Raw genomic sequence first — 203,187 nt, 5'->3', positions numbered from 1 at the left:
GCAACAGTTAGAATCAGACATGGAACAACAGACTGGTTCCAAATTGGGAAAGGAGTGCATCAAGGCTGTATATTGTCACCCTGCTTATTTAACTTATATGCAGAGTACATCATGAGAAATGCCGGACTGGATGAAGTACAAGCTGGAATCAAGACTGGGGGAGAAATACCAATAACCTCAGATATGCAGATGACACAATCCTGATGGCAGAAAGCAAAGAGGAACTAAAGAGTCTCTTGATGAAAGTGAAGGAAGAGAGTGAAAAATCTGCCTTAAAACTCAATATTCAAAAAACTAAGATCGAGTCCCATCACTTCATGGCAAATAGATGAGGGAACAATGGAAACAGTGACAGTCTTTACTTTCTTGGGCTCCAAAATCCCTGCAGACGGTGACGGCAGCTGAAATTAAAAGACGCTTACTCCTTGGAAGAAAAGCTATGACCAACCTCGACAGCATATTAAAAAGCAGAGACATTAGTTTGCCAACAAAGGTCCATCTAGTCAAAGCTATGGTTTTTCCAGTGGTCATGTATGGATGTGAGAGTTGGACTGTGAAGAAAGCTGAGTGCCGAAGAACTGATGCTTTTGAACTGTGGTGTTAGAGAAGACTCTTGAGAGTCCTTTGGACTGCAAGGAGATCCAACCAGTCCATCCTAAAGGAAATCAGTCCTGGGTGTTCACTGGAAGGACTGATGCTGAAACTGAAGCTCTAGTACTTAAACACCTGATGTGAAGCGCTGACTCACTGGAAAAGACGCTGATGCTGGGAAAGACTGAAGGCAGGAGGAGAAGGGGACGACAGAGGGTGAGATGGTTGGATGGCATCACTGACTCCATGGACGTGAGTTTGAGCAAGCTCCGGGAGTTGGTGATGGACAGGGAAGCCTGGGGTGCTGCCGTCCATGGGGTTGCAAAGAGTCGGACACGACTGAGCAACTAACACACACACATATAATATTATTCAGCTTTACCAGAAATAGAGATGGTCAGTAAACGACGGAAAAAGGACCAAGTCACCAAGACAGCAATGTGACTTCAAACAAGCGTGTACCAGACAACAAGGTCTTACTGTAGAGCACAGGGAACTATATTCAATATTCTATGATAAACCGTAATGGAAAATAATATTTTAAAAAAGAATACATATGTGTGTGTATAACAGAGTCACTTTGCTGTACAGCAGAAACTAGCAACATGGTAAACCAACCATACTTCAATGAAAATAAAATGTGTAACTGATAACACAACCTCCAGATCTCTAAAGTGAAGGCTGAGAGAACTGAAGAGGGAAAGGCACAGAGCCACTGACTGAGGAAGAGATTTCAACTCGTCCTTCAGATACTGACAAAAAAAAACAGCATGGAGTTAAGAGATCTGGAGCCAATACACAGAGAGTTTTGTGGCCTGTAAGGAAAGAATGCACACAGGTGCCCTTTATAAGAACCTGTCATGTGCCTTCCCTGTGGTCCAGCAGCTGAGACTCCGCACCCCCAATGCAGGGGCCCAGGGAACTGGTGAGGGAACTGGATCCCCCTGAGTTCACACTAAGTGGTCCCGTAGTGATCCCACTAGAGTTTGCAACAACTGAAGGATCCAGGGCAGCCAAATAAATAAAGATTATAAAGAAAATCTGCCATGGGCCCAGCTGTCCTTCACCTCCCCTATACAAGGTCCAGGGCAGCCCATGGGGGCTTCGGAGCCCCCGACAGACCACAGGTCCCGAGAGTAGGGGCAGCGGCCAGTTTGCTGGGACTTCCCAGAGCCTGACACCAGAGGACCGGTCGCCCCACACACCCACCTTCCCCTCGTCCACCCGCCTGGACCCTCGCCACACCCGGACCAAGGCCCGTTTCCTCTTGCCCCTCCACAGGCCTTGGAAGGGCAGCCACCGCTCTGCATGGAGCTTCGGAGAGCTCTCCTTCCACCGCTTTCAGGCACACACCTATGGTCACACTCCACACTTCACTTCACCGCTTCTTCGTCCTCCACGAGCCCGTGTCCCTGTTTCATTCTGAGCCCTTACACCTGCTGTTCCCTGCCTGGAACGTCCCCCACTCTGTTCGTCTGGCCACTTCCTGCTCAGAATGTGCGGCTTTGTGTAACCTGTCACTTCCCAAGTCAGCGCCCTGGGTTCCCCTGTGCGCTCAGCTCGTCAGGTTCCCACTCTCTCTGGTTGACGTCTGTCCACTCCCGAGAGCAAGGACCACAGCCATCCGGGTCATCGCCATGTCCTGGGGCCTCACACACGGCCTGTATTCAGGAGGTGGCTGATAAACATGATTACTCAGCTGATCAAAAGCGGTGGCTACGACACAGCACGCCCCACAAGCCTCTGGCCCCACCTTCCTCCCCAGCACACTCTAAGCCCTGCCCGCCACCGCTGGGGCTACTCACGTTCTTTCCAAATGCGGTCTCTGCTTCCACACATCCACCTCCGCGGTTGGCTCCTGCTATTCACCGCCCCAGGACAGATGCCAACACCCCTCCTTCTGCCTCTGAGGCTGGGTCTCCTTTCCTGCCCACCCTAATGCACGGTGCTTCTCTGAACACGAGGTATTCTGGATTTAGCAGCTGTCACATTGCATCAGACATAGAAAGCTGGTGTTCTTGGAGGCACGGGAGAGGTACTCAAGGTATGTTGCTGGATGAATGGAGTCAGGGCTACTGGGGGAGATCCTTGAAGGTTAGCATCAGATGCTGTCTTGGGCCCATTGCCCCTCAACCTGGTGCTTTCCTGAGGGGAAAACAGCCAGGGATGACTCTTCCGCAGCTGTGTGAGTAGTAAGTATCACTACACCCCGTCCCCTGAGGCGATGGGGTCTCATCACCGGCCCTGATACTCAGCACCCAGTAGCTGATGTGGCAGGACACCTTCTGGGAGCCACAGCAGCCTGGATGCCAATTGTAGCATCCAGTCACCAGGAAACTGGCTGGAAAGCAGTGGAGTATCCCAAAGTGGGTCAGAGAGACCCTTGGTCCCCTGATGGCTCTTGGGAGAATGAAGCATGATAAACTGATCTTTTTGTTTCAAAGTCTAGGTCTCTCAAAGCAGCAGATTTCGTTGTTCAGCCTGGGAAGTCATTGGCAATGGCATTTCCCAAAAAAGCAATAGGAAGCTATTGGGTGGACATGGGGCTCCCTAAACAGCCATCACAGTCCTAGATCCTGGAGTAGGCTGCCATTCCCTTCTCCAGCGGACCACATTTGGTCAGAACTCTTCACTATGACCCATACATCTTGGGTGGCCCTGCCTGGCATGGCTCATAGCTTCATTGAGTTACATAAGCCCCTTCGTAACGATAAGGCTGTGATCCATGACAGGGATAACAGTCCAAAGACAGGCACAAAAACTGGAGCTTGCCAAGGTGGAGGAGGGAACATGGGCATTCTCCAGGAAAGGCCTGGTGAGAGCTAGAGGGGGCATCAGGGCAGAGAGAAGGCACACAGCATCACTTGGAAGAAGACGTGGTACCCATTCCAGTACGGGGACAGCAGGGACCCTGAATTCAGCACAGGCTCCATCCAAGGCTACCAAGCTGAACCGGCCAAGAAGTAACATCCCTGGTCACTTGTTTTAAAAGAGAAAGTGGCCAAGGGTGGCGCCTGACCGCTGAAGGCATCCTAACGTGTGCTGGGCCCACCCTGGGGAACTCCAGCTGGGCGAGGAAAGAGCCAGGCATGCCACAGTGGGAAGCCTGGGGTCCTACAGGAGTCTCCTCAGAGCCCCAAAAATCTACATCCCTCCCTGGCCCCGAGGTCAAACCTCCACTCCGCGTACAAGTCAATACAACAAACACAGTAAGTCTCAGGGTGATCTCTGCCCCTTGAAGCAGAACATGAAAGAATGCCCAAAACAAATTTTCTCCAACCTCAGATCTTTCATTTGGGCCCTCAGCGTCCCCACCCGCACCCCACACCTGCTGGCCACCTGGTCAGACGCCATCTCTGACCTCCCTCAGCTCTTCTAGGAGTGGATGCTCCCAAACCTTCCTAAACAAAGCCTGACTGTGACAGCAGGTAAATCACAACTTCTCCCCACACTCCAGGCACTGCGTCACCAGACACCAACGCAACCTGCCCAGGAGGCACCGTGACTGCCCCCTGCTCACGGCTGACAAGCAGGGCTCCCCAGGGGTGCGGTATGTGCTGGGATCACACATCAGTGAGCCATAGAGCAGGCATCAAACCCAAACCTAGACTTCCAAGGCCCCAAGATTCCAAGTCCTCCAGCCCGTCCTGCCTTCCTCCCTCCACGTTCCCAGCTGTTTCTTCAGTCCCTTCCCTAGGGGCTTCTCTGGGATTCCGCCCTACCCCAGGGAGCCTTCCAGGTTCTCCCCAGCCTGATGTGCCCCTGGCCCCTCAACTCTAAGCAGTGCATCTCAACCACCTATCACCACAATCCAGTTAGAAAGAGTCTTATGTGACCACCCGGCACAGATGTGCTTGATAAGGGACTAGTGATCCATTCTACGTCCTTCCATTTTCTTTGAGATGCTCTACCACATAAAATATCCGCCAAGAGTGAACCCCAAAGCAATCTATGGACTTTGGGTGCTAATTATGTGTCATTGGAGGTTCATCGACCGGAACAAAAGTCCCACCTGATGGGGCTGTACGTGGGGTGGGGGTTGGGGGGAGCCTGTGGCAGGCGAGGGGTAGAGGGGAGCTCTCTATACTTTCTGCTCAGTTTACCATGAGCCCAAAGCTGCTCTAAAATAATTAAAAATAAACATTTAAACAAACACTCTTCTGGCCTCACTACACTGCTTTTACCCCTGGCCATCACCTGCAGAGTGAATGTCCTAGAGAACTTGATCTTGATCATGCTTTTGGCCCACTTTTTTTATTATTCCACTTGATGCTATATCAGGTAATTTAGATTAAACGAGTGTCCTCCCTAGGGTGGCTCACTGCTGGGGTTTGCTGTGATAGAGAGGAGTGGAAAGACCGGGAAAGTCTTGAGCAAACTGGGACAAGTTCCCTGGAGTTCCCCTTGCAGCCAAAGCTCCATTAGCACCATGGAGTCTGACTTCTAACCCTAGAAAAGAACCCTGCTCAGAATCCACAGTAGCTGAATAGACGTGGGCCACTGCTTTATGAAGATTATTCGTATCGATGGCCCCTGTGGCACCTGACCGTGGGGATGCTTCCATAAGTGCTGACTGGGCTGCGTGGGACCGGAATGGTTTTAAATTCCATTCCTAAATGAGGGTCTCCTTTGTGTCTCCTCAGCACTCACCCTTTCCATGAGGACACGACTTCCAACGCTCTGGCTCAAGAGCCACATGGCCAGAGGCAGAGCAATAAATGGATCTGTTCCCTGTCCAGGGGGCCAAGTCCAACGACCGCACGTGGGGCTGTCCAGACATGGTCAGATGACACACTTGACCTCTGAACTCTCCTTCTAGAGAACCTCAATTTCACAGCACGGCACTGTGATCTTGCTTTAGTGAGACAGATCACGACCTTGCCTGGTGGTTCAGTGCTTAAGAATCACCTTCCAATGCAGGAGTTTCAAACTTAGATTTGATCCTTGGTTGGGGAACTAAGATCCCACATACCAAGGGGCAATGAAGCCCACATGCCCCAGCGAAGATCCCATGTGCTGCAACTAAGACCCAACACAGCCATAAATAAATAAACAAAAAGAGTCATTGGTGGGGGAGTGGAGGAGTGGGCCGGTCCTCCCAGAGCACGTGATGACCTCAGGCATTTCATTCCCCTCCTCCCCAAAAATGGTCGCCAGGCACAACATACCGGCAGGGGCCATATGCATTCTAGGTAGGCCAGCTCGTGCTGGTTCAGAGTTTTCTTAGAATAATCCAAATTCTCACAACAGATGTTAATAACTGAAGAGCCAGAGAAAAACTTATCTTTTGCAAGACATGTTAAATCTCTCAGAAGGCCAGCAGAAGCAGAGACGTGAAGATGCCCACCAATGAACTCTTTTGGCATTTTAATCCAAACAACCAAATACAGATAACTGCAATTCTTAAAGCTTTTTAAAAATATTTATTTATTTTTGGCTGAACTGGGTCTTCACTGCTGCACACAGGCTTTCTCTAGTAGCGGAGAGCAGGGTTACCCCCCAGCTGCCGTGCATGGACTTCTCATTGAAGTGGTTTCTCTTGCTGCAGAGCATGGGCTCTGTGGCTGAAAAGCTTCAAGTTAAGGCACGCAGGCTCAGCAGTTGTGACGCATAGGCTTAGTCGCCCTGCAGCATGTGGGATCTCGCCTGACCAGGGACAGAATCAGCGCCCCCTGCATTGCAAGACGGGGTTTTAACCACTGAACCACCAGGAAAGCCCCAGATAATTGCAATTTTAAAAAGCTACTGGCATATAGTACATATATCAAAATTTCTGCCTACCATTCAGCATTGGATCTTGTTGGGAACTGGCAGCTACTATTAAAACAGAAAAATTTTGTACTATGGGCTGACTTGATCTGGGCAGTAAGATGAAATTAAATAAATTTTTCTATGTTGAAAAAAAACAAGGTTGCTCCCTGTGGCTCAGACGGTAAAGACTCTGCCTGCAACGAAGAAGACCAGGGTTCGATCCCTGGGTCGGGAAGATCCCCTGGAGAAGGGAGTGACAACTCACTCCAGCATTCTTACCTGGGAAACCCCATGGACAGAAGAGACTGGCGTGCTGCGGTCCATGGGGTCTCAGAGCCGGACATGACTTAGTGACTGAACAACAACAGAAATGCACATTACATGGATTTATAGCGACCTGGGTTACTGTAGGCATTTTTCCCTTATTGTGGTAAAATAGACATAACATAAAATGTACCAGTTTACCCATTTTTAAGTGTATTGTTCAGTGGCATTATATAATATATGTTGTTGTGTAGCCATCACCTCTATCCATCACCAGGACTTCTTCATCTTCCCAACTAAAACTCTGTCCCTATTAAACACTAATTTTGAGAATGGAAATAGTTCTTGCCGTATCAGTAAAAAGGGATGTAACAGTCATCAGCAATTCCAGCCTCCCAATGTGAGCCTAAGAGCACTTGGGAAAGAGAAGACGTGTGATCTAATGGCCATTAGATCGCAGCCACTCCCTACAGTGAGCCCAGGGGAGCTTGGCGTGTGAAAAACACAGAACACTGATTCAGGATTGCTGAGGTCCCCATGGAATGAATGACTTCAGTGAGCCCAGACTCTTCCATTTTCCCATTCATAGAAGAGTACTAAGTTCCTCAACTTGGGATATCTGGTTTTCTTTAATTAACAATAACATTTTGATGCTCAGATTACCTACCTTCACTGTAAAGCTTCTGTATAACCTGGTTCCTCCCCTCGCCTCCTTGGAGCAGTTCTCTTAGGGTTACTTGAGATGCTATCTCCCAGGCTTGAAGTCCTAAAACTTCTCACCAAATAAAACATAACTCTCAACTTTTAGGTGGTGAACATTTTTTAAGTTTGCAGTCTCTACTACTCCCTTCCCCACCTTTAGGCCCTGGCAATATCCTTCTACTTTCTGTCTCTCTGAGTCTGCCTACTCTAGGGACCTCATATAAGTGGACTTACACAGTATTTGTCCTTTTGTGACTGGCTTATTTCACTTAGCTTTCACCGACATTATGCTAACTGAAAAAGTCAATCATAGCTTTAAATTCTGACTGTGGTTTTAAGGTAGCCAAGGTGTGTGTTAAAAATAGCTATGAACTTTGTATATACCTAGCAAGAGAATATGAAATGTGAGTGACCTAGCCCAGAAGACTTCTTTCTGCATGAAATACCCAAACATACAAGCAGCCTTTATGAGCTAAACTAAAAAAGGAACTCTGAGCTCAGACTCCTTGCACATGAATCTCAGAATAGCTGTGCCTAACTTACCAAGTATAACAGTACAAAATGTCATACTGGGAATATTGAATGTGGGAGTTGATCACCCAAGGAAAAAAATCTCTCATCTAATTTAAGGGAACTCAAAATGAATCCATTCTCTCGTTCAGAATTCTGCTTTGCAAAAGTCCCATCTGGTACTAACTATATTTACTTAGATAGATCAGTACCACAAAATAAAGGTTATTTAGAGCATCTTGTTATGGTTTTCTGGATGATTCTTCCATCTACGAGAGAATGCAACAGAGACACAGGAAATTGACCCTAAATATGGACTATATTTTGTTCAAATGTAAATGGAGAGACATCACCCTTCCAGTCAAGAAAACAATCGGACCTTTCATACATGACACACACAGCCTCTGCAATCGCCCTGGGAAGTCCCTGGAGCAGCAGGGACTGTAAAAGAGGGGACTGTAAATGAGAAAAGCACTAGGTTTCATGATAGGGGCCAAGATACAGGCTAGCTTCATGCTGTCTGATGTCCACATCACAAGGGGAAAAGTCAGACGGGCAAGGGAGAGCAGTTTGCTGAGCTTCACCCACTTGCTGGAACTCACTGTTCTGTTTCCACACTGAGCTTTGCTTCCTTGGTGACTTGCACAGTGTAACCAGCTTACACCACATGGTGTAACCATTCCCTGCCTCAGTTTCTTCATCTGTAAAAGTCACAACGACCCACCTCGGAGGGCACAGAACCGCGCCAGTGTACTCCACACAGGTTGTCACTGGGGTGCTCTGCTGACGTTTCAGGAGTCTTGTCTCCCAAAGCGGATGATGAGCAAGGGCTGGGTTGTTTGAGGTGGGTTTTTTCATTATTATTATTCATTTATTTTGGCTGTGCTGGGTTGTTTTTGCTGCGCTCAGACTCTCCCTCCTTGTGGCAACCGGGGGCTACTCTCTAGCGCTGGTGCAGGGGCTTCTCGTTGTGGTGGCTTCTCTTGCTGCAGAGCATAGACTCTAGAGCCCGTGGGCTCAGTCCTTGCAGCCCACAGCTTCCAGAGTCTAGGTTCCATAGCTGTGGTGCATGGTTTGAGCTACCCCACAGCCTGTAGGATCTTCTCAGACCAGAGATCAAACCAGAGTCCCCTGCATTGCAAGGCGAATTTTTCATCACTGGACCACAAGGGAAGCCCGAGTTGTTTGTTTTTTTCTAATGTCTGTTGTGAGTTGAATTGCATCCTCCTGAAAGCAACGTTGAAGTCCCGACCCTGAAGAAGGTGAGTGAGGCCTTGTTTGTAGCTACCGCTTGCTGCAGATGTAATCAAGCTGAGGTCAGGGCTTCCTTGGTGGCCCAGAGGGAAAGAATCTGCCTGCCAGTATGAGAGACACTGGTCTGGAAGATTCCATATGCCGCAGAGCAACTAAACTCTTGGCCACAGCTACCGAACCTGTGCTCTAGAGCCTGTGCATTTCCCAACAAGAGAAGCCACCACAATGAGAAGCCTGCTCACCGCAACGAAGAGCGGCCCCTGCTCGCCACAACTAGAGAAAAGTCTGTGCAGCAACAAAGCCCCAGCACAGCCAAAAAAAAAAAATATATATATATATATATATAAAGATGAAGTCACACTGAACTGAGGAGGGTGGTGCCCTTAACCCATCATGCCTGTTGTCCTTCTAAAAAGAGACACAGAGACAGGCACACAGAGAGGAAAACGCCATGTGAAGACAGACATTCGGAGGGAAGAAGGTCACACGACGGACGCAGAGACTAGAGTGATGCAGCTGCCAGCCAAGACTGGCCACCACCAGGAGCTGGAGAGAGGATGCGGCCTTGCCAACACCTCTGGCCTCCAGAACTATGAGAGACTGCTGCTGCTGCTAGGTCGCTTCAGTCGTGTCTGACTCTGTGTGACCCCATAGACAGCAGCCCACCAGGCTCTGCCGTCCCTGGGATTCTCCAGGCAAGAACACTGGAGTGGGTTGTCATTTCCTTCTAGAATGCATGAAAGTGAAAAGTGAAAGTGAAGTCGCTCAGTCGTGTCCGACTCTTCGCGACCCCATGGACTGCAGCACGCCAGGCTCCTCCGTCCGTGGGATTTTCCAGGCAAGAGTACTGGAGTGGGATGCCATGGCCTTCTCCACTATGAGAGACTAAACCTCTGTTATTTAAGCCAGGCAGTTTGTGATGCAGCAGCACTAAGAAACTAATACAGTGCCTTAAATGTTTAAATTCCCGAGAGCTGGCACATGGAGGGCATTTGATATATACCAGCTGAATGAATGAACCAATGAATAGATGAGTGAAGAAAACAGTGAGGCAGGCAATGGGAGTAACAGGACAGATGTAGACACAGGTGTCTACGCACACCTGGATGGACAGGGGTGACCCTGGCTCTTGTCCATGAACACTCACGCCCCATCTTAGGCTCTGAATGACAGAGTTGGTTCCTGGCAAAGCTGCCATGTGGGAATAGGTCCCAGTGTGCCAAAGCTTCCAACTTTCCAAAGAACCCGAAACCTGGGGTTTAGGTGACATCTCCAAAGTTCTTAGATGTTAGTTCACAACAAAGCGAGTGTACGAGCATCTCCAGAGGCTCAGCTGCATCTCTCACATCTGGCTCAGCCTCAGGCAGGAGACACAGCGGCTGCCTGATGAAAAGCACTGGCGTGAGATCGGCATCATCCGTAGTCTTGCAGAACAGATAGGGACCTACAGATAAGTTTCTCCTTCCTTCCTTCCCCCTTCCTACTGTCAGGGAAAATAATCAGTGAACAACTTATCACAGGTACAGAAAAGGGTTGTATTTGAGCCAAACTGAGGACTACAGCCCAGAAGCCAGCTTCCCAGATTACTCTGAGCAGCTGCTCCAGAGAAGCATGGTTTCCAGCACAGTTTTACGTCTGGTCGGAACAAAGAACATCACACAAGTCAAGAATATATTCCCTCAAGGTTTCAAAAAACAAATCAGTCCATACCCCACGAGTCAGGATGGCCTTGGCACCTGGGAGTCTTATCATTGGAAAGAATGCAAGCACTGCTGCTCCAGAAAGGGAGGCGTTTAATCCTTATTTTTAACATGGACATTCTTTCATTCTGGCCAATGCACCTTTTCTTCAATAATTAAAGCAGACGTACAATGCATGCTTGATAGACTGCAAACAGGCTATTCTAGTCAGCATAAGACTCAAGCTAACTCAAGGATAAGCCAGAATGACTCGCCTGTACATCAATATGTGAAATTTTCTGTTATCATTTCCCCTTTTTTGATTGTAAATCTTTCTATAGAAAGCATTGATGATCAAAATATTTGTCCCTTGGGGCTTCCTTGGTGGCTCAGTGGTAGAGAATCCACCTGCAAATGCAGGACACGGGTTCGATCCCTGATCCGGGAAGGTCCCATATGCCACGGAGCAACTAAGCCCATGCGCCACAACCACTGAGCTTGTGCTCTAAAGCCCAGGAGCTGCAACTACTGAGCCCTGGCGTCCTAGAGCCTGTGCTCTGCAACAAGAGAAGCCACTGCACTGACAAGCCTGTGCATCACAACCAGAGAAAAATCCCGTGCAGTAGTGAAGACCCAGCACAGCCAAAAATAAAGAAATAATTTAAATTATCTAAAAAATATTAGTCCTTCAATGCCAGGGTGATTTCTGCCTGTCTTGGGTCTATCATGTCCCTGGGTCATAGATCAATCTCTTTCCTTTGCTTTTTTTTGTTTTTTTTTGTATTTTTATTTTTTATAGGAAAAGAGTTGCCTAGTTATCCTCATTTTGGGGTAACTAACTGAATGTAATGGATATATATTGATGGGGGAAGCATTTTATAAGCTATATGTATTATCAACTGTTATCAAATTGTCACACAAACATAATACTTGTGATTTTAGTAGTAGACAATGCAAGCAGTGATACATATTATGAGTAGCTTGATAGGAAAAGAATGATAGCATATATTATAAATATAATAATCATTTGTAAAGCAGAGTGGGAAAAAATAGCTTATTCCTGAAGGATGCTAACTAAACAGGTCACTTAAGGGATCAGTTTTCCTTACGTCTTGTAACTACCTTGCCTTTGGAGGAGTTATTTCTAGGCAAGTCTCAACTTCTCCAGAGGTATTGATATAAGTAGAACAAGAAGTATGTGCAATAGCAGAAACGGCTCCTTGTTTAGCCAGTAGACCATCTAAGGCAACCCCATTATCGAACACTACTTTGGTGAAGGGATTTAGGGTGTCTGTTGTGCTACAGTGTTTTTTGCAGTCTCTTCAGCTATTTGACTAATGGTGGCTGATAGATTTCTAATTATCTGTTTACATATATTCTTGTATATATATATCTATACAATATACATATATCTTGTATATTTGTATATATAAAAAGTACTTTCAGAATGAAAATATTTTGCCCCCTTGGTCTTTCCAGGTGGCACTAGTGGTAAAGAACCCACCTGCCTATGATGCAGGTTCAGTCCCTAGGTTGGGAAGATCCCCTGGAGGAGGGCATGGCAACCCACTCCAGTATTCTTGCCTGGAGAATCCCATGGACAGAGGAGCCTGGCGGGCTACAGTCCACAAGGTCACACAGAGCTGGACACGCCTGAAGTGACTTAGCACACATCTTGGTGTCTTGCTAACATGGACCTCTTGACTCTATAATGAGGACAGAAAGGAAGTTCATCTATTTCCTGATGTGTAGACAATGGGGCAACGTAATGTCCTAGTAAACATAAACCTTCTGTTTGTCAGCTCTTAAGACATTTATGTGCCCATCCTTGGGAAGCTGGGTCGGTTCCAATACCACGTGTGAAGACAGAACCTGGGGAGCACAGGAGATCTCTCCCAGGGTTCTCCCACTGACAGCCTCATGAATGGAGAGTTCTGTCAACACAATTTTATTAAACTATAGATCACTTCTCTTGTAGGTTTTCCAAAAGTCAACTAGACTCTTGATATAAGGGAGTTGTTGACACAATTTCCTTGCATTTTTCTCTTTAAGACATTTTTCAGTTAAGCAAGGAACAGAGCAAGAGTGTCCCCAGGTAACTATGTCCAGTCTCTAAGGACAGAGGATGGTATCAGACAGGGATGGGCGTATTAGTATGTTGGAGGATCTGAACCTGGAAGATTAGGTCAGAGGGCAGTTGGTCTGGTGAGTGGTCATGTTAGGAACATCTGAATGGTCAGTGATAGGTATTATGAGGGGCTTCTCCCAATAACTCTACTTTATGACAACTTTACTAGAGCATTTTCTTTCCATCCTGAATATTGGAGCAAGTATAGCTAGAAGTAAAACAATAACTTTCAATTATGATAGGAAGACAAATGTTTGATAAACAGTTCGATTGAACTAGTAGGATCAATCTTACACGCCTGGCCCAGATTCTTTGGTCAGCTGTTTGCCGTTGTCATCGTCTTATCCTGATGAGGGTGTCATTTGATCTTAGTTAGTTGAAGTCAGGTGTCAGAAACGTGGGACAAAGTCCACTCAGGTGGAGAGGGCTTTTGTGTGTGTGTGTATCTGTGTATGTGTGTAGGTTCAAGATTCTTTTTTTAAAATTGACGTATAGTTGATATACAACGTTGTCTTAGTTTCTGAAGTACATCAAAGTGATTCAGTTATACATGTATATATTTTCCTTTTTCATACTCTTTTCCATTATGGTTTGTTACAGGATATTGAATATAGTTCCCTGTGCTCTACAGTAGGACCTTATTGCTTATCCATTCTATATATAATCGCTTGCATCTGCTAATCCCAAACTCCCAGTTCATCCCTCCCCAACTCCCCATCCTCCTTGGCAACCACGAGTGTTTTCTCTATGTCTGTGAGTCTGTTTCTGTTCTGTAAATAAGTTCATTTGTGTCATATTTTAATTCCACATATAAGTGATACTATATGATATTTGTCTTTCTCTTTCTGACTTGCTTCATTTAATTAAGTATCTCTAGGTCCATCCATATTGCTGCAAATGGCATTATTTCATTATTTTTTATGACTGAATAATATTATATACATCCAAATGTATAATATCACATATGGATATCTATATAATGTTAGGCTTCCCTAATGGCTCAGACAGTAAAGAATCTGCCTGTGATGCTAGAGACCCAGGTTCAATCCCTGAGTCAGAAGATCCCCTGGAGGAGGGCACGGCAACCCACTCCAGTATTCTTGCCTGGAGAATCCCATGGACAGAGGAGTTTGGGGGGCCACGGTCCATAGGGTCACCAACAGTTGGACACGACTGACGGAACAGTGTGTGTATATATATACTATCTTTCTTACCCACTCCTCTGCTGATGGACACTTAGGTTGCTCCTGTGTCTTGGCTATTGTAAATAGGGGTGCACGTGTCTCTTTGAGATAGAGTTTTGTCCAGACTTACACCCAGGAATGGAAATGCTGGATCATATGGCAACTCTGTTTTTAGGTTTTTAAGGAAAATTCATACTATTTTCAATAGCAGTTGCACCAATTTACATTCCCACCAACCGTTTAGGAGGGCTCTCTTTTAGAGAAGGTTTTTTAAAATTAGAGATGTGACTCCATGAGTCTATGCCTTCTATTAATAGTTTGGCAGGGCATGGATTAGTAAATAATAACTGATAAGATCCTCTCTGATGTGGCTAGAACAAGTCTTTTATGTCTTTTCTAATAAACAAAATCTCCAGATTATAATCCATGATCTTTAAGGATTTCATCTTCCAGGAGCTCACAGTGAAAGGGGTTAGCTACTGATTTTTCATTTTCCTTATGTGTTTTAATAAGGTCCTGACAATAATGTAATATATCTTCTTGGAGTGAGGTTGGCCCATATATTCCCTCATCTAATCATAGGCCACCCTGTTATTCTTTCTAAAGGAGATGGCCCATGTTTACCAAAAGGCATAGATCTAAGTCAAGAGGCACTAGCAGAAGAGCTTTTGGCCATGAGAGATGAAATGCTTCTCAAAGTTCTGCCAGTTGCATTTTCATAGTGCCAGTAGTCCTTTCTACCAATGCTGCAGATATGCACAGTGAAAATGCCACATAATCGGTCAAATGTCACATATAATTATCTGTGCAGTAAAATGAGTTTACCAATCACTGTGTAATTCAGAAGGACTTCCCCAGATAGGAATTATTATGTTTTCTATGACAGCATATTAAAAAGCAGAGACATGACTTTGCCAACAAAGATCTGTTTAGTCAAGGCTATGGTTTTTCCAGTGGTCATGTATGGATGTGAGAGTTGGACTGTGAAGAAAGCTGAGCGCCGAAGAATTGATGCTTTTGAACTGTGGTGTTGGAGAAGACTCTTGAGAGTCCCTTGGACTGCAAGGAGATCCAACCAGTCCATCCTAAAGGAGATCAGTCCTGGGTGTTCACTGGAGGGACTGATGTTGAAGCTGAAACTCCAATACTTTGGCCACCTCATGTGAAGTATTGACTCATTTGAAAAGACCCTAATGCTGGGAAAGACTGAAGGTGGGAGGAGAAGGGGACGACAGAGGATGAGATGGTTGGATGGCATCGCCAACTCAATGAACATGAGTTTGGGTAAACTCCGAGAGTTGGTGATGGACAGGGAGGTCTGGTGTGCTGCAGTCTGTGGGGTCACAAAGAGTCAGACACGACTGAGCGACTGAACTGAGCTGAACTGAATAGCAATTTACCTACTGTTAGAGCCATTGCTCTCCTGCATGGAAAAGCTTCAAGCCAGTGTGAAAACATGAAGATCATTATGAACATATATTTATTTCCTTGAGATGCCAGCAGCTGGTCAAAATCCAATTACATAAGTCAAAGGGTCCCTTAGGAAGGGGAAAGTGGTCCTGTGACCCACAAAATGACTTTCCTGGATTATACATAGGACATACATTACAGAAAGCATATACACTATGAACCAGTGTGGGGAAAAAGCTTCTAAACATATTGTTTTCCCCACAGAATCACTTTCTCAGGCACCCAGTGAGTAAAAGAATGTATATATTGGAGCCATGGCAATTGGACTCCAGCAGGCACTACAGGTTTCCTCTCAGGTCCAAACCATATTTGTGTGACAGGGTTAAAAATCTCCCCTTTTTTGTTACCATATCTGTTTCTCTTCCTCAGTGGCAGTTTCTTGAGCTCGCAGAAGGAAATCCTTCACTGAGTGAGCAGGGTTGACAGTGAGCAGTGGACATTCTCAACGCTGGACAGAATGATTATTTAGAGCTGCTTGCTGTTGGTGGCAGCACCAGCAAGCTGATTTCCTTTAGCTTCCATAGCCTTAGATTTCAAATGTCCTGGGGTTTAATAGGTGGTAACTCTTTTGGTAATTGTATAGCATTTAATAACTCTGCAACCTGTTGTCCATCATTTATTTATTTATGGCTCTGTTGGGGCTTCCTTGCTGCATAGGCTTTTCTCTAGCTGTGGAGCGTGGGCGCAGTGCATGGGCTTCTCGTGGTGGTAGCTTTTCCTGTTGCAGAGCACGGGCTCTAGGGCGTGCAGGCTTCGGTGGTTGTGGCACGTGGGCTCAGCGGTTGTGGCTCCCAGGCTCACAGTTGTGGCCCACGGGCTTAGCTGCCCCATGGCAAGCGGGATCTTCCCAGATCAGGGATTGAAACACTGTCCCCTGCACTGGCAGGCGGATTCTTTACCACTGAGCCACCAAGGAAGCCCTGGTTTACCATTTTTTTTTTGGTAGGTTGTCCCGAAGAGGTAAAAAACCTCATTGTTGCCACAATATCCCAAAGTCACAGGCCACTCCAAATGTCTAAGAACTATCAGTATAAATAGTTGCTATCTGGTCTTTAGCTAGTTGAGAAGCCTGAATTAAAGCAGTTAATTCAGCTGATTTTACTGACCTCATTTCTGGTAAACAAGAGTTTTCAATTATGTCCACGGTGGACGTTACTGTATTTACAGCTCGGTAATATCCTCGTTCATCTTTTAAGTAGGACCCGTCAGTAAACCAATTAGACCAGCATTGTCAGTGGGAGTTTCTTGTAAGTCATTCTGAGAAGCAAGAAGATAATCCATCAATAGAACGCAGTCTTTCTAGATGGCGCTAGTGGTAGAGAACCCACCCGCTAATGCAGGAGATGCAAGAGACTAGGGTTTGATCCCTGGATCAGGAAGATCTCCTGGATGAGGACACAGCAACCCACTCCAGTATTCTTGCCTGAAGAATCCCATGGAAAGAGGAGCCTGGTGGGCAACAGTTCGTGGAGTCGCAGAGTCAGACATGACTGAGCGACTTAGCACATAGCAAACAGAATGGTCATGGTTGTTTAGTCAGCAGTCCTTTCTACAGACCAAGTCCAGTGCATGACTTAGCAATGAAACAGCAGGTAGGGAGAAAAGATAAATGCTTCCCATCTGTGTGTGTGTTTAGTCACTAAATCATGTCTGATTCTTTTGTGACCCCATGGGCTGTAGACCACCAGTCTCCTCTGTCCATGGGATTTCCCAGGCAAGAATACTAGAGTGGGTTGCCATTTTCTTCTCCAGTGAATCTTCCCGACCCAGGGATCGAACCTGTGTCTCCTGCAGTTCAGGCAGATTCTTTACCACTAAGCTACCTGGGAAACCCTCAAATCTGTTTACAAATGTGTAATTTACCAAATTGCTGTAAGTCATAATTAGCTTAAAGTGAAAGATTCCCTTATCTGGAAAATAAAGATTAAATTTAGTAATTATTTCAGACAAAAAGTCACAAAAATTTTACTTATATTTCATATTTATCAGTTCATTCGATCCCATGTGATTATTTTCAGCTCCGCTTGAGTCCAGTGTCCCCATTACTGTTGTTGACTCTGCCTGATAACTGAGGAGCACAGTCACAGCGATGATTTTAAGAAGTTTGTGAGGTTTTTGTAAAGATTAGTATGATTTGCCCAATAGAGTGGGTGCCTTGATCCCTGGAGACTGTGGAAAGCATAACCCCAAATGGAAAATACAATTTCTAACAGCTTATTGGTCTCCGGGAGGGCATTAGCCTTGCAGCAAAGGCAGGCTTTAACCCCCAAATGAAAAGCAGTGTTTGCCAGGGAGCCCGGAGAGCCAAGCGGCCGTCCTGGGTTTCCCGTAGCCCCAGCTGCTCAATTCACAGCCGTCGTTTACCGTCTGACTTCTCTGATTCAGGAGCAGGCTGTTATAAGAACCTCAGGATGGCAGAAGTCTGACAATGAGGGGCTGATGTTCTGTAGGAGCAGGATGGACTTTATCTACATGTGCCATCATCTCTACAGTCTGTCATCATTGCCTTGGCACGAAAGTCAGCGAGGGCATCTCCCAAATACTCGGGTTCAGTTCTCCAACGGGAGCCTCAATTTTGACGACAGATAACATTTTATGTCAGAACATGTACGATTTCCAGGAATTTCATGTAACTTCTAAAACAGTTATAATACACATACTTACATAGACATAACATCAAGAAAGCTTAATGTTATGTCTTATTTGACAGTGCTTCCTACGTAATTTAATCTACCAAATAATCTTAGTTTTTTTCTGAGATGACTCAGGGGCCCTGTGAAGCACCTCAAAGTTGGCTGGAGGTCAAAAGAACTTTAATTAGAATTTGATATTCTAGAAGTTTGTCAAAAATATCAGAAAGCTGCAAAACACTTGGTCAAATAGGATCATAGGTTACTGTGAAACAATACTTATTTACTTAACCAAAGTGACAAAAGATTTCAAAAGCACTTATAGATCATGTAAAGGTAAGGAAATTCACATAATCTGTTATCAAGAGCGGCACCGCAAGAGAATTTTGTTCTCTCAGCAAGAGAGCCAGATCCAGTCTTGCTTCAGCTTACTTTTAATAACAAATTTTATTTACCTAATTAAATGCAATCTAATTTTAATCAATTCTGACCACATACAAAATTCTCAAGTTTTCTTTTCCATAACCTTACATCGCTGCTTGTATTCATTATTTATTTGTACTTTTTTTCCATCCAGAAACAACTCATTCTAGGACAAAATTATACTCCTTTTTTTCTCCTAAACAAAGATATTTCATTTTTTTAATTTTCTGTCAACATTAGATAGCCTACTTTTTTACAACTGAAATGCTTACTTTATTATTTTAGTATCTTTAATTACGTAGATTATAATTTTTATACCTTAAAAAACTTTAGTGAAAATCAGGAAGCAAGTAATTGACTCTGTCATACCAGTATTTCCTGATTAGCAAACCTAAGAATATACTCCATAACCTTTAAAAACATACCTTTTCCTCATAGCATAATTTCTCTTTAATGTGGTGCAAGACATGTCTAATAAACCCGAATATCTTTAGTTTTGTCTTGCAAGACAATGAAGTAGGTAAATTTAGACATGTTTAGCAATTTAGGTTTCAGTATTTTTATCTTAATTGGAAATTATCCGGATATCAAAAAAAATTCCCATCATCTATCCTAATTTAACAAAACTCTGAAGTTTCAAATTACCAAAAATCAGGAGAAACTACATTTAGACACACCATAAAACATAATCATTCTTTAAGAGTTCACCTAAAACTTTTATCTCATTTATCTCTACTTCATTACTTGTGAAAATATCAACACACCAAGTTAATTTTCTTGCTGAGAAATTTTGTGACATAGATAACATGAACTTATTGACTTTCAGCAAACTTGTGCTAAGTCGCTTTAGTCATGTCCGAATCTTTGGGACCCTATGGACTGTAGCCTGCCAGGCTCCTCTGGCCATGGGATTCTGCAGGCAAGAATACTGGGGTGGGTTGCTGTGCCCTCCTCCAGGTGTACAATAAAAGGTATTATACTTAATGCTGATGACCCTAAAGACATGTCTGTATTAATCAAACCCAGAACTTAAACTTGTTTCCATTTATTAAAGATTAATCTTGATTAATAATGGATCACGTGATCCTTTAAGCATTTGGATTACTTTTATGTTATGTTTAGAAATATTCTATTTGCAAGTACTTACTTTTTAAAAATTGAAGTATTATAGATTTACAATATTGTGTTAGTTTCTGGTATATAGGAAAGTGATTCAAAGATAGATATATACATACATATACATATACATAGAGATATAGGTATACAGCTATAGATACAGTATATATTCTTTTCAGATTATTTTCCATTATGGTTTATTACAAAATACTGAGTATAGTTTCATGTGGTATACAATAGGACCTTGTTGCTTATCTGTTTTATATACAGCAGTATGTGTCTGCTAATTCCCAAATCCTAGTTTATCCCTCTCCCATTTCCCCTTTGGCACCAAAGTTTGTTTTCTAGGTCTATAAATCTGTTTCGGTTCTGTAAATAAGTTCATTTGTATTGTTTTTTCTGGATTCCACATACGCTGCTGCTGCTGCTGCTAATTCGCTTCAGTCATGTCCGACTCGGTGCGACCCCATAGACAGCAGCCCACCAGGCTCCTTCGTCCCTGGGATTCTCCAGGCAAGAATACTGGAGTGGGCTGCCATTTCCTTCTCCAGTGCATGAAAGTGAAAAGTGAAAGTGAAGTAGCTCAGTCGTGTCCAACTCTTAGCAACCCCATGGGCTGTAGCCTACCAGGCTCCTCTGTCCATGGGATTTTCCAGGCAAGAGTACTGGAGTGGGGTGTGATTGCCTTCTCCGGGATTCCAGATATAAGTGATATCATATGATATTTGTCTTTATCTGACTTATTTCACTTAATATGCTAATCTCTAGGTCCACCCATGTTGCTGCAAATAGCATTATTTAATTTTTTTTATGGCTGAGTAATGTAAGAGCTTGGGCTTCCCCAGTGGCTCGGATGGCAAAGACTCCGCCTGCAATGAAGGAGATCAGGTTTGATCCCTGGGTTGGGAAGATTCCCTGGAGAGGGGAATGGCAACTCACTCCTGTATTCTTGCCTGGAGAATCCCACGGACAGAGGAGCCTGGCAGGCTACAGCCCATGAGGTGGCAGAGAGTTGGACATGACTGAGCAACTAAGCACAATGTAAGAGGTCACTTTTAAGTCAATCAAATAAAGCTCTTTTACAAATTCATATAGATAATATCATCCAGGAGAAACATATCACATTTATAACATACACACAGACATACATACATACATCTAGACAGACCCGGAGATCTCATAGTTTTCCTACTTGAATTTTAAAAGTTCTTCAGGACTTCCCTGGTGGGAATGCAGGGGACACAGGTTCAATCCCTGATCTGGGAAGATTCCACATGCTGTAGGGCAACTAAGCCCATGCACCACAACTGTTGAGCCCATGCACCCTAAAGCCTGTGCTCTGCAACAAGAAACCACCATAGTAAGGAGCCCACGCATTGCTACGAAGTGTAGCCCCAGGCACAACTAGAGAAAGCCCACACACAGCAATGAAGACCCAACGCAGCCAAAAATTAATTAATTTCTTAAAAAGAGAAAAAGCCTCCCCTGCTTTTTTTAGGTTTTAGGTTCTACTCGTTGAGCTAAGGCTGTAGTCTCAGGCAATGCTGCTGTGTTTGCATTTCAAGGACATGATAAGAGTTGCAATTTTGTCTTCTCCTGGGAGTACTTATGTTCTCTCAGGGTCAGAATTTTAAAAAGATGTTTTATTAAGCCAGCTTTCTTTAGTTGTGCATGCAAAAATCAGTTTTGGAATGTCAAAAAAGCTTTATCCTGGCTATTTAGGGTTCAGATCACTTCAGTCACTCAGTCGTGTTCGACTCTCTGTGACCCCCATGAATCACAGCATGCCAGGCCTCCCTGTCCATCACCAACTCCCGGAGTCCACCCAAACCCATGTCCATTGAGTCGGTGATGCCATCCAACCACCTCATCCTCTGTCATCCCCTTCTCCTCCTGCCCTCAATCTTTTCCAGCATCAGGGTCTTTTCAAATGAGTCAGCTCTTCGCATCAGGTGGCCAAAGTATTGGAGTTTCAGCTTCAACATCAGTCCCTCCAGTGAACACCCAGGACTGATCTCCTTTAGGATGGACTGGTTGGATCTCCTTGCAGTCCAAGGGACTCTCAAGAGTCTTCTCCAACACGACAGTTCAAAAACATCAATTCTTCGGCACTCAGCTTTCTTTAGAGTCCAACTCACATCCATACATGACCACTGGAAAAACCATAGCCTTGACTAGACGGACCTTTGTTGACAAAGTAATGTCTCTGCTTTTCAATATGCTGTCTAGGTTGGTCATAACTTTTCTTCCAAGGAGTAAGAGTCTTTTAATTTCATGGCTGCGGTGATTTTGGAGCCCAGAAAAATAAAGTCATCCACTGTTTCCACTGTTTCCCCATCTATTTGCTATGAAGTGATGGGACCAGATGCCATGATCTTAGTATTTAGGGTTAGGAAACTACTTGTAAGTATTCATTCCATACAAATTGTAGAAGCCAGCCAGAGTTCCGATGGATGACTGCCTGCCCAGGCGCTGATAAGCTTTAGAAACACAAGTCCCCGCCTTTTAAATATTTATTGACCTATTTATTTGGTTGCTTCAGGTGTTGGTTGCAGCATGTGAGATCTACTTCCCTGACCAGGAATCAAACCCAGGCCCACTGCACTGGGAGCACAGAGTCTTAGCCACTGGACCACCAAGGAATACTTCCCCTTTCTTTTAGATTCATTCTCTTATAAAGTGCAAGTCTTAAGGGCTTCTAAAGTGGTTCAGTGGTAAAGAATCTCCCTGCCATTGCAGGAGATACAGGTTGAAATACAGGAAAATCCCCTGGAGTAGGAAATGGCCACTCCCTCCAGTATTCTTGCCTGGAAAATTCCATGGACAGAGGAGCCTGGCAGGCTATATAGTCCATGGGGTCACCAAGAGTTGGACACGTGCATGCTGCATGGCACGAGCAAAAAAAAAATACAAGGAAATCCAGATATCAGGAAAAACTTACTGAATCAGCTGAAGGGCGTTGAGAAGCAGCAGGGGTGCAGGAGGCCAAGACTTGGTACCAACTGATGGTCCAAAGCAGAGTCTGGGTGACACTATGTGGGTTTTTTTGATATCCTGCCAACTATGCCAAGTAACTTTGACAAAAACAATTAATAAACAACTTATAATAGGTACAGAAAAGGGTTTTATTTGAGCCAAACTAAGGACTACTCTGATTACTCTGAGAAGCTGCTCAGGAGAAACATGGTTTTCAGCAGTTTTATGTCTGGTCAGAGCAAAGAACATCACACAAGAATATAAGGTTTTAAACCCCACGTCCGAGGTCAGGGGCAGTGGCCGAGAGGAGCTACCCCACGTCCGGGGGCGGCAGGAAGGAGAGATAAGAAAGCCTTCCTCAATGATCAGTGCAAAGAAATAGAGGAAAACAACAGAATGGGAAAGACTAGAGATCTCTTCAAGAAAATTAGTGATACCAAGGGAACATTTCATGCAAAGATGGGCTTGATAGAGGACAGAAATGGTATGGACCTAACAGAAGCAGAAGACATTAAGAAGAGGTGGCAAGAATACACAGAAGAACTGTACAAAAAAGATCTTCACGACCCAGATAATCACGATGGTGTGATCACTCACCTAGAGCCAGACATCCTGGAGTCTGAAGTCAAGTGGGCCTTAAGAAGCATCACTACGAGCAAAGCTAGTGGAGGTAATGGAATTCCAGTTGAACTATTTCAAATCCTGAAAGATGATGCTGTGAAAGTGCTACACTCAATATGCCAGCAAAGTTGGAAAACTCAGCAGTGGCCACAGGACTGGAAAAGGTCAGTTTTCATCCCAATCCCTAAGAAACGCAATGCCAAAGAATGCTCAAACTACCGCACAATTTTACTCATCTCACACGTTAGAAAAGTAATGCTCAAAATTCTCCAAGCCAGGCTTCAACAGTACGTGAACCGTGAACTTCCAGATGTTCAAGCTGGATTTAGAAAAGGCAGAGGAACCAGAGATCAAATTGCCAACATCCACTGGATCATCGAAAAAGCAAGAGAGTTCCAGAAAAACATCTATTTCTGCTTTATTGACTATGCCAAAGCCTTTGACTGTGTGGATCACAATAAATTGTGGAAAATTCTGAAAGAGATGGGAATACCAGACCACCTGACCTGCCTCTTGAGAAACCTGTAGGCAGGTCAGAAGCAACAGTTAGAACTGGACATGGAACAACAGACTGGTTCCAAATAGGAAAAGGAGCACGTCAAGGCTGTATATTGTCACCCTGCTTATTTAACTTATATGCAGAGTACATCATGAGAAACTGGGCTGGAAGCAGCACAAGCTGGAATCAAGATTGCCAGGAGAAATATCAGTAACCTCAGATATGCAGGTGACACCACTCTTATGGCAGAAAGTGAAGAACTAAAAAGCCTCTTGATGAAAGTGAGAGAGAGTGAAAAAGTTGGCTTAAAGCTCAACATTCAGAAAACTAAGATCATGGCATCCGGTCCCATCACTTCATGGCAAATAGATGGGGAAACAGTGGCTGACTTTATTTTGGGGGGCTCCAAAATCACTGCAGATGGTGACTGCAGCCATGAAATTAAAAGACGCTTAGTCCTTGGAAGGAAGGTTATGACCAACCTAGATAGCATATTTAAAAGCAGAGACATTACTTTGCCAACAAAGGTCTGTCTAGTCAAGGCTATGGTTTTTCCAGTAGTCATGTGTAGATGTGCGAGTTGGACTGTGAAGAAAGCTGAGTGCCGAAGAATTGATGTTTTTGAACTGTCATGTTGGAGAAGACTCTTGAGAGTCCCTTGGACTGCAAGGAGATCCAACCAGTCCATCCTAAAGGAGATCAGTCCTGGGTGTTCATTGGAAGGACTGATGTTGAAGCTGAAACTCCAATACTTTGGCCACCTGATGCGAAGAGCTGACTCATTGGAAAAGACCCTGATGGTGGGAAGGATTGGGGGCAGGAGGAGAAGGGGACAACAGAGGATGAGATGGCTGGATGGCATCACCGACTCGATGGACATGAGTTTGGGTGGACTCTGGGAGTTGGTGATGGACAGGGAGGCCTGGAGTGCTGCGATTCATGGGATCACAAAGAGTTGGACACGACTGAGCGACTGAACTGAACTGACTGAAGGTTTTAAAAATCAAACTGGTACATACCCAACAAGTCAGTGTGGCCTTGGCACCTGGGGAGGGAGTCTAATTATCAGAGGAGGATGTCCCAGAAAGGGAGGCATTTAATCTTTATTTTTAACAAGGACATTCTTTACTTCTGGTCAGTATGCCCTTTTCTTTAATAATTAAAGCAGATATACAATGTATGTATGTTTTATAGGCCACATACAGGCTGTTCTAGTCAGTATAAAACTCAAAGTTAACATGTGTAGAAGTCAGAATGACTTCCCATACCTCAATATGCAAAAATTTCTTTTATCACTACCTTCTTTTTTTCTTTTTCTTTTTCTTTACTTAGCACTGTACTGAGTATGCAACTGGTACCTAGTAAGTACTGGCACAATAGAATATTTTTAAAATATTGAAAACTACAGAGAATGATACATTAAACATCAATGTATCCCCATACAGAACTAACGTATTTCAATATCCTGCAGTCTTTGTTCCAGGTCTTTTCCATTACTCATGAAAGAGACACAGACAATACAGATTCAGTTGAATCTTTCTTTAGTATGTAACAACATTGTTATCTCCTTTCTTAATCTCAAGGGCTACCACAATCATAGATGTTACCTCTATTCTTTACATACCTGTGTTATATTCAAATTAGACATTATATATTTATCATGTTTGGCATATATAGTAACTTGCATTTTTTTTATTCTATACTGTTTCTGAGAAATTTAGGCATATTCATATTATGTAAATTAACAGCCATGTAGTACTTCATTACATACATACACCCCAATTTAATTATTCTATAATGTATTGATGGATATTTTAGATTAGAACTTCATTTTTAATTTTAGAAACAATGATGCAATGAACATTTGCCTTATGTTTCTAGAATATATACCTAGAAATGGAATTTTTGAATCGCAGTAGTCATTGCCAGAATAATCTCCAATGTCGTTCATTAGATTTATACAACTATTGATGGTTTATAGTCATTTGCACTTTTCAAGTTGTAATCAGAGACAATCAATACCATCTCCAAGAAGCATTAATAAAAATGCTTCCCTGAAGAAAAGTAGTTCGCACTTCTCCAAGATCTGGTCAACACCTGACAAAGCCAGACTTTAAAATTCTGCTGACAGATGGGCAAAGTGGATGCTCCACTTTAGCAAGACTGAATGTTTATTTTCTCCTATTTTTATTAACCATTTAGATTTCTTCTGTGAATCTGCTGTTAGTATTCTCTAGTTCATTTTTCAATTTGGTTGTTTGGTTTTTTTCTTATTGATTTGTAGATTCTTTGTTGTGTTTTGAATATTAGTCCTTTCCTCTTTTCTCTGCGTGTGCATGTATTAAAATCTCCAACAGTCCATTGTTTTTCTTTGTTCATTTTGTGTAGGGTGACTTTTACCAAACAGAATTAAAATTTTTCATATAGTAAAAAAAAAAGAAAGAAAAACGAGTGGCATAAAGAAAGTGTATCTACTCCTGGATCCCGCCTCCTCTAACGAACACAGCACTAGACCCGCTGGAATCCGACTTAAGGAGAAGCCAACTGCGCGAATCTGGACGCGCCAAGCAGGGTAAGTAGTCCCTACTGCATGGGAAAGCCCTAAAGCTGGGAGTCAGGACACCTGATCCCAAGAATGAGTAAATCCTCTCTCCTCATTCATGAGAGAAGGCGGTACCGTGCATACTTGCCACCTCCCCAAGGTGTCAGGATGCCAATGAGAGAACGCAGGCAATAGGGCTTCAGCAGCAATACAGCCTCACCAGAACTGTTAGCCTAACTCTAACAGGTGCAGTCAGTATAAGGCAAAGTCTCTGGACAGCCAGTCTCATAACTCCACCATTAGGCCAGGTGACCACTGGTGCAATGCAGTCATTGGGCATCCGTTTTGTTCTTTACTTATTTTGATTCACAGATAAGACGGCCTGAATTAGGGCACATGGACTATCTCAGAAAAAAGCTACTGGGACTCTGGTGTGGGGGAAACGAGGTTCCCACACTCCAAAGTCACGTGGTCCTGTGGCTCTAAGGCAACGTGTTTCCGGAGACCAGCAGCTCCCGCAGCACCTGGGAATCTAGTAGAAATCTAAACTTCGGGCCCACTCACACCTACTGAATCTCAGTCTGAGGAGGGCCCAGGGACCTATGTTTTTCTAAGCTCTCCCAGGATTCTAATGCTCACCCCTGCTTGGAAACCACTGTCTAAGGAAAACAGCCCATGCACAGATAAGCAGCATAGGAATCCTTCAAGAAATACAGAGCCCAGAAGGTAACCACAGATGTTTGCTCTCAAAAACTAGTCCTAGGTATCAAGCCTATGCCAAGTGGCAGCTGACTCAGCAAAGAATGTACTTCCCCGGGCGTGGATCTAGGGTTTGCATCCAAGGCCTAGGCCACAGCCTGTCAGCAATCAGGGGGCTCACTGGCTGGCTCGTGGATAAACTGTTCCCGACTCCCAGCGAGAGAGGCAGTGTGTGGCAGCAACGGGAACACGCTTCTCACTGGAACTTCCCTGGTGGTGTAGTGGCTAAGACTCCGCACTCCCAATGCAGGGGGGGTCTAGGTTCAATCGCTGGTTAAGGAACTAGATCCTATATCCCACAACTAAGACCCAGTGTGACCAAACAAATAAACATTTTTAAAAAATACACATGCTCACAAACGTTTACAACTGGCTGTCAGGAATCAGAATGGGAATCCAGACTCTCAGCAAGAGAGCCAGCTGCAGGGCACCCCGTGACCAAGTGCTGTGCCCACTGCCACTAAAATCTTGGAGAAGGTCCAGTTCAGTACACACACACCTTGCTTCCCTGAAGAAAGAACCCGAGGTGACCAGAAGCCACCAGTGTGGTCACTGTCCCATCCGGAGATGCTGTGTGTGACTGGGACAACCAATCCAATGGCAGGGCCTGCTTTCCAAGTCACCCGCATTTCCCCGTCATCTACTAACTCGATGCCACTTTGCACTTATCCTTTTCTTCCCAGGAGTGACACAGGATAGACTCTGGTTGGATTATGAGTCCCCAGTGACACCTGGCCTGGATACTTCCTCTTTCCCTCAGAGGCACCTGTCCCCTTCCCCAACTGGAGGACCCTAGTCCTCAGCCAAAGTTTCGATTCCTTGTTTCTCCTCAAGGATAACTGTCCTGTCCGCAAGTTACTTACCCTAAGGAAGAAGAGGGACAAGTGAACAGGCAACTACAATCAAGTGCCGTGAATGCCAGAGGTCTGGGGTGGGAGTGGGGACCAGTCACAGAGGCAGGGAGACATCCTGCCCAGAGGGTCGGTGAATCCACACAGTGGGGTCAGCTTCACCTGGGTGTCCACCAGGAAGGTATTAGCCCCTACTTGTTGACATGTGGTCTCCCTTGGCAGGGCCTGAGATGCAGGCAGGGCCTTCATCCTCTCTGCCTAGTAATTCAGGAATGTTTGCTGACATGGGTGCATTAGATTACCACGGCTTAGGACGCGAGCCCTCAACACAGCCAACGCCCCGCACTACCTCTGTGCTCCCCAGATAACCTCCAGTTTCCTCCAGCAGCTTCGAATGCCTGCCTGCACACACTTACAGACTTGTGCTAGAAAAAGAGTGATGCATACTCCGAGGCCACCCTCAAGGAGGGGAGACGGGAGCTGAAGTCACTAATAATGCACAGCTTTAAAAGAATGCTAGAGGGTAGAGAGCGCTGAGAGAGGGTGTCTTAGAGGGAGACCCATCACAGAGAGCAACGCCGTGTCCCTTCAGGGGCCCTCCGCTCAGAAGCACAAGGTTCTCAGTGCACACAGGCTTGGTCTTGCTTAATTCATGCCAAACAGACTCACAGACACCAATAACTAAACAATCATAAGGCCAAGTTAATAATCTACCTTTTCAGTAGCTAAACATGCCTGCCCAGGACATTCCCTGAAACGCATGGTTCAGGCACTCATTCAACAGGGATTTCATAAGCACCAAGTACCCATATTTAGTAAACTGTGAGCACCTGGTTGGGGGAAATAATGCAGCCAAATGAGGCGGAGACCCAGAAATGGGAGATGGAATTGTGCAATGAGCTTGGCGTCAAGCTGGAGTTCAAACACTGTGCACTACTTACTAGACAGGTGACTTGAGGAAACTTAATCTTCCTGAGTCTCTTTCCTCACCTGTAAAATGGGCATAACACTCCTACATGTGAATGTTAAAGAATTAAATGAGGTTACACATGCATAACTAGGGTTACACATCCTAGTTTAATCTATGGTTATATTCATCTAGAGAGCCTGTGTGGTATAATGGTTAAGAGAACAGACCCTGGGATCAGACAGATCTGATTCTAGCTCTACCACTTACTAATGTATCATCTAGGGCAAGTTCCTTAATTTTTTCAAGCTTCAGTTTGCTCATTTGTAAAATGGTAATAAAAATTCCTCATAGAGGCAAAGAAGTGAGCTAGTGTATTCAAAGGACTTAGAAAATTCTAGGTTATGAAAAACATTCAACAAATGGTATGTTTGAGATATTTTAAAATTGTCCATGATTAGATACAAAGAATGACACATGTACTAAAAATTAAAATTAGTACAAGCTTCAATGAAATTAAATATGGGGCCATCAAACATGATCCAAAAAAAGTGATCACTTCCTATTTAGTTATTAAAAAAACTTTTTGAGGAAGCAGGCCTCTAGCCTCAGACTAGTTTCATGCTCATAAACTAGTTTCTAAAATAATGTCATTTGTGTGCAGTCATGCAAAAACTCAAAGTTTCAATACTGCTAAGTCATGCCTCTGTGTGAACCAGAGAAGCATGTCTGGATCTATCTTTCCAGTTTGTGTGACCGGAACCCCGGTATCCATAAAGCGTTATGCCTTTGGTTTAACAATTATGTACCAAAGTATACACCGTGTGATTGTAATAAAAGCACCTGCAGCAAGGGACAGATCACTTCTCTCAATCCTGGATCATCCCTTTTATTTATTCTCTCCCTTTTATTTATTCTCCCCACTGACCCCGCCGAGTTTTAAATGATTTATAAAGCTTATAAAACCTTGCAAGAGTAATCTTGAACTTTGATTTTAAAAATCAACATTTTTCAATCCTAACCTTGCAAATTTGAATGGTGTAAATCAAAGGTCAGCCCCTTATCCAACTCACCCTGTCCTCAGTAACACTGCTACTTTATCCAGATCCGGAAAACCACAGAGCTGCCCAGGACACTGCTCCAACCGCTCGGTTATTTGGCTCTTTATTATAATCAAGTATGTTTTCACATTTCAAGGTGGACTCTGCATTTTTACAGTCGCAACCGAAATTTTACACAAAATAAAAGTATCTGAAAGAATGAGAGGGTTTCTGTAATCAACAAAAGTAAAATTTGAGAAACTCCTGGTAAACTGTAATCATTTGCAAGTGAATACACTGGAACTGGAACCTCATTAGTACACCCACTTAGGTCTCTGCTTTGCCCAGTAAGGAAGTCACAATTCGGCAACACTGGGGGGATGATTCCACGAACGGTAAGGTGATGTGTGGCTTATTTTGAGCAAAGTGATGGTGGAGCACGAGAACATGGAGACATTCCCCCCGCCAAGATCACGTCCAGGAGGTCCAGGGGTTAAGAATTAATTTCGTGTTTTCCTCTTTAGACATCATGTGGACAAGAGACACCAGTCAAGCTTGGCCTGCAGACCGGGCGCCGTGGAAGGGGCGAGGCGGACGGTTGAATCACGATCGCCGCGACTACGCACACCTGAGCTTCGGAGAATAAAAGGCTGCACGTGGGACGAAAGACCCAGGCCCTCCAAGCTTCGCCCTCTGCCCAGGCCTAGAGAATTGTGGAGGAAAAGCAACTTCTTTCTCAAGACTCGAGGACGAGGGTCCCCGGAAAAAAAGGGACAGAGAGAAGCCCCCGAGAGTTCCCGCACCCGTCTCGGGAACACCTGAGAGAACGCGGCCTCAGGAGCGCGACGCAGCCAGCGGGGGAAGGGGGGGACCAACCGCCATCTTCCCCCGGCGCCCAAACCGACAAAGCGCAGTATAGCGGCGGATCTCCGCCGCCGAGGCCCGCCCCCTCTCGCGAGACCGCGAAGGCCTCTGGGAAAAGCGGGGGGGGTGAAGGGGAGAGCGAGAGAAGGAAGCCGGGACGCGGGGCTGGGGGCGGGCGGAGGCGGCGAGTGGAGCCCCAGGAAGCAGAAAGGGCGGGGAAAGACGCGACAGACGCGGCATGCAGGCCAATGACGAGCGAGCTCGGGCGGACCGCCAGCCAATGGGCTGTGCGGCTTGGCGCGGGGGGCGGGCGCTGGGCCGAGGGTAGCTTGAGCGCGGCGGCGGCGTTGTTCAGTCAGAGCGAGAACATTCCAGAGGTGAGTCTGGTGGAAGGGCGGTAGCCCCGCGCCCCCTCCCCCGTCTTCCCCGCCCCCTCGACCCCCGCGGGCCGCTGGCTGGCGGGGAAGGCGCCCCGACGCCCGCAGCTCACTGCGCCGTCTCTCCGCGCCAGGTCGCCAGGCCCCGGGCGCTGAAGGGTGTGGACCCCGGACGTCGCTGGGACAGCCCCTCCCCGCTGCTCGGCGGCGCCTGGCCCGGCCGCTGCTCGCTGCGCTGCCTCCGCCACCTCCGCCGCCGCTCCTCGGACTCGGGTTCGCGCGCCTCACTTCATCCCAGTTCCGGGCGAGCAGCGTTGGGTTTATGTCTTTATTTGACGAAAACGGTGAGTCGGCGAGCGGGCGGGCTCGGGCCGGCGGGGAGATGGCGGCCGCACAAGATGGCGGCGCGCCGCGTGACCCGCGCGCGCGCGTGAGTGTGTGTTTGTGAGCGCGCGCGCGTGTGTGTGAGTGTGTGGCGCAGTTCGGGCGGGCGGCGGGGCCGGGCTCCGCGTCCCCTCCTCCCCGCCGCACCCACGCCTCCCCCGCCTTCCCCCCGCCTCCCCCGCGGCCTCCCGGGAGCGCGCTGCGCGGGCCGGCCGCCGCCCGGGGCTGACTCAGGCCTAATTGCTGCATTTATGAGTCATCGCCGCGGCGGGGCGGGGCCGGCGCCCCTCCGCCGGTTTCGCTTCCCCGGGCGGAGCGGCGGCCCTGCGTCCGCGGAGGGAGGCCTGGGCGGCGCACATGGCGGAGCTGCCGTGGAAGCTGGCGACGTCGCGCCGGCGCCGCGCCCGCCTCGCGGATGCCGCCGGGTCAGCCCTGACAGCTGGGGGCGGGCGCGAAGGTGGCCGGGGTGTTGGCGTAGAGAAGGGGAAGGGGGCTACAGTCCCCGCGCGCCGGGCCGGCGAGATCCTGCTCCGCGGGCGTGGTTACGGAAGTGTGGCTCTGAGGTAAGCGCTCGCCGCCGAAGGCTTCGACCTCGAAGAAAACTGCACAGCCTGCCGTCCTGAAGTGACGTTGATGTGTCTGAGAAGTCTGTGGGTACCACAGTCGGGCGGGGGGGGGGGTAGGTCTGTGTCGGTTCTTCGGTTAAAATGCGGCCAGCCCACGGAAGCAAGCCGTCGACGTGATGACGGGTCTCATGAAAAGCTGATGGCAGCGTAATTTGTCTTGTTTCAGTCTGGCATCAACCAAAGCCACATCTTCGTCAAATTGAAGGCTTTTTGTTGCTACAGGCGTCCCGTGCTACGTGAGACTAGTAGCTGTTCTTTGTACATAAACGCGTGTTTTTAACTTAGAAGTAGGCGTAATTATACAGAACAGACAGGGAGGGATTTCGTTGCAGGAATTGCTAAACGTGGGGGTTTGTTTGTTTTCTCTTTCAGAGCTGTTGCGCAGCCATTGGTACCTGTATTGGGGAAACATAGCGTACAAGCAAGAAGCTTACAGCCTCAGTGGCGAAAAATTTTTCATGTCAGAGACCGAGAACTCTTGCAGTCGTTTATGTCATCCCTTCTTCTCCAGACAGAGGATACCAAAAAATTGCAATCAAAGATCTCTTCATCTTATTGATAAAGCCACTAATAAGCCAAAATGTCTGTCAACGTCAACCGCAGCGTGTCAGACCAGTTCTATCGCTACAAGATGCCCCGTCTGATTGCCAAGGTAATACTAATCTTCATTTTAGTAGCAAGTCTTAAGCTTTTTTCATGGATTATTAAAGGTTGCTTCTCCCAGTGTGGACAATGCAAAATTAAACTTTTTACTTCCTTTAGGTTGAGGGCAAGGGAAATGGAATCAAGACAGTTATAGTCAACATGGTTGACGTAGCGAAAGCGCTTAATCGGCCTCCAACGTGTAAGTAATGCGTCTTGAAAGGAGTCTGAGAAGGCATTTTATTGACATAATTGTGATGCTATCTGGTCTGCAAATCTTGCGTGAATTGAGTTAGCTTTTGAGTTAAGTGGAAACTTGGATTTAAAACTGATTGATAGCATTAGTTGGTATTAGTATATAAAATTACCAGGGCAACACTTTTTTAATCCTGTCCATTTAAAAAAGCGTGATAATTCTGTAAATGAGGGTGAGTAGCCAAAGAGTCCTAGAGTAGGAAATGACAACCCATTGTAGTATTCTTGCCTGGGAAATCCCGTGCACAAAGGACCCTTGTAGGCTACAGTCCATGGGGTCGAAAAAAGTTGATGAGTGACTCAGCACTCAGCCAAAGATTAGTTAATTGTAATAAATTAGATTTTTTTCCCCCCCAAATAGATCCCACCAAATATTTTGGTTGTGAGCTGGGAGCACAGACCCAGTTTGATGTTAAGAATGACCGTTACATTGTCAATGGATCTCATGAGGCGAATAAGCTGCAAGACATGTTGGATGGATTCATTAAAAAATTTGTTCTCTGTCCTGAGTGTGAGAATCCTGAAACAGATCTGGTGAGTGCCTTTGAGGTTCTTGTCAATACGAGAAAAACTGTTTATTTCTGTGATGTCACCAAATCATGTTCCCAAGAAGGCAGAGCAAACTTACATAAATTGCAACACCTCAAATTTTGTAGATGTTTCTATACTGACCTTATGTTTAAAAACATTCTTTTGATGTTAAACTGGTGTTTAGGTGGCTTTTGATGGTCAGTTTCACATTTTGTTTTTGAATTTTCATCATACGTTAATGGATGACATATTTTTCCTTTTTCGGCAGCATGTCAATCCAAAGAAGCAAACAATAGGTAATTCTTGTAAAGCCTGTGGCTATCGAGGCATGCTTGACACACATCATAAACTCTGCACATTCATTCTCAAAAACCCACCTGGTAAGTGCTTGTGATGAATTTCTAAAACCTTAAACAACTGATGGTTGGAAACAGTGGAAGTATCTTTACTGCTATAAAGAATAAGGTTAACCCTTGAACACCTGCGCAGGTGAAAGTTTGTTTATAAGCATAAGGTCGTTCTTTGTATACAAGGATCAACCAACCAATAGTGAATGGTGTAGTACTGTAGTGTGTATTTATTGGGGGGAAAAAACCTCCATGTAAATGGATATGTGTGGTTTCAACTTAGGTTCAAAGGTCAACTGATAAATGTGCTGTTTTATGTACTATTAAAGGTCAAGTACAGGCTGCCATTAAACTCAGCCATATCGTCAATTTTTAAGACATCTTAGGATGTATGAAATATTGGACAAATTGTGATGAGATCATAGTAAAAGATCTACTTCTGGAATTGTTCAGTTGCTAAGTTGAGTCAGACTCTTTGCAACCCCATGGATTGCTTCTGGAATACTGATTTGTAAATGAGGGCCTTGGCTCAGAAGGCCAAAGTGGCTTTAGAGCATGCAAGCAACACTCTGTGGCAGATAATCAAAATTGTCTGACACAATTTGAGCTTGCTATAGCAAGAAAGTCTAACCTATTCCGGTGTTCTCTTCTCTGTGAGACTAGCCGTTATATAGACTTAAACACTGTTCTAGTTTTTGGCTGAAGCATAGTTGAGAATACCCTTGTTTATAAGTTTATGAGGAGTGGAAAGAGAGGGTCATGAGGGCCAACTTTTAGCTTTAAGTACTTGATTCACTGAGGTGTCACCTTGTGGTCTTAATTTTATTCGTCAGTCGCTAAGTAGTGTCCAACTCTCAATTTTACTAAAATAGCTAATATCGCAGATATTTACTGACTTTTTTTCTTAGACTTAGTTGCTTGCCTATGAAACACAGTGGATGAATTTGATTTGCGAACCCTTTTAGAATTTAGCTACCATTTTCTGTGGTTTTCTGAGGGGAGCGTTTTAAATGTTCATGGTGGGCAATAAGGTGTGATATAACTCACGGTACTGAATTTTTTTTCCTCTTTATCTGTGTAGAGAATAGTGACAGTAGTACAGGAAAAAAAGAAAAGGAAAAGAAAAATAGAAAAGGCAAAGACAAGGAAAATGGCTCCGTTTCCAGCAGTGAGACACCACCACCACCACCACCAAATGAAATCAGTCCTCCTCCACATGCTGTGGTGAGTGCAAGGTTTGATGGGCATGGTGGGCACTAAAATTGTGTAAAATGTGACCTTTGGTTGAGATGGGCAGAAACAAACTGCTTTTCGGTGAACGATGTACCAGTACATTGGGCTCCGGGTGCTTATTGGTTGATGAAATAGAAATTTAGTGAGAAAATTATAATTTCACTAGAAATCTGGATTTTTTTTTTTTTTTTTTACACCTTTAAGGTCTCTTTTTGGCCAAGCATTTTTGTTATTAAAAACAGGAAGAAGAAGAGGATGACGACTGGGGAGAGGATACAACAGAGGAAGCTCAAAGGCGCAGAATGGATGAAATCAGTGACCATGCAAAAGTTTTAACCCTCAGTGATGATTTGGAAAGGACTATTGAAGAGCGGGTCAATATACTGTTTGATTTTGTAAAGGTAAAAACATTTCGTTGATCAGTAAGTCAGCTTCTACCCAGCCTTGAGCTTTTGCTAGATATTTATTACCCTAAGCTGTTGGTTCAAACATTTTTTGACGGTGGTTGCAGGCACTGTCTTGGGCAGGTGTGTGTTTAGAAGTCCCAGCATCTTCAGTTGGTGAGGGAAGGCTTCATCAGCAGGGACCATGGTGCCGTGCTGTGCCTAGTCACTCAGCCGTGCGCAACTCTTTGTGGCCCCATGGACTGTAGCCTTCCAGGCTCTCCATGGAATTCTCCAGGCCTGGGTGGGTAACCGTTTCCTTCTCCAGGGGGTCTTCCCAACCCAGGGGTCGAACCCATGTCCTCCTGCATCGCAGGCAGATTCTTTTACCATCTGAGCTACCAGGGAAGCCCCAGGGACAGTGCAAGTGTACCTGCACCTCACTGAATTGATTCTTTCGTTTTGTTTTTAACTTGCTTCTTTTTATTTGCAGAAAAAGAAAGAAGAAGGTATTATTGACTCATCTGACAAAGAGATTGTAGCTGAAGCAGAAAGACTGGATGTGAAAGCCATGGGCCCTCTTGTTTTGACTGAAGTTCTTTTTAATGAGAAAATTAGAGAACAAATTAAGAAATACAGGCGCCATTTCTTACGAGTAAGCTAGAAATCTTTAAGCATTGACTTCTTACTGTTACAGGGCCGTCGCATCTAAGAATACTTGTTAACGCCAAGAATATCTATTTGCAGTTTTGTCACAACAACAAAAAAGCTCAGCGGTACCTTCTTCATGGTTTGGAGTGTGTGGTAGCAATGCATCAAGCTCAGCTCATTTCCAAGATTCCACATATCTTGAAGGAGATGTATGATGCAGACCTTTTGGAGGAAGAGGTCATCATTAGCTGGTCGGAAAAGGTGGGGAATATATTGATGAGCTCTTAAAGATTAGAAGGATTGGGGCTTTTTGGGGGGAAGTTTTCTAACACCTAGTCTCTACTTGATTGATATAATCTGTAGGATGAAGAAAAGGTTAATGTTCTTTGCTGAATACATTTTAATCTGTTGAGAGTTTGAGATTAGTATGTGGTCCAGTCCCCTCAAAGGATGGGTATAGGCAATTATGTATAAAGTTACTGTTAAGTTGTTTGAACGAAAAATTTTACTGAACATTTTTTAGACCTCTAAGAAATATGTCTCAAAAGAACTTGCCAAAGAGATTCGTGTCAAAGCGGAACCTTTTATAAAATGGTTGAAGGAAGCAGAGGAAGAATCTTCTGGTGGTGAAGATGATGATGAAGATGAGAATATTGAGGTAAACACTGGGGAAATTGTTAAATACAGTATTAGTGGTAAGTGAGAATTATAAAATGCCAATACTGAATAGTTGCAAATTAATACAATACAGCCTCTCAATTAGGAAAGGAATCACATTAATAGAAAAGGTGCTAGAAATCTCTTCTACCCCCAAACATCATGATTTCAAATAAATACTGTGTGGGTTCTCAAAGGGAGGGTTTTGTTTAACCTCAGTATAGGGCTCTATAAATATAGAGTGTTAACTTAGTTTTTACATAAATTCAAAATTTTCATGAACAAATGGCTGTTTCTAGGTAGTTTTTCTCTTTTGGTGACCACTGACTTACTATTGTTTTTATGAGCGGTTTTACTGGGATAAAAGTTTACAATGAAAAATCTTCTGTTTTACCAGGTGGTGTATTCAAAGACTGCCAGTGTACCGAAAGTTGAAGCTGTAAAGTCTGACAACAAAGATGATGACATTGATATTGATGCCATTTAAAGGGGTGGGTGCAGCCCAGCTTAACAGTGTAATGCTGAGAATCTTTTTTGCATCATCGGCCAGAAGTGCAACATGAATGTGCAAAAGCTAAAATGGCTTAACATCATGCTACACTTTTCTACTAAAAATGTATTGCTGTGAGTGGTCTGTATTGAAACCCAACAAGACATCTAGGGAGTCCATACATGTATCAGTGAGCAGGTGTAGTTTGCTTATTTATAGCATGTTTCTTTTTGAAAAATTAGTGGTGGACACATTTGGATCACATTTATACAGTTATAAAAAATAAAGATTTGATTTTGGTCATTCTTCAGATTTTTGACTCTGAATGACTTAAGCTGAAATGATTGGCTCCTTTAAAAATGTTGCACCATCGTTTAACCTGATAGGATTGTTGGAGCCTGTTAGATATTAGGTGCCGAGACTTTAAAGAGGTCCTTCAGCAGAATGTGAACATAAACTAATAGATACCTTACTCAGTCATTAGGAAATACATCGTGCTTTTTAAGTCTTATTTCTAGTCCCTGAAATTGGCATCTGATAATGTACATCCTTCCCATGCCAAGGTGGACAGATAATCAAATGACAGTGTAACACCGTTACCTTAGTAAGAAGTTAAAATGACCTGAGTGTCCTATAAATTTAAGAGCAGGTTTTGAAACTTGAATTGTTTGTTTTTTTAAAAGTCTATACTTGCCCCAAATTGTAGTCTTTGAAGTCGTATGCATTGCACGTTGGATGAGCCAGGGGAATTATTACATTAACATACAAGCATTTTATTATGTGTATGTAGCTGTTGCTTTATACTAAGAGAAAATGGAAATTTTGGGGAGTGATTAAATACTAATAAGCTCTATGATTTTATTTGGGGAAGCAGGAAAAGATGCAATTAATCTCAAGCAAAAACTGAGTGTAACTTCTTAGCATTTACTCTTGATTACAGTTTCAGAATATTTAGACATACTGTATCTTTTGTTCAGTGTGGAGTTTTCCCCGGATACTATGGTTCTTTTATTTTTGCATTTGGATACATAACTTAAGCTTTTTCAGGTTTTGTTGCTATCTTGCCAAAATAAGTATTAACTGTGTCTCAAATTCCCTGCCACATCCCCCCAAAAATGTGTTATTTAAAAAAAAAACTAAAAGCATGCTTCTAAGTCATAGCCTATATTTTGGTGTAAGACTTTGGGGTGTTTTTATTTCATACTGAATATAGTGAGATACCCAAGAAGACTGGTGATGGCAGCTAGGGCCTGACCCAGCCCATCCTGGACTTTAGATTTGGAAATAGCATCACTGCGAATTGCTTGCCCAATTTGCTGATCTAAATTCACTTGATAGAGGGGCTTATGAGTACATCTTAGAAGTCTTGAGGGTACAAATTTACACAAAATACAGTGTGGGAATGAAATGCATGGAGTGAATTTTGTTTGGAACACTGGCTTATATCATTCATCTCTTTGTGATCCATCTCAAGATGTTAACAAATGTATGTAACTTTTTTTCACATTGAAATTATACAATCTGGTATAATAAAGCCTTGTTAGCTTGATATTTTAAGGAAAAACACTGGCATTCTTACTGGAGTGGTACAAAGTGGTCTCCAGCTGCCTTTTTTTTTTTTTTTTAAATTTTGTTGAGATTGAAGGAGAGTCATATGTCTATGTGGAGGGAATGTGCTTTGTCACACCAAAGAGAAGAGGCTTTTGCAAATTCACATCTTACCTAGGTTTTAAATTTCTTGCCATTTTCTGAAATTTTGGGGAGTACCAAGTTGCATTCAGGATACCCATTATCAAGCTAATGAGGTTCTGTTATAGAGGGGTTTTTTCCCTTTTTTTCTCCCCCCCCCTTTAAATCTGAAGGAAAATGTTCAGTGCTTCTAAAACACTAATGAGAAAATTTTAGCTTAGACCAGTGTTCAGTTTGGTGCCAAACTTAAAATGGGATTCAAATCCACATAGTAAGGAATTTATTCATAGCATCTGTCCTGATAGTGATCTTTCACTTTGCTCTATTCAACTGTCTTAAAATTTCCTGTTTCAAACAGCTGTTATTTGATTAAAACAATGTTAAAATTATTTTTGTCTCTGCTTTAATATTAACCTGAATTTTTGTTTATAACGTTGGAGCATTGAAAACTCCCTTTTGGTAGCTGTTGCTTCAAATTCATGTTTCTTTCTGCTGTTGTGTCCCTACTCACAAAACACATGTTGCTAACATGTTGCTAATTATGGTGGCTTTCTTTAGATCTTGAGTTCCTAGTCTGTATCTCAAATTGATTAGAAACTGAAAAAATCTGCATCTGATTTCTTAGTTGATTAAGTGACTTTAGGTGGGTCAAGTATGTAGTTAAATAACTGGCTATAGCATTTCTCTTTAGTTAGGAATGTTTCTAAAATTCTCTGAGGTTAATGAACTTGCAAGGTACTATGTGGGTCCTAAAGGTTTGAGAGAGAAGTGGTGTTCTCTGAAATCCAGTGTGTTCCACGTTCAGCTGTGTTAGGATTGCTTTCCACTGTTCAATGCACTAAGCCTTTGACCTGGACATAACTTAAAAACAAAAAAAGCTGGCCTTCCCAAGAGTGGAGAAGAACAACAAAAGGGTACTGGTGTGGATGAGCCTTCCACATTTTGTGTGTGAGCTCAATCTTTGTGGTATCTGAGATGTATTACCCCATGGTCACTCAACTAGTCTGGCTCCTGTGTCTTGTAGTGCTTAGATAGCATGTTTAAAACCCAAACAAGATTGCAGCAGAATCTACTTAAAATTTACTTTTAATGAAACCAAACTGTTAAGGGTTTAAATTTTTGTTACCTTGCAAACCTTATCCAAGGAACTCTGATTGCCAGTGTTCACCTGCCAGTATTCCAAGAGTAGTCCCCAAACGCCGAAGTTTGTCCAGTTTCTGCATTGTCAGTTTCAGTGGTTGTGCAAATTTCAGCTATACCTGACCATTCCAAAGCTTCAGAGTGCTCCCAGTACCAGGAACAATATAGTACCTGAATCTCGCCCTCTCTTAACTATCATGTGGTTTGTGTTCTGTGTTTCCTAAATTGAGTCATGCTTACATCTTCTCTATCCCCAGTACTCTGTATAGACCATTCCCCGAATGACACTCCTTAAGACTTACTGAAGTTGTTAAAGTTGACTCTAGTGCACAGCCTCCAGAATTTGTCCTTTTGAGCCCTTTGTTATGTCCAACTCTGTGCAACACTATGGGCTGTAGCACACCAGGCTTCCCTGTTCTTCCCTATCCCAAGTTTGCTCAAATTCATGTCCATTGAAATTGGTGATGGCATCCAACCGTCTCATTCTCTGCCGCCCTCTCTTACCTTCAGTCTTTCCCACCATCAGGGTTTTCTACAGTGAGTTAGCTCTTCACATCAGATGGCCAGAATACTGTAGCTTCAGTATCAAGTGTTTCCACTGCCAGCCTCACGCACGCTTACCTGAACTGGCCTGCACGTCACGCTTGCTCCAACTCGGTCCCCACGGGGAGATTCGTTTAACGGCTGCACTTGGTTTTCATTGCCGCACGTGGTCTTTCTCTAGTGGCAGCTGGGCCCTGGGTGCACAGGCTTCACTGTCAGCATGTGGGCTCAGAGTTTGGTGCACAGGCTTGGTTACTGCTTGCCATGTGGCATCTTCCCAGACCAGGTATTGAACCCAAGTTCCCAGCATTGGCAGGTGGATTCTTAACCACTCAGCCACCAGGACCCCTGTGCCCACTTCACACAGGACAGGGGTGGAACTCTGGAGGAGGGAGGAAATGATTGGGACTTTGAGGAATGTCTTTAAGAGGTAGCATTTCAAAGAGTAATTAGCCTGGTATGAGTAAGTAGGGGAGCACTTCTGAAAAGTAGAGGCTCCTCTTAGCTGAATGCAGTGCCTGGTGGTGGTGAGGCTGGAGGAGAGGATAGGATTGATCTGGAAGCTGAGCCCTGGAGGGCTGAGTGTCTACAAGCTGCAGGAATGGAATGGAAGTTGTATTCTGCTGACAGGAGTGCTAAGCCACTGAGGGAATGGAGAGGCATGGAGTGGAGATTTATATCCCTTGGCTCTTAAAACCAGCAACTGCCTCAAGGGTAGACTGGTCAGGCGAGGATGCACATAAGCTCAGAAAGGTTGGGGTCCCCAAGCAACCTGGCTGTTCTAAAGGCACAGTGTCAGGTTGGAAGGATTAACAAGCCCGAACTCCTGTCCCACCTGCAGCAGAATCTGAAAGTGCAGGAGTAATGGAATTTTCCCTTAAGCCAAAGATCTGTTTGGGGTAAGAGCACCACCCAGGAGGGGATTCCAGGAGGTTTCAGAGCCTGAGTGAACATGGTTCTTCAGAGCAGCCATCAGGTGGTTGCAGGGTTGGATTCCTCACAGAGCAACGGAAAGGAGTTTCAGATGTGATGAGCAGTCATGTGTAGTCAAGTTCATTTGGTGACAACCCAAAGTCACGGAGTGGGGAAGGGTTTCCCAAGGGTTTATGACAGTTGTATTACACAAGCCTGGCCTTGCACGGATCCAGAGATATCAGCAGGTCCAGCCTTGTGGACACAGATGATATCAAATCTGAGCAAGAAAGAACATTTCCTCCAGGGTGCTGCTCACCTGTCTGCTTCTCTCAAGGTTTCTCTTGACTGTCTCCACTACCCATGAGTTTTCTGGCCCTGCTGCTGTTGCTGCTGCTGCTGTTGCTGCTGCTGCTGCTGCTAAGTCGCTTCAGTCGTGTCTGACTCTGCGACTCCATAGACGGCAGCCCACCAGGCTCCGCCATCCCTGGGATTCTCCAGGCAAGAATACTGGAGTGGGTTGCCATTTCTTTCTCCCGCGCATGAAAGGGAAAAGTGAAAGTGAAGTCTCTCAGTCGTGTCCGACTCTTAGCGACCCCATGGACTGTGCAGGGCTGCACAAAAACTGTTCATATTTGGCTTTTTCATGGCGATCAGGTTTCTGTTGAAGCTGCCTAATGCCTAGTTTTCCAGACTTCCCAGTTCAGATCTGATAGGCTCCACTGGTCTTCAGCGTTTGTCAGGTTGACGTCACTTCCGCTACGATGAGCTTCACTGGCAGCTCCGGTTAAATGTACCTGGGAACGAAGGGGTGGGGGGCCGTGGATTTTAAACACGTCTGCCAAAGGCTACCTCACAATGGGAATTTGTGATTGGAGCCAGAGAAACCCTGGTCCTTGGATATATCTATAACAGGTTACTTTTCACTGGAACCTAATTTCTGTGTAAAGGACATCTGCTCACCAGCCACCTCATACCACCAGTTTAACAGCAGGTGGACTCTGCCCTTCCGTGAGTGACCAGCACTTCAGTTTCCCTGTGTGGGAGGCAAGAGGGGCAGGACATGGGTCCTGCCGAGGTGATCTCACAGTCTGATGGAGGCACGGTTGGCCTTTGGGAAGCTACTGGAGGTCACCTGAGAGGGGTGGCCTTGTATAGCTGTGGTTAGTGGCTGTGAGTGGCTGTTGGTGAAGGTTTCCTGAGAGGATGTGAGTGGAGAAGTCCCCGAGTTTAATAACATTCTCTGGGCCATTTGGGAGACCTGAATGATGGAGCCAGATAGAGACTTCAGAGTAGCATTTGGTGTGAAAGAAAAATCAGACTGGTGGCCAAGCTATAGGTAACAACACAAGGGACATCAAGGAGCTAAAGATGAGAAAGTCAAGAAGATGATGTCTTAAACAAAATGTCAAATAGAAAAGAAAACAAAAATTATGGAGTTGCGTCGAAAAGTACAATAGCTAAAATGAGAAATTCGCTAGAGGGATTTAAGGCAGCATTTGGGCACACACAAGAGTCAGGAAACTTAAAAAAGAGGCCAATGGAAATTATTGACAAAAAAAATTTTTTATAAAAGTAGAACCTAAGTGACCTGTGAAACACCATGAAGAGGAACACATGCATTGTGGGAGTCTCAGAAGAGGAAGAGAGCTCAAAGGGCGAGAATATTTGAAGAAATAATGGCTGAGAAGGTCCCTAAGGAAATGAAGGAGGCTCCACAAACATCCGAGAGACTTAAGTTCCAAGTAAGATAAACAGCCACCAGAGACAATCAAATTTTTGACAGGTAAAGAGATCTTGAAGGCATTAAGAGAGAAGCAACTCATACAGGGCCCCCAATAACATAACAGATTTTGCATCGGGAATCTTGGAGACAAGAAGGCAGTGAGTTGATCTATTTTTAAAATGCTAAAAGAAAAAGCCTGTCAACCAAGAATACAATACTGTCAAAAATGTTCAAAAAGGAGGGAGGAATTGAAACATTCTTGGATAAACAAAAGCTGAGGTGCTTTACCACTAGATGTGCCTGGCAAGAAATGCTCAAGGGATTTCTTCAGGGTAAAGCGAAAGGACACTAGACAATAAAGCTGAAAAAAAGAAACATCCCAATAAAGGTAAATACATGGAACGTTAAAAAGCTAGTATTGTTAACAGTGCTTTGTAATAGTTTTCTACATGGTTTAAGAAAATGATACATTAAAAACAATTACTAATCTAAAAGCTAGTATTATAACTGGTTTGTTATGTTTGAGGGCACTACACTGTATAAAGATGTTATTTTGTGACGTCAGATACAGTTAGGGATTGAGGGTAGGGTAGAGCTATAAAGGAAAAGAGATTTTGTTAGTGAAAATTGTATAAGTTCAAATTAAGAGTGTTATAACTTAAGGATGTTATATGTAGTGCCCATGATAACCACAAAAGAAAATAGCTCTAGATACATGGCAATGAGGACTTCCCTGGTGTCCAGTGGTTAAGACTTTGTGCTTCCAGTGTAGGGGTCACAGGTTCGATACCTGGTTGGTGATCTAAGATTTCACATGCCATAAAGTGTGGCCAAAAAAATAAACCACAAAGAAATTTAAGCATTTAATTGCAAAAACATTTTTTTTTCAAATGCAAAAGACAATAGTAACGGCAGGCAGGAAGTGAAGGACAAGAAGCTATGAGACATACAGGAAGAAAACAAGTAGCACAGTGACAGAATGAAGTCCCTACTCACAGTAATACTGTAAATGTAAATAGACGAAGCTGCCCGGTCAAAAGACGGAGATTGGCAGAATGAATAAAAACACATGACCCAACAACAAGCCATCTACAAAAGACACACGTGAGATTCAAGCACAGAAAGATGGAAAGAGTGGAAAAAGATATTCCATGATAATGAAATAAGGGGTGGCTGTACTAATGTCAGACAAAATAGAGTTTAAATCAAAAAAGTTTATGGGACTAAGACTTTGTGTGTTAAGAGTTTCAATACAAGATGAACAATGACACACTTAATAACAGACCAGCAAAATGTATGAAGGAAAAACTGACAATCGAAGGGAGAAATAGATGACCCATAGTAGTAGTTGGCGACTTTATATATGGGATGGTTGGATGGCATCACCAACTCGATGGACATGGGTTTGGGTAGACTCCGGGAGTTGGTGATGGACAGAGAGGCCTGGTGTGCTGCAATTCATGGGGTCACAGAGTCGGACACGACTGAGCGACTGAAGTGAACTGAACTGTCAGTAATGGATAGAACAAGCAGACAGAAGTAGAGAAATAGAAGACTTAACACAACCCAAATCGATGCAATGAATATACACGTAACGCCTTTACCCAGCAACAGCATACACATTTTTCTCAAGTGCACATGGAATCTTCTCAGGATAAACGATATGTTAGGACACTGTCCTGTATGTGTGTGCTAAGTTGCTTCAGTCATGTCCGACTCTTGAACTTACAGACTCGAGCCCACCAGGCTCCTCTGTTCATAGGATTAAGTCTATCAACAAAGTATCTTTTCTGACTATAATGAAGTTAGAGACCAACAACAGAAGTAAAACTAGGAGGAAAACTAAAAATTAAACAAAATGCTGTTACACAATTGATGGATCAAGAAGAAATCAAGGGAAATTAAGAAATGCCTAGAGACAAATAGAGAGAAGGCAATGGCACCCCACTCCAGTACTCTTGCCTGGAGAATCCCATGGACGGAGGAGCCTGGTAGGCTACAGTCCATGGGGTCGCTAGGAGTCGGACACGACTGAGCGACTTCACTTTCACTTTTCCCTTTCATGCACTGGAGAAGGAACTGGCAACCCACTCCAGTATTCTTGCCTGGAGAATCCCAGGGACGGCGGAGCCTAGTGGGCTGCCGTCTGTGGGGTCGCACAGAGTCGGACACGACTGAAGCGACTTAGCAGCAGCAGCAGAGACAAATCATTTTAAAAATAGAGGAATTCCCTGGTGATCCAGTGGTTAGGGCTGCATGCTTCCACTGTAATGGGCAGGGGTTCAATCCCTGGTCAGGGAACTAAGATCCTGCATCCCATGGAATGTGGCCTAAATAAAAATAAACCACCCACATCATACTGAAACGTAAGAGACACAGCAACGTGGTGCTAAGAAGGAGATTTATAGCTATACATGCTTACATTAAAAAACAATGATCTCAAATCAACAAGCTAACTTTAGAATTTAAGGAACTGGAAAAAGTACCAACGAAATATGAAGTTAATGGAAGGGAGGAAGTAATAAAAACCAGAGCAGAGATAAGCAAAATAGAGAATAGGAAGATAACAGAAAAAAAATAAATGAAGCCCAAAGTTGCCTGTTTTTCTTTTTTTTTAATTTTTATTTATTTTTCAACACCAAAAACATTTTGTTTTGGGGTATAGTCAATTAACAATGTTGTGGTAGTTTTAAGTGAACAGCGAAGGGACTCAACCATACATATACACGTATCCATTCTCCCGAAAAACCCCTCCGATCCAGGCTGGCACACTGAGCAGAGTTCCAAGTGTTACACTATAGGTCTTTGTTGGTCATCCATTTTAAATACAGCAGACAGTACATGACCTTCCCAAATTCACTAACTATCCCTTCCCCGCAGCACCAAAGTTGCCTATTTTTAAAAGATCAACAAAACTGATAGACTTTTAGCTGGAATGAATAAGAAAAAAATAGAGAATTTTCAAATTACTAAAATCAGAAATGGAAATGGGGATACTCCTGTTTTCCATAGAAATAAAAAGGTTTATAACAGCGGTATGCATAACTGTACAAACAAACTAGATAACCTAGATGAAATGTACGTTTCTAGAAACACAGTCCTGTGGAAAATTCTTAAAGAGATGGGAACATCAGACCACCTGACCTGCCTCCTGAGAAACCTGTAAGCAGGTCAAGAAGTAACAGTTAGAACCAGACATGGAACAACGGACTGGTTCCAAATTGAGAAAGGAGTACGTTGAGGCTGTATATTGTTACCCTGCTTATTTAACTTATATGCAGAGTACATCATGCAAAATGCCAGGCTGGATAAAGCACAAGCTGGAATCAAGATTTCCTGGGAGAAATAACAACTTTAGATATGCAGATGATACTACTCTAATGGTAGAAATTGAAGAGGAACTAAAGAGCCTCTTGATGAAGGTGAAAGAAGAGAGTGAAAAAGTTGGCTTAAAATTCAGCTTTCAAAAAACGAAGATCGTGGCATCCAGTCCCGTCATTTTCATGGCAAATAAATGAGGAAAAGATGAAAACGGGCAGATTTTATTTTCTTGGGCTCCAAAATCACTGCAGACAGTGACTGCAGCCATGAACTTAGAAGACGCTTGCTCCTTGGAAGAAAAGCTATGACAAACCTAGACAGCATATTAAAAAGCAGAGACATCACTTTGCCAACAAAGGTTTGTCTAGTCAAAGCTATGGTTTTTCCAATAGTCATGTATGGATGTGAGAGTTGAACCATAAAGAAGGCAGAGTGCCAAAGAATTGATGCTTTTGAACTGTGGTGTTGGAAAAGACTCGTGAGAGTCTCTTGGACAGCAAGGAGATCACACCAGTCAATCTTAAAGGAAATTAACCCTCAATATTCACTGGAAGGATTGATACTGAAGCTAAAGATGGATACTGAAGCTAAAGCTCCAAAACTTTGGCCACCTGAGCAAAGAGCTGACTGATTGGAAAAGGCCCTGATGTGGGAGGAGAAGAGGGCAACAAAGAGTGAGATGGTTGGAGAGCATCACTGACTCATCAGACATGCGTGCTGTGCTAAGTCACTTCAGTCGTGTCCAACTCTGTGCAACCCTATTGGCTGAAACCCACCAGGCTCCTCTGTCCATGGGATTCTCCAGGCAAGAATACCGGAGCGGGTTGACTTGCTCGCCTCCAGAGGATCTTCCCGACCTAGGAATCAAACCCAAGTCTCTTACATCTCCTGCATTGGCAGGTGGGTTCTTTACCACTAGCGCCACCTGGGAAGCTCCAGTACATGAGTTTCAACAAACTCTGGGAAATAGTGAAGGACAGAGAAGCCTGGCGTGCTGGAGTCCATGGGGTCACAAGGAGTCAGACATGCCTTAGCAACTGAACAACAACAAAAGAAACACAAAGCCTACCAAGACTAAATGGCCAAGAAATAAAAAATCTGCATAGAGCTATAACTAATAAGGAGATTGAATCAGAAACACAAAATTTCCAAACAGTAAAATCCCCAGACCTGATGGCTTTACTGGTTGACACAACCAAACATTTAAATAAGAACTAATATAATTCTTCTCAAAATTATCCTTATGAGCATTGAAACTAAAGTCCTCAATAAAATACTAATATACTAATTCAGAAACATATGAAAATGATTATGTGCTTAGTCACTCAGTCATGTCTGATTCTTTGTAACCCCATGGACTGTAGTATCCCACCAGGCTCCTCTGTCCATGGGGATTCTCCAGGCAAGAATACTGGAGTGGGTTGCCATGCTCTCCTCCAGGGGATCTTCCCAACCTAGGGATCGAACACAGGCCTCCCGCATTGCAGGTGGATTCTTTACATCTGAGCCACCAGGGAAGCCCAAGAATACTGGAGTAGGTAGCCTATTCCTTCTCCAGGGAAACTTCCCGACCCAGGAATCAAACTGGGGTCTCCTGCTTTGCAGGCGGATTCTCTACCGGCTGAGCTACCCAGGAAGCCCCTAAAAGGATTATACATCAGGCCTGAGTGAGATTTCTTCCTGGAATGAAATGATGGTTCAACACAAAAATTGGTGAGTGTATACCATATTAACAGAATGAAGGAAAACATCTACATAATATATCTTGACTGATGCATAAAAAGCATTTGGTAAAGTTCAACACTTTTTCGTGATAAAAACAAGTGACAATCTAGGAATAGAAGTTAACTACCTCAGGGGCTCTCCTTGTGGCTCAGTGGTAAAGAATCCCCCTGACAATGCAGGAACAGGTTCAATCCCTGGTCTGGGAAGATCACACATGCCTTAGGACAACTAAGCCTGTGAGTCGCAACTACTGAAGCCCAAGTGCCTAGAGCCCATGTTCCACAGCAAGAGAAACCACTGCAATGAGAAGCCTTACATCACAATGAAGAGTAGCCCCTGTTCACCGCAACTGCAGAAAGCCCTCGTGCAGCAGCAAAGACCCCTCACAGCCTTAAATAAATAAACCTGCTTTTTTAAAAAAGAAGGAAACTACCTTAACGTAATAAAAGATATAAATGAAAAGCCCACAGGGAAGGTTGATGGTGAGAGACTGAAAACTTTTCCTCTAAGATCATAAACCAGGCAAGGATAGCTGCTCTGCTTTCAACACCTCTATTCATCATAGTATTGGAAGTTCCAGCCAGAGCAATTAAGCAAGTAAAAACGCTAAGAATTCCCCCAAAACAAACAATAGTTAGACAAACTATTAGAACTAATAAGTGAATTCGGCAAAGTAGCAGAATACGAAGTCAACACACTAAAATCTGTTTCATTTCTATACACTAACAATGAACAATCTGAAAAGGAAATAAAGCACAATTCCAATTACAGTATTATCAAAATAAACTACTTAGGAATTAACCAAGGAGATGAAAGACTTGTACAATAAAAACTACAAAACACTGCTGAAAGTAATTAAAGAAAGACATAAATGAGAACCCATCCAATGTTCATGGATTAGAAGACTTAATATTGTTAAGATGTCAGTAATACCCAAAACAATCAGGGATATTTAGGATTGCATCCCCAGAGAAGGCAATGGCACCCCACTCCAGTACTCTTGCCTGGAAAATCCCATGGAAGGAGGAGCCCAGTAGGCTGCAGTCCATGGGGTCTCGAAGAGTTGGACACGACTGAGCACTTCACTTTCACTTTTCACTTTCATGCGTTGGAGAAGGAAATGGCAACTCACTCCAGTGTTCTTGCCTGGAGAATCCCAGGGATGGGAAGCCTGGTGGGCTGCCATCTATGGGGTCACACAGAGTCGGACACAACCGAAGCAACTTAGCAGCAGCAGCAGCAGCAGCAGCAGGATTGCATCCCAAAGTTTAAAAACTCTAACTCAAATTTATATCTTTTTAAATTCAGTAGCATCCTATCAAATTTTTTTTACCACACCTTTCATTATTGCTGCTAGAAATTACATCTTTATACATTATGTGTCCAAACACAGGCTAATAATTTTTTTTTATTCATTAGCTTTTTAAATCATATAAAGATAGAAAGTGGAGTTACAAACCAAAATTCCAGCAATATTATGTGTTTTTATAATTGCCTATGTGTTTTCTTGATGAAAGTGAAAGAGGAGAGTGAAAAACTTGGCTTAAAGCTCAACATTCAGAAAATGGCATCTGAATGGCACAAGAAACACCTGGCGTAACAGGCAAGTTTGGCCTTGGAGTACAGAATGAAGCAGGGCAAAGGCTAATATAGTTTTGCCACGAGAACGCACTGGTAATAGCAAACATCCTATTCCAACAACACAAGAGAAGACTCTACACGTAGACATCACCAGATGGTCAACACCGAAATCAGATTGATTATATTCTTTGCAGCCAAAGATGGAGAAGCTCTATACAGTCAGCAAAAACAAGACCAGGAGCAGACTGTGGCTCAGATCATGAACTGCTTATTGCCAAATTCAGACTTAAATTGAAGAAAGTAGGGAAAACCACTAGACCATTCAGGTATGACCTAGATCAAATCCCTTATGAGTATACAGTGGAAGTGACAAATAGATTTAAGGGACTAGACCTGATAGACAGAGTGCCTGATGAACTATGGACAGAGGTTCGTGACATTGTACGGGAGACAGGGATCAAGAAAATCCCCATGGAAAAGAAATGCAAAAAAGCAACATGGCTGTCTGAGGAGGCCTCACAGATAGCTGGGAAGAGAAGAGAAGTGAAAAGCAAAGGAGAAAAGGAAAGATATTCCCATCTGAATGCAGAGTTCCAAAGAATAGCAAGGAGAGATAAGAAAGCCTTCCTCAGCGATCAGTGCAAAGAAATAGAGGAAAACAACAGATTGGGAAAGACTAGAGATCTCTTCAAGAAAATTAGAGATACCAAAGGAACATTTCATGCAAAGATAGGCTCGGTAAAGGACAGAGATGGTATGGACCTGACAGAGGCAGAAGATATTAAGAAGAGGTGGCAAGAATACACAGAAGAACTGTACAAAAAAGATCTTCACGACCCAGATAATCACGATGGTGTGATCACTCACCTAGAGCCAGACATCCTGGAACGTGAAGTCAAGTGGGCCTTAGAAAGCATCACTAGGAACAAAGCTAGTGGAGGTGATGAAATTCCAGTCGAGCTATTTCAAATCCTAAAAGGTGATGCTATGAAAGTGCTGCACTCGATATGCCAGCAAATTTGGAAAACTCAGCAGTGGCCACAGGACTGGAAGAGGTCAGTCTTCATTCCAATCCCAAAGAAAGGCAATGCCAAAGAATGCTCAAACTACCGCACAATTGCACTCATCTCACATGCTAGTAAAGTAATGCTCAAAATTCTCCAAGCCAGGCTTCAGCAATATGTGAACCGTGAACTTCCAGATGTTCAAGCTGGTTTTAGAAAAGGCAGAGGAACCAGAGATCAAATTGCCAACATCCGCTGGATCATCAAAAAAGCAAGAGAGTTCCAGAAAAACATCTATTTCTGCTTTATTGACTATGCCAAAGCCTTTGACTGTGTGGATCACAATAAACTGTGGAAAATTCTGAAAGAGATGGGAATACCAGACCATCTGACCTGTCTCTTGAGAAACCTGTATGCAGGTCAGGAAGCAACAGTTAGAACTGGACATGGAATAACAGACTGGTTCCAAATAGGAAAAGGAGTACGTCAAGGCTGTATATTGTCACCCTGCTTATTTAACTTATATGCAGAGTACATCATGAGAAACGCTGGGCTGGAAGAAACACAAGCTGGAATCAAGATTGCCAGGAGAAATATCAATGACCTCAGGTATGCAGATGACACCACCCTTATGGCAGAAAGTGAAGAAGAACTAAAGAGCCTCTTGATGAAAGTGAAAGAGGAGAGTCAAAAAGTTGGCTTAAAGCTCAATGTTCAGAAAACTAAGATCACAGCATCTGGTCCCATCACTTCATGGGAAATAGATGGGGAATCAGTGGAAACAGCGTCAGACTTTATTTTTGGGGGCTCCAAAATCACTGCTGATGGTGATTGCAGCCATGAAATTAAAAGACGCTTACTCCTTGGAAGGAAGGTTATGGCCAACCTAGATAGCATATTTAAAAGCAGAGACATTACTTTGCCAACAAAAGTCCGTCTAGTCAAGGCTATGGTTTTCCAGTGGTCATGTATGGATGTGAGAGTTGGACTGTGAAGAAAGCTGAGCGCCGAAGAATTGATGCTTTTGAACTGTGGTGTTGGAGAAGACTCTTGAGAGTACCTTGGACTGCAAGGAGATCCAATCAATCCATCCTAAAGGAGCTCAGTCCTGGGTGTTCATTGGAGGGTCTGATGTTGAAGCTGAAACTCCAATACTTTGGCCACCTGATGCGAAGAGCTGACTCATTTAAAAAGACCCTGATGCTGGGAAAGATTGAGGGCAGGAGGAGAAGGGGACGACAGAGGATGAGATGATTGAATGTCATCACCAACTCAATGGACAGAAGTTTCGGTGGGCTCTGGGAGTTGGTGTTGGACAGGGAGACCTGGCGTGCAGCAGCTCATGGGGTCGCAGAGAGTCGGACACGACTGAGTGACTGAACTGAACTGAATGTGTTTACCTTTACCGGAGATCTTTATTTCTTCATATGACTGAGATACTATCTAATGTCCTTTATTTCAGCCTGAAGAACTTGGAGGACTGATCTAGTGGTGATGAACACTCTCAGCTTTTATCTAGGAATATCTTAATTTGCTCTCATTTTTTTGGCCTCAAAGATTGTGGGATTTAATCCCCCAATCAAGGAGTGACCCTGCACCCCCTGCACTGGAAGTGTGGGGTCTTAGCCACTGGACAACCAGGGGAGTCCCCTGCCTTCATTTTTGAAGGATAGTTTTCCTATATATGGGACTCTTGATTGACAGTGTGGGTTGTTTTTTTTTCACCAACACTTTGGATATATCAACCAGCTGCCTTCGGGCCTCTAAAGTTTTTAATGAGAAATCTTAGTGGGCATTTCTCTATGCTATGACTTGCTTCTCTTGCTGCTTTCAAGTTCTCTTTGTCTTAGTGTTTTGAAATTTTGAATATAATGCCTTGGTGAGCGTCTTCTTGAGTGTTTCCAATCATGTCTGTCATCAAAGTCGAGAAGTTTTCAGCCATTCTTCAGTTAACCTCTCTGCCCGTTTCTCTCTTTTTCTCCTTCTGAGACTCCCACAATGCATATTTTGGTCCCGTAGGTTCTGTTTACTTTTCTTCAGTCTTTTTCTTTTCATTCCTCAGACTCAATCATTTTCATTTTCCTATCTTCAAGTGTGCTGATTCTTTTTTCTCCCTGCTCAAATTCACTTTTGAAATCCTCTAGTGTATTCTTCATTTCAGTTATTGTACTTCTCAGATACAGAATTTCCTTTTGGTTCCTTTTTATGCTCTCTGTTTACTGACATTTTCATTTTGTTCGATTATTATTTTCCTGTTTCTGTCCTTATATTCCTTTAGTTCTTTGAATATCTTGAAGACAGTTGTTTTAAAGTCTTTTCTAGCAAGTCACAAAGTTTCTATCAATTTATGTTTTCCTTTGAATGGACCAGACTTTCCTGTGTCTTTGTATGTCTTCTGATCTGTTGTTGTTGCTGGAAACTAGATGTTTGAATTTTGTAATGTAACTCTTGAAGTCAGACTCTCTTCTCCAGTGTTTCCTTCCTTCTTTGCTTTCTTTCTTTTTTAAAATAATTGTTGGGGCTTCCCTGGTGGTCCAGTGGTTAAGACTCTGAGCTCCCAGTGCAGGGGCCTGGGTTTGGTCCCCGGTCAGGGAACTAGATCCCATATGCTGCCACAAAGACTCAGCAAAGCCAAATAATAAATAAATATCAGAAATAAAAATAAAATAATTGTTGCAGGGTATCTCTGTGCTGGGTATCAGCCTGAGATACAAATTTAAGGTCTTCTCAGTTCCTCTCTGAGACTATGTCTTTTCTTGGGCATGGGGAATGACTTTCTAAATTCCCCTGTATATGTGGTTGCTTTCAAATGTCCCCATCCTTAGGAATTCCCTGGTGGTTCAGTGGTAAGGACCCAGTGCTTTCCCTGCTGAGGGCCCAGGTTCAATCCCTGGTCAGGGAACTAGAATTTCACAAGCCATGGGGCAGGGACGAAAACAAAACAAAAACAAAAGTCCAAAATAAAATGTCCCCATCCTTAATCATCCAAAAAGAGAAAAGGGAATAATAAAAGGAGATTGGGGACAACAGATTGTCTCTTTAGATTCTCTAGAAGCCACTTCGACCAATGGGTGTGTGCTGTAATAATGACTGCCTGCCTGTGTATCTGCACATTTGTGGTCAGAAGAAGCAATCAATCAGTACGCAGATCCCTGGTACTCAGAGAGCAGGGTCCTTGTCACTTCCCTACCCTGGCTCCCAGAAACCACTCCAGCAACACGGGCATGGCTTCCTGTTATTGGGCTGAGGGGATTGGGGAATGGATACCTGCTACTGCGCATGCCAAGAGATAAATTGCCTGGAATTAACCAGAGTTTATCATCTAAGCCTTCCCTGGAAACTGAAAGCCTTCCAGTCGACTCCAGAGTTCCAAAATAGTTACATCAGTCGGATTCTGCTGGTGCAAGTGTTGTCTAGATGGGAAGACAGAGCCCTGGCACTTCCTGCTCCATCATCTCCCCTGATGTCACTGCTATATAAAGAACTCAAATCAACTGCAATAACCCAGTTTATAAATTATAAAGACAAATATACCAGTTAAAAGTTGGGCAAAGGATCTGTATAGACATTTCTCCAAAGAAAATGTACAGGTGGCTAATAAACCCACGAAAAGATGCTCAACACCATTAGCCATCAAGAAAATTCAAATCAAAAACACAATAAGATACAACTTCACTCCCACTAGGATGGTGTGCTAGGTCGGAAAATGGCATCTCAAAAGAAAGGGATGTCAAACCCCTGGCGCCTGGAAATGCCACTTTATGTGGCAAAAGATGTAATTAACTTAAGAACCCTGAGAGGGAAAGTTTATCCTGCATTGTTTGAGTGGACAGTAAAATGCAATCACGTCTATTCCTGTAAGAAAGAGACAGGCAGTTTTCATTGTTGCTGTTGTTGTCGTCTGTTTGTTTGTTTTGACCGTTGCCCCATGGCATGTGGGGTCTTAGTTCCCCAACCATGGATCAAATTTGCACCCCCTGCAATGCAAGCGCAGAGTCTTAACTCCTGGACTGCCAGGGAAGTCCCGAGACAGGGAGTTCTGAGAGAGACACACAGACAGAGAAGGGTATGTAAAGGACAGAAACACAGATTGGATGTCTCCTCTTTTTTTTTAAATAAAATTTATTTTATTCAAGTAGTTGATTTACAATGTTGCATTAATTTCTACTGTGTCATATTCTCTTTTCTCTGGAAGAGTTTGCATGAGATTCGTGTTACTTCTTTTCAAAAGGTGGGAGAGGGGTTCCTGGCAGTCCAGTCGTTAGGACTCTGCACTCCCACTGCTGAGGGCCCAGGTTCAATCCTTGGTTGGGGAACTAAGACCCCACGAGCAGCACAGTGTGGCCAAAAAGAAGCTTGGTAGGACCAGCTAGTAAAGTCATTTGAGCCTAAAATTTTCTTTGTGGGAAGGTTTTGAGTTGCAAGCATAACTTCTTTGCTGGTTATGAGACTATTTAGATTTTCTACTTATTCTCATGCCAATTTGGTAAGGTGTATTTTTTTAGAAATTTGTCCATAGTGTGTACATTTGTAAATCCATTGCTATAAAATTGTCCATGATACCCTCTTGTTGGCAGTTTAATGTTGGAAGGAGCTCTAGTAATGCCTTTTTCTCACTTTTGACGTTGTTATCTGTGCTGCCCTCTTTCACCATGGTCAGTCTCACCAGAGCTGACACTTGTAGCTTTGTTCAGTCTTTCGTTTGTTTTCTCCTCTGTGTTATTTCCTTTCCTCTACTTTCTTTGGGTTTAGTTCACCATTCCTTTTAAAACTTCTTGAGATTCTTGCTTCAATCATAGATTTTTACTCTTTCTTCTCATCTGAAAGAATTTGTATAAAACTGAAACTATGTGTTCTTTTGACCATTTGGGACAATTTGCCTGTAAAACACTTTGGGCTTGCTTTGATTTCTTTAATAGTTATAAAGCTATTCATTTTCTATTTCGTCTTCAGTAGTTATTATGTATCAGTTTTCTAACAATTAATTGCTTCCGTATAAGCTTTAAAATCATTGACACAGGGACTTCCCTAGTGGTCCAGTAGTTATGAGTCCACCTGCCAATACAGGGGACACAGATTCAATCCCTGGTGCAAGAACTAAGATTCCACATGCCCTGGAGCAACTAAGCCTGTGCGCCGCAACTACGGAGCCCGAATCCTAGAGCCCGCGCTCCACTACAGGAGAAGGCATCGCAATGAGAAGCTCATGCACCCGACTGGAGAGAAGCCCCGCTCCCCTGCAACTAGAGAAAGCCCATACACAGCAACGAGGACCCAGCGCAGCCAAAACTTTTTAAAAATAAATTTTAAAAATTATTGACACAATTGGTTGATACTAGTCCCTTAATATTTTAATCTGTGCAACACCTGTGACCCATCCTCCTTTATATTTTCATATGTGCTATTTATGCTTTCTCTTCTTTATTCTTGGCTAACCAGGGTAGAGTTTTGCCTTTTTTCCTAGTTTTTTTCAAAGAACTATTTCTTGGTTTTGTTGATCTCATTTTATCTTTGCTCTCTATTTCAGTAATTTCTGCTTTTCATTATCTTTTTACTTTCTTTGGGTATACTGGGTTTTTTTTCTAACTACATAGTATCAGCACATAGCTCATTAATTTTTAGCTCTGATTGTTTTACTAAAGCATATAAGGCTATAATTTTCTCTCTAAATGCCTCTTGCGTTGTATCCCACAAGTTTTGATGTGTAAACTTTTCATCATCATTCAATTCTACTCTTTTCTCTTGATTTCTCTGACCTATACATTTTCCCTGTGTATGTAAGTTTGTGTTGGTTTCTGCTTTTAGGGGCTTTTTCGGAAGTTTGAGGTTTTGTTGCTATCCCTATGTTTGTTTGCCTGCCCTAGGTCTAGATTCAAGAGTTTAACAGAATTTCTTTGGGGTTTCCCTAGCTACACAAACCAGTTCCTACTTATTAATATTCAAGCACATCTATTATTCATCTGAGCTTGGACACATTACACACTCCGAGTCATCCAAGCTCCTGCCCTCCTTGTGAAAGGAGGCTTTGAGTCTGATGGCCCCACAGAGAGGGCGTGTAGGTGGGACTCAGGGCTGACTCAGAAGGCCAGCCCTGGACAGCTCATATCTGAGGTCACACCCGCCGGAAGAGAATTTTGTTCTAACAATTTGACGGGCTCCAAGCTGCCTCACCATGCCCAGCTCCTGAGCTGTCCGTGTGAAGTCAGGGATTTACCAAGATAAAGTGCTAGACTTCTGAAGGTTTCATTCCTCCAGTCCTGCCCTTGTTGTTGACCTGGAATCGTACCGACAGCAAACATTTTCCAAATGCAGTCGTGACAACTGCTTTCCCAGCTGACATTTGCTGGGGAATATGATGAACCATCAGAATCGTGGTGACCAGCAGATCGGGGAAACCTAAGTGAGGGATGCAGGAAGGGTCTCTGGCAGGGCTACTCAGCCAACCAGGTGCAAGGTGGGCGGAGCTCTGTCTCCTGACCTCCGCTCTGTCCGCTTCCCACACCGAATCTGCAATGAGGGACAGAGAGGAGGTCAGTCGACCGTTTATGACACCCTCGTGCACTGACTTCCAGGCAAAGTTAAATCCATTAGCAGCAAGTAAAGAATTGCCTTCCTTACTTTTAAAACCTCAAAAATAGTCAACATAAAGTAACTGTCCGGATATTTTAACGCTTTCTTGGTGGTTTTGTCACTTCAGGTTAGCAAGCTAGTTAATCCCACTAAACCCAAGTATAGTAGACCGAATAATGACCCTCAAAATACCGGGTCTGGTCTCTGGAGCCTACGCCTGTTACCTTGTGTGCCAAAGATCTTGCAGATGGGATTCTGTTAAGGAGTTTGAGATGGGGAGATTGGGGAGATTGATTATCCTGGCTTATTCAAGTGGGTCCTAAATGCCATCAGTGTCCTTGTTTTTTTAAATAGTAAAGGATTAATTTACCTCAAGAGTGTTCAGCTAAGCTGAGTGCCTCTGCTGATCTGGGTGGGTCTGGTCAATCTCAGTCAGGTTCATCCATGCAGGTACCTGCAATCAGCGCCCGGATCAGCGTGGCCTCAGCTGGGACAAGGCCGTGAGAAGTTATATGCACAGAGGAGATGGCAGTGTTACTAGAGACTGGAGTGACACAGCCACAAGGCAAGTAACACCAGCAGCCACCTGGAAGCTGGGAGAGGCGAGGAACAGATGCTTCTGAGAGCCCCCAAAGGAGTGTAGCCCTCCAACACCTCGATTTGGGTCTTCTGGTCTCCAGAACCGTGAGAGAAGGAACGTACGTTGTTTTAATCCACCATCCGTAGGCATCTGTCACAGTGCCCGCAGGAAACTGACACGTGCAGACCCCGGGGCAGCGCGGAGACGATGTAGGCGCTCCATGCTGCTCCCCAGGAAACCCATTGCCCTGGTGGGTGGGCATGGCCTACTGGGGCTTGTCCAGACCCAGCTGATGCCCCTTCCTGCACCGGAGGGAGCCCAGGCCTGGCGGGCCCCAAGCAGCCCCTGGGAGGTCAGAGGAGGAAGAGCTGCCAGCTCTCCAGCACCTCTGTCCCTGGGGGGTCCCTGGCTTCTGCTTCCTCATGGTCTGCTGAGGGATTAACCACATGAGCAAACTCAGGCTCCTTTCTCTGAGTGGATGGACAAATCAGCCATTCATTTTCATTTTCATTTTCTCACTGCTCAAATTTAGGGGCCCCAGGGACTTCCCTGGTGGTCCAGTAGCTAAGACTGCACTCCCAATGCAGGGAGCCTGGTCAGGGAGCTAGATCCCCCATGTCCCAGTGAAGATCCTGCATGTCACAAAAGTGAGACCTGCCGCAGCCAAAAACAAAAAGAGCTAGGGACTTCCCCAGATGTCCAGTGGTTGGGACTCTACGCTTCCACTGCAGAGGGCACAGGTTCGATCCCGAATGCTGCTTGGTAGGCATGGCCAAAAACAAACAAAACCCCAAAAGAGCTTGTTTCTATCACTTTACCCTGATTCAGTTTTTTAGTTATTATATATCCTGAAATTACATTATTCATGAGTTCTTTTAGACATCTTGTAAGTGACATTGAGGACTTTAAATTTTTCTGTTCAAGGTCATTGCTTAAACCACTGCTTTGTACAAAACAGGTGCTCAACTAACATTGTGGAAGAAAGGAAGAGAGGAAAGAGCGGAGGGAAGGCTAGAGGGCCCCCATGAAGGGCTAGCAAGGCGTTTTGTGGGGGTTCAGGGGCGCCAAGGGTCAGGTAGGAAACTAAGTAGCAGAAGAAATCTTTGCTCAGACACAGCCTACATTTGAGAGTTAGGGTTTGTATTTGGGAGATCTGTATTTCTTGGGGGGTGCTCACTTTTAAAATATTTATTTATTCATTTGTTTGTTTATTTGACGGCATCGAGTCTCAGTTGGGGCACACAGGATCCTTCACTGCGGCCCATGGTGGCGTGGGCTCCCTAGTTGTGACACACAGGCTTTGTTGCCCCGGCACTTGGGATCTTCGTTTCCCGACCAGGGATCGAACCTGCATCCCCTGCACTGGAAGGTGGATTCTTACCCACTGGACCACCAGGGAAGTCCTGGGGTTGCTTGCTTTAATAGGGTAACCCTAAAGGAATGGGCAGATAGGAGGCTCCATGAGAGAGCAGGTTTTATTTACCCGCTCATCCTTTATCTCCCCCATCCTTTTGTTGTCTGTTTTTGCAGCCAGCAGGGTGTCAGGGCCACCGAAGTGGAATATGAGGGCACTACTTTCTGCCTAGAGCAGCTTGAACAAGCCTCCCGCCCTTCCTGAGTTTCCATGTACCTGTCTGCAAAATAGAGAATAAATATGAACACAAACACCTTTTGTATTGCAAGGCCCCTTGCCAAGCACATTTGCACCCATTGCCTCTTATAATGAGCCCAACAACATGTGAGCTGGGTGAAATTGGATGGGAGGAGGAGTGACCTCTGACCCCCAGCCACCTGTGGCCTGGTAAGCCTTGACCTATGTCTCCAGACTCCAAGTCCAGTGCTCATCCAGGGGAGAACAGAGAAGTACTGCTGCCTGGGAAGGTGGTCCCCTCTGTGGTGGGAGGTAAATTCCACACATACATGCTGGCTGTTCTCTGGGCATTATCTCCATGGATCCCCACAGCAACCCCCCACAGCATGGGTAGAATGTTCTATTATTCCCATTTGACTGATTAAAAAAATTGAGCCTCAAAGACATGAAGTGATTTGCCTGAGGTCACACAGCATTCAGGCCAGGGTTCACATCCAAGGTTGAAACTCCAGAGCCTTTGCTTTTCTGCCACCTCTGTTGTCTCCATAGACCTTTTTCTTTTCTTTTTTTTTTTTTTTTTGCTGCGTGTGGGTAGATGTGGCAAGTAGGGACTACTCTCGTTGCGGTATGCAGGCTCTAGGTGTGTGGGCTCAGTAGTCATGGAGTTGCGGCACATGGGCTTAGTTGCCCCGCAGCATGTGGGATCTTCCTGGACCAGGAATTGAACCCCTGTCCCCTGTATTGTCAGGCAGATTCTTAACTACTGAATCACCAGGGAAGCAGTCTTCATAGACCTCTGGATACAGTTCTACACAGTGGGTTTTCCCAGCTCAGAGTTGAGAGGACAGAGAGCTACACTGTCAGGATGTAGCAAGGACACCCAACAGAAGGTCATATACACGCACATCTGGACTAGATTTAGATCTATAATCTCCAATAGATAAGAGAACATTTCAATAGCCTGGGGCCCGCAAGCACAGGGGAAAATGGCCCTTTCTATTCTTATATTCCCCAAGATCACCCCAATATTGCAGTGTTTCATGGGAACTGACAGTAGGACTATGAGTGCTTGATAAAAGCTGAAATTTTCAGAATAGTGTGTTTAGGAACACTGCGAAGTCTATGATCTATCTCAGAAGCAGTCCATCCACACAATTATCCTGAGAAGATACAGTGTGAGGAAGACAGAAAGGAGGAAGATCAGATCTATGTTGGGTTTCGAACTGAGCCCTCCATGGAGGTAAGCCACGCGACTAGAACGCCTTCCATTTTCTCAGAACAAGAGGGACCAGTCCCCGCTGGGCAGTAGGAGGGCAAGTCACAGCTTCGGAGTCCGACCATGGCTCTTCTCCGGACGGTGGCGATGCTGGACAACCTACAGCCTCTCTCTGAGCCCGGCTGTCACCCCCTCACCGGCTGCTGCAGTCAGGGGTCTTCGCATAGGTGCCCGGTGCACCTCCTGTAGAGCTGGAGCTCATGAACGTACTATGTACCCGGACAGCAAAAATCAAGGACTCTGCTCACTGGGCGCTAGTCTGAGAAGGTCTCACGACAGGGCTTCATAACAAGAGGGAAGACCCAGGTGGTCTGGAAGTCATCCTGTCAGAATGTCAGGGCAAAGTCTTGGATGTGAGAATACCTAAGTTGTCTGCTGGCCCTTGCAGAGGACAAGTGTCTTCACGGGGGTGAAGAAGGAATTTAACTCATCAGAGCAGTGAATTAAAAAAATAGCAGGATGTCTGCTCTGATCCCTGCTATACCCACTGCCTGTGGATGCTGAGGAGGGCGGAGTCTGGAATGGACTTTGTGTTTCCCTGGGTGGTGGCCTCTAAGCACCTGTGACCTAGTTGAGGACACACCTGTCCCTGCCTCCAGGCATGATGACCCCAGATGTCCCACAGTCATCACAATTCTTTTTTTTTTAAAAAGAAAGCTAATATTTAAAAAGATAATTTCATTTATTCACTTTCATTTACTTTATTTTTACTTTCTTATTTAAATAAAAATATAAAATTACTTTTATTTACTTTATCATTTTATTTATTTACACGTTATTTATTTTATTTATTCGTTTTTGGCTGTTCTGGGTTGGTTGCTGCAGGGGCTGTTCTCTAGTTGCAGCCAGCTGGGGCTACTCTAGTTGCGGTGTGCAGGCTTCTCATTGTGGTGGCTTTTCTTGTTGTGGAGCACAGGCTCCAGGCATGCAGGCTTCAGTAGTTGCGGCTCTCAGGCTCTAGAGCAGAGGTTCGATAGTGTGGGACATGGGCTTCGTTGCTTCACAGCATGTGGAATCTTCCTGAATCAGGGATCAAACCCGTGTCTCCTACATTGTCAGGCAGATTCTTCACCGCTGAGCCATCATGGAAGCCCCTCCTTCTCTTCTTGACTTTATTTATTGTTAAGTGCTCAGCATTCTGTTCCTTATCAGTTACACAGCAACGACAACAACACACTTGCACACACATGCTGAGGAATGGATCCTGGATCCCAGCACTTCCCACACCCTTTCACATCAGAATTGTGCTTGTGAGTGCTGTGGTGTGATGGGCAGGCAGAAGCAGGTCTTTCCACCTCTGTCCGAACTAGGTGTGGTGCAGAGAACACAGGCCTGGGGATCAGAAGATCTGACCACTTGACATGGTAGTATTGGTTAGGAATGCACTGAGCTGCAAGTAACAGCCAGCCTGAACTCTTCTGGCTTAAACAAACAGGGGCTTATTTTTCTGGCATAAGGAGTCTGGAGGAGAGCAGTTTCAGGACTGGGGCAGTTGCTCTTTCTTTCTGGTGCTGGGATGGAGTGGGTGCTAAACAGATTTCCCCACCATGTGCCCACAGTAGCTGTGGAGCAAGGACACAAGTCTGGGGCTTCTGAAATCAGGGCCCATTCTGGCTCTACTACTAATCAGCTGTGCAACTTCAGACAAGTCACTTCACCCCTCTCAGGCTCCGTTTCTCTTCTGTCTTACAGCAGCAAGGGTAGGACAAGATTATCCTCAAGATGACCCTCCTTCTTGACATGAAAGCAGGCACTATCTGTGCACATACACAACTTGGTGTATTTAGTTATATCTTTTCAGTTCAAGGAGTCTGAGGTAGAACCTATTTTAATACGAAGACAGAAGGAGCTTCCCTGGTGGCTCAGTGGTAAAGAATCTGCCTGCCAATGCAGGAGACATGGGTTCGATCCCTGATCCAAGAAGATCCACATGCTGACTGAACCTGTGCGCTACAACTACACAGCCTGTGCTCTGGAGCCCGGGAGTCACAATTACTGAGCCTACGTGCTGCAACTACTGAAGCCCAAGCACCCTAGAGCCTGTTCTTCACAATAAGAAAAGCCATCGTGATGAGAAGCCCGTGCACTGCAACTAGAGAGTAGTCCCCACTTGCCGCAACTAGAGAGAAGGCCACGCAGCAATAAAGACCCAGCACAGCCAAAAATAAACACGTAAAATTATAAAAAAATGTGAAGACAGGAAATAGGAATATGAAAAAGGACAGAAGAAGACATTTCAAGAACAATTTTAAGATCCTACCCTTCCATCTCTTCCAGACAGATCCTTAGATGTACATAATTTAGGCTACAGAGGGTCCTTTAGACAGAAAAGTGGGCTGTTTTTCTTTTCTCCTCCTCCATTTTGCATGTAACATGTACACCTTGCCTCCCATTTCCGGGTCTTTATAGTACACTCATATCATTTGACACAAGCGCTGTGAAACTTTCGACGTGTCTCTTTAATTCTAGCCTTTATGAGAACCAGAAGCATCTTGTTAGGTGCTGCCAGCTTCATTTCCTACCTCTTGGCATTCACTGACTGGTTGTTTAATGTGTGCCTTCGGTGAAAAAAGCGTGAGGTGGAAATCTCATCCGCCAGCCACTTCTCTGGCCAATGTGGAATGTTTTGAATCGTCCAAACCCTTTCTCTCAGCTCCTGCCCCAGGCTGAAACCCTATTGTGGGTCCTCCGGGTGTTTTCCCAGCTGACCTAGTTGACATTCCTGTCATCAGGAATGCCATGCTGTGTCCAAACCTGGCCTGGGCCTGGCCTACCCCTCCAGTCTCACCACTCACCTCTTGACCTTTACCTAAACCACCACATTGCTCCTCATCTGCACAGGTCATCCTGCTTGGCATCCCTTTTCAGCCACCCTCACCTGGCTAACTCGACTCATGCATTTCGATGCAGCATAACCACCACTCTTCCAGGAAGCTTTCTTGACCAACTTCCCAGGTTGCGGGCCAAACGTGCCTACAGGAAGTCCCACAATCTTGTGCTCACCCACATTTCTCAGTTGAACCGTGTGAAACACACATTTAACTAACAAAAATTCAACCATCTCTGCTTGGCCAAAGAGAGAAAGAGGAGGACATTTTAATTCAAACAGGGCAGTCTTTGGCCTGAATACTTTACTGAGAGGAAGCGATGGAAGCCCTGACTGCATCTTAGTAGTCATATGTCCTAACATTGTGAGCATCTGTCCTTTCTGGGAGTGATTCTGGTGTTTAAAGACATATATGTCTCACAGGGCAGGAAATGTTCCAGACAGAGCAAGAGGAGTCACATCCTGGGGGACCAAAGGAGAAAATATTAAAAATAGAAAAAGAAAAGCAGGACATACCCACTACAAGCGCTTTTCTTTTATAAATTTTAGGATATGAGTTCAAATCCCAGCCTTGCAGGTAACCAACTTGAGTACTTTGGTCACGTCACTGTAACCTGTTTAGACTTGGGATCTCTAGGTGTGTCTGCCCATCTTAGAGGGTTACCCCGAGGCTTAAATGAGGTAACAGATGTATGGAACCCACAGGTAGACTCTCAGTAGCAGTTCACTGTCAACTCCGGCACATTCCGCTCTGCCTTCTCAGAACCCCGCGCTGAAGCATTCCATCCACTGCCGGCCAGACTCTGGGCCGGTCCACGGGACACACTCAAAAGCTCAGGAGCAAGGAAGGGTTCCAGGGGAGGTTCTATTTCCAACGTCTCAGTCTGCAGGGGAGGTTCTATTTCCAACGTCTCAGTCTGCAAGCGTCCACCAAACTCCGCCCCAAGGTGGGACCCGGGGATGAAGAGTCCGGTTATAACCCTCCCCCCGACGGGGATTTAGGCAGTGGCCCCAGGGGGACTCTAGGGCTCTCGGGCCCCTTGTAGCACTCTTCCTTCTGCAAGCTGCGTCCGGGTCTATCTCCCTCCCGACCGCGAGTTCCTCGTGGGCGGGACGGGCCTGCTGCCCTCAGGATGCTGAGCTCAGCCCAGGGCTGCTCAGCGTACCGGGGGCAGGAAAGGTGACTGAGTTCACGGTTCCCGGGTCACCGTTAACGATGCAGGAACTCGGCTCCTCCCCGCAGCCCCGGCCCTATAACTACTGTCACGGCTCCATTTGGATGCGGCGCGCTCCCAGCTTTTGAGGGACGCGACCTCAGCTGTTGCACACAGCAGACACTCCATCAACACTACAAACGCCAGTCCAGCAGTCTTGGCTCAGGCCGCCGCCCCGGACCATTTGCCGGCTCCTTCCTGACGGCCGCGTGCTCAGGACGCCGGGAACCCGCCGCCCCAGGCGCCCGCGGGTACCAGCCAGCCCTTCCCTGCCATGGGCACCGCCCCCTCGGCCCGGGAGTCGCCCCTAGCAACAGCAGTCCGGCCGGCTTCCTCGGGCCGCGCTGATTGGCCGAACTCCGGGAGGCGGCGGTGCCGTCACTTCCGGCATCCGGAGGCAGCAAAGGAAGCCGAGAGGCGGCCATCTTGGGTCCGTGAGGCTCGAAGGTGCCGGGAGCGGCGGTGTCGGCAGCCACCGGGCGGAGGCTGAGGCGGAAATCGAGCCGGAGGGAGAAGAGCAGCCAGGCGCAGGCGCCGCTTCCGCAGTCCCCTCCATGGTCGGCGCCCGCAGCTCGCGGGGAGCTGTCTCGCACTCCACATCCTCTTCAGGGGCCGCCGGCGGCGCTGTGTGGAGGCTCCGGCGCTGAAATCCGCGGCGCGACGGGCGGGGGCGGAGGAGGAGGCGAGGGGGTCCGGGCCTGCGGGGCGCCCTGAGGCGCGGGGACGCCGGCGGGCCGAGCCGTAGCCCGCCACCGCCGCCGCCGGCCCGGCCCCGCCACCGCCGACCGCGGGGCTCCTCGGCGCGGCCGCCGGGGCCGGGGGAGCATGAGCCCCGCGACCCTCCGGGGGACGGCCCGGGCCCGGCCCGGGTTCTAGACGGCCGTGGGGGAGGGGAGCCGCCCTCCCGCGGCGCCGCTCCGGAACCGCCGGGCGCTCGACGCCGCGACGCCGGCCCCGGGGCCGCGCTGTTTTGTTTCGCCCTCGCGTTGTGAAGTGAAGTGCAGTAAAATGTCCACTAGGACCCCGTTGCCGACGGTGAATGAACGGGACACTGAGAACGTGAGTAACCTCGGCGGCCGCTCGGGTCGGGTCTCCGCGCGCCGCCCCCGGGAGCGCGGCCGCATCCCTCTCCTCGCCGCCCGGGGTCCGGTGGGCGGCCCGTTTCCTGAACGCGCGGGGTGGGAAGCGCATCCGTGACTGCGCCGGGGGCTCTCTTGGAAGCGAAGCGTTGAGGGTGCAGCGTGGCCGGCCGCGGTCCTGAGAGGCGGTGGCCGCGCGGTGGGCTCTCAGAGCGTGTGTCGGGTCACCGCTACTAGACTCTCTTTTCAGATGAAGTAGGCAGCTCTTGAGAGGCTCTCGGGTTAAAAACTGGTTCGTGGTGTTGACTGAACGTACTTGATTGGACCCAGTGGGCCGTCCGTGATGCCTCGTTCTGTCAGTCGTCCGCAGCTGAGTTCAGTGACAGTCACGAGAAGTAAGCGCCCGCTGAGGGATCTTTTCGGCCCCCTGAGGTGGGACTCCAGAGCTATTCAGAAGTTCTTGGAGAGAGTTGAGACTTGATCGAAGAGTAGCCGCCGTTTCCAGACGAATCTCTTTTGAAGGAGTTGGTTGAGCACCTTTCAAAGGAGGGTGTGTAGTCAGGCTGCTTGCCTCGCACTGCCTAGCCGAGGGTCACCCACTCTGGGCTTAGCTCTCCTCCTTCCTCAAAAAGAACTTGGCTTAGATGAGCTCTCTGGTCCATCCTGGCACTCACATTCTATGATTCTCTAAAAGCAACCTTGGCTTTTGTTCGTGTAAACTTTTTAAAAAGGCAAGGAACAGCAGTTTTAGTGACTGATAACTTGTAAAAATTCCGTTGGAGAGATGTTGACTCTGTCCCAGTGCGATTGGAACTCTTTTCTAGCTCTGGCTTCAGGACTGTTCCAGTCTAGCTGTGAGTTATCTTCTGTTCAAAACGAAAATATCTAGGTTGGGGGTGGGGAGGGAGGGATGGACATGTACACACTGCTGTGTGGATAAATCCCATCAAGGACCTGCTGTATAGCACATGAAAGAAACTCTGTTCCGGTTGTGGGGCAGCCTAAATGGGAGGAGAGTTTGGGGGAGAATGGATACATGTATAGGTGCGGCTGAGTCCCTCTCACCTGAAACTGTCACAACATTGTTAACCGGCTATACCCCAATACAAAATAAAAAGTTAAAAAAAAGTCTAGAAAATAACTTGTAAAGAAACTTCACTGGCCTTTTATTATAAGTGTTGTGAGGTAATTCCTGGCAAGAAAATGCTGTCACTTAGGAAAAGCTTCCTTGCTCTGCCTGTTTTCATGCTTTCAGTAGCGTCCTGAGACCTTGTGACTTAGTGGTATCAAACACCTTCATTTTAATCTTCAAAATGCCACTTATTTGCTGGATAACTATTAGGTGATTTAATCTGTTTATGTAAATCTTAGCCTAAAGCATCCCTTTAGTATATTAATGGATGATACTTAATGCTATTTAACCTGGTAAATCAGTAGCACAGTGATGTATGTACTTTTCCATGACATGGATTAGAAAATTACATAAAAAGTAATAGAAAATCTAGACAAGATGAATTGGTGAATTCATTTTCTCATAGAACCTAATTCTTCGTTGTTTTCTTGTTCTTTGTGCAGAGTGAAGCGAGCAAAAATGTGAGTTAACTTACATCATTGACTTTCACTCAGAGAAGCACAATCTTACATTGAACTAGAGCAGGAGGTCCATACTCCCTATTTTGTTACTGTTATTATTTTTCTATTTTTTGACTGCACTGCGTGGCATGTGGGATCTTAGTCCTTCACCAGGCATGGAACCTGGGCCCCCTGCAGTGGATGTGCAGAGTGTTAACCACTGGACCACCAGGGAAGTCCCAGGAGCTCCGTAATTTCTAAGTAAACTATAATCAGAAACAATGATAGCAGATTTGTAATAATGAAGGGTTTACACCAAATGAGTCTTTACTGGTTCTCTGTTGAATTTGTTGAATTATGGTGTAATCTTTTTGTGTGTCATTAGAAATTACTAACTTAAAAAAAAAAAAAGTAGGGTATGGAGTGTGCCTTTATTCTCTTAGAACGTATTTAAAATTGAATTTCTAACACTGGTAAAATAGAGGTTTGTAGCACATCATTGCGTTATTTCACCATGCCCTCTTTTTAACTCTGGTATTGACATGTTCTGAAAGTAGTTGTATATCTTTCACAGTGTGATACCTTGTGTGGTGTTTCACGTCTGGCATATACCATATTATTTACCTGATACTACTGAACTGAGTATTAGGCTTCCTGCCAATTGAGTGATGAGGGTTCAAGAATGAATGGGAGTTCTCAGTCTGATGGGCAGCTCTTTTAAGTTGTGTATGTTGAGATAGAACATTCACTTTTCCCAAGTGTGCAGTTTGATGAGTTTTGACAAATGTATAGTTATGTAATCACTATCACAGTCAGGTTAGAGAACGTTTCCATTGCCCAAAAAGGTCCCCTGTGTCTCTTTGCAATTCCCTCTCCCTTCCCCCAGCTGTTGGCAACTATTGATCTGTTACTTGTCTCTCTAGTTTCTCCTTTTCTAAAACATTACTTAAGTAGCATCAAAGAGCATATAATCTTGTGTCTAGCATCTTTAATTTGGCATAATATTTTTGAGATTTATTTGTGTTTATGTATAAGTGGTTCATTCCTTTTTATTGCTAAGTAGTAAGTAGTTCATTGTTTGGGTGTATAACAGTTCTTTTTAATCCATTCACCAGTTGATGGACAATTTTGGCTTATATGACAATTAGCTTTGTCTTTATATTTTGTAAAAAGATTCCATTTTGCTTACCCCAGGAATCTTATTTAAATTTTAAATAATTATATATAATTTTGTAAAGAATGTTGCTTATAGGTCAAGAATAATAAAAGGCAGATAATTTGCAAAAAGAAAATACTCTTCATACTAGTACACTACTCTGTTTTCGTTTGTTTGATTTCCAGATTTGACTATCCACCTTTAGCTGATAGACTGTTACCAAATTATTTTAAAACTTAAAAGGATAAGATTAAAAAAATAACCTCAAAAGGACTAGTCAAACAGTTGGACCTAATGAGGATGTTGAAGCTCAAAAAGGTGACGGGAGCTGCTTGCAACTATTGACTTTAGCAGTAGAACATCTACTAGGCCTCAGATCTCCATCCCAGTCCTCTCCGCTTTTTTGTGTATCAGGCTGTTTCTCTAAATTTTATGTAGTAATTATTCAACTAGGGAGATGCAGTTGTACCAATACATAGAGTATAATTAAAAGTAGACTTTTAAAAATATTTTTCTATGGAAAGCAAATAAAGAGAATTTAATAGGTATTTATTAATGGTTCTCAACTGGGGACAAGTTTGGCCCCCAGTGGGCATTCGACAGTGTTGGTTTTGGTTGTCACAACGGAAGAGGGTTGCTACTGACCAGGGATGCACCTAAACATTTTACAATACACAGCACAGTGCCCCCTACCCCCTCAACAAAGAAATAGCCGAAATGTCAATAGAGCCAGAGTTTGGAAACCCTGGTATATAGTTAGCCCCCCCATTCCTATGTTCTCAGCAGCTCAGTGACCAGACTAATTTTACATGTTCTATCCCTAAGAATCAAGCTCAGTACATATCATTTCATCTCTAAAGCTTTTAGAAGAGATAAAGCTTCTTTAAAAAATGTAATCTTAATCCTTTGTCATAATTTTTTAATATCAAATATCCAGTTAACAGTGTTCAGGCTTCCTCAGTTGTTTTTTTTTTTTTAACACTTTGTTCAAATTAGAATCTATATTGGGTCCACATATTATAGATGGCTAATATGTGAAACAAGATACTTTTTTTTAAAGGCAACAAAAAGTTTGCACTTTAGTTTATGTTCCACAGTTGACTTGTATAGAGATCATAAACAAATTCTGTTTGTGTACTGATAAATTTGAAATGTATTTTCCACTTAATTTCAAAGCATATGACACTTTGTAAGTAAGCCTGGGTTACTTGCCGAAGTGCCAGAGGCCCTGGAGTACTTTGCCAGTTAAAGAGCTCCTGGTGTGTGTGCGCGTGGTGTCCTTACTTACTGCATTATTTGTTAATGCAAACGGTCATCAGAATTTCTTATCTCTGTGAAATAATAAACTGATGGTGTTATTGTCTAGCCAGCCACTGGCTGTTTGACTATTATCCTGCTCAGACCTGAGTGCCTACTTTCTGTATGGCACTGCGCTAGGCTCCGTGGAGGATATACCTAGGAACTGTATCACTCCTCTGCCTTTGGGCTCCCAGTCCCTGCAGAACACAGCACCCTGATCTCTGTGAAACTAGCCTGTTAACTCTCATACTGGAGCAAACACCGCCTGGAGGGCTTATGGAAGCTCTGATGGCTGGGCTTCACCCCCAGACCTTGATTCTTGCTTTGGGGCCTGAGAGTTTGCATTTCTAACAAGTTCTACCAGATGATGTTACTGCTTCAGATCTAGGGACCACAGTTTAAAGAACTGCTGTGTTAGTATTCAGTGAAGGCTTGCTGACTAAATTATGTTCCTTTAGATTGTATTGTGACTAAAGAAGAGATTTCAGTGGTTTCAATAACATTTTCAGGTTCCTTGAGTTTTAAAATTGGTTCTTTGCTGGAAAGTGAGGTTATCAAGAATAAAAATAGTTACCGGTTGTTGATTACTAACTATGTATCAGGCAACAGTACTAAGAACTTTATATAATATTTTATTTAAAACATGTAGTGTGATTTCATTTAATCTGCTTAACTTCCAAGCACAACTGTCTACTGAATCAAGTTGTTTGGGCCTTAAAAAAAAAGGTTGATCTCTGAAGAATTAATATTTTTGATTGGGTCAAAGTGTTTGGGAAAAGATCTTTTTCAGTTTGAGAGTTGTTTTCATTTCTTCTTTATGTAAATTAGATGAAGGTGGAAATTTTCAATGAGTAGAATATTTGTCGTTTTGAGTGTGTGTGTGTGTGTGTGTGTGTGTGTGTAGGCTTGGTTGTGTCTGACTCCTTTGCAACCCCATGGTCTGTAGCCTTCCAGGCTCCTCTGTGGAATTCTCCAGGCAAGAACACTGGAGTGGGTTGCCATTTCCTACTCTAGGGGATCTTCCTGCCCCAGGGATAGAACCCACATCTCCTGTGTCTCCTGCAGTGGCAGGTGGGTTCTTTACCACTGCTCCATCTGGGACGCCCCTTTGATTGTGTAGTGCGTGATTATTTGTGTTGTAATTACTTTTAAGAGATTCATACACAGTTTAATATGAATTAATAGTACCTGTTACCTTTAGTTTCAAAGAGGATTGCTCTGGATTTTAAACATGGCTAGATTTTATCCCTGGAGTTTGTTTCCAAGCTGGAAGTCAGAATCAAGGAGTATAGCCACTTCTGATCACCACTGGGAGGATTAAAGTATAAATTCACTTGTTTCCCATCCATTTTAAACTTTCAAAATAATGAGGAGAAAACAGATCTCTTCTTTGGGAATCTCCCAACTTTAATGTTGTCTTACACAGGAATTTAAAGAATGTGCTTGGAATTGGTCTACAAGTAGTCACAGAGGGTTTGTGCTGACCCGCATGCACCTGCCTGTACAGTAATTGTGAGGGCAGAAGTTGGCACTGGAAGAAAATGACTTTTTTGAGGCGAGTCCAGCTTTTTCTTCAAACTATATTCTTTAGCACTGCCCTTAGGTCACCTGAGCTGCTTGGCGATGGTTGGTGAGTCTTACACAGTCTTGTGTAGACTGGATAAGGCATTGTTTCTACCTTATTGTATCTGGGTTACCTGGGATCTTGGTGTTCAGAGCTGAAGCTTGAACAAAGCTTAAGATGTTATGTTTGTATTTCTCACTAATAGGCAATTGCTTGGGGGTGGAGGTTAAATATTGTGGGATTTGTATTGTTCATTCGCCTAGTCATGTCTGACTCTTTGTGACTCCATGGACTGAGTGCACCAGGCCTCCCTGTCTCTCACCGTCTCCCAGAGTTTGCCCAAGTTCATGTTCATTGTATCAGTGAAGCCCTCCAGCCTTCTCATCCTTTGATGCCCTCTTCTCCTTCTGCCCTCAGTTTTTCCCAGCATCAGGGACTTTTCCAGTGAGTCGTCTGTTTGAATCAGATGACCAAAATACTGGAGCTTCAGCTTCAGCATCAGTCCTTCCAGTGAATATTCAGGGTTGATCTCCCTTAAGATTGACTGGTTTGATCTCCTTGCTGTCCAAAGGGACTTTCAGGAGTCTTCTCCAGCACCACAGTTTGAAGGCATCCATTCTTTGGCATTCTGCCTTCTTTATGGTCCAGCTCTCACAACTGCACGTGACCATTAGGACGTTTTATATGAAAATCTATTTTGGGAGAATTTCATATGTCGTTTGAGTAAGCTGAATTCAAGGGTCTTATTCTAGAATTTTATATAGCCCCATTCTTTTTGTAGTCAGTACCTTTATGACTTCATTGACCCCAGTAGCAGATTAAAATGAGAATCCCAGAGAGGAGTACACGTAGAACGGTTTCCTAACACAGCCTTCTGCCCTTGGCCTCGCCATGCTTTGTCTGGAAGAATAAAGCTGGGCGGGCAACTTTTATTGTTGAAGGCACATAAGGTGTTTTTGGTGGCACTCCATTCACATACTGTCTCCACCTCTTTCCTTGTCTTCCTTCCTTTGTGTAGCCCTTGCCTGTCCCAGGCTTGTCTTGGTATTCATGGGCATCTGTTAGCTTCACTAGTGGAATGGACTAAAGGAGCTTATATAGTTTTTTTCTTAAAAGAAGGTTGCCTTCTAGACATTAAAGATTTTCAATGATAAAGAACCTTCGACATACCATGGTAATGTATTCTAGTTCCTTTTTTTCTGTTTCTGTTAACTTAGGTCAGGTGCTTAACATTTATTTCCTGCTTATTATATAGTTATCCTACTTATTATTGTTGTGGAACTAGCCACTCCACAGCTTAGTAGTGTAAAACAACAACTGTTTCATTATACTCACGGATTCTGTGTGAGTAGTGTAATTCAAGTGGGAATGACTTATATCTGGGACTTCACTTGGGATATCATGAAAGGCTTGGAGATTTGAACAGCTGGGTTGAAAGATGCATATCCTAAGTGAAAGTGAAAGTCGCTCAGTTGTGGCCGACTCTTTGCGACCCTGTGGACTATATACAGTCCATGGAATTCTCCGGGCCAGAATACTGGAGTGGGTATCTGTTCTCTTCTCCAGGAGAATCTTCCCAACCCAGGGATCGAACCCAGGTCTCCGTATTGCAGGCGGATTCTTTACCAGCTGAGCCACCTAAGACCACTTCTTAATCTGGCACATTGACAGGTATTGTTAAAAGGCTGGGCTCAGCTGGGGCTCTTGGTCAGAGCCACTACGTGAGCCTCTCCAGCATGGAGATCTCAGTGTGATCAGACATGAGATCGCTTGATATTTCAGCAAACAAGAACGAGCTGCTTGCCTTTTATGGCCTATTCTCAGAAGTCACATAGTATCAGTTCTTAAAATGCTAAAACAGTCATGGGCACCCAGATTCAAGTGGAAAGGACACAGCCCTTTCCTTGTAATGGGAGTCAGAAACTTTGGGGTCATGTTTTCCAGCCACTGTAATAGTAACTCTTCGAGTTTATAATCTGACCTAGCATTTTTTGTGTGACCTTGGACAAGTTATTTGACTTCTTCATGTCTCATCTATTAAATGGGATTGGTGGCAGTAATCACCTCATGGGCTGTTATAAGATGGTGCCTTCCATGCTGTGGCCTCCCTCACCTCTCTGATTTTATCTCCTGCCTCGTCCTGCTCACTGCATCCATAGACCCGGGTGTCTTCTTGCTGTACTTTGAATACACCAGGGACACTCCAGCCTCAGTGCCTTGGCATTGGCTCTTCTCTTCGTCCGAATGCTTTTCTTCCAGGTGCCCACATGGCTAATTCTCTCACCTTCTCCTCTTTTCAAGCATCACCTCAGTGAGGCTTGCTCTAACCATTGATGGCGCTCCCAACCTCCCTAACCCTGATCTAGTTTTTTTTTTTCCCCATTACGTTGTTACCTTTAACGTAGTATATAGTTTATGTATTTCTTAGGTTTATTGTGTTTTGTCGATTTCTTCTGGCGTACTGAACTCGCCTTGAGAGCAGGAGTATTTGTTTTGTTTATTGATACTGTTTCAGATGCCTAGAGCATGCTGGCCATTTATTACAGGCAATCAGTAAATAAATATTGGTTGAATTAGTGATTAAATGGGACAGGATGGGTAAAGCATTAAGAATGGTGCCTGACACATAATAAGTAATAGATAAATGCTAGCCGTCATTAATGCTTGTTAATTGGTCTTTTCACCTCTCATCTCTGTGTTGTCATTTCTTTCATCTCTCATGTCCTGTGTCTTCAGCCTCTTCTTTCTGTAGTTCCAATGAATTCATCTTCTTTCTCCTTTTTTAAAACCTCAGATAGCTTTCTTAAAGGGAGGCTTAATGGAAAGAGTCTGGGCTTGGGAGTCAGAGGTAAAGATGGGAGCCTTACTGTGGTTGAGGGAGAGATTCTGAAGACACTTCTGAGGTAGAGTGGACCAGATGTGGAGCCAAAAAGCAGGAGCAGCAAAACATGAGAGAAATTCGGATTTGGAGTTAGAGGCTTGCGTTTGAACCTGGTCTTCCAATACTAATACAAGTAATTTGACCATGGGCAAGTTAGTTATTTGTCTGTGCCTCATTTAAAATTTTTTAATTTAATTAAAAACTTTAATTGATGTAATTGACATGTAGCATCATCTTAGTTTCAGGTGTACAACATAATGATTTGATATTTGTATATGTTGTGAAATGATCACCACAATGAGTCTAGTTTAATATTCATCACCACATATAATTAAGGGTCTTTTTCTGTTCATGAGAATTTTAAAATCTACTCTCTTAGCTACTTTCAAATATATAATTTAGTATTATGTATTCAATGTTATATAATCAGCATGTTATACATTACATCTTTTTATTTAACAGAAGAGAGGAACATCATCTATTCAGGGTTGTTGTGATTGAAGAAACTAACAACAAACAGTGCTTGGCCCAGTCTGCTCCACATGGTGAGGGTTCTGCATGCAAATGACAGGTTCCCTCTTCAGGTGGCTTTTGTAGTGTTATTCTAGAAAACTGGGTAATCTAAAGTCTGGTTTAGTATTCCAAGTTACAGACCCACCTTTCTAGCTTTGTTTTTTCTAACTGTTCACCTGTTCTCCTTGACTATTCACCTAGCAGTTTCACACCTGCTGGTTGCCGGGTCCTGTGTTCTAAGAATACAGAGAAAATTCTTACCATCAAGAAGCTCTTAGTCAAGTACTTCAGTGTAGAAATTAACTAAAGCAAGAGCTAAAGCAAGGGGATGCAAGACAGAAGTGCCAGCCTAGTCAAGAACAGAAAGAGAAGAAATTTCTAGCAGTCATGATGTTAAGGAACTAAGCCAATTTTTTTAGTGTTAGAGGTGTGTGAAAGAATTGTGAGAGGTGAAATTGGCTAGACCTTCAGGTTAAGGGATGTCTTTCCCGGCACCCTCCAAGCTTTTTAAGCTTTCCTTGTGCTCATGTGTGGCTTGAAATGGCCTTCATCTTCCTTTAAAACTCTACTACTTGTCTTTCAAAGACTCCATCCCCTTTTTTTCCCTTCATCTTGGACACCTATTTTTCGTTCATCCTGCCTGAATGTGGTCATGTTGTCCGAGTGCTTAGAGCTGTGTTGTCCAGCACAGTAGCTGCCAGCTATGTGTGGCTACTGAGCCCTTGAATTGTGACTGGTCTGAGTTAAGATGTCTTGTGAATATAAAGTATATTCCAGATTTTAAAGACAATGTGAAAAAAGGAATATAGAATCTTACTCTTTTTATATTATGTGTTGAAATATTTGGGAATTTATTTTTAAAAGTAAATTAAAAATTGAATAAAATTAAACTATTGCTTTAATAGAAAGATGAAAATTTCACACACTTCTCACAAACCTGTTGGGCGGTGCTTGGCGCAGTCACGCTGTGGTTTCCTCACGGGCCGGGGATTGCCCCTTGCCTCACTTGCTGTTCTCCGTCAGCTCACCGGCTACACTGTGTGCATACGTTCTGTTTGTTTTATTCCCCTGTAGTGCCTGCTATTTAATGAGTACTTAGCATATAATTAACTGCTCAAAAGCTACTGAGTCAGTTTTGTTTAGCTACAGTTTGTGCTTTATTCTTCTGAGGGTAAGTCAAGTAAATTATTTTTCAGTATGTTTCATTATTACAGTGCTTCATCTGCTGTACCAGTAATCAGTAACCAGTTCAGTTCAGTCACTCTGTCATGTTCGACTCTTTGTGACCCCATGAACTGCGGCACACCAGGCTTCCCTGTCCATCACCAACTCCTGGAGCTTGCTCAAACTCATGTCCATCGAGTCTGTGATGCCGTCCAACCATCTCATCCTCTGTCGTCTCCTTCTCCTGCCAGCATCAGGGTCTTTTCCAGTGAGTCAGTTCTTCATAACAGGTGGCCAAAGTATTGGAGTTTCAGCTTCAGCATCAGTCCTTCCAGTGAATATTCAGGACTGATTTCCTTTAGGATGGACTGGTTGGATCTCCTTGCAGTCCAAGGGACTCTCGAGAGTCTTCTCCAACACTATAGTTCAAAAGCATCAATTCTTCAGTGCTCAGCTTTCTTTATGGTCCAGCTCTCAACATCCATACTTGACTACTGAAAAAAACATAGCTTTGACTAGACAGACCTTTGTTAGCAAAGTAATGTCTCTGCTTTTTATTTTTTTTATTTTTATTTTTTTTCATTTATATATATATTTTTTTATTTATTTATTTTTTTTTATAAATTTATTTACTTTAGTTGGGGGCTAATTACTTTACAATATTGTAATAGTTTTTGTGTCTCTGCTTTTTAATATGCTGTCTAGGTTTGTCATAGCTTTTCTTCCAAGGAGCAAGCGTCTTAATTTCATGGCTGCAGTCACCATCTGCAGTGATTTTGGAGCCCAAGAAAATAAAGTCTTTGTCAGTGTTTCCATTGTTTCCCCATCTATTTGCCATGAAGTGATGGGACTGGATGCCGTGATCTTCGTTTTTTGAATGTTGAGTTTTCAGCCAGCTTTTTCACTCTCCTCTTTCACTTTCATCAAGAGGCTCTTCGGTTCCTCTTCGCTTTCTGCCGTAAGGGTGGTGTCATCTGCATATTTGAGGTTATTGATATTTCTCGCAGCAATCTTGATTCCAGCTTGTGCTTCAGCCAGTCCAGCATTTCCATGAAGTATTCTGCATATAAGTTAAATAAGCAGGGTGACAATGTACAGCCTTGCTGAACTCCTTTCCCAATTTGGAACCAGTCCATTGTTCCATGTCCAATTCTAACTGTTGCTTCTTGACCTGCATACAGATTTCTCAGGAGGCAGGTCAGGTGGTCTGGTATTCCCATCTCTTGAAGAATTTTCCACAGTTTGTTGTGATCCACACAGTCAAAGACTTTGGCATAGTCAGTGAAGCAAAAGTAGATGTTTTTCTGGAACTCTCTTGCTTTTTTGATGATCCAGCGGATGTTGGCAATTTGATCTCTGGTTCCTCTGCCTTTTCTAAATCCACCTTGAACATCTGGAACGTCTCAGTTCGCATACTGTTGAAGCCTCACTTGGAGAATTTTGAGCATTACTTTGCTAACGTGTGAGATGAGTGCAGTTGTGCGGTAGTTTGAACACTATTTGGCATTGCCTTTCTTTGGCGTTGGAATGAAAACTGACCTTTTCTAGTCCTGTGGCTACTGCTGAGTTTTCCAAATTTGTTGGCATATTGAGTGCAGCAGTTTCACAGCATCATCTTTTAGGATTTGAAGTCGCTCAGCTGGAATTCCATCACCTCCACTAGCTTTGTTGGCAGTGGTGCTTCCTAAGGCCCGCTTGACTTCAGACTCCAGGATGTCTGGCTCTAGGTGAGTGATCACACCATCATGGTTATCTGGGTCATTTAAGATCTTTTTTGTGTAGTTCTTCTGTGTATTCTTGCCACCTTTTTAAAAAAATATCTTCTGCTTCTGTTAGGTCCTGATATCAGTAATAATCGTTTTATTACAAATGAAACCAAGTTGGCTGAATTTATGCATATGAACAATAGTTCCCCTTCCCTATTATTCATATTCTTGGAGACATTTTCATAAACGCAGCTGCTGAAGTCACATCTTGATGAGTGTGAGGCCGTTCTCTTTATTCCTGTTAATCCCTATATATCATGTCCCTATCTTCCCAAGATGTTAGTGTTCTTATATGTGTTCTTAAATGTGTGTTTTGTGCTTTGTGTAAATATTCCAGTCTCATCTATGCATCAAACCTGTTGCCTCTTAACTGTAGAACAGCACTTCTGTGGTATGAGTCTGCCACATTTTACCTACTTGCCAGGGGTAGACTGTCTGCTGCATACACACACGCACACACAGTGCAACGATGAAGATCGTCATACATGTCCCCTGGTGGAGCTGCATAAGAGAAGCTTGCAGATGTGGAGCTAGGAGAGGACTTCGTGGGTCACAGGAAATGTCAGATACTTCAGGCTGCTCTTCTGGATGGCTCTGTCAGCCCATACTCCCACCAGTAGTGCACAGGGGTTTTTGTAACGCTGGTTCCTCCATCCTTAGAATTCTCCAGGTTTCCTGATTATTTTTTTTTTTTTTGCCAGCCCTAAGTATAATGTGATACTTCATTGTTAACTTGTGTTTCTTTATGATTTTCAGTACATCTGTATATTCCTTGGCTTTGGGGGCCTTTTATAAATTGCTGTTTTTTTCTCTGTCCCTTTTCTATTTGATTGTTTTTTTCTTGTTGATTCTTAGATACTCCTTGATTTTCTAGGTGTTAATCCAATGTAGGTGTTAGACATTGCGTGTATCTTCTATCATCTTCCTAGAAGTCCCTTTGGACAGAAGCTCTTAATTTTGCTATAACTCACATGAATGTTTGCCTTAAGTTTGTGCATTTGAGGTTTTGCTTAAATATCTGGCTCACAAGGATATTTTCTTAGGTTTCATTTTACATTTCACATGTGGATTTTTTAGTCCCTTTAGATTAAAAGGGAACTTCCCTTCTGCATATGGACTTAGGTAGGGGTTGAGTTTTATTTTTCTCTATCGACTGATCCAGTGAACCAGTTTTTCCCCTGCTGTCCACTCAGCAGTCCATTCTTTCCCCACTGGTTTATAGGATTGCTTTCATTGTATCTTATGTTCCCATACATTCAGTGGCTTTTATCTTTGTGTTTTGTTGCACTATTTTTCCATTGTGCCAACACCCTACAGGTTTTCTTTTCTTTAAAAATTACTATGGCTTTATAGAATATTGTAATCTTTGTATCTGTATATGTGTATACCTATCAAACTTTTTATGTTAAGATAAGTTTAGACTTAGAATTGTACGATTAGTACAGAGCACGTGTATACTTTTCACTCATTTTCCCCTGATGTTGAACACTTAGATACCAGTGAACCAGTGAAGCTGCTCAGTCTTGTCCGACTCTTTGCGATCCCGTGGACTGTAGCCTACCAGGCTCCTCCATCCGTGGAATTTTCCAAGCAAGAGTACTAGTGTAGGGAACTTGTGTCATAGGTTGATCTTGCACCTTGCTAAGCTCTCTCTTGAGTACCAGTGGTATTTCCAATTCTTTTGGTTTGCAGGTAGTTCATATCATCTACAAATAATGACATTTTTTCTTTCTTTTTAAGATTCTTATAAATTTTCCCTCAAAGTATTAGCCATGAGCTCCAGTTTTTTGTTAAATAATGGTAGTGATAATGCACAGCTTTGTTTTGTTTCTGATCTTAAGAAAATGATTCTAAGTTTCTCTGTTTAGGACTTCCCTGGTGGTCCAGTGGTTAAGAATCCGCCTGCCAGTGCAGGGGACACGGGTTTGATCCCTGGTCTGAGAAGATTCCACATGCCATTGGGCAGCTAAGCTCGTGCACAGCTGCTGAGCTGTCACGTGGTAGAGTCTGTGCTCCGCAACAAGAGAAGTCACTGCAATGAGAAGCCCACGCATCACAACTGGAGGGTAGCCCGAGCTTTCCACAGTTACAGAAAGCCCATACGCAGCAGTGGAGACCCAGTGCAGCCAAAAAATAAAAATGAAATAAAGTCTCTCTGTTTAGTGCAATATTTGTTAAAGGGTTTTTGGTCTGTGATTTTTGTCAGATTGAGAAAGTTCCATTCTATTCCCAGTTTGCTAAATTTTTTAAAATGCACGTTATTCAATCTTAACAGGTATTTTTCCTTCAGTGAATGAAATAACTGTTCAGTTGTTTTCAAAAGCAAATTTTGAGTTTGTGAGTATCTCTAAAGTATAAAATACTTGAGGAACAGCTTTTTATGTCATAGTTTGGCTTTGTAGATCCCCCCCCTTTTATAGATACCCCCACACACTTTTGAAAAACCTGCCCATGTGTTAAGGAGGTGGCTTGTTATTTTAAGGCTTAGAAAGGATGTGTGGGCACACATATTTTATAGAAGAGGCCAATCTCTGTTCAGGAAAAGTTTAAATATAGCATAAAGTTGTTGTTGTAAACATTTAAACCTGATTTCTTAAGTAGGCCTCTCAAATTTCAGGTTGGTGCTTTTAGCAGGTAGACAAGGGCAAACCTGGAATCATATAGTTTAAAAAGTCATATAGTTAAAAAACTTTTTTTTAGTGTGCGTGTATCTAAGGTATATTCTCATTTGTGTCATCATAAGCACAATAATTTATATTCTGTGGCTCTTTTTTTTCCTTTAGGTTTTCTTTTTTTTAATTAATTTTTATTGGAGTATAGTTGATTTATAATGTTGTGTTAGTTTTTGCTGTACAGCAGAGTGAATCAGTTACACATACATCCACTCTTTTTCAGATTTTATTCCCGTGTAGATCATTACAGAGTTTTGAGTAGTTTCCTGTAGGTTCTTACTAGTTACCCGTTTTACTCTAGTTGTGTGTCTATGTCAATCCCAATCTCCTCATTTGTCCCCCACTCACCTTCTCCCTCTGGTAACCATAAGTTTGTTTTCTACATGTGTGACTCTGTTTCTTTTTGGTAAATAGGTTCATTTTTACCATTTTTTTTTAGATTCCACATACAAGTGATAACACGTGATACTTATCATCCTCTGTCTGACCTACTTTACTCAGTATGACAATCTCTAGGTTCATCCATGTTGCTGCATATGGCCTTGTTTCATTCTTTTTTTTTTTAATGGCTGAGTAATACTGCATTATGGGGCTTCCCAGTTGGCGTGATGGTGAAGAACCAACCTGCCAGTGTAGGAGACACAAGAGACACAGGTTTGACCCCTGGGTCCCCTAGAGTAGGAAATGGCAACCTGCTCCGGTATTTTTTTTTTTTATGTTGGTGTATAGCTGATAACAACGCTGTGATAGTTTCAGGTGGACAGCTAAAGGACTCCGCCATTCATAACATGTATCCATCCCCCCCAAACCCCCTCCCATCCAAGCTGCCACATCACGTTGAGCAGAGTTCCCTGTGCTATACGGTAAGTCCTTGTTGGTTATCCTTTTTTTTTTTAAATTAAATGTCCACTTTTAAATAATGGATATATCTAAGAAACCATAGCAAGGAAAATTAGAAAATATTTGCAACAGAATAAAAATGAGAAGAGAATTTACCAGAATTTGTTGCATGCAGCTGAAACTGCTTGATGCAGTTAAATACAACAGGGAATCTTGAATAAGGTATGAAAACAAATAATGGATACTAGCATAAAATTTTGTGAAATTTGAGCAAAATCTATACTTTAGTTAATATAGTATCATGTCAATTTCCTATTTTGTTTCTTTTTAACAACATAGTATTTATATTCTCAGAATTGGATTAAAAGTTTTAAGCCTCATTCAAATTTTTTTTTAAGTGACTAAGATAATAAACTTTCTAGACTTTTAGTAGTAACTGCTTCAGTATTCCTGCTTAGAAAATTCCATGGATAGAGGAGCCTGGCAGGCTACAGTCCATGGGGTTGTAAAGAGTCAGACAGATTGAGTGACTGAACACACACGCACGCACGCACGCACGCACACACACACACACACACCACTATTCCATTGTATATATATGTTTTGTTGATGAACATTTAGGTGGCTTCCATGTCCTGCCTGTTGTGAATAGTGCTGCATTAAACATAAGGGTTTTTTGATGATAACCATTCTGATTGATGTGAGGTGATACCTCTTTGTAGTTTCTGTAGCTCTTCTACATGTAGACACATTTTTAAAGAAGAACTAATATGTATAACAAAATGGAGTGCATTCCTCATTCACTCTTTTTATTGCTTCTTTCTTCAGTATTGATATGGCCCCTGGGACAGTTTAGTATTGCTTTGGCTAAAAGTAACTAACTTATACCGTGGCTTAACCAAATAAGGGTTTATTTGTCTCACAAAACAAGTCTAGACAGCCTCTAGCTTTGTTTCAGCAATTCAGTATTGTTGGAGTTAGTGGTTTTTAAAAATATTTTTGTCTTTTCCCTCACGTTGGAGACCTGCAGCTATGGGGTAACTTACAGAGCCGTAGCTCTTGTGGTTGCATTCAAGGCAGCAGAAGGGAGGAAGAGGGCATATTAGTGTACCTGTCTCCCTTTATGAGAAACAGAATTTTTCTAGGACCACCCAGTAGACTTTCACTAACGAGAACTGACCAGAACTAAGCCATGTGCCACCTCCAGCTACAGGGAAGTTTGGGAACCCAAGAATTTCACTGGCCGTGTTTCCTCCCCAAATTCACGTCTGGCTACTGTTAGATAAGAAGGGAGGTATGGATGTTGAGTAGATACCTACAGTATTTGCTCCATTCCTTAATAATATTACCTAGCAGCTTAAATATTTTGCATTAAATGGAAACTTTAGTTTGAAAATGAACACTTTATGAATTTGTTAATACTCTTCTATCTTAGCCTTGATTCTGCATAATTTTTAGTAGCACTGCCCATGTTCTAGTTTTCTTGGTGGATAAAGTGGTTCAGCTCAATTCCCTGAGAGAGAGAAAGATCTGGACTCTTTTACTCTTTAATAAAGATTAAATTAAACAGCTTTGAGTACCTGTTGGGTTTTTAGTGCTTCCACAAAAGGTGGCTACTATTATGTCACTTTTTGTTGTCGTCTTAGGGAGAAAAAATTTATGGATAAATTGGCTAATAGTACAAGAATTTAGTTATTTGCTAAAACTCTAGGAAATTTTTTCTTCTTTAGGACCACTGATGGATGCATGGGGAAGATGGAAGCCAAGTAGAAGCAAAAGGCAGTTTAATTTGCTTCTGTTCTGAGAGAATTTTTTAGTCAAACACCTTAGATTTTAAAATTTAAGGAGTTTATCAAACTAAATATTCTGAGTTTAACTCTATTGGAATTTAGCAAACATCAGCTATTTCAATCTGTTATATGAGTTTATACTCTTGTGGGAAAATACAGGTTTCTTTTGCGTTTGTGTTATTGTTTATTTGCGTGAGGGTGTATTACGTAGGCTAGGTTATGCTGTGGTAACATACATGACCAAAATCTTAGTGGCTTAACATTGACTCCATGAAGCCTGATCTCCATTTCCATGCCGTTTGGTCCTATGACCCTCCCTCTTTGGACAGTATTCTAAATTCAGGAGAACTGAAGAACACAGGGCTAGAGTCAGGCACTGTCAATAAATACTTCAGCATGAAAATGACATACTCACTTTCACTCATATCTCATTGGCCAGACTTGGGCAAATGACTGTGTGGAACCTCAAGTTGAGTGAGTTTCTCTAGGAAGTCAGTGTAATGTGGTGGATAAGTGTCTACAACAAAGTAGCGAGATAGAGATAGATACAAGCAAAGTACATTAGGAGTCCAAAGAAAAGGCAGTTCTGCTGGGATGCTGGAAAGGTTGCTTAAAGATGGTGACAAATGACTCGCGCATACGGGAATGAGTAGGATTTTCTTAGGTTTGAATGGAACAAAGGGCCCTCAGACTGAGGGAGGATCACGCTAGAGAATAGTGGGTGATGTAGCAGCCGAGGAATAATGGATTAGATCAGAGAGGACCTTGAATTCACTCAGTATTCGTGCAGCAACAGTGTGTTGCTCAGCCACCGTCGTAGGCACTGTCACAGTTTATGGGCCTGTCTGATAATGAACGAAACAGACAGACATCTCTCCTCTCCTGTGGGGTGCCTCCTAGTGGATGTAGTGCTGAGGAGTTAGCTTGTGGGCTGGGGCGGGTGTTTGTGTTCTGTTTTTAATGTTTTGGCCGTGCTTCGCGCAGCATGTGGGATCTGAGTTCTCTGACCAGGGATGGACCTGGGCCCCCTGCCGTGGAAGCGCAGGGTCTTAACCACTAGACTGCCTGGGAAGTCTCAGGAGGTATTTTTTTATTATAAGTAGATTGGAGAGTAAGCAAAGGTATAAACTTCATGCCTATGAATTTTAAGGTTCTTCTAATATTTCTATTTTACATGTAGTAGAAGACAGTTAATTTGCACAAAAGTTAATATTTTGTCTACTTAACTGTGCCACACTCCAGAAAATTAATTTTCTGTAAACTAATTCATGAAGGGTTGAATTTATGAACATATAAATTAAAAGTGTATGTTTGCATTTGAAAAGCTTTTATAACCAAAATTTTGAATAGTAGCTTAATTTTCATAACTGTGTTTTCATTGCATAAATAGTAAAACCATGTGACATACACCTCATGGTTACAGGGGCTTTGTTTTATGTACTGCTGGGTTTCTGACACTCAGAACAGTGCCCAGCTCATAATTATATAAAATCTATTATACATTTTCATTCAATAAATATTTGAATGAATAGAAGAAGGAAGCTTGGGAGATAAAAATTTCTTGTAATTTAACCATCTGAATGCTACAGTGATTAGTGTTTTGATATCGTTTATTTAGTCATTCCAATATTTATTAAGGCTTCCCTGTGGCTCAGTTGGTAAAGAATCTGCCTGCAGTGCAGGAGACCCAGGTTCGATCCCTGGGTCAGGAAGATTCCCTGGAGAAGGAGATGGCAAACCTCTCCAGTATCCTTGCCTGGAAAATCCCATGGACAGAGAAGCCTGGTGGGCTGCTTTCCATGGGGTCACAAAGAGTTGGGCACGACTGAGCAACTAACACTTTTCACTTTCCAGTGTTTATTAAGTACCTGTTATATATGTCAACTCCTGTTCTAAGATACAACGAATAGTAAATTACTGTCCCTGTTTTTATGAAACTTATGTCTAGTTTGGAAATAAGCATATATTGAACATGTTTACTAAAATTATTTTAAAATTATACTTTGTTGTTGTTCAGTCGCTAAGTTGTGTCTGACTCTTTGTGACCCCATGGACTGCAGCATGCCATGCTTTCCTTTCCTTCACTATCTCCCCGAGTTTTCTTAAGCTCATGTCCATTGAATTGGTGATGCCATCCAACCATCTCATCCTCTCCTGCCCCCTTCTCCTGCTCTCAATGTCTCCCAGAATCAGGGTCTTTTTTTTCCAATGAGTCAGCTCTTCACATCAGGTGGCCAAAGTATTGGAGCTTCAGCATCAGTCCTTCCAATGAATATTTAGGGTTGATTTCCTTCTAAAAAAACCATAGCTTTGACTAGATGGACCTTTGTCAGCAAAGTGATGTCTCTGCTTTTTAATATGCTATCTAGGTTTGTCATAGCTTTCCTTCGAAGAAGCAAACCTCTTTGAATTTCATGGTTGCAGTCACCATCTGCAGTGATTTTTGGAGCCCAGGGAAGAAAACCTGTTACTGCTTCCACTTTTTCCCCTTCTATTTGCCATGAAGTGACTGGATGCCGTGATCTTTGTTTTTTGAATGTTGGGTTTTAAGCCAGCTTTTTCACTCCTCTTTCACGCTCATAAAGAGGCTCTTTAGTTTCTCTTCGCTTTCTGCCATTAGAGTGGTATCATCTGCATATCTGAGGTTGTTGTTTCTCCCTGCAATCTTGATTCCAACTTGTGATTCATCCAGCCAGGCATTTCGCATGATGTACTCTGCATATAAGTTAAATAAGTAGGGTGACAGTATATAGCCTTGACTTACTCCTTGTCGTATTCCTTTCCCAGTTTTGAACCATGTAGGATTTTAAATAGCTTTTGCTTCTTGATTTGCATACAGATAGAATCCTCAGGAGGCAGGTAAGGTAGTCTAGTATTCCCAGCTCTTTAAGAATTTTCCACAGTTTATTGTGATCCACACAGTCAGAAGCTGTAGCGTAGTCAGTGAGGCAGAATAGGTGTTTTCCTGGGATTCTCTTGCCTTTTCTGTGATCCAGCAGATGCTGGGATTTGATCTCTGGTTCCTTTGCCTCTTCTAAATCCAGCTTGTATACCTGGAAGTTCTCGATTTATGTACTGTTGAAGCATTACCTTGCTAGCATGTGAAATGAGTGCACAATGTACATTCTTTGGCACTGCCTTTCTTTGGGATTAGAATGAAAACTGACCTTTTCCAGTCCTGTGGCCACTGCTGAGTTTTTCAGATTTGCCAACATATTGAGTGTAGCACTTAAGCAGCAGCATCTTTGAAGATCTTTCAGTAGCTCGGCTAGAATTCCATCACCTCCACTGGCTTTGTTTGCCGTAATGCTTCCTAAGGCCCGCTTAATTTCACACTCCAGGACGTCTGGCTCTAGGTGAGTGATCACACCATCATGATGATCCTGGTCATTAAGACCTTTTTTGTACAGTTCTGTGTATTCGCGTCACCTCTTCTAAATCTGCTTCTGTTGGGTCCTTGCCATTCTGTCCTTTATCGTGCCCATCCTTGCATGAAATGTTCTCTTGATCTCCAGTTTTCGTGAAGAGATCTCTAGTCTTTCCCATTCTATTGTTTTCCACTACTTCTTTGCCTTGTTAATTGAACGTCTTATCTCTCCTTGCTATTCCTTATTTGTAATGGGCTATTTTCCCAAAATTCTTATTTGAAAATTAGAATCTTTTTGCTACAGGAATAAAGTTGTTTAGATTTGTAATCACTTTGTAAAAGTCTTTTTAACTTAAAATAGAAGAAAATCTATCTCAAAATTCGGTACAGGAGGGACAGAGATTTACTTAGAGGAATATAAAAATGTAGATGGAAATTAGTGTGGACATTCTGAAAAGGATATCTTTTGAGGAATTCAGAGGTTGATGGCACAAATTCTTAAGCTTTCACTGTAAAATGCTAGTTTTTTTCATTTTTCCTTGATAAGAATGTGTTACAAAGTGTGGTTTTTATGTTTATCACCTAGAATCAGGCTTGTTTTGACCTGCACGTAGAGAGAGAACATGAGAAACAAGGGGCGTTTGCCTGGACAAAAAGTTAGAAGAGAGAAAGGAATGAAGGTGCCTGGACGCGTCCTGAGGGAGAGGAAGCAGTTAGCGGTCATCCCGAGAGGGAGGCAGTGAGGTGTGGTGGCCTTTGAGCCCTCGTGGGGACAGAGGAAGCGCTAGGCGGCTGGTCGCTTAGGCTCGCAGAGCTGTCCTCATCAGGCATTTGTAACTCTAGCACCTCCCTATTTAACGTGGTTAGAGGCGTTTATGATTTGTTTTACCTTTTTGGAGTATATTGAGTAGTGTATTCATCTGTTCAACAAATGTCTATCAAGGGCTTTAGAGTCTGGCTGTTTCTTTAAACACATTATCTTAGTTTAGAAAGAAGTTGGGAATCCATATTCTCTGGATTTCTCATTAGTGATTTGGTGGTGAATAAATCTCAAAGCATCCTCATCTGGTGAACAGTGATGTTACCTGTTCTACCTGTATCATAAGGTTTGTTAAGTATAATATGTGCTGGTATTATTTAATAGCATGTGGGCAAGTTAAGTTCTTTATGACTGTAAGGCAGTCTTTCTCCTATTTTATGGTATAGCCACATACAGAAAATATCTCTTATCTATCTGAACACCCAGTTGAAGTTCAAGACGGGTGTTTCTCTTCTCAGCATTTTATTTTCCTCATGAGTTTATATCACATGGGCAAGTCCCCTTAAAGTGCCATATGTATTGGGATTAAAATTAAAGCAGTGATGTTTTGTTTCTTCAACTAGAGACTCTTAAACTTTGTCAGCTACTGTGGGTTCCTCATTTCCTGCCCTTTGTTGTCTATTTTACTGTAGCACACGTCACATGGAGATGGGCGGCAAGAAGTTACCTCTCGCGCTGGGCGCTCTGGAGCACGGTGTAGAAACTCTATAGCTTCCTGTGCAGATGAACAGCCTCACATTGGAAACTACAGGCTGTTAAAAACTATCGGCAAGGGGAATTTTGCAAAAGTGAAGTTGGCAAGACACATCCTTACAGGCAGAGAGGTAAGTAACAAAGTATGCTTGATTTCTGTTAATACACTTTTTTTAAAAAATAAATTTATTTATTTATTTTAGTTGGGGGCTAATTACTTTACAATATTGAAAAATATGGAACGCTTCACGAATTTGCGTGTCATCCTTGCGCAGGGGCCATGTTAATCTCTGTATCGTTCCAATTTTAGTATATGTGCTGCTGAGGCGAGCACTGTTAATACACTTTTCTGTTTATTTCCATGTGAGAGAAAGAAGAACACAATGTATATATTTGGGCTTTCTGTAAGCTAATTAAACATATTTTTTAAGACTAGGAAGCTTATATATTAGTTATCCTGGGAGTTCTTTTACTTTCTCATTTCTTTACCTGTTGTAAAGATTACATATTGAGTGTTTGAATGGTCTTTGCTTTTATAAAGAGGTAGTGTTCTTTTTCAGTTGTAAATGTCTACCACCACAGTAAAAATATTTAACTTCATTACAAGCTCGTGGTACTTGGAAAAATCAAGTGTTGACTGTTTTTATAGATTTATTCTCAAGAAGTGTCTTCATCTTCCCAAACATTTATCTCATAGCTTATGTTTGATAGGTTATTATGTAGAAAGGCACATGCTTTCCTAATTTTTGTCATATTTGCTTTCTGCTCAACCACATTCCATGTTTATCAAAAACACTTCGATTAAAACTGCTCCTTAGTTAACTCCCTCCTCACATTCTTTTTGTGCAGCACAGAACTGTTCTGGTGTTTTTGGGTTTTGGCTACGCTGGGTCTTCATTGAGACACATGGGCCATTTGCTGGGGTGCAGGCTTTTCTCTAGTTGTGGCGCACAGGCTTAGTCGCTCTGCGGCACGAGGGGTCTTAGTTTCCCAACCAGGGATCAAACTTGTGACCTCTGTACTGAACAGTGGATTCTTAACTGCTGGACCACCAGCAAAGTCCCTGTTCTGCCTTTTTTTTTTTTTACATAGTTTCTTGGATTTAGATCTTTGTACCAGCTGTTTCTTGCCTAAAATACACTTCATCCTTTTGTGTTGGAGTCACTTCTTGGGGAAAGTAGTCATTGACAGACTCCCTTTCCCCAGTCATGGCACTCATGTTAAAAATCATGATACTTTTTCCTTAGATAGCATTTTTACCATTACAGTTACATAAGTAAATAATATGTTTTACTATTTTGCAATTATATTGCAAATTGCTTATTTACCTGTCTTCCCCTCTCATCTGTAGGGAAGCCATCAGCACTTCAGCACACTTGGCACATAGTAGGCACTCATTGTTTAGTCGATAAGTTGTGTCTGACTCTTCTTCGACTCTATGGACTGTAACGCCCAGGCTCCTCTGTCCATGGGATTTTCCAGGCAGTGGATTTTCCTGGAGTGGATTGCTTTTTTCTTCTCCAGGAAATCTTCCGAGACCAGGGATCGAACCCGCGTCACCTGCATTGACAGATGGATTCTTTACCACTGAGCCACCAGGGAAGCCTTATTAAGTACTTAATAAATTTTTTTAAAAAACTTTTATTTATATCGGGATATAGCCGATTAACAAATAGTGTTGTGATAGTTTCAGGTGAACAGTGAAGGGACTCAGCCATACATATACATGCATCCATTCTCCCACTCCAGTACTCTTGCCTGGAAAATCCCATGGACAGAGGAGCCTGGTAGGCTACAGTCCATGGGGTCGCTAAGAGTCGGACACGACTGAGCGACTTCACTTTCACTTTTCTCTTTCATGCACTGGAGAAGGAAATGGCAGCCCACTCCAGTATTCTTGCCTGGAGAATCCCAGGGACGGCGGAGCCTGGTGGACTGCTGTCTGTGGGGTTGCACAGAGTCGGACACGACTAAAGCGACTTAGCAGCAGCAGCAGCATTCTCCCCCTGTACTTAATAAATATTTATTGAATGAACTTAATGTTACTTTTGAAGGAAACTTTTAAAGAAATGGTTGGAGTGTAGCAGAGCCTCCTGATACATGTGCCAAGGCGGTGTTGAAATGTACTGAGGCCTGCAGTCCACTGTGCAAGGGCCTGCTGGAGGGGACCCACCCTGCATTTGCTACAGTTTGCCCCACAAATATCCTAACTTCCTCTGTGTTCTGGGGCCTGAAGAAGGTTGTACATCATTGATCTGTTCTAACTGCAGTCTTAAGTAAAGACTCTAACTAAAAATTTGCCTCTTCACATTTCATCTCAATGTTAGTGACAGTTCCCTGGTTAAGACTCCATAGCGATGCCGGGACTGCTTTTGCAATCAGTAAATAACATGAATTGCTGCCCTAGATCCAGACTTTTTGAAATAAGGAACAGAACCTCTGAGTTGATTTCCCCCAACCAGTCTCAGATGGTTACTTGGCCAGCTTCCTTACACAGATAGAGGTGGTGGGCTGAAAGAGGAGTGAGACAGACAGACCCGTCCCCTTTTACGTGACTTGCGTGTGCTGGAGTGAGGCTCTCCATGTTTACGTCTAGTATGTTCTCTCCAGAAATGCTTGAATTTTACTAGAGAGTGGCGAACTTAAAACACTTTTTTTTTTTTGAGGTCTGAAAAAATTGATTTTACTTTTTTTTCTCCTATTGTAGTTCTTACCCAGAATCATGTAAAACATAAACATTATAGAAATTCATTATGTAGAAAATAAAATTCCTTAAACTTTCTCTCTTCTCAGAGGATCACTTTCAGCAGTTTGGTATACATTACCACAGTTTCTTATATACACAGTAATTTTTTGTTTATTTTAACAAGAAAGGACATAATTGTCATTTTTCTTAGCAAGCCCTCCATCACATCTTGCTCACGTCTGGGTTTTAGGCTTCTAGATCTGACTCACTCTGTTTAATGGGATGCTGTCTTCTATGTGTGCTGGCACCGTAGTTCACCTGTATTGGTGGGCATTGGGTGATGTCTGAATTTTTTGCTGTTACAAACATCTGCATAAACGTAACTTCCTGTCCTTTATTAAGAGTGTTTCTGTAGAATAAATTCCTAGATGTCTGGAAGTTCTGGGTCAGAGGGAATGTGAGACGGTGGTTTGTTGCTGTTCAGGTGATAAGTCGTGTCTGACTCTTCACAGCCCCGTGGGATGCAGCACACCAGGCTTCTCTGTCCTCCACTGGATCACAGAGTTTGCTCAGATTCATGTCCATTGAATTAGTGACGCTGTCTAACCATCTCATCCTCTGCCACCCCCTTCTCCTCTTGCCTTCAATCTTTGCCAGCATCAGGGTCTTTTCCAGAGAGTCAGCTCTTGGCATCAGGTGGCCAAAGTATCGGAGTTTCAGCTTCAGCATCAGTCCTTCCAATGAATGTTCAGGGTTGATTTCCTTTAGGATTGACTGATTTGATCTCTTTGCTATCCAAGGGTCTTTCAAGAGTCTTCTCCTGCACACAATTCCCACAGAAATGCCAGGGAATTTCCATAAACAGACAAGTTAGATTAATGAGTTACAACCAAGAGAGCGTCTTACATTTAGAGAACAGTTTGTAATCAAGTCTTTAAATAGAATAATTGTGGTAGAAGTCCATTGTAGATGAGACCTGTGTTTCTAGGATGATTCTTAATGTTTAGACCATGAACCAATCAGAAAGACACCAAAATGCTTATCTTGTATATATACAAGGCACTACTCATAAAGTTCATCTGATTTAGCTCTTTGATGAACATTCTACCTATTATTGTCATTGAAGCAGCTATTGGAGTTTGGGGATATTGGTTCCATCTACCATCTTGTTTTTGGCTAGCTTTTCAGAGCTGAAGATTATTTTTGTTTCTGCAGTATTGTTTGTTTTAATATTACAGTTTTCTTTCAAGTTCATTTTCCTCCCTAGTTATTTTCACAAGCTGCCAGAGATCTCTCCTCGAACGTGAACTATAGGAGAGCTCACTTGTATATGCCATTTGGTACTTAATTGAGGCTATATTTATTACCTTAAAAAATTATTTCCAAAACTAATACATGCATATAGCTTAAAAAGTTAAATAGTACTGTAAAGCTTCTAACTAAACTCAGGACTTAATTTGCACACTTCTCTTTTATCACTCAGTACCATTATTCGCTTACAGTAATTAACAGGTTAGCAGGAAAGTGAATGGACTAGAGGAATGTAGTAGAATTATCAGGAAGCCTTAAGGCCTGGCATGCTGCAGTCCATGGGGTCGCAAAGAGTCAGACACGACTGAGCGACTGAACTGAACTAATAGGGCTTCTCTGAGGTTACTGAACATAGATTTAAAGTGGAAATAGCATGGCTGTAGTTTACTCTCCAGCAGCATTCAGTTAGGCTCGGTGGTAAAGAATCTGCCTGCCAAGCAGGAGACGTGTGTTTAATCCCTGGGTTGGGAAGATCTCCTGGAGAAGGGGATGACAGTTCACTCTAGTATTTTTGCCTGGGAAATCCCATGGACAGAGGAGCCTGGCAAGCTGCAGTCCATGGGGGTCTCAGAGTCAGACATGATTTAGCAACTAAACAGCAACATTCAGTTAACCAGGTGCAGGCATGGCATTCATAGATGGGGGACTTTGTTATAGTAACTGGAGCAAAATGGAAGCTAAGCAAGAACATTGATTTGGAATACCGGAGGGAGTGATTACAATGCCAGACAGCAGATGTCAGGAGGAAGGAAGAGCTTGAGCGAGAAGGCAGTCCATGAGAAGGTGGTGTGGTCAATGGCTCATAGATCTGGTGAGTTCAGATAGTTACTTGGTTTTAGGGTGGGTGCGTGGGAAAGAAAGAGGAGGTAGTTAGAGTGGGAAACTCAAGGTTAAGATCACAGTGAGTTTCCCGATATTGGCAGCTGTAAAGTCTAGAGTCTAACAGTGTAAATGGCTTCAGAATGTAGCTTTTTCTCTTCTTTTCTAGCAGCTTTATGGACTTTTCTCAGTTATCCATCTGGAGGAGGAAATGGCAATCCCCTCCGGTATTCTTGCCTGGAAAATCCCATGGACAGGGGAGCCTGGTGGGCTACAGCCCATAGAGTCGTAAAGAGTTGGACACAACTGAGCGGCTGTGCACGTTGATCCTTGCTCTCAGATGTTGCACAGTGAAGTGCAAAGGAGTTGGTCTTCATTCTTGGTGCTCATTGAGCCCTTTCAGTGTGAACATTCTTATCTTTCATTTCTGGAGAATTGTCTCATTTTAGTGTTTAAAAATTGTCATTCTGATTTTTTTTGGCATACCATGCAGTTTACAGGCTCTTTAGTTCCCTGACCAGGGATTGAACTAGTGCCCCCTGTAGTGAAAGTGTGGATTCCTAACCACTGGACCACCAGGGAATTCCTTGGAGTTCTAATTAATCAGAGATTGAAAGCCTTGAAAAGGGCCTTGATTTTTATGATTTTTGATTGTGCCATACAGCTTGTAGGGTCTTAGTTCTGTGACCAGGGATTGAACCTGGGCCCTGGCAGTGAAAGTGTTGAGGCCTAACCACTGGACCACCAGTGAATTCTCAAGAGCCTTGATTTTTTAGAGTTTCTGGGGTTTCGTTTTGTTTTGTTTTCTGTTTTGCTTTCTGGGAGATATCTGTCTCTTCCAGTCTTCCTCTTAAATGTGTGTGAGTTCCTGTGGGTGTCCTCCTCCTCCCCCCAGTTCTTTCTTATTCTCTGATTATTTGTCTTTATGTGTCCAGTTCTGGTGTCAGTGCTGTTTCTTCTGTTAACTCCATTATTCTTTTTGTTGTTCTTGTTCCCTACATTGTTTCTCTTTTCGCTGGGATTCTTTCTTGGTGTCTTTCTTAGAGACTTCATTTGGAATCTGGTAAGTCCTGGTTGTCTGTCTGTCTGTCTTAGGTGGAACCCTAAGAAGCTGATCAGAAGCTGGGTTTGCATGCGTAGAATATGTTTGACCACTTTCATTTGGGAGTTGTCCAGTGCTTTTATTGAAGGACCCAGGTATCTCTGCCTTTAGATATCTACTCTGGGACCCTTCTGTTCTCTAGATTAAGAATCCTCTGTTCAGTTTGGGAGGCTCCGCGGTCCCACCCCTCCTCAGTGGCGGTCTGACACTTAATCCCCCCCTTTTCCTCTCCATGCCTCACTCCTGCCCTCTCCTGGCTTGTTGACTCCGAGTCCAGGGCCTCTTTAACTTCTGGAATCAGTGGTCATTGGTTGGGCTGAGGAGCAGCAGCGTTCTTTATGCAGACTTTTGACTTTGGAATTAGCCCAGCAGCTCCTGTCACCTGGGACCTCCAGGTCTGGAGCCCTTTCCAAGCTGTGGTGGGAATCACATTGTTTCTGGTTATAGTGTTCTTCCCCCCCCCCCCTCCTTTAGAAACTTCCTGAAATATATTTCCCACTGTTGTCTTCTCAGCTTGTTCCTGCCCTTTTGGTGACTGTGTGCTTTTACTGTCAGTCTGTGCCCTCCCCTGCACTAGAGGAACCAGAGAGGAGCGGGAGGAAGATTTCAATCTTGAACCTCGTTTGTCCTTGGCTTATGAGCACTCGATTAGTATTTGTTGTTGGTTGTAAGAATAAAACCTCAGCTTTTCATCCTTGAATGTGCTAAACTTCTTGACATTTTAGTTACAACTTTTTGTGTGTGTAAAGACTGTGTTAACAGCTTATGGAAAGTTTGGAGATCAGAGAGGAAAAAATTCCCACAGTCAAAATATTCAGAATACCATTATTTTGGTATATCATATCCTATATATTTTTTCAACATACTTTTGGCCCTGATTTTGTATGCTGATTTTTTCCCTTCAGAATTTTATCCTTAACAGTTTTCCCTGATGCTGCATAATCATAAATTGTAGGTTTCAGTGGTTATATGCAGTTTCATTGATTTGAACAGTAGTTTTCAAATTTTTTTATCTCACAACTCCATTAAACTTTTTAAATTGAGGACTCAAAACAAGCTTTTGTTTGTATGAGTTACATCTATTACTGTTCACTGTTTTAGAAGTTAGCACTAAGAAACTTAAAATATATATTAATTCATTAAAAATAATAGACCTTTTACTTGTTAACATAAATAACATATTATTTTTATGAAAAATGACTTATTTTCCAAAACAAATTACAAAGAAGAATGACATTGTTTTAATTTTTTGCAATTCACTTTAATATCTCGTTTAATAGAAGGTAGCTGTATTTTTATGTCTGCTTTGCATTCAGACAATTTTGGTATGTGCTTCTGGTTGAAGTGTATGAAGAAAATCTGGCCCCCCTCAGATAAGGAGCGAACAAAGAAAGGAGGACCTCGTTATCTCTCAGGTGGTTCCGGGTATTGCCCTTTGCTGCTCTGGTGAAACTCAATAAGTAGTCATTGCTGGGATGGGGGCAGTGATTAATGGACTGTTTCTTCAAAACAACTGTTGACACACAAGAAGAATATTTTGAACAGTTTGCTTTAGTTGGAAATAATAGTAGCAGATTTGGAGGTAAGCAAGCAGAATGGTAAAAGATAGCCTTAGCAGTGTAATAATAACAAGTAACTAAAAAGCATACAGATGATGGTGGTTTATTGTGGAATATTTACAGTTAATGTGCAGAGAAAGAAAAAAACTTCACATAAACCTGGTTCCTACAAATTAAAAAGCACTTAATTACATAATTGTGACACTTTTTTATTGTGATAAAATATACATAACAAAATTTACCATTTTAGCTGTTTTTAAATATGCAGCTCAGTGGCATTAAATACATTTATATTGTTTGCAACCATCACCACTGTCCATCTTCAGAACAGACCCACTAGTAAATCTCATTATTCACAAATTCCATATTTGCGAATTTACATACTCTCCAAAATTTATTTGCAATCCCCAAATCAATACCAGCAGTGCTTTTGCAGTCTTTTTTGGCCATGCCTAGAGCAGTGAAAAGTTTGAATAGTTTTATGTGTGTTTCCCCTGCTGAGGTCCAACAAGGTAACACTTGGGCTTCTTTCAGCTTTCATACTATAAACAAATGCCTATTTTGTGGTTATTTAGTCCATATTTTCCACATTTTTGTGCATTTTGATGGTGATTTTGCTGTTTAAAATGACCGCCAACTATAGGGCTAAGGTACTAGCCAGTGTTTCAAAGGGCAGAGGCTGTGAATGCCTTATAGAGAAAATATATTTGTTAGATAAGCTTCATTTATGCATGAGTTAGATAGTGCTGTTCAGTGTTAATAAATCAATAACATATAGTAAATGAGATGTCCTTAAACAGAAACACACATACAACAAGGTTATGTATTGGTCAGTTGATGAAAATGTTATGACCAGGGGCTCACAGGAACCTCTTTTCTGCTAGAAACAGTGGTTCAGTATCCACTAATTCAGTGTTCACAGTGAATTTATAGAATGCAATTACCATGAATAATGTGAATCAGCTGTCTTTTTTTGAAAAGAGGAGGAGGCTTAATTGTTATTGATGTTTTCTTGTGACAGCAGATACACGGGAAGGAATATTAGAAAAGATTGTAGGCTTTGGGAAAGATTGAAGGCAAAAGGAGAAGGGGACGACAGAGGATGAGATGGTTGGATGGCGTCACCGACTCCATGGACATGAGTTTGAGTAAAGTCTGGGAGTTGGTGATGGACAGGGAGGCCTGGCGTGCTGCTATCCATGGGGTCGCAAAGAGTCAGACACGACTGAGCGACTGAACTGACTGAACTCGAGTGTCTTAGTCTTGAAAACATTTTCAGGAGTGGAGGAGTCAGAAGCTCACTGAGAGCTCTTTACATGAGGTGTGTGGAGTTGGCTGGCTGAGTGTCACGGTGGCCGGGATGAAAGTTGGCCTTTCTCTGGGACCTTCATGTACACAGCCTTGAATTGTTTCCTCTGGTCAGTGAAGTTTTTCCTGGATTGTGTCCTTCCTTGAGCACACTCCAGGCTTGTGTGTGCCCTGCTGTGCGTGCCTCTGATTCTGTCTGCCAGAAAGTGTTTCAGGTCTCTTGTTTGCTGGTGCCACCTCTCCCATTCTCTTTGCCATTTTTTTTATCATTTTGTCCTTAGTGTTTAATTGGACTGTCAGATGGGAGAAGAGAGAACACACACGATTAGTGCGCCATCTTTAACTGAATGTCCTCACTCTGGGTGCAAAAGAGCTTTTTAATCAAATGGGGGTCTCCTGCATTGCAGGTGGATTCTTTACCAGTTGAGCTATCAGGGAAGCCCTTTAGTTTTTTTTATTCAAGTTAATTATATATTACACAGTTTAAACAATCAATGCTTGTTTGTTTTTTTTTAAGTGTTCCCTGGCCCCGCCCCGATCCCCTAATCTCCTCTAAGACGGCCTCTTTCAGCCTTTTAAACTGATCTTTAGGTTTTATTCTAAATTATCTTTCAATTTTAGGCATCATTAACTATTGGCTTTTCAACTATAGTTTTGTAAGTCATCACTGACTTTAAAAAAATTAAACTCCATATTGAAATATAGTACACACATCCAGAAAAAAATATAAGTATTTGCAAAACCATGACCCAGGGCAAAAATATACCATGACTTGAACCCCAGAAGTCCTCCCTTCTACCTCCTTCTAATCATTTCACTTTCCTCCCCCTGAGATAACCACTATAATGACTTCTGAAACACCACAGAGTATTCTGTTTGTTTTCCTCTTAAACTTATGGAATCATACAGTATTTATTAATTTGGGTGCCTCTTTTAGTCTACCTTGTGCTTGTGACATTCACTCATTTTGTTGTGTACTGTTAGGTTTTAATTTGAAGTTGATAGGCTTGTTCTCCATTGCTGTGGACTGAATTGTGTCCCCCAGAATTCAGATGTTAAAAGCTTATTTGGAGATAGAGCCTTTGTAGAAATAATTAGGTTAAATTAGGTCATAAGGGTAGGCACCTGATCTGATAGGATTAGTGTGCTTATAAGAGACACCAGAGAGCTTGCTTGCTTTTTCTGCCTTGTAAGGACACAGAGAGAAGGTGAGCATCTGCTCGCCAAGAGGGAACTACCTGTGCTGGCACCGCGATCTCTGACGTCCAGCTTCCCAAACTGTGAGAAAATAAATTTCTGCTCTTTAAGCCACTCCGTCTGTGGTATTTTTGCTGTGACAGCCTGAGCTGACTAATATGCCATTCTTCTGGATTACTGTGTCCTCTTAAAGGACTTGGGAGTCTTGCTGTCCCCTGCTCTTCTAGTAGTTGTAATGCTTTAACACCCGTCGGAAGCAGGGTATAAGGCTCTTTTGACCAGTAGTTAATTGGCGGGAACTAGAAGATAAGGGTTTTTCTCCAGTGGGTGTTTGCCATGAGTTTGTTGGACTCTCTTGATTTGAGGAACGTTGAGGGAAGCCTTTCTTACACGTGAGCTCTCTTTTATTCCTCTTTTGTAATTTTCCAGTTTGCTTTAGGCATCAGGGGGAACAAATGGAATTTCCCGGAACTTTACACAAGTGGCAGGGACACTTGTGTTCCCTTGCCTAGTGAACCCCCGTGGCTTGTGTTGTGCGTGTGTGCGCTCACCCTCGCACACACCCATACACACACACCCTCTACAACCTTGGGAATGACTGAGCGGTCTGTCTGGTCTCCAGCTTTCTCAGCTCGGAGCCCTTCTCCTGGCCCCAGCTCTGGGCCTAGGTTATTTGGTGGTTGAGTCATCCCAGCAGGGAACTGGAAGGAAGATGGGATTAGGAGCTTCCCTTCAGCTTTCATTGCCGCACATGCACACATCGTGTTAACCGAGGACACTTGCTTCTGATAAAGCCTCTCTTGCACAGTTAGATTTAGCTGAATGCAGCATATTTTGAACTGTTTTTGCTTTAGATACTATTTGAACAGCAGTACTTGAAAATGAAAATGTGTACTAACAGAATCAGAACGGAATCTCTAGAAGGTGGATACTGAGCAGAGGCAGAAGAAATGAGTGAACAAGAGGCCTCTGAGGAGAATAGAAATTGAACTGGAAAGACAGAATTTATGGTGGATTTGGATGTGCGAAGAAGGAAGAAAGCAGGATTGTGGCCAGAAACAGTGTTATCGAAGGGGTTTCTTTGGAAATGGGCAGATCCGGGTATACCACATAAAGTTACTTACTAAAGGAAAGTTTGTGGGGGGTTTTTGGCCACGCCACCTGGCATGTGGAATCTTATTTCCCCAACCAGGAGTCGAACCCATGCCCCCTGCAGTGGAAGTGCAGAGTCTTAACCACTGGACTGTTAAGGAAGTCCCTTGACTTATTGTAATTTTAAAACCACACTGATGTTTGCTAAAACATCAGAAACCCTGTTCTTCACTGTTCTGTCTCCATCTCTGATGTGTCTGTGGTTACTGATGCGATTGTTCAAGGCCTCGGGTCACTGCGGTAAGCGTTCATTGCCTGCTTCCTGTGTACAGGTTGTGTGCTGGAGCTATAATAGGACGTCCTCTCCCCAGCTGAGCTACGCACAAGGTGGCCATCGTTTGCATACGTCAGAAGCCAATATTTCCTTTTGCTTTATTTAGTTTCCATCAAGACTTAAATTTTCCGAATACAAAATTAGAATTTCGACTTTGCTTTTTCAGACGTACACTCATTAACTCTCTCCTCCTCCACCAATTCTGATTTTTTTCCTCCCAGGCAGGGGTGAAGGGGTGGTGGGTTTCTTCCACTCCAGGGTCACACTCACTGGATGCCTTTCTTTAGCTCATTAGGAGGCTAATAGAGTCCTAGGAAGTAATCAAATACATGGGCAGATGAAGGCTTTAAACCAAGTTAAGCAGTTTTTTTTTAAAAAGCATTAATATGAGTAGTACAGGGTTCTTGAAGTAGGAATGTGAACCCCTCTAGGTGTTCTGAGATCATTTTAATGGGGGTCTGCAAAATCAAAACTATTTTGGTAATACTGTTAAGACATTATTTGCTTCTTTCCACAAGTGTAAAATAGAATTTTCCAGACGCAGTGTGACGTGATATAATAACCAATTGACTACAGGAGGATATGTGAGAATTTCATTCAAATGTTATTTATATTAACATGCAGTGGACTTTTTCAGTTTTTTGTTGTGATAACATGCGCATAGTATAAAATGTACTAACCGTTTTAAAATGTGTATTTCAGCCATGTTAAGTACATCTGTAATGTTGTGCCGCCATCACCGCCATTCATCTCCTGAACTCTTCATCTTGTGAAACTGAAACTATACCCATTAAATTCGCCATTCCCTCTTCTCCCCAGCCCCTGGCAACCAACGTTCTGTTTTCTATCTCGATGGTTTTGAATATTCTAGGAGCCTCATGAGTGGAAGTATACAGTATTTGTCTTTTTGCTGTTGTTGTTGTTTAATCGCTAAGTTGTGTCTGACTCTTTGCTACCCCATGGACTGTAGCCCACCAGGCTCCTCTGTCCATGGAATTTCCCAAGCAAGAATACTGGAGTGGATTGCCAATTCTTTCTCCAGGGAATCTTCCTGTTCCAGGGATAGAACACACATCTCCTGCGGCTCCTGCATTGCAGGTGGATTCTTTACTGCTGAGCCAGTGAGGAAGCCTAAATATTGATAGATATAACCTGTATTTGGTTCAGCAAAATCTTTAAGAATATAAAAGGGATCAAAAAGTGCAAGAACTGTTGACAAAGAATCTTTGAATCTGTGTTCTGAGGGACACGTGGTAGGAACACAGCCTTGTCAGTATGGGGTAAGATCATTTGTTGTTCTGGACCTCAGTTGTAAAGCTGGGTTAATCATATGTGCTCCTTAGTTCATGGTGCAGCCTCTCTGTTCGCTTATGTCCCCTTCCGTCCCCTGTCGTCATCTCATCCCCCCTCCTTGCTGTCTGTAGCCCCTAGTTTTGGGTATCCATTTTGTTCAGTCGCTAAGTCATGTCTAACTCGTTGCAATCCCATGGACTGCAGCTCGCCAGGCTTCCGTGTCCTTCACTGTCACCCGGAGTTTGCTCAACTCATGTCCATAGAGTTGGTGATGCCATCTAACCACCTCATCCTCTCCTACCCCCTTCTCCTCCTGCCCTCAGTCTTTCCCCATATGAGGTTCTTTTCGAATGAGTCAGCTCTTTGCATCAGGTGGGCAAAGTATTGGAGCTTCAGCATCAGTCCTTCCAATGAAAATTCAGGGTTGATTTCCTTTAGGATTGACTGGTTTGATCTCCTTGCAGTCCAAGGGACTCTCCAGAGTCTTCTCCAGCACCACAGTTCGAAAGCACCAGTTCTTGGGTGCTCAGCCTTCTTTATGTTCCAATTCTCACATCCCTACATGACTACCAGAAAAACCACAGTTTTGACTATATGGACCTTTGTTGTTAAAGTGATGTCTCTACTTTTTAAAGTACTGTCTAGGTTTGTCATTGCTTTTCTTCCAGGGAGCAAGCGTCTTTTAGTTGCATGACTGCAGTCACCATCCACAGTGATTTTAGAGCCCAGGAAAAGAAAATCTGTCACTGTTTCCACTTTTCCCATCTATTTACAATGAAGTGATGCCATGATCTTAGCTTTTTGAATATTGAGTTTTAAGCCAGCTTTTTCACTCTCCTCTTTCACCTTCATCAAGATACTCCTCTTCATCAAGAGGTTCCTCTTCACTTTCTGCCATTAGAATGGTATCATCTGCATATCTGAGGTTGTTGTTACTTCTCCTGGCAGTCTTGATTCCAGCTTGTGATTGAGCCAGCCCAGCATTTTGTATGGTGTACTCTGCATATAAGTTAAATAAGCAGGGTGACAGTATACAGCCTGGACATACTCCTTTCCCAATTTTAAACCGCTTTATTGTTCCGTGTTCCATTCTTTTTGCCTCTTGGCTTGCATACAGGTTCCTCAGGAGGCAGGTAAGGTGGTCTGGTTTTCCTATTTCTTTAAGAATTTTCCACAGTTTTTTGTGATCCACATAGTCAAAGGCTTTGGTGTAGTCAGTAAAGCAGAAGTAGATGTTTTTCTGGAATTCTCTTGTTTTTTTCTGTGAGCCAACAGATGTTGGCAATTTGATCTCTGGTTCCTCTGCCTTTTCTAAATCCAGCTTGAACATCTGGAAGTTCTTGGTTCACATACTGTTGAAGCCTCACTTGGACAATTTTGAGCATTACTTTGCTAGCGTGTGAGATGAGTGCGGTTGTGCGGCAGTTTGAACATTCCTTGCGTTGCCTGCCTTTTGGATTGGAATGAAAACTGACATTTTCCAGTCCCATGGCCACTGCTGAGTTTTCCAAATGTCCTGGCATATTGAGTGCAGCACTTTAATGGTATCATCTTTTAGTATTTGAAATAGCTCAGCTGGAATTCAATTTGGATCCCAAGTTAGATAAAAATGATGAATAATTTCATTATATAATCTCTCCCCCTTTTGGTGTGGTTTCTGGGAGGTTTCTTTCCCCTTTGTATATTTAAATGTAAAATGTGTACCCATATTTGTATGAAGCCTCTCTTGTCAATTATAAAATATTTATAAAATGTTAAATAATTGTAGCTATTTGAGTTTTAAGTTTTTAAGGTTTGTTTACTTGTTTTTTAACAATGTCTCGCGTGTGGGTGTTTACAAAACTGTTACCAATTAATCTATGATTACCAAATTCTTGGGCTTCCCTGATAGCTCAGTTGGTAAAGAATCTGCCTGCAATGCAGGAGACCCTGGTTGGATTCCTGGGTCGGGAAGATCCGCTGGAGAAGGGATAGGCTACCCACTCCAGTGTTCTTGGGCTTCTCTTGTGGCTCAGCTGGTAAAGAATCTGCCTGCAATGCAGGAGACCTGGGTTCGATCCCTGGGTTGGGAAGATCGCCTGGAGAAGGGAAAGGCTACTCACTCCAGTATTCTGGCCTGGAGAATTCCATGGGCTGTATAGTCCATGTGGTCACAAAAAGTTGGATATGACTGAGCGACTTTCACTTTTCACACCAGATTCTTAAAATCCACAAATATTTATTAATTTTTTTTTCTAGGTTGCAATAAAAATAATTGACAAAACTCAGTTGAATCCAACAAGTCTACAAAAGGTAAGATTGATCCAATATCCGGTATTTTTTTTAAAAGATGATTTTCAGTGCTAATTGCCATCTAATTTGTCCATTAATTACCTCTACTGTTATTTTTATTGAGTTTAGTACACAGTAAAGCTTCCTCTTCTTCAAATGAATGCTACTTAAATGTAATATTGTTTAAATGCAATATTGTTCGATTTTTTCCTTCCTTTCCAGTTGAAGATAATGATTTTTAAATGTTCTTAATAGCACAGACTGAAGGCTGTACTTTCAAATTGAATATTCTAAATATCGACTAGAATAGAATTACGAAAAAACAGAACAACATATTTTCATGTAATTAGTCTTATGCATAGTTATACATCTTTTACAGCTGATACTGTGATCTTTTTTAAAGTCAGCACTTTAGCTTTATTAAACTATCACAATATGTCTAATTAAGGAGTGATGATTAATTCATATGAAAGGAAAAATGTAAAACTGAATTGATACTTGAAAACATGTTTGTAATACACTGTTGCCATTTGTATTACCTTGTGTAGCTCATAAGTTCTCAGCTTGCTGCATGTGAAAAATCACCTGGGCCTCTTTGCAGAGTCCTCACGGCCCATGGTCATAGGTATTTCACTGGTGTGTCAGTGAATGATGAGCACTCTTCATAAAAAGATCCTTCTAGTTCTTTTTAGTTTTGCAAAGCCTTTTTGCACTCTTCATTAGATTTCTAGACTTGGCCTGTGGTAGCTGGAAGGTACAGAGACCTAGAAATAAGAACAGGAAGTCCTCCGCCACTTAACTGAATGTCTAACTTGACCTAGAGCAAGTTACTTAACTTTCTGACATTGGGCTTCTCATCTTTAAATACAGAGATAATTTCCTTAAGTGAAATAAGTCAGACAAAGACAAGTCCCATATGATCTCACTTACACGTGGGATCTAAAAACAGAGACAGACTTAGGGAGAGCAGGCCTGCTGGTCGCCAGAGGGGGTCGAGTGCAGTAGGCGAGGGGCCTCCAGTGGTGAGAACTGCTGGTTACGACGTGAGCACGTCGCGGGGACATAACGTGTAGCCTAAGGAGCGAAGTCAGCAATTTATAATAATTTTATATGGTGACAGGTGGTTATTGGACTTACCATGGTGATCATTTCACAGTGTAGTTGATCGTCAGGTCACTGTGTTGTACACCTGAAGCAAACATAATATTGTATGTCAACTAAATTTCAATTGAAGAAAATTTAAAAAACTAATTAAATGGAGATTTAATCTTTTCATGATGGATTATATGAGTGAAATAACGCATATAAAAGAGTTTTGTAAACTGCAAAGCAATGTGTAAGATATTTTAAGTATAATGCCTTATGTACATTTCTAATGTAGTTCCAATGGTTATTTTCCATTTACATCTTGGTTTTGAAATCCTGTCCTTGAGGGGTGGGGTAGAGGTTGAGGTGGGAAGGGAGGTAGAGTTTATCTTGGGCTGAAAATGTTGTTTAAATGAGTGGTTCTGCAGGGCATAGTGGACCTTAAGGATTTTCAGGGTGGCCCTGGAAGGATCCAAAAGTTCTAGTCCTTTGTTCTGAAGATGAAATTATATCCCTTTCCTTAAACTTTCATTTCTTCATGTATCTAGGGACTTGGTGCTAATTAGCAGGTAAGGGGTTATTAAAATTTGGTATTCAGACTGAAATTAGTATGTAAAGAAGTTTGCTGAGGATTCTAATGATGTTACAAATCTTCCATTGTTCAAGTGTACTTGTAAATAACTGGAATTCTAGCATTTTTCTAGGAAGAATTTTATCATAGTATTGAGTTCATTGCAATTTTTGTTTCATACTTGACTGGTTTTTTTCATTAATTTTGGTCATAGTTTTTAATTGCTACTATTCTTTTTTATTATTATTACAAATTACAGTTTGTCATATCATTATCAATTCAGTACATGATAGGTTGTCTGGTTAGCTTGATAGTGAGATTATGCAGATTTGTTCTGCATTAATTTTGGCACGTAAACAATAGGTATGACTTTCAAGGTTTGTTTGGTATAGTACAAGTATGAACCATCCACAGAAGATTTATACTAAAGGAAGATCCATCCAAGTTAAATAATCTGAGAAGTGTAATGTTTTCAGTTTTAGGGCATTGTTTTAAACTGTAAATCATGTGTTCATATTCTTTTCTTATAAATGAAAAGCATTCTATAAATATTGCCTTCAAACTTCCTTTTTGCTGCACTCCTTTCCCGTGGAGTAGTGGCAGCAGAGTGGTGTATGTGCCCAGCGTCTGATGCCTCTGGAGTAGTGGTTCTTGAATCTGGGTTTCTTCCTCAGTGCCACTTAAGTTGTTATCACACCTGCTCAGTAACAGAGCTCTTGATATTGTGATCTTAAACTCTGGAGCTCGGTGTACAGCCTTAGGAGCTGACATTTACATTAAGGAGCATTTGTCAACAGTATGTAATCTTTTTGTACTGCCACTGCCAAAAGTATGTGGACTGGCTCATTCATGCTGTGTTTGAACACCGGTGTTAAGATAGTCAGTTTAAAAGTGTTCGCAGTATCCTGGCTCACACATAGATCATGTCTGATAAACGCAGATAAGCAAACCTGAGGTGATTGCGTATTTGTAAACTGATGTTATTTTCACTGACAAGTTCCTCATTTTTCCTTTTAATTTTTCCAGCCACTGAGTGAATAAATGTTAAGTTCTGGCAAGATATATCTTTCTCCATTGTTTTTTTTTGTACTTCTTAATTTCTAAGTACTATCCCTGAGACATTTTTCTGTTTATAAATGTCTTTTAGGTCAGCCTTTAGAAAAATGTGTAATGTTGTGTACCTATAATGCTGTTGAAAACAACAGGAGCTTAAAAAATGTTAGTCTTCTTCCTGGTTTTACAAAGTCATTTTTAGCTTTGATTTGGTTACATAAAAATAATCTTGCAATCTTGTTTTGTGTGTCATTAAGAAGCAAGTTATGACTTTATTAAGACATGCCAGTACACTAAATGTAACCCACCTAAAGTTATTTTCTTTTCTAATCTTGAAGTGGTACTAACATAAAGAGAGGGAGTATAGAGTCATGGATGGGAAAATGGTGAAGCCAGGCTACATGGATTCAAGTTTAGGCTTCAACCCAGCCTAGCTTTGTGACACGTCATCTCCCTGGATCTTCGTTTCCCTGTTTTTAAAATGGAAATAATAACATTATCTCTAGGACTGTGGTGAGAATTAAATTAACATTTAAAAGCCCTTGGAAGAGCTGAGTGTAGTTCCTGGCATGTGCTAAGGACTGAGTGTTATTGTGTATCTTGCTGAATATTGATTTGGAGGGAGAGTGGGAGATTTTCTTTTTTTCTTTGAAGCGTAGTTGATTTACAATGTTGTTTTAGTTGCAGTATACAGCAGAGTGAATCAGCTATACATATATATGTATCTATTCTCTCTCTTTTTTTTTTTTAAATTCTTTTCCCAGAGATATTTTTGTTTGTTTAATTTTACCCTCACAGGAAGTAAGTAAAGCTTAAGAATTGAATTATGGGTTCTGACTTGCGTCTCATAGGACCTATTTGCTGTAGACTACTTCTGATAATGGCTAATATTTGCGTGTTTAGTATATATTAAGTACTGTAGTAGTTTGCTCAAGCTGCTATAATAAAATACTGTAGACTGAGTGGCTTTATTTCACAAATTGTGTTTATTTCACACAGTTCTAGAGGCTGGGAAGTCCAAAATCAGGGTTGCCGGCATGGTCGGGTTCTGGTGAGAGCTTTCTTTTTGGATTGCAGAGAGCTGCCATCTCACTGTGTCTTCACAGCAAAGTGGGGGGAAGGTGTGTGAGGACGTGTGCATGCTCTCTGATGTCTCTGCTTAAAAGGGCACTAATCCCATCATAAGGAAACACCCTCATGACCTCATCTAAACCGACTTAATTCCTGGATGCCCCATCTCCACATATCACATTGTGGAACAGTTTCATGAGGTAAGCTCTGTTATTAAGGAGAGAGAGGCCAGGAGATAAAGGAACCTGCCCAGAGTCCCCTAACTGATGGATGTGCGAGCAGTCATTTTATGATGGGTGTAGTCAGCGTGGAGTTGAGCATTAGTGAACTCTAAGTGAAAGCATGTTTAGCACAGTTTAGATAACAGAGCACTTGCTGTGAGCAGTGTCCTCAGGTCCTTCATTGGATAGGATTTCATCATCGTTAGATGCTAGAGTGTGTGCTTCCTGTGTTCTCACATACAGAGGTTTTTTCACACTAAATAGCGTGATGGATATCTTTTCCTCTTCATACTCTGTTAGGTGAGTATTACTACCGTCTTGATTTTCCATTGAGGAGACAAACTGAAACGTTAATATAGTCAAGCTCTCCAGTTCGTAGGTGATGGAGCAAGATGTAGATCTTAGTCCATCTCCAGAGCACGGACTCATTGCATTTCATTACGCTACCCTCCTGTGATTAAATTTCCCTATTTGAGGTGGGAACTAACCTGAGACTTTGTCTGTAGTGGTGGTGAAGAAGTTAGTTAATAATTTCAAGTTTGAAGAACTATGTCAAGTATGTAAGAAAAGAAAGCCTTGTTCCCCACCTCCCCTTCTAAACTTTGCATAACTTATGTCTTAATGCAGATTTGCTTACTCCTTCACTTAACAAGCACTTGCGAGTAAATACCTGCTGTGTGCCAGGCACTGTTCTAAGCACTGAGGATAGACATGGGAGCAACTGAAGCTCTGGCTTTCATGGGATGGACAGCATCGTAGGGGAGTAGCAGTATACAGATACATGCTGTAACATCCCGTCAGTGCCGAGAAGAAAAGCAGAGCGAGATGTATTACCTGTAGTTTCCTGTGTTTTATATTGTCGATGCTCTGGCTGATCTGGGAGAGCGCGCCCAGAATCCGCTGCTTGCTCCTGGAAACAAAGCTGCTCCCCTGTGAGGGGTGTTCAGGTGCAGACCAGCCAGTGCAGAGCCCCTGCTCCGGACCACGTCCTCTGCTGGCTCTTACACGCGAGGAGGCAGCTAGTTCTCTGCCCTGCATGTGCTGGGCACCTAACAGCTGTACTACACCTGAGATCTGCTGACATTATCCGAAGGAACCAGTCCTCAGCCTGCTTGCCGTGCCTGGACTTGCCTTTCCTGTGGAAACTAGGATAAGAACTTGCCCATGCTTTCCCCCTGCTCTTCCTGCCTCCTGACCCATCCTGGTGCTCCCTCACGAGGCCCTGGATGGCACTGTGTGCCCCTTCTTTGGGAACTCTTAAGTAACCATCCTTTTAGTGTAGGCTTCTCCTAACCTCTTGGCTCACCATACCTGAATAATAACTTATGTTTTAAAATACAGGGTGAGGAGATAGTGTTGCGAGGAATGTGTAGGGGTGTCCTCTTAGCAATTCATTTAAGAAACTTTATTGTTCTTCTGAACCCAGCCTTGTGATAAGTCAGACAAGTGCAGTGGACTTGGAGTGAACCCATGTGGTTTGCAGTAAAAATTTACCTAGGCCTTGAGGATCTAAATATTTTTCAGCAAGTAATGAAGTACGGAAGACGTTTTCAGTCCTGACTGCAGTGTCGACATGGAGGTCCTCGTTGAGCGTTCGTGGAGGATTGCACAGACAATTTGAGGAGCTGCAGCAGCAGCAATGGGCTGCAGAGGCCTGCAAGTATGCAGGGCCATGTAAGGCCCTGAGCCAGAGGCTATATCAGGCCAAACTGGGAGCCTCAAATGCCCCGGCTCTTTAAGGAACAGTCATCTGTGGGTAATAAACTTTTCAGTGGTTCTCTAACCTTCCCCTGGGTTCTTCTGACTGAGATTATGTTATTTTAGAAATAGTCTTGGGACTTCCCTGGTGGTCCAGTGGTTAAGAATCCACCTTGCAATACAGGGGATGCAGGTTCAATCCTTGGTCAGAGGACTAAGATCCCACATGCTGCAGAGCAACTAAACCTGTGTCCCACAGCCACTGAGCCCAGAGCGCCCAGCTAGAGAGTCCGTGCGCCGTGACAAAAGATCCTACATGCTGCGACTGGGACTCGACACGGCCAAATAACATTTTTTTTTTTTTTAAAGTCTTGATTGCCATACTGTGACATCAATGTAAGCAGTCCATCATCTCTTTCTTAAACTAGAACCATTTAGTTAAAAACAAGAACTATGTAAATTAATGAAATAATTGATTATTTATTTTTATTTTTTTAATATATGTTTGTGATAGCTGGTTAGCCAGCTTTAGAGTTTCTATGGAGGTTCAGTGGTAAAGAATATGCCCGCAGTGCAGGAAACCTGGGTTTGATCCCTGGGTTGGGAAGATCCCGTGGAGCAGGGCATGGCATCCCACTACAGTATTCTTGGCCTGAAGAATCCCATAGACAGAGGAGCCTGGCGGGCTAAGTCCTTGGGTTGCAAAGAATCGGACACGGCTGAAGCAAGCAACTTAGCACGTAGCCGGCTTTAAACACATAGAGGGAGGCATTCTTCTTCCTGTGCCTCTCTGTTCCAGTGTTGATGACTCATATGGAGCTGTGGTGAATATGCCAATCCAAAAAGAAAAAAGCCCAAACCCTACCAAGGCAATATAACCACCAGTTTTGAGTCTTATTGGTCCCATCTCCAGAGTAAACACTGAGCCTCTTGGGCAAACTACAGGACTTGCCCTCAACACAGGGCTAGTTTATTCCATATCTATATTTGATTTTTTTTTCTTACCTGAATTTATCTAATTTTTGCTAAAAACCATTTAATTGGTTTCCTGCTGTAATTCCAGTCTGCCAGGGGTATTTTTAAAAAATGAGTGTTTTGTATTACCTGTCACTTCTAGTCTGGTGCTCTGCGCTTTGGACAAGGATGTCTTTGTCCAATTAAAGATCTGACAGGGCAGAGACAAAGCCCTCAATGGAGAATCCTTGTTTTAGTTGATCTTGCTGACCCAGGAAAACATTTTTTGAGTAAGATTCAAGGACCATTCTTAAATCCAGACTATTAGAGAGAAAAGGAGATCCCTGTGTTTAAAAAATATTAAAGTTAAGAAGAAAAAGAAGAGTGAATCTTAAATTCAGGTATGTACAAATTATGAGAAATTCCCTGGTGTTCCATTGGTTAGAACTCTGCCCTTCCACTGCAGGGGGCATGGGTTCAATCCCTGGTCAGGGAACTGAGATCCTGAGTAACAGCACAGTTCAGTTCAGTCACTCAGTCGTGTCTGACTCTTTGCGACCCCATGGACTGCAGCACACCAGGCTTCCCTGTCTGTCAACAACCCCCCGGACCTTGCTCAATCTCATGTCCATCAAATCAGTGATGCCATCCAACCATCTCATCCTCTGTCTCCTCCTCCTGCCTTCAGTCTTTCCCAGCATCAGGGTCTTTTCCAATGAGTCAGTTCTTTGCATCAGGTGGCCAAAGTATTGAAGCTTCAGCATCAGTCCCTCCAATGAATAATCAGGACTGATTTCCTTTAGGACTGACTGGTTTGATCTCCTTGCAGTCCAAGGGACTCTCATGAATCTTCAACATCACAGTTCAAAAGCATCAGTTCTTTAGCGTTCAGCTTTCTTTATAACAGCACAGCGCAACCAAAAAAAAAAAGTATGTGTAAGATACATACCAGTTTACTGAATGATTATTGACGTATTGACTATAGATTCTTTTTATCAGGGTCTTTCTGGGAAGTTCTGCTTACACCCACTCAAGTCTGCTTTCTTAAGTTGGTGTCTATTTTTTTTTTTTTTTGAAGCCACTGTAATGCTTAGAGGTCTGTAAGTGACCTTTTCTTGGCATCCCAGGAAATCTTAGTTGTGGGACAAACGAAAGAACCGTATATTTGGAAGCGGAGAGAACCGGTTCATGCTTTTCTTATGGTCTGCAATGTAACTTACTTTTACTGTTAACCACACTAGGTTATTAACCCTTGCTGTGCATTAGAATCATCTCTCATGGAAGCCTCTGGCTCAGTGGGTAAGGAATATGCCTGCCGTGCAGGGGACACAGGAGATGTGGTTTCGACCCCTGGGTGGGAAAGATCCCCTGGAGGAGGGCATGGCGACCACTTCTGTGTTCTTGCCTGGAAAATCCCATGGACAGAGGAGCCTGGTGGGCTACGATCCACGGGGTCACAACGAGCCTGACATGACTGCGTGACTAAACACACAGTGGAGTTTAAAAAAACAAAAGACCTGTGTTTTCTTCAGAATGCTGCACGCCGTGGAGGTGCCGACTGGTTGGGTCCAGGGTGAGGTAGAGGGATCCGAGTGCACGTCTCAGATGAGAATGGGTCCCAGACTTCTTTTGGTTCCCCGCAGGGTTCTTAATTTCTCTCCTCTTTCTGAGGGTGCCCTTTGTTAAAGGTGACCCCTTCCTCCAGTGTTTTAAGTCTTGTAGGCTGGTGCCAGTACCACTGCTGAATCTCCCCCTCAAACTCGTCCTGACCGAATTTCTGGATTTCTTTAGTTTTCCTTGCCCATCTGGTGAAGCACTGGTCATTTTTGGAATCTTTTTCATCAAGCAGGTCTGTTCATCTTTTCCTTTGTTAGTAGCTTCCTCTTTCCATATTGACTTGTAAGAGACTAAGTAGCTCAGGCCACTGACAAAAAGAGTTGTTAGAGTCCTGGGTTTTTTTTAATTCATTTTTAAAAATTGAAGTGTAGTTACTTATATATAAGTTAAAGATGTACAATATAGTGATACACAATTTGTAAAGTTTATACTCCCTTTATAGTTATTATAAAATATTGGTTCTATTCCCTGTGTTGTACAGTAATCCTTGTAGCTTATTTCATACCTAATAGTTGGTACCTCTTACTTCCCTCCCCCTGTAATGCTGCTCCCCACTCCCCTCCTCCCATTGGTAACCACTAGTTTGTGTCTGTGAGTCTGCTTCTGTTGTATTCACAGTTTGTTGTATTTTTAAGATTCCACATTTGAGTGATATACAATATTTGTTTTTGTCTGACCTTTTTTACTCAGCATAATGCCCTCCAGGTCCATTCACGTTACTGTGATGGCAAACTTTCATTCATTTTTATGGCTGAGTAGTATTCTGTACACACACACCACGTCTTTCTCCGTTCATCTGTTGACGGACGTTTGCTTTGCCCCCACACCTTGACAGACGTAAATAATCCTGTTGGGAACATTGGAGTGCATGTATCTTTCTGAATTAATGTTTTGGGGCTTTTTAAATACGTACCCAGTGGTGGAATTGGTTGTATATAGTTCTATTTTTAGTTTTTTGAGAAACTCCATAGTTTTCCATAATGGCTGTACCAATTTACATTCCCATCAATAGTGTGTGAAGGTTCTCTTTTTTCCACATCCTGACCAACATTGATCTTTGTGTTGTTTTTGATAGTAACCATTCTGACAGATAAGAGGTAATATTCATTGTGGTTTTGATTTGCGTTTCCCTGATGATAAGTGATCTTGACCATCTTTCACATGCCTTTTGGCCATCTGCATTTCCTCTTTGGGAAAATATCTATTCAGTTCTTCTGCCAATTTTTTAATTGAGTTGTTTGTGTTTTTTTGATGTTGTGTAATATGTGCTGTTCATATATGTTGGATATTAATTCTTTATTGGTCATATCATTTGCAAATATTTTCTCCCATTCAGTAGGTTGCCTTTTCATTTCATCAGTAGTTGCCTTTGCTGTGTAAAAGCTTTTCAGTTTAATTAGGTCCCATTTGTTTATTTTTGCTTTTGTTTCCTTTACTTTAGGAGAAGTTCCAAAAAATAAAATATTGCTGTGATTTATGTCAAAGAGTGTTCTACCTATATTTTTCTCTAGGAGGTTTATAGTATCCGGTCTTACATTTAGGTCTTTAATCCATTTTGAATTTATTTTTGTATATAGTATTAGAGAATGTTCTAATTTCATTCTTTTACCTGTAGCTGTCCAGTTTTCCCAGCACTAATTATCAGAGATTGCCTTTTCTCTCTTGTATATTCTTGCTTTGTTTATCATACATTAATTGACTATAAGCGTGTGGGTTTATTTTTGGGCTCTGTATCTTTTTTTTTTTTTTTTAAAACCACTGCTTCTTTTTATTATTATTTATTTATTTATTTTTAAGTTGTGCTGGGTCTCCATTGCTGCAGGGAACATTCTCTAGTTGCAGCAAGCAGGAGCTACTCTTCATTGTGGTGCATGGGCTTCTCATTGCAGTGGTTTCTCTCTTTGCGGAGCACAGACTCTAGGTGGTGGGCTTCCGTGATCACAGCATGCAGATTCAGTAGTTGTGGTGCATGGGCTTAGTTGCTCTGCAGCATATGGAATCTTCCCTGACAAGGGATTGAACCCATGTCCCCTGCATTAGCAGGCAGATTCTTATCCACTGGACCACCAGGGAAGTCCTGGGCTCTGTATCTTGTTCCATTTATCTATGTTTATTTTTGTGCCAGTGCATACTGCTTTGATTACTGTAGCTTTGTAATATAGTCTGAAGTCAAGGAGTGTGATTCCTCCACCTCTATTCTTTCTCAAGATTGTTTTGGCTATATGAGGTCTTTAGTATTTCCATGCAAATTTTAAAATTATTTTTTCTAGTTCTTTGAAAAACACCATTGGTATTTTAATAGAGATTTCATTGAATCAGTAGATTGCCTTGGTCAATATGGACATTTCAACAATATTGATTCCTTGGAGCACTCCATCTGAAAGCAACAGAATACACATTCTCTTCAAGTGTACATAGAACATTTTCCAGAATAGATTACATGCTGGGCAACAAAACGCCTTGGCAAATTGAGGAAAATGTAAATCATATCAAATGTCTTTTCTGATTACAACACTCTGAGACTAGAAGTCAACTACAAGAACAAGAAAAAACTACCAAAAACACAAAACAACGTGGATCACTAAACCGGTAGATCACTGAAGAAATCAGAGAGGAAATTAAAAAAAATACCTAGAGCCCTGACTATTATTTACAATCCAGGATCTGCATTCGGATCAGTGTAATGAATCAGGAACAGGGTACAAACTTGTACAAACAGGATGTGGTAGATGAAATCTAAGACAAACCCTTCTTCATCTTATGTATTTAAAATACTGAGAATTAAAATATATGTATATTGTTAGATTTCAAAAGTGGTAATAGAAGTGAAAGAAAATATAGCTTCATTGTTGCTGGTGCTTTAGAGGGAAAATTTCAATTTATTGCCTGACTTACTTTCACTTTGGTAGGAGGTTTAGAATAGATTGTGAATTGAGGATATTAGAATTTATTTTTAATTGTACCAGTGGTTCATTGTGCTATTTAGAAAAGTCACTGAAAAACCAAGTATGTTAACACATTATTGACTGGGGATGTACTAATAATATGTCTTTTGTTACCTGAAGGTTATTGACCAGAGACTTATCAATATGTTTTTAGAGAATGATACAGTTAGCATCACTGTGAGAAGTTGTTAGAGCTTAAAATTAATCAAGGATTCACTATACAACTTACAATTGTCATTGTCAATCACCTTTTGCTCTGTTAGGTTTTCCAACCAACGTGTATATTATAAACATAAAATTTCCAAAAAGGATGCATCACGATATTTTGAGTGTAGAAGAATTTTTCAGTGAGTTTTATGCAGATACTTTCTCTGATTTTCCGAGCAGCATATATGCTAGTATCTCAGAAGATGGTAGTTCTTCAGAATATAGTTCTGATTCAGACAGTGTGAATGTTATACCAACAAAAAGAAAAACCTTAGTGATCGATTCTGATCCAGAAAGTGAAAATGAAACTCTCAGTGCTGGAGAATGCTCCTTTGCTTCTGCAAAAGAGTGCAGAAGGTATGTCACGAAAATTAGAAGACTTAACATGTGTGTCAGGTGTAACTATTAAGCTAGTGAAGTAACAGAATCAATTCTTAGCCGACCAAAATAAAAATCATATGCATTAGTTTCTACAGAAATCCCCTGGTCAGTAATGAGTTAAAGGGGTCAGACTTAGAGCCTGGCATGGAGAAATTCAGTTTGCAGAAAGTTGAAAATAGGTTTAAAAACTAGACCTTTGGGAAAGAATCCTGGCAATAACAGCCAGAATCACAGCCGCATGTTGCTTACAGTGTGCCAGGCACTGTTCCAAGATCTCTGCCTGTCACTTCCTTTTTCCTGGGAGTACGAGAGGCCCAGGAGGTCCAGCCACCTTGGTTCAGTCAGTCAGTAAGTGGCAGTGCCCAAGTGGGGCCAGGTAGTGTGCTCCAGAGGTCAGATTCTTAATGACTGTGCATGGTCTGCCTGTTGTCACAGCAGCCCTGTGACATCGTTATTTTTATCTGTAGTTTACAAATGAGCAGTTCAAGTAATGTCACGTCCTTGTCAAATTTTTGTCTGATTTTTCAGTTCTTGCCCATCTGGTAGATATAAAACTATGTCATTGTGGTTTTAATTTGTATTTCCATGATTACTGATGAATATTACATCTTTCATGTTTGTATTGGCTTTTGTTTCTTCTGTAAATTGCCTGTTGAAGTCTTTTGTTTGTTCAGTTTGTATTGGATTCTTTTTCTTAATCATTTTGGAGATTATATATTCTGGATACTAACATGTGACATGTAGCTTCTTCTGTTTGAGTATGTGTTTTCATTCTTTTGATGAACAGCAGAGATTCTTAATTTTAACACACCTGAATTTATATATCTTTTCTTTTATGGTTTGTACCTTTTATGTCTTCAATACATTCTTCCCTGACTGAGGCCATAAAGATATTTTTCTCTGTTGTCTTTAAGTTTTATAATCTTTAATCTACCTTGAAGTTGTGCATATTGTGAAGTAGGAATCTTAATTTCATGGTTTTTTTCATGTGTTATATCTTACTGTCTAAGCTCTCTTTTCTCCACTCATCTGCAGTACAGTTTCCATTCATACCTGTACACACACACACACACACACACACACACACTTTGTTCTTTGAAGTGGTTTTTCTGGTTCATTGCACAATTGCTATTTTAAAGACAGTTATTTTACATTTATTTTCACATTAAAAATTTTTATTTTCAATAGTAGAATGGCAGTTGATAGATAGACTCCCAAAATATGTGACAGGTAAAATCTGAGCTAAAAGTAGAAACACAAGAGTGACACAGGAGGCTTACTCTCTCTCAGGCTGTGTGTGGCGCATGAAGTAAAGAAAAAAAGATACAGATGTTTATATAGAGCTCCTCCAATAGCCCATATTACAGACTTGTGCATTTTTAATTTAAATTATTTGGCCACACCTTGTGGCATGCGGGATCTTAGTTCCCTGACCAGAGATGGAACTTGTGCCCCATGCAGTGGAAGCAGAGAGCCTTAACCAATTGACCACCAGGGAAGTCCCACAAATTTGTGAATTTTTTTAAAAAAGCATCCCTTTCTTAGGATACATTACTCCTATGTGCCAGGAAATTATTGTGATAACTATTCAAAACCATGATGACTGCAAGCAAAATGGTTTCCTCAGGATTGGGCACTCGTGCAGCTAGAGCTACAAGCAGTGGTCCAGTTAATACAATTAATAAGCCTAACTAAGAGATATTTCCAGGCTACATTTTCTGAGCAAGCAGTAAAAACAGAAACAAACAAAAAGTACAAACATAGGGAGCTTAAAGCACTCACAGAATTCATGAGGTCTAAGAGAAAATGCAAATCAAAATTGCGGTATATCCAGAAGGTAACACTGTGTATCAGAACCTATAGAATACTGCTTTTGTTGTTCATGAAAATTTGAAACCTTAAACAGATTATTAACAAAAAATGACAGTACATTAAGTATTTAATAAGTTAGAATTAGGAACAGAATAAATCTCAGGAACTAAGAGTAATGTAAGGAACTAACAATGGACTTCCCAGATGGCAGAGGTTAAGAATCTGCCTGCCAGTGCAGGAAAACACAGAGTCCTGAGTTTGATCCCTGGGTCAGGCAGATCCCCTGGAGAAGGAAATGGCAACCTGCTCCAGTATTCTTGCTTGGAAAATGCAATGGACAGAGGAATCTGGCGGGCTGCAGTTCATGGGGTCGCAAAGAGTCAGACACAACTCAATACCTGGAGTTCACTGTGGCTCATATCATGAAGTCCTTTCAAAATTCAGGCTTAAATTGAGGAAGTAGGGAAATCACTAGGCCATTCAAATATGACCTAAATCAAATCCCTTAGGATTAGATAGTGGAGGTGACGAATAAATGCAAGGGATTAGATCTGGTAGCTCGAGTGCCTGCAGAGCCATGGACGGAGGGTTGGAACATTGTACAGGAGGCGGTGACCAAAACCATCCGAAAGAAAAAGAAATCCGAGAATGCATAGTGGTTGTGTGAGGAGGCCTTACAAATAGCTGAGAAAAGAAGAGAAGCGGAAGACATAGAAGAAAGGGGAAAATATACCGAACTGAATGCAGAGTTCCAGAGAATAGCAAGGAGAGGTAAGAAGGCCTTCTTCAGTGAACAATGCAAAGAAGTAGAGGAAAAGGGTAGAATGGGAAAGACTAGAGATCTCTTCAAGAAAATTGGAGGGACTTCCCTGGTGGTCCAGGGGTTAACAGTCTGCCTTGCAATGCAAGGGATGTGGGTTCAGTCCCTGACTAGGGATTGAACTAAGATCCCACACGCCGTGGGACAGCTAAGTCCCTGGAGCACAACTAGAGATCCCACATGCTGCAACTAAGACCCGCCACAGCCAAATAAGTAAAATATATAAAAGAAAAGAAAATTGGAGATATGAAGGAAACATTTCATGCAAGGATGGGCGCGATAAAGGATAGAAGCAGTAAAGACCTAACAGAAGCAGAAGATACTAATCAGAGGTGGCAAGAATACACAGAAATACTATACCAAAAAAAGATCTTAATTACCCGGATAACCACGACGGCTGTCAAAATGTATCAGAAACAGGGAAGAAAGCTGTAGTTCAATCTCACAACATCCGTTCAAAAATTGGGAATTAACATATTAGCATGTAGGACATCCAGTTAAACATTAGTACCTTTATCTCTGCTTGTTCCTCCCACTCACTAAATAGCAGTAAAGGATTTCGAGAAGACTAGCAGACAAAGAGTTAAACCAACTTTGCCAGATGGAAAACAGATGGATGAATAGGGGTGTGTGTGTGTCTACACATTATTGTATTTTTTTTTTCACGTAATATATTTCGTATATCATAGTGAGCTGAAACCGAGTCCCCAAAGGAAGCAGCTAGGGACAGGAATGGGTAGGCTGGTCCAGCAAGAATCATGCTCAGCCATGCCACAGAATTCAGAAAGTTTAAGGATGAGCTCTGTTAGTTCCTTTTGTGGGTGGAGGTACAAGTAGAACTGAAAACAGGATTGGCTGATAATCTGTAATTGGACCTTATATCACCTTAAGGCAGCCTGCCCTTCTCTCCCACGGTAGAAATTGGCCAGCTTGTTTTCTGAAGAGGTTCAATTGAAGAGCATTTAGACTTGGGGACCCCCATACTAAAAACTGGGGCCCGCTGAGTGATGAAAGTCTTTCTCCCATCTCCTTGCTTGCTTCCCAGAACTCTCTTAGCCCTTCAAGTTGCCTAAAAGGAGGTTGGAGGATTCTTCTCCAGGAGAATTGAGCTAAATTAAAATATAGCTAGAGACATCTGATGTCTTTCAGTGAATCTACTTAATCTCTGCCTGGTCATCCTCTGGTCCAGCTCTTACGTAACAGTCAGTCCAGTGTTTTGGTGCCTGTCTTAAATATGGGAGGACAGCCAGGAATCTCCAGATATTTGAGGATAACCTGAAACAAACAGGAATAAGAAAGAGAAAGGAGCACTGGAAGAGGAAACTCAACTACTTTAAAAGGAAAAACACACACACTATAATTGGTGTTTTCAAAGAGTTTAAAAAGAGGGAGACAGCACAACAACAGCCATTACATTCATGAAAGAAGAACATGGTGCATTGAGGAAGGACTGTTGGGGAGAGGATAGTTCATGGTATTGGAAAGAAATTCAGTAAAGAGGTTAGAAATAAAGTCAACAAAAGCTCTCAGTTTGTAGAGATGAAAATTAAGATACCACGTAAAACTGAAGTGCCCATCTAGGAGGTCTAGTTTCCGATGAAGAGGAGTTGTAAGAAGAACTGGGAATTGGAGGGAAGATTGTCAAAGACTAACATGATTTCCCAGAGCTGTAGGATCTGAATTTCCAGATTGAAAGGCTCAGAGCCAATGCAGTAAAGAACAAATGATCTACAATATATCTAGACTGAATGCTAATGTACCACAGAGACTGAATCTGTGGTACATTAAAACATAAACACATCAAAATTAAAGAGAAGAAAGAGGGGGAAAATAGGTCATAAAGAAGTGTAACAGAATGTCGTCATACCAATCCATATCACTGTAAACTGGAAGAAAATGGATCAAAGCCTTTAAAATTCTGAGAGAACTGAATATTCATGTGTAAAAGAATGAAACTGGACCCCTGTCTTACACCACTCACAAAAATTATCTCAAAATGGATTAAGGATTTAAGATCTGAAAACAAAGTTCGTGGAAGAAAGCAGAGGTGAAAAGCTCCTTGACATTGTTCTTAGCAATAATTTTTTATCTGACACTAAAAGCACAAGCACAAAAGTGGGTCTACAAAACTTCTGCACAGCAAAAATGAAAGCAGTCAACAGAAAGAAAAGGCAGCCTGCAAAATGGAAGAAAAGGAACTCTTAAAACCCAATAGCAAATAAAACCCTAAAGGATCCAATTTAAAAAGCAACAAAGGATCTGAATAGAAATTTTTCCAAAGAAGACATTCAGATAACCAACAAGTACATGAAAAGGTGTTTAACAGCACTAACCATCAGGGGAAAGCAAACTGAACCCCCAGTGAGATAATCACCTCACACACCTGTTAGAATGGTCATCAGACAAGAGTGTAGAGAAGTGGGAAACACGTGCTGCTGGGCGGAATCTAAACAACTGCCATGGAAAACAGTGTGGAGGGTTTTCAAAAAATTAAAAATGGAGCTGCCGTACAACTCAGCAATCTGTTTCCGAATGTGTATCCATAGGAAATGCAGTCACCATCTTGAAGAGGTATCTGACCTCCCGTGTTTGTTGCAGTGTTGCTCTCAAGAGCCAAGTCAGGGCAACAGCCTAAATGTTCATTGACACATGAATGGATAAAAAAGTGCGCGAGGTATTATTATTATATATTCCATAGTTGTACATATTATATAATAATAGGAATATTATTCAGCTGTAAAAATGGAAATTCTGCCCTTTGTGACAACATGGATCTTACCATAACAACAACAAAAAAATGGCGATCAGATGAGGTGAAGGATATGTTAACTGACTTTATTGTGGTAAAGATATTACAGTATCTGTGTGTATCAGATCATCACATTGTACACCTTAGACTTAAACACAATATATATTAGATGTCAAGTGTATCTCTTTACAATGAGGGGTGGGGCACTTTCAGAGAAAACTTGACTCTTACCAACTTTTTGGTACCGAAAAGTTACCAGAGAAAACTTTAGAATTCTTTACCCAGCCAAATGTCAATCAGATGTGAAGGTAGAATCAGAACATTCTGGGCCATGCAGTGTCTTGCATTTAGACATCTGCTTACCCTTCCTCAGGAATATTGGTGGGGCTAGCAAGGGAGAATACTAACAAGTGGGAAAGCATAGGATCCAGAACAGGAAATCCAACACAGCAGGTCTTGGAGAACAGAACAAAGGCCTCCAGAAGATTAATCTCTTCAGAGAGGGAAAAAGAATACTTGACTATTTGAAAGTATTTTAGAGGAGATACACATTTGCGTTACAAAGCTTAAGGATGAACCAGTAAAGTGAGAGAGATATAGAAAACCTAAGTGAACAAAATAACCAGAACAATTATTAGCTCAAAGGAAATCAAAACATTTTTGATAAATAAAAAAGAATGGAAATGAATTCTTAGTGCGACTATAAAGAAATATTTATAATGCAAACTGAATAATTTAGCCAAATATTACGGAGACTGATCAGAGGAAGGAGGGAAGGGATGTGGGGTGGGGGGGCAGGATGTAAGAGCAGTCTTCATTGCTAATATTACCAAGTCAATAGCTAATCAGGGGGAGGAGCTAAGAAATGATATAGACTAGCCACACTTCTGTTTTGAAGTAAGGCAGCTCAAATACCTGAGGTAAAAGGGCTTGTTGCTGTGAACAAGGGTTGAGGGTGGAGAGAGATACTACGTTACATGGTTTGACTCTGAAGGGCACATATATGGACTGCTTTCATCAATAAAAGTTAAACACAGTATTTATTTAGCCAAAACTGTAATAGAACCTCATGAAGAGGTTGGAGAGGGAAAGCATAAGTCTGTTTGGAAGGGCTTTGGGAAAGCTAAATCCACAGTGGGAAATCAAGGAAGCCGTATAATCTGGCATTTTGGAAATATGTAGGTGAACAATAGATGACATAGCTTAAGAAGTTGAAAGGATTGCTTATGAAAAGTCAGCAAAGAAAGAGTCAGGATGAATTTGGAGAAGTACCCAACATTGTCTGCTATGGCAGACAAATTTCCTATTTCCTTACTATATAAAAAGTCTTGCAAACTGAGGAAAAACAGGAGTATATAACCTAATAGAAAATAGTCAAAAGATATACTCAGGCAATTAATAGGACAGATGGTCAGTGTTCAAGTAAAAATGTTCAACATCCACATCCAAAAAGATAACATGTTTTTCACATCAGGTTTGCAAAAAGCTGATAATTCATATTGTTGGCAAGAGTGTAGAGAATCAGGAACTCTTTTATTGGCAGTAATGTGAATTAATAAATTTTTAGGGAATAATATAGTACTGACAAAATTTTAAAAGCATGTATGCCCTTTGGCTTCCATTCAGTTTCTAGGAACCTGCTCTGCCAATATAGTTGCAGAAATGTATGAGGATGTATATATACAAGGATGCTCACTGATAGCCAAAAGTTAGCAATAAACCTACGTGATATCAGTAAAATACTGGTTAATTATATGCAGTACATCTACACATGGGCTTCCCTGGTGACTCAGTAGTAAAGAATCTGCCTGCCAAGCAGGAGACTCTGATTTGATCCCTGGGTTGGGAAGATTCCCCTGGAGAAATAAATGGCAACCCATTCCAGTGTTCTTGCCTGGGAAATCCCATGGACAGAGGAGCCTGGTAGGCTGTAGTCCATGGGGTCACAAAAGACTTAGCGACTGAACAACAACAACATTCACACATTTATCTCCCCATATCTGTAGGCAGCTCTTCCTGGGTAGGAGACAGGTCACCGCTTTTGCCTAGTGTTAGACAAACGGATTTTAATAATGCCTTTAATTATTTTCTCTGTCATTTGTTAGCTTTCCTATTCTGTTGTTTATTTTCATGTTAGGGTGGTTCTGAGAGTAATTGAAGGAGCTCTCTAAGCTCCTTAAGTTTTGCCTTACTGTGCTGGCTCTCATATTTGCTGGTCTTTAAAGACATTAGCCCCCAACTAAAATAAATAAATTTATAAAAAAATAAAATAAAATAAAGACATTCCCTGGAAAACTTGCTTGCCTTCCCCCCCCCCTCCCCGCAGCTTTGGCCCACACCATGAAAAGAATAGTAAACTCTCTTGTTAACAGTCCTCAGAATACAGCAACTTTCAGCTACCTTTTCTTTTTCAGAAATTCCCCTTAAAAAAAAAAAAAACACAATTTGTTTATTTTCAACTTTTTTCTTAAAATTAATTGGAGAAAAGGAGATAGATAATTCAGTTGTGCTTCAGAGTTCACGGGACAGATAAACGTATAAAAGTCAAAGTCTTTACCTGTCCAGATGCCTGCCCAGAGACAGCCAGTGGCATCAGTTTCTTTGGTCCTTACAGAAATACCCTGTTTATAGAGAGGCGAAGACATGTATATATTGTTCTTTTTCACACCAGCGCCTTTTCTTGACAATTCCTTCTCCATGAACTCTGGCGTTTGCCAGGCTCTCTCCCTCAGTGTTGTCTGAGGGTCTTTAATTTGTTCTTTTGCTCAGCAGAGGTTCTGTGATCAGTGTGGTGAGTGAGACGGAGGGACATAATGAGGAGAAGTAGGTGACTGTCCTTCCCTCCTTCCTTCATGAAGTACCCCAGAGATGTTTCAGAGTCAGGGAGGCTGGTTATAAATCGAGGTTTGTCATCCCACTTGTCAGTCTGAGGGAGGCATTAGATTCCGGTGTCTGGATTTCATTCTGTCACTCCAGCTGTGTTTTCTGTGTCTGTATTGTGACCCCCATCTCTTTTTCACTGCGAAATGCTTGTTCCTTGATGTTTCTGTCTTTCCATTTTTCAGTTAGGCAGTTGTCATTTTCTTCCAAGGATACTATCCCTATGCTGATAATTCTGCAAAATAGCCCAGATTTCTTCCTGAGCTTCAAACCAAAATACCAGCTACTGAGCTTTATTTTCACTATCGTCACTTAATTGCCCTTCACGTGGTGTGTACTAAACCAGACTCAGCCTGCCACCTTTCCTCACTGCAGCTTGAGTCTTCTCTGTCTCACAGTGGCACCCAAATTCACAAACATGGGTGTCAGCTTCAACTCTGCCTCCCTCTCCCTTAACCCACTGAGTGTTTCTTACTTATAACTTTGGATTTACAGTACAGCTCTTTCTTAGTAAAGAAGAGGTTGGTGATTATATACCTGTTCATTATTTCTAACACGTAAGTTGTCATCCAGTTGGTTGCCCAGCTGACAGGCTCTCAATCTTTGGCCTGTCTCATACCTGTATATCCAAAGAAGCCAGTCTGATCACTTCTGCCATGATGATTTATGTCACAGTTTGATGACCGTGACAATACCTCACCCCATACCCTCTCTGATATACTCATTTTACCTTTTTAATTTTATTTATTTTTGGCTATGCTGGGTCTTCGTTGCTGCATGAGCGTCTTTCTAGTTGCAGTGCCTGGGCTTCTTATTGCAGTGGCTTCTCTTCTTGCAGAGCACAGGCTCTAGGCACAAGGGCTTCAGGAGCTGCAGCTCCTGGGCTCTAGGGCCTGGGCTCAGTAGTTGTGACGCACGGGTTTGGTTGCTCCCTGGCATGTGGGATCTTCCTGGATGAGGGATCGAGCCCATGTCTCCTGCATTGGCAGGCAAATTTCTCACCACTGAACCCCCAGGAAAGGCCCTGCTCGGTTTATTTTTAGGTCAATTGATAAAGTTGTTTCTTCCCAAGGATAATTTCTGTATGTCCTCAGTCCTGGCTTTGGGGACATTTGGTTTTCTGTGGTACTGTAGGCTTAGTGTCTCTTCAGTTTTCTCATCACCAGGATCCAGGTCTTTGCCTTCAGAAATGTTTGTTCTCCTCCTATCTTCCAGTTCCTAAAGGACATAAAAATGGGAAGATGTGTAGAGCAGGGGTCCCCAAACTCCGAGATCTAGTGCCTGATGATCTGAGGTGGAGCTGATGTAATAATACAAATAAAGTGCATGATAAATGTAATATGCTTGAATCATCCTGAAACAACCCCCACCCCACGGTCCATGGAAAAACTGTCTTCCGCAAAACTGACCCCTGGTGCCAAAAAGGTTGGGGACCGCTAGTGTAGAAGATAGAGATTAATGAAGAGATGGGAATTCTTTCACTTTACACATTTCTGTGTTATTTCATTTTATTTTTTACAACTAGTATCTGCATAAGGTTGAAAAGGAATGTAGAGAAGTAAGATAGTAGAAATCGGTGAACTTCTTATTTCAATGTCCCTTTATAGTAGCAAAACTTTAAAAAAAAAATGTACTATCCTAGTGAGGTCTTTCCTTAATGTTCATGTTTTCAACAAATTATTTCTACCCAAATTTATCATCAGGCATCAGGTTCACAGTTGATAACAATGAGATCTCTGGCATATTAATCACATACGCAAATCGTCAACTTTAAAAAATATTCTGTACCACTACCCACCTGTTGCTCTGGAGTTTTCTGTATTGCCAACTTGTAATGTATCCATTGTTTTACTTGTACATTTCAAAGGTGGCTGTTTGGAATCCTGAGATGAGTGAGGACGCTGGAGTCAGACAGCTAAGACTCTGGGCTCCGGCGTGTGTTAGCTGGGAGAACTTGGACTGGTTTCTTAACTTTCTCAGTCCTCCTTTCCTGTGCATTGGAGATGATCATAGTCACCTGACAGAGTGTGAAAATTCAGTTAGATCAGATCATAGCCGTGGAGCATCTAGCGCTGAACTTCAGACACAGGTGACACTTGACAGCTATTAGCTTCATGCCTCCTTTCCCCGCCCCCTTCTGTTAAGTTGGTATAGAGTTGATTCTAGTTTCTGCTTGATAGGTAATTCTGACGGAGGTAAATACATGAAGTTATTTGGTGATACCCTGACGCTGTCCTACTGGGAGACCTTCAGCTACTCTATCTGCCTGCAGAAAGAAACTTGTACTATTCATCCCTCTGTCTGGTCCCACTCACCTATCCTGTGTGTTTTCACAACGCATCCCTTGGTGTGGCCTCTGCTGTGTGTAACTCAGTAGTCGCTCAGTCGTGCCGACTCTTTGCGACCCCATCAGCTGCAGCACACGCTGCAGCTTCCCTGCCCATCACCAACACCCGGAGCTTGCTCAAACTCACGTGCATTGAGTCGATGATGCCATCCAACCATCTCATCCTCTGTCGTCCCCTTCTCCTCCTGCCTTCAGTCTTTCCCAGCATCAGGGTCTTTTCCAGTGAGTCAGTTCTTTGCATCAGGTGGCCATAGTATTGGAGTGTCAGCTTCAGCATCAGTCCTTCTAATGAACATTCAGGATTGATTTCCTTTAGTAGACTGATTGGATCTCCTTGCAGTCGAAGGGACACTCAAGAGTCTTCTCCAACACCACAGTTCAAAAGCATCCATTCTTCGGCGCTCAGCTTTCTTTATAGTCCAACTCTCACATCCATACACGACTACAGGAAAATCCATAGCCTTGACTAGACGGATCTTTGTTGGCAAAGTCTCTGCTTTTTCATATGCTGTCTAGGTTGATCATAGCTTTTCTTCCAAGGAGCAAGCATCTTTTAATATCATGGCTGCAGTCACCATCTGCAGTGTTTTTTGGAGCCCCCAAAAGATAAAGTCTGTCACTGTTTGCTTTGTTTCTCCATCTGTTTGCCATGAAGTGATGGGACTGGATGCTATAATCTTAGTTTTTTGAATGTTGAGTTTTAAACCAGCTTTTTCACTCTTCTCTTTCACCTTCATCAAGAGGCTTTTTAGTTCCTCTTCACTTTCTGCCGTAAGGGTCATATCAGATGCGTATCTGATGTTATTGATATTTCTCCCGGCAATCTTGACTGCAGCTTGTGTTTCATCCAGCCCAGCATTTCTCATGATGTACTCTGCATGTAAGTTAAATAAGCAGGGTGTCAACATACAGCCTTGACGTACTCCTTTCCCAATTTGGAACCAGTCTGTTGTTCCATGTCCGGTTCTAATTCTTGCTTCTTGACCTGCATACAGGTATGGTTTTCAAACTTCGGTGTGTTTCCTCTAGAGTATTACCTACTACTACTCTCTAAAAATTACTCTAAAACTTAGCAACTTAGAACCTGTGTTATCTCAGTTTCTTTGAGTCATCTCTTTGAGGGTAACTTAGTTGGATGGTTCTGGCTCAGGTGCTCTCAAGATATTTTGGATAAGAGCCACAGCTTCAGGCACCCAAAGGTTTGATTGGGGCTGGTGCATCCGCTTCTAGAAGGCCCTATCACCTGGCTCTTGTCTAGGGCCTACGGTTCCTCACCAGCCACAGGTCTGAGTCCTCATTTTCTTTCCATCTGGGCCTGTCCATTGAGGTACTTAATGTCCTTATGACATGCGCGTCAGTGATCTGTGAGGGCAAGGAGGGGGTCCCAGTGCCTTTGCAGCTCAGTCTCTGAAGTCCCTTCCCTGTCTCTCTGCTTTCCTCTCTTCATGAAAAGCAAGTCACTGAGTGCAGTCCATGCTGCAAGGGAGGAATATTAAGTTCTACCTTATGAGAGGAGGATTGTCAAAGTATTTGTGGACCTGTTTTAAAAGCACCACACCAGGGGTGCTGGTTGAAATGTAAAATTCTCAAAGCTCATTTCAGGTCTAGTGATAGGTAAAACCCAGGAACCTACAGTTCACACAGATATCCTAATGGTTCTGATGCCGGTGGCTTAAAGTGCATACTTGGAAACCCACTGCTCTGCCAGATGGAGCACCTGGTCTTCTTGAAATAGTCTTCATTGGTTGCACCTCCCTGTCTTGCTCAGATCACCAGCCCATTTTGAACTGCGTAAATCCAGCTGCCTCCATGGTGCCCTTCACCGCAGGCAGAAGTGAGCTCTCTGCCCCTGGGGCCCCTGCAGGGCTCCGTCTCTCCTGCTCTTTGGTTCTGACGTTGTAGTGCTGCGCTGCTAGTAGGATGTAAGTTGTTTTTATTTGGCCTCTTTTGCCAGCAGAACTGTGACAACCCTGCCATGGGCATTCTGCTACTCAGGATCCAAAAGCAGTGTGGTCATTAGAATGCTAAGGAGACTGGCTCAAACCACATTTCTTAGTAGTCAGTACTTTCTTGCAGGCATTTATCAAACAAACGAGTTCCTGTTGTGTGCCTGGCTGGGTTTCGAGGTTCCACTGGTGACTGGAGGCAGACACACTCCCTGTAGATGAGGCGGTGAAAATGAACTGATAAACACAATGTATTATCACAACGTGAAAGACATTCTGGGAGAGAAGTGCTGTGATGTAAGACAAAGGAGACCTACTTAGATAAGGTTTTCAGAGAATCTGCCTGAGACTTGAAGGATGAAAAGGAAAAGAAATTGTAAGGAAAGAAAGAGTATGTTCTGAGAGAAGTCAGAGTGCCTGGAGTTGAGGCTGAAAGTGTAAGCAGAGTCTGCCATGGCCATGGTCAGGGTTTCATTCTAAACACAGTGTCCTGAGCTGAGTCAGTATGATATCCAACTTGTCACTCTTCTAATTTAACAGTCATAGAAATAACTGGGAGGTTCAAATTATAGGTACAAATCCAGCTATAATGAATTGGGAAAACAAGATTCCTGTGTTTGCTCAACAGAGGGAAATGAAGAAAGAGCCCAAGCCTTTAGCGGATGATCCAGTATCATAGGTGGTGGTGGTTTAGTCGCTTCAGTCGTGTCCGATTCTTTGCAACCCTATGGACTGTATAGCCTGCCAGGCTCCTGTGTCCATGGGATTTCCTAGGCAGGAATACTGCAGTGGGTTGTCATTTCCTTCTCCAGGGATCTTCCCAACCCAGGGAGCGAACCCGCGTCTCTTGGGTCTCCTATTTGGCAGGCAGATTCTTTACCATTGCACCACCTGGGAAGCCCAGTATTGTAGATAGAAAGGCTGTTCATCTTGATTCCATGTTTGTAAGCTCTGAGCTGTTTGTAGGTCAGATACTGTGCCTCCATGCCTGTTAGTTGCTGATTCATTTCTAGATTAGACCTGGTGGACTAAGACAAGTGCAGGGAGCGTCCCAGCTTCCTCATCCCATAGGCAGCTGCTCCTCGTTTCCCAGACCACTTTCCAGCCTTGCCTCCTACAGGCTGTGATACCCCGGGTGCTGGGAGACTAGTTCTGACCACCTTCCCCATAGAAAGATAGAACCTTTGGAAGATCTTTCCTCTTTTTCTGGTTTCCACTGGTTTGCAGGAGGGTTGTCTAAGATGGCCTCTAAAATTCTGTTTTTTTGTGAGAGCTCATATTAGCCCAGACCATGATGCTGTGACCCGCCTCTGAATTCACAGCATGTTTGTACAGCAACAGTTTAATATTCTGCCTTATTCTGTGTGATGATTAGGCAGCTTGAAGTGGTTTTGTTTAAAGCCTTATAGAATTACTTGGAATTATCAATCTAATGCACTCATGGCGCAGTTCATTGGGACTGGACAAGTTTTGATTTGCAGAATTAGAATTCCTCGATAGATACTGAATCGGACTAAGTCTAATAACAAACTATTCCTGCTTAAATCTGATTTCTGTGTTCAAGATAGCAAAATATAATTCAAAGTATAATTCACAAATAGCGAAATATCCTCCTCCTCTGGGAACTCTGCTTTTTCATATGATAAAATTGACGCATTAGTATTGGAGCATTAAAATTGACACATTTAGTATTAGACAACAAAACTACATCATAATTACTCTGGATTTCCATGTCTTAGATGTGGACTACTAAACATTATCAGTGAATCAGTTATCTAAGAGAAAAATTTAATTTATATTGCCACTGTGGAATATAATGTTTAATAACCTGTGTTGGGGGGATTGTGTGTGTGTTTTGTTTTTTAGCTCTTCAGAGAAGTGAGAATAATGAAGATTTTAAATCATCCAAACATAGGTACTTTCTGCTTTCTTAAATACTTTTGGGTCTAAATGCATTCTTGAAAGTTTGTCATAAAGCTAAACATATATTCCAGAAGTGACAGGAGATTTCTTCCCTTCTCCCATTCCAGGTACACTTTTAGAATATGTGTGTGTGTGTGTGTGTGTGTGTATAGTTGATTATTTCTGTTAACTTTTTGAAATTGCTAAAGATAGGTTAAAAGGTTCGGTATTAAATATTCAAATGTAAAGCTTTAATTTAGTAGAAACATCAGTAATCAGAGTGTAATTTTCTAAATTTTAATATATAAAAATGTCATAATTGTACCTAAATTTTAGATCGAGGGAATTACAGTAAGCTAAAGTTTTCAAAGGTGTTTTTTGCTCTTAGCTGTATTCCTAAGAAACTAATGGTGCATTGAATAGTATTTTAAAAAATAAAGGGAATTTCCTGTCAGTCCAGTGGTCAGGACTCCGTGCTTCCAGTGCAGGGGGCACAGGTTCGATCCCAGGTCAGAGAACTAAGACCCCACGTGCTGCTCAGCGCTTGCCGTCTGATAGGAGGTTTTGGTACGAGTCGCTTTGCCCTGTGCAGACCCGCTCTCTGTGTCCGCTGTGCTTTGTGCAGTGAGCTGTGTCTAAAGGTGAGGGTGGGCCATGGTCCTGCCCTTGTCACAGCTGTAGGAATAAAATGAAAGCTGACCCTGTGTACACACCTCAGTGAAAATTTTGATTCCTGCATGATGCAGACCTTTTAAAATAATATAACTGCTTTCTTATACAGTAATACGTCCTACAATCTAAAAATATTTGAGTGAAATAGCTCATAAGACAACTAATTGTATCAGCTTACTATCAAAATCAGTTCTAGGAAGTGGGAGTGTGATAACTTTGGTGTTAGGGATAACTTATCAAGACTTCTTGAGGCACAAGAATAGAAAAATAAAATGGAACCATTTTATAAGATGGAAAAAGCTTACACCCTATTTCATCTAATCTGAGCCACCATCATTTAAAAGGCATTATTGTGTTCAGGTACTACTAAGAAAATCTACCAAGCCATTATCCCCTTATCAGTGATGTTAGTTAAAATGTGAAAAAATACATATCTTAGAATCAGTGAACTATGACATGGTTGGAGAAAATAACAAGGGATATAATAGTGAAAAGAAAACCTTTATATTTTATTTCAGCTGTTTGAGGTTAGCTAACCAACTCTGGATTTCAAATTCCAACTTCCCACCACAAATATACTGCCAAGAACCAATTCACTTAAACCTATTTGTTTTGTTTTTTCTTAAGTTGTACCCTGATTAAAGTTCTCAATACTTACTACTAAATGACATATCTTTGAAAATATAAATTTCTAAAAATTTAAGTTCCTATTGGATTAAAATAGTTTTCCTAGAAGAGCTGATATTTGCATTGGAATTTTATTTTTAATTTATTTTTGGCTTGCCACGTCTTAGTTTCCTAACCAAGGATCAAACCTAGGCCCCCTGCAGTAAAAGCATAGAGTCCTAACCACTGGACTACCAGGGAATTCCCCCTGCATTGAAATTACAGAATTTAGTAATATGTTGATGGTTTACCAGCATATGTCTTAAATTTATTTAAATATTTTTTCTTAACAACCTGAACATATGCCATCTTAAAAATGATATGATAGTTTTAATTCACCAGTTTGACAGACACATCAAATACTGTACAAGCTACTGATTTGACGTGATACTCTGTATTAAAGCATCAGAAAATGACCCACAATAGAAGAGACTAGTACTGCCTCCCTCACTGCTCCCCTTTTTGCTGAATTTAATTGTAACAAATGTCTTAACAGAATAGATACAGGAGATAGTGATTTGATAGTTTTAGAAATTAACTTCAGTTTTATTTAAAAATTATATATTTCTGATTGATTTGTTATGGTTTATGAATTAGCAGTAATAGAAATTATTTTTGTCTGTAATAAGAGACTGCTATAGCAGTCACACTGACCCACTGAAAATAATTAAAAAGTTCTTTTCAGTATAATCTGTTCTATTTTTCTGTCTCTGGCTTTAGAATAGAAACAAAGGAATCTTAGGAATTCCCCAGTGGTCCAGTGGTTAGGACCCTGCATTCTCACTGACAGGGCCCAGGTTGGATCCCTGGTCAGATCCTGGTCAAATCCCTGGTGAGGGAACTAAGATTCTGCATGCTGTGTGGCTCGGACAAACAAAAATAAAAAATAAAATATACATCATTAAAAAAGAAAGGTATCTTGTTCTCTGAGAATTGTGATAAGTTTCTTAAGCAACAGAAGTCTCAAGTGGAATTCCGTGTATCCTTAAAGCCACAGTGACAGGTGAATGGACTTGAACATAATAGGAGTAGGATGGATGCAGACATACTACAGGAGCAAGAAATGGGAGCACATGACTGCTGAGTGCGTCTGGAAGTTACAGGGTTTGGGAAGCCAGAAATTATGCTTTTTATGGAATTCCATGTTTTTATAAAATCTTTTCTGCTGTTGTAATATAAAGTTTCCTAAAATAATTTTTTTTAGAGGGCCAGGTATTAACAGGGAAAAAGTTAACTTTTTGCAGTTAGCTTATATGTATATGGTATGTACATATAGACATTTGTTTCTTTTTCTCCTGTATCTTCTCTCCTCTCCTAGTGAAGTTATTCGAAGTCATTGAAACCGACAAAACACTCTACCTAATCATGGAGTATGCAAGTGGAGGTAAGACATTTATAAGTTGTTTTTCTTTCGTCCCTCCCTTTTAGACGAGTATGCAACCACACTGCCCATATGGATAATTGATAGAGTTTCATGTAACCTTTAGAATGATAACACACTAGGATGAGAATCAGAAAAGCTGATGCCTAGAAGTTCTGTGGGTTGCTGTTAAGCGTTTCATTGTTACCATCATTAATTGATAATATGCAAATAGTTGGGTTTTTTTTTTATATAGTATAACATAAAGTTTACTGTTTTAGCCATTTCAAGTGTACAGTTCTGTGGCATTAAGTACGTTCACATTGTTAACCGATACCATCATCCATCTCCAGAACTTTCACTTTCCCAAAATGAAACTCTGTCCCTATTAAACAGTAATTCCCCATCCTCCCTCCTCGCAGCCCCTGGCAACCACCATTCTGCTGTCTGTATGAATTTGACTCCTCTAGAGACCGCGTATGAGTGGAATCATACAGTGTTTGTCTTTTTTGTGACTTCCTATGTCACTTACAATGTCCTTAAGGTTTATCCATGTTGTACAGTGTGTCAGAATTTCCTTCCCTATTAAAGCAGAGTAATATTCCATTGTTTATAGCACATTTTTTTATTCCAGTACTTGAATTTTCAAAAGCATCAGTGCATTAGCCTATTTGAAATAAATGTGTACTGCCTGTTGGATGGATTTCTTTATCAGATTTTTATGTCATGGTTCCCATTGTTTCCCAAGGCCAGAAATGGTGGTCACAGTGTATATGATTAGATTTCCATAAAGATTAAAGACTAGTAATTATTTGCCTGTAAGGATTCATTTTTATGAAATGAATGTATATAGCTGTTCTCTTTTGCAGAGATTCTCATTTTAAGGTTATGGCTAGGCTATGCTGGTGGGTTCTGGACCACACACGGATTTTCGCTGTGGAAGGTGGAAGCTTTGTTGTTGGTGTTTCCCCTGCCTCGAGTACAGTGCCTGGGACATAGCAGACTCTCAGCAAATAAGAATTGAGTTGAAGAAATGAAATTTTAAACTACTGGAGACGTGTTCTGTTTAACTCCACAGTATAGATTTAATTGTTTTGATTATAGTAGAGTTTTATTTTCTCAAGCCCTTTGATCCAAAAGGTAAAACCTGGAGACGGAAAGTTGAATCACAACCTCATTGTGATGAGTTGACCACTAAATAAAAGATTGTAAAATCGGTTGTGGGCGGAGCAGACACACCCCTGACGCCACTTTTTCATACTCGTAATTCATTATTTGGAGAAGGAAATGGCAACTCACTCCAGTGTTCTTGCCTGGAGAATCCCAGGGACAGAGGAGCCTCATGGGCTGCTGTCCATAGGGTCACACAGAGTCGGACACGACTGAAGCGACTTAGCATGCATGCATGCATTGGAGAAGGAAATGGCAACCCACTCCAGTGTTCTTGCCTGGAGGCTCCCAGGGACGGAGGAGCCTCGTGGGCTGCTGTCTATGGGGTTGCACAGAGTCGGACACGACTGAAGCGACTTAGCAACAGCAGCAATTCATTATTAGTTGTGTGCTTCGTATTTTAAATGTGTGGTTTGAGATTTTAGTTGGGATTTTCACAGTTGAGGAGTAGTAGGAAGAGCTGAAGGTTAATTGTAGAACCATGAATCTATATGGAGTTCCAGTGCTTTCTACTCATCTTGCAGTCCGTAATCTTCTCCTTTGTGGAGCCTCTACAGTGTACAAGAGCGTTTTTCTCTTACTTGATCTCCTTTGACTTTCACAGTGAGTCCATGATGTGGCCAGGCAGTGAGTGAGGAGATGGAGGCTAGGAATATCCCTGTGGTTGTGTTGCCAGGCTTGGAGCCCCAGCCTGCCAATGCCACATAGCCTCTCCTGATTGGCCAGTCAGTCATGGCTTTCTCTCTCATCGGTTTTAGGTCACAGGGTCATAGCAGTTGCTCTGTTTTGGAGCAGTGTCCACCCTGAAAGGATGGGCTCTGGAAAAGACAGACATGGAGTCAGTCTAGCCAGTGCCCCTCATTGGCAGTGTGACCTTATAAGTTGCTTGTCTCTGACATGGCGCACAGTCCTCTGGGGCTCAGTGCCATTGCTTAGCATTATAACAGCACTGATCGGCGGGGGTTTATTGGCGTGGGCCATTTGTCTTAATCAGCTCAACAAAGCACCTTCTGTCTCCAAGGCAGCTGTTTATTGTTGATACGTTTGCCAGTTTGAACAACAGAAGTTTCATTAAATTGGCTACCCTACTCCTCCCTAGCCTCATATTTTTCAGTTTTATAGAATCATAGAATTTTAGAATTGGAAAGAATTGCAGAAAGTCATCCAGGGCAACTGCCTAGTTTTTACAGATGAACCTCTGAAAAGTTGGTCTGGTGCCCATGGTTTCATCACTGGTTATAGGGACAGGACCTGAACCAAGGGCTTTCTGAACTGTCTTGACATGGGTGGGGAGAACCACTGTTTGCTGTTTTTTCTACTAATAAATAATATCATGCAGAGATTTTTAATTTAGTTGCTTACCCTTGGTGCTAATGCATTTTTAATAAGGGGGGGAAAATATCTGGGTTGTATGCCTGGTTTATAACAGTGATTGTGAGTATGACTTTATGGCTCCAAAATCTCTTAACAGGTTTATATTGCATTGGAATTCTAAAATATTTTAAAATTACATTGACATTATCTGTGTGACTGTACAACTACTGGGTTTAATCCATTAACTTTTTTTTAAGTCAGAACTGTTCCATGTGGTATGCACACATCTTTGTTTTCTCACTTTTTAACCACTTGTTTTGACATATTTTTTTATTCTGCAGATATGGCATTCTTGGAGAAAATACTGACATTTAATTTTATAATTCACCATAGTTAAATGTATTGTGTAGTGTAAATTAACAATATGTAATTCCTTTTAAAAGATCATTATGCAACCAGTAATAACTTGAAAATATTTATGCCCATTTATTATTTTAAAATTTATTCAGTTAGGGCTGATAGTTCAAAAGTCAGAGATACTAATGTACAGTTCAGAATAACCTTTTCCTCAGAAATACTTAAGTTCTGAAACTAAGCTTTTTAAGTATCAAAATGTTTTAGTTGACTGTTGACTACAGTATGCGCTCCCTCACAGTAGTCAGCACAGTGCTTAGGTGTGCACACGCATGTACACAGACGCACACACACCTTTTTTCTTTCCCCTGATTTTTCTCCACAGTACATTTTATTATCTGATACACTGTATATTCATTTATTTGCTTATTATCTGTCTACCCCCTCCTAGAATGTAAACTCCATGAGGAGAAGGACTTTGCTTTGTTCACTTCTGTATTTCCCCAGAGCCAAGAGCAGTTCTCAGCAGTTAGTATACTCTCAGTAATTATTTGTTGCATGAATGAATTTAGGAAATGCTTTTTTGTCATAATCCCATAGTGAAAACACCTTCTTTGAACACAAATAACATTTCCATTTTAACTTTCAATTTTCATTGCCAAGTTTTTACTAAAGCATACTGGAAACAAAACCTTTAAAGTAAAAGTGGCTCAATTGAAATATATGAGAATTTAATGTTAAGGCTTTTCTATAACTTAAAAGATTTTATCAGTAAACTTCTGTAGTTAAGGCTGGGTTAGTTCAAATTCCACATATTTCTGTTTATCTTCATAACTATTTTAAAAATTAAAATTACAGCATTGCTAAAAGTGAAGCATCTTTAATTTATGGGAAAGTTAATGTTCAGAAATAGGACTTCTGCTTACTTTTATTTTTCTCAATTATAGGTGAAGTGTTTGACTATTTGGTTGCACATGGAAGAATGAAGGAAAAAGAAGCAAGAGCTAAATTTAGACAGGTATGGATTGTTGCACGTTTAGTTTATTGATTAAATGACATTATCTGGCTTAAACCCTGAAGCAACCAAGTGTTTGCCTCTATAAATGTCATAAGGCCGGTTGGATGGGGCAGGGATTGGCCATTCAATTCAATGCAACAAAATTTATTAATTTGTTAAGTGCTTTCATGCCTAAAGCACTGTGCTAGAGGCAGCCATGAGTTCTGTTTCTAGCTTTGTAATTGGAACTATAGTCCCACTCTTGACCTAAGTTTTTTGACAGTTGAGCCTTAAAAAATGAGTCTTTGAGCACTTGTGATTGCATTAAAACTTTCCAGTTTTTAGCAAAAAGTGTTGCAATCTCAAAATTCATAATCGGTGTTGTTTTACATAAGCCAAAACCAGACAGAACTTAACCTGTGAATTAATGACTTACCTTCTTGCTTTGTCTCTGCGCATTGCCTTAAAGAGACTCATTTTAATACATAGATTTTAAGCATAAATGTGATGTAACTCTCTAATACAGGTAACTGTTGATTGATCCTTATCTGCTAATATTGGATTAAGTCCTTTACCTCCATTAATGTAAATCTTACAGCAGCCTTGTGAGTAAAGATCATCGTAAGTAAGTGAAGTCACTCAGTTGTGTCCAACTCTTTGTGACCCCATGGACTGTAGCCCACCAGGCTTCTCTGTCCATGGGATTCTCCTGGCAAGAATACTGGAGTGAGTTGCCATTTCCTTCTCCAGTGGATCTTCCCGACCCAGGGATTGAACCCAGGTCTCCTGCATTGCAGGCAGATGCTTTAACCTCTGAGTCACCAGGGAAGCCCAAAAGATCATTGTGCTCATTTGTTAAAGATAAGGAAACTGAGGCCCGGAAGATTACATAATTTGCCCAAAATTTGATGCCTGGCAAATAGCAGGCCTTCCATTGATTCAGAGCCAGGACCTGTGATTCCAAACTAAAATTCTTAACCGCTATGGTGTAGTCTTACTTAGGGTAGGCATCAGCAAACTCTTTCTGTAAAGTGCCAGATAGTAAATTTTAGGCTTGTAGGCCATACAGTCTTTTGCAACTATTTAATTCTGCTGTTGTAGCATAGAAGCAGCTTGGACAATATCTGGATGATTGGGTTCCCAGCAATACTTGCTTGGCAAAAACAAGTGGTGGGCCGTATTCTGCCTACAGGCCATAATTTGCCCACCTCAGATTCAGATAAAAGGAAGGAGCAGGTACTTCATTACTTTTAAACTAACTATCCTCCCATAGTTTGAAGTTCTGTATGTAAATGGCAATATAGCCTCATTTCTTTTAGAAACTTAAAGTTTTTATTTTATTCACATGTACGGTTGTTAAGGTGGAAGTATAGGTAGGAGTCTTTAAGGGTTTCACAATATTTATAAAGGCAGGTTTAACTGATTTTCAAGATTTTGATTTGCTTAGTCTAGTGTTTACAGTTAAGGACTTATAAATAAGTGTCTTAACTTTTGCTGTTGCTTAAATTTACTTTTAAAATCTTAAGACATCCTAATGGTACTTTGAATTAAAACTTGTTACATATCAGACTTTGACCATCATTGAACTTTTCTGATCCTCAGTTTTTCTAACTAGAAAAAGAGGAAGTTCTACTTGATTAATTCTGAAGTCCTTTCCAGTTTTGATATCACTTTATTCTGTGGTCTGTGGAAGGGAGCTCAAATTTCTCTTTGTTACAAAACAAGTCTGTTTGGCCCTTTCCATATCTGGACTCTTAATTTTTATAAATTGGCCACCTGAAAATCAAGATTTTTTTGTCTCATAAAACTGGAATTCCTTCCCACTCAGATGAGTGTGACTTGCAAGTGTTTATGTGAGTGTGATTTACTGACTGTGAGGAAAGGGCTCCTGCCAGCCCTCATATCAGATGTGAGCCTGGACCTTCTCCAGGAAAGCAGTCTGGTGCTTAGATCTCGGGCTCCTCTCTTCTTCCTTCTCCACCCATCTCCCAGGTTGGATCTGACTTGTCAAGGGGACTTGGGCATTTATCATTTTTTTATTTTTATTGTTTTGACCATGCTGGGTCTTTATTGCTTTGCTTGGACTTTCTTTCTCTGGTTGTGGTGAACAGGGACTACGCTTCCTCGTGGTGTGTGGGCTTCTGTTATTGCAGAGCAGAGGCTGCAGGCTTGCCGGCTCAGTGGGTGTGGCTCAGGAGCTTAATTGCTCCACAGCATATGGGATTTTCCCAGACCAGTGATCGAACCTGTGTCTTCTGTATTGGTAGGCAGATTCCCACGCACTGTGCCAGGGAAGTCCTGTCACACAGCTTTTTATCTTAAAAATTTCCAGCACAAATTCTGAAGCGTGTAGTTGAGGAATCTATTAGTTGGTCCAGGAAAGATAGTGTATGTGCTTTTACAATTAATGACCTGATTTACAGCACTTATAATCAATGTAATCTTTCCCCCTTCCACAGTGTTTCCTTAGTTTGCTCATGTGAACCTGGGAAGGTCAGGCGTGAGTCAGGCGTGACACCAGTCCTCCACTTTTCTGTTTCTGATGGCCATGCTTTCTAAACGGTTTTTGTTGTTTTATTGGAGGATCCAAAAACTTAAGTCTTCATTACTTTGACCAAATAGAAAGTTTTCCTGTTTACAGTGAAGACAAAGGTATGCCACACACACAGAGTACACTGTGCTTAATCTGTTTTCTGTCAGAAATAGGCCCTTCTTTCCATATTCATCAGCAGATGGTCTTTCCTCTTCCACCCCCTCACCACTCTCATCCTGGGCGCTGTTGATGCTGTTCTGGTTTTCTGGCTTCGCTCCCATTCTTTCCGAAGAAGGAGAGCGGATTCCCGGCTCCGTCCTCCTGCCTCACTCTTCCGTGGTGGGTCGCTTGTGTTGCGGCCTCTACTTTTTCACGTGTGACTAGAATTGAATCAGGCCGCATTCGTACTTTAGCCTGGGACTCCACCTAGGGTCTCAGCCTTCCATAGAAATAACTGCTTTTACATTAAAAGCAGAAGGTGAAAAAGCAATGCTTTAAAGTTGAGTACTTCCAAGTTGTTGTGGCATTTGAGCTGTTTGGAGGTAAAAGAAGAGAAATTCTCTTTCAGAAATGGTAGGAAAGTGTCAAATCTGGTTCACAAGTAGAATTTGAAAATAACCTATGAGAGAAATCTAGACTATGGGGGCAGGGGGGCGGGACGAAGGGACAGGGAAAATTGGATCAGGCAGAAGTGAGACAAAATTTACTTGTGTCCTTGGCAGTAAACCTGTTACTTTGGGGAAACAAATCTATTTCACTTTCCCAGTTTTCATGCTGACAGAATGGAGCAACGTCATTGCTAACAGATGCTCTAGAACCAGGGTCTTGGCCTTGGGATTTGTGTGCCTCTAGGTGACTGTGAGTGGGTCTGATCTTCTATGTATTCACTTCATAAAGTCGGAAGCTGCTTAGTGAAGCCTTGATTCTGGCATCATTCCCAACCCCAGCCCAGCTTATCCTTGCTGCTTATTTTGAACCAGTATCAACCAGTAGAACAGCCCTCTCTGAGTTTTTGTGTCCAGTATAGTTAGGTGCATGTTGCTTGCAACTGAAAGTTGATGATTTAGAGAAACATGCAGTATTTTCATTATAGCCCCAGTTTTGTATGTATGTAATCATATATATTTAAGTACACATACATAATCCCAAAGTAAAGATTCGAAGCAAATACACCAAAATAATAGGAAATGTCATCCCTGTTTGATGGTTATAAAAACATATTCTTGTATGTACTTTCTGCATTTCCTAAAATTTTTATAATCATATGAAACTTTCATAAAGCTTATAAAGCTTTAAAAAAAAGAGTCTTAAAAGTTGGTAAGTGTGAAATTTCTAGAGTAGTTATTTAACAGTGCCTGTCAGGGAATCCCCTGGCAAGTCCAGTGTTTGGGACTCAGCACTGTCACAGCTGAGGACCCAGGTTCAATCCCTAGGGTTGGGAAACAGATCCTGCAAGCTGCACTGCACAGCTGAAAATAATAGTAATAATAACAGTGCTAATCCCAGGAGTAATCAAAAGTTGGCTGAATGAAAGGATATTATTTGCTAAGTGTAGGAGGGATTCTTTCTGATAAAGCACATACTAGTTTTCATAGTTTGTAGTTCACATACATTACAACATTCATTCTTCCATTTTAAGAAAGAGGACACTGGTCATTAGAGAGGTGAAGTCATTTTTGCTGTCTTTGAACCTACATTAGCCAAAAGGAAGAGTGTGTTGTCAGGAGCAGACTGGCAGAGGAGAACCACCCTGATAAAACCCCTGGTATGGAGGGTCCGTAACTGCTGGCTTGGTTTTGAGCTGATGACGTGGGCATGGAGAGCCTTCTAATTCTGGGCCTGAGCAGCCAAGGCCCTCTGGGTTCCACTGGTTTGTTGGCCCTGGCACCACGCTTAGAAATAACTGGAATGTTGAGGGACAGGGCCTGAGAAGAGACTTCATAGTTAAAACTGGAAAGAACAGCCTCACCCAGCTCTTCTTGCGCTCACCCCTCAGTCTCTCCAAATTGAAAGGTATAAAGCATAAGAAAATTATGTTTAGAGATCCATACAGCCGTTGAAGTGCCCACTGAGTGCTTTGCATATGTGAATATTAAGGGCATATTTCCATCTTGACCATGAGTCTGCACCAGTGACAATTAATGACCTTGCCTTTCTCCTGTCCAGATCGTGTCTGCAGTCCAGTACTGCCACCAAAAGCGGATTGTTCACAGAGACCTCAAGGTGAGTCACAATTCCCTTACTCGTGTATACTTTCCTTGTTCAGTTCTCCTCCTGCTCACGACACAAATGAGGGATATATTCGATTGTGTTATTAAATTTAAAGAGAATCCTAAGGTTTATTTTCCATTTTAGTTAAAGCAGCTCATTGTTGGTCTCTGGAGAAAAATCACCTGGTACCACCAAACAGCTGATTGCTCCCAGAAATGCACGCGTTCTCCTGGACAGCACCCTCACTGCTGCCCGCACCCTCTTCTGTCTCCCTAGTCAGCATTCTCTCCTGTTAACAGCAGTGCTATTTGAGACCTACTGCACGGTTCTCCGCCTTTGCCCGCATTCCTGGCACAGGATCAGGTTTCCTATTTCACAGAGAAAATAGAAACAGCAGGCAGAAACTCCCTGTTTCCCAGCAGGCCCTCCAGCTTAGCTGCACCTGCATCCACCCTTGACCTTTCAGAGTTTTCCTCTTGTTACAGGACAGCACAGCACTTGTGCTGACCCCTCTAGTGTTCAGGGTCTGTGTCCCTCCCTCCCAGGCCGCTTCGCTGTCTCCTCCCACCTCTCCTTCTTCACCTCCTTCTGTCTCTGCTGGCGCGTCACTAGCAGCATGTATAAACCATGCTTACATCCACACCCTCTTCTGCCTGAGAACCTCCCACCCCAGTTCTTCTTCCCGATGTACCCTTTTATTCTCTTCACCTTCATAGCCATTTTTCCCTAAACATTGCCTAGATTCTTTCTTAACTTGGTCATCACTTCTTCTCTCTCCTCACATAACTGTTACTTACTGATTTGCTTGTTCCTCTCTTCACCCACCCTTGCTGTGTTCCATTGACTCCATCACCTCTGGTTTGATAATCCCCAGATCTGTTCCTGCATCCAGAGCTCTCTCCCAGGACTCAGTGTCCAGCTGACAAAAGGACACCTCCTCAGCACCCCTCAGCACCCTTCAGGCAGCTTGATTCAGTGTGTTAAATACCTAAACTCTTCCTTCCTAAACTTAAATTTGCATTTCTCATTGTGGCGACTGATGTACCTCAAGTGCTTCTCTGTCCTTTGCTCTGACGTCCACTCGGTCCCCAGGTCTCTTTGCTGCTGTTCCCTGCGTGTTACTGAGCTTGCTCTTCTCTGTCCACACTCACATTGTCCAGTTCCAATCCACTGGTGTCTGGGACCAGATTACTACACTAGCCTCTTGCCTCGTCCTCCCTGCTTCCAATTTTGCCTCTTTCTTCCATGTCTGTTTCCTACATTGTGTTCCTTTAAAAACACAAATAAAACACAAATAAGATTGTCATGGGACTTCCCTGGAGGTCCAGTGGCTAAGACTCTGGGCCCCCATGCAGGGGGCCCCGGTTTGATCCCTGGTCGGGGAACTAGATCCCACATGCTGCAACTAAGACCCAGCACAGCCAAATAAGTACATGAATGTTTAAAAAAAAACTACACACACGCAAATAAAACTTGTCATTCCCCTGCTTGAATGACTTTCCAGTGGCTTCCCATTGCCCTCAGGATGAAAAGCTAAACTGCTGAATGCAAGTTGCTCAACTGGCCGTTTGTAATTCAGCCGTAGCCATGTCCCCAGCCCTCTAGTCCTCTCTACTCTATGCTGCCTTTCAGTTTGTTGAGCAAACCGTGTTCTGTCTCACTCTCTGGGTTTTCAGACTGTTACTCTGCTTGAAATCCCTCTTGTTGACACGCCCACTGCCGTCACCTAATCCTCCAGTGGCTTCAGTTCCATCCAGTTAGCCAGACCGTACCTCTCAGTGCTGGGCCCGCCACTTCCCTCTTCTCCATCACAGCACTGAGGTCTCGGAGTACAGCTGCAGATTTTTTCTCCCCTCCCTTTGTAAACTGTGAGCTTTCTGAGGGCAGGACCCTGTCTATCTGTGCATCCAGACACTACTATGACACCTGGTGTATAATTGCCACGTGATAAATGTCTGTTAGGACAAGCAGGCATGACTGATCTCTGTCCTAAATGAAGTTTAGGATGCCCCCTTTCTCAGTAATAGCCATTATACACCTTATTTAGCAGTGTTTGTGAAATGTGACTGTCCACTGAAAAGGATACTTAAGAAGGCTCTGTTTTTTAAAAGCCTCTTATTCTTAGCTGAAAAAGCTCTTCCAGTATTGTTTTGTCATGAACATTTGCTGTTTAAATTGGTGCTGGAATAGATCTATACAGCTGGGCCCCCATATCCCCAGGTTCTGCATCTGTGGCTTAGGAGGGCTGTCTGACTGGACCGTTTTATATGATGGTGGAGGATGGTGTCCACAGGGTCCGAGCCAGTGCCCTCAGAAGACCAAGGGACCACTGCACCTTACATCTGTTGTTGGTTGTTAATGCTAGAACATTAGGTATTCTGAATTATCTCCTTTTTTTTCTCTCTAGAAAGAATGTTTTCTTATTCATTAGGATATATTAAGTTTACATCATTACAAAAAGCTTTTATGAAATGCCTAATTCTATCACAGTTCATTATATTTTTTTGTTAAATTTCATTTTTGTCTTGATGTTTTCCCTCTAGGCTGAAAATCTATTGTTAGATGCTGATATGAACATTAAAATAGCTGACTTTGGTTTTAGCAATGAATTTACTGTTGGCAGTAAACTGGATACGTTTTGTGGCAGTCCTCCGTATGCGGCCCCAGAGCTCTTCCAGGGCAAGAAATACGACGGGCCGGAAGTGGACGTGTGGAGCCTCGGTGTCATTCTTTACACTCTGGTCAGCGGGTCGCTCCCCTTTGATGGGCAGAACCTAAAGGTATTCAGAAAGCTTAAAGGATTTTATCAAATGATAAGAGTTAACGTGTCAGCGTTGTTTCAGTGGGGGAGTTGGGTTCTTTTTTAACCTAAAAGTTGACTTAGTTTTCTTTCCTCTCTACCTCCCCAAAGGAACTGAGAGAGCGAGTATTAAGAGGGAAATACAGGATCCCTTTCTACATGTCCACAGACTGTGAAAACCTTCTCAAACGTTTCCTGGTGCTAAATCCAATAAAACGAGGCACTCTAGAGGTAATCACATAAGTGGAAATAAAGAACAACTTTGGAGAGTCTTTAAAAGTATTTTTAGAATTTTACTTAGTTTGTATGACGCATTGAATACTATCCTGGGTTTTGTTTTTTTTTTTTTTTTTTTAAAGCAAGATTGAGACATTTTTAAAAAGTTATCCTTTGAACCATAATTGATAAAATATAATTGATAAAATGTTGAGAATAAATTTCCCTAAATATTGTGATTATCAGAATGCTTCATTTATACTGCTAACAACACAGTTCATCTTTCAGCAAATCATGAAGGACAGGTGGATCAACGCAGGGCATGAGGATGATGAGCTGAAACCATTTGTTGAACCAGAACTGGACATCTCAGACCAGAAAAGAATAGGTAATTACTCTGTGCCTGCATGCTGGTGTGTGTGCAAATAACATACTTTTCCCTTCATTTATATATGTACACCTAAAACGGGGATGGGCTTCCCTGGTAGCTCAGTCGTTGAAGAATCTGTCTGCAGTGCAGGAGACCCAGGTTCAGTCCCAGGGTCAGGAAGATCCCCTGGAGAAGGAAATGGCAAATTGCTCCACTATTCCTGCCTGGATAATCCCATGGACAGAGGAGCCTGGTGGGCTACAGTCCATGGGATCACAAGAGTCGGACACAACCCACCAAAACGGGGATAAGTATAGGTTACAATGAAGCAGCTAATATGTTTTCTCATATTTAGGAGGTTATCTGCAGGCCCTGTAATAGTACTCAGTAACTCAGAAATAAGCCAACTGCCCATTTATGTTAGAACAATGTGTGATCTTCTCAGTCAAATAAAGGAAATTAGTTTACCCTGTAATGTAATGATTTCTTAACCAAAGGAAACCCATAAACTGTATTATGCCCTTCTTTTAGATATTATGGTGGGAATGGGATATACACAAGAAGAAATTCAAGAATCTCTTAGTACGATGAAATATGATGAAATCACAGCTACATATTTATTGTTGGGGAGAAAATCTTCAGAGGTAAGTATAACCAGATAAAAACGTATAATATCCTTTTTGTGAATTATTAGCTCATGTAATAATTAGTTTGGGGTTTAAACATTGATAATATTTTTAAATTTACCTTCAAATGACTGATCTAACTCCTGTGACTATTATGAGCTACTATTTTAGCTAACTTGGCTTTTGTCAAGTTAACCTGTAGTCAGTAATAGTTTCAAAATGGTGTAAAGTATCAGATGAAATAGAGCATTTTTAGTTTTTTGAAAAAGCCTAGAAGAACATAAATATCTATCCTTGTGTGAATTTTTCTAGTGGTCAGAAAAATACTTTTGCCTGAGTTTAGGGTTGTCTTTTTTGTACATTGTGGTTTTTCTCTCTAAATGAACAATTTGCAAGAGGTTTGTGTGTTATGAGAAGTTTAGTTTCATAATAAACCATTTGGGCTCGTGTTGTGGTTTGCTCTGTTTTTCTCATTTTCTCTTAGCTGGATGCTAGTGATTCCAGTTCTAGCAGCAATCTTTCACTTGCTAAGGTTAGGCCAAGCAGTGACCTCAACAACAGTACTGGCCAGTCTCCTCACCACAAAGTGCAGAGAAGTGTCTCTTCAAGCCAGAAGCAGAGGCGTTACAGTGACCACGGTAAGTAAGTTTGAGATCATTCCAGTGTGTTCCAGGCCTCCTGTTAACCAAGAGGCCTCCTGACATTGCCAAGCATCCTTTTGCTTATTGGCCTCCTGGGGTTAAGGTTGCTTGATTGCCCTTCTTAGCGTTTCTTGCAAAGCAGTCTGCAGGCACTGCAGGCTCTGATCTCCTTGGTACACTTGATAGTCTTGTGTTGACTAAGGCCTGGCTGGGTAGAAACCTGAGCCACATGGGACTTTATCAAGCACTTGAACTGAGAAAGTGATTTTCAGTTTTGTCGAAGTTAAATTTATTAAAGCCACATGTGGCCAGTGGCTACCACAATGGACTGCACAGCCCTGGAAAATGTATAGTACACCAGTTGTGCCTTAATTGGTTTAAATTTTTGACTCATGTCATTCTCGACCACACTCTTAACTGTCCATGTGTCTAAACACCCTCACTCTTACATTTTCACCATAGAGTGAATCTTTCATGAGACTTGGGACCCAAAAGGATGCTTACCAAACGTGACAATTATTCTGCCTTCAAGGCAGCCCCACTTGTTGGAATCCAGAGACTCTAGCAGATGTGCATTTATTCACGTGTTAATTCCTTTAATTCCAGTGCACAAATTTATGTTGGCCTAGTCCTGACTTTTAAAAATACATCCTCACGTGGAATCCTCGTTCATTTCTTTTTTCAGTTCACTTCCCTTCCCTGGGCTTTGTCCTCCTCAGTTCTTCCACCTGGAGAGTTGGCGCTTAGAACTGTACAGAGTATTCCAGGTGTCTACAGCTTTGGTTTTGTACCAAAAGTGATGACCCTTTGCTTGGTTTCCATTTCTCTTCCTGCTGCCAATGCCTCTGTGTGGTTTAGGCTGAAGCAGCACATTGTACTGATGCTGTCAGTAAGCTGTCTGCACGTCTGCTGTTTTCCAGGGTGTAACAGAGCTCAGAGCCTGTCTGATGCTAGAATTTTTCAGATGGCATTTGTAAATCAAGTGTTGATCTGGGTCTCAGTCTTTTGTGTTCATATTAGTTGCTAGCAAGGAGGGGTTTTTCTGTGTACTACATGCAGAGCAATTAGCGAAACGCCTACGTGTTGCTCTGAATCAACCAGTTTAAAGGGAATTGTTCCTACATCCTAGAAGAAACCTGGTATTAGTTTTCTCATGTCCCTAATGACTGTCTTAGTAAGTTCATTCTTCCTTAAGCAGAATCTGTCTGGATTAGCAATGCCATTTTTCCCAGCTCAGAAGATTGTAGAGCTAAAAAGAGTTCACCAAACCCCCGTATTGGCAATAAAGAAATAGGTCAAGATTGCTCACCAGGTCTTCTGAGGTTAAATAGAAGTGGAAGTGCTTGAGACAGAATCCAGCACTCCTAGTCCCTGGTTCGGGTGCTCGGTCCACTGATCCACCCATTGCCTCTTGTAGCAAAAAGAAATTCACAAAGGAACATTTCAGGAAATTCTGTATACAGAAGATCACAGACCCAATTCCACATTCTTTTTTACTCTTTTGGGGATGAAGATAGTGGTCAGCAATAAAAGGAGAATTGATTATGCCTCTGGCACTGTTGATGTAAGTGCTGAGAATGGGCTGGGTTCCAAGTACTGGGGTCCAGTAAAGCACACCCACTTGGCGCCCGGTGCAGCAGACAGACTGGCCGGTCCAGCTGTAGCTCGACCTCCCACCCTCATCTCTCCTCTTGTCCTCTAGCTCTCAGTGCCACTGACTTACATATACCTGCTCCTGTAAAACTGTAACAATTGTTTATTTGTGTTTCTTCATTTGGGTCCCGTGTGTGGAAAACCCCCCACCCCCACCCGCCGCCATGTGTGTATATTTTTTCCTCGGAAGGGTGCTCTTCATTAGATTTGTAAGGGATTCTTTTATTTAAAAAAAAAAAAAAGGCTGAAGACTCACTATTCTATTAATAAATGGTATTAGGGTAGTTGGTAGTGATCAGAAGAAAAAACTGCATTCATTTCTCACATCCTATACAAGGTTGGATTCCAATTGAAATAAAGATGTAAATGTATAAACAGAAACCAGAAAAATGTTAAAAGAAAAAAATGAGATAATATCTTTGTAATTTGGACTTGTTAAGGTCTTTTTAACTATGGCCCCAAACACTAAAAGCCACAAAAGAAAAGACTTAACAAATTTGACGACATGAAAGTCAGATTTGGGGGAATTCCCTGGTGGTCCAGTGGTTAGTTAGGACTCTAGGCACTTCCATGGCCCAGATTCAGTTCCTGGTTAGGGAGCTAAGGTCTGGAAAGCTGCACAGTACACCCCCCTCCGCCCCTAAAAGGTAAAAAAAAACAGTCACTCTTTTGTATGATATGGAACACACCATGGAACACTCCTCAGCAATGAAAAGGAGCAAACTGTTGATAAATACAATTTGGATGGATCTCGGGGGAGTTATGCTGAGTAGGGGGCAACAATCTCAGAAGGTTCCATTGGTTCTATTCACGTAACATTCTTAAAATGAGGGAATTACAGAGGTGAGAACAGATTGGCCAGGATTTAGGAAAGGGACTTGCGGAATAGAGGTGGCTGTGAAGGGTCGCCCTCAAAATCCTTGAGACAGAACTGTTCTGTGTCTTGGCAGAGGGTGAGCACATGAATCTGTACATGTGATTAAAGTGTGTAGAACTGAATACACTGCACACCATGTAAGTAAAACTGGAGCGATCTGAAGGAATGAGGTCAGTGGACTGTATCAACAGCCATCTCCATGCACAATCTCAAATCCTAAAATGAAAAAAAAATTTATTTTCTTAATCAAAATAATAGATGTTCAAAACAGATTGATATAGTAACCGTAAAAGTTTAGAATGTCATTGGATGTATCATGATAGTGAGAATAAAAATAAGTATTAAGGGTAGTATCATCCTATATTTGGCTGATTCTTTGTTTTATATGTTAAAATTGCCAAACTGGAAGCTTAATTGTTCTCTTCCCATAAATGAAATCAAATCTCTGTTCACCTTTAATTCATTTCCAAATAGATTTGCTGTTTATATATTTATTATTTATTGCTCACACTGAGAGGCTTGTGGGATCCTAGTTCCCCATCCAGGAATGGAACCCGAGTCCTTGGCAGTGAAAGTGCAGTGTCCTAACCACTGGACCACCAGGGAATTCTCTAGGTTTACCATTTAGATTTTTGTCCAAGAGGTAGCTTTTCTGTACCCCACTTCATCCTTTGTTTTTTTTATTGATTTATTTTTCTATTGAAGTATAGTTGATTTGCAATGTTAATTTCTGCTGTACAGCAAAGTGACTCAATTATACATAAATATACACTCTTTTTTATGTTCTTTTCCATTATGGTTTATCTCCAGATACTGAATATAGTTCAGTGTGCTACACAGTAAGACCTTGTTGTGTGCCCATTCTGTATGTGTAGTCATAGGACTATGACTCAGACTCATAGTCCCTCCCTTCCCCTTCCATCCATTTTTCTAATGGATCTAAGTATATAAAATCTTTTCTCAACATAAATGTTGAGCATTTGGTGCTGTTTCTTAAGATTGCCACTGGATGTTATATATAATGAACATGCAAGTTATCTTGTTCATTTCCAAAATTCTTTGAACTCCAAATCTCCTGTGTCATCACAGTCTCTAGATGATTTCTTGCAAGACATCAGTTATTTGCCGCCCAGGATGTCCCTAAGCACCCTCCTGGAAGCAGATGTGAGCTGCAGGCCCCCCTCCCCACCCCACCCCCCCGCCATGTCCTCCATTCACTTGCGTGAGGAACATGCTTTCCTCTGCTTGTACTGCCTTTCCTCATCTACTCAAATTCCTGTTTATCTAGAAGAGTATGAGTGCTTTAAAAAGGATGCAAGATGAAGTGTCAAAAGAAATGGCCTGTAAATCTGTACTGTTCTTTTCCAAAAGGTGAAGGCATCTCTTGTACAAAAAGGATGAGATTCACTCAGATGTACCAGGTGAAGCAGTTATTCTGCATGATGTGTGTGCATACTTATCTGTCCAGAAACACCCTGTGAGGATGTTTCAGGACAACTTTATGAGCTTACTAATTTAAAAAAAAACAAAAACACTTTTAGAAAGTTGGGGACTAGTAAGTAAAATTTTGAAATTGAATTCATTGCATAGGGAAAGCATACACGAATGGGAATCATCTTAGAAGATCTTACTGTTTTATGTTAGATGAATAGAAATCTTGGATCATCTTATAAAGTTTATTTTCATAAGATAAAATATAAAACTTTAAAAATATTCAGAATATAAAATATTCTGACTTTTAAAAAGTGAATTCTTTGTTTTAGCTGGACCAGCTATTCCTTCCATCGTGGCATATCCAAAAAGGAGTCAGACCAGCACCGCAGACGGCGACCTCAGAGAAGACGGAGTTCCCTCCCGGAAAGCAGGTGCCAGTGCTGTTGGAGGCAAGGGGGTTGCCCCAGCCAGTCCCATGCTTGGGAACGCGAGTAACCCTAACAAGGCGGATATCCCCGAACGGAAGAAAAGCTCCACTGCCCCTAGTGTGAGTGTTGTTGCGCTGTATAGCCTGCCTAGGATTGAAATGACACCACATTTTGCTCCTCTGTTCTTATCTGCCTACAAAGCCCTGCCCCCCTGGGCCCCTGTGTACAGTGCCACCCTGTTGGGATCACTAGGTCTGTTGCAGATGTTTCTTATTGCACTCCATCCCACTAGATGAGATCCTTTATGTCAAGGGCTGTTTCTTAATTCTTGCACTTAACAGAATCTCCCTAGAGAGTAGGTAGTGTTTGTTAAGTTGAATCTGTTCAGTTTCAGAAACTTTTCATGGATTGAAATGTGTTCTCTCTGAGCTAAAAAAATAATCACTCTTCTTAGCACTCAACAGAGTATTTTTTTACTTGTGATGAGAACTTCTTAGGTTTACTCTCTTAGCAACTTCCAAATATACAATACAGTATTACTGACTATAGTCACCATGCTGTACATTGCATCCCCGTGACTTATTTATTTTATAACTGGAAGACTCCAAAAGTAATTTTCATAAGAATTTGCAGAGAAGGAACAATTTTAAGGATATTCTGTCATCACATTTTCCCTGAAAGTTAACAGTGACACAGCCTTGCTTCAGCCCTAAAGAAACCCCAGAGTCAGGAGCCTGCACTGTGCAGCTCCCTTGTCCTGATTTGAGGAGGGTCTTATACAGGAGCCCGAAGAGTTTTGTCTGCTCTGTCCGCTGACCTTGTGCTTCATCAGAATAAATGCTGTGTGGAAAGGCTTTTTATTTCAACTTCAGTCGTCATTCCATAGCCCTGCAGTTTAAATCCAGCCTTAAAGAGACTTGTTCCTTGCCTTCATAACTTCTATTCCTTGGCTCTACTCATCAGCACATTCCCCTTTTGAAAATATATCCCAAGCATTATTAGCCACTCATATTTATTTATAAAGGAAAAAAGTATGTTGCTTTACTTTTCTCCCATTTGTCTTCAGAGTTTCCTTATACATGACCTGCTCATGCTGTGGTAAAGGTGGCTGCTTTTAATCTTTTTTGTTTAATTATCTGATAAAAGTTGTGCCGTGACTTTTGCTTCTCTTTTTTTTTTTAACTTTGAAAGTATTAACTTTTAAAAATTGATGTGAGGTTCACGTACATACAGGTAACCGTTTGAAGCATTTATTCAGCGCGTCTGGCGCATGGGCAGCCTCTCCAGCTCCCAGACGCCACAGAGGCCCTGTGCTCACTGAGGGTTCCTCCCCAGCCCTCCCTTCCCCAGCCCCCGCAGCCACCGACCTCTCTCTCTCCCAACAGATGTGCCTCTTCTGGACAGTTCATATAAGTGCACGTACACCAGCCTTTTGTGTCTGACTTCTTTCACTCACCATAATATTTTCAAGTTTCATCCAAGTTGTTGGATGAATTCATTCCTTTTTATATGCCGCAGTTTATCTCCTCATCTGTCGATGGACATTTAGTGTTTTCCTACCCTTTGGTTATTATAAATAATGTTGCTCTAAGCATTTGTGTACAAGTTTGTGTACCACAGCTGTACTTTTTTACATCCTTACATATTCACGTCCTTGTTTCTTCACATTCTTGACATATTTGTTATTTTCTAGTTTTTTTTTTTTTATTGTAGCTCTCTGAGTGGATGTGAAGTGCTATCTCATTGCGGATTTGATTTGCATTTCCTAAATGACCGGTGGTACTCAGCATCTTTTCATATGTTTATCGGCTGTTAATATGCCTTCCTTGGAAAAATGTCTATTCTGTCCTTTGCCTTGTGTGTGACATATCTGAATCTCTTGTCAAATCTAAGATCATGCAGATTTATCTGTTTTTTGTTTTTGTTTTTTTTTAATTTTTTTTGCTAATAGTTTTGCAGTTTTAATTCTGATATTTTTAATTTTTGTTTCATTTGTATATTTACCTTATAATCCTTGCTTTTTAATGTTTTCATTTGAAATTATTACCTTTTAAAAATTTCTCTTATCTTCCTGCTTCATTTTAAACAATCCATGGGTTATTACTCTATAGATTATTGTAGCCAGCTTTTCAAAGTCACTTTGCCATAGCCATTTTTCATTATTGCAGAAATACTGGAAGGTATGCTGCCTTCATATTCTTTTCTGATCTGGTGCCCAGTGCTTTTAATACTTTGTTGTTCTTTAGTTGCTAAGTCATGTCTGACTCTTTTGTGACTCCTTGGACTGTAGCCCTTCAGGCTCCTCTGTCTATGGGATTTCCCTAGCAAGAAGACTGGAGTGGGTTGCCATTTCCTTCTCCAGAGAACCTTCTCAAACCTGCATCTTCTGCATTGGCATGTGGATTCTTTACCACTGAGCCACCTGGGAAGCCCATTAATACTTCAGGTTTATTTAAAGACTAAGTACTCATGTTTATTTAAATGGGATTTTTTTCCCTGTTGTATTATACTTCCTAGTCATTTAAGACCAAAATGCCCTTTTTTTTAATAGAGTAATACGGCATCTGGTGGAATGACGCGACGGAATACTTACGTTTGCAGTGAAAGAACTACAGCTGATAGACATTCAGTAATTCAGAATGGCAAAGAAAACAGGTATGAAATTTTACCTGTTTGCAAGAAAATGTGTTTTTCCCAAGAGAAATGGAAAGATGATATTTACTTCTTAGTTTTTATAATCAAAATTCAAATAATAGTGGTAAGTATTCTCTAATGGTAAGTTAAATTTGAATGCAGTTCTAGTGAGATCCTAGAATTCCAAACTCCTCTCCTGGTCCAGAGCTTATTCTTCTGGCTGGGCGTGATGATTGGAAGGGTTGAGTTAAACCAGAGAGCTTTCCCAGATGAGGTAGATGGTAAGCTGTGCTTTAATTGTAGAATTATGAACAGGGAAATGGAGCTTGCTTTGTGCACATGAATATCTTGAACCAAGACTGGAAGCGGGGAAGGATGATGACCTGAGACAGGGAGCCACGCCTCAGGGACGTGGAGCACCAGATGGGGTGGGTGAGCCTTCAGTTATAGGTCAGCAGTGTGCCAGAAGGGCCGGGCAGACAAGCAACACGTTAAAGGTGGGCTTCACCTTAAAAGAGACACACACACTTGAATATCCAGAGAGATGGAGAGTTCAGTCTTCTCAATGATTTTAATCTGGTAGAGAGGCAATCTTACATTGAATAAGCATGGTTTTAAAATACTAACAGTAATGTATCAGTAAGGAATCAGATCATACAGACCCCTTTCTAGGGTTTTCAAAATAAGAAATAGAAAAGTGGGATTAAGTAGATCCAGAAACCATGCAGTAGAGTTCACTTTGGGTGGAGAGAAAAGAGAGAAGAAAAAGCTGGCTTGGTAGAGTAGTTAAATATATTCTGTATAGAAAGGATTTCTCAAATGGGCATGGTGTTCGTTCTTTTGTTTTGGAAGAGTGGTATAAAACTAAATTCAGAATGATGAGATCAAGTAAGCAGAAAAGTTCTGAAATAGAAATCCATAAAATAAATTCACATCATCTTTCATTGTCCCCTGGCCTCTCAACTTGAACATTATTTGGTCATAGCACATTCTCATGTGTAGCATCAAAATTGTTTTTCTTCTTTTTCTGACATTTACTTTCTGAAATTGCACTGTAAAGTTTCTGTTTCCTTAGATCTCACCAGTCAAATGAAATTTTTCATCACTAACTTCTATAACAACCTAAAGAGAAATTCTATCATTTTCCATCCTTAAAACCAGACTATTTTGTCATTCCCCTCTTCCACAGACCACTTATGTGTGAATTGACATGAAGGGAAAAGCCTGTTATGTGAGATTACATTCATTCCTTTCTTTCAGTGACTTCTTAGAAATATTTACATCTTGGTATTCTGTCTTTGAGTCCTGTCTATGCTTGTTCTCTCCTAATAACTTGAATAGAGCCACTGGGCTAGATAATTTACAAATTAATGATTGGTATGTTTATTTTTTTAATAGTAGTCTGTTCTTCGGTAAATTTTCTTTTATTACAGTTGCTTTCTCAGATGTGTCAAATTGCTTGTAGTTCAGGTGACTGAGTAGGAGACACCAATAGAAGACTTAATTAGACAGAAGTTTCTTTTTCTTTTGGCTCCACAGGATCTTAATTCTTAGTTGCCTGACCAGGGATTGATCCTGGGTCCCTGCAGTGAAAGCGCCAAGGCCTAACCCCCGCATCACCAGGGAGTTCCCACACATTTCTGTTAAGAATTTTAATCTGTGGAACTAGAAGAATGTTGTTTCATGACTATTGTTTTTTACAAATTCTTCTAAATTGTTGAACTGTTCTCAGATTCCTCTTGAACTTGAGAATATACGGTTCTCTCTTTAAAAGGCTGTTAGGACCGTGGTCTCTCTGCTCCCTCTATTTGTGTTTGTGCGCGCAGCCCCTCTAACTCTCCTCTCCTGCAGTTACACAGTTCACTCTTTAGAAATAGTTTTAACAATACTCTTGATTCTTTGGAGTCATCACCTGGTTTCTACCTGCAGATGCCTTCCTCAGTGGGGCTGCCCCCTCTATCCCAACCTGGGCCCCGTTGCTCTGTTAGCTTCTGTTATTTAAGTGCTCTCCTTCTGAAAGTGTTGTCTTTATCTTTAGGTAAACAGCCTCCAGCCACACAAAACAGGGCATATAACTTTAATAGTACCTGGATTTTCTTTTTGTATCTTATAAATGAATTGAAAAATTACGGAAAAATATTGGAGGTTTGAGTGCCAAACTAGTGGTCATATTTTTTTTTACTTTCAGTTAAGAAAGACATTAAATGTGACAACTTTTTCACCCTTAAAATAGATGCTTGAGTCATAAATTATTCACAGAGCCTTCTCTGTGCACAGATGACTTCTTTGCGCGCGCGCACATACACACACACACACACACACACCTAATTCTGCTTTACACACACACACACACACACACACCTAATTCTGCTTTACACACACACACACACACACACACCTAATTCTGCTTTACACACACACACACACACCTAATTCTGCTTTACACACACACACACACACACACCTAATTCTGCTTTTGCCCAATCACTGAGTATGCTTTGCATCAGCATCCAAAATGTTTCATATTGGAATGTTCCAATATGGAATAAAAGTCATATCAGACATATTTAGATATAAAGTCAAAAGATCAATAGGAACCTCACACAATTTGGATTTTAAGAAATAGTGCTATTTCTTTAAGTTAAGGTTTAAATAATGATTATTTCCTTGGACCCAGAACTGCTAAAAATATGATGCAACTACTGTTTTGTTTGTGTAAATTTTTGTGGAATAGATTGTGGAATATAACCATCCTTTTTGCCACTTTTCTGAGGAAAAAATTTTGTACAGCTTTCACAACAACCAACTTGATGCAGCCCATTGTGAGTTGGGGTTGTCTATTGTAAATAGAACTTTTGTGAGTTTGCACAAACATGAAATTCCACAAACATTTCTTGAGTTTACTGATCCCTAAATTGAGGTCCTAGGCCTGCTTTGCGAGTTTAAAAAAAGCAGTCTGTTTTGCTGCTTGCTTTGTGGAACTTGTGATATGACATGATTAAATTTCTAAAGAAATAATTTGTTTCATTGCTTTTAAGATTATGCCAAAAATTGAGTAATCTATAGTGAATATATCAATTTGCACTTCCTGTTTAAGAAGGTCTCTAAGTAGGGTCAGTTTTTTGCCACAAAGTACCTGTTCACATAGTTTTGCCTGCGCTCTCCAGCCAGGGGGATAGCTCAGGGTGAATAGACTGAGCCTCTCCCTGTTCGGGATTCTGACTAAAAGCCATTTCCTCATCTGAGTCTTTGGGACCATTTATATATTCTCCAGGGAACATGCCAGGTAACCCCTACCTCCTCTTCTTCCCCTGCTTTTTTTTAATGCACTTACTGATCATAGGTCCTAATTTGGGCAAGAGAATGTCAGCTGCTGGGCAGGAGGATAAAGTGTGTTGACCCTTGACCTGCTCTGAACAGATAATAGAGCACAAAGGACAGTTGCATTTATCTGTAGGACTTCCCTGGTGGCTCAGCTGGTAAAGTTATTTATCTGTAACTAAGTAAAGTAAAAGCGTATGCATCTGCGTGTACGTATGTCTGTATGTGCGTATTGAAAACAACAAAGCATTTCTTCAAACAGTTGAATCACTTAAGACTCTATGTTGAGGTGACAGAAACTCAGTCCAAACAGATTTCGAGGGCGTCTGTGAGTTCTTGTAACTGAAAACCTCCAAGGGTGGAGTCGGGGTTTGTCTCCTAGTTCTGCTGCTTCTGCAGGAGTTCCTTGGTGGGCTCAGCAACATCAGCCTTGATGCCATCCCACACTCAGCTCTGCTCACGCGGAAGCCCTGGGGTAGTGTTGGTTTGGTCGTGGCCTTCCCATCTCTAAATCTGTCACTGGCCAGGATAGTGGGAAAATCCAGCGGGGAGTCAGCGACATGGGGAGATGGAGACCAAGAACTTATTTCTCCCAAAACAGAATTCAGGTGCCGAAGCAAAAATACTGTCAGAAACAAAAAAGTGAACCCATTTTTATCTTTATAAGGTGTTTGTACAGTTCTGTGACTGTATTAAATTCACTCACCCAAGTCAGAGGGCAGGATTGTCAAAGATACAGGGGCAAGCAGGTCTTCTTGAGTAGTTTATTATACAGACCTGCCTCCTTTGTATTCTATCTGAGGCATACTGCTGACCTCAAAGTACCTGTCCACGTAGTCTTGCACGTACAGTGTGGGGTCACATGGAGGCTGCAGGCTTTGTTTCCAGAGCGCACAAGCAGACAGCCGTCCCTGCAGTACAGGGGGGTGTGCATAGCAGGTGCTGTCACTGCATACACAGAGGGAAGGGAGTACCTCCTGGCGAGAGAGGGCACTGGTGACACCTTCATGGAGAGGATAAACATGGAGTTGGAATTTTGATGAAAAGAGAAAGACGTCTGCTCTCCAGACACAGAGACTAGCTCCTGCAAAAGTTCTTTGACCTGATGCATGACCAAGAGACGGCAGGTCATCACATGGGCCAGAAAGTAAAATTCCGGGAAAGAACAGTGGAAGGTCAAGCCTGGAGAGGTGGCAGGGGCACAGCCAGACAGGCGCCTGAGGATGCAGCTCAGGTGCCAGGGTGAGGAGTCTGAACTTTATCCTGAAGACGCCGTGTGCTTTTGCAAGGTTAAAAGCAGATGAGTGACAAGGACAAGGTCAGATGTGTGTTTTAGGAGGTTCACAGCTGTATGGACAGACTGGAAAGGATGGGATTGGAGAGCGATGAAGACGGGGCTGAGGTCTGGGCCTGGGAGAGAGATGAAGCTCTGCACAGAGACCCCCCAGGGGTGGGGAGGCCCGGGCCCAGTGAAGTGCTGTGAGGGATTGACACCAACAGGATGATCCAGCTGCCCTGTATGTCAGGCGTGAGGGAAAAAACCTGATGGTTTCTAGGTTTCAGGCTTTGAGAGGATTTCTGCAGAGAGACCCTGAAAGAGTATGGTCAGAATTCTAAATCCCTGATTATCCTTAACTGCTCCCTTTGAAATTCCACGGACATGATGGCTGAGCTGGCATTAAGAATGAGAAAAGCCCTAGGTCGCGGTGTCCTGGAGCCAGCTGTGCCAGGTGGGACTGCAGGTGTGTGGTCACTTCTGCCACTCTTTCTCTGTCTGTAAACAGTTTGCTCTTATTAGTTTTCCCACCTTGAAAAAATGGGGCTTTGTTGACCTCTTAAGTATTGTGAGTATTTTTTTATAAAGAAGTCACTGTGCTTTGAGTAGGAATAGTTTGATAACATAGGATACTTTGATAAGTACAACTAGTTACTACTATAGCCGTAATTTTTCTAGTTCATTTAATGTATGCCTGTGCTTTTGGGAACAGGTTAAGAGCACAGTGTACATATTACAGATTCACTTTGATTTGAATGGAGACATCTTTTAAGATAAGCTTTATTTTACACATAGCTCAGAGATCATCATCACTCTCACATAAATATTCAAACATGTACAGTCTTACTTTCTTTTCTTTAAAGCTAATAAACTTTTTAAAATTACTGGTTTTTAAAAAGCAGATACAGATTAGCAATTACTCCAGAATCCCCAAAACGAGTTTAAGAGATTTTTGTTCTTTGACAGAAATAAGATGGTTTGGGGAGGAAGGTAATGTGCTTTGAACAACAGGTTGCTCTTTTTGTCACTGGTCCATCATACTGTTGTTTCTGCCTCTGCCTAAACCCAAACCCCCTCCCAGCCTGACAGAAATGTTCGCTTACGCAGCTAGCCCTGCCTCTGTTTGTAAGACATCTTCCACCTGTCGGCTGAGACATCAGAAGTCGATGTCCATGTCAGCCTCTGGGCACCCCAAGATGATGTTACCTCCAATAGACAGTGAAGGAGATAACTTCAAGGCTATGTAAGAAAAATGCACACTCCTTGTGAAACTAATGTGTCCCCACTGCTTCTTAATTTTGTGCTGTGGATATTATAGTCTAAGGTTTTGTTCCAGTTGTCCACAAAGTGTCCTTCCTGTGTGTGGTTTTAGTTAAGCACATCCTGTCTCATGGTGTCCCTGGTCATCTTTGTATCTTCATGCCTCTTCATACTATAAAGGATGTAAGAAATTCCCCTTTCTCTCCAAGTTGCTTTCAGCATGTGAAATTTTACAATACTTATGCCTTTTTTGTGCTTCCAAAACTTTTTAGTTGCCTATTCTTCAGTTTCACCTGCGTGGCCTTTGTTTCTTTTGTATTGGCAGGGTTCTCTGCATGTAAGCAATTTGAGAGGGAAGCAAAGGAAAAGAAGCTTGAGTTAGCTGTTCTTTGTTTTAGAATTTCCCTGCGTTAATCTTGTCCTTGAAAATATGTACGTATTGTCCCCTTCAGCTCCATAAGGTTTTGTTTCATGTGTACTATTCCTTTGGTGCCCTTTGCCATTTAACTTACCTTTTGCTCTTAAGTCCTATAAAATACCCCTTGGATCTGGATTTACATACTGGTTATCACTACTCTATATCAAAGGTATATTATGACTGTAAATGTTTGTATGCCATGTTTGCTACAAAGCTGGGGTTTTGTGAACAAAGATCTAAGCATCTGTCATTTGCTGATCTCCTAGCACTATTCCTGACCAGAGAGCTCCGGTTGCTTCAACACACAGTATTAGCAGCACCACCCCCCCAGATCGAACCCGATTCCCAAGAGGCACTGCCAGTCGCAGCACTTTCCACGGTCAGCCCCGGGAGCGACGCACCGCCACGTACAATGGCCCGCCTGCCTCGCCCAGCCTGTCCCATGAAGCCACGCCCTTGTCGCAGACTCGAAGCCGAGGCTCCACTAACCTTTTCAGTAAATTAACTTCCAAACTCACTAGGAGGTAAGTGCCAGGTGGTGCTGGTTGGTTGGAGCAAACACAAGGGCCAAAGCAGAAGGGTTTTCCCCTCCATTATGTGAAGCCACTACCCAGACGCTCTACATTCTGTCTTTAGCTCACGTTTTTCTGGTTTGTATGTCTACCTCTGTACTTCTAAAACCTTTTAGAAGAGAAGTTACAGAGCCCCGAGTCCTTTCACAACACTGGAAGTTCCCTAGTGGTTGGGAAATCGTTGCTTCTTAATTACCGTTTCTGTTAATCGTACACCTCTCCACATGGCGTGTGCACTGCAATTTAGCAAAATCCCAGATCGGTTGTCCAGGGGCTGGTGCCCTGCAAGCTGCCACTGAGGAAGACTGTGTGGTATGATCACCCGTAGACACACAGGAGAGACACAGTGCCTCTTCTCATTTCATTCCAGTGTCACGGAGGAGCACGTAGTGTCTTGGAGCTTAAATCTTGAAATTGTTCTCTCTGTTGGCCTAAAGTATAATGAGAACAAAGTAGCATTCTTATATGGTGTAGTTTTGGAGCTAAAATCCCTGCTTTATTCTCAGGAAGAAGCTAGTATCTGGTCATGTATAAAATTTTGTTTGTCCAGTTGACTGTCAGCTGGGGCCTTGGGAAATCTCTAAGGCACTTGACTTGCAGAATCTAGTGTAGAGGTTGCTGAGCCTGGAGACGCTGGCTGCTGCAAGAGGGAAGAGGAAAGGTGCCGCTGTGCACTGAGCAAGTAGGCGAAGGCGCCTTTAGCCAGGACCACTCGTGGGGAGCCTCTGAGCCCCTGCAGCTCCAGGATACCTGGAGGGAATTCTTTGTACTTCAGCCTCTCTGTGGAGTAGTCTCTTCTCCAGGTGTTCTGCAGATTTGCCTCTTAGAGACCCTCACAGGACAGTGATGGGCCTTCCCAGAGTCTGGAATGATAGATGCCCTCTTCACTCCTCCTCATTTCTCTGCTCTCCCTGTGGTGCATTATCCTGCTGATCTGTTCCATTCCATCTTTGTTACTTAACTGTAAGCTGGCTATCACTTGGCAGTCTCCTTAATGCCCCCAGTAATGTTATTTTAAATCAACCATCTAAAACTTAGACAAAACGGGACTTTCCTGGCAGTCCAGTGATTAAGACTTCACCTTCCAATGCAGAGGGTGAGGATTCAATCCCTGGTTGGGGAACTGAGATCCCACATGCCTCAGGGCCAAAAACACAAATTGTGAGACAAAAACATAGTAACAAATTCAATACTTTAAAAATGGTCCACATCAAAAATAAAAAATAATTCAGACAAGTCACATTAAGCTATCTTTCCCCAGATTATCTGTTCATTGTCAGGATGTTGAATACCAGATTAAGGAGGACTTCTGATACCCACTGGCAATAGAGTAGAGGTCAGAGGAGTAAAAAGTTTCTGGTCTACCCTCTTAACTCTCTTCTTAGCCCTTTTGCTGAGACCTCCCATTCCAGGATGGGCTAAAGAGCAGAGTGGTCCAAGGGGCCTTGCCAGATTCAGGGCACCCATTTGTGACCAGCAGGAGAGACAATGAGTTCAACCCAAGGAGAGTCTGATGACCCCAGAATAATGCATTGCTTCCTTTCAGGGTCATTCCAGGGGCTCTCCCAAGCCTCCCTGTGCCTTAGCTCCTTCCTCGGAGACTAGGCTGCTTAGTATCAACTGGTATTTTGCCTTCTGGTCCCCTTCTGGAGTGGGTGTGTGGCAGTTAGGTCTGTCTAAGCTCCAGTCACAGGATGATCAGCTTTGTGTCCTTAGGCTTTGGTCTCAGATGGGCTCTTTAAATAAAGCCTTTGAACATCATTAAAATCCTTGTATTTATTTGTCTCCTTTGTGTTCTTTTTCTTTTGTCTTCTTAATTCTATCACTGATAAAAGTAATATCAGCCACAATATATCAAATGCTTACTATGTGCTAACAAACAGATATCTGTATATTTATCGATATGGAGATACTTGTTTTATATACCTAAGTGTGTGTGTATACACACATACATTCTCTCTCACACACACGTTTAATCTCCACAGTCTGCCCTGTGGAGCACACATTATCCCAGTTTTAGAGAAGAAACTGGAGGTAAGATTCAGAGAGAAGAAGGCATGTGGTCAAGACCCTACGGTAGAAGAAGGCTGAGTCAGGTCCATGGTTCCAGGAGAGGCCCCTGATCCCCACTACCTAGTGTCCCTGGGAGAAAACAGTGAAGGGCTGTTGTGGACATGAGTCCTTTTCCCTCATTTCCTAATTGTTTATTTTATGTATTTGAATTGAAGTTGAAGGCTGAGGCTCCTTGTTAAAAAATATTCTAGAGAGGGTCATCTAACTGTATGATTTCTACCCCCAAATTTTTTCAGAAAGTCTTCTGTTAGTTTGCAATCAGACTTGTAGCCTCCCGTGGTGCTGTACTTCTGTTGTAGTCAGTTCATTCTTAAAAGCAGTCAGAGTCCTTGCTGCTGCAGCAGCATCTTCTTATCCTCCCCTAATAATTGTGCTGATCAAAGTGCTAATGCCCAAAAGGCTCAGGTGTGGGCACTTGAATGCTGCAGGGGTGACCTGCTGGGACATGGCAGAACAAGGACTGGTGTCCGAGCTCACCCTCTGCCCCTGCCTGTGCGCTGGATAGTGTGAGCGCTTTAGAGAGCCGGTCCTCTGCAGGCGGGACAGCCCGGGTGCACGCGCAGGCGTCCTGTGCTCCTGAGGCTTGTCCGCGTGCTCTTTATCCCTCAAGGGATATGTGAGAGGACAAGTTAAAATCAGTCCTGTGACTCCTGAGCAGTCCCCGTGACTTTTCTCAGAATCGGAAATGAAAATAGGTCTTAAAGACCTTTTAATCAATTTTCACAGGCATCTTTCCTACTGTGTGTAATCCAAGGTGTACTACTATTGATCTGAGTATGGAGTAGATGGTGGTTATCTCCAGTAGTTATATGCTTTTCAAATTGGTAGGTATCTGAAGCAGTGCCAAAGTCATCCCAAATTAGAGAAAAATAAAACAACAGAAAGAAAACTATTAATTCAGTCACTCAGCAAAACACTTATGGGTACTTCCTGTGCTGTCACAGAACTGAGATTTAGAAATATCAGTAGTTTGACAAGCCCAGGACGCACTCACCCAGGAATGCTTATCATGTGATCATACAGGCCTGAGCCACAGTTGAAAGTTTCTTTTGTCAAATTCAGTTCAGTACAACCTAAACATTTCCTTAATTATTTTTAACAAGCAGAGTCAGTTCTTTTAAATACAGCTCTTTCAGTTTATTACTTAAAAATGAAACCCCCAATGTTGTCATATAATTTTCTTTCATTTTGGTATAAAAGCTTTAAAAAGTCTACTTCATTTTAAACTCCCAGGAACTTATTACAGTGCTGTATGTCAATTATATCAAAACTGGAAGGGGAAAAAAAAATCTCCAATGACTTTTTTTTTTCTCTCCTTAAAAAGTGATTTATATCAAGCCACTGTAATAAGTATTGATTCTCTTCATGGATAAATATTTTATAATGAAATTTTTAATGTTTCTGTGTAAGGTGATATTTTTTGTTCAAAGATATTTTGAAAAAAATTGAGAAATGTTATTTCTAGTACATTGAAAATGGCTTTTCTTTAATACAAGATGTTGAATTTTATTATCTTAAGGTGTACCCGTCTGAAGAACCTTAAAAAAATTTAATTGTAGATACTGTCAATAGTTACTGCTAAATTTTTTCTTATTAGTACAGCTTTTTTTATATTTCTATTTAAAAGACACACACTCAGTTATTTGTGATAATTTTACTTTTTCATCACATGTCACTGTTTTCATTGTTCATTGGGCAGGAGAGGAGTCCTGTTTTACTTGCTGGTTTTATTCTATCTGTAATTAACTATTTAACTTGTGGAAGTCATTTTTGTTAATTTTTTTTTTTTTGGCTTAATTTCTTTTAGAAACATGTCATTCAGGTTTATCAAAAGGTAGGATTTATATATACACATTTTTTTTTCAATCCTCACCTTGAAATGGCTCCTGCAATTAACATCAGGTTTGGCTTTGTAGCCCTGTTTTTTTCCTTGAAAACTAAACTTTCTGCTGAGAACTAAATACTTATTTCTTTGAAAGGAAGTTGGAGAGAAAGAGATTAACTCTGTCAGGCATCTTAAAAGGGCCTGTGGCACCCCTGTAACAAGAGGCTGCGCATGCTCTGCATTTTCTTCCTGTGGTAGAATTGTTTAGCATCCAAATAATTCTGTCTTCATACTAATAACACTTAGCATGCTTCTGTTTGAAGAATGAGATGTTCAGTGACAATATGTAATTAATGATTAGCCCCAGGCATGCAAAAGGTAAGTGGTAATTGTGTTGGTTTTTTGGTTTTTTTTTAAATTTCATGGAGGATTGCATTAGGGAAAGGCTAAGAGTTGAAGAGTAAATGGTATTGTATCTAAAAGGCACTTTCTACCAACCTCTGAAGAAAGTATGTCTTATTGTAGTAAATGTCACTCTTACTAGGTGGATATTTTGTGATGTGACAGTCAAGAGACCAGGGGTATTGCTCACACTCTCAGGACACACACCCTTCAGGGGAAAGTAGCCACTGCAGCCTTGTCGTGCCCGTGCCTCTCAGCTCCCCAGAGGCCAGGCCATGGGTTTTACCTGAGATGCCACAAGTGGGTCGTAGATATGTTTTATTCACATGAGCTCTTTGTCAGAAACCACAGGAAGAGTGCCTTCTTCCCTCCTTCTTTCCACTCCGTGATGATTTAATAGGAAACCCACTGTACTTTGGAGCTGGAGAAGGAAATGGTAACGCACTCCAGTATTCTTGCCTGGAGAATCCCGTGGACAGAGGAGCCTGGTGGGCTACTGTTCATAGGGTCATGAAGATTCGGACACGACTGAATCCATACTGGCACATACTTGGGGGAGTGATTAAAAAGTCAGAATTCTAACTCCAGCCGAACGCCGTGTGTGTGCACAGATTCCAGAACTGGGCGGGAATAGCTGCTGTGTATATGCAGTAGATGTGCAGCCTGCCTCTGGCACAGCCTTTGTGGGCACACAGATGGTTTCTGGCTGAGTCACACCTACAAGAGTAAGAATTGTAATGAGCTCAACAGGTGACCAAAAAGTGCTTTGGGTTCGTTTTATAATGTCTGTTTATGTTTGGGTTGGTCGTGTACTAGTGTGTAAGATTTCTTTTCTCTTTCCCACTTCTCTGTGCTTCTGCATTCTATTCATTGAGGCTTCCAACTGAATATGAGAGGAACGGGAGATATGAGGGCTCCAGGTGAGGGAAATGATTTTTACTTAAAATATTTTATAGCTATTTACTTCATTTCTGTGGCAGAGGCAACACTTTTCGAACGTTTTGCGTCATATCCTTGCTCCACGTGGTGTTGCTTAGGGCGGTCAGCAGTCTGTGGTCAGGAAGCGTGTGTGCTGCTGGCGCCCGGCGGCCACGTGAGGGCGCTGTGGTGCTGCAGCCGCCTGCACACCGTCCAGCCCCATCCCGGTTCACGCTAGCGTTTGGGTATTAAAGTACCATTCCTGCTGCTTGCGCTCTCCTGAGGTCTGGGAGTCTGTGAGGACTCCTGGCCTAGTTCTAGTCTCAAGGAAGGAAAGCAGAATATTTAGGAGAATGTTTTTCTTTTCTTTTCTTTTCTTTTTTAGCCTTGCAACGTGGCTTGTGGGATCTTAGTTCCCAGAACAGGGATTGAACCCCACCCCTGGCCCCAGCAGTAGAAGCACTGAGTCCTAACCACCGGACCTCCAGGCAGTCCCCTCGGGGAATGTTCACATTTCAGATTAAATGTCTTGTTTTTATATATATATAAAATGATTATGCGGGGCATTCCCAGGAGGTCCAGTGGTTACGACTCTAAACTTTCACTGCCAACAGCCTGAATTCAGTCCCTGCTCGGGGAACTAAGATCCCACAAGCCATGCAGTGCAGCCAAAAAAATTAAAAAAGAATGATTATGTGGTTGACTGTTTTGCTTTTAAGTTTTGTTTAGCTGTCACTGCATGGATTTGGCTGCAGAGAGAGTCACCAGATGGGCTCAGGACTCTAGATATCTATTCTTCCACTTGGACCCTTTTTTACACCAGTCACCACCGTGCTGTTTCAGGTCCTCGTTACCTCATTTGCTCTCTTCCTGAGGCAAACTCTAGTCATATGACTTCCCCTGAATGAAAGCCCGCAGTGGATCCATCGCCTGATCGAGCATGTCCACATAAGGCCCTGTGTGGCTTCAGCAGCTCCAGTTTTCCCCACACACAACCTCCCCCAGAAGTTTGGGGCAAGAGCCAGGCAGCATCCCCCAGCCTGGCCTTGAGCAGGTCTAGCTTCCCTGAGTTTGTTTCCCAGCCACAGTTGGGGGGGAGAGACAGAACCTTCCTCCTGGTGTGCTGAGGATCAGGGGCTCAGTACATATTCTGTGCTTCTGTACCTCCTTGCCTTCGTTAGATTTCCCTGCTCAGCAGGCAGGCAGGCTTAAACCACCTCCATCATGTTGCTGAACGCCCCCCACCCCTGGCTCTTTGTGGCTCTCTCCACCCCTGCCCTTCCTTGTCCCTTCTCTCACAGTCCTCCCATGAGGCGGACGCTGCCTCTCCGTGACTCTAGCAGACGACCCACGCCTCACCTGTGCTGCAGCTGTGTCCCTGTAGTTTAGTCTCTCCTCCCCTGACCCCAGCTCTGAGTGCTTTTGCTTTTTTTTTTATAACCTATGTCATATTTAAAAGCATTTTATACTTAGGAAGCTTTCAAGTAGTTTTGGTAGATGTGAACCAAACTGTGTATTCTACTAGCAGGTGGATGACAGGGAGAGCTACGTACACAGTAAAACCCATGGCCCACCCTTAGCGCTGATGAATTTGCCAAAGGATTGAGTATATTAACATACATACACTGGGAGGTTTTAATGATCGAGAATGTTAGGTATTCACCCTCCTAATTGAGACATCCAGAAACACACAGGAAGTAGTGGTTCCTGGCGTAACGATTAAATGCTGCAGAGCAGACCTGGTAGGTGCCTGTTGGAGTTCCTCAGAGAGCAGTGCCTGGGACCGTAGCCTGCTCTTTGTGAGTCTGCACAGTTTGCATTTAGACCAGTCATTTTAGTGCTCGGTAGCAAATAAGTCTCAACATGTCACTTTCCTGTTTCAGTAATAAGAATTATTTTTAACTGTGATATATTAGAAGTTTAAATGAACAGAATAGAAGGAAAAATGCTGAGGTTTTTATGGGGGTCTGAGAGAATGGCCCACCTGCCACCCAGCTGTGTTCAGCATCTGGGGCATTTACAGGGAAAGTGATGTTAAACTCTATTGTCAGTGATTGCCCTGAATAACGGTGACAGTGGAGTTTATGATGAAGTGAACCTTTAAACACTGGTAGGAGAAGCAGCCAGGTGGGGCAGACCTGGAGGCCGGCCTGCTAACACCACCTCCCCAAGCTGGGCCTTGAGCCCACAGCCGGCCCGGATGACAGGGCTGGGCTCTTGGAGACATGCTCAGCTCGCTCTCTACCTTGGCTGACTCCCAAGGATTCCGTTTAACAAATTATTTTCTTAATTTTCACCGGATGACTGGTGAAGGTTTTTCAGCCAGGTAGATTTTTGATGTCTTGGCTTATGATGGGGTGGGAGAACGGACAGATGAATGCTTCTTGAGAAGGAGCTGATCACCAGCGGTGAGCCTCTGCAGGACGACCCAGGAGTGGATTATTATGCTGCGTTGAGCTAGCTAGAGTAGAGAGTAGAGTAGAGAGTAGTAGAGTAGCTAGAGTAGTAGAGTAGAGTTTCCTGTGCCGTTAAGAATAAACCTGCCACTGTGCGTTTCAGTCGCAACGTGTCTGCTGAACAGAAGGAGGAAAACAAAGAAGCAAAACCTCGTTCCCTGCGCTTCACCTGGAGCATGAAAACCACTAGTTCCATGGATCCCAATGACATGATGCGGGAAATCCGCAAAGTGCTGGACGCCAATAACTGCGACTATGAGCAGAGAGAGCGCTTCTTACTCTTCTGTGTGCACGGCGATGGGCACGCGGAGAACCTCGTGCAGTGGGAGATGGAGGTGTGCAAGCTGCCAAGACTGTCTCTGAATGGGGTCCGGTTTAAGCGGATATCAGGGACGTCCATAGCTTTCAAAAATATCGCTTCCAAAATTGCCAATGAGCTAAAGCTGTAACCCAGTAATTATGGTGTAAATTAAGTAGCAATTTAAAGTGTTTTCCTGAACACTGATGGAAATGTATAGAATAATATTTAGGCAATAACGTCTGCATCTTCTAAATCATGATATTAAAGTATAAGGACGAGCGCACGCCTGGGAGCGAAAGCTGGCCTCTTTTCTACGAATGCACTACATTAAAGACGTGTGACACGTGAGCCCTCTGTCTTCTTTCCGCTGCCCTGAAGTCAGCGTGTGACGCCTGTCTCCATGGGCCTCCTGTCTGTGCGGATGTGAGAGTGGACGGTGTGCGTGTGTGTAGTGCTACAGAAGCATCTCCTTACACTGGCAACCAGAGTTTTTATGAGTACCTCTGTGGGAGATTATTTGGTGCTAAAACATTAAAATTGCCAAGGAGGAAAATATTCAATTACTACTAAGAATTAACTTTAAGACTAGTTGATAATTAATACAGGTTTACAGTTCATGCCTGTGGTTTTGTGTTTGATGTTTTGTGGTTTTGTTTTTTTTTTTTTTTAGTGCAAAAGGTTTAAATTTATAGTTGTGAACATTGCTTGTGTGTTTTTCTAAGTAGATTCACAAGATGATTAAAAATTCACTTTTTCTCAGTAAAATCTTGCTTTGTCTCCTGATGCTCTATTTAAGACTCAGATTAAGGCAGTGACTAAAAGTATGTGTTTTTGCCTCCACCGCCACCTTGAACAAAAGCAAATGGAAAGCGTGTGAAGGCTAGGCCACTTTTTCCTTATTGTGGATCCTAACATTTTGTCATTTCTAGCATCTTCTTTCCCCAAAGGCACTGAAGGGAGAAGACGGCCCTCCTGGCGACCAGAGCTGGATGGGAGTAGGGCGTGGCTGGCTGCCTTACCCCTGGGAGTCACGTGCACCCCGGCATGGAGAAACGCCAGGCCTTGGCTGTCTGGGTCTGTTCTCCAAGAAGTATGTAATTTTCCTCTCTTGTTCATTGTGATTCAGGACATGAATTAGACCCACAGCCTTTTCCCAGCTGCTGCATGATCACGCAGAGAGGGTACTGAGATCGTCGATCAGTTTGACGTCTCAGTCTCGTGGGACTGTTGTAACATTGATGGCTGTGGGTTCTGGGCTTGTCTGTGGTGGTCCAGATATGATAGTCTGGACACAAGGTCATCAGTGCTTACCGTCTACACAGGCAGGGAGGTGGTATAGGTGTTTGGGATCTCTGACGTCTTATTAAAGTTTATGTCCTAATAGGGTAGCAGTCAGTGAACAGTAATTAAGTGTCTAGTACAGAACAAAGGGGCCAATGGCACGAAAAAAATAGGTGCAGGGTGAGGCATCCAGAGGTCCCCGGGTTTGAGTGGTGCCGTGTTAAATGGGTGATGGGTGGGGATGAGGTGCTTTAGCCAAGATGTTGCTGCAAGGGAGGCACCCGAGTCCGTGTCTGGCTGAGGCCAGAGTGCACCCTGTGTGCTGGAGCAGAGTGGCGGGGCGTCAGAATGCACACCTGGGCCACAGAGGCCACGCCAGTGTGTCTACTCTGAGATGGGGGGTGGGGAGTGGGGTTTCAAACGGAAGAAGAGTGGCCTCGGGCTTTCAAATGCTGGTTCTGGCAGCTGTGTTGCAAATTCATTGCTGGAAGCAAGGAGAGGCCAGAAAGCCATTTGCAGGCTGTTGGCAGTAATGAGGTAAGAGGTGATGCTGTCCTGGTGAGACAGTGGTTGGATTCTGAGTGTGTTTTGAAATAAGAGTCCACTTGCTCCTGGATTGAAACTGGGTGAGAAAGAGCCAGAGTGATTGTCCCCTTTTTTTGGCCAGAGCAGCAGAAAGTACAGGGTTGCTGTCCATGAAACGGGGCAAGTTGTGGGAAAGTTTAAGGGTGAGAGAGCAGGTGTGGACACGGTTGGAGGTACCTTTAGGTATAGGTGGTGACTGAGGGGAAGACCCCAGGAGCCCTCAGCGAGTAAGAGGAGCCGAGGAGAGGACCAGCACCGAGCCCTGAGACGGTGCTGGGGGAGGCCAGGAGAAGAAGGGGGCCCCGTGGGAGAGCCCTGTGGTGGGGGGAGGCCAGACCGGTGGGCCTGAGTCAGGGGTCAGGGAAGGATGAGGGGGTGAATGCCCTGTGACCTAACAACAGAGCAGGTCCTTTTCACCTTCCTGGAACTTCATGCTCTAAAGGACAAACGGAATACAAACTGCTGTTAAAGGAGTTTCATTTCTCTGACTGCTCATCTGTCATAAGATGTCTCTGTATTTTAGTACGTTATTGACCAATGAGAAATGATGTCTGTCTTTAGTACCAGTATTCACCTGCAAAAGTCATCTAAACTGGTCATATTTAAAGAACTCTAACAATAAAGGTTTGATTTTAGAGGCAGCATAAATAGTGTTACCTTTACTGAGGTTAAAACGTGCAATCTCATCCGTTCCTAAAGGACCCATGTCTTTCCTTGGGATACTGCACCCTCAGGGTAGAGCAGTTTCATTGCTCATACACTGAATTTTGAAAGAGAATATTCTAAGAGCACTTCAGTCACTTGAGACAAAGCGGCGTTTTTTGAAACTCCAGAAGTGAGGTAAGATAGCTGGCAGGGCCATGCTACTGTTTTTGTTTACCCAACACCCAGAATGTTTTCTTATTCCTAAAAATAAGGCTTATGCCCTAGTTAGGTTGACTTCCTCTCATCTAGATCAGGCACATCGGGGGAACCGAGACAAGATTCTTTAATGATGAGCCTTGTCCTCACACTGGCCTTTCATCTCCAAAAGTGAAGACCATGCAGAAAACTGTTAAGAAACATGACTAAAACTTTCAGAAGAACAACTGTGATCGCTTTCACAGCATATGTTTCTCCAAAAACCTAGAGAAGATGATGTTTAAAAGAAAAATTTCCCTCTGTGCAGTATGAACAAGTTACCATTGCCCTGGAAACCGTCCCTGAAACACCCTCTGCCAGCAGTTCTTGCTCAGTGAGTGAGGCTTGGAGACCGTGGGATCCGTGGAGCTCGTGTGGCCTCCGTGAGCAGCACCGGGGACGCTGGGGGGCACGTCTGTGAGGCACTGCCTCCTGGTCCAGCTCAGGCAAGAGGGGCAGTAGGCATAGGAAGGGCTTGGCGCGCAGGGCCCAGAACTTTGCTCTTTTAGGTTTTGTTGTTGGAGTGGGTTTTATTACTAATTTGCTGTGAAATCCTGTAGACAGTTCAGCAGCCCTTTAAGTAGGGAGGAAAGTGGTAGCTTTGAAGGGAGCGATGTGAAGAGCATGGCATGCCTTGCAGGTGTTCTGATGGTGCACAGGTGAGTCCAGGTGGGACCGTCCCCCAGCGGAGAACCCGGGTGTCCCCGCCAGTCCATGAGGAGGCCAGAGTCTAGCAGCTTTGTGAATTGGTCTTGGTTTGCCTCTTGAGAGAACAGAGCCCAGCCATAGGTGACAGGAAATCTGGGCCTTACTTGTGTCCCCAAGGAAGGGAGCTTACCGGGTGAGGAGGGCATGTGGAAAATGGGTTTTGCTGGGAGAGTCTGAGACTTTTCTTCAGTTTGGGCCAGACTCTCAGGATGCTGAGAGTGCAGGGGTGGCCCTAGGGCCCAGGACAGATAGTAGACGGGGCCTTTTGAGGAAGCCTGTGTGAACTCAAAAGTGAACGTCCTCTGCCAGGAAGGGAGCCACTGGCCACCGTGGGGCCTCTGCCTGTTCCTTGCCACGGTGGGGTCAGTGCAGCCAGGAGGGCCCGGGCGGAGCAGGTTCCGGACCGGAGTCCCTCCCCGTGGTCCTCCGAACCCTGTTTAAACGTGGATCGGGCAGCATGCCCTTGAGGTGTATGCCTTGGACCTGGGTGGCCTGTTTCCAGATTCCAGCTTCTTAACCTCAGCTCTCCTCCCCAGAAAGTTGGCATGTTTAAGGTGTCTCACGCTGGGATGCTGGCCGGGTCCCCCGGATGGCATGTGCAGAGCAGGGCTCCTGGCAGCCATCGGGAGGTCAGCAGCTCTCCAGGCGCAGGTCCTGTTAGGTGGGAACACAAGCGAGTCCTCTTCTCTCCCCTCCCGGCTTGCCCAGAGCACAGAAGTCCCTGAACAGCGCACTCTGGCGCTCAGGAGGGGACTCTGCCCTGCCCGCAGAGACTTCATGAAGACATTCCCCCCGTGTCTGAAGCATAGGGTTCTGGGCTCAGAGCCTGCTGTGAGGAAGGTGGACAGGCCTGTGCCAGTGTGCCCAGAGGACAGAGAGAAGTGGTGGGCCAGGTGCGAGCACCGGACAGGAGGCCGAGGGCGCCTCGCCTCCTCTGAGCTCGAGTCTCCTCCTCCACCAACGGTGGCCACTCCCAGGCCTGCCGGCCCGGCTCAGCCCTCAGTGATCACTGTCCCTGCTTCTGCCACCCTAACAGCCAATAGCATTTACAGATTTCTCTTATCTCTTGTCTCTTTGCTGTTACTAGACTGTAAGCCCCACTTTTTTTTTCCTTCCTGTAACCCAAGGACCTAGCATGGTGCCTGGTACTTAGTACAAAAGAGGTATTCATTGGCAACAGTGATGGGGCACAGGCCCCAGGGTCTGGAACACACAAGGCAGCTGTTCTGAGTCTCCCCCTGAGCCGCCTCTCCCCTGTCAGCTCAGGCTGAGACAGGCTGACACAGGCCGCAGCTGCAGGGAGCTGTGTTTGGTCCGGAGAAGGCCCGTCCTGCTTGATCTTCAGCAACTCTCTGGGCCCTTCCTGTGTTGCAGAAGAGGACCGGCGGTGGGGTAAGCGTGGAGCCCATGGTCCCGGTTGGGCCGGAGCTCTTTGCTCTTCACCCACCTGCCTGTACTGATGCCTGTGTGGTGTCATTCAGCCCAGACCATGCAAGTTCCTGCAGACGCCCAGGAGGAGGCCACCTGGTGAGACATCAGCCATGAGATGTGACACTTTGAGTTGAAACGCTTGGCTGAGCACCTAACTCTGGGCCGGGCCGTGAAGAGTCGCATTTGGGTTTCAGTAGCTTGAAAGAGGAGCAGCCTGAGGCTCACCAGCATGTGAGGTGTGTTCAGTCAGGAGGTTAGTCAGGATTCACTTGGGTCAACTCTGATTAGCAGTGGCCCCCACCATTACTGCTGTTTAGAGGTGGCCCCCAGCATTAACTCTGATTAGCAGTGGCCGCCACCGGTTACCTCTGACTGCTTAGTCACAAGCCGGAGCCTCCCGCAGAGCAGAGTCACCTTGGGGTGGAGGTTAGACCAGACACTTGCCGAGACGACCCAGTCTCTCAGGGTGACGGCAGGGGACACTGGGGCCGTATTGGCAGCTCTGATGCCGTCAGCGCTGGTTTGGTTGCCTTGTGGGTGTTTTTGTGGCTGTGTGACGGGGCCGAGTGGTTACATCCTCGGAGGTTCTCGTGTCCTCCCCAGCTCCCTGGGACTCGTTCCTGCGGTTTCTGACTCTGATACACAGAGGCCCTCGTGGGGGCGTCACCCAGGGAAAAGCCGGCGGAGCGTCCCTCCCCAGCCTGCGCCATGCCTCCTTCCTGCCCCCCCCCGCCCGCCCCCTTAGAAGGGAAGCCTGCAGCTGCTCATCAGGGACTGCTCCTGCTCTAGGTGCCTCCGGTGCCCGGGTCTGCGGCCAGTTCCGGCAGCTGCTGCGTTTTCCTGCTGTGTCGCCGCTTCCTCCACTGCCCTGGCGCGCGCTCCTCTCCTCCGCAGCTTTATGCTCAAGGCTCAAGTGTTTGAAGATCAACATTGTCTTCCTTCCCTGAGCGTCACCGCTCCGAGTGACACTGTCCGAGTCCTTTCCCAGTGTTTCAGGACAAGATGGGAAGACTCGCTCACTGTCTCTGCGTTTGTATGTCCACTTAGCGATGCTCGCACCAGGGGGTTCAGGGTGGGGCAGCTGCTCTCAGAGGGCCCTGTGCTGAGTTCTGGGGCTCCAAAAATAAGGTGACAGCCGTGTTCTCTAGAAGCGTCCCTCACAGGAAGAGGGACACAAGCACAGCCGTGAAGCCCGGCATGGCCAGCGCTGCGTGAAGGAACGCCGGGCTCAGGGCTGAGCAGGAAGCCCGGTCCGGATGGAGGAGGCAGGTGGAGACAAAGGAACAACCGGCAGCCCCAGGTTGCCCAGTGGAAGGGAGGGAGTAAGTAGCCTGTGCCAAGGCAGGCACGGAGGACTCACTGCGTCTCCGAGTCGTGGTGGGGCGAGGGTCAGGGCAGCAGTGGGCTCAGCGCCACTGGCCAGGCTGTCCGGGCACCCTCCTAGTGAAGCGCGTCCCAGACACTGCGCCTCTCTTTTGCTGAGGGGACTCGGGTTCAACACTTCTTAGGGAGTGACTTGGCAGGCTTTGGGGCACAGTTCTGCCTCCAGACCAAATCAGACCCTGCTGCCCTGGGCAGCCAGGTGCTGGGCACCAGAGAGGAAGTATCTGGTGTGGCCCATGTGGTCCTCCTGCTCTTTCCGGAGCGAGGGCTACACTGGCTGCCTGTCCCTCTCGGGAGGGCGCTGCCAGCGGGCGTGGGTAGGTGTGAATACATTCCCACACAGGCATGCTCTGCATGGAAGGAAGCCGGGAAGTGGGAGCATATGCACTCCTGTTCCTCCGTGTGGCACCAGGAGAACTTGGTAGAGGGGCCCCTGGGAGGCGTGTCCTGACACCAGAGCTGCAGCCCACTCCACCAGCCCCAGACACACCCCAGTCCCTGAAGGACCGTGTGCTGGTCCCTCCTCTGTCGGCCTTCAGCATCCAGCTCCACTGGCACCTGCTGCCTCCCATCTTTGGTGCCCTCTCCTTCAGCCGGGCTGGCTTCTCGGCAGCCCCAATGCCCTGGGTCCCTGGGTCCTCTCCCCTCCTTCTCTGAGCTCTGGAGACTGAGATAAGGCATGGGCTTATCTCATGGCTTAGCCTGTGAGTAGAGGGTGGGAGTTGTGTTATCCTGAAAGATCCTGCCGGACATCCTCTTGTCTTGACCTCGCTCAGGATGTAGGGCGTGTTTTGCTGGGTTGAGTTTCCTTGAAGTATTAATGAATTGAACCAAAACACTGGAATAGGACTGAAGGGGCAAAGTTGTGTTAGCGTCTCTCCTTGAAGCTGGAGAATGGAGGAAAGACGTCAGCATCTGCATCCTCCTCCCTAGTCTTGAGGAAGGAGGAGGGGGCAGGACCCTGCCCCCCCGCTCAAAGCGTTTCCGCTCTGAGACAGACACTGCCCTGGTGCCATGACTGTTGGTGTCACATACAAGTGGCCCCTGTCAAACAGTCAACAGTTTGAAGTGTGGATGAGTATGGACCACCTTTATTATACTATCTTGAAATTGTGATTCTGTTTGAAGTGTTGGGCAGTTGATGGGTCGAAAGTATTGACAAAACTAGACTTTTTACTCCAGTGGAAACTTGATAGCTTTATTTCCTAAATGGTAAATTTATAAAATAACCAGGACATGTATTAACACAGACCATCTGTACCAGACATAGGAGCAGCCCAGTTTGGGTGGGGTGGGATGAATGAGGAAAGACCTGAAGCTTGACTCCATAGCCAGCGTCGGATAGCCAGCGTCGGATAACATGCACGGAGAAGGACGGGTGAGGGCCAAGGTCCTTCTTTTCTGTTCAATGAGAAAGCAGGTTTATTCAGGGACATACTATTAAAAAGCAGAGACATCCCTTGCCAACAACGGTCCATATAGGCAAAGCTATGATTTTTTCAGTAGTCATATACAGATGCGAGAGCCTTCCATAAAGAAGGCTGAGTGCTGAAGAATTGATGCTTTCAAATTGTGGTGCTGGAGAAGACTCTTGAAAGTCCCTTGGACAGCAAGGAGATCAAACCAGTCAATCCCAAAGGAAATAAACCCTGTATATCCATTGGAAGGACTGATGCTGAAGCTGAAACTCCAATAATTTGGCCGCCTGATGCAAAGATCTGACTCGTTGGAAAAGACCCAAGTGCTGGGAAAGACGGAAGGCAGGAGGAGAAGGGGGCAACAGGATGAGATGGTTGGATGGCATCACCAACTCAATGGACATGAGTTTGAGCACACTCCGGGAGTTGGTTATGGACAGGGAAGCCTGACATGCTGCAGTCCATGAGGTTGCAAAGAACTGGGCTCAACTTAGTGTCTGAACAACACCACCACATTCCATAGACCAAGTGTGGGCCATCTCAGAAGGTGAGAGAGACCCCAAGGTATAAGGATGTCAGTTTTTATAGGGATGGGTAATTTCATATGCTAATGAGTAGGAGTATTCCAGCTATTTTGGGGAAGGAGCAGGGGTTTCCAGGAATTGGACCACTGCCCGCTTTTTAACTTTTACGAGATCTGCTTTGGAAGTATGGTGCCTGTGGGTGTGTCACTTTCTGATGTGTTACAGTGAGCTTATACTGAGGCTCAAAGCCTCGAGGAAGTCCACTTGTCCACCATCTTGGACCTAGATGGTTCTAGTCCGTTGATGGCATGTTCTTGGGCTGCGTCATTCTTTTAAAGGTTGTGCCAGGCCCCCTCCCTGACTAATTCACCCCTCAGAGATTTACTCCCACATTCTTATGGGAAGCAGAGGGACAACAGTCCCATCTGTAGCTGCTTCTGGGCTGAGTAGGGTCATCGACCCTGCCTGTCAGGGAGTGAAAATCCCTGGATGCCTGATGTAGAGGCCCAGGGGCAGGACAGCTCCTTGTTTGGGCTTCAGTCCTCACACAGCCATTATCTTGATGTAGAATTGTTACAACTGCTTCCATAGCCTTCCTATTTTTGAAGATGAAGCATTTTTGTAACTGCATCAGGGTACTATAAAGGTCTATAAACGACAGAAGACTTAAAAGGCACAGTTAAACATCTGATTACAGTGTAATTGATAAAGAAGCTTAGTCACTGATATGACACACAGCATTTTAAGGTAACAACTAGAGCTCTAGCATTATACCAGGACGTGTTTCTGCATTAATAACATCCATACAATATATTTTTTAAATTTAAGAATTTTTTATTGGGGTAGAGTTGCCTTACGATGTTGTACTACAAAGTGAGTTAGCTGTATGTATACATATATCTCCTCCCTCCCACGCCCCATATAGTATATTTTTAAGTAGGATTATGACTCATGTGATAATGCTCACCATGTAATTTAACCTGCTAAATAATAATAGTTAAATATTTCTCTCTGAGATGTCTCAGGGTCCCTCTGAAGCATCCCAAAGTTAGCTGAAGTCAGAAAGTTTCAAAATACTTGATCAAATAAGATCTCTCACTGCTGAAACCGTTTACCTCAGATTGGGATTTGAACCCATGTGGCTGGGACTCAAAACCAGCCAAAACCCTGTTTGGGACTCAAACCCACATGGCTGGTACTCAAACTCAGCCAGGACTCTGCTTGAGACTCAAACCCACATGGCTGGGACTCAAACCCAGCCAAAACCCACAGTACCTGGTTTGAGGACTTAATGAAGCTCAGGTTCTTGATGTCTCATCACAAAGAATTCAGTGAGACAGAGTGATAGGTAAGAAGTGGATTTGTTCAGACTCAGAGAGAAGTACACTCCACAGACAGAGTGTGGACCGTGGCAGAGGGTGAGCGTGGCTGCGAAATGTGGTTAGTTTGTATAGGCTGGGTGATTTCATATGCTAATGAGTGGGAAGATTATTCCAACTGTTTGGGGGAAGGGCAGAGATTTCCAGCATTTGGGCCACAGCCCACTCAGTTCAGTTCAGTGGCTCAGTCATATACAACTCTGCGACCCATGGACTGCAGCACGCCAGGCTCCCAGAGCCTACTCAAACTCATGTCCATTGAGTCCATGATGCCATCCAACCATCTCATCCTCTGTCGTCCCCTTCTCCTCCCTGATGCCTTCAATCTTTCCCAGCATCAGGGTCTTTTCCAGTGAGTCAGTTCTTCGCATCAGGTGGCCGAAGTATTGGAGTTTCAGCTTTAGCATCAGTCTTTCCAATGAATATTCTGGACTGATTTCCTTTAGGATGGACTGGTTGGATCTTCTTGCAGTCCAATAGACTTTCAAGAGTCTTCTCCAACACCACAGTTCAAAAGCATCAATTCTTAGGTGCTCAGCTTTCTTTATGGTCCAACTCTCACATCCATACATGACTATTGGAAGAACCATAGCTTTGACTAGAGGGACCTTTGTTGGCAAAGTAATCTCTCTGCTTTTTAGTATGTTGTCTAGGTTGGCCATAGCTTTTCTTCCAAGGAGCAAGCATTTTTTTTAATTTCATGGCTGCAGTCACCATATGCAGTGATTTTGGAGCCCAGAAAATAAAGTCTGTTTCCATTGTTTCCCATCTATTTGCCATGAAGTGATGGGCCTCGATCCCATGATCTTAGTTTTCTGAATGTTGAGTTCTAAGCCAGCTTTTTCACTCTCTTCTTTCACTTTCATCAAGAGGCTCTTTAGTTCTTCTTTCTCCCATAAGGGTGGTATCATCTGCATATCTGAGATTATTGATATTTCACATGATGTACTCTGTATATAAGGTAAATAAGCAGGGTGACAATATACAACCTTGTCGTATTCCTTTCCCAATTTGGAACCAGTCAGTTGTTCCACACCTGGTTCTAACTGTTGCTTCTTGACCAGCATACAGATTTCTCAGGAGGCAGGTAAGATGGTCTGGTATTCCCATCTCCTAAGAATTTTCCACAGTTTGTTATGATCCACACAGTCAGAGACTTGGCATATCAATAAAGCAGAAGTAGATGTTTTTCTGGAACCGCCCACTCCTTGGTCCTTTAACAGGGCCTTGGAACTGCCATGGCACCTCTGGGTGTGTCATTTCACTGGTTGGTTGAGGTCTAGTCTTGTCTAGTCTTGGTCCTTTTTGATTCTAATCGGTTTATGTTGTGTCCTTGGGTGATGTCATTCTTTCAAAAGGTGTGCCCTGCCACTTTCCCTCCTGTTAAACTATGAGACAGTATTTATTTGCTTCACTGGTAGCTCAGACAGTAAAGAATCTGCTTGCAATTCAGGCAACCTGGGTTCAGTCCCTGGGTTGGGAAGATCCCCTGGAGAAGGAAATGGCGACCCACTCCAGTATTCTTGCCTGGAGAATTCCATGGACAGAGGAGCCTGGTAGACTACAATCCATGGGGTCACAGAGTTGGACAGGACTGAGTGACCAACATTTAAAGTTACAAGAGATCTCAAAAGCAAATACAGATGAGTTACACAATCTGTTATCAGAGGCCTTCCAGGACTCCCCTGGTGGTCCCGTGGCTAGGATTCTGCACTTCCAGTGTTGGGGGCAGGGATTCTGTCCCTGGTCAGAAGGTAAAAGGCATTCCAGGGAGACTTTGTTCCCTTTTAACAGAAAGAAAAACCAAATTCAGGTGTTACTTTACCTCACTCCCAACATAGTAAATAATACTAGTTAGATATTTCTCTCTGGGATACCTCAGGGGCTCTCCCAAAATCCATTTACCCAGCTAAACTCAGTCCAATCGTAGAAAATCCCGATTGTACATAACTCTTTGTAGCATTTTTTCATTCCTCACACCTCCTTTTACTGAAAACACATGCTTTTCCTTGAAAGTTTTTTCCATGTTGAGTTATTTTTCTTGCTGACACATCAGCAATAGATACAAGGTCTAGTAAACCATGGTACATAACATTGATGACATCAATTTAGTACTAAATATTTTCCAGATGATGTGAAACTGAAGTTCATTGTGGCCAGATTATTTTGTGAGTATTTATATAAGCGCTTAATTTTCTTTAAGTCAATTTTACAAATTAATGTTTGGCAGTACCTTAACATCTACAAGACATATATAGATACATTTGAACAGGGAAACACAGAGACCTCGTAGTTCCTGTTCTAAAATTTCAGCCATGAGTCAGGTACAGCAGTATAAACCCATTAGTCTGCAAAAGATGTTGGATTAAAATTGAGTTTCTGGCAGATGGAACAAATCAAGCTTATTTGTCTCACTGGCTAAACCCTTTCTACTAATATTTATGGAAAATGCTTAAGATTTTTATTTGTCCTTGACAAGTTCCAAATTGTTACTAATTTGTTTAAATTTGGCTATGTGGGTTATTAGTTGCAGCACATGGGATCTTTTGTTGGCACACGCAGACTCTAGTTTTGGTGTGGGGGCTTAGTTTTTCCGTGGCTTGTCAGATCTTAGTTCTCTGACCAGGGATCAGACCTGCATCCCCTGCTTTGCAAGGCAGATTCTGGACCACTGGACCATCAGGAAAGTCCCTGTTCCAAATTATTTACTCCCTTTTTCAAAATTTGCATTCTATTATTTTTAACGAAACAAAGATGAATATTTTTAATGATAAAAGGTACAATTCACAGAGAAGATAGACATCATAAACCATTAGACACGTAACAACGAGGAAACAAAAATAGATACAGCAAAAATCATTTCAATCTTATATCCTACACAAATATATTTAAAATGTTGTATCTTGTTCCTTGTTACTGGATGTCCAAAGGACATTTAGAAAACCTGGCAAAAAGATAAATATTACTTATTTTCAAAAAATAGAATTTTTTTTGGTGATAAACATATACATATATTATTTTTGAAATTATTTTCCATTGTAGGTTATTACAAGATATTGGGGCTTCCCTGGTAGCTCAGCTGGTAAAGAATCTGCCTGCAATGCGGGAGACCTGGGTTCAATTCCCTGGGTTAGGAAGATCCCCTGGAGGAGAGCATGGCAACCCACTCGAGTGGATTGGATTGTGTTGGAGAATCCCCATGGACAGAGGAGCCTGGTGGGATACAGACCATGGGGTCACAGAGAGTCGGACACGACTGAGCGACTAAGCACGGAGCAAGATGCTGGCTGGAGTTCCCTGCTGCACAGTAAACCTGTGCTGCGTGTGCCGTGTCTGTTTTTTTAAATCTGAAAGTGAAAGTGAGAGTCGCTCAGTCGTGTTCAACTTGTTGTGACCCCTTGGACTGTAGCCCTAACAAAAATTCTCCAGGCTAGAATACTGGAGTGGGTTGCCTTTCCCTTCTCCAGGGGATCTTCCCAACACAGGGACTGAACCCAGGTCTCTCGCTTTGCAGGCAGATTCTTTACCAGCTGAGCCACAAGGGCATTCTATTCATACTAAGTCAAACAAGTGATTCCACTTTTTTGTATTTTAAAAAGATGGCAGAGATAAGAGTTCCTGGAGAAAACCAGGTAGGACATTTGTATCTCAAAGACACAGGCAAGCTCCTCCCAGGATGACTTTGTTTCCCCTTTCTTTAATCTTAATACTTTTTTAAGATCAATAGGCAAGGTTTTGGGAGTGGTAAAAGGATTGGTTCCAATGCAGTGTTGCTCTTTACACCTTGCTTCTGTCACCAGTCCCATCCACAACTGGGTGTTGTTTTTGCTTTGGCTCCATCTCTTCATTCTTCCTAGAGTGATTTCTCCACTGATCTCCAGTAGCATATTGGGCACCTACCGACCTGGGGAGTTCCTCTTTCGGTGTCCTATCTTTTTGCCTTTTCATACTGTTCATGGGGTTCTCAAGGCAAGAAGACTGAAGTGGTTTGCCATTCCCTTCCCCAGTGGACCACATTCTGTCAGAACCCTCCACCATGACCCATCCGTCTTGGATGGCCCCACACAGCATGCCTTAGTTTCATTGAGTTAGACAAGGCTGTGGTCCGTGTGATCAGATTGGCTAGTTGTCTGAGATTATAGTTTCAGTGTGTCTGCCCTCTGATGCCCTCTCTCAATGCCTACTGTCTTACTTGGGTTTCTCTTACCTTGGATATGGGCTATCTCTTCACGGCTGCTCCAGCAAATCGCAGCCGCTGCTCCTTACCTTGGACGTGGGGTAGCTCCTCTCGGCCGCCACCCCTGACCTTGGACGTGGAATAAACTGGGAAATTCTGAAAGAGATGGGAACACCAGACCACCTGACCTGCCTCTTGAGAAACCTGTGTGCAGGTCAGGAAGCAACAGTTAGAACTGGACATGGAACAACAGACTGGTGCCAAATAGGAAAAGGAATACGTCAAGGCTATATATTGTCACTCTGCTTATTTAACTTATATGCAGAGTACATCATGAGAAACGCTGGGCTGGAGGAAGCACAAGCTGGAATCAAGATTGCCAGGAGAAATATCAATAACGTCAGATATACAGATGACACCACCCTTACTGCAGAAAGTGAAGAAGAATTAAAGAGCCTCTTGATGAAAGTGAAAGAGGAGAGTGAAAAAGTTGGCTTAAAGCTCAACATTCAGAAAACTAAGATCATGGCATCTGGTCCCATCACTTCATGGCAAATAGATGGGGAAACAGGCTGACACTATTTTTCTGGGCTCTAAAATCACTGCAGATGGTGACTGCAGCCATGAAATTAAAAGACGCTTACTCCTTGGAAGGAAAGTTATGACCAACCTAGACAGAATATTGAAAAGCAGAGACATTACTTTGCCAACAAAGGTGTGTCTAGTCAAGGCTATGGTTTTTCCAGTAGTCCTGTATGGATGTGAGAAAGAAAGCTGAGTGCGGAAGAATTGATGCTTTTGAACTGTGGTGTTGGAGAAGACTCTTGAGAGTCCTTTGCACTGCAAGGAGATCCAACCAGTCCATCCTAAAGGAAATCAGTCCTGAATATTCACTGGAAGGACTGATGCTGAAGCTGAAACTCCCAATACTTTGGCCACCTGATGTGAAGAGCTGACTCATTTGAAAAGGCCTTGATGCTGGGAAAGATTGAGGGCAGGAGGAGAAGGGGACGACAGAGGATGAGATGGTTGGATGGCATCACCGGCTCAATGGACATGGGTTTGGGTGGACTCCAAGAGTTGGTGATGGACAGGGAAGCCTGGTGTGCTGTGGTTCATGGGATCGCACGACTGAGCAACTGAACTGAAGTGAGCTGAAAAGGATTGGTGGGTTTTGGATTACTTGTAGAGCCACACCTCTAGTTCTGTGAAGATCTGACTTGTAAAACAAGGACAATTTTTTTTTCTTTCTGTTTTAAAAAGAATTAGTTGACTACCTCAATGATATTGAGAGACTGACACACCCGTTCACGCATGTTGGAATGTTTTACTTTTCCTCATTTAACTTAGGGGAGAAGCCTTCCCCCCAAATTCCTGTCAGGTACAGTTAGTCAGACCATCGGCCTCCCATTTTGGTAATCTATTTACAGTTTTGTATGGCCCTCAGTCTGGCCTTTGATGTAAGGAGGCTTGTCTGTAGCCCCGTGGAATCCCATTTTTAAGGGTACCGGGACAGTTTTTTGCCGGACTTGTTCCTTGTTTCCATTCGTATCCTGTGGCTTGAGTTTCATAAGCACGTGGAGTGGAAGCGTTCATGGCACTGCAGTGTCTGGATCTGTCCACTCGAAGGCAAAGTGGTGTTGAGAGTCTGGGTGCGGAAGAAAGCCACCTTTCCTTCCAGCGCTGTGAACCAGGTCAGCAGCCCATAATCTGACGACTTGGCTGGGGTGGAACGGAGACCTCTCACTTGGGACTGAGCATGCTCCTCCCCCCACTAGGAATAACTTTTTCTTGGTGGGTACCTTTTCTTTGAGCGTCTCCAAACTACCGTTCCCTGGAATTCAGTGAGCAAGTCCATCTCCCAGCAAGCGGGCAGTGCACTCAGGCATGAGCAGCACTTGGTTTGGGGCTTCCCGTCAGTCCCCATCATCTTACAGAACTGGGAAGGAGGTCAGTCAGCCCCCTTATCTACTCAGAAAACTTTCTACCAGCCATCTCAAGGCTTACCTGAGGCTTCTCCAGGTGTTCTTTGGGAGACAGGGAGGCCCTGGGCCCTGTCAGCCTTTGGTCCTCTCAGCTATCATTGGTTTGAGAGCCCTGATACCCCTTCAGGACTGGCGATGGTCACGCTTCCAGTGGCCCTCTTGTTCACACTTAAAACATGTTTTCTCAGTGAGACAGTGGCTCTGATCCAGGCCTCCTGGGTCCTATCCTCAGCATGGGTCTTCACAAGGATGCATATACCTGAGATGGTGCTGAGGTTAAGGCTGCTGCCCGTGATTAGGCTTTTTCATGTTGTCCGTGAATCCTTTTTGTCTCTTCTCCCCCATAAAGAAAAAGAGAAATAGTCAGGTCCAGTTCTTCGCAACCCCATGGACTGTAGCCCGCCAGTCTCCTCGGGCCATGGAATTCTCTGGGCAAGAATACTGGAGTGGGTTGCCATTCCCTTCTCCAGGGGATCTACCCAACCCAGGGATGGAACCCACATCTGCTTTGCAGGCAGATTCTTTACCATCTGAGCCACTAGGGTAGCCCCTTCTTCGCTATCTATACTGTTAAATATCCCAAAGGCCATATCCATGAGCTTATTTATAGGAGTCTGGAGTCTCCAGCTCCCCAGATGGGACATTAGGGGTAAATGGTCTGGAAGACTGTCACCCCTTCAGAATTGGGATATCCCCAGTTAGGAGCTCCCAGTTGTGGACCTCAGGAAGGTTGACTCATAAGGGGATCATCTAAAACATCGTGCTCCTGTGGGGGGACGGGTGTGAGCCAGGCACACCAAGCGGTTCTCTAGACTCGGATTTTGGAATAGGGTCTTGCTTCCCTGATAGTTGGTAAAGAATCCGCCTGCAATGCAGGAGACCCCAGTTCAATTCCTGGGTCGGGAAGATCTGCTGGAGAAGGGATATACTACCCACTCCAGTGTTCTGGCCTGGAGAATTCTATAGACTGTATAGTCCATGGGATTGCAGAGTCCAACAGGACTGAGTGACTTTGATTTTCATTTGAATATTTAGATGAATGGGTCTCCCCGCCCCATTTGCCTTTTCTTTTACAAAATAAGACCAGCTACAAGATGGTATTGTAATTTAATGACCCAATATTTTTTGCCCTATCCTGTCTAAATTTTCCCCAATTAGCTAATATGCTTCCTAGCAGGAGTCCATCTGAATGCTTGCAGTTGCTCCCGTGTTTTATTGGGATGGCTTGACAGGGGTCTCATGGGTCCTGGCATTCTCCCAGTGTCAACAACGGGGTCCCTGTGAGCACCTAAAGTCTGCCAGGTTGGTTAGCCTAAGGAGGCCCCTTGGATTAGTCAAGAAAAGGATCAAGCGCCAGTCAGGGGAACAAGCAACCAGAGTTGAGGCCTAAATCCTTCCAGCCGGAGGGAGGAGACCTAACTAAAGTTTGTCCCTGAAACAACAGAAAGACAAACTGAGCCCAAGGGCAGGGCTGGAGTGCCTAAGGCGGCGATGCCCCCGGAGGCAAGAGCTCCCCTCAGCGCTGAGTGAGGAGACAAGCCTCAGGGCTCCCACCAACCAGCACACCTTGGAGCGTTTATTTTAAACCACTCAAAAAAAAATTGTTTCAGCTATTTATATAAGGAATACATGTTGACTGTAGAAAATCTGGAAAAGAAAGTATAAAGAAGGAAGTCACCTGTTACCCCGCCACCCACAGCCGACTACTGTTCTCCGGGAATTTTCCATCCGTGATCTGTGTGGGATCCCACAAGGACAAGCTGTTTTATAACCTGCTTTTACACTTCTGCTGTTTTAAGCGTGTCGCCGGCTCACCAAGTTCTCCACGCCCGCGTGGTGCCACATCGAGGGAGGGAGGTGGCCCAGTTTTGTAGCCAACCCTTTATTGTTGGAGTTCTGAGCAGCTCTGCCCTCTTGTGAGGGATGGCATTTCTGCGGGGCAGTGGTTCTTGAAGGGGCTGAGGGCGATCTGGGCCCCCAGGGGACAACACTTGGCAGTGCCTAGAGAGAGATTTTCTTTCCTTGTCCCGAGCAGGGTGAGTGAGACTGCTGGCATCGAGAGGCGGGAGGCAGCGAGCACCCCCTCCTCCCGCCCGCTGTTGGCGGCCCCGTGGGGAGGGGGCGTCCTGGCCAAGCCCTGGCTGCACTGCAGGTGCACGGCGCTCTAGTGCTCCTGGGCGACTTCCACTCCAGATGCGGAGTGAAGACAAGTGTGTATTGTTGTATGGCTGGGCATTTCTTAGACTTCCCACGTTTGACCGTAGTTTCAAGGGATACTAAAATCGCCCGGTGTAAAGGTCTCTTGAATCCAGAGGAAAGGAGGCGAGGTGGTAGGGACTCAGGCTGAAGGGTCCACGGACGGCTGAGCGGAAGTGCTCTCGCTGCTGTATCGGCAGCTATGTCTGTTCCAAAAATAGTGCAGCTTACAAGTTCTGCGCTCAGTAGAAAGGGAGAAAAGGAGTGGCCGAGGAAGCAGCAGTGGGTTTGAGTCAGGGTAGCTCTGAGCCTGCGGAAGACACTTCTCCTTACAGGGTCCCAGGGAGCTTGACCCAGTTCCTGAGGGCCCCAGTGTGGTGTGTGCCCCACCCCAGCTGCGGGCAAGAGGGTGAGGCTCCGAGGGTGTTGACTTTACTGTCTCCTAAGAAATCCTGCTCTGAGCCCTGCCCACCCCGCCTTCCTGGTGACACGCCCGCACAGGGTGACTTGAAGTTCCAGCTCCTTTGGTGTGGTCACTGCTAGTTCAGGCCGCATTCCATCGGACAGTGTAGGTGGCGAAGGTGTTGGACATTCTCTTTACTGGGAAGCGACATGCCTGCCAGGCCAGGCTCCTCAGGTAGCCACGCACAGTCATTCCTGAGCCTGCACCCGAGGGGCCCTGAACAAGCAGGGGGGCCTTCAGCTGGAGGGAGCACACAGGCAAGGGCCTCAGGGTGGACACAGGCAGACAGGCCTGGAACCCTGCCTGCTGGCCACTCAGATGGTGGCAACACAGCCGCACTGGCAGCTCCTGGCCCAGCAGGGAGGCCTCCCACCCTGCTGCTGCCTCTTCTGAGCTGCTCAAGCCCCCCTCAGCAGGGAGAGGCCTTCACAGAGGGGTGCACTTCCATGCTTTCTGCTCTGAGTCACCAGACTACCATCTACAAAGCACTGCCTGGCCTGGTCCAGCCCCCACTTGCTGGAGGGGACCGTAGCTGAAGAGGAAGCTGAGAAGCGGAGTCCTGCCTGATACGTGCCCCTGACCTGGAACTTCATGGTGAGAGAGCAAGCACAGAACTGGGCCCTGGCCCGCAGGCTAGTCAAGGACCCCCAGGATGGTGCAGAGGCCCTTCCTTGCCAGAGGGCTTGCCCTCTTATGCCCAGGCATGCCTGGTACTCCACTGCTGTCCCAACCTCCTTGTCCTGGGCCCCGGGGTCTAGGTTGACAAGCTGCCTCTGGGACACGAGAGCCCATAGTTTGTAGTAGGCATGACTGCCAGCCCCTGGGGCGGGGAGGCCATTTGGGGCTTTTCCCAGTGATAGGGTAACCCCAGGAGGGTCAGGTCTGCGCGGCTGATGATGCAGGGGCAGCCTCGGCCAGCAGGGGGCAGCAGACTCGGTGAACTGAGGAGCTGGAGCGGACAAGCCCAGGGGCAGCGGGCTCACTCCTGCCTAGGGTGCCCACCCACCCACGGTGGGACCCCCCAAGTGAGATGGCGGGTGGGGACAGCAGCAGCTGGGGGGCAGACCAAAAGACTGGAACAGCCTACCACTTCCCTGTTTGGGGACCCGCCAGGAGAGGCCCAGGAACTAGGGCACCGAGGGTTCTGGAGAGGACTGGGGGGGCCCTGGGGCTCCCTGGGAGGGATGCAGGGTCAGGCCTGGGGAGGCTGGAAAGGAAGGAAGCAGAGCAGAGAAGTGATTTAGGAAACAGTAGGTGTTAGGGTGGGAGGGGGAGGCAACAGGGAGAAGCTGCTTGGAAGAGGAGGAAATGGCTTTCGGGGGCGGAGCTGGAAAAGTACCAAATTTCTGGGTTCCTGCCCTTCCCCCCAGCATCCAAAGCTCCTCCAGGCTACAGGCTGAAGTGCCAGACTCCACTCCTCAGGCCCCCAAATAAATCCTCTAGATGCTTAGGCTGGGGCTCTGCCAGCAGCCCAACCCGGTCTGGCAGGCAGGGCCAGGGCAGGAGGGCAGAGAGAGGTTCACGGAATAGGACTGGGGGCCACAGCAGGGTCCCAGCTGACAGTGAAGCGGATGGGGCAGGCCAGGACTCGGGCCTCAGAGCCGGGTGCTGGGCCCTGGGCTGCCCTGGAAAGAGGAGGCACCACTCAGAGCTGGGGCAGGCCAAAACCCTAGTTTATTTCAGCATCAGCAACATCTCAGCCATCACAAAAATAAACTACCAAGGGCGACGGAAGTCTCTACAGCAAGGCTAAAGGCTCAGCCACCACACAGCGAACCTCCGGGGCACGTGGTGGGCACGGCCTGGGCAATAAGTTAGGAAGCAGCGGAGGAGCTGGTGGAGGCAGCAGGTGCGACCAGGGCCTCACTTTTGGGCCGGCATGAGGTCATCAATGGCCTGGCCCTGCTCCAGCCGCTGCTCCATCTCAATGAGCAGCTTCACGCCGTCCACCACCATCTGTACCAGCTCCACCTCCGAGAAGCCCAGGCGGTCCGCGTTGGAGACGTCGAAGACCCCACCCACAGCAGCCGTATCCACACCGCCTGGGGAGACAGCCAGCTCAGCTCAGCTCAGCGGGGCTGGGTGGGGGTGCTGCCCCAGGGGAGTGAGCTGCTGCGCGGACACCCCCACACACACACACACTCACCTGTGCCTCGCTTCTGAAGCCGCAGCCGCTTGAGCACCTCGGGGAACTTCTCGTGCTTGCCCAGGTGGGGCAGCTTGATGTGCACCCCGGCCCGCAGCCCCGTGCCCAGGTTCGACGGGCAGGTGAGGATGTAGCCCAGGTGAGGGTTCCACATGAACTCGTAGTTCTTAGACTTGAAGAGCGTTTCAATCTGGAGGTGGAGAAAGTGTGAGAGGGGAGGCCTGGCTGAGACAACCCCCCCCCCCAGGGGACCAGCTGGGACCCGGAGTGACCCCTCCAGCAGGACCCTAAGGCAACAAAGACGTAGGCTCCCCAGGGGGTTGATGGGGCACCTCCATCTCTGTCTGAACCCTGGGGCCTGGCCCTGACCCTCCGTGGCACCACCCCTGACCTGGGTGAGGCCGTTGCAGAAGCGCGTGAACACCTCCTTCATGTTGCCCCCCTTCTGCATGGAGATGACCCGCAGGTGGTCCTCCTCGTTGATCCACACCAGGAAGGTCTTATTGTCATTATGCCTGGGGGAGGGCCACAGTCAAGCCTCCTCCCTGGACAAGGGTCTCGGGGCACATTCAGGAACAAGACCTCTCGAGGGCCTGAGGGCCGGGGCTCTTCCCAGGTCCTTGAGGTGCTCACCCCAGCTGTCCCTAGGCCGGGGGGCTGCTATCACTCTAGCCCCATCAACAGCCTGGGGGCACACGGGGCACCTCAGAGAGGGCACACGAAGCCCTGAGCTGCTGCCCAGCTAGCTGGTCAGGTATCGTGTGGTCCCCACCTAGGGGTTAAGGGGCAGAGGCCGCCGGCCCTGCCTCACCCACGGGGGTCGCTCTATCCTGGCGCAGAGGCCCGGTGCGATCCGACCCGGAGCCCGTGAGCCCTGCTCCCCAGCCCCCACTCGAGGAAGCATCTGCGTCACCCCGCACCCGACCGACTCCCCGCGGGCAGCGGGTGGGAAAGGAGAGAGCAAACAAGGAGCCGCGGCCCCAGAGGCGGGGGAGGAGGACACGACGGCCCCACCCGCCCGGGGCCCTCCCGCACCTGCGCGGTCAAGGTCACCTGCGAGGAGGCCCGGGCGGCACCAAACCCACCCGAGGAGCGCGGCGCCGCCCTCCTCCCTCCGGCACGGGGCGGGCGGGGGCCGGGGAGACGCACCAGATGCCGCGGGCGTCGGGCCAGTCGCGGGCCATGCCCGAGGCCAACAGCAGGGGCGACACGGGCTTATCGAAAAGGAAGTGGTCGTCGATAAGCTGCTGCTGCTCCGCCTCCGTCATGCTCTTGAGCGCATAGTATCTCCCCGCCAGGTCACCGTCCAGGCTCGACAGGGCTGCGGAGGAGCGCTCTCAGCAGGACGGGTGGGCTCCTGCCCCACATCGCCACCATCCCACACCCCCAGAATGCCCGCTCGGCCTGGCTGGAGCCCAGTCAATCCTCCCGGTCCGGAACGACACGGCCCAAGCCGACCCTCGCCCGGCCCCAGGGCGCTGTGGGCGCGGGGCTGGGCGTCTGTCCCTCCGGGAAACCCGAGCCGACGGGCAGATAAGAGCGCGTCGGCTCGGGTGACTAGTAAACAGGCCGGCAGGGCCCCGGGCCGAAGAGCGCCGCTCAGCGGGCCCGACCCTTACCTTCGACGGCGAGCTTCTCGATGGCGCGGCGCTCCCCGCGGCTGCAATGCGGGGGGAGGCAGAAGCCGCGGATGCTGCGGCCCGTGCGCACCCGCGAGCTCAGCACGTAGTTGGGGTCCAGGTCGTCGCCGCCCTGGGGGCCGAGCAGGGCTGAGCGTTGGGCGACCCCCACCACACCCAGCCGGCCCCCTCGCCCCGGGCCACCCCGCACCTGCAGGTTGTCGGGGTTGAGGTCGGTCTTGTGCTCGTCGGTGGGCTTATAGCCTCCGTGCCGGTCCTCGATGATAGGGTCAAAGAGCTCCTTGAACACGTCGTACGACTCCTCGTCGCCGGCCACGCAGCCCACGGTCATGATAAAGGGGTGGCCTAGGGGGAGCGCGGAATGGGGCCGGTGACGTCACCGCCAGGCCCGAGCCAGCCGCCGAGGACCCTGCAGCTGTGCGCGCCAAGAGGGCGCCCGGACCTTGGCCCGGGGAGGACCAGGGGGCGGGGGCGCTGGACCCCAGCCGCGGGCTCCTGTGCTGACCTCGGGCCTGCGGCGCGCGTACCTGGGTTGTCCACGCCGGTCTGGATGACGTCGTCCACCGTGAAGCCGCTCGGCGTGCTCTTCGCGCGCAGCTCGGCGTACAGCTCGGGGGTCAGCACCTTGGCCATGTGGTTGTTGTGGCCGCTGAGGTCGGGGAACTCGTCTTCGGCTGGGAAGCGCAGCTTCAGAGCGTTGTGGCTATTGGAGAAGGGCATGGCGGCGGCGGGCTGCGGGGGAGACGCGGGAGTCAGCCGGGACCCGAGGCTCCGGGCCTCCTGGTGACCTGCTAACCACCCAGGGCCCCGGGCTCCGGTCAGCCCAGTCGCGGCCAAGGTCAGCGGGGTCGGCGCTTGCACGCGGGGGGCTACCACTGCGCCCAGGACCCCCGGCCCAGCTGGCGCGCCCGCTCCAGGCGGCGGACCCCGGGATGTCCGGAGCGCGCGACGCCCCGGCCCCGGCCCCCGCTCCGGGCACAACAACCCCCGCCTCGGTGCCCCGCGACTCCCACCCCCAGGCCTCGGGCTCACTCACTGAGCAGGCGGGCAGGGGCGGGGGCTCTAAGTCTGTCTGCAGCTCAGGGCGCGGCGCCGGCGAACAGCGGCGGCTCCGCGCTCCCGCGGCTCTTAAGGGGCGCGACGCAGGCCGCTCATTGGCCACTATTTATAGCCCATTCATTCCATTGGGTCGCGGTGCGGGGTGGTGCCGCCGCTTTGTCCGCCACCCTCTGCCCCCGGAGCCCCCCCTCACCCCAAGCAGCCCACCCCGCCTGTCCCCTGGCCGGGACCCCGCGCAGCCTGCCTAACCCCACCCCGCGCCCGCCCAGGATCCCGAAGCCAGAACCTCAGGCCCTCGGCCATTCCGAATTCCCCCACACCCACGCCTGCCTCCGAGCGGGAAACCGAGGCAGGAGAGCCGGCAAGCACTTGAGAACGCTCGGCCTTGTCTGCACCCCGGGCCGTGCCTCCCGCTAGTCCCAGCGGTGATCCCGGCGACGGGCCAGGCGGGAGCCGTCCCGGGCTTCCGCGGCAGGTACCGCCACCCCCCGCTGCCCAACCGCCGCCCCCCCACCAACCTTCTCCCGCCCAGTCTGAGTTGGCGCCGAGCCGCCGACCTTCTTCAAGGTGCCCGCAGGCATCTCCCCGGCGATCTGGGTGCAGAGCGAAGGCACGCCCGGAGGCGCAGTCTGGCTGCGGCCCAGCCCGGCAGCACCCTTGGTGCCGTGACCTTGGGCAAGTCCCTGGGCTTTGGGGGTCATCTGAGCCAGAGACTCAGCCCCTCCTGGTTGATGAGCGAATACTGCGGCCCTGCTGGGAAGTGCGCAGTCTCAGAGGCTGCAGACCCCAGGCCTGGGCCCTCTCCTCAGGAACAAATTCATCCCCACACCCCACCTCAAAGGTCATCCTCAGAGACTCTCCCCAGAGGCTGGAGGAAATGCTCACAAACAATATGCACATGTGAAATTCAAAAAACAAAAAACACTGAAAATCAGAATCATGCAAGTGAAAGGAATGACTATGCCCTCCACTATCCCCAACATCCCAGACTGGCACCAGTGTTGGCTATGGGCTGGAATGTGGGGAGACAGGCATTCACAGGCTGACTGCAACTGTGAAGTGCTACATTGTTTTTGGAAAGTAATTTGGCAGTATTTATTAAAACTTAAAACCTTTGTACTCCATGACCCGCCAATCCCACTTCTAGGAATCCAGCCTATAGTCTCATCTGTCTTTGCACAGGCCAGTCCTCTCTAGTAGGAGAGACAAACACAAACCTGTGTGTAACCGCATGCCCATCGCTTGGGGACGGGCCAGGCGTAGGGAAGGCATCTCTCCAGTGCGGAATATCATACAGCTATTAAAAAGTGTGAATTGGGGACTTCCCTGGTGGCGCAGTGGATAAAAATCCAGTTGGACGGTGAAGAAAGCTGAGCACCGCAGAATTGATGCTTTTGAACTGTGGTGTGGGAGAAGACTCTTGAGAGTCCCTTGGACTGCAAGGAGATCCAATCAATCCATCCTAAAAGAGATCAATCCTGGGTGTTCATTGGAAGGTCTGATGTTGAAGCTGAAACTCCAATACTTTGGCCACCTCATGCGAAGGGTTGACTCATTGGAAAAGACCCTAATGCTGGGTAGGATTGGGGGCGGGAGGAGAAGGGGACGACAGAGGATGAGATGGTTGGATGGCATCACTGACTCAATGGACATGGGTTTGGGTAGACTCCGGGAGTTGGTGATGGACAGAGAGGCCTGGCGTGCTGCAATTCATAGGGTCGCAAAGAGTCGGACACGACTGAGTGACTGAACTGAACTGAACTGAACCAATGCCAGGGACAGCTATTCGAGCCCTAGTCCAGGAAGATTCCACCTGCCCAAGGGTCAACTAAGTCCATGCACCGCAACTACTGAGCCCGGAGAACGGAGAAGCAGGCAGGCCACACGCAGAGTAGCCCCTGCTTACTGCAACCAGGGCAAGCCTGCACACAGCAAGGAAGACCCAGAGCAGCCAAAAAGAAATCAATAAATATTTTTTTTAAAGGGTGAACTGGCACTCTTATGGTTAATGTCCATCATATGGTTGCTTTGTGAACAAAGCAAGGAAGGGGGAAAACATTTATCTATGTGTTTATTCAACAAAATCCCTCCAGGACTGCACAGGACTGCTGCTGGAGGAAGACTCTGAGCTTGGCAGCTGTGAGCAAGCAGCCAAGGGAACAAGATATGGTCAAGAACCGGGAGGAGACGGCTGCCTCGGCGGCAGGGCCGAGTGGCCATCCATGTGCTGGGGCCTCTGAGGGCTCTGGAGCACAGGGTGAGCACGTTCCTTTGCCTCTGCCTCCCGTGCACGGCCCGCGGTTACCATGGAGGACTCCTGCCTCTTCCCTTGCTCACTTTGGCGTGTTTTGACCTGCTCCCAGACAGCATTTTTTTAGACACGTAAAGCAAAGCAAGGTAAAAAGACAAATGGCTCCGGACGAGCCAGACAGGCGTCCCTTAAGCCTGAAATTCCTGTGTTCCCTGCCCCCTGCTGCCCTCTCCCTAATTTTAGAAGTATCTGCACCTGCCCTCCCCAACTCCCCACCGACAAACGCCTGATGGACTCAACTTTCTGTTTCCAGAAACCGAGTGCTGGCCCTGGAGGCCTACTTGACTTTCCGACCCCAGGGATTGGGGGCGGGGGCGCTCAGGGCTTCCCTCCTCTTTGTAGCCTTGGCAGCTTCTCAGAAGGTGCCCCCCTACCTTCAGGCCATCAAGGGCCTGACCCACTTGGGAGTACGGGGGCAGGGAAGGACCCCTGTTCCCCTCTCACTCCACAAGCGAGGTCCACACTAAGACAGCGTAGTCCAGAGGCGTGGGGTCTTGCCCAGGGCCTGCCTGGGGCTCCAGCAGTTCCTAGCCTTCTGAGATGCGTGTTTTGTCCTGGTTTTGCAGATGAGCAAAGGAAAGATGAGAAGGTGGGTGATGGGGAACCAGGTCCGAGGTCTGGCAATCCCCCTGTGATCCTGCAGTGCCTGGCCCTGTGCTAACCTGACCGAGGGCCCACCCTGCAGACCCCCAGCTGGCCACGCCTGGGCTGGACTCAGACTAACAACACATGTGGTCAGCAACTGTGACGGGGGAGAGAGGAGGGGTCTTGGAGGCCTTTAGACCCAAAAGTCAGGGTGAGACCCCTACCGGGCAGCGGCCGCTTGGGAGCCTAGGTGGTCTTGAGCAAGGGAACAAGGAGGGGGACCCAAGAGGGTACCAGCCTCCACCTCAGTGGAAGAACACTGCTCCCAGCTAACCGAGCCCTCGCCTGTGGACCCTCCAGTCTCCCCAGGGCCCACAGGAGCCGGTTTGGCAGCGTCTGGGCAAGAAGCGAGGTGACATCATCCGGCCAGTTTACGGTCCAGGTTTCTCAGAAATCACACTTGGTTACACATTAACCACCTGGCCCTGGAGGGGGTGGGGAGCCTCAAAGGAGTCCCCGGCCTTTTATCCACAGGACACGGGCCTGCTCGGCAAGCACGGAGTGGGGCTGGTGGAGGAGGGCCAGGCCCCAAGCAGGGCCTGGGACTTCCTCCTAATGCCCTGTCCCTGAGCTTCACAGAACCCGAAGGGGAAGTTGGTTGGGGTCAGAAAAGGGGCAGGAGCTGCCTTGTGGCCACAGCGTATGGTGGGGCAGGAGGCCGAGCTGGTCAGGGAAGAGGGGACCTTGGGTCAGAGATCAGAGCAGAGCAGCCCTCCCCAGAGGGCATCGTCGGCCTCCTGCTCTCCTCCAGGGCCCTGTTCCTGCCTGTTCCCACCTTTCCTCCAACCTGCCTTTGGTTTTTTGAAGCCGAGTTTACAGGCTTTAAATCCCAATCCCACTTTGGCCACATTAGCTGTGTGATCTTAGGCAAATTACTTGACTTCCCTGAGTCTGTAAAATGATCCCTCTCTCACAGGATTGTGGGGAAGATTCAAAGTGATGACACTTAATTGGGCTTACACAGCATTAGTTTTTTTTAGGGGGGGCAATATATACTCTGCCCTGGGCAAAGTATCCACCTGGCCTGGCTAATCAGTTGGTGCTTGAGGACTCAGGCTGAGGGCTGAGCAGACTCAGAGAGAAGATGGACAGCCCTGGGAAGGCTGCCTGGAGGAGAGGGCAATGGAAAAGCTGGCCAACCAGTCCCCCACAGAAAGCTGATGGGAAGTTGGGAACCACAGGAAACCACCGCCGAGTCACCGAGTCCTAATTTAGGCTCTTAGTGTGCACTCAGCCTCTGAGTAGCTGAGAAGCTGGGGAAGAGGGACCTCGAAGAAGTGAAAAGTTGCTATCTCCCAGGAGAGCAATTAAGGGGTGATTCAGGCGGGTGCGAAGTCACCTGGAACAAAGGTTGGCAAGCTGCAGATGGACTTGAGTTGTCCGAGAGGAGGAGGCAAGACACAGGAAGCTGGTGGCCAGAGCGCTGGCACCACAGGGACAGGAACCCACAGAGAATGGGAGGTCACCAAAGGCCCACACCTTCCTCTCCTGGGGTTTCAAGACCCAGGCCCAGTCAGGGAAGGGTCATGGAGGGGCTAAGGCTAGGCACCTGGGTCTCCATCATAGACTCTGCGGTCCGCAGACACCCTCACCAGCCCCGGCCCCACAGGAGGGAAGAGTTCAGCGCCCCACAAGTTGGCAGGGCTCTGGGAAGGGACTGGTTCCGCAGGGCCTGGCCACTCCCAGTTGTCCAGGATGGAGCAGCCTGGGCCTGGGAAGCATGGCCAAGGGTCATGCTAGCTGGCTCTGGGTTGGGGCTCAGGCCCCAGCCTGGCTGGGTGGGCTGGGACCTCCATCAGATAAGGCCTGGCCCACGGGGACATGCGCACTGAAGGAAGACGGGCCCTGCCCTCGTGCCCCTCCCCCGCACACACTGTCCGCCCAGAGCCTGGCTCTGATTCAGCCCCGCTGAGACATAACAGAGCTGCAGCTTCCCTGTTTCTGCTGGGCCTTCCAGCGGGCCCTCCCCCGCTCGGGCCGCTCTTCCTGTCCTCACTGACCCGGTCCCAAGGGGAGCCCCGTGCGTCCAGTGCTCAGCGCACCCTGGGTTCCAGGAGGGGACGCAGAGCTCCCTCCGTCCTGGAAGCGGCGTCCGCACTCCGGAGAACGTGCCCCTTTCAGGAGCGGCCAGGCCTGGGTCTAAGGCCGCTTTTGGCCACCGTCCCCTTCTGCTCAGGCTGCCTCCCGCCAAAGCCTTGTGGGACCACCCGCTCCTCTGCAGCTCCATTTTCTGGAGTTTCACCAGTCACGCCCGCGCCCACAGAGGAGACCGCGGCACGCTGGGGGCGGGCTACCCGAGCTTTCGGTAGTCCTGGGCCCGAGCGGTAGCACCAAGACCAGCTGACCGCGAGCGCGCCCCGGACGCTGGGACAGGCGGCGCGCGCTCCCGAGACCACGCCCCCTCCTCCCGAGCCCCCGAGAGCGTCGGGGCGGGGCTCCGTGACGCCATCGGCGGGCGCCGCGCTCCAGCCGGAGGCGGAAGTGCTGCCGCGGCGACGCAAAACCACGTGCGGCGCCTCCAGGAGTCATAGGCCGACGAGCGTCGCCGGTGAGGTTCGGCGGGGCCACGGTGGCAGAGCGCGGGCAGTGTGGGGGGCGTCTCCCCGGCGGGCCCTGCACGTCGCGGCAGCCCCCCGTGGCCGCGCCCAGCCCTGTTGCCGGCCTGGCCTGAGCCGCCGCCCCCGGCCTCTACGCAGGCCAGGCCGGTGTTGCTGTTTACTGCCTGCTGCACGGCCCCAGCCTCTGCTTGGGGACGCGTGCATTCGCATCGCCCCATCACCCGTCTGCCCAGGAGCCCGCCACGGGGGAGGGTGAAGAGAGAGGGGGGTTCTGCCTGGCCTGGAGGTGACCTCGCGGCCCCTCACACACACACACACCCCCCCGCGTGGTGCCTCTCTCGTCTCACAGCTAGAGAAAGGGAGCCAAGCTTCCTGAGAAGGATGCCGAGGGAGAGGGTCAGGCCTTTACTTTGTGGGAATCCTGGGACCTGGCCTCCGTCTCTCCGTCTGACGTTTGGGCTGATGGCTCTCGTCTTAGGACCAGACCAAGAAGGGCTTTCTCCCTGGATGCCAGGCGCACAGTCCCGCCTCCTGGCCCCTTACACGTTCATGCCCACACACACCCCAGGTCCCCGGCACCTGCCCGACCAGCAGCACCATGAGCTTCGTGGCGTACGAGGAGCTGATCAAAGAGGGTGACACAGCCATCCTGTCCCTGGGCCATGGTGCGATGGTGGCTGTGCGCGTGCAGCGTGGGGCCCAGACCCAGACCCGGCACGGCGTCCTGCGGCACTCAGTAGACCTCATTGGCCGCCCCTTCGGCTCCAAGGTGACCTGCGGCCGAGGCGGCTGGGTGTACGTGCTGCACCCCACGCCGGAGCTCTGGACGCTGAACCTGCCGCACCGCACCCAGATCCTCTACTCCACCGACATCGCCCTGCTCACCATGATGCTGGAGCTTCGGCCTGGCTCCGTGGTCTGTGAATCTGGTGAGTTCCGCAGGCTGCCTTGGTTCGTGAAGGCGGAGGTCAGACCCAGTGTCCAGGCAGCCTCAGCCTGCCCTTCCAGAGCAGAGGCACAGTCGCTCATCATCTGTTTCTGCAGGGTCTTTCTGGGGGGCCGACTGCAGCGAGGGGGGCAGACGCAGGGAGGCTGGTTAGGAGACTGGTGCGGTCCTCCGGTGAGACTTGATGGGATGCAGGAGGAGCGGGCGCCCAGGGGGAAGCCTGCCTGTCTGAGGTGCGGAGGGGGTGGTGAGCGCTGCTCGGCGCTGACCAAGGTGCTGACAGAAGGGCAGGGGTGCCTGGCATAGCAGTCCCTCACTGCTGCGAATGGGAGCCCCAGGCCCAGGGCTGAGAATCGCCTCTTTCTGGAGGGAGGACAGGGCTGCTCCAGGGTGCTCACTGTGGGGGAAGAGCCTGCCTTGTGCTCATCCCAGGCCAACGCCTTCCTCACTAAGGCCGGGGCTGGGGCGTAGATGGAAGTACCGGAAGCCAGGTATTCCCAGACTCTGCGTGTGTGCATGCGCCCATGCATGCACACACACACACACACGCACGCACACACACACACGCACGCACGCACACACACACACGTGCTGGGGACCGAAGCTTGCAGCCTAGTCAAGAGCAGCCAGGCCCAGGTGTGCCTGGATTTCCAGAATGTTCCTCATGCCCCAGGCCCCTGTGCTCCAGGCTCATGAAGAGTTCCCAACAGCACTGCTGCCAGCTTTTGGAGGCTTCAGGCCATCTCGTCCATCTTTGGGCCTCGGTTTCTCCATGCGGATGATGAGATGGTTTCTTTTGCCCAGCTGATCACTTTGAAATGGGGAGAGTCAGATGCAGAACCTGAACCATGAGTAGGTGGGGGCTGGGCAGGGGCCGGCCGATCAGCACCAGGGGAGCTGGGGGTGGACAGGATTCAGGGCCAGCTCGTCCCCTGCTGCCCCCCACGGGCATCCATGGCCAGGGCCTGGCTCCACTCAGCTGAAAAGCGCGGTCAGCGAGTGGGCTTCCGGGCTCCTCTGAGGTGCCAGCTCCCCTTCTGGGAACTGTGGATAAAGCCGCGACAGGTCAGGCTGGGTTTCTCTTTCCCGAAGGGGACAGACAGTGGGCCCACCGTGACCGTCTCATTGTTACTGCGGACTGGGGGCTGCGCGTTCGAGGGTGACTGAGAGGGGTCCCTCCAGCTGGGCAGTCAGGGGGGACCTGAGGAGGGAGCAATGAGTGACATGATGGGGAGCCGTAAAGAGCCAAGGGGGAGGGTCACCCCAAGGGAGAGCCTCGCAGAGACCCTGCATGAGGGACCGTCGAAGAGGCCAGGGTGGCAGGGGCAGGAATGAGGTCAGGGAGGAAGCGCACGCCGCCGGGGGGTCACGAGGGGTCCGACTCTGCCGTGGAGCAGAGGGTGGTCTGCCGGAGGGTGCAGAGAACCCGCGGCTGTGGAGGCAGGCCTGAGGACGGGGGTCGGGGGCTGTAACGGGGGGGCCATGTGGGCGCTGCGGGCAGCTGGGGAGAAGCGCCTCCTGGAGAGTCGGGGGAGGAGGTGCCAGTGGGGGAGGGGGCGGCTCCATGGCGTCTGGCTGGGCGGTCACCGCGCTGGTCACTGGGTACAGAGGCTTGCCAGGGAGTGGACTGGGGCTGGATCGCTCCAGCTCTGCACTCGTAAATGCCGGGCTCTGTCTGCAGTCACGGGGGAGGTGGTCCGTGTGCAGTGGACACAGAGTATCTCCATCAAGCTTGGCACCTGGAGCCATGAGGGGTGGGGAGGTCGTGGGGGGTGACAAAGGGCTCGGGGGCTCCCTGGTGTTGCAGGACAAGATGGCAAGCAGAGGGGCAGCCGGTGAGCTGGAGGGAAACAGGGACGATGACGTGGGCGCACGTTGGTCACTGTCACACGTCACGGTGCCGTGTGTTCACTCAGGGTGAGGGCAGAGCTGCACCGTGTGGCCGGAGCGGACTAGGGGTAGGGAGATGGACTGACCTGAGTCCCTCGGGCCCAGCCGCCGCATGGGATGGGGCAAGCGTCTTGGTCCGCGCTGCACAGACCCTGCAGGGCTGTGGGGCAGTCTGGCCCCTCTCAGGACCCCTCTTGGGGCCCCCCGTCTGGGCAGCAGGGTTTGCTCCAGAGCTGGGGTGGGCAGGGCCGCCCCCCGCCCAGCAAGACCCCCACCAGATCAGTAGTCAGGCAGCTCCCCCGCCCCCACCTAGGACAGCCCCTGTGTCCCAGGACCCCACGGGGAGCTCCAGACCGGTGCCCGCTGGTAACCGGGGCTCGGCTGACCTTGTGGGCCCCGGCAGGTCTCTCCAGGGTGAGGGTGGGGTCGCCGCCCGCCTGACCCCTGCCCCCTGGCCAGGCACGGGCAGCGGCTCCGTGTCCCATGCCATCATCCGCAGCATCGCACCCACGGGCCATCTGCACACAGTGGAGTTCCACCAGCAGCGGGCGGAGAAGGCGCGGGAGGAGTTCCGGGAGCATCGCGTGGGCCGCTGGGTGACCGTGCGCAACCAGGACGTGTGCCGTAGTGGCTTCGGCGTGAGCCACGTGGCGGACGCCGTCTTCCTGGACATCCCCTCGCCTTGGGAGGCGGTGGGCCACGCCTGGGACGCCCTCAAGGTTGAAGGTGAGCCGGGCTTCTGGGAACGGGGCGGTCAGGGGGTTGGGGTGGGTCAGTGTGTCCCAGGGAAGTCCCCTGGGCTGGGGGAGGCTTGGGGCAGTCAGGAGCGTGGGGTTCAGCTGGGCCCCTGCCCCTTGGGTTGGCCCGTTCCCACCCCAAGGTGGGTGATGTCTGAGGTCCCTGGGGGATGTCCCCGCAGCCCTGCCTAAGTGAGAGGCAGGGCATGCTGGAGGTCAAAGGTCAGCCCCTGACCCCAGCCGGTCCCCACAGAGTCTCCCCTCCCCACTAGCCGCAAGCCAGGCGAACGCACCCCTTTTAGGGAAGATGTTGGGTGTGGAGGCGGGGAGGTCGGCTCCGAGCCAGGGAGGCACTGGCGAGGCCCTGGGTTTTTCCCTTTTCTGGAGAAGTTGCTAGTTCCAGCAGCCAGGCCCCCCCTGCCTCCTCCCCGCTGTGCAGAGCAGCGGGAGGGGGACGCCTGGAGCCCCGGGAATGCCCCGCCCCTCCGAACGCAGACGCCTGGCCAGTGGGTCCCAGTGGGTCCCCTGCCCCCTGGCCCTGGACTTCTGTGTCCCCGGTCTCTGCCAGGTGGCCAGGGAGAAGGGCAGCACCAGCTCCCCCACCTCCGCCCCTCTGGCTCGGCCCCCCACGCCCGCAGGTCCCTCCTGCCCCAGGACCCCAGCGGGCCTGGTGCCGGTCCTGCGAGGCTGTCCCCGCCACCTCCCCTCCCCCAGCCTGGCCTCCCCACCACCGCCCTTCAGGGGGCACCCCGAGGGGCCTGGGCCCGACTGTGGGAGGCTGTGGGAGGCCGAGGGCAGGAAGGGGCTGCCGCCCCCGCCTGTCATCCCGGGGCTGGCTCTGTAGGCGCCTCCAGTTGCAGGAGCCCCGACAACCTCTAATTTTCTGTGATAGCAACCCCCGCCCCGGGCTGCTCCGTGTGGCTGGAGCTGTTCTGGGCTCAGCGCTCCAGCAGCTGCTGTGCCAAGACTCCGCTCTGGCCCCAACCCTCAGCCGCCAGTGGGGGTCGCCAGTGGGCGTCGGGGTGGTTGTGCCCGCTGGAGGCCGAGGGGGTGAGGTGGTGGGCTTGGTGCAGGCGGCCCCTTCCACGTGGGCCCGGGAGACTGCCTGCCCCCCGGCCCTGCCGGGTCCTCTGCTCTGGGGCCTCAGCTCCTCGTGGCCGGAGGGCTTGGCCGTCCTCGGAGCCCAGAGCAGGGTCTCTCCCAGCACCCACTCCTGAAGGGGCTGGGCTGCATTGCCTCTGCACTGTGGTCCTGGCCACAGACCCCTGGGCAGAGGGACGGCCAGCGGGCAGGGGGGCAGGCCAGGCTCTGGGGGGTGGCTCTGGCAGGCGGAGGCTTTGGGGGCCGGGCTGGGGGGGGGGCTTTGGGGGTGGGCAGGGCTTTGGCAGGGGGGGCTTTGGGGGCAGGGCTCTGTGGGGGGAGGCTTTGGGGGTGGGCAGGGCTTTGGCAGGGGAGGCTTTGGGGGCAGGGCTCTGGAAGGGAGGCTTTGGGGGCTGGGCTCTGGGGCGGGAGGCTTTGGGGGCCGGGCTCTGGTGGGGGGAGGATTTGGGGGCTGGGCTCTGGTGGGGGCGGCTTTCAGGGTGGGCAGGGCTCTGGGGGGAGGCTTTGGGGGGCAGCCCTCTGACCAGGCATCTTGCTCCCCTCCCCCCGCGCAGGTGGCCGCTTCTGCTCCTTCTCGCCCTGCATCGAGCAGGTACAGCGCACGTGCCAGGCGCTAGCGGCCTGCGGCTTCTCGGAGCTGAGCACCCTGGAGGTGCTGCCCCAGGTCTACAACGTGCGCACCATCAGCCTGCCCGCACCTGACCTGGGGGCCAACCCTGGCCCCGACGCCGGCCCCTTCCGCAGCGGCATGCCCATGAAGGAGACCGTGGGCCACACCGGCTACCTGACCTTCGCCACCAAGACTCCGGGCTAGGGAGCCGCCCCCCGGGAGCTCCGGGCAGCTGGGAGGTGAAACTCGGCCAGAGACTGCCTTGTATGGTCAGCGGACGCCTCCTGGGGCCGGTGTTTAGAAATGGACTTGCAGCGGGAAGGGTGGGGCGAGGGGGCCTCCTGGACGGCTGGTGTGGGGGGTGGGGCGCTGCCTCCGTGGAGCAGCATCGGGGCCCTGGGGGGCAGCGCTCCGACCCGCGGCCCCCCGGGGTCAGTGTGCCCGCTCGTAGCCTCACGATCTTCACTGCCGCGGGCTCCTCCGGATGGGTACATGGCCGGCGCGGGTCTGACCCTCTTGGGTGATCCCAAACAGGGAAGGTGGAGGAGGAGGCCCGGGACGGTGGCCTTGGGCCCAGGACCCCCACCGCCTGGCTGCCAGCAGAGAGGTGGCCCTGCTGCGTGGCCTCAGGCCTGACCCCCGCACTGGGCGCTGCACCGGCCCTGTGCCCAGGTTCCCTCCTGGCGGGCCCCACCCACCACCTGGCTTATCCACCCAGTAAGCGCCTCCTCCACGGCCCCGGTCCGGCCAGAGCCCTGCGTGTGGATCCGTGAGAAGACGGCGCCCCATGGTGGAGAACGGAGCCAAACGTGGGCCTGCCTCCTGGCAGCTGCGGCATCTGCCTCAGGAGAGGGCCCAGGGTCCCCTTCCGTGTGTGGCTGGCCTCCCCAACCCTGTTGCACAAAAGGCCTGGGTGTCTGCCCTGGTCTCAGCCAGCCGGCAGGAGCCTCAGTGACCCCGTGTTGGCATGAGAGCCCCAGGGGCCCATGCTGGCCTGGGGCTGCGGCCCGACCACTCCCGGCGGAGAAATAAACGCTGTTGCCCCCGCTGCGCCAACTGGTCCCCTGGTGCCTCGAGGCCAGGCCTCCGCTCCCCACACCAGCATCCAGCTGGACCTCGCCACGTGGCCGCCCAGCCCTGCTCCTTCCTCTCCCAGGGCTGCCGCCACAGGGCTGTGGACTCCAGGACAACGGCCTGGGACATGGTGGACAAAGGGGAGAGTGTGTGGCCACCCCCACCCAGCTGCAGAAAGGGCCACTTGTTCCCGGGAGTGGGGGTGGGAGGAGGGGAGAGAGTTCCTGGCTCTGTGTGTGTGTGTGTGTGTGTGTGCCCGCGTGTGTGTGCGCGCGTGTGCATGTGTGTGTTTGTCCGTCCGTCCATCCATGTCTGGCTGGGCCTGACCTCCCAGGCCTGCTGTTCTGGCCCCAGGCCACCACCCAGGTTTTGGGGATCCTTGGGGTTGTGCCAAATGAGGTGAACCTCCAAGAGGACCAGTCTCCTGGCGGCAGCATCACCGGGGGGGCGGCATCTTCTGTCTCCTAGGAAGACCTGTGTCCCCTGTGAGACCCTAGGGTCCCCCAAGCCCCTTATCCTGCTCCAGGGGTCATGTCCCCCTTCAAATGCCTGTGCTGACCTCTGACTCCACGCCTGGTGTGGGGACAGGAAGGGCCTGTGGGGCGTCTGTGTAGGGGGACAGGCCCGGGGCTGCCCGTTTTCCGAGGGGCCCAGGCTGGCGGCTGAGACTGACGCTCGGGTTGAGTCTCTGGGGCCTGCACCGGGGTCCCTGTGAGCTGGAAGGGAAGCCAGCCCAGGACGGATGACAGGTGGAGAGCCACCAGGTTCGGGGTCAGGATTCCTGGCCCCCTGTCCACGCACGTGGTTGTACTTGGCAC

At 45.0% G+C, this 203,187-nt stretch overlaps 5 protein-coding genes, 1 long non-coding RNA gene and 3 other non-coding genes across 43 annotated transcripts; 5 read left to right on the top strand and 4 right to left on the bottom strand.

The window, feature by feature from the left end:
• Window positions 1-30,005: 30,005 nt before the first annotated feature.
• Window positions 30,006-31,771, bottom strand: LOC145529072 (uncharacterized). Of its 2 annotated transcripts, none has more exons than XR_014070898.1 (2): window positions 31,252-31,558; window positions 30,006-30,600 (listed from the first exon to the last, which is right to left on the bottom strand). XR_014070898.1 is itself a non-coding variant. In XM_081548670.1 (2 exons), exons 1-2 carry the CDS (start codon window positions 31,769-31,771, stop codon window positions 30,418-30,420), a joined length of 1,254 nt encoding a protein of 417 aa, XP_081404796.1. In that variant the 3' UTR covers window positions 30,006-30,417. The 2 variants fall into 2 exon arrangements, 1 of the variants encoding a protein (XP_081404796.1); XM_081548670.1 differs by having other exon boundaries at window positions 30,701-31,771.
• Window positions 31,070-39,415, top strand: EIF5 (eukaryotic translation initiation factor 5). Of its 2 annotated transcripts, none has more exons than XM_081548668.1 (12): window positions 31,070-31,138; window positions 31,273-31,482; window positions 32,521-32,800; window positions 32,911-32,992; window positions 33,407-33,579; window positions 33,845-33,956; window positions 35,005-35,147; window positions 35,399-35,557; window positions 36,033-36,194; window positions 36,287-36,451; window positions 36,714-36,848; window positions 37,245-39,415. In XM_081548668.1, the coding sequence occupies exons 3-12, from the start codon at window positions 32,729-32,731 to the stop codon at window positions 37,332-37,334; spliced, it is 1,293 nt and encodes a 430-aa protein (XP_081404794.1). In that variant the 5' UTR covers window positions 31,070-31,138; window positions 31,273-31,482; window positions 32,521-32,728; the 3' UTR covers window positions 37,335-39,415. The 2 variants fall into 2 exon arrangements, with proteins under 2 accessions (XP_081404794.1, XP_081404795.1); XM_081548669.1 differs by having other exon boundaries at window positions 31,273-32,085.
• On the top strand, window positions 34,483-34,608 carry LOC145530728 (small nucleolar RNA SNORA28). Its single transcript, XR_014072031.1, has one exon. It is a non-coding gene; the product is annotated as a small nucleolar RNA SNORA28 (small nucleolar RNA).
• A 14,392-nt stretch (window positions 39,416-53,807) lies between the features above and the next one.
• On the top strand, window positions 53,808-53,880 carry TRNAE-UUC (transfer RNA glutamic acid (anticodon UUC)). The gene has a single exon. It is a non-coding gene; the product is annotated as a tRNA-Glu (tRNA).
• Window positions 53,881-65,464: 11,584 nt separating this feature from the next.
• MARK3 (microtubule affinity regulating kinase 3) lies at window positions 65,465-167,987 on the top strand. 30 transcript variants are annotated; one of them, XM_081548627.1, is made up of 19 exons: window positions 65,465-66,095; window positions 88,152-88,343; window positions 103,152-103,205; window positions 129,409-129,457; window positions 132,101-132,166; window positions 135,928-135,998; window positions 140,677-140,733; window positions 143,265-143,501; window positions 143,633-143,752; window positions 144,026-144,125; window positions 144,639-144,751; window positions 145,218-145,371; window positions 149,668-149,885; window positions 152,318-152,421; window positions 158,079-158,240; window positions 158,942-159,199; window positions 163,128-163,154; window positions 164,423-164,467; window positions 167,025-167,987. In XM_081548627.1, exons 1-19 carry the CDS (start codon window positions 66,045-66,047, stop codon window positions 167,368-167,370), a joined length of 2,424 nt encoding a protein of 807 aa, XP_081404753.1. In that variant the 5' UTR covers window positions 65,465-66,044; the 3' UTR covers window positions 167,371-167,987. The 30 variants fall into 30 exon arrangements, 29 of the variants coding, with proteins under 29 accessions (XP_081404753.1, XP_081404760.1, XP_081404757.1 ...); XM_081548634.1 differs by lacking the exon at window positions 158,079-158,240 and having other exon boundaries at window positions 145,266-145,371; XM_081548631.1 differs by lacking the exon at window positions 158,079-158,240.
• On the bottom strand, window positions 88,443-88,546 carry LOC145530627 (U6 spliceosomal RNA). The gene has a single exon (XR_014071944.1). It is a non-coding gene; the product is annotated as a U6 spliceosomal RNA (small nuclear RNA).
• Window positions 123,988-126,876, bottom strand: LOC145529068 (uncharacterized). Its single transcript, XR_014070897.1, has 3 exons — window positions 125,724-126,876; window positions 125,048-125,266; window positions 123,988-124,467 (listed from the first exon to the last, which is right to left on the bottom strand). It is a non-coding gene; the product is annotated as an uncharacterized LOC145529068 (long non-coding RNA).
• Window positions 167,988-187,304: 19,317 nt separating the features above from the next.
• CKB (creatine kinase B) lies at window positions 187,305-190,542 on the bottom strand. 2 transcript variants are annotated; one of them, XM_081548626.1, is made up of 8 exons: window positions 190,475-190,542; window positions 189,966-190,170; window positions 189,629-189,783; window positions 189,418-189,550; window positions 188,948-189,119; window positions 188,190-188,313; window positions 187,799-187,988; window positions 187,305-187,694 (listed from the first exon to the last, which is right to left on the bottom strand). In XM_081548626.1, the coding sequence occupies exons 2-8, from the start codon at window positions 190,156-190,158 to the stop codon at window positions 187,516-187,518; spliced, it is 1,146 nt and encodes a 381-aa protein (XP_081404752.1). In that variant the 5' UTR covers window positions 190,159-190,170; window positions 190,475-190,542; the 3' UTR covers window positions 187,305-187,515. The 2 variants fall into 2 exon arrangements, with proteins under 2 accessions (XP_081404752.1, XP_081404751.1); XM_081548625.1 differs by having other exon boundaries at window positions 189,418-189,783.
• Window positions 190,543-195,927: 5,385 nt separating this feature from the next.
• TRMT61A (tRNA methyltransferase 61A) lies at window positions 195,928-202,346 on the top strand. Of its 3 annotated transcripts, XM_081548624.1 has the most exons (5): window positions 195,928-196,001; window positions 196,580-196,780; window positions 196,865-196,940; window positions 199,307-199,573; window positions 201,240-202,346. In XM_081548624.1, exons 2-5 carry the CDS (start codon window positions 196,610-196,612, stop codon window positions 201,497-201,499), a joined length of 774 nt encoding a protein of 257 aa, XP_081404750.1. In that variant the 5' UTR covers window positions 195,928-196,001; window positions 196,580-196,609; the 3' UTR covers window positions 201,500-202,346. The 3 variants fall into 3 exon arrangements, with proteins under 3 accessions (XP_081404750.1, XP_081404748.1, XP_081404749.1); XM_081548622.1 differs by having other exon boundaries at window positions 196,580-196,940; XM_081548623.1 differs by having other exon boundaries at window positions 195,928-196,006; window positions 196,580-196,940.
• The last annotated feature ends 841 nt before the right edge of the window (window positions 202,347-203,187 follow it).

The sequence above is a fragment of the Giraffa tippelskirchi genome, chromosome 12 (assembly GCF_054371585.1).
Source record: "Giraffa tippelskirchi isolate mGirTip1 chromosome 12, T2T-mGirTip1v1.2.pri, whole genome shotgun sequence".
Taxonomy (NCBI): Eukaryota; Metazoa; Chordata; class Mammalia; order Artiodactyla; family Giraffidae; genus Giraffa; species Giraffa tippelskirchi.
The sequence above is the reverse complement of the archived record's forward strand: the minus strand, read 5'-3'. Positions and strand labels throughout refer to the sequence as shown.

What these genes read in the sequence shown, in the direction of transcription:
- LOC145529072 (XM_081548670.1), bottom strand. Translation starts at nt 31,771, where the DNA reads ATGCAGCAATTAGGCCTGAGTCAGCCCCGGGCGGCGGCCGGCCCGCGC. An exon ending in CTCAGGTGTTCCCGAGACGG is followed by an intron (nt 30,601 to 30,700) that starts GTGCGGGAACTC and finishes ACAATTCTCTAG; the next exon opens with GCCTGGGCAGAGGGCGAAGC.
- EIF5 (XM_081548668.1), top strand. Translation starts at nt 32,729, where the DNA reads ATGTCTGTCAACGTCAACCGCAGCGTGTCAGACCAGTTCTATCGCTAC. An exon ending in GCTTAATCGGCCTCCAACGT is followed by an intron (nt 32,993 to 33,406) that starts GTAAGTAATGCG and finishes CCCCCCAAATAG; the next exon opens with ATCCCACCAAATATTTTGGT. An exon ending in GTCCTCCTCCACATGCTGTG is followed by an intron (nt 35,148 to 35,398) that starts GTGAGTGCAAGG and finishes TATTAAAAACAG; the next exon opens with GAAGAAGAAGAGGATGACGA.
- MARK3 (XM_081548627.1), top strand. Translation starts at nt 66,045, where the DNA reads ATGTCCACTAGGACCCCGTTGCCGACGGTGAATGAACGGGACACTGAG. An exon ending in ATCCAACAAGTCTACAAAAG is followed by an intron (nt 103,206 to 129,408) that starts GTAAGATTGATC and finishes TTTGTTTTTTAG; the next exon opens with CTCTTCAGAGAAGTGAGAAT. An exon ending in GGGAGATATGAGGGCTCCAG is followed by an intron (nt 164,468 to 167,024) that starts GTGAGGGAAATG and finishes TGTGCGTTTCAG; the next exon opens with TCGCAACGTGTCTGCTGAAC.
- CKB (XM_081548625.1), bottom strand. Translation starts at nt 190,158, where the DNA reads ATGCCCTTCTCCAATAGCCACAACGCTCTGAAGCTGCGCTTCCCAGCC. An exon ending in GACCGGCGTGGACAACCCAG is followed by an intron (nt 189,784 to 189,965) that starts GTACGCGCGCCG and finishes CGCTCCCCCTAG; the next exon opens with GCCACCCCTTTATCATGACC. An exon ending in GCTTCAGAAGCGAGGCACAG is followed by an intron (nt 187,695 to 187,798) that starts GTGAGTGTGTGT and finishes CTGTCTCCCCAG; the next exon opens with GCGGTGTGGATACGGCTGCT.
- TRMT61A (XM_081548622.1), top strand. Translation starts at nt 196,610, where the DNA reads ATGAGCTTCGTGGCGTACGAGGAGCTGATCAAAGAGGGTGACACAGCC. An exon ending in CTCCGTGGTCTGTGAATCTG is followed by an intron (nt 196,941 to 199,306) that starts GTGAGTTCCGCA and finishes CCCCCTGGCCAG; the next exon opens with GCACGGGCAGCGGCTCCGTG. An exon ending in GGACGCCCTCAAGGTTGAAG is followed by an intron (nt 199,574 to 201,239) that starts GTGAGCCGGGCT and finishes CCCCCCGCGCAG; the next exon opens with GTGGCCGCTTCTGCTCCTTC.